Source organism: Grampus griseus (genome assembly GCF_964374135.1).
Source record: "Grampus griseus genome assembly, chromosome: 3".
In the NCBI taxonomy this organism is placed as follows: Eukaryota; Metazoa; Chordata; class Mammalia; order Artiodactyla; family Delphinidae; genus Grampus; species Grampus griseus.
The window spans coordinates 38,037,756-38,326,113 of record NC_139019.1 but is presented as its reverse complement, the minus strand read 5'-3'; the positions used below and the strand labels follow the sequence as shown (position 1 = coordinate 38,326,113).

General features: G+C 37.9%; 1 protein-coding gene across 3 annotated transcripts; it reads right to left on the bottom strand.

The window, feature by feature from the left end:
- Positions 1-86,072: 86,072 nt before the first annotated feature.
- Positions 86,073-264,348, bottom strand: PARP8 (poly(ADP-ribose) polymerase family member 8; the record flags this gene model as incomplete). Of its 3 annotated transcripts, XM_082651621.1 has the most annotated exons (27): positions 86,073-86,391; positions 96,312-96,396; positions 97,264-97,333; positions 98,462-98,535; positions 101,111-101,180; positions 102,792-102,864; positions 103,102-103,214; positions 104,333-104,381; positions 106,163-106,230; positions 109,092-109,157; positions 110,649-110,774; positions 117,163-117,255; positions 128,308-128,403; positions 128,509-128,559; positions 130,175-130,739; positions 131,254-131,379; positions 136,191-136,257; positions 148,541-148,631; positions 149,069-149,129; positions 158,431-158,525; positions 160,023-160,100; positions 161,586-161,656; positions 162,225-162,314; positions 168,966-169,003; positions 263,053-263,107; positions 264,058-264,159; positions 264,246-264,348. In XM_082651621.1, 27 exons carry the CDS (start codon positions 264,346-264,348, stop codon positions 86,289-86,291), a joined length of 2,679 nt encoding a protein of 892 aa, XP_082507747.1. In that variant the 3' UTR covers positions 86,073-86,288. The 3 variants fall into 3 exon arrangements, with proteins under 3 accessions (XP_082507747.1, XP_082507748.1, XP_082507749.1); XM_082651622.1 differs by lacking the exons at positions 264,058-264,159; positions 264,246-264,348 and adding an exon at positions 263,614-263,638; XM_082651623.1 differs by lacking the exons at positions 110,649-110,774; positions 264,246-264,348 and having other exon boundaries at positions 264,058-264,148.
- Positions 264,349-288,358: the final 24,010 nt, after the last annotated feature.

Genomic DNA, 288,358 nt, shown 5'->3' with positions numbered 1-288,358 from the left:
CTTAATTACGTGGCTGCAGCCCTGTGCCAGCCATGCTCCGGATAATCAGACACGGCAGCTGGGGAACAGCCTCACCTCTGGGCTCTGTCTCCTGCCTAATGGGTTAAACAGCTCACCATACTTCAGAAATTCTGTAAAGGGGCTTTTTCCTAATAGATTTAACACTGCCTTTTCTCAATGTGCAGTAAGAATGGCAAACATGGAAAAGAAAGTTGAAGAAAGTTATTCTTGGAGAATCGTGCTCCACGTTTAGTCCCATCCTTGTTACTGTGGCAGTTTTTTTTTTAATGGCTGCAAATTCCTTGGACCTCCTCCCATTGAGAGAAGGGGGTCTTTGTCTGTTCCCCATGAATCTGGGTGGGCTTGTGACTGCTTCTACAAGTCACTATGGGATTCCAAGGCTAGGTCAGAAAAGGCCATGTTGCTTCTGCCTGGGTCACTTGACACACTTGCTCTTGTGATGTTCTCTCTGGGACTCTAGCCCCTGTGCTGAGACAAGTCCGGGCAACATGAGAAGGCCATGTGTAGGTTCTAGCTGATCCCCCAGCTGAGCACAGCCTTCAAGTCATCCCAGGCAGGACGCCTGGCATTTGAGTGAAGCAGCCTCCAAATGATTCCAGTCCCCCCATGATGAAAGTCACCCCCAACCCTCTGCATAATCATATCAGCTGAGACCCCAGACACCATGGAGCAGAGAAAAACTATCTCCACTGTGCCCTGTCTGAATTACTGACCAACACAATGCATGAGCCTATACAAAAGTTACTGTTTTACCATTAAGTTGGGGTAGTTTGTTACACAGCTGGAGTAACCAAAGCAGTTGTCCTCCATCTGCATTTACTAAGTATCTGTGTTATAAGGATCTCTTGAAAGGAGGTTAGACTTCTTAGGCAGAGCTTCTTAAGTGAACTTCTTTGAAGTTTAAAAACTTCTTAAGTTAGCTCAATCAACATCCATTCCAACCCCCCTTCTCTTTTGTCTTCTTCTCCAACAGGCTGGAGAGTTAAATTCTCAAACTCCAAGCCTATCTTGTGGTTGGAGGTGGCCTTATGACACAGTTCTGGCCAATAAGATATAGAAAACAGTCCCTGGATAAAGCTGCCCTTCCCTAATAAAGGCTTAATGGGGGGGAAATCCCTTATTTGCCCCCTTCCTCCCACCTGGAATGTGGATGTGTTACTTGGAAGTGTGACAGCCATCTTGAGACCATGAGGATGAAAGCCACATACTGTGGTAGAGCACAAAGAGAGAAGCAGCTTGGTTCCTGATGACTTCCTGGAGCAGCTACACTCACCCTGTGCTTCAGGTGTTGCCTTCCTCCAGAATTATTGTTCCAAAGGCAAATTAACTTAACTTTTTTAAAGCCATTATTTGTCAGGTATTATATAACTCATTGATGAACGTATCCTTGAATGATCCAGCTATGCATAATATTATATATTACATTACGTATACCCAATATGTGATATTTATACATTTGAACTGAAGAGGAAAGACATGTATTTGCACCTAAACCAAAAAACACACACACAAAAAAAAGGAAGAGCGTATTCTTTAATCACATACCTAAAACCCAGGCATAAGATTTACATGGAGGGAGAGCACTTGATGACTGAGCTTCTTTTCCTAGACCAGCAGTATTGGTGCTACCATCAAGCTCGTTCAGAGCAAGGTTGTTTCTAGTATGATGACATAGAAATAACCAAATATTTTATAGACTTAAATTCTCCAATATGATTGTCTTCCTTGAACATATCTTTATTTCCTGTTACAATCATTGTTAACATTTCAGTCAGTTTTGTATTTTTCTTTTTATTAAGACCTCATTTTTAGAGCAGTTTTAAATTCACAGCAAAATTGAGAAGATACAGAGATTTTTTCCCTGTGTCCCCTGCCCTCACACATGCATAGCCTCCCCCATTATTGACATTTACCACCAGAATAATACATTTTTAATTTTTCTTTTAAACAAGAGAAAACATCAATTCTCTTAATTCACTTTGTACTAAAATGTTTAGCTTTGTTTGAATCAGTTGTATTCCTCTTAAGCCTTCACTAAGGACAATTTCTATGTTGGTCTTATATTTATACACATACATATGCACTTCTGAATTATCATTTCTTTCATCCAACATAATTATAACCACTATAACCAAGTAGTGTGATGACTTACGTATAGTAATTAATATTAGGCAAAATATGTCTAAAAATAAAATCTCCAGTGTTCTAAATCCTGCTAATTGCCATCTCTTTTGCTTCATAAAATAGTAAATGCATATAATTACTGGTTATTTTTGTGTGACAGTTATTAACCTTGTCATATAATAAACAAGTTGAAACGTGAAGCGTAAAACAATAATTCCAAAGACAAAAGAAAAGAGTAATTACATATGAATAAGCAAAAAATCAAAGAACAAAGAGCATTTTGAATCTCTCCACTCTCCCTAGAGTACCATTTCAGGTTGTAATTTATTTTAAAAGTCCTGTGCTTCAAATGCATTTACTCTCTCAAAGGCATTTGTCTCATAATTCTTTAAAATCTGCAGGTAGATCTTGTAGTGTACCCATTCAGGCTTATATTAGGTAGCTTGAATTATATATTGTGGGACAAAGTGATCTTCACAAGTCAGGAACACTATAAATCCTCTCCACGTTCAATATTCTTTATTGTAAAACCTTTCTGGAAAAGCTGTCCCTAAAAATCTGAACCCCTTTATGGGCACCTCCTCTTCTTTGTTACATGCTGTGTTCTTCAAGTCTGACTCCAAGCTTTGTTCATCTTTATTCCCCCAGCTTCTACTCTGCTTGGCTCATTCATTCATACGTATTAGGCATCAAGTACCTAGGATGTGTTAGGCACTGCGTAATGAACAAAGTATAACTGATCCTCACTCTTTAGAACCTGCGTTTTGATCATCGAGGTAAACGTAAAAATATAATTACACAAGTAATTATTTGATTTCAGAGCTGATAAATGCAACAAAGGAAGGAAGTAAAATAGAGAATTAACCAGATCTGGGTCGACAGAGGGCTGAGGTAGAAAACTTTAATTGAAGCCTAAGGAAAAAGCTTTCAAGCAGAGGAAATGCATGTGTATGTGCTGTGAGTTGGACAGATGTTGGTGCATGTTAAATATTTGGCCGTTCCAGTAATCATGGAGACTGAGAGTTGTACCTGACTACTTATCCTTGAGCATTCAATTTCAACTCACTTTAAAAATCCCAGTTCAACCCCTTCTACACCATTCTTCTGGGATTTCTGGCATCCTTTAACTAACATTAAATGCAAAATACAGCCATTATATCAGTATATTGTTTTCAACCATTTGTAATTTTCTCCATCAATCTTCAGATTATATGTTCTTTGAGCACAAGAGCTATAGTTTAAAATCCTCCATGTCCCAGTCCAAGGTCTAACACGTTGTTGAACAACATATACTTTCAAATTGGGTCTTTGATTGATTTTTTTTTCCTTGCATTTGTTTGTAGTTTCCAATTATACTAGTTTGAAACTATCTCTGGAAGTTAAATAAATAGTAAAGTTTAACGTGTGAAAATTATACGTAGTTTCCAAATATGACTTGTGAAACTGTCTCATATCTATGAGAAAACTAAAAATATCATCATGGAATACAAAATCAACTTAGACACTGGGACAAAAAGTGCTAAATCATTTCCAAGTGATCTCAGTAAACAATGGGGCACAGGTTTGTTCAGGGACCCCCAAGTGAGTTTTAGCAATTTTTTTTAAATTAATTAATTCATTTATTTTTGGCTGCATTGGGTCTTCCTTGCTGCACGCAGGCTTTCTCTAGTTGCGGCGAGCGGGGGCTACTCTTCATTGCAGTACACGGGTTTCTCATTGCGCTGGCTTCTCTTGTTGCGGAGCACAAGCTATAGGCGCACGGACTTCAGTAGTTGTGGCACTCGGGCTCAGTAGTTGTGGCTCGTGGGCTCTAGAGCGCAGGCTCAGTAGTTGTGGTGCACAGGCTTAGTTGCTCCACGGCATGTGTGATCTTCCTGGATGAGGGCTAGAACCCATGTCCCCTAAATTGGCAGGCAGATTCTTAACCACCGCACCACCAGGGAAGTCCTAAGTTTTAGCAATCTTGACGGTAATAAAGCATACATAAAGAACTATAATCGTGTGCATGAGGATAAAGTTAATACTTCTATTTCATTTACTATAAAACCAGTTTGAATAGTGGGGCAAAAGCAAAGGTGTATCTTGTCTGTGGCTAAAATAAACCATGCGAATCTATAGCCAGATCATTTGAGCTCTGTTTGATTTAAACTCGATTCTTTTTGTTGATAAAAGTCTATCACAATGAAATCTCTCCCCAGTCTGATAACATTCTCAAGATGAGGAATAAGAATAAGGTGGTCATGAAAGAGCACTTACTGCTGAATATTCAGGGACCAAACAACTTGAACAGTCTATGCATATACTAGATTCTTTCCTCAGAGGAGATAAATTCACTAAAATCATCACTGATATATGCATATGCTTCCATTTTCTGAGCAACTACTAAGTACAACGTTTTCTGTTAAACCCAAGAGATAACTTCAAGAAGCAACACACAGTAGTTCTGCCCTCAAAGATCGTACAGTCCTCTCCAAGAGAGGTCATTTATATAGACTACAACATGAATGATGTCACCTCAAGCTTTGCAACTGGGTGGCCCTAGATGGGACGTGGTCAGAAAAATGACAAATAACTATATAACGTATGCTAAGAGCCAAGAAATACTAATGAGGTGTGTGGCACACAGTAGGAGCTCAATAACCATCTGCTGAGTGAACTGTGAAACTGGAATTGTCAAAGAGACAGGTCAGCATGTGTTGGTGAGGTGAGGAGAGTCTTCAGAGAAAAACAGACTTCTGTGTTCTCCAGCCAGGACACCCGACACCAACAATTAATGACTCGGTGAGACATATTTGAGGAAGACTTGGGTATGAGAGCCTATGGCCAGAAGACGGAGTATCTCTTTGCTCTCTTATCCAGAAAAACTTTCTGCTATGAAGTCACTTTCTTCCTATTCCTTCTCCGAATGAAGCACTTCCACTGATTGTATTAATTTTGAGGAGTCTTTGATCCTAACCCAGAGGTCAGTAAATAGACTTTGAAATCTAGATATCCTACAATTGACAGATGCTAAAAACAAAACAGTGGCCTCTGGGGAATATTCATTCCTAACAGCACACTTCAGTGCTCAAGCTCTGAGATGGCTTGTATATATGTGTATTTTTCCCCTACAAAAAGCCTGGGCCTTTTGTGGAACTAGGACACCCCAGCCGTGGGTTCAACTCTGAAGGTACCACACGAGCAAAACCTTGACCTTTTTCTCCTCGCTTGCCCAGAAGAGTCTCCACAGCCACCACCAGACTTCACCTTGTGCAGCTGCTGTATTCTTTAATTTTCTCTCTCAGCAGGCTGGCCCTGGCCGCTCGCCAGCCTGCACTGAGAGGCCAGTGTGCTGACTTGGTGCTACTGCACATTTGTTTTTGTAAAGAATCATCCATAGAAGATGGGTTTCAGTTTCCTTACATAAAGGCATTCTCTTCCACAGCTAGGCTGTAGGTGTATTCAAACCACAGCGGACATGCTTTAGCTGCTCCTGCGCGAAATAGTTCCCAAATTTTATTAGCTTGGAGTCACACGATTACCACATCAATTCCTTTGCATCCTTAAGCAACTGAACTAAATAGATGTATTTCTAATAAAATCTTTATTTTGATCTCATGTGCCATGAGCCTGAAAAAAATCAAAGTCTCTGCTCACAGATATATCATTTTCTTATCCAATATCAATATATCAACATCTAAAATATCTGGAGTAAGAAGCGGGGGGGGGGGGAGAACTGGTTTTTTTGCATCAGTTTAAATATCAGATGATCTGGATCTTTATAATATCAAAACAACTATCTCTTGTTGAAATAGCAAATAATAATAATAACAACTAACCTTCATGGTTATTTGTTGTTAGTTGCTTGGCCATATTTCCATTATCACTTAGTTATATTGCAAAAATTAATTTTAAATGAATATTTTAAAATTTATTTTAAAAAATTAAAAATGAATATTTAAGAATTTATCATTCAATTAGTTTGGTTCCTCTCTGAAGTATGTGTTGGTGCATCCTGTAAGATAACTAGTTTTGCTTGTCTATAATAATAATGTCAATAAAATAATAATCATCTACATTAAGGAAGTTGGTTTCCCCTGTCAGTCAGATGCTGCAGGATATAAGAGCCCATTGGGTATTAAGGCTACTCATGTCCACCTCAGGTGACATACAGGCAGAAGTAGATGGGAGGTCGATAGCCCAGTAATGAGAACAGCTAAAGAGACTCCTTCTCCCAGATGACCTGTAACTTTGCTCCAAGGGAAATGAAGAAGCTTATTTTTGAAGAAAGAAAAACTCGACTTAGACTAGATCTTGTTTTTTGATTCTTTTATTTCAAGTCTATATATTATTCATTTTTGTTTATACTTGTCCTGGGGTGACTGTGGATAGCTCTGACTAGGTAGTAGACAGGGAAAGCACATACATTATGTCAAGGTATAACACATGCCACCCCCCAGCAATGAACTTTTATATTCATGAAAGGTACTTTCACTTTCATCCACATGTTTCATCTGACCATCCCTCAGCCCTTGAAATAGAGATGGGGATTGGGGAGGAAATCAGAATTCTGTCCAGAATTTATACCTCCAAGAGTTGCTCTGCATGTTCCGGGTACTTTTGGCTGTGAGACCCATACTATACTAGGTCCCCAAATGTGGACTAAGGGAGGTCATGGAAATCAGGTGACCTTTTCATTAATGTGGCCTCAGGGTCACTACTAGGCCCAAGGTTAACTGTGCCGTGAGGAGGTTCCTCTATACCTCATCGCCTTAACCCAACCAAAGTGGAACCCAGAGTGTTCCTGCCCAAACATCAAGAAAGAAGGAGAAAAAGCCAGTGTATAATTTCTTGTGAACTTTTTAGGCATATGCTAGGAATGCTGCAAGTTGACTTCTCCATTATATGTTCTAATTAAAATTCCTCCAAATTTTTTTTGAATTTTATTTTATATAGCAGTTTCTTATTAGTTATCTATTTTATACATATTAGTGTATATAAGACAATCCCAATCTCCCAATTCATCCCCCAAACACCCGGCTTTCCCCACTTAGTGTCCATACGTTTGTTCTCTACATTTGTGTCTCTATTTCTGCCTTGCAAACTGGTTCAACTGTACCATTTTTCTAGATTCCACAATATATGCGTTAATATACAATATTTGTTTTTCTCTTTCTGACTTACTTCACTCTGTATGACAGTCTCTACGTCCATCCATGTCTCTACACATGACCCAATTCCATTCCTTTTTATGGCTGAGTAATATTCCATTGTATATATGTACCACATCTTCTTTATCCATGCATCTGTCAGTGGGCATTTAGGTTGCTTCCATGACCTGGCTATTGTAAATGAACATTGAGGGGCATGTGTCTTTTTGAATTATGGTTTTCTCTGGGTACATGCCCAGTAGTGGGATTGCTGGGTCATATGATAATTCTATTTTTAGTTTTTTAAGGAACCTCCATACTGTTCTCCATAGGGACTGTATCAATTTACATTACTACCAACAGTGCAAGAGGGTTCCCTTTTCTCCACACCCTCTCCAGCATTTATTGTTTGTAGATTTTCTGATGATGCCCATTCTAACTGGTATGAGGTGATACCTCATTGTAGTTTTGATTTGTATTTCCGTAATAATTAGTGATGTTGAGCAACTTTTCATGTGCCTCTTGTCCATGTATGTCTTCTTTGGTGAAATGTCTATTTAGGTCTTCTGACCATTTTTTGATTGGGTTGTTTGTTTTTTTTAATATTGAGCTGCATGAGTTGTTTATATATGTTGGAGATTAATCCTTTGTCCGTTGATTCATTGGCAAATATTTTCTCCCATTCTGAGGGTTGTCTTTTCATGTTGTTTGTAGTTTCCTTTGCTGTGAAAAAGCTTTTAAGTTTCATTAGGTCCCATTTGTTTATTTTTGTTTTTATTTCCATCACTCTATGAGGTGGGTCAAAAAAGATTTTGCTGAGATTTATGTCAAAGAGTGTTCTTTCTATGTTTTCCACTAAGAGTTTTATAGTGTCCAGTCTTACATTTAGGTGTCTAATCCATTTTGAATTTATTTTTGTGTATGGTGTTAGGGAGTGTTCTAATTTCATTCTTTTACATGTAGCTGTCCAGCTTTCCCAGCAGCACTTATTGAAGAGACTGTCTTTTCTCCATTGTATATCCTTGCCTCCTTTGTCATAGATTAGTTGACCATAGGTGCATGAGTTTAACTCTGGGCTCTCTATCCTGTTCCATTGATCTATATTTCTGTTTCTGTTCCAGTACCATATTGTCTTGATTACTGTAGCTTGGTAGTATAGTCTGAAGTCAGGGAGTCTGATTCCTCCAGCTCCATTTTTTTCCCTCAAGACTGCTTTGGCTATTTGGGATCTCTTGTGTCTCCATACAAGTTTTAAGATTTTTTGTTCTAGTTCTGTAAAAAATGCCATCGGTAATTTGATAGGGATTACATTGAATCTGTAGATTGCTTTGGGTAGTATAGTCATTTTCACAATATTGATTATTCTAATCCAAGAACATGGTATGTATCTCCATCTGTTTGTGTCATCTTTGATTTCTTTCATCAGTGTTTTATAGTTTTCTGAATACATGTTTTTTACCTCCTTAGGTAGGTTTATTCCTAGATATTTTATTCTTTTTGTTGCAATAGTGAATGGGATTGTTTCCTTAATTTCTCTTTCTGATCTTTCATTGTTAGTGTAGAGGAATGCAAGAGATTTCTGTGCATTAATTTTGTATCCTGCAACTTTACCAAATTCACTGATTAGCTCCAGTAGTTTTCTGGTGGCATCTTTAGGATTTTCTATGTATAGTAAGTATCATGTCATCTGCAAACAGTGACAGTTTTACTTCTTCTTTTCCAATTTGTATTCCTTTTATTTCTTTTTCTTCTCTGATTGCCGTGGCTAGGACTTCCAAAACTATGTTGAATAATAGTGGCGAGAGTGCACAATCTTGTCTTGTTCCTGATCTTAGAGGAAATGCTTTCAGGTTTTCACCATTGAGAATGATGTTTGCTGTGGGTTTGTCATATATGGTCTTCATTATGTTGAGGTCGGTTCCCAAAATTCCTCCAAATTTTTAGAAGCTGTTGTTAAATTTCTCGGTGAGTTCCTTGGACTTTTGCAAATAACCTCAAGGGAGTATTCCTGTAGCAGGTAGTTCTCAGAACTCCATCCCTGAGTTGAGTGTATTTTCGCTAGGAAACCAAATGAGGTGCTCATTTGTCCATGTACTAAACAGCTATATTTGACTTTGAATCTCAAGCGTATACATTTGAACATAAGGAAAAAAACCCAATGAGGGTGAGTAAGGAAGAAAAAACTTAGTACCTGGGGAGAGGACTCTGTAGAGGACTGCAGAGTGGGTAAACTTGTCAGGATTGTTCTTTTAAAAAGATTTGTATGCAGCAAAAATCTGCACTTTGGGCCAATTTTAAATCTATACTTAGTCATCTTGAGATCAGGACAGCAACTCTGCTTAAAAAAAAAAAATCTAATGCTCAGGTAGATATGAAATGGTCAGCTGAAGGCAGAAAGGGTAGGGCAATGAAAATTATCTTTAAGCTCTCTTCTTTAACTCAAGAGAGAGAAGCCAAATTCTACCAGTGAAAACTTGGGACATAAAATTAAGACCAGTAAAAATGTAAAGAGACTTCTTAGATAAGCCAGAAAGAAAACCCACAGTTTTCTGAAGCCAAGGCCAGTACCATGTGGTCTAGAGGAGCCAGCTCAGTTCAATGGCTCCTCTCTTAATCCAGAGATTGAGAGTGAAAGGAGGGCCTGGCAGGAGCTAAGAGCCATACTACAGTTCCCGCTGTCTTCAGGCAGAGAGAGACAAAACTCACCTCCTCTTTTGGTGATTCCCAACCTTCCAGGAGATTTCTTCCAGACTCTGCGGTTGCGCAGCTGGAAGAGGAATGGTCCCAGTACTAGGAGAGAACTAAGATCTTGGGATGCAGGGATCCGTAAGAGAGGGAACAGGACTTGCCTCATGATGCCCAGGATCATCTGGTCAAATTTGGAGAACTCCAGGATGAATAGAGAAAAATATGACTCTGATACCTAACATCTACCTTCTTAGAAATTTAGTGTTGGAAATGGGAAGAGAGTACAAGGTTTAACAGGAAGAGAGTAAAACAGGTATAGTATTTTAAGGTACCTCCAAATTTGGGTTCTCTTATCAGTAATTAAATCTCACTTTTATATCTACATCCAATCCAACATTAAACTTTAGTCATAAGGCTGAAGCTGAAGCTGGGACCAAGGAAGATAGGATCTAGAGGGATGAAAAAGGAGCCTATACTTTCTATCTTGGGAGATAACAGAGAGAAGGAAGACATGCAGGTGCTGATATCCCTTTTCTAGGTTTAAGCCCAGAAGTAATTTGATGGGGAGTGGGAGGGATGCAGAGTGCCAGTAACATCCAACAGAAGGCTGAGTCATTGGGATGTTTCACAGGGAACTAATGAAACCGAGAGAAAGACCAGTCAATGCCTGGACCTGAGCTGAGATGCCAGCAGGGCAAGCAGCGTAGAGAAAGTCATCACCATGGAGATGAGAGAAAAGTACAAGGATATCACATGGATCTCTGGATGATTTCCTCCCTGATGCAGTGAGGACACAGTTAATTTCACACACCCTTCATATATCTGATGCCATCTTGGAGAGCTGCAGGGGAAGGGGGATGGAAATCTGGAAGACTGATTATTTTTATCTAAGAAGGCCAAGCATTACCTAAAGGGATTGTTTAAGTTGCAATGAACTACAGTTACCAGGTTAGTTCTTGGGGTTCCTTTTTTAGTTCATGAGGAAGACCAAAACTATTTTAGAATGAAAAAAATCTATTTTCTCTCTACATCTGAGAGGTGTGGAAAAACTTACAACATTAAACTTTATGGACTGTTAACTATGTGCCAGGCATCCATAAAAGATAGATGTAATTATCATCCTCATTTAACACACAAGGATACTAGGACCTGGGAAAATAAAGTCCCTTGCCCAGAGTTACATAATCAGTAAGTGGAAGAAGCAGGATTTTCGTACAGGCTATTTTAATGTCAGAGCTCATACTCAATAGCTACCATGCTATATTGTCTTCCTTGAAGTATACCATGGGGTACCCAGAGCTATTCTTAAGCCATGCCATGTATTATTATTGAGTGATCTGTGAAGTAGAGGCTCTTGAAGAGATAATACCTAAGTGTCCTCTATGTTGAGTTAGGTCACTGCCTGTAAGTTGTATGGATTCTACCTTTTGAAGAATATTAATGATTAAGAATACTTGCCCTGAGTAAATTAATTCTAGGGCACAAATAAATATAATAGAAATCAAGAGAGTGACTTTGTAGCAATTGTTGAAAACTTTTTTTCTCCCTAACTCTAGGTTGATTTAAAATAACTTGGAAAGGCTTTCTTTGAGAGAATGTAACCATCAAAGCCACTTCAAGGGACTTCCCTGGTGGTGCAGTGGTTAAGAATCCACCTGCCATGCAGGGGACATGGGTTCAATCCCTGGTCCGGGAAGATCCCACATGTCGCAGAGCAACTAAGCCCGTGTGCCACCCAACTACTGAGCCTGCACTGTAGAGCCTGCGAGCCACAACTACTGAGCCCACGTGCCACAACTACTGAAGCCCGCACGCCTAGAGCCCATGCTCCGCAACAAGAGAAGCCACCGCAATGAGAAGCCAGCGCACCACAACGAAGAGTAGCCCCCACTCGCTGCAGCTAGAGAAAGCCTGCACGCAGCAATGAAGACCGATTACAGCCAAAAATTAATTAATTAATTAATTAATTTAAAAAGCCACTTCAAGAGCTCCAGAAAGACCTTTTTGTAATCACCTTCAGATATGACTGAGAGTGATTCACAATTACCTAACTGGTTAAGGATTTAGCTAAGAATTGCCAAGAAAAGAACAAGGGATGCTGGAGACTCTGCACAGGCTGGCAGTAAAGAGTGGCTACTGGTCACAAGCCAAGAACAGTAAACATTACAGGTTTAAACAGTTCCCCCTCCTAAGAGCTGCAGAAAGACGCCAGGAGTCAGGGTCACTGAATCTCACTGCTGAGAGAAGCTGATTCTGAGAGTAGACTACTAATTTGAGAAATCACTAAAAGCAGGGCAGCCACTGCCACGGAGAGTTGTCGAGAGGCTCCTCTGGAAATAGTGGGAGGAAAAACTGCTGAGAGTACATAAGAGGAAGATACCACTTATGGGAGGAATCGAGGGAGCACCTGAGAGAGAGTGGAGACTCCCAGAAGTAGGCCTCTCCGTCCTCTCAACCAAAGCTTCCTGGAGAGAGACTAGCAATGGGACAGAGGGAGGGGCGAAAAGCAACTCCATTATTTGCTTGTTAATCATAAAGTACGTACACGATGTGATGTTAAAGTATTGCTCACTCGGAAGACAGAGTAATCATTTACTTATGAGGTTACCGAATTGAGCTGGAGATCCAGAAATTCTGGGAGTAGTTTGAACCATCCATAGAAAGAACAGCTAAAATCCAACCATCTAACACTGTGAGAGAAATGCAACCTGGAAAAGAGGATTATAGACAATTGCATTTTAAGAAAGACTGCACAGTTATAACAGTTTGTATCTGACAATCAATATATCCACAGAACTCTGTAAGGAGATCAGTGCAAGTAACACATTTTATAGGCAGGGAAATGACAGCACAGAGCACAGTGGGAGCCATATTGTGAATCAGGCCTTGAATCGGTTACAGAGCTAAGAATAGACCCCGGTGTTGTTCAGCAGTGGAAGACCATCTCTGACAACATCCTAAAGGCTATTAGGATTTTCCCAGCTTTAGATAAATTTATCATCAGAGAAGTGTCTTGCACTTCTGAGGAACTGTAATTTAGTACGGTGACTAGAATTTGATTATGTCCCATTGGTTTCCCAGATTAGGAAAAGAATGAAGATGTTTGAAATCAGTCTTGAGATTACAATTCCAACATTGTGTGAATTGCTGTGGAGAGGAAGTTCAGGAAGCAGCCCAGCTAAAGAGATTTTTATTAAAACAAAAAGAAAAGATATAAATATTTTCTTTCAAAATATTTGACCTTTCAAAAGTTATACATATTACTACACAAATTTGCACTGTATTTTTTCCAATATTTTCCTAAATTTAGAAAACATTTTTAAGGGGCCAGGTGAAGTACAATTTCATTATAAAATAATTTAGAAATGTATTTTGCCATGACAAAAATTGGAAGAATCTTACAGCTGAAAGGAACCTTAGAATTTATCTCACCCAACAACCTATCTCATATATGAATCCCCTCTGTCTCCCCCCAAGGTCATGCGTGAACTACATGTCTCTAAACCCAGCGGACATTACAGAGTCTTGACTTCTCAGATGCATGCAACATTGTTGGCTTCTTGCCACTTATTAAAATACTCTTTTCTCTTGATTTCTGGTAAATAATAGGTTTCCCCTTTGTCTCTGATGGCTTCTCTTCAGATTTCTTAGCAAGCTTATACTCTTTTGCCCAGTCACAAAATAGTGAAACTTCTCGAGACTTGGTCCTCTTCTCACTCCATAGACTGTATAATTCATTCCCACTGCTGTGATTACAATCTATATGATTTGATTCACAAATATTATCTTTGGTCTGTATTACTCCTCTCAGTTCCAGATGAGTATAAACAAATCCCTGCTTTATATCTCTTCTTTACTCCTTTAAAGGCACCTCAAAGCCAAGGTGTCTGCATTCAAACTCATGATCTTCTCTCCCCTCCACACCCTCACACTTCATCTAACAGTCCCTCTATCTGAGTTGCAAGCACCTCAGTCACCCTGAAGTTCTCCCACACTGACACCAGAGCCTCTTGGTTGACTTCTCAAGTACTTTTCAATTCTATCCCCTTCTGTCCATCTCCACTGCCACCAGCTTAATCCAAGTAGGCAACACCTCTCTCTTTGATTATTTTATTATTTAAAATACTGTATCCACACCCCACAGCCACTCTTGCTCCAGTCCAATAAATTCTCTACCTCATCATTCCCAGAGTGATATTTTCAAAACCCAAATCTGATCATAGTACTCTCTTTAAAAAAAAAAATTTTTTTTTTAAGTCTGTCCCAGTGTTCTAGGGATAAAAAACAAAAACAAACACCAGATAATGCTTAACATAGCCTGCAAGATCATACCAAGTCTCACCACTGATTGCCCGCTTCACACTGCACTCCCCCTCATTCTCCCTGCTCCTATATTGGATTCTTTCAGTTTCTTGAATAGGCCATACTTGCTTCTACTTCTGTTGCTTTGCCTCTATTTCCTCTATACCCAATTAGCACTTTCTTAGCCTTGCATCTCAACTCAACTGTCACCTCCTTCCCTTGACATTCCAGACTTAGATGGCCCTTGTGTCACGTGCTCACCTGGTCCCACCTCTTTCTACTCCTGCAAAGAGGTAATTAGAACATCTATTCAATTCGGGTCTGTCTCCTCCACTAGCTTAGATGTTCCATGAGGGCAGATATTTCATCTGGATTTATTCACCGTTTTATTCCAGTGCCCACACAGCATCTGATGCACAGGTTAGAGGCAGGCGATAAATATTTGTTGAGCACATAAAGGAATTCCTTCCTGTTCTTGAATATTCCCAGTGAGAGAGAAATCACAGCCTCCTGAGTCAGTTCATCTTTTTTCTTTTATCCTTTGGGACAGTTTTGATGGAAAATTCTTTCCTATATTTAGGCTCAATCTATCAGTTCATTCTTTCCTCTGTGAACGTATAAAATTATTCTATTCCTTTCTCCGTATGATAGTTTTCAAATATATGCTTTCAAAATCATGATGTTAAATCCTTCCTTTCTCACTCTTATTTTTTCCTCCACATTTGCCATCTTCTTTATGCTCTGTAACATATGATAACTTTAGTCTTCTATTAAGATAAATAAATAGGTAATTTCATTAAACACCTAATAATTGGCTTATTTTTATCAGAGGCAAAGGTATTGGCTGGATTTCTAAACACTGTCACTATCGAGAGTGTTCTCTAAAAATTTAAGGATGATTTTGAAGCTAATTGCCATATTAGTATGAATATTTTCTATTTGAATTTTATTCAAAATAACTTAGAAGTATAGATTAAAATATAGCCCTTGAAAACACCCATTCAATTGACCATGTCAACATTTATTTAAATTAAAAATATTCCACTTTTTATGCTCTGGCAATGAAATGAGAGCATTACTGAAAGGCCAAGTGTCCTGGCAAAATTCAGTGCACATATTTTGGTTTATTTGTATTTTATATTATGAAAATGGAGGATTTTGGTTCATTGCCATGAAGACTGATTTTGGTGCTTAGTATGAGATCAGCATATCAATCCTCAGTGAATGCTTTTTGGAGGGAGGAATGCACAATACAAAGATAGGATGGCTTTTTACTGTTGGAAGAGTTGGTGTATCTGAGGAGTTGCTCTGAGAAGCTAAGGACCATCTTCTTATTTGTGAGTTTCATTTGTAAATAATATTTAGAAAATTGTTGTGAAATAGTCATGACTTAATTCATATGCAAACTGATCCTCTGTTATCAATTCCAGAGAATTTCATTTCTCAAGTTTTAAAAAAAATGGCATTGAAGACATATTCAAATTCTGCCTTTAATTCTCCTTTGCACCAAAAATTATCCTAACCTCTATGGGTTTACTCCCTTACATTATGAATTTATGCTCAACATTGATTAGAATTTGGCCATATCCAGAAATTATATATTTAGGATTAAAATGTTCAAATGGACTTTTATGGGATCAATACTTTTCAGTTCTAAAACAACACAAAAAAATCATATACTTAAAGACCCCAAAATTTAGTTTTGCTGACTCCACTTCCTTCTTCAACTGACTCAAATCTAAGCTCCTTCCTTATCCCTACTTTCCACATATAAAAGTTCATGCTAGAAAAGAATTATTAGAAAGAAATATTAGTAAAGAAAGAAAGACTATTTTTGTGTGTTTACCTGTTTGATTTAAATTGGAGTAAGAGTGTTCGCCATTTGTGAAATGTATGGTATTCATGAACAGAGAAGGTTGTGTGTTTGACGGTGGGTCTGCAAGAAAGATTTCCAAGGAGGTGCTGACTTGAAATAATACAACGTATCCTGATTATGTGCTGAACATTGACTTCTTAACAACAACAAAAAACACTTTATTTATCTTAACTTTAAATTTATACTATTTTTGAAAATATAATTGCCATATTATCTTTTATTTTTTCCATAAACTTTAGAAAACACAACCATTAATATTCTCATGTATCTTTTTTTTCTTAAATCTTATTTAACACACTTAAATTGCTAAGAACATAAGGAGACTAGATTTAGAATGAACAAGGATTACTGCTGAGGACAGTCAAAGCTACATCTGCCATGTTCACTGATGTCTGTTTTTAAAAAAAAACCCAAACCCTTTTATACTTCAGCTTGAACTGTGGTTATCATGGTCCTAATCATAGTGCTTATAATCAAGCCTTTTTTTCTCTAATTTTCTCTTTCCTTCAGGAAAGCACCCTCACTTCAAGTCGAGTTCATTCCACAATCTCAGATTTCAGATGCCTTGGCTGGAGGACGTGTCATGTTGTGTTGGAGCTGAGAAGAGGCGGTGCTCGCCAATCAGCACTTTCTGTGAGCTAATCCTCACCCCAGTTAGCTGATTTGGTCCTCTGGATTGTGACCACTGCAATGGTCAATCACACAGCTGCTCTATTCAGCCTCATCATCTCCCTATTCTTATAGATTATTCCATCATGGCCACCAAGACAAAAAGAGAGAAAGGGCATCGAAAATCATCAAAATCATGTGTCCTGAAAGAAATACTCAACGTGACCGGAATTTTTTATCTAATTGACAGGACGTAGAAGATGCTTTCTACCAAATACTTGGCAGTCAAATGCATATGATTATAAGAAATCAGAAGTTGAATGTTGCTGTTGTGGTGGTGGTGATTTGCTGTTTGCTTTGGTTTTCATTCATAACTCCCAACCTCGTCTTTTTATTGTGAGGCCATTTCTCTAGCCCTCAATAAATCCAGTATTTATTTCAACCTCATGCTAAGAAAGCAATGACTTCAGGAACAATCAGTGTTGCCCTACTTATAATGTGCCCAACACATTTTTTCACTCTGAGGCTGATATTGATTTAATCATTCTGTGAAAAATTATTTATCACCTGCCAATTGATTTCTGCAGTAATAGGAATCATCTGGCATTTTGCTGTCTTATCAAATTGCAAAGAAATATAATGAGGAATCACTTATTATAAATATCTTCATTATATTTATGAAATATTTGTTAAACACTTTAATGTTTGTGACAATGTCAGGAGTAATTACTGCAAACATCTTACTGAACTGAGCTCATGACGATCAATTTTTATTACATAATATGTGAAACTGTTTTCTGTGAAAGAATGGCAAAGTCTTTTGAAATAAGTTTCTATAAAGAGTTTACTTTTTATCTCCTTATCTTGATGAAAAGAAATTTCAGTGCTAGGTAGAAGTATTTGCTAAATCTTTCTCCTTAGTGATAAAATGATTCCTACAAAGATGGTTTTCAAACAAAAACAAAATTTCATTTTCTACCTCTTAACCTCTCAGCAGTGCATTTCATCATAAATGCAAATGATGATAAGATGTGGAAATCCCTCTCCTATAAAGAATATTTAAATAAAATGAGTGTCAATTAAGATTGTACTTTATTCACAACGAGTCTTATTTGGTCTTTTCTTTACATCACTTTCTCCTGGAAGTCCAACTCCATATTCCAAAGGATTTGCTATGAGCACGAGATTTATAGACATACTGAATCTGCAAATCGAATGTTTCTTTTCTTTTCTTTCTTTTCTTTCAACAGATTTAAAAGTGACATTCTCTTAAGTGCATGTTACTTGAGGGGGTGAATGGCACATAATTCCGGCTATGAAATTCTTAGGGATGTAAAGAAGGTAGAAAACTACATTTGACCACATTTCCAATGACAACCCTCTGCCTTAGTAGAAAAGAACACATCAGATCTTCCTTGAGGATAAGTTTTGAAAGTTAATAAAATGGAGCAATCCAAAGGTCAGTGAGCCCCTGTGGGGATGACATAGTTCACACTGGGAGAATATGTCTGTGGAATGAGTTAACTGTCGTTTCTAATTGTTACGTTTTTATACAAGGTGGACCATCCTGGGTGTTTCCTAAAATGGTGAAATTTGCTGACTTCTCTTTCAGTGTTTTCTCACTACGAATGATAACTCTGCTGTGGAATAGGCAGTGCTGTGTTCATTTACATCATTTCCTGTGCCTGGGAGATACTTCCTCCTCCTCTTTGTAGTAAGGTAGACAGCGAGACTGAGTTCTGACCAACGGGATGTGCATAGTGGTGGCGCACGCCGTGTCCTTTGGCACAGATCACGGATGCCGCTTCTGAGAAGGCAAAACAAGGTGGAAGCAACCTGGATCCTTCTGTTACCACATGGACAAAAGGTGTCTCGAGAGTCAGCTGATCTACATTGGCAATCTTGTGAGTGAGAAATAAACCTTGTTGTGTAAAACCATTGAGTTTTCCAGCTATATCATTTACTCCAGTAAATGGAGTAATGGACAGTATTATTTAGACTGTCCTTTTAAAAGTCATATTTGGTTTCCATGTTTCTGTAGTTGCTTTCTCCTAGTCAGTAAAGTGCTATTTTAGCAGGGAAAAATAGAAGAAGAAAGAATATCTTTTTGTCCAAACATTTTGAACAGTTATAATTCTATCAAAACAAAAAATTATAAAGTGATTTATTCTAACAGGTACATGCACCAAATAACTTAGCTTCTTAAAATAGTTCACAATGAAATCATTTAGATAATAGGCATTGTGTGAGTTCACTATGGTACTGAGAATCCTTTTGTGTTTCTCTCTATGACACCTAGGTTCTTACAAACAAATTTCAGGCAGCAGGTTACAGTTTTTGAGTTGTTTTCTCCATAGCTCCATCCATTTCAGCTGCATCCACAAATTCCCAAGTCTGTTTATTTTGTCATTAGGGACTGTAAGAAATATTGACTCTGAAAGTGTGGCAGTTTGGAAAGAGCATGGCTTTTGGCATCAAACCTTGGCTTAAATATCATTCTGTCATTTACTAGCCGTATAAGTTTCATGGAGTAAACCTAGAGTTTCAATTTCTTTGTATGTTAATAAGGGGGAAAAATACTATCCCATAAGGTTTGTTAGATTTGTTTATAGATACTACTTATAAAGCCACTAGCACACTGCCTGCTAGATAATAGAAATTCAACATACAAGAATCCATTTGAGAATTATTCTCTAAAGATACATAACTAATGTCAAAAATGCACAGATTTGGGCTTCCCTGGTGGCGCAGTGGTTGAGAGTCCGCCTGCCGACGCAGGGGACACAGGTTTGTGCCCCGGTCTGCGAAGATCCCACATGCCGCGGAGCGGCTGGGCCCGTGAGCCATGGCCGCTGAGCCTGCGCGTCCGAAGCCTGTGCTCCGCAACGGGAGAAGCCACAACAGTGAGAGGCCCGCGTACCGCAAAAAAAAAAAAAAAAAAAAAAAAGCACAGATTTTAAGATTGTGATAATCTATACATCCATGAAACCATCACCCAAAACAAGATTTAGAGCATTTCTATCACACCAGGATGTTCCTTCAAGCCCCTTTCCAGTCATTCACATCCTCCCCCCTCCCCCCACCCCCATTTAAGCAACCACTTTCTGACTTCTGTCATCATACACTTGCCTGATTTTGGACTTCATATAAGTTGAATCACAGAGTATATACTCTTCTGTGCCTGGAATCCTTTGCTTAATTTAATGCTTTTTGAGATTTAGTCATGCCGTTTCATGTAGTAGTTAGTGTTTTTCATTGCTGTATAGTGTTCCATTGCACGACTATACCACAGTTTTTTTTATCCCCTCATGTGTAATGGACATTTGAGTTTTCATGGACTTACTTTTTCATTTCTCTTTAGTGAATACCTAGAAGTAAAACTGCTGGGTCATAGGGTAGACGTATATTTAACTTTAAAATAAATTACCAAACAGCTCTCTAAAATGGTTGGACCATTTTATACTCCTACTCGCAATGTATGAGAGTTTCAGATACCCTACAGCTTTGCCAATATTTAGTGTTATCAATCTTTTTGATTGTATCCATTCCAATGTGTATGAAATGGTATCTCATTGTAGTTTTACTTTGAATTTCCTTGATAACTGATAATAGTAAACACCTTCTTGTATGTTTATTGGCCTTTTGTATATTTTACTTTATGAAGTATTTATATTGCTTTCTTTTTCCCGGGTTGTTCATACTTTTGTTGTTGACTTTATATATTCCAGATGCAAGTCCTTTGTCATATATATACTTCAAATATTTCCCCCAATCTGTGGTTTGTATGTTTTCTTCATAAGATTTTTGATGAGAGCATTTAGGTTCGATGAAATCAAACTTATCTTTTTTTTCTTCTATAGTTATTGATTTTAGTGTTCTGTTCAAGAAATCCCTATCTACCCAAATTTTTCCTCTACGTGTTATGTATTATGGCGCTGGGATTTACATTTATGTCTGTGATCCACCTTCACTTAACTTTTGGGTATGGATTAAGAGATCAAGTTTTATTTTTTTTCCACACAAATAAGGATGATAATGATTTAATGCTGGGTTTACAAGCTTAGGTCTCTTTTTTGTGTGTTTTGACCCTAGATACAGCAAGGAACATAACATTGTCTTCAGAGTCCCTAAGGTAATGTTAAAAAATTTCAATAGTTTTTTGAACAAAGTTTAATTGTATTAGTAAAATCTCTTCTCAGAAATGTTATAAAATAACCATATTTAAGAAAAATTGTCAAGTTAGTGATGATTTCCATGGAATTTGCATTAACTCCCTCTTCATCCCCCAATTTGGTTTTCTATCCCCAACCTTTAAAGTCTTCCTCTCAAACTCTTGCCCTGTGTGGTCATCTATGTGGATTAGGTCTCCACAGGCAGGTCCTTATTCCAGACATTTCACACAGTGTATCCACTTCTCTCCTGGCTCTTCTCTGTCGTAGATGAAAGCAAACTGATCTGATAACTAATAGAAACAAATGTGTTGATGTTTATTACCCCATTTAGCTAATTTATCTCTAGCTAAACAAACCCTATCTTCTGGACATGATGTCAACTCAAAATGGGAATTTAATGGTAGAAATTTCAGACGCTGTGTAAGTTGATGGGAAGATAAGTTTGGGGTCAGTCAGCTCTGTGATAGTTCTGAAACCCCTCTTTTTTGGGGGTACCCATTGTTTGACTTTGCTTCAGCCTGGTCCTGGTGTTCTAATATAGAATGAACTTTACTTTCATCTGTACATTCACCACGAAAGGCACTTATTCTTGATTTGATCAGAATGATACTAGTTTGATTACATATTACATTATTTACAGTCATTTTTTGAAAGGCCACAGTCTTACAAAATGAAATTGCTGTTACTTTGGCTCAGTCTTTAAAGTTAAAAGTGAATTCAAGGACTGTTAATTATCTCCTGATTGCTTATAATGTGGTGAATGTGAATACATAAAGAGTCAATCTGGATAATTTTGTACCTGTGCCAGAAAAGAAATTTCCAAGGTTAGTGAACTTCAGAAAGTCAGTGTGATGGGAGTACTTTCTCTAAAATGTTCACATTTATTGTCTATACAATGTTGGCTCACCTCGTTATTCATGACCCTACATAAATTTGGTGCTGCTAAAAGTCACTAAAATCAGCAATTCAATCCAAATGTTAATACTTCAATACTTAATACACCCTTGTTAAATTTCTAATTTATCTTTCATTTTAGTTCACAAGCAATTTTATAATTTGGTGACATTTTTGCAGAGAACATTTTCTTCATAAGCCTAAAGTTCTCAAATTCTTTCTTTTCATGCACATCTTCTATTGCATTTTTATTGCCCAGAAGACTAATCAGGAGCCATTTCTTATCAACAGCTTCTTTTCCTGTTATGGAAGAGTTGAATGACTACATCCATTTGTTTCACTGTTTCTGAGGGAAGACACTCTCCCTTGAGCATTGCCCCCTGTGGCATTCTGAGGACACTTTTTATAAATCAAAAACTGCCACTAATTCCCTGTCCAAACCTTCCTGGAGCTGTGTTTGCACCCAGGGAAAAACAGGGACAAGAACAGCAGCTTCAATATCTTCAGTAATTTGGATAAAACCCATTCTAACTTTAAAGTAGCCGCGTTCCTCTTTGACAATTCTCACATGTTTGCTTTGCCTCATATTCTGATTTTATTCTGCCTATAGATCTACTCTACCACTTTGGGAATCCAACTGCTCTTGAATATTACCACGTTCTTGCTACCAAGCAGGAAAATGACATGATAAATTGTTCCATATTATAATTAGCTTAGGGTATTATTATTCTTCAAATAAAGATGTTTACATATTTTAAACTCCCTTCCAATTTAAAGGTGATCCATTGGAGAGGAGATTTCTAAACTCAGAGTCTCATGGCAAGCTTTTAGTCACGGGGAACTCTATGGGAAAGGTATGTATCGATGAGGTGGAGTGGGATGGAGATTTTTTTTCAAGCAAGCCTAAAATCACACTCCATCTATACAAAGCTAGCCACACTTAACGTAAACCAATTGTAAATGAACCTAGCTAGAATGTCACTTTACTACTATCACATTAATGAATAATGTCACTGATCATGTTAATACTACTGATGATAATGATGATGATGATGACGATGACAGAAGCTTATATATATTAATCACTTACTTTGTGTCAAGCACTGTTCTGAGTGCTTTCGAAATACTCTTTTGTTTTTAATCTTCACAACAGCTCTCTGAATCAGATAATATAACTATCCCCTTTTTTACAAATAAAGAAATTGAGGCACAGGGTAGTTAAGTAAGTTGTCTAAGGTCACACAGTTAATGATGAAAATATTTTGCTCTTCTTGTCCACTTTCTACAGGCACTAATGTTAGTGCTTTCCATGTCTTTTGCATCATGCCTTTTGTTCTCACAAACCTGATCAGAAAGCACTGGAGACTTAGGGAGATTAAATTGTTTGTCCAACATCACCTTGTAAGTAGAAAAGACTGAAAGCAGACACCAGCTCTGTTTGGTACCTAAATTTATCCTACTAATTACTATGCTGTTTCACAATAATATACAAAATTATTGCAGATGATTTTGCTGATATAAGAACAGGAAATGGCAGTTTCATCTTGAGCTCACAGAGGAATATGTTATGGGGCTGGTGTATGAATCACAGTCTTTCCATTTCTCAACACAAATAAGCTTTGTGGATCCCACTGCAATATGTTCCTGAAAATGTCAGTTGCCCCACTGAGCAGTTTGCTTTGGGATAAGATAGCAATAGTACAACAAAGGAAGAGCCAGAGAGGAGGACTGGAGTCCAGGAAAATGGCGCCTCCATGGCCACAGCTCTCTCCAGCTGCCTGACCTTTGAACTTTCCCCAGCCTAACAAAAAGACAAAGATACTTTCTGACAAGACAGAATGAAATTCAGCTAAGGTTATGGTCAAGAACTTAGCCATGTGAGGCCAATATAAACAGGCTCTCTTGAAGAATTGGACAGTAGGGAAATTTATCCATCAAAGCTGGAGCCTGTTATCTGATCCAGTGTGTTATTTTTCAAAAATACTTTTCTTTCACTAAGCATTGATCCATGTAAGATGCAGAAGATAAGGCAAAATGTCAATAAGCTAAACACTAAAACATATATACAGGTATATGGGACTGGTAGATAGCCACAAATACTTTCTCTGGTTTTTCCATTTATCATTTAACACAACATTTTCTCTTATATCTATTTTTTTCTATTTTCTTCAAATCACAAGCCTCTGACTTTGTAACAAAAGTCACAATATATATTATCTTTCCTCCATGTTTTAGGGCATAATTATTCCCAGATATTCTACTTAAGCCTGTTAAAAATCATGCTTAGCTTACTCATTTTTCATTGTTCATGTATTCTAATTTTGACACATTTTGCATTTTCTTACTTGAGATGATCATTATAGCAAAGAACTCTGTCAGGTTTTTGTTTCCTTTGCTTGTTTGAGGTAGGGGCAAATTACTTTTATTCCTTTGAGCAACCTTACCAGAAATTATGGCATCTTTTTAAAAAATTCTTATTTTGAGAGTCACATAGTTACTTTTTATGTTAGCATCTGTTCATACAAGCCATGCACCATGGAACACTTACTTGATGGTTCTATTGGTTGAAACTCTTTATCTTGAAATATATAAACCATGCAGCAAAAGTTCTTATGTGTGAAAAACTGAAGTGTTAGGAAATTACAAACACAGAAGCTACATATTTTTTTTCATCTTCATAATTTTCCCATGTGTTATTTTCTTTGTAGCTTAATGGAAGGAAGGCATATAACAGTGAGGAAGGGCTCAGATCTGACAGAATCATTATTCTAACGCCTTTAAGCTGCTGACTCCCCATCTGTAGAATTCCGGCTATGATACCTATGTTGCAGAAAGGCTACTTTAGAGATTTGGGATAATGTAGGTAAAGTGTCACAGAGTCAATGCTTAATGGTAGTAATACTACGGATACTTCGTTTTGCATACTCATCCATAGCTGCCCCATTGCTACATTAAAAAAAAATTTTTTTCAGAATGGAACCCAAACTCTAGGCAAGACTTTTAAAGTTATATTTTCTTACAGGTGTCCCCCACTTATCCACAGAGGATATGCTCCAGGACCCCAAGGGGATGACTGAAACCACAGATGGTATTGAATCCTATATACACTATGAATTTTCCTTTGTATGCATACCTGTGATAAAGTTTAATTTATAAATTAGGCACAGTAAGAGAATATCCAAATTGCCACTATCGCTACTCTTGCTTTTTGGGATCCTCAGTCTGATAACTAAGATGGCTGCTAAGTGACTAACATGACTAACAGCGGAATATGCTGGGCAAAGAGGTGGTTCTCACATCCTGGGCAGGACAGAGCAGGATGGCTCGAGATATCATCACCCTACTCAGAACAGCATGCAATTTAAAAGTTATGAATTTTTTATTTCTAGAATTTTCCATTTAATATTTTTGGACCATGGATGACCGTGGGCAACTGAACCCACAGAAAGCAAAACCATGGAGAAAGGGGCAACTACTGTTTTGGGGAATAGACAGTGTATTCATTTCCTAAGGCTACCGTAACAAAACACCACAAACTGGGTGGCTTAAAACAACAGAAACTTACTGTCTCACAGTTCTAGAGGCTGGAAGTCTGAAATCAAGGTATCAGCAGAGCCATGATTCCTCTGGAACCTGGTGGGTGCCTGTAACCCTTGGTGCCCTTGGCTTGTAACTGCAACACTTCAGTCTCCGCCTGTGTTGTCAAATGGCTTTCTCCCTTTCGGTGTCTATGTTTCTGAGTCTCTTCTCCTCCTCTAAGGACACCATTTATAGAGGGTTAAGGGCCCAATCTACTCCATTAAGACTTCACCTTAAATAATTACCTCTGCAACAGCCTTATTTCCAAATAAGGTCACATTTTGAGATACTGGGAGTTATGATTTCACCGTATTTTGGGGAGAAATACAGTTCAACCCATAATAGATAATAATAAACCTATTATATAAAATATTTAAGTTTTATGATACCGATCTCTTACTTTAAGAATAATATACATATCCCTTTGTCCAATTCCTTCTGGAAAAACTTTCCTCCCATAAAGGGCATTTTTTCCCTAAAGTTTTAATTCCAATTTAAAGCAAAATCACATTATGACTTTGCAGTCTGTTGCCACTTCTCTTCTAATACAAAAGCCTCTTGCTAGTTGATTTTCTTGTAAGTTGTGTAGAATCACTTGACCCTTTCTGAGCACTATCAATTCATTATTACAATCAGTGCTTTTTCTTTTTCTTTCTTTTTTTTTTTTTTTTGCTGTACGCGGGCCTCTCACTGTTGTGGCCTCTCCTGTTGCAGAGCACAGGCTCCGGCCTCACAGTCTCAGCGGCCATGGCTCACGGGCCCAGCCGCTCCGCGACATGTGGGATCCTCCGAGACCGGGGCACGAACCCATGTCCCCTGCATCGGCAGGCGGATTCTCAACCACTGCACCACCAGGGAAGCCCCAGTGCTTTTTCTTTCAGCTCATAACACACCTGGAAAAATCATGCTCACTGGCCAGGTGAGCCTCTTAGGTATGAAGTCTCTTCAGTAATTGTCTTCCCTTTTCTACAGCCCACTCAAACTGTGACCTCTTTGAGGTGCTAGTTTCTTTAAGTAACAGTTATAATATGAATTATATGAGATGCTGTAATCAAAATAATGTAATAAGAAGTTCAAAAACATACTTTTCAAATATTATTTATAGTCATTTTTATAGTTATATTTTATATCTTTATTTCCATCTCCAGCTACCATCTTATTTCTCCTTCCCTTTACAACAAAACTCCTTGGGGAGTTGTCTGTACTCAGTGTCTGCAACTTCTCATGCCCTCCACTCTTTTGAGCCCACTCTAGGTTTATCCCCATCAAATGACCTTATCCCACCTCATGGCATTAAATGTCATCTATATGCTAATGATGCTCAACTACTTCATGAGCCTGACTCTTTCACTACATAGTCTAACATCTTCACTCAAATGTCCAAAGACATCTCAAATTTAACACATATGAAACTGAATTACTAAACTCACCACCACTCCTAGGTGTGGGACTGGGGAGGGGAATCTTTCCCTGCTTTGGTTAAATTTTCCCTGCTTTAGTTCAATGAAAACGGTTACTCCAACACAATTAACCCAAAATCTTGGGGTCATTCTTGATGCCTATATTTCTTACACACTTCATATATACATGGTCACACTATCTTGTTGACTCCAACTGCAGAAAAAGCTGGGCTGTTTACCACTTCCCCAGCATCATATCTGACATATATCAGTCGCTGGGACAGCCTCTCAACTAGTCTCCCTACACTTTCCCTTGCCATACTGCAGTATACTTTAAAGACAACAAAGTGGTCCTATTGAGACACAAGTCATGTCATCTTGCTGCTCAAAAAATTCCAGTGACTTTCCATGTCTTTTAGCGTAAAAGCCCAAATTCTTACACTGACCTATAAGGCCGTGCAAAATCAATTGCAAAGGTAATTGATGCCTCATTGCCCCTCTAATCTCTTTTATTCACTCCAGCTTTTTCTCTCCACAACAGTCACATTGATCTCCTTGCTATTCCTGGAACGCTTCAGAAACAACCCCACCTCAGGGCCTTTGCATTTTCTATTGCTTTTGCTTAAGATTCTACTTGTCAAGATATCAGCTATTTCCCGGATATAGCGGTCTGCTTTCTTCAGGTGCTTACTAAAATATCATGATCTCAGTTCATTTTACCCTGGCACCCTATCTAAAAATTCACACACACTCCCCAACATTTCATACCCCCAATTCTGCTTTATTATACTTCCTCTTAGCAATTATTACTGTGTGGCATGCTATATATTTTATTTATCTTACATATTTCTGTCTTTAGCAGCTAAAATGAGGACAAGGAATGTTTTCTTTTTAGTCCATTACCGTTTCCCAGCTCCAAAAATAATGTCTGGGACATAATAGTGTTAAAAAATTATTTTGAATGGTCTGTTTTATTCACCAACATATCCCCAGAATTTAGAATAGAGCCTGACACGTAGTAGATGCCGAATAAATATTTTTGAATGAATAAATGAATATCCTAAAATACCCATTGCATTGTCTTGCACTTGGTAATAATTTGATAAATGTTTCTTGAGTTATTAAAGGTTTTCCAAAATAAAATTTTGATTTTATTTAATTAAATAATTATTTCCTTAAAAAGTTGTCTGAATATTTTAAAAAAATTATTCTAGGTGGTTTTACTCTCTATTATTTTGATTTGTCTCCAAAATTAGAATGATGGTATTTCTTTTTTCTAAGCACTCAGTACCTTCAGAATTTAACTATCAAGAAAATTATTATAAAGTGAAGTAAGTCAGGCAGAGAAAGACAAATATCATATGATATCACTTATATGTGGAATCTAATTTAAAAAGTGATACAAGTGAATTCATTTACACAACAGAAACCAACTCACAGATCTCGAAATCAAACTTATGGTTACCAAAGGGGAAACGTGGGGGAAGTGATAAACTGGGAGACTGGATTAACATATACATACTACTATATACAGAATAGATGACTAATAAGGACCTACTGTATAGCACAGGGAACTCTACTCAATATTCTGTAATAACCTATATGGGAAGAGACTCTGAAAAGGAATGGATATATATATATACATATGCATAACTGATTCACTTGGCTGTACACCTGAAACTAACACAACAATGTAAGTCAGCTATACTCCAATAAATTTTTTTTTAAAAAAAGGATTATAAAAGCTAGAAGCTGTATTAAAATCACTTAGACATAGCAATGTTGTTATGTGAAATTAAAAGAAAAAAGGCTTCTTTTGCTGAAAAAAATCGGTGGTTCTAGGGCCATCATCTAAAATAAAATAAATGAGATTTCTACCAGAAGACTGTCTTGAAATAAGTTATATCTTAAGTTCTTCAGCAACATGCACTTCACCATTTCTAGATTTTTATTCAGTACGGTGGTACTTCAGACACAAATTTATAGGAGCTGATTTATAGACATACAATGGCAAAAACTAAGATTAAATTAATAAAATAAGTAATCATGTGTTTTCTTCCTTAACTAAAAATTCTATTTATACAGAGCAGTGAGTGCCTCAGGACATTCATATTCCATTTTATTGTATTTTTTATTATAGGAATCATGAAAAGTGAAATAAGCATTGATTGGATTTGTCATACTGTATACAAAACACGAATGCACAATTATCACACTGCTGAAATGCCTATTCTGGAAACATACTGCTCTAAACACTTACCAAAACAAATCCACTCACTCTACTAAAATAAGTTTATTTGCAGATGATATATAGATAAGATACTCATAATCTATGATAAATAGATACTACTGAATGTCTACCTTGAGAATTTAGTGCCATGACTGATTTTTATTTAATCCCAGTGTTCTATTGATCTCATTTTACAAATCTTTTCCACAGGAAAAGAAGGGAAAAAAACAAAAGCGTTCTATAGTCTAGTCAGAGAGGTATCTCTTTTAGTGTGTTTTATATGCAAAACAGCAAACAGCCACAACCTAGAAAAGGGGAAAATGCATTCTAAAACCCAAAGTGAAGAATGGGCAAAAGAAGCCAGATGAGTTTCTCAAGGCACAGACATTTTTTCAATTACGAAGTTAATACCAGGTCATTGTTTAAAAACCAAAAAGAACAATACAGAATTATACACAGAAAAAATTAAAAATTTCCTTCTCAACCCCTGTCGCCATCCCCATGTCTGCCACTCAACTTCTTTCTCCAGAGCTAACTACTATATACAGTTTCTGTATACCCTTCTAGAACCTTTTTTATATATTATATATAAAAATATATACACCCTTCTAGAACCTTCTAGAACTTTTTCTATGTATTTATATATAACATCCTAGAATCTTCTAGAACTTTTTCTATATATATTTTTTAATAGATGATTTTATGCTATCTTACATGAAAGCTACTCCCAAACAATTCTTAAGCCAAATAAAGAAAATGTTTTGGCAGACTTCAGAAACCAAGTCAGTCAAATAATTAAGCAACTTGTATATTATATCCATCATTTTTCAAAAGAAAGCAGCAGTAACTTATGAGCAATGCTACCTGACAGGATTAAATTATCAAAAATAACTTTTTTTCCCTACATGAACAAAATTTATCAAAATCTACACGCTGAAGAATTACATAGAATAAGTTAATGCCACAGGAATCCATTCTAAGTGCTCATTACTTCAATAATCACAGCGGACATGGCTTGGCAACGCACCTTAAAACACATCAGGAACTCCCATTGCCCTGACAGTTTGAGGACATCAAGAGTTAAAAAAGACCTACTTTTGTCACTTGCCAAGTGAAATATCCACATAATGTTCTTAGATACATGTATGATGGAATAAACAAAAGAATTTTAAGGTAATTTGTACAGATTTTCAAAATCAGATTGGTTTTACAGATTGATAATTTGACAATAAGTAAGAGGATATCAGTGATCATCCACAATTGTTAATTTTATCCAACAGTGATAGCCCCAGTCTTCTATCTCCTCTAATATGTTATCTGCACCATGCATGCTATTCTTTTTTAATTTTAAAAAATGGCACTTTCTGGTAGAGGTGGGGCTTCTCATTTCAAGGTCACATGCAGAACCTCCTCTCACTAATTACGTTCTAACATCGGAGACCATGTACAAATGAATTCTACTTTCTTTGGACAATACCCCGATCACCTTGTTTGGAGCCTACTTTTCAGGGTAGCCACGAGAAGGTTTTCCTTGCACAATCAATGTTCAGTGCATCCTCGAATGGTCACTGAACCACCTACAAGCTGATGTGACTCCCACTGGGCTTCCTAGCATTGGCAAAGATGGTGCTTTACGCGGTAGCTCTTAGGCAGTCTCCCAGAGCTGACTGGGGACCTTTGGATCTCTTCATATATTCTTCCTCTATGATATAAAGTTCAGACTTTTGGCACTCAAAATATCCAGGTTCATTTATTTGAAAGCTATAGGTTCTGTTGTCCTTGTCAGTAGTTTATTTTGAGACCTCACAGTGAGCAATTACTCAGTAGTTTTGCAATGTCAACAATGCCCCGAGGGCAGGGCATATAACAAAGCCTTGACTGTTTCCTGAATAGTCATAGGAAGTTCAGGAGGAAAATAGAAGCTTGGGAAAGTAAAGGTTGGAACAAAAATGTACGATGGCTAAGGCTGACTTCATAATATTCGCTAATCAACGAACAATGACTGCCACAACTTTCTTATAAATGTTGTGTGGCATGGATACAGCCTTATTTTAAGGATGGCGATGATGGAATTTTGGCTCACTCTTATGTGTATCAGAAAAACAAAAAACAAAACAAACAAGCAAACATAAAACCCAACAACCTTGTAGAGACTTCTTTGAACAAGAATTTAATTTTAAGAGAAAGATTTAATAATACTACAGGAAATAGGAATTCTCCTCCAGTTTCTCCTCCTATTAGTATTCCACAAACCTTCCAGTGCTTTTATTTGTTCATCCATTAGAGTTTGAGCTCCTGGTGAGTAACAGTACTCTTTTAGAGCCTGAATAATTATCACAGATGCTTAGACAGTATTCAGAAGACAGGGGCTGCTATTAAAGGTACTGCCTCATTAATTGATTAACCCAGGTCATAGAACAACTATAACAACAAACACTAAGCTCTGAATGAGCTCCTGTGTTTGCTTACTTATTGCACAAACTTCCTCTGGACTTCTTTGTAATTCAAATTTAAGCCAGGATCCTAAAGAAAAAGAATAGCTCTAAAGTCTTAGAAGACTACCTAGGCTGTTAAATAAAACCTTTTTCGTTTTCCATAGGACAAATAGTCACACTAAGTAATAAAAGCACAGTAGTAATAAATGACAGTGGTTCACTCCTTCACTGGATATTTCCTTTGGTATTTAAATCTTTCCTATTTTTAAACAAACAAGCAAAACAAATTTTAAAAATCTCATTGACCTCCTTTCTCCTGAAGCTAGAGTCCTTTCTTCATCCTCTTTTTCACAAACTTTCCAAAATGCTGTCTATATTACAATATTTCTATTTCCTCACCACCCTTATTATCTCACCCAAACAGTTCTTCGTAAGACCTTCAGAACACAGCAGACATCTTCAGAGCTCATACTTTTTTGGCTTCTTAGTATTTATTTATACTGTGAACCGTTCCCTTCTTTTCAAAATACTCTTTTCTTGGCCTCCTTGCCACACTTTTTTCTTTCAGTATCTCTGGCTACTAAAAGTCTTCTTTGCAATATTATCCTGCAGAACTAAGCATTGAAGAATCTGATATCTTAGATTGTTTCGTACATACCCATGGCTTCAATTACCTTCTACAGGTCAATGAGTCTGTCTCTGTGTAGACCCACATTTTTAGCTTCAAATCAGTACATGCAACTCTCTACCTGATACCTCCATGTGGTTGTCTAAGGCTTTTCTTAACTCAAATTTGTTCACTTTTGGCCTCCACTGCTAATACTCAACTGTGTACTGCCCACTTCTCTCTCCAGGAATATGGCATTGCATTCCTAACTGGTTTCCACACTCACTGTTGCCCTCTCCAAGCCCAGCCTCCAAATTGCAGGTTGAATAATCTTTCCAAAAAAGCAAATCTGATCACATCAGTCATTCCACCTCTTCTCCACCCTACAACACATTAAAAACCCTTCCTGAGGTCTCAGCGCTCTTAACAAAAAGACCAAACATTTACAGGGCCTGGTTACCTCTCCAGGCTCATCTCAATTCATTCCCTTTCTGAATAGCTACACTCTAGCCGATCATATTCTTTCAGTTCCTTGAATCCTCCCCCTTTCCTTCCACCCACAGGCATTTGGGCAGGATGCAACCTCTGTCAGCAATCTTCTTTCCTATCACCCCCGTAGCAGACTCTGATTTCTTCGTATGCTACTTCCTCACGGAAGCATTTCCTGACCTCTGCTATGTAACAAATTATGATAAACACAGAGCCTTAAAATAACCCAAACATTATCTCACTGTTCCCATGGGTCAGGAGTCTGGGTTCAGGTTAGCTGGGTCCTTTTTATAGAGTTTCACTAGACTGAAATTAAAGTGTTGATATGTACAGCCTCACCTAAGGCTCAAGATCCTATTCCAAGATCATTCATGTTATTGGCAGAATTAATTTCCTTGTTGTTATAAGGCTGAGGTGCTCATTTTCTTGCTGGTTATCATCAATAAGTGAATGGGTAAACATATCATGGTATATCTATACAGCTGAATGCAATTCAGCCACAAAAGCAGTGAGTTATTAGTACACACAATAATATGAGTGAAACTCAAGCTATCTATTCTGAGAGAAAAAAGCCAGACAAATAAAGAATACATACTATAGGATTTTATTTATATAAACATCTAGAAAATGTAGTCCATCATGGCAGAAAGCAGATTGGTGGTTGTTTGGGGATGGAGCTGATGGAAGTGGGAAGGAGAGTTACAGATGGGCAAGAGGAAATGTTTGGGAGTAATGATGGGTTCATGATGAAATTGTAAGCTTTAGATATGTGGTGTTTATTATGTGTCAATTATTCCTCCATAAGGCTATAAAGAAGAATCATCATCATCATCACCACCACCATAGGATGTCTTTTATGCCTTAAATCACTTTGCTTTCTCTCATTTGATCTTGGTCAGGAACCTAGGTCTTCTTTGAGTATCTTTTGAGACATGATCTTGGGGGTACTCAAGGCTACCAGATGACCAACCATTATATGAATTCCCAATTAGAACACTGGCAAGTATGGAGCCTGAGGACAATTTGAAGAAAGGAAGAACATGTTTTTAAACATGTCTGGCAAATTTTCATCCTTACCAAAGAGACCTTTTCATACCTGTAAGTCAAGAGGCACCTTGTGTAAACATAGAGAGTATGCTACAAATCTTTGCTAAAGGTAGCAGTGAAATCAAACTCAATTTCTAAAATGTATTTTATAGTGACCAATAAAACAATTCTAGCTAAGCTAAGAGCTTTCTAAGCATATACCCAATAACTTAATTTTAATTGATATAAAAGTTATGTGTTTTCTGAAACCACTGAGAAGAGCAGAACTAGAAATGTTAAAATGTTACCACAATACTGAACTTGAACTTAAGTTTATTTAGCTCAAGTGGTTCAAGTTCCTGCCCCTGACCTTGCTCCCCTTGTTACAGGTAAAACAATGCCCATGGTTTGTGGACATATCAGTGGAGTGCCAATTGGATGATATCTTGGTAGAGAAAAATTAGTATAATTCCCCAAGGTGCGTGGAATAATTCCTTAATAACTACAACTGATTAAATGCTAGTTAGAGCCATACTGGGCTTCCAATAACCACAATTAGTAGAGTGCAGTTTCACCTCCCAAATCTGAAGAAAAATACCTGTATTGAAGAAAACTCTAGTTACTGTCAACTACATAAATGAAAGTACTTGAATACCGCAGCATGTACACAATTAGCTAATAAACTTCAACTCAATAATTATCTGAAATTAGGAAAGCATAAAAGAAAGGAACGTGCTGCATACCAACTCTACGTTTCCCCCTAAAAGCATTGCTCTCCAGTGGTGACAGTCACAACATGTTTGGGAAAATGTTATTGGACCTTGTGGAGTTAACGATGTAGTGTGGCTTTCAGCTAGAAGGAGAGCTTTAGAGCAGAGTCATAAGAATATAGTGGTAATTGTGCTCAACACCAGGGAAAAGATGTAAAACAGCGAGATGTTGAGAATAATACGTTTAATGGAAAGAAACATAAAACAAACTTCACAATGGTGCCCTTTTAATGTGCTCAAGATAGCTGTTAATTTTGAAAAGGTAAGTAGACTGTTTATAGCATATTCAGAAGTAGAAGGTAAATGTTAAGAAGGGCTATTTGGGGATAATAGAAAGTATGATACTAAATCTTAAAGCAGTAGCTGCTTAAAATCTTGCCATTTTCCAAATTTAGTCTATGACCTAAAAAATTTTAACAGCCCGAAGCCCGTGAGCAGCCTTAAGCGGATCGAAGAATCAGCCACGCATTTGGAATTTATAATCAGGATAATGAATTCTGCACAAACTGAAGATATCAAAAGGTGGAAACAAAGAATTATTAAAGTATGGAATGAATGGAATCATTAACGTCATAGAAGTTTAGAGCTAGGAAGACTTTACAGGTAATATCATACAATTCCCTTTTCATACAAGTAGAGAAAACATGGCCCAAGAGATTACATGACATGCTCAAAAGCACATAGCAGAAAACCTTTACAATCATGACTTTCTACAAGTGATTTAAATGCCTGGAACTCAGGAGATCATTAGTAAATATTTGCTGACTTAATATATACATAAGTGCTTTAGCCTTGTATTAAATATTTAATTATGCATAGCCAAATAGCAAGTAATGCCGGTCTGCATATTAAGATTTCTTGAAAACATAGTACTCTTTAATTATTAATTTCATAACACGGTATTTGTAACCATTATGGTCAAGATTAGGGTCTCTGAGTCTGAGAGCAGCCACCTACCAGCTCTGAGATCACCAAGGGTTATACGCCCTGAGGATACTGTGTTCTTTGGATTCAAACTCCACTGTAGTCTCCTTATGAAGTGTGCTGGACCATGACCAAGTCCCGAGCATCCCTCATCCCTCTGGCCTGTCCTGTGCCCTCTATTGTCAGTCTTCATCTTGATTTCCACCATTGAAATGCAGGAAGCCAAGAGCAGTATTCATAAAACAGGGACTACAATCGGACGATGAAAATATAAGGAGAAAAAAGTGGAAAGGCTTCAGAGTGCACAGGATTGATAACTATTTGTGAGTAAATTGATGTCTGGTTTTTCTAAAAAGGGCTAGAGCCAGAAAAACACTGATATTCTACCTTAAAGTTCTTAATGCACAGTTGATATGGCCTAGAAAACATGGTGTGTTAATTTGCTAGGCTTGTTGTAGCAAAGTACCATAAGCTGGGTGACTTAAAAAACAGAAATTTGTCTCACAGTTCTGGAGGCTGGAAGTCTAAATTCAAGGTGTTGGTTTCTTCTGAGATTTGTGAGGGAAAGATTTGTTTCAGGCCTCTCTCTTCGGCTTTAGATGGCCATTTTCTCCTTTTGTCTCTTCTCATCATTTCCCTTTGTGTCTGTGACCAAATTTCCCCTTTTTATTTAAGGACACCAGTCATTTGCATTAGGGCCCACACTAATGACCTCATTTTAATTTAATTACATCTGCAAAGACCCTGTTTCAAAATAAGGTCACATCTGAAGTACTGGGCATTTGGACTCCAACATTCCATTTTGGAGGACATGATTCAATCCATAATACATGGGTTACGTAAAAAGAAAGATTTAACTTTTACTTTTTTCACTTGAAAGTGAAATTGTCAGGTGGCCATAACATCATTACTTTTGGAACTAGGTATTACATTTAGTTAACAGTTTGCCTCATGAAAATTTGCTCATCTCTAACTTGTCATTGACTTTGGCAAGAAAGTCTTGTGTTAATTTTCTGCTTGTTTCACAAGATCTTGGATTTACATAAAGCCTAAGAAGCCTCTTCTATTGTTAACATTTTCATTTATGCGTAAATGACACTTAATTTTTATAATGGTGAGAATCTTGCTCAGCAAAAAAAAAAAAAAGTGATCTGCAACATTTTAAAGACTGACTAGAAATTGGAGAAAATTAAATAAATGTAGCACATTTATTTGCTAAAATGTTTATGAAGAATTATAAACAAGGTACCACAGTGACTAAGAGATGCCTTTGGAGTCTGATGGATTCAGAGTAAAAAGTCTGTCATTTGCTAATTTATGACCTTGAACAATTATCCTACCTCACTGGGCTTCAGTTTATTGCTCAGTACATTTGTATTATTATGTATTATTATGATAATACTAACCTTATATGTATACTGTGAGAATTAAATTAGAAAATGTGTATAAAATGCTCATAATAAATACCTAGCTCATAATAAGCCCTCTGTCTATGATAGCTCTTGTTATTAAATAAAGGATGAGAGTTGGAAAATTAAATTACTATGTAAATATGAGCCCAATATTATGATATTAATAAAGAACTATAACATTCAAAACTTGTGATGATACTCAAAAAGAAAACAATTTGGAACTTTCATTTCACATTTCCTTCTGAATTAGAATAATTTGTTCAAGAAACACATACATCCTTTTTACCTAGATTATCAACTTGAAGCCAGTCACTTGTATTCACTCTTGAAGTAAAACTTCTCAAACTGTATTCTCTTATTTTTATTGGTAATTTTCTATCACAAAAATAATAATTATAAAATCATATGTTCAAAAAAAAAAAGCAATGAAGAGTAGCCCACACTCACCACAACCAGAGAAAGGCTGCGTGCAGCAACGAAGACCCAACGCAGACGAAAAAAATCATATGTTTCTAGAAATTGATATTAGAGATAATTTTGTTCAGCCCTTTCAATTTGCTGATGAGAACACTGATATCCAGAAAGGTTAAGGGGCTTTCTTAATATTACATATTTAGTTCATAACGAACCAAGGCTTTTTGATTCCCGTCCAGTAGTCATTGAAGGCAGTAACCCTTCAAAATAATACTAACATGTATTATATTGAACCACATAGTGTTGACCTTCCAAATTTTTTTACTTAGTTCTACCAAGAAAGAATATTTCATTGAATTTACCAATTGACAATTAAGTACAGCACTAGCACCTGATACCTTTTAATGTGTCCCCATATGGGAAGAGTTTATAAATCCCTACCTTTTGGGTACATAAACAGGTATAGCTAATCCTAACCAATTGAAATCTAAAATAAAACCATACTAACCTTGATTTATTTAAAAAGCAAAGACACTTCTAAACTGACAGTATAACGAAATGAAATTAAATTGGTGGTGCAGCCTTTGGCTAAATTCACCTGATGGATCAACATGACAAACTCACTAAAAGGTAAGAGACACTGATTTTTAAGATAATCGGATCTGTGCACATTAACTCCTCCTGCAGACAGAAAACCCACAATGCTTTGCATTATTTGTTTGTTTCTTCACTGATCAAGAGATTAAAAGAAACTGATGTAATTTCTATTGACAAGATTTCTAATCACGCTCACATCTCTGCTCTCCCAAGGGTTTTGAGAATAACAGCTAGAAGAACTAGATGAAAATGTAAGTAGTGGTGCCAATTTGGGGAAGAATTTGTCTGTCTTCTTTGGGGAGAAGGGAGTAGGAGAGAATAGTCTGGTTCTTGTCAAAGACATGCTCCTAAGGATGGGTAAATTGTTAGCATTCCAGGTACTTTTCCCAGGGCTAGAGGAATTGCAGAGGGCACATTTTAACAGAGGGAGAGGTCAGTGGACACTAATAGTAGGAGGAGGCAGGAGAGAATCAGAGACAGGACTTCAATGGAGAGACCGTGTAAGTATGTGCCAAAGGCCCACTGGGGTCATGTCACAGCACTAACTATGGGCCTACAGTTGTGGACTGGATACACAGGCAAACCTGTTAGGGGAAACAAACAAACACAGTCTCTACGTTGGACTGAGGAAACTTGTATTTGTAACATCACCAACCTACATTGTTTGTTTTTCTTCTTGTGTTTAGAGTTTGCCATTGGCCACATTTTATTTATAGATGTGTTCACAGTGAGTGGGTAGACTCAGCCTAGTTTACAAAGCAATAGAAATAGAAGCTGGTTCTAGTTGTATGCATTTCATCTTTAAAAGTAAATATAGCCAGATGCATATTGGTCTTTAAATTTAAGATCTTCCTAAATAACCTTCTCATTACTTTGGTCTGGTTGCCTGGAAGGCCTGCTGGAACTGCACTTCTGAGACACTATTCCATGTTTCTTAGATCTATTTTTGTCTCATTTTGGTTTATTTCCTTATTTTGTTGGAGAAACTCTTCCAATAGCTATGCGTGGGAAAGGATCTTAAAATTTATTTCTTTAAATTTATACCTGACTGATAACTTAGTTGATTTTAGAATTTTAGGTTGCAATTCATTTCCTTTCAAAATTTTGATTCCTTTGCCCCATTATATTCTAGCTTCTAGTGTTGCTGCTGAAAAGTCTATTATCATTTTGATTCTTTATCCTTTCTATGGGGAATATTTTTATTTTCTTTCAAAGCTTTTAATATTTTTTTTATTCCCATTATCTGAAATGTCACCATAACATGAGTTGGTGTGGGTCTTTTCTCACTTATGATGCTGGGCTCATTCAAGTTGGAAACTCATGCCTCTCAAATAAGAAATAATGATATTATTATCATCATCATTATTAACTTTTCCTTATTCTCTTTTATTTTGGAACTCCTATTATTTGAGTTGAATATCTCATATTGATCCATCTCGTATTGATCAAATTTTCATTTATTTGGACTCTTCTATTTTCAATGTTTTTGGTTTTACTTTTTTGAAATATATCTTCAATATTATATTCCAAAATTATATTCAATTTGTTTACATGAGGAATCATTTTTATTTTTCAAAAGTTCTTTTTTACTCTTATTTGCTAATTTTTAATAGTCTTCTATCATTCCATAGATGCAATACTTTCTTTTGTCTCCAAGGAAACTGATCAGAGTTCTGATGTTTCTTTATATTCCCAGCATTACCTCTGTTTCCTTCAAATTCCTTTTCCTCTCTGTGGTTGTTTTCATCTCTGTCTCTCAAGGAGGGACTTTCCTAAAATTAATAAAATACTAATTCAGAATCTCTTGTGCTTTGGCAAAACTTTGCAATTGGTAGACTTCAGCACAGAGGGACTGGGTAGAAATCTGGCCATTTCATCAGGGGATTTTTTCCAAATGCCAGTAGCATTCGATCTTTTTTTTCCTTTGAGAGTATTTGTTTTCTCCAGAGAAGAATCTTCCAGTCCTCTGGCTGGAATATGTTCCTGGTTCACAGTATTCTTGAAACTGAAGAGTACAAGGTTGCTGAAGAGTTTCATTTCAGTTTGTAGAATTTCAATTAATTCTCCTCTTTCCAGTATAGTGTCTCTTCCTTCCCTTCAGTGTCCCAGTTGTCCCCTGGTGCTGAGCCCCTCTAGTTCGATTTTTCTGCAGAAACCAAATACCCTGCTGGGGTGGGGGAAGGATCACCTGGCTCTACAGCGTGGGACCCGCACGGAGCTCCAAGCAAACTGCCCAACAAGGTCCCTGTGTTCTGCCGCCTGCCTGGCTCTACCTTCAGCCAAATGTGATGACACATCCTGAGCCTCTTCCTGAGCCTGCGATGGGGATTGGCTTGCTTCTCTCTGTTAACTCCTTGCACAGTATGTTTTCCTTCACTACTTACATGGGTTTAACACACCTGATAATGTTTTATATAGGAGGTGGGCCTTTAGCAAGGCAGGAGCCTAAGTTCAACACTTGAAATAATGGAATGAGGAGAAAAAGAGCATTGCCTGCAGAGAAATATCTTGACTAGAGTCACGGAGCTGAAATGAACTGGGGTTATATGTATGCGTTGGGCGTGTAGGGGGCAGATGCAATGGGAAAACCAAAATGATGAAAAGGAAGAGTTCCTTTGAGGAACAGGGATTCAGTGGGAGCCAGTTAATGGGGGCCTTGAAGGCTGAGCTGCAAGATTTGAAATAAGTACAAAAGGCAGGAGGGAGCCATTGACGACTGATTTGGAGTGAATGTTTCATGTGATTAGATAGGGAGGCTAGAGGGAAGTGCCTTTTCTATAAACCATTTGAGAGCCAAAGTACAACTGGGAAATCCCAAATGAACTGGATATGAAAGGTGAAAGAATGCTATTGGGGGATGCTGTCAGGAACCCCACTTCTAATTGCTACAGTGTAGGCATCACCCTGTTATTGTAAAGTCTCTTTAAAATGAAGAGTAAGATTGAAGGATCCCAGGTTTGGTTTATGAGTCTGGAATATCTGCATGGAAAGTAAAGTGTTATTCAAATATATCTGGGAACAAGCATCTAGGGAAGATTTGAAAGATGAACAAAATATTACACACTTATGATAATAGTAGGTTTATAAATACTTAACCCAAAGTCCACGAGAAGAGAGAATACTTCATAGTTTTAGAAGAGAAACCTTTAGAACCTAAAGGTCATCTTTCCATATGCGAAAAGAGTTCCTAAATGCATCCCACGTGCCTCGCATAGAAGTGATGCTGAAATTACTTTATTAGAAAAGTAGGTTTGGATGGGCAAAGTTAATTCCTAAAATGCTACCTGGTGTAAGAGGATTGATTGCTAGTATAGTTTTAGACATGTCATTATTATTATAATGCTTATTTGATTATGAATAAAATGAACCTGAGAATAATTATAGACTTACACTGGTTTTACAACAACAAAACAGATTTGAGGTTAGGCATATTCAAGCACAAAAAAGGGTGAACAACTATAGAGAAGATTTTGCCTTGGGTTTTGTGCATGTGGAGACATTCAGGCAAAAGTCCTATTTCAGGTATAAACTTATGCTTCTTAAAATACATTTTTGCCCTAGCTAAAGAGAAGCTTTTCTCCTGAAATTACAATGGCCATTTTGACAGACACAGTGTAATCTCTAAGTTAGCATTTGGTAGGAATATTCAGAGCAACGTCATCCCCAGGGCAAATAACTGTCAGTTATTTATGGAGCTAAGTTCAGGTGCTCAATTTTTTTCTCATCTGAAGGCAGCCACCTCAGCAATTCAGTGTCTCTTGCCACCACAGCAGGACCTTGATTAGTTCGATACTGAAAAAGAAAATGCCACCTACGGAATAATCAGTTCTATTTCTTTATCGGTGGCAAGAGGTTATCTGCTCCTCGTCCGGCTTCATGTGGAGAAGAAAGCCATCTCACGGTCTGTTCCTCCTGCTGGACCCACGTCACGCTCTTCCCCCACCTCCAGAAAGAACCAGTGGACTGCAACATCTGCTGCCTCCAGCGGGTCCTCACTGACCTCAGCTGCAGAGCCACTCGGAGTTTTATAGATTGGAGGGCTGGGAGCAAGCTAAGGGGAAGGCAAGTCCTGGGCAGATGTGTTGGGTAGAGAAGTCAGGTATCAACATCCCCCCAACTTCTTCTCCCACCAAACCTTCCTTCGTTAAATTAAAGATGTATCGGGTCACTTTTTACATCAACTTCAAAACCTTTCTTCCTGGGATTAATCCTTAAAAAAAAAAAAATCAATATAATCATTTCCGTTTTTAAAGCTTGTCATGAGTGTCATTTTTTTAGATTAAAATTCAAAATTATTATTTTGGGCTAAAAGAGCCACACAATCCAACCACTAAACCCCCGGGGCAGCCTCATCCTCCATCACTCCCCACGTTGGTCAGTCTGCTCTGGCCAGACCCCCGAGCTCCTTCCCGCCCCATTTCCACCTGGCTAATTCTGACTCACCTTTATATGTCAGCCTATGCCACTTCCCAGGGAGGATGTTTTTACCGCCAAGTTCGATTCAATTCTGCTAATATGCCCTCTATACCCTCTGTATTTTTCCTCCATGGCATTTAACAAAATTGTTGTGATACAGTGATTTGATATATAATTCTTTGTTTACTGTTTCTCTCTCCTACCTCATGTAAGCCGCATAAGAGCAGGAACAACATCTTCTCTGTCACACTGTACCCCCAAAGCTCAGCACGGTGCTTCATACGTAATCAAAGCTCACTAAGTATTTGGTGAATGTAGAACGGCACCAAATCCTTACATAGCCTAGTAGGTCCCCCCAAATAGGATACTCTTAACATCCACACATCCTCTCCAAAGTAAGCACTGAACTCCCTAGACCTTATTTCTAATGGCTGGTATTCTCTGTCATTACAGGAGAGTGGAAAATTTAGACCGGACATTATTTAAATGGCATTCGTATTCTTCTTCCAACTTGCAGAATATATATGAGAAATTAAAGCAGTGTTATTTTGTAATCGTTTCACTGAGAATTTGAGCCGATGCTTTTTGTGTTGTTTAATTGTTCTTTTGGCCAAAAAAATCAGGATGTGAGAACGTCCACATTTTTGGTAGATTTTTCTACTCAACGTATAATTATGAAGTGTGTCAGGTCAGCTCAGCCAACTCTGTCTTCAAGCAGAATGACAGAAACTAATTCTAACTATATTCTGGTTGTTTATAACCACCTAAAAAACCACCTAAAGCTTAGTGGCTTAAAACAACAAGTATTCATTTTGATAAAAACTTTGTCTGTGGACCACTCATCTCTGATCCTCAAAGCATAAGCTGGAGTGGCCTGACCAGGGTTGGAGTTTCCACCTCTGTGATGGCTCGTTTGCATGGAGGTAGTTGTGCTGGCTGTCATCTGGGAACTCCGCTGGGGCTCTCAGCCAGGGGTCTTCACTCCTCTCCTGTGGGCCTCTCCGTGGGACTGCTTGGGCTTCTTCAAATAGGGTGGCTCAATCTCAGATGTGAACGTAAGAGGCAGTGGAAGCTGCCAGTCTCTTACAGCATCGGCCTGGAAAGTGGCACAGGGTTACTCCTGCTGGATTCCATTGGTCGGTGATAAAGACTGAATGTTTGTGTCTCCCAAAACTCATGTTGAAACCTGATCCCCCGTGTGATGGTATTTGAAGGTGGGGCGCATTGGAGATGATTCGGTCATAAGGGCGGAGTCCTCATCAATGAGATTAATGTCCTTATAAAAGAGACTCCAGAGAGCTCCCTCACTCCTGCCGTGTGAGCACACAGAGAAAAAATGTCAGTCTATGAACCAGGATGTGGCCTTTACCAAACACCCAATCTGCTGTCACCTTGGTCTTGAACTCTGCAGCCTCCAGAGCTGTGAGGAATAAATCTCTGTTGTTTAAGACCTATAAAACTTCTGTTATAGCAGCCCAAATAGACTAAGACATCAAGGCAGTTACAGCATCCCCTAGATACAAGGGGAGGGATGTGTCAAATAATTTGGTACATCCCTGGCCTTGTCCCTGAAAGGAAGCAGTTGAGTAATCCATACCCGTGTTGGTCTCCTAGGCATTGAAAGAAGAAGCAGAAGCCCAGCCATCACTTACTGCTGTCATTGCTTTTGCCTTATTTCCCACTCTCCTTGCTTAGGCTTTTGAAGAATCTTTTGAAGTAGTTGGGAAAAGAGTGTTGTCAACGATTTGGAAATAGATCGTGACTCTATTTAGTCCATCACTTCATCATCTCTAGGTCTGATTTTTTAAATTATCAATTAAGATAAAATTATTCTGTATTTTTACTCTGCCCAACCTTTTGTCCCAAGTAATACAGATTTCAGCTGGACTTTAAGAGTCCAAAACACTTCTTTAAATGGTAGGATTTACAAAGTTTGTAGCAGGACTGAAGTTCTGCCTTTAAAAGTCACCTAGGACAGTATTGCAGTGTCAGAAGCAGAGTACAAAGAATAAAAGTTATTGATGTTGAGAGAAAACAAGGTTACTGAGTCTCCATGAGGCCGTAAGGGAGGCTTCTTGGAGCAGGTGAGGTTTTGATTAAACCTTTCAAGATGGCAACATTTGAGATTTGTGGAAAGGTAAGAAGGGCAGAGGTTATTCTAAGCGGGGAAGACGTGTTGGGTTAAGGAATAAATTTAGCCTGAACAAAACGTTCCCGTGAGGAGAGGTAGGCAAACAAGCCTGGAGGAGATTGGGGTCAGACTCTTGACCTTGGATGGCAGCCTAGGACTTCGGGCATTGTGACTGCAGCCCCAACAGGAAAAAGAAGTGAGCGCCTGAGGCAGCAGAGGCAGAAGCAATGGGAGTGGAGGCTGGAGAAGGGACCTGATGACTCTTGGCAGCAGAAGCTGCACCAGCGTGAGGTGGTCGGCCCTTCAGTGGAAGACAGACACAGACCGGCAATAGGAAGGGATCAGAAACCCAGGCTGATCTGTCAGATCACTGGACAGCCTCATGGAAGCGCCTAAAGAAAGAGTGGAGAAAAAAGAGTGCAAAAGACTTTGGCGTACACAGCTGACGACCGCTGAGAGGCAGATGTTGAGCTTAAACAGTATCTACGACCTTGACCTTCAGACTACATGTGTCAAGGAGTGGGAGCTATAGAAGGTTTTTGAGCAGGGACATGGTAAGCTAAGAGTGGTCCTTTAAGATTCATCCTGTGGGTAAGCCAGTGAGTGACATATATATTCTGAACCAATGAGATCTGTCATCACAAACTGCACTGTGACCACCACGTACCAGAGATGTTGAAAGCAGTTTTGTATCTGGGTACAGTGCAGGAGGTGTAGGGGTGTCTTCACAACAATCTGATGAAATGATTAGAATCAGTGCTATTCTTCCCTCTTGGCCAAGGGGGAAAATGTGATATTGACAGTGTAAGTAGCTTGTCTAGAGTAATAATTCAAATTAGTGTCAGAGCAGGGAGTAAAACTCTTTAGTTCTCAATCTCTTTTCATTAAGCTGTGATTATGGTTAAATGTAGTCTGGGGCCTGTCAGTTTAAGGGGTGTCTTACAGGCTGCTGGTGGAGCCAGATGATCCTTGGTCAGAGGGACCCACCTTTCAGTCCTTGTGTGTTGTGGATCCCACAGGTGCCCCTTTACTTGCAGAGACCTGAAACTTTAAGACCAGAGGTTGCACCTGCAGCCAAGTCCACACATCTGTCATGATGATAATTAAATATTTTATTTTAAAATACCTTTTGTGGAGAGTGGCCCCAGGAGCTCATAATTATAGCTGAAAAAAGATCTTATAGGCACATAATTTCTCACACATGGTAGCCCCTTCATTTTATAAAACATGAAGATCTGAGATCCGGAGAGGTCAAGTGACTCGTCTAAGAGTACACAGCCACTCACTGGCGGATCCAAGACTAGAATCTAGGTCTTCTATTTTAAGTTGTGGTTTCAATAATGAGCCTTTAAAAATTCAGATTATTCTGTGAGAAGGTTGGGAAAGTCAGAAAATGAATCCGGAATCATTCTTTATTGATATCTTAAATTTCCCTCAGTCTAATAGCATTCTATGTGGCTGCAAGTTCTAATACAAACAAAAAACATTATCATTTTCTGACTGATTGGCTCAAATCAGTCTCGTAGAAGAAGAGTTAGTTACATAGAGCAACAAACAGTAATAGATGGCCGGAAACAATCCACTGTCCCCTGACCTGACCTGACCTTCCTTAGGGTACTCTCAAAAGTCCTTGAGGTCAAATCATGGCATTTTATGTTTCTCTATGACCTTAATGCTGAGTTTATAGGAGGTACTCAATAAACACGAACTTATCCATTGAGGAGGAGAAAACCACTCTGAGTAACCCAGTGTTGGAAAACAGTTATATAGAGTAATCCAGCCCGGTCCAAAGGCTGGCTTCCCAAAGCTATGAGCTGCAAACTGACAACAGCGGCGGCAAATGCAGGAGGTTAACCATGTCTCCTGATGACCGTGTGGTTTGGTAAATAAACCTGTGAGTGGAACATGAGGATGCATTATGAGGATGCAAGACTTGGGAGTTTTCAGGAACTTCCAAATTTATTTTGAATCATTGTAAAAACCTGAGACAAAGCAGGGGTGGTGGCCCTCTAATCATTATCATGGGAGAGGGTCCAAACATAAAGTTCCTCTCCAAGTTTCCTTGAGGGACAGCATTCACGCACAGGTGAGTTTGAATGGAACCAGAAGAAGAGCTTTTGTAACTTTAACATCTGTTAACAGACGTGTTTGAGGTGAGCTTTGAGTTGCTAGTGAGGCCACATCTTAGAGAAGGTGAGTTCTTAAAGACAGAACTTCAGGTAAAGAGCATTTAAATGGGACTCTGTTGATTTAATTAACTTGGGGGAGAAAGTCACTGTGTTTGTTTCTGTGTTACTGCTTACAGTGACCCTTGAGAAGGGTCACTCATGGGCCATTACCAAGGGGACAGTCCAGATAAACATCGGCCCCATGAGAACAATCAGACCTTAGAAGGGACAGTGAAGACAGGAGAGGTATAGCAGTGCCATGCCAATTTCATTCTGCCTCCTTGTGCTCTGGCTTCCCTGGTCAAAATCCCAGGTAAGTCAAAATGCTTTAGACTTGGAGTCGTAAAGCCTGGGTTTGCTGCCACTGGCCAGCTTTGACCTTTGGGAAAAAGTCCTAACCTTTCTGTCCATCAGGGACTTCCTCGGTAAAATGGGCATAATATCCATTTCAGATGTTAGTTGTAAGGATTAAATGAGATAATGGGTAAAGAATGCCTACTCAGGGAGCAGCAGTGTAGGAAACCTTAAGCATTTATGATCACTAATTGTCACTGTAACCCTTCGAGGGTGGGCTCACTTTGGAGAAAAGGAAACTGATGCTTAGAACAACTGGCAAATGCAGCATCTCGGATTCAAACCCACATCTCCCAGACTCCTACATCCATGTCCTTAACTGGTATATAATATTGTCTCCTTGACACTTGATACGTTGTTTAAAAATCTCCATTCTTCCCCAGAGGAAGGACATTTATCCCGCACGATTCTCAGCATTCAACATGGTCTCTTTCATGGTAAAAATTATATCACATTTACGAATATTCCAACAGACTGCCTGATATGCTTTGGCATTCTGAATTTTCCTTCCTTCCCCTTCTCTTTCCTTCTGTCTCCCCCTCTTTCTTCTTCTACTCCTTTAATGCACCTAGCTCTTAAACTCTCATTATGTCTATGTATTTCTACAGAACACAGGGACATTGTGACTCCAGCAAAGAGAGTAATTAAAAAATACGGAGGAACTCTCATCCCTCAGTAGAGGTGGTGATTTTGCAATTCATTTTCAAGTCATATCCATACATCCAGCTTGGCGCTTTAACACACACAGACACACACACACAAACTGTATCTTGGAAAAGAAGTCCTCTAGTTTTTAGAACAGTGGAGCTATTCCCCAACACTCTTTGTCTCCTTCAAAGTTCTCCTAAGGCTGGTCCTAAGCTATCCTGCTAATTCCATGTAAGGTAACCTTTTACACTATTTCTGATTCACTTTGTTTCTCCAGCAGAAATCTTTTGTTCTGCATTCTTGTGTCTCTGCCTTTTTTTTTTTTTTTGACTCATCTAGCAAGCTTGGATTTATGATCGACGTAACCTTGCACAGGCTATCAAAGATGTAGGTGTATTTATCATCCTCTCTTTCCTAGTGCTCCTGCCCACCTTTCATTTCTCTGTAAGGGCACTTCCACCACTGGTAAGAACTTCAAGAAAGTCTCCATTCAAGGGGCTCCTGGAACACTTCAGCAAACACAAATCAGATTTTCAACAGCTGAATTATGTCTTTCCAATGTTCAGTCACTGATACATACCAGAGGCAAGTTTATAATAGATTTTGGGTCCCATACCTCATAGAGGAAAGATTCATTTCAGCACACTGTCTTTTTTTTTTTTTTAATCCATAGTAAAAAACCTACTGTTTTGAAATCCTATCTTAAGAAAACTGCCCATTTGCATTTCAGCTTATAAGAAAGATTGTTAACGAATGTTGATTTATAATAAAAGAACATACAGACAATAAATTCTATGAGTAGGGGAAAAACAAAATAAATGAATTAGATACAACAATTTTTTTGTGTGTGAATGCTTTTCACGAAGGAAGAGAACAAATGTAAGATATTTCTAGTTTCACAGAAATATATTTCAGACCCAGAAACATTGCATCTTGTCCAGATGCCTCATTTTACAAATGCAGGTGAGGTCCTGAGAAGGTAACAGATATGACGAAAGCCACCTAGCCATTGAGTGACACTTCTTATTCAAGTGGACAGGTCCACCTGGGATGAAAAATAAACACCGTGCTGTATCCTTTGGTTACTATTTGCAAAGTGACTGCTCTGAAAATAGAGCCCTTGCTCATATGGTTGCAAGTTTCCTTACACCTAACCAATCATGGGTACTAAAGTGGTCACTTTAATGCTATTTACCCAAAGTTCAGTGAGTCACTACTCATCTCACTGATGCCAATCTTACACTGTTGTAGTTTGAGATCTCCAGGTATTGCTCCTAAATTCATCTGCCTGCACCATTTTCCTTTTGGTAACTACTGACCTGACCCTCAAGAGTCAATTCCCAGTGTCCTTGCACTGCCATTGCTCACTGTCCCCTCCATCAGAGCACTGCTGTCTATGCCAAGGATGGTTCCATGTTAATGTGTAAAATGCCTTTCTCCTCTCTGAGCTGCCCTTTGTCACTGAGAACCACTGGAGCACAACTTGGGAACTCAAGTTTCTGGTACATCTACTTCACTCTTCAGCTCTTTTTGCTTCCCTTTCACAAGACAGACTCTACTGTTGTGATTACAATGGTTTATATGATTCAGTCCCATGGAGAGACTTCCTGGTCATCCTGGAATTTCAATTCCAGATTCTCAAGAAAGAAAAGCAGACTGACCCATCTTGAGTAGAATGTCCTGTCCAGGTCCAATCAGCCATGGCTGGGATTATATAATACAAGTATATTTGCAGGGCATCAGCCCCTAGGGGATGGCAGTAAATCTGAAAGAAGGGGAAAAGACCGGTGGACTGAACAGATAGCCAATGGGTCCACCATGGAACCCCCTACCTGAGTCAGATACCGTGATGCCCATCCCAGTTCTTTTCCACTTTTTCTACACAAATATTTTTCCCCATGTGAATCAAAGACTGTGAGTGAATATATGTGTGCTGCCTATTTTACCAACTTATCAGACATTCCTCAACATTTCTGAATCCCAGGAATGAGCTGACCTTCGGCTCAAGCTTACATAAATTAGCCTCCTAATATTTAAAATAATAGCTGACTAGTTCACCCAGAAAGTCTCATCCAATATAACAACAGGTATAGGACTAACATGCACTGTCTAGCTCTCTTGATTATCAGAGAAAATATCCAAAGCCAATACACATTGTATGTTAGCTAATGAAAATTATCCTATAGTCACAGTTTCTCCACTCTGCAAAATCTACCCCGAGATTCTTAGTCTTGAACCCTACATTTGAACCACAGCTTCTCCTCACATCCAAATACTTCAAAATTCCAAGTATAATTTTAAACACCAGAGTGTAATTATCTCCAAATGAATTCTCCTGGGTGTTTACTGGGAGAACATCTTAACTCGTTTTCACAGTGCCAGAGAAGAGGAAATTTTTTATCTCAAAATTCAGATGTCCATAATAACTGTACATTTCACTTTTTATTTGAGGCAGACCTTTTTCAGCCTGCCCAACCCAGCGAGTGTGTGTGGGGCTGTGTAGCTCCAGAAAAACAATGTTTGTGCCGGGCGTGCTGGTTTCTGGCTTTCAGTGTGGACTATGCAGGCCAAATTGACTCTCCAAGAGAAGAACAATTTGGAGAGAAATTCATCTCATTTATTGTAAAACATGAAAATGCAATTATGTAATTTGCAATTAAAATGAGGCTTTCAGTCTATAAATTTCAATTGCTGAATTACTTAGCTTGCTGCTTACACATTGCCTTACACATTTTGTATTTCCTGTGATTGTGTCTCTTCTTCCCAGTGATGGCAGAGACCCTGTACTAAACTTTTCAAATCTTCCACAGCTATTTTTGTGGTACCTGATACATAGTAACATCTATTGCCTATTGACTGAAACACAAAGCACTTAACTTTTTTTTTTTTCGGGGGGGGTGGGACTTAACATTTTAATTGCATTTTTTAGATTAAATTGAATCTTCCAGCCAAACACTGAAGGGCACAAACAAAATGCTAGTCACCATTCCTTATTTTGTGGGAGTCTAGTTTGAATTTTGAATGATCTTTATAAAATGCTAAACCTCCATATTTCTACAACATTTAAAATATTTTAAGTAAAACAGAAGACAAAATTATGCCATGTCTCGGGTAAAATTTGCCGTCAGCAATCTTAGGTTCTGTCGCCAGCTTCACCTGAATTTATCCCTTCCTCTGAAACAATTCTCCCTAATCAGAACAATCTTCTAAGAGGATAAGTAGCATCTCCTGCTGAGAGATACTGATCAGGATTCTTCTGGTAAATGCTATTAAGGTAAACACTTGGTAGAGACTATGTCACTGAAACTCTCGTTATCTGCTCAGGGACATTCTCGTCTTGGGTCTTTAATCATCACAGAGCAACCTGGACCAGGTCACAGTCTAAGGCAAGAGTCAGAAGGGAGAACCAGTGTCTTCCCGCTACAACATCATTGGAACATTCTTGGAAGTTACTGAGGATGCATCTACCTACTCAACTTCTTCCTTTTTTTTTTTTTTTTTCTGAGCAGAAGAATGAGTGTCAGGGAAGAGCCCAGCATTCTTCTGCTAAGCAGAGGTGGGAAAGATGAGAGGGCCATTGCTACCAGGGCATATTCTGCACTGAATGTACCCCTGATACGTGAAGTGGATGTCAGCACAAGTAACTGATCATTATTTGGGTCATCAATGACTGCAGCCTACGTCACTTAACAGAGACCTCTGAAATTTTCTGCCTTTCTTCATCTATTACTAATACTTTCCCAAGACAGCTATTTCTTTGTCCAGTCCTTCCTTATAGAATACTTTTTAAAAATATGCTTATAAAGAAATCTACCCTTCAAGCTCCAGTAAGCATCCCATCTTTTCCACAGCATTTTCATTAATTAAAAGAATTGAAAGAAATATGGAAACAAAGTGTCAGTCAACAGATGAATGGATTTTTTAAAATGTGGTATTTGTGTACAATGGAATATTACTTAGCCATGGAAAAGAAGGAAATCCTCCATCTGCAACCACGTGGATGAACCTGGAAGACATTATGCCCCGTGAAATAAGCCAGACACAGAAAGACAAATTCTGCATGATCTCATACGTAGAATCTAAAAAGGATGAACTCAGAGAAGCAGAGAGTAGAATGGTGGTTTCCAGGGCCTGGCAGGGGAGTGAGGGAAATGGGAAGGTGTTGGTCAAAGGATACAAACTTTCAGACGTAATATGAGTAAGTTCTGGGGATCTAGTGTACAGCATGTTGACCCTAGTTAGTAATCCTTGAAATTAGCTAAGAGCGTAGATCTTAGGTGTTCTCATCACACACACACACACACACACACACACACACACAAACACACAAAGGTAACTATGTAAGGGAATGGATGTGTTAATTAGCTTGATTGTGGTAATCACTTCACAATGCATATGTATATCAGAACATCATTTTGTACACCTTAAATATATGTGTTTTATTTGTCGATTAGGGTTTACTCTACAGCTTTACCCCCTAGTATTTAGGAAATAAATATTTACATACTTATAAAATGTTTAATTAATAGAAATACATACACATATGCTTTACTAAGATTAAAAAAAATAAAACTAATAAAACAGCTTCATACATAGAATGCAAATACACGTTCTCTCAAAATCCTTTTCTTATAGTTACAGTGCAACTTTGCACAAATTTCCCATCATTTTCAGGAACCAAATAAAGTTTTTTTCCTAGGATTTTGGACCATTTTTAATACAGTGGAAAGTTAGAGATAAGATTTATTTTTAGAAAACTGAAATATTGCTTTGCCACAAGCAGACATCCCAAGAAGTTTTGCTCCTATGTTGTTCACATGAACAACATTACTGGGACTTCTATAAAGAGAAAAGCCAGGGTAGAATTTTTAGCACAAAAAAAACAGTTGCTCAAGAAATCTCTTACATATGGTAATTACTCAAATCTTTTCAGATTTGAAAAGATTTAAAATAGCCATGTTCTTAACAGGAAAAAGAAAGAGTGATTCAAGAAAAACAATCTGAAATCTTTATTTGTACTTGCAAAGTTAGGGAATTTAGAGTTATTTTAGGGGAAAGGGGGGCTCTGCTTCCTTGTTTGTGTCTGTAAATTTGTCTTCAGCTGGTACACTGTTGAATCACTTTAAATTTCATCTACAGATGATGCAGGGGCCAAGGGCAAGGAGACCAGACTAGATGGAATGGCCAGCAGAGTAGAAAAGATCAAGGAGACCAATCCCAGATCCCAACCCACACATCTGGTAGAATGCAGGGTATCCTCCCATTCATTCATGCATTCACTCATTCATTTATTCCCAATTATCACTGAGTACACAACCAGAGACACTGCTAGGTACTAGGTCTACACCGATAAGTACAAAGACCACAAGCTACTCTAGCAGAGCTTCTAGTTTAGTGAGGCCAGTCAGGCAATAAAATAATCAACAGACAACTGCAAATAAAAACCATAATCAGTTCAGGCCGTGAGAAGGTTTCTCCTTGTGAGATTATGTAGAGAGGTTTAACTTAGGGCCGTGCGGTTAGAGAACATTTTGCAGAGAAAATCACAGTTTTTACTGAAAAACGAAAGGAGTCAGTCATATCGGTGGTGATGGTTGGTAGCGTTCCGGGCAGAGAGAGGCAAGAAAGCCTTGCGTTAGAGAAAAGTTTAGTGCCTAGGAAACGGAAAGAAGCCAGTGCGCTGGGGCATGGAGTCTGAGGGCCTGACGTGGAGATGAGGTCAGAGAGGCAGAGGAGAGACAAATTATGTAGGATTTGTTTAAGTCATGTAAGGAGCTTTGATATATTTTTTTTCATAAAGTGAAATGAGATGTTACTGAAGGTTTTAAGTAAGGGGGAATTATGATTCCATTTATATTTTCTAAAGATTATTGAAGCTCTTTTGCTGAGAACAGAGGGGAAGAGTGGATGCAGGAAGACCTGTTGAGAGCTGTTGCCATCATCAGGGTCTATAGGGGGAAGGAGGGTGGTCTGCGCAAGGGGTTGGCAGTGAGGCCAGAGAGAAATGGGTGGGCAGGAGCTATATGTCGAAGGTAGAAACAAAACTCAGTGATAAAGCCACTGTGGAGGGTAATAGAGAGGAAAGAATAAAGGATGCTGCTTAGGTTTCTGATTTGATGGTGACACCATTTTTGCCAAGGTGGGGCAAACTAGGTAAGGAATGGGCAGGAGATTTTTTTTTAATTAATTTATTTATTTTTGGTTGCATTGGGTCTTCGTTGCTGTGTGTGGGCTTTCTCTAGTTGTGGCCAGCGAGGGCTACTCTTCGTTGGGCTGTGCAGGCTTCTCATTACGATGGCTTCTCTTGTTGCAGAGCACGGGCTCTGGGTGGACGGGATTCAGTAGTTGTGGCTCCTGGGATCAGTAGTTGTGGCTCGCAGGCTCTAGAGCACAGGCTCAGTAGTTGTGGCACACTGGCTTAGTTGCTCTGCGGCATGTGGACCAGGGCTCGAACTCATGTCCTCTGCTTTGGCAGGCACATTCTTAACCACTGCGCCACCAGGGAAGTCCTGAGCAGGAGATTCTGATGTGAGATTAAACATCACAATGCTTTTTTTAAATGTTATTTTTATTTTATATTGGAGTATAGTTGATTTACAATGTTGTGTTAGGTTTAGGTGTATAGCAAAGTGATTCAGTTATACATATACATATACCCATTATTTTTCAGGTTCTTTTCCCATATAGGTTATTACAGAATATTGAGTAGAGTTCCCTATGCTATACAGTAGGTCCTTGTTGATTACCTATTTTATATATAGTCCTTTTTTATAAACAGAAAAAGCATAATATGGACGACGTTCATGTAAAACTCCTCTCTCTCTCCTCTCCCTCTCCCCCAGGCACTTTCTGTCTTGCATACACAATTACCTGTGAAAAACTACATATTTAGAATATTTTGAAACCTGTTCTTCAATTGGTAGCAGGCACCAAATGCAGCCATAATCTCTAGCATAAAGGTTTGCAAACTTTCTCAGTTCATTGTGCCCTTGGTGTGATGTTTTCATGGCAGCAGCAAGGCCAAAAGAATTACCTAATAGTTTTTGTTTGTTTGTTTGTTTTGCGGTACGCGTGCCTCTCACTGTTGTGGCCTCTCTCGTTGTGGAGCACAGGCTCCAGACGCGCAGGCTCAGCGGCCATGGCTCACGGGCCCAGCCGCTCCGCAGCATGTGGGATCTTCCCAGACCGGGGCACGAATCCGCGTCCCCTGCATCGGCAGGCGGACTCTCAACCACTGCGCCACCAGGGAAGCCCCCTAATAGTTTTTTAAGTAGCTTAGTCCAAACAAATTAGTATTTTTGTTCCAGCAACTTAATAGACACTTAAGTACACACACACACACACACACACACACACACACAAATACACACAAACATATACACATAAACTGGAAGAAGAACTTTATTTCATCCTTAAATGACTAGAATTATGTACTAATGCATTGGATGTATGTGCCTCTTGGGTACTGCATTGCATCTCAAACCTAGCAATCAGACTGAACACTGCCACTTTTATTTCCTCTTTTATATTCATTCCTGCAAGCTACTTGCTTTTTATCACAGCAACTTCAGAACACTCAGCTTCTTAGATATGACATCATTAAAAGGAATGTAGTACAATTTAATCTTGAAACTGTGAAAGTCCTTAAATTAATAATTTGCTTGTGTCTGACAGATAGTAAGCATTGCTGTGTTTTCCTTGAAAATTTAAAATATCCTGCTGTGACCCTGTGAGTTACCTGAGGTGCCTTGGGGCCCTGTCGTAAATAGTGTGGGAAATGTGGCTTTCATGGGTTGCAAGAAATTTTATGTAAACCTTAACCCAGGTTCTCAGATTAGGGCAGGCATTAGCACCATCCTGATCTTTCCACAGATTATTGTAAAATAGTCATGTAAATAAATGCATTATTTAATCAGTATTCTCAGAGTTTTATGTAAATGAAGTTTTCTCAAAACTGACTTTAACCCATATGTATGCTGAAACTTAAAAAAAAAGGAAATCAATCTATTTGGAAGTTTTCTAAAATATTCCTCTGAAGTATTTCTGAAATACTTTCTAAATACTTCTCTAAAATACTCCTCTGCTCTCTTAGAGGCTACCAAATATAAATTAAACTAGTTTGACTCATATTACCAATACAGACATCACTCCCCGCCTTTGTCTTGTCTGTCATTGTTTCTCCCTGGAACTCTCTCCCTTTAGATCACAGGGAGAAGGCCTACAAGCTACCTAGTATGTAGCCTCTCCTTTCAAGTAAGAGTCTGTTCACCAACACAATATACTATGGCCTGAGAAGGCATATACCTGGGCTTAGTGAAGAGCAAAATAACAAATTAGGACCAATGAGGCCACACACAATGGCTGAAATAATAAAGCACCAGTTATAGGTCAGGGGATTTGCAATAGCTATCTCAAGTTATCAGAGAAAATATTAGCTTTTCTCATACTTTGGAGTGTATTCTGAAGATCTGATATCCCCCATATGTGAACTACAGAGAAACAAGCCCTTTCCTTACACTTACAATAAGATGTAAAATGGGCACAGGTAGGGGCCAGTAGTGAAGAATCCACTTGCACCCACATAGTGTTGTTGCTCCATTTCATTGTTTGTTTACGCTTCCAGATTTCATTTGAAGAAAGGGTTCAAGAAGCTCCCACCTCCAAAATGTGAATCACTTCCATAAAATGGCATTGGGATAGAATCATACGTGGTACATGATGGATTCAAAAAACCAAACTAATGGCAAGAGGTCATGTGGTATGGTTCTGTGCCTCCAAGAAGGCAAACTTTCACAGTACATAGCCAGTCTCTGGGTGGCCTTCTTGCATGCATTATATAGCTGGCACATGTGGAAGAGGTCATTATAACACTGACTATTCCCACATTCGCATGGCTGTCTGGCAGATCAGCTGACAACACTACCTTCATTGGAGGCCTAAGAGTGGTTAACTTACAGCGAGAACATGAGCCTTGCTCTTGGACATAGTGTCACAATGAGCTGTCACCACTGTATTTTAAAATCCACCTGTGATGGTTAATTTTATATGTCAACTTAGTTAGGCTATGGTACATAGTTGTTTGGTCAAACACCAGTTTAGGTGTTGCTGTGAAGGTATTTTTGGATGTGATTAACAATTAAATCAGTAGACTTTGAGTAAAACAGATTACCGTCCATAATCTGGATGGGCCTCATCCAGTAGGCTGAAGGCCTTAAGTGCAAAGACTGAGGTCCCTGCAAGAGAAAGTAATTCTGTCTTAGACTGCCTTTGGATGCAATACTGCAACATCAACTCTTCTCTGGATCACCAGCCAGCCAGGCTGCCATGCAGATTTTGGACTTGCCAGTGCCCACAATCACATGAGCCAATTCTTTAAAATAGATAGGTGATAGATAGATGGCAGATAGATAGATAGATAGATAGATAGGTAGGTAGATAATAGATAGAGATAGAGATACATTTCCTCTTGGTTCTGTTTCTCTGGAGGGCCCTGATTACTTCTAATCTAGCTTCTCTCTCTGGTTAAGTGTGGATCTTCCTTTTCAAGTATAGAAGCTAGATGACCACAAGTGTTTAAAACTTGACCTTTAGCAGTCTTACCTCCTGGGTTAACTCCATTCCGAAATAGCATAGTATTTATTTAAAGTAAATCAAAAAAGTCAGAACAGTAACACTGCACCTACAGTGCCCTCTAGGATACATAAATATATTAATCCATCCTAAGACAAAGAGAAAAGCTCTTCCAATTTCCAAAAATAATGCTACTCATTACATCTCAGATGTAATGAGATGGCTAATGGGCATTTTCATGTTTATGTGGATAGAAAACCAGATCATGCTAGAAAAGATCTACTGTGGCTACCTGAGGAGGGTTTTACCAAAACACTGGTGTTAGGGGCTGAACCAAGTTCCCCAAAAATATATATATTGAAGCCATAACCCCCATTATTTCAGAATGTGACTGTATTTGGAGATAGGACCTTTAAAGAGGTGATTAAATTAAAAGGAGGCCATTAGAAAGGGCCCCAATCTAATATGACTGATGTCCTTATAAGAAGAGGAAATTTGGACACACAGAGAAACATTAGGGGCGCATGCACCCAGAGGCGAGACCATGCATGAACTCGTGAGAAGGAGGCCGTCTGCAAGCCAAGGAGAGAGGCCTCAGAACAAACCAAACCTGCCAGCACCTTGAGCTCAGACTTCTTGTCTCCAGAACAGTAAGAAACTAAATTTCTGTTGTTTAAGCTACCTGGTCTTTGGTGTTTTGTTATGGCAGCCCAAGCAAACTAATACAATGGAAAATCAAAAGTCATATTTAAAACTCTAACTTCTATAGAGCAAGAAATACTTCTCTTGCTTTTTTTTTTCCCCACAAAGACATACGATGTTTTTTCTGATAAGAGTCCTGACAGGGCTTCCCTGGTGGCGCAGTGGTTGGGAGTCCGCCTGCCGATGCAGGGGACGCGGGTTCGTGCCCCGGTCCGCGAGGGTCCCACGTGCCGCGGAGCGGCTGGGCCCGTGAGCCATGGCCGCTGAGCCTGCACATCCGGAGCCTGTGCTCCGCAGCGGGAGAGGCCACAGCAGTGAGAGGCCCGCGTACAGTTAAAAAAAAAAAAAAAAAAAAGAGTCCTGACAGTCTTTTCAGATGGTAGACTACTGAGTCAGATAAATCTGGTCTTTTCATTCTTTGATTACATTTCTTCAGAATAACGAGAAAGAAGAGGAATGTGGAAAGAAGGGGATAATGCCCAGTTCCAAAAAGTTTTGAAGTCACCCACAGAAATGTAGTACATGACATATAGTAGCAGATTGACCAAAGGGAGATGGGGATTATATGGATGAAGAGGAGGGGTGGAAAGAAATTAAGATAAAGGTGGAACAGAAAAGCAAAAACTCATCACCATTCTAAATCCAGAAGCCTATAAGCATTTGAAAACCTTGAAGTAATTTTGTTTGGTTTGTGTCAGACCAAGCAGTTGAGGCCATATTGTTTCTTCCCAAAATATAACCATCAGTTTTGTTACGATCTTCAAACTATGCGAGTAAATGGTTGGGTGAAATTCATTTAAGCATGTAAGAGTTTATGCTGAAATTAGCTTCAGGCAGAAGAGTTAGAAGCACAAAGAATATGTCAAATTCTCCAGTGACTTATGATAAATTCTTGGAGTGTGAAACTACTCCTCTCTGTTGTTTGTAGATAAGGGTTGTTCAAAGTGGTCTGTGCATTTGAGAAATAAAGTGAATGGAATACTTCTCTAAGTAGGGCATATTTCTGATGACTAAGATTAGTACATTATGTCTACTCCAAACTAAGTCAATAATGGATTGTTCCCAGATAAGCATACAAAACTGGGTCATGTGTAACTTAGAGCTGAAATAGCAGACATAAATTTACTAATTTAGCTCCCTACAGAACTGGTCCAAAGAAACACAAAAAACTCCCCAAAGACCCCCAAAATAACTGACTAAAATAGGATGACTTTCATCACGTGATCACATTAAGGTCATTTATAATTGCAGGAAATGACTAACCCATTCATAACTTTTGTGGATCAGCGAAGAGTATAGTATCAAAATTGCAAAATGCTGTTTAACTTTCAAGGTTTTTTTTCATGATCCAAGTGAAAACTTAAGTACTCATCACATGAGAAGAAAATCAAGCTAGAGAATGTCATAAATTTATAGAGAGCTATATTGGAAGATACATCTTGAAAGTGACACAGCTATGACTAATGAGAAAAATCTCTTACGTTTATAACAGTTCTTCATTAAAGATTTTAAACTTTGTGATTTTGTTTTAAACAAAAGTGCTACTGTGTTTTAAAAGGTCTCAGAGAAGAGAAATTTGAACAGCAATTTTCAAATTCCAGAGAAATTGAATTCAAACACTATTTTATCTGGAATTGAAATGGGCATATTTTGCCTCCTTCCTAGGAGAACCTAAGACAGTAGGGCCATGCATTTCGTTATGTTTTAAACTATAAACATTTGAAAATGCTAGAGCTTTTCTAAGTAGATATAATACCATAATGGAAGTTAAAAAAATCACAACCTCCCTCTCATGAAAATGATAATTTAGGTTACTTGAAACTCTTTCAATTAGAATGTATAAGATGCTTACACAGCAAAAGTAGGGGGTGGGCTAGATTCTTGGAGTGGAAGCTGGGCCAGAGATGAAAACAGAAGGGCTCTCTCCTCCCAAGAGAATTGTTCCTTCAGGAAATATCTTGTGTTGTAAAAACAGATTCCTAGGGCACTTACTAGTATTTGTGTAGTCAGTAACAAAGAAGAAATCCATTCTCTGGAATGTAAAACCAAGAATTCAGGTGATGAATCAAAACCCTTGCATTGAAGCTCTGTCTCTTTTATTGTGCTCTTTGTTCGTATACTCACACAGGTTGTTTCACACATCTATGCTTCAATATTTACATTGGCAAGGTAGAAAGTCTCTTGTCCAAATATTTATTAAGCAGAGGAAAAGAAAACAGGACATATAAGATCTCAAAGTTAAAACATACTACTTTGTTGCAATATTTTATTGCTTTGATTCATCTATTAAATGTCCTCCACCTTATTTAGACCTTGCAGTTCTTCTTTTTTTTTTTTTTCTTACCTCAATAGCAAGGCAAATGTTCCATAAACTCCGATGGAGTAAAGAAACTTCTCTGTCAGATTCCTGGATTTTCTACTGAATCATGTTTTATCAGATCAAGGCAAACTTGCTTCTCTGGTGTTAGGGATCCTGTTAAAGAAAGTGTAACCAAGTGTTGGCTGGAGGGTTGTGTTCATATATCAAAGCCACAAGGACCACCAGTAGAACACAGGAAAATTCTCTTCACAACCACTTCACTTAGGATCGGTGCACAGTTTTCATCTCAGATTCATTTGAGACAACCTCTTCAGCTCATAAAGTTTAGAACAAAAACCAAAATTATATTGTCTTAGTTGAAGTAGACATATTTTCCTGTCAGGATCCCTTTCTCTTCTGTCAAGTTAGGGCTGGAAAGGCCTTTAAATCATCTAGTCCAGTGGTTTCCAAACTTTTTCATGCAAAAGGGCTCTTTTATCAAATGAAGTCTTACCCCAAACTCTGATCTATAAGATGATCTAGAAGTGGCTCTGTCTTGGTTGAGACAGGGAAGGAGGAAGTCTACCCACCCTGTCTCTCATTCCACCTGGAACCACCGTCACATCTTCAGAACCATAAAAGTCTGTGGAATGTATTTTGAAAACAACTGATCTCCTCTTTCATTTTTCAGACAAGGAACGTTAATTTGCTCCCATGGTGAGAGGATCAGAGCCCACATCTCTTGAACACATCTATTAAACACCTGTGCTCTTTTTTATTACACTATCCCTTTTGATGTTTTCCGTTTTCCTCTAGTTTCTTATTTCCCACAGCATAATTGAGTTGGTTACCTCTGTGGGTCTGTTCCACACACTTGGGGAACCTGGGCGTAGGGGGAGAGTCAAGGTTTGTGGACAAAGTAGAACAGAAAAATGTAAAGTGTAGCTCATATATAAGAGTTAGCCACCCAAAGGTAAATTAAAGAAAAAGGAGACTAAATTAGGGTAGAAGAAACTCAGAACAGCCGTTCTCAAACTTCTGATTTCACTTCAAGATGTTCAGTCATTAAGGACTCCAAAAACTTATAGTTCATGTAGTTAAACATCTCTTTGATGTTTACTGTTATAACAAGTAAAACTGAGAAGCGATAAATATCATTTCAAGTAAATAAGCAAAAACCAGGCAAAGAGGTAGAACTTACTGCCACCACTCTACTTGCAAAATACAAAAGAAGGTCGTTATGACATGAAAGAAAAACCAGCAGAAAGATTTCGTAGCCTTTGCCCATCTTAGTTCCCTAGAACAGGCAAAGTTTCTATGATTCCTACATGGAATTGCTGTGAACAAATACAGTATTGTAAGAAATCTATTTTACTTAGAGAGAAACTAAGCTCTTTAAAAGTTCTTGTAATTTGTTACAATCTGTGATTATTTGGGGTTCTAGGTACCTTCACCATAAGCATCTTTGCGGTAGATATCTTCACTGGGATCATTTTCACTGCATAACGAATTGCCATAAGGCAATTTTACTGTAAAAGATAAAATAACTGACAGTTTGGTTTCCTTTCTCCATTGACCCAGTGCTCCCATTTTTGTATTACATGGATCTGAGACCTCATAATGGTCTCTACGGTGATGAGTAAACATGGTGGTCTTAAAATAGTAGATAACAACCATGTATGTCAACTTGATAGGAAACACGGTGATAAAACGGAAGTGCGAAATAAGAGTGTAAAGCCAGACTGCATACCTTACAAAAAAATGATAACATACCAGTTCGCAAATCCTTCAGTTGACTTGAAGGCACAGAGTTGAACCCACATTTCCCATAGGACTTTGGAACATCCATCAACGGACAGGTGACAACATGCCAAGAACAAACAATATGTAGAGGCTCTCACAACGCAACACAAAGCTCAGTTACAAATGTGCATCCTGATGTTTGGAAACTGCTACCTCTCTTAACAAAGAAATTTTAACAACAAAGAAAAAGTGTGATGCTGAACAAGGAGATGAATCAACAGCAAAAAGAAAAAAGTAGAAAATACTATAAATGAACAAAAACACTTGGAAGACAAGTGCTTAGGTTCAACCCACAAAATAAAATCAGTTATTTGCACAGTATTGCCATGAGTCTACACACATTTTAAGTGTATTCAAATATTTTGTATTTTGCAGTAAAGTCTTTTTAACTTTGTTATTCACTTTTCATATTCCAGTATGTCTTTTTTAATGTCCCTCTTTTATTTTTCATTATTTTATCTTTTACAGCAAAAAATGTTTACAGCAAAGATGCTATGACAAAAATACCAGACAGGATTATTCTTCTGTGCTCCATGCCAGGCATGTTAAATTCCATAATCAACTTTAGAGTGACTTAGGAATCTTCCCACCGTAGTCTCTGAACGTCAAACCTTCTACCATTCTCTTTCCTTCCGAAAATGAATTGCATGCTGAGCTGATCCACCTGCCACCATTCTCCTAATGTTTCCTTTGTGTGCTCTCCACAGCAAACTCTCAAAGCTGTACAAAGACAGGTGTCCACAAAACAACCCAGGTCTCTGTAGGGCACAAGGATGAATAGCTCAGCCCAGGAATGCTGGACCAATACACACACACACACACACACACACACACACACACACACACACACACACCCCAGACTTAGCCTCAGGATGTTTTTGTTTTGTGAAAAGGATGCTTTCCAAAATTTCACTCTGTTCAGGAGAATAACCGTAATGCATTTTAAAATCTGAAATGTAGCCATATTTTTTCCTGCACCAATGGCTAAGAAAATGATAAATATAAGGAATGACACTGTATTAGAAATTCAACTCATACAACCCTAGGTAAGAAAAAATCAATCATGTGAAACCATACACATTTTTCAAATTTTCCTTTTCAAGGCACTGCAAATAATACATCTTCAGTATATTACAAATAATACCTTGTTAGGGCAAATAAAAAGAAGAGAAGAAAAATAAAAGTAGGAGTAGGAGAAACTGCATAGATAAAAACTTTAAAAAAATACAATCATTTCTCTTGCTTCTACCCTCTCTTTGTAAAACCCAATAAGCCAATAAAGAAAAATGATCTTAAAGTTGAAAGAAAGTTATGAGAATTATCTCTCTGATTACTTTTGAAGTTTCCAGGCTCCAGTACTTATTTCTATGATTTGAATGTTACTGTGACAGATACAACATTAACATTTGCAGAATCTGATAGAGATACCAAGAGTGAAATAACACAACTGTGCACAAATAAAATGTCCCCACAGGAGGAAAGCGTCAGGTGAATAGTGACATATACCAGAATATTGATGGCATTTCAGGACTAGTGTAATATGGAAAAAATAGTGAGGCATGCAGGAAAAAAATAGGTTAGGTGAATGTGTCCTAGAGAAATGCTAGTCTGGAAAATTTACATTCCCCTTTTCATTTTTCTAAACTAAAAATACACGGTGTGGTTTGACTGGAAAAATGTGTGTGTTTATTTTTAATAGGAGGCACTGGTGTGCCATGTAAATGACCCATCAGGCAACACAGAAAAAAGGATCAGCTATAGAGTTAAAATGACCTCATGGAGGCTACACAAGACAGAGGTGAGGATTTGCTGTGTTCTGTTATTGGTGCCCACTGGGCAGTAGCAGAACCCTCTCCCCTTCCTGGTTAGTGCCTACAGCAATGGCCCCTGAATGGTCTTTCTGGGGGCTATTTAAGCAACTGAGAAAATGTGAGTATAAATACATTAAACCTGACAGGAGGGCAGGGAGGCAACGAACTCATGTACTAATCTCAAACTGAGTAGTTCTAGCCATGTGGCCTTGGGCAAGTCTGTGAACCTCCTTATTTTATTTATGATAATAATACACCCAGGAGCATCGAGATAAAGCACAGGATGTAAAGTCTTTCTTTCTGAGATGCCAGTCTCCTAACTTCCCTTTCTTCTCTAAGGGCTATCTGGTCTTCTCTGGGCATCGATTCAGTGACATGTTTGTTTGCACACCAAGTTTCACAGGTTTTTATAGAATTTTATTAGAATCCTTAACCAAGACATAACAAATAAAAGGATCTGCTTCATAAATATAAAGCTAATAGAGAGCCCTCATATTTCCGATTCACTCTAGTACATTTTCATGGGCTACTAGAAAAGTCTGAGTGTTTAGTTGTTTTTCAGAGAGAATTGATCAATGTTCTCTCTCCGAAGTCATAGGGACATGACTGGGACCTAAGGACCTAATTTCTCTTGACTTCCCATTCTGTTTCCCATTCTGTTTTCTTTTTAGAGAGATTTTCCCTCTTCTGGCTCCAGAGGGCTTTCCTCTTCTCTTTGACAAATACTTTTAACAGCACTCAGCCCTTGAGGGGTGTGTGTGTGTGTGTGTGTGTGTGTGTGTGTGTGTGTGTGTGTATGTTTGGGCCAGCAACTGTGTTCTCTTTTATTTTTTCTGTATAGCTGATGAAGTTTCCATTTTTTATCTTGTAACCATTTATGTGAGTTTCTGTTCTCAGCTTGCAAATAACTCTTGAGCTTGGCTCACCATTTCTATTGTGAAGCATGAAACTCACTTGTCCTGGAGTGACACACACAGTCATAGATCTGCCCCAATCTGCACCAAAACCTGCCCTCTGGAGAACGGAATGCTTCTGGGGTTTTCTTCCCAAGTAATTCCTGGCAGAGCTGAAGGCTCTAGTTGTCCCTAAAGAAGTTCTGTTGTCTGGGCTTCCTGGCAAAAGGCCTCTGTGTAAAGCACACCCTCCAGGAGACAAACCTGCTCTGCTGGAACTTTCTGGTTTCATTGGTTTCAAACATTCCTCTCACAGCTCAGAGACAGAAGCAATAGGGCTACTTCAGGAAGCTGCTCTTTTTGTCTCATACTCTCTTCTATCTGGGCATTGTTTATAAAATAACGCTGAAATTTATAAAATGCTGTAATATTTGAGTTATTTTTAATCTACCATTGCTTGTGTAGCAATAAAAATACAGGCAGTGATGAGGCAACATTCAATAAAACAGCATTTTATTGCTATAAAACTAGCCAATGGGAGCCTTCCTCTGAAGTCTGTAACTCTAGGGAACCAACAACAAAGTACACCAAGGAAACTCCCATATTTACATAATTCCTCTTCCTTAATTAATTAAAATGTGATTTTTAGGCTGTCTCATAAATAGGCAACATTACGTAAGACTGAGGGGGAAAAAAACACCTGGAAGCTACTACTATCATAATTTGTATTATTCCTAATATGGTGAGCATACTATTTCTCATCTTGCTTTTTTTTCCACTTAATTTACCCCCAAAATATTTTCCACATTTCTATGAAGTCTTTATGATTGTCATGTTTAATAGTAACACAACTGTTTTTCTCACTTCAGGAATAGGATTCCCTTTTGTGACTCCATTTTTGAGTTACCCTAGTTAATATACAATTGTGAGCTCTCTCTCTGATGTATTAAGCAAAGAAGAATTGTTATTTTATTCAGTCTATGGCTTTGATGAAGACTTAGAAGCACAGACCAAAAACAAACAAACAACAATGGAGCAATGGCAGAGAGCTCTAAAGGATTTATGCCCACTACCACAGAATCCTTTCCTGGTGTTTCAAGATGGCAATACCACACTGACACATTTGTATTCTCAGAGATGATTACAGAGTTCCTGGTCTCCTAAAAAGTAGCAAAAAATGACCTTGGTACAGCCCTAGAGTGCCTAACAAAGACTAACACTTGTGAGGCAAACTGAAGGAGCCATAGTGCACACTTGTTTGTCTTTCAAAACTTACCTAAATTCGAGTCAAGACGCTTGAAGTATTAACTTCATTGATATTTCAGCAGAGTTAATTTCTGTTGCTAAGCTTCCAATGGTGTGTTACATGATAGGAGACCTGGTAAGATGGTTCAACCAGTATCCTCTGACAGCCCAGTCAAGGAATCCATCATCACCCACATAGGTTTTTCAGCACGGCCATTTTCCTGGGTGTAACAGTGCAGGCAAAGTTCCCTTCCCATCATCCTCAACATGAACTGAGGTGAATGCAGACACATTGTTAGGAAGGCTGGTACTGCTCATCCATGGAGTAAATAGATGATACAGTCTGACATTTTTGCAGCAAGATTTTGTACTGGCTTAGAGAATATTTGGAAACATTTTCAAGTCTTCAACACAGTCAAAAATTCTTCCCCTAAAAACATAGTTCCAAGAATTTCTCCTCTAAGTCTATAGAAAAATATTAAATCTAAATATTAATATCTAAAATATAACACAAATGAACTTATCTACAAAACAGAAACAGACTCACAGACATGGAGAACAGATGTATGGTTGCCAAGGGGGAGGAGGGAAGGGAGAGGGATGGACTGGGACGCTGGTGTTAGCAGATGCAAACTAGTATATACAGAATGGATAGATGACAAGGTCCTACTGTATAGCACAGGGAACAAGATTCAATATCCTGTGATAAACCATAATGGAAAAGAATATTAAAAAGAATATATGTATATATATATAACTGAATCACTTTGCTGTACAGCAAAAATTAACACAACATTGTAAATCAAGTATACATTAATAAAAAAAGAGAAATATTAATTTGAGGTGGCTAAAAGAGTTCAAAGTAAAATAAAATGATAAAGTCATTTAAAAACTCTAAAAGGAATTATGTACAAATATTTACCGATATTTGGATAGAGAAAGACTGTTTATGTTTTATGTAAGGGGAAAAATATGGAAAATTACCAATGGATTTAACTCCATAAATATTAAAACTTTTATATTTCAACATGATGGACAAAATTAAAAGTCCATCGAAAAGCTGGTTAAAGTATTTGCAACCAAATGACATTGTTAATAACCTTAACTATAGATAGGTAATGAAATAAAAATAGCAATGATAATTCAATAATTGAATACATAAAGATAATAAACAGAAAATTTATGAAAGAATAGGACCAAAAATCTCACCAAAAGAAATGAGGATCAAATCAACTTCTATTTCCCAGGAGATGGAGTAGATATATTTTCCCTATTCCTCGACTAAGTACAAATGAAAACATTAAACATTTTATATGAGACAAATATAAGAAGTCTATGGAAGGTGAACAGAAGAAAGACTCACTAGAGACCTGAGGATCCAAGGGACAAAAGAGTGGTGAGTTCTCTGGGGTTTTTTGTCTTTTTCCCTCATATATCACAGAGCTGAAGAAGCTAGCAACCCAGAAGTGTCAACAGATGCAGACAAACGAAGCCCCCAAAAAAGCCCTCTCTCTCTAGCCAAAGGACCAAGAAAGGGGCAGCCTAACAAAAAAGAGAAGTTTTAGATAATAATCGCTCCATCCTAAGCATCACAGAAAACACACACACACACACACACACACACACACACAAAAGCAAAAAAAAACAAAACCGTCTGGTTCCACCCTGCCCACACCAGCAAAGGCCTAGTGGAGAGTCTGGACTTCCATTCCCACCTGGCAGTCATGAAGTACCCCTTCCACTCCCCAAGTGGGGTGTTGTCTGAGGATACCCAGTTGTCAGAGCTTTCATCATTGCCCAGGGAGTGTGGACAGCCTCCCTCTGTGGGTTTGGTGGTGGTCTTATAAGGAGCAGTTACAAGGCACTCCTACATCTGCCAGCCAGGGAGGCGTTAGTGGAGGCCCAGTGTGGAGTCAGAACTCCCACTCTATCCAACAGCAAGGAGAAGTCCAATTGCTCAGGTGCCTAGGAGGCTGAGTGGGGAACCTGGACTTCCACTCGCACCTGGTAGTAATGAGATGACAGTCCAACATTTTCATCACATTCTCTAGGGCCCCAGGACCCAAAGATGTTTAAACCATAGCAGTATCTTCAATGATAAAATCACTCATATTAACCCCTTAAGCTGGCTTAACTTCTTCAAGGAGTTTCTTCCTTTGATGGATAAACTAGAATAAAGAGGTAATCATTTAAGAAGACGAACACTTTATCATTTAAATTCTTTGTTAAGTATCCTGGTGAGAGAGCTGATATATAGTGTCCAGGTAGCTGGTGAAGAGCCAGTGAGAAAATTCCAATGACAAAGTGGCTGAAAGGATGAAAGAACTTGCTGATGTTGACATGGAAATCATTTGCATCGCAATGAAGCACCTGCCCCAATGCAAGTGTGGAAAATGAGGAAATGACTGAGTTCCATGTCTGAACGTAAGCATGTATGACACAGAAACAGTACATTGTCAGAATCTAGGAGGTGAAGGTGACCTGCTCACATGAACAGTCCACAGAAATCTTGAGTCAGGCTTCGGATTTCCATAAGGTTTTGACCTAGGCATTTAAGCCAATCGTATTTAAAGTTCAAGGAGGGCTTCTCTGGTGGCGCAGTGGTTAAGAATCCGCCTGCCGATGCAGGGGACACGGGTTCGAGCCCTGGTCTGGGAAGATCCCACATGCCGCAGAGCAACTAAGCCTGTGCACCACAACTACTGAGCCTGCGCTCTAGGCCCGCGAGCCACAACTACTGAGCCTGGGTGCCACAACTACTGAAGCCCGCACGCCTAGAGCCCGTGCTCCGCAACAAGAGAAGCCACCATGATGAGAAGCCTGCGCACCGCAATGAAAAGTAGCCCCTGCTCGCTGCAACTAGAGAAAGCCCGCATGCAGCAACGAAGACCCAACGCAGCCAATAAATAAATTAATTAATTAAATTAATTTTTTAAAAAAGTTCAAGGAGTCTGGAGGAAATAAGATATTTGTAAAAATCCTTTCAAAGCACGTGGGACCACAGAATCTTTGTGCTTCACAGACCCAAGTCATCATGATTTGCTTTTACTCTTCCAGATGCACAAGTAAAATGGCTCAGATGCTGCTTCCAGCAATTGGGGCTATAAGTATTAGTATTCTTAGCAAAGGTTCCAGATTAACATGCTTGTAAAACCACGGCTTCCTGATACCCTGCAGTTTCTTTTGCCATTTCTGCATAATTCTAGTCTGTACATAACATTTTTTTTGTGGAGTTTTAGGCAATTGGCACATTGCGGCCATCTGGCAGGCAGTGGAGAAGCACACTTTTGACATTATAAGATGATGCATCAGTGATTAAAAACAAACCGAAAGGTGGTTGATGTTTATTGTAATGGAGCAGCACAAACCCTGAGGGGATTAACTAATCAGTATTCACAAAGGCATCTTCAGACTGAAGCACCCACTGTTACTGAAAATCATTTTTAACTAGATGAAATATTTCAGCAACGGTTGCTTTTTGAAACAAAAATAAACAACAGACAAACAAAGAAGGTAGAAATTAAGTAATCATAAAATGCTCGCTTTGGTTTTGGAATAGGTATATCATGGGCAGCAAATTCGTGTGTGTGTGTGTATGTAATTTCCTTGCTTGTAATTTTTCAGTAATTCTGCAGGATAAATCCAATTCCTTAGTTTGGATATGAGGCCCTTTGTAGTCTAAATCTCACCATCTTTTAATTCAATTTCCACAATTCTCAGGCAGTAATCTTATGTACAACCCATGGAGAAATACTATGTAGGTCCCTGAGCACTCATATCTGTCTCTTATCTTCTTGTCTTTACTCACGTGGTTTCCGATTCTTGGAAAGCACGTTACCTACCGTTGACCTGAAAATTTCTCCTTCAAAATTCAATTTCCCTAACTCTCAAATACACCGAGAACTTCTTTGTCTTTTGTATTCCTGTGGTATATATCCATTTTATCATTCCTAATGTGTATGTTATAACCATGCATATGTTTGTTTGTCTCCCTTTATTAATTTATTTGTTCACTTAATGAATATTGAGCAATAAATATGTGTGAGGCTCGTTCTATGCATAGGGAATACACATCTGTAGTCAGGGTCTGGAAGAGAAAGCACTTTGAGTATTTGCAACAGAGGGGATTCAATGCAGGATATTGGTTACTCAGGTGATGGAGGAGATTAGAATCCAAACAGGGCCTGAGGAAACGGCCCAGAGGTTACTAATATCAGTTAGCGTGCACTGCAGGAGCTAGCTGGAGGCACAAAGGAGAAACAGCTTCTGCTGGAGAGGCCACCAGAGGAACAAATGGAGGGAGGAATACCCCATCTTCTCCCTTCTCTGGTTTGCCAGTCTCCTGTTTTGCTTCGCACTGTCCCAGTCCACCTGGAAGGCGGCTGACGCAGGAGCATGAGAAACGAAGTAGGCTCAGTTCCCCCTGCAACGCAGAGCAGTGGAAGAGTGCAGAATGGATCTGAAGACCAAGATGCCCAGGATTGGCACAGAGGTAAACAAATAAAAAGACATTTCCCTCTCTTCATGAACATATGAGCATTTCATTGTATTTCATCCCAGTATTCCCAGCTCCTCACATAGTAATTGCGCGTGATTGGTGGCCAATTTACATCTTGAATGCCTTAATTGATGAATGAAAAAATAATTCAGAACAAATCATCTTGATGATCCTATGGTTCCCTCCACAACTGACCAACAACTTCATGAGAAAATACTTTGGGTGGCAGCTTTATCTCTTGATCCCAGATTTACTTCCCGCACGGGTATCTGTGATTCTTATTACAGACTGTATTTTCTGTGGTGTTTTGCTCTGGACCTCATAAATCTGATCCCATCCCAAGGCTTTAGAGTCCTGAGGATTCTCAAGGTCACTGTATTCCAGGAGGTGTGAACTGCTGTGACAATTTTTGGGTTTTGTTCTGTTGTGTTTTGCAGGACGTAGCCTGTAACAACAGCTTTTCTGGCAGATAACGCACTCGACATTCTGTGAGCGGAGCAATTAGATTACCTTCAGCAGCCTGGGGAGGGAATAGGGCATCGGAACCGACCTCAAGCGCTTCTGGAGCAGACATATCCAGGATTCTACTCAACTTGTTGGCAAAACTCTGTAAGTGTTGTGCAAAGCATTTATATTAGCAGCTGTTCTTCTTACTCTATAAAGATCCTCTCAGTGGTGAAGGTCTTGTTCTGGGCCATTATAAATGCCAAAATTAGTTCAAAGGGCATAGATTTCATAAACACTGTGTAGAAAGAGATTTAGTTCAGCAAACACTTTGGCATGTTGAGCCTGTGCTTGGAATTGTGCTTGCTGATCAGTGGGTGAGAGAGCCAAAATCACTGAGCAGTTAAGCATCTGAGCTCGAGTTGGATGGCCTTGGTTCCACCATTCACTGAAATGGGACCTTGGCCAAATTCCTGTGCCTTTCTGCTTCAGTGTTCCCATATGTAAAATGTGGATAATAATAGTATCAACCTCAGAGGTTACTGTGAGTATTAAGTGAAGTGAGAACAATGCCTTGTATGTAGTGTTAGTAAACATCATCATCATCATCACTCTTACTAATAAGCACTCTTATTAACACATTCTTGCAGGACTGAGGCATCTTCCCCTTTGTATCCACCTAGTGCCCAGTGGAGAACCTGCAGCACAGTAGCTACTTAGCTTTTTTAGAGATATTAAAATGCAGTGAAATGCCTCAAGTTGCTTCCTCTATCCTATTAGAAAATGCCCTAATTTCAACCCAGATTCATTCAATTGGGGAAAATCTGTACAATATACAGCATCTCAGCCTCTAGGGTGTCTCCTAGTTCTCACTCTCTGTCCACCCTCAGTTTGCATTTCAGGATAACAGGAGATCAAAAGAAAGAGTGGAGAAGATAAGGGAGAAAACAGAGATAAGAAAGGGAAATTCAAAGTGGATGGAGTGTGGGCACAGAGCAAGGCCCCCAAGGGGAATAAAATTAACAGAAAACTAAACTCTTCTCATGCTTGTGCGCTGTGCACTCTGTTTCCACTGTCATGGGGCCCTCACGTAGGTCCCCTTGCTTAGTAGAGGGCCTGCCTGCTCCTTCCTCCAGGCACTCAAATCTAACTATCTCTGTTGGTCCAAGGATGTGCTCCTCCTGGGGCCCATAGGAGAATTTTCAACACAGAACATAATTTCCTGGGAAGCTTGAGTAGGTATTGCTTAGAGGCCCAAATGTGATCTTGCTGTTTTCACTCATTAATTCATCCTGCACTGGGTAACTTGCTCATTTATAGCATATTGAGCGTCTTACCCTGTAGCAGCCACTGGATTCAGGTGCACAAGACAGACGTGTAAGTCTAGGGCTTTAGCGTCAGAAGACACAGAGAGACATCAGTGTAAATGAATAATTATGTTAGTGAGAGAACTTTAAACAAAAGTATATATGGGTGTCTTCCTCACACCCTAACTTTCTCATTCTCTTCTCTTCATTCTCAGTTAACTGGTCAATACAGTTCGCCTATTCAAGAATTTTTTATTGAGTACTTGCTATATTCTGAACGTTTCAGAAATTTGAAGTATAAATAGTATTTTCTTTCTCCCCGGGTCTTTACAAAATATTAGGGAGACAAAAAAACCTTAAGAAGACCCTCTTTTTTTTTTTTTTTTTTTTTGCAGTACGCGGGCCTCTCACTGTTGTGGCCTCTCCCGTTGCGGAGCACAGGCTCTGGACGCGCAGGCTCAGTGGCCATGGCTCATGGGCCCAGCCGCTCCGCGGCATGTGGGGTCTTCCCGGACTGGGATACGAACCCATGTCCCCTGCATCAGCAGGCAGACTCTCAACCACTGCACCACCAGGGAAGTCCAAGAAGCCCCTCTTAACATACATTACAGTCTGGAAAGAGTTCATGGAGGAAGTGGAGCTTAGCTTGAGCCTACAGGTAGTGGATTGGAGATTGGTTGGTACCTGGAGGTCAGAAGAAGAGAAACTTCTAAGCAAAGGGAGAAAATTGGGGCCCTCAGGAGAGTAGACAGGCTCACGGTGTGTTGAAGGGACACAGGAAAAAACTAATGGCTGAATTTAGGGTGTTGGGAGGGAAAGGTAGTGGGAGATAAGGTTGGATTGATGGGAGAGGTCAAATTAGGCAGGACCTAGAAATCCCAGGAGAAAAAGTTTAGTTAATTAGCGTATGTAGTACATACTCTGCCCAGGACCCCATTCTCCACTTTCTGGGAAAACAAAGGGCTAATGAATGAATTACAGGTTTTCTTTGGCAAACTGAACACACTAGATAGCTCTGTTTGAAAAGAAGTTGATATCTTGTAGCCTGGACTTCATATTTAACTTCTTGCCATGGCCATCTTTATGAAATGTCAGTCCCCACTGCTGCCTTTAAACCTGCTCGCTTTGATATCTCTGTTGTTGTGAGATCTCTTTGTGGTGGCGTAGAACATCGTGGTTACCTGGATTCCTAAACTGTGCTCACGTTGCTCCCTTTTGTCTGCAAGTCTTAAGACGATGACAGCTTGTCAACAATGTCCCAACCCTATATGGGCCAACCTTTCACCTTCTCACCTTCCACAATGAGGCTTTTGAAAATATGTCAACACATATGAATTGGAGTGTGATTGTGGAGATAGAGTGTGGGTAAAAGTGCAGTTTCAGTCACGCTGAGGGAAATGCTTATTTCCGTGGATAAATATGAAAAATAGCAGATGAATAGAAACATTCATTTTTTTGACTTGAGTAGCTAGACAACCTGAAAGAAATAATAGCACCAGAGCTGCAGAGAACAACCCAGTGAGTTACTAAGCATTTAAACAAAAGTTGAATTTTGTTTATAAAAAGTAGCATGAGAAATGTGTGGGATAGAGTCAGGATTGATATGATTTCTCTAGCTAGAGGGCTGAGAAACAAATTTCTCTTGGAATTCTTCTTGGTTTCAGAAGGCTCCCACATTATGCCAGAGACCTCCTTGCCTTCCCACTTTCCCTGTCGTTTTTCACCTGGGCTCCTTTCCTTTGTTGGCTGCTTAAGGAATGAAAGGCCTCACGCCCACCTCTTCACCCCACATTAATTAACAAAACAAAACACATGGCTAATTTTTCCAGGTTTTCTGAGGGCTTTCCCAATTGTGTAAAAGGACTTTAGCTTATTAAAACCCCTCTTTTCAACACTCTTTATTTTTGTTTGTTTGGCCTACAGAAAAAAAAGCAGTCCCATAAATACTCAAAGGAATGAAGCAACCTCATCTAATATGTCAAAGGAGATTTTTTGTGTCCTGTGAGTTTCCTGGGAATTTGATACCCAGGGTGAAACAGGAGGTTTATGGCTAAGTCGGAGGGGGAGGCACCAGTAGAAACTGGAGGCTACACGGCTCTAAGGAAGAGAATCTTCAGGATTTACTCTACTTTTCGTTTCCTTTCTGTAGCCAACAACTACACTCATCCTGACCAGGCCTGGCCAGGCTTTGACATGAGCCCAGGAAATGCCTTTGGTGCACTTAGGACCTCCCCTGCTGGCGCCTTTCCCCAGCCCCTCCTCTTTCCCCAGCCACCCCACTGCCTGCTAGTCCTCCACACTCCGTGGTCTCTCATCAGCCCCCTCCTGTCATCGGGACGGTGCTGCTGAAACCCTCACTCTACTATTTGATGTGAGAAACCGGTTGTGAGAAAAACGTATCAAGGTAGCTATTTCCAGGCTTCCCTGGTGGCGCAGTGGTTGAGAGTCCGCCTGCCGATGCAGGGGACACGGGTTCGTGCTCCGATCCGTGAAGATACCACATGCCGCGGAGCGGCTGGGCCCGTGAGCCATGGCCACTGAGCCTGTGCGTCCGGAGCCTGTGCTCCGCAAGAGGCCACAACAGTGAGAGGCCCGCGTACCAAAAAAAAAACAAAAACAAAAAACAAGGTAGCTATATTTTCAAGGCAAATTAAGCAATATAGAGAACAACCAGGATCCCAAGTTGAGGTTCAACTATTTTCTCTTTTCCCAGAGGGGTTTTCTAATTGCTATTTGCGAACAGTCACCATTTTGTTATAGTGAATTTGCAAAACAAGATTTAGATATATTATTTTCCCTCAGTTTATAATTTGGTACCATTGGGGTAGAAGGGCAGAAATCACTGAAGGGAGTGTCTATAGCATACAGTAACACTGCTTTGCCTGCCACATTCTCACATTATAATTCTTAATTTATTCATCCAAAAATATTTGCTGCTCACTTACTCGAGGTGGTGGAGGATACCAAAAAACAAATATAAACAGGTTTTTATTTGGAGGCGGTTCCATTCTAGTGGAAGAAAGGAGGCAAGTCTGGTGCTGTTACCTACAGCAGGATGTGATGGAAGCCACGAGAAATGTTCAAGTTAATGGCTATCAAATTGTATGGAAGAAAGAGATTGTATCTGGTGATGGACTTCGGGGAGGAGATAGGATTTCTTCTGAGATTTTTAAGAAAAGAGGATTAAGGCCAACTGATCTGACAGTGGGAATGGGTAGAATGATTTGGATCAAAGAGAAACAGTGTGAGGAAGAACATAGAATTAACAATGTCCAAGGTTTAGTGGATTCAGGGATTAATGGGGAAACTGGTTTGACAGAAAATAAATCATGTGTAGTGATTCTGTGATAAATAAAGACGGAAACTGTTTGGTTTCTTCATAGAGGGCTTGAATGCTGTGCTAGGATGTGTGGTTTATACAGTAATGAGAAACCACAGGATCGTTGAGCAGGATAGTACCCTGACAAAGAGGTCTTCAAGGCTCAGTGAGAGGTTTCCTTCCATGTACCCACCTATCACGTCATGCAGCATCCTGGATTGTAACTACCTCTGTAGGTACTCTCTTAAAGACTGTAGACACTTTCAAGGCAGGAACTACTTCTTGAAAGTGAAAGATGGGCATCTGGAGAACACCTGTCACAGAGTCTGGTACATACCATGGGCTAAAAAGAAAAAGAAGTGTTTTGAAGAGATAAATGAAAATATTAGAGCTGATAAATACTGTAGTAGTCCAGGGAAAGCAGAGATTTTTTGGATGGAGACTTGACAGTTCTTGGAGACTGAGTGGATGCAATGGGGAAGAGAGATGGTTTTCAACCCGGTGAGTTTGAGAATGAAGGTAGTCTTGAACAGAAATAAGGTTGTCAGTGAGCCCTCAGCACTGCTATTTCAATGGGAAATGTGCTGGTGCACACTTCCAAACCCTCATCCTTAGAATTATGCAAGCTGAAATAGCATTCCCGATCCCTGAAAACAGATGTCAGTCAGACATTACAAAAGAAAATCAGTATGTTTATGAAAGTTCATGTTTGCTTACACATATTTTTTAGAACTTTTGTATACTAAACAATGAATCATGTATTTGTTGATGCTTTTTGAATGTCTATGTGCAGCTTAATATTTTGCCTTAGGTCCAATGTATGAACAGTCTCTTTCACTCTGAACAAATTAAGGAAACTTAAAGAGGATGGAAGGTGGTGGATCTCTTATTCATTGAATTTTTATGTTATATACGGCAATAATTGTTATACTATTTATGGTAATAAATGATGACTCTGCCCTGTTACTTCCCCCAAATCATCCTGGTTGGGTAGCAGAAGTGGAGAAGGTATGAAAGAGGTGGAGATGGACTGTGGTCACCTTCAGCCCAAAGTGGTTGGACTTACTCTTCATCACATTTTTCAGTAATACTAATAAAAATTTAAATATTATTTAATTGCATGGTTTTAAAAAATTAAACACTTAAATGTTTAACAGGTTAAATTTATGAAATTAAGCACAACATTAGCAAAGAAAGATTATTGGTGGTGGTAGGCAGGGTGTAATTTTGAGGAATGCAATTTTTTATACAAAAAAACCCAGAAGTAGTGGTAACTATAAGTCAGTTCCCACAAAGTATTGCAGGAATTTGGAGCAGGGAGACATCATTTATGGCTGAGTGATCCAGAAAGTATTCATGTACTTGAGGGTATGAGAATTATGGCCTTGAGTTATAGATAGATTTACAATAGGCAGGAATGCAAGGAAAAAGATTCCAAATAATAAATTGCAGAAAGCTATGCTGTTCCACGGCTGTTGCAGATTAGAACTAGAAAACTGGTTATGCTCTAAGCCTATAACTATTAAGAAATATGTATCCCTCATGTATATGTATGGCTGAGTCGCTTTGCTGTACACCTGAAACTATCACAACATTATTAATCGGCTATACTCCAATATAAAATAAAAAGTTAAAAAAAAGAAAGAAATATGTATCCCAGAAGTTAACCAGGAAACACACAAAGAACATAATGTTCCCAATTACACAGCTGCAAAAATTAAGTTAGATGTCACAAAGTAGTAAGTATATATAATAAAATTCAGGTTCCTTGCAATTTATACCAAGTTAGAAGAATGTAGTTCCTTTGGAAAGAACCTTATTTCCTCACTGACATAATTATAAGATGTGTTTAATTCCATCACTGATTTATTTTTATTGGTAATGAATATTAGTACTTTAGCCTAAAATATCTCTTCCTTGTATGTCAAGTAGTTAATGACCTGTAAATTAACTCTTAAACATGCTAAGGACGCTCATTATTTAAAGTAATTATTTTGCAAAGCAATGATCCTTTGGTTATGCAAATTACTGACATTAAATTATAAAGTTGTAGGTATCCAGTTTTATGGTTCATTCTGGGCTCTCAAAATGACCTAACAATCCAGGTATTGCTTGTTCCAAAGTTAAATAATGGAAAGATGAAAATACATAATTCAAGGGTGACAGAGAAAATGTTACCCACATCTAGGGATTCCTCCAATTTCTGCAGGCGATAGAGCTGGAGCCCAGGGTGATGATGATGACGTTAGCTTTGGCTTGTTATACACCCCCTGCTGGGTAGTTGTTTAGATTTATGAATATATTATGTGCCAATTACAAGACATATTTTTGGCTTTAATGTCACTTTATTCGAAGACCATTTTCATCAGATGGACATTTAAAACGTACTTTTTTGTGTGCCTACTTAGTGTCAAACACTTACCAAGTACTGGAAATAATCTGCGCCTGGTGGCATGGAGGAGGGTGACCAGGAGAAAGCAGCAGGCAAATCAATACACCTTTTCACTGTGTGCTAAGTGAGACAGATGAGTGCCGGTCAGATGCTCTGAGAAGACTTAGAAGAAACATCTGGTCCAGACTGGGAGGACAAGAGGAGGTTCTGAAAGAAGTGAAAACAGGTTGAGGGCCAAGAGGAGTAAAAACTGGAGACTGGGAGTGGGGCTGTCTTAGGCAGAGAGAAAAAGCCTGTGAAAGGAGATGAGTAGCGACCGGCTGTCCTCTGGACTGCAAATCATTCAGGGTGGTTCCAAAGCTGAGTGTAAGGATCGTTGTGGTGGTGGGGAACAATGAGGCTGGAGACGGAAGAGGGAAACAGGGGCCTGAAGTTCTTATTTTATTGAGTAATAAATTGGAAGACATTGAAGGATTTTAAGTAAGAGGTTTATAAAATGAGATTTGCATTTTAGGAAGATCACATTAGCTTCAGTATTATGTAAGGGGGTCAAGACAGTTGTGATATTAATGGATGAACAACAAGGTCCTACTGTACAGCACAGGGAACTATATTCAATATCCTGTAATAAGCCATAATGGAAAAGATTATGAAAAAGAATATATATTATTAACTGAATCACTTGATGTACAGTAGAAATTAACACATTGTAAATCAAATATACTTCAATAAAATTTTTTTTAAAATCTAGTAGCTTATTTAGTGGGGACCAAAATGTAGGAGGGTCTGCTGTGTGCTGAGTTAACCCTTTAGTTGCTGCATCTGGGCATGTGGGACTGAGGCAGTGTCTCTTCACTAACATACAGAACTAACATTCAGAATCTTAACAGTCATAGGCTGTACTCATATGTTCTAGCTGAATGTCTGCTCTGGGGAGAGGGTGCCGGATTCAGTCAAGGAGAATCACGGGAAGATATTGATATAACCCACATAAAAGTTAACAAAAGAAGTCACAGGAGAGATCAAGAAAATTGAACGCACTCAAGACACTCACACAGAGGAATTAAAATGACCTGGCTACTGATTGGTGGGGATTGAATGACAGGGAGGCACTAGGGGATGACTTGCCTCCTGGCTTGAGTAAACAGGTGGATAGTGTTCATTGGCTTTTTGAGAGGAGAGTCAAATGGTGGGGGGTTGGGGGCACTGGTTAGAGTTTATTTGAGGTATCCTAGGAGCACCGAGGAAGAGATGCTTGTGTGGCAGTATTTGATCATATGAATTTGAAGCTCAGGGGAGAGATAGGAATAAGAGTGCAGGTTTAGGAGTCATCAGACTACAGGTGGGATCTGGAGCCATGGCGGACAGCGTCTTCCAAGCAGAAGAGTAAGATGCCACCATCCTGGGTGATGAGTCTTCAGTGTCACGCAGGCTACAGTACATCAAACACACACACACACACACACACACACACACACACACACACACACACACACACACACACAAACTTGACAATACGATGGATCTGGGAAATGATAAATCACATCACAACAGACATGAAACTTACTAAACTACTACAACCATTCTCTTGCAGATCTCAGTACTGAGCAAGCCTGATTTACAGGAGGAGGGTGAAGTGTGTTCGCAAACATGTCCCCTTAGGGTCCAGAACATCCCTCCTCTACCTTTCCCCTTCACTTGGCTAAATGTGTGCTTTTAGGCTTCTTGGTGTAGACAGCATTGTTAGGCCATCGTCTTCAGGTCATCCTCTCTTTCCTGAATACTAAAAGGAATAGGAGAATTTTAATGGATCTCCAGTACAAAGTCCAGGGGGAAATTCTCAATTTATATCGTTATCTCTAACACACAAATTGGATCTCTTGTTTCCTAATTTACTGCTTTTTCCTAAATCCTCTCCATCTCTTTTATCCACTCTTTTTCTCAGTTCCTCCTTCTCCAGGCCTTTGTACCCGTCAGAATTACTAAAACCAATTTCTAACGTTTCTTGCTTTCTGCCTCCTCCGAAATCCTTCTGAATACAGCAAGCTTCCAAAACTCCACTTTCATGATGTCACTCACCCAAGGGCTGACAACGATTTTTCCACTGCAGTCAAGTGTAGACTTCTTTCCTTCCAGATTCTCCAGAATAAAACCACACCCAGCGTGTGCAATGGTATTTAATGACCCCTTGATAGAACTCTTCAAGGCAACCAGACCTAACTCTTCACTGACCCTTCCCATCAGTCTGCTGTAATTCTTACACTTGTTATCCATTTTGCCAAGCTGGGATCTCAACAGGGATAAACACGGTTTATTAGAAAGAGCACAAAGATTAGATTCAGAAACACTGACCCTAGGTTTGGAGCCTAGTGATCCCTTTGGCAAGGTGTTTAATTTCTCCTCTACAAGAGATAAAGATATCTGCTAACACATTCCACAGTTATGTGGATGGGAAAATGAGACAATCTGTGTGAATGTGCTGTCTAAATTATCAAGAGCTCATAAAACAAATCCTATCTAATTAAAAAATTCTCTTATCTGAAACTCAAGAATACCTGGTTTTTCAACTATTGATAGGTATATATATTTGGTATCTTTGAAAATTTCAGTCTTCTTAGATACAAGTTACAAATCACTACTATTTGAAATAATTTTAAAAAGGGACCCGGAAGTTAGGAGCAGAAACAGAGGCCAAATACTCAGCAAATTCTCAACATCGGCTTTCCAAAAAAGCAGCCTGTGTAACTTTTAAGTTAACCTGGAATGTAGAACTATGCTCTTGCCAGTTATATTCCTATGAGGAGAAATATCATTCCCCATGACAGGGAATGACAGCTCCACAAGTCTGTAAGATTGAGCCATGAAGTCAAAAAGATAATTATCAAAAATTTGGTGGAGGAATCAAAAACTAAAAACTCAAAAAAGTTAAGTGCTTTCTAATATACGTACTATCTACAACAAAGCAAAAGCAGATATACAAGCAAATACAAGCAAATCATTGTAACTGTGCTGCAAAAAGATTATGAAAAGTGCTGAATAAGTAAATGGAAATACTAGTAAGACACTACTCATTAACACTAATTTAAGGATTAAATGTCTTTTTAATAAAGGATTAAAGGATCAAAGTTGTCATTTGGATTGCAATTTCTGTGTCAACAAATATAAAAGTATGAGTTTTTGTAGGTTCACTCAAGATTCTTTCATCTGTAAGCCTACTTTCCATCCTATCTTTGTTTTACTTGTCCTCAGACTGGGGACAGTCTATTAAGTGTTCTGCTAATGCCCAAGGATCTCACATGGTATTTCCCCCATTGCTATGATGTAGACGATCTGTTCCTTCCCTAAGTGTTGCCTGTATTGTTGGTCTTTCCCATTCAGCATCACTGGCCTTGTGCTATTCATGAATTATTTGCAAACGTGTGTGTTTTCCTTTCCCAAATAGACTGAAGGCTCCTTAAGGTCAACACAAAATCTAATACTCTCTATTCCTTATACTGAATGTCAAGATGCATATTAGACTCTAACAAGTATTTCTAGAGTAACTGAAATCAAGTCTAAAAACCCAAAGTGTGTTATCTATGGTTTTGCAGCTATAAATGTAACATGAGTAAAATATTTTATTTATTACAAGAATGTAAATTTAGCTCCTCATAAATATTTACTAGTAAAGTGTTTAGAGAACCATATTTATTTATGGACTAATATCTTATTCAGTTAATGAAATGTATTTTATAAAGTGGTGCTTTAACAATTATTTTCCAATTACTAACCAAGTCAGAAATGCTTAGAAAATTCAAGGCAGTTCATTTGAAATGCTCCAGTTGGTATTATGCCAAAGTGTTTACAAATAGAGCATATATGTAAAATGTACAAAAATCTTTTGTTTCAATCCTGTATTTCTTGACGGAACTTGAAATTAAAATGGTACTCACATGACCAATTAAATCTACCACAACTACTTGGGGAATACTGGCAAGAAGAGTTTTTTCTTTTATTCCCTCTTATTTTACAAGTATTTTTAAGTGAAAAGGGCAGCATCCTTTTTAGAGTTTATTGAGAACTTCAAATATCTAGTCCCCAGAAGCAAGATTCATCATGAGGAGTATCTAAGGCCTAACCGAGTTTTCAAAATAGTGCCCACATATACCGTACTTGTTGAACAAATTCAGATTTATTGAAAGTAAACATTTACATTGGCTACAATGTTAGAACTATTACAAAGCTGGATAAAAGAGGCTTGAGTAGCAATAGAAAGCAAGTGCAGTAAAAAGTGAATAGAGAAAATATTTGGCCTTAGTGATCTTTTGGCAGTATTTACATTATATACATATTGTTAAATATTTATAATAACTCTAAGGCACCAGAGGCTAAAGAGCAGGTTGCAATACTATTTTGTGCACAAAAGTCAAGAAATTTATTGTAAAGAAGGCTGTAGAATTAAAGAAACATAGGCATATCTTAATGTTTACATAAAGGAGTGGCTGCGTTTTTAAAATCTCAAATGACACATTAAATATCGGGCAGATTGAAGAAATTATTTTTAGAACATTAAATTATGTTGACTATGTAAATAAGCACTATTTTTTACTGACTTGCTGGTAAATGTGTAATGTAATCTATTCTTCAACACAGCTTTTTCACACTCATGGATATGATACGTTTTGTCTAAAAACTACTTGAAATTCCTTTGAACTACAAAAACTTATCCTAATATATCAGAGTGTATACAAAATTCCCAAGAAAAATTTACTGGATAATAATATACATCAAATTTATATATAATCTGACAAAAATTTAGCAGGCATTCAAGAATATTTGAATATTCAGTCTGCCATTCTGGCACAGCAGTTGGGTATTTTAATCCTTTAACTGTTTAGGGTGGGCAATTCTTTGTGGCTTCAGGTGAAAGGACATAAAATGGGCCCACGTAGAAAACCAATCCTAAAGGGAACTAATTATTTTCAAATTTTGCAACTTGAAACCCCTTCACTTACTCTTTGGGTGATGACTATGTTATTCATCACTGGTGATTGAAATATCCATATTACTGTATTGTCAAGAGGTAATTGACAACATAGATCTAGCATGGTCTTGACTGTCATATTATTTGATGACTTCTATTTGTAAAACTTTATTTGATCCTTATACTGAAAACCCAAACTTATCCTGACAAACAGTCTATCATTTGTCTTGAGGTAGTGTAATAATGAATTCAGCAGGACAATAGAATAACATCATAATATTTTTTAAGTGTGCTTCAAGTGTCACCGTGAAATCCATACATTTAGATGGTAGACAGTCCAAGGTTGAATGGACCTTCATGACGTATTAAATCACTATCTGATGAAGTCATCCAGACTTTAACAAGGATAATGAGGTCTTCCTTAGAACTTTCTGAAACCCCGTGCCCTAAGGCAAGTTATGGTACAAGTTATGGTACAAAGTACTGATAAAATTCTTTCAGTGATAATAAAGATTCATAGACTTACATATTAAAAGTTTCCTTTCTTTTAGCTAAGGGGAGAATAATTGAGGGATTTCTTCTCTAAACTCTTAAATTTTTCAATGAGAAATATTCATAGCATTAACAATAGCTTGAGTAGGTTTCTTATATCACAGTATTTGAGAGTGAATTTAAGGATGTGGCACTCTTATATTTAAATTTTAAATTTAGAAACCACCTTCAAATCCAACATTTGACTGAGATTTGCTGAGCAACAAAATAAAAATCATTTTAACATAACGCAATCTAAGGCACCAAAGTACCTTACCATAATGTATTCTACAGCACTAGGTTATATGTATATTATTACTTTTTCTCTTCTCGAACGTTCAATCATTTTCTTCTCTTTTTAAATACAGTGGACAATGAAAGAGGACAAATTATTCATAGTGAAATGTTTACAAAATCAGTAATGCAGGAAAAAAAGTAGAATTAATAAATTAAGGCTCTTCTTCTCCCACTTGAAGAATGAAAAGAAATGATTGCCTTTGCTCAGTGGGTTAATATTAAGTAGTAATGACTACATAATTAGTATAACTATTACAAAGAATCAGTGAACAGACTTCAAGTGATTATAGAAGTACAATACAATATCACATGTTTGGAATTATCAAATAAGTCAAAAGATAATATCTTAACGAGGTAACTGAATCAAGGCATGATGATAATGTTTAAAGTTCTAAATTTTAAGGACCTGCTTGGATTCTGAAAGCATGATATTCAACTACTAATGGGTACTGAAATTAGATTCTGTAGAAATAAACATCAGTTTACTATAGTATTCCCAATATCAAAAGTCCAATGAGAAGACTGGCTTAATTTTTAGATACAGGCTTAAAAAGTTTTGACAATTTTTCAAAACAAACTAAAATCTGTCATTCTGCATTGCAAAAGCATTCAATTATCATGAGAAGACATCTTACTATCATAAAAGATGTCTATTATCTGTAATATTTAGTGGACATTAAAACTATCAATTACTTTCCTTGCTCTGATAGATGAATCTACTTTTATTCTTAAGTTGACAGTAGAAGTTTGTATTATAATGTTTTATCTCCCCTAAATAGTCTCCCTTGAGTCCTCCAAGCTACCCTTCCAGTTCAGATTCTAATACTCTACCCCTTACAGGTCACTCAACTGTTGAGTAAATCCTTAGTGGATTAGTGGTTTTTAAATTATGCTTGGAGGCACTTCAAAGAGTTTTTGGAGGTGCCTCAGTGGTCCTAGTGGCCAAACACATGGGGTTTCAAGATTTCAATTTCCAAATCCTACTATTACATCCTCATATGTATGTCATATATACATGAATGTCCCACAAAATTAATTTGAAAATGTAATTTTGTTGCTTTAAACTATTTTTAAAACACAGTAAAGGGATTTGGGAGACTTGGGAGTCTTGGCAGAAAGAAGCAAGGAGTCCTCTTGTCCCACGTAAAGTCTTCAAATATTTGGTCACAGAACTGAAGATACTGTATCTTGGACCTACCACACCAATATCATCCCTCAGTCTGGCCTTGAGTTCAGAGGCACAAGTCAAAACAGATCAATGTTTTAGGTGGATCCTATCACAATGATTAATATCCCTTCAAGTCTATTTTTGCAGAAATAAGTGGCATATCAATTATTTACAATATAAGAAAACAAACAATTAGTAAATGCTTCCTAGATAGCAATCCTGAACAATGTGTATGACCTTTGTTCTCACCTTTTATACCAAAGGAACAAGCACAGAATTTATATTACACTTGCAAATGAGGATACATTTTTATTTTTTCTTTCTAAATAAATTAGAGTCAGATATGAGCCTTGATTCAGGGTTTGAATAGAGTGGCAGACTTGCTAATTAAACTGCTCTCATGAATGGCCTTATTCCAAAAACATCATGTAGGAAAAGAAACACTGTCAATTAAAAATTGTAATGAATAAGAACTTAGGTCCCAAAGAAATAGTAACGATTTTGATGCACACATGACTCTTGAAAAGAGAATGCTGAGAGCTGGTGTTATTGTTCTCTATATAAACTTATTCATGTTCTTTTAATATAAAAGAAACTTCAAAGTTTGTCTTCTTTCTCAATATGAAAAAAAATAAGCAGAGGTATTAGATGAAAAATATAAAAATGCTGGTGTGGTACAAATAAATGTAAAAAACGTTCCACAGTAGGAAATAAAAATATATATACTGTTGTTTTAAATTCTGAGGCCTTTCTTTTAAACATATTATCATTTGAATAAAGATGTTCCCCAAATTATAATATTATAAAGAGTTAAATTTTAACTGAGGGGAAAATTCTTTAAACAAATAGAAAACTTGTTTGCAAATATTTTCAGTGAATGAGCAGTGGTGAATTTGGCTCATATCTTGGTTTATGTCCAGAGAGAATATTATTTTCTTACTGAACATTATTTTCTTTCCATTGAATGAGAACAGAATTGTGGAGCTGTGCCATCTGTTGTTAAAATACACGTATGTGTACATACACACATATATGCACGATCATACATTTTGATGCATGAATCTATAGATATGTATATTACATACTTTTGGGCAAAGCACTGTATCTAAGACCTAATTGCTTTTGTATATGGAAAAGTAACAGATTAGGAAACATCCCTCCCCCAAACATTCGAATGTTCATACCGCTAATTATATAGCACATCAGAATGTGCAAACATTACACTTATTGCAAAGTATCTTATAGATTTAGACGCCATTATAAAATGCTTTCAGTTCTATTTTTGTACCCTAAGATGTCGGTATATAATACCAAATTTCCAATTAAAGAGTTTAATATAAAAATATCAGCACAAAACTGTTTTTTCAATCTGTTTATTGTGTGAGGAACCCAAACTTCAGTTTAAGTGCTGTTGTAATTTTATTACTAGATTCCATAACCCTACAATTGATAAATTTTATACCATTTTAGGTATTTAATGAGAAACTTAGAAATACTAAGAAAAAAATCAGTATTCAAAGGGTTAATTTTGTTTATAATAACAATAAATTATTTTATCATCTTCTTCAGTTCAAAATCCAGCTTTGAACCCGAGGAAGGCTTTCAAATCATGTTAATTAAATGGTGGTCCTTTAACCAGTAGCAGTTTGATTACCAATTACTCGAAGGATCTCTTTGTGAATGCCTCCTTCTTGTGTGTTAATATTTGTGTCTCCCACTTGGCCATCTTCGTAGCTAAAACACAAGACACAGAAACATAAAACATTCGAAAAGAAGAAACATTCAAAAACATCCCCAAAGCATTTAAGACGCTTAGAAATGCTGTCTGGTACCTAAAGTACAGCCCAAGGGTATCAAGAGCCAGAGACAGGTGCTTCTCAGTTGTGTTTAATAATGTGCTCACATTACTGAACATGTGATTATTCTACGTCATGCCCTGATTTGACCCTTCCTTTTTAATTTTAACTTTTTAACCTCACATAAAGCATTGCCTGAGATGCGGGAAGCACCCCAGTGTCTTTGGCTCTGCAAACCTTTTTCACAGCAGTTGTTATAAGAAGCCTGCTGAGAAAGAAGATACTGACTTCAGTTTTATGTTCCTTGGGTTCTGAATTTCTTAACTCCACTCCTACTTCAATCATTTATTTTCTGATCAGTGACACTCTCAGAAAAATCACTTCACTTTCCACCATTGCTCCTTTGCCATTCCTGCCTTCTAATTATTATTCTGTTGTAATCAGTGCTGCATTTTTTTTTTTATCACTGGTTGCTCTATTTAGTCCGACTACAACAATATTCTTATTTATGCTGGTACTACATACAAGAATGCCAGTCTGCTAAGTTTAGCTAAGCAATAGAAGTGAAAATATAACTTTAAAGGACGGCAATTACTAAGTCCTTTAGAAAGAAGTAATTACATTTTAGATGATAATTCATTTCCTCAAATAAACTTACTTGGGCAATAAGAATTTCCCAAGAATGAATTTTTAAACTTCCATGATAATATTCAGTGTAGAATAGATGATGAATTAATTTTACTTCATAAAAATGACTTCAAGACAGAAGCTTTAGAGAAGTGGTAATTACTTCAAAATAGATAACCAGGGGTGTAAGCATAGTGTCTCAAAGATTAATGTGTGCCACTGTCTTTTCCTCACCATGCTTAAATTCTCCTGAAATAGCACAGTACAGAAAAATGAAATAGATGACACATAACAATGAGAACTTAGGTCCTTACATAATCAACTACTTAAAAACCTAGTGATGGTTGCATCTATATCGAGTTTAAACTCCTAAGAAGTGGCCCAAGTTTGCCTACTTGGTTAATTTTTACCGTGCAAATACACACACACATACGTATACATAAGGCACCCAATGGTGAGACATTATTGTAAAAAAAAGAATGGGATATGTGGTGCAAAGCCCAGTTGTAATTATTTTCTCAGGAGTTCAAACAATAAGTGCTCTGTTACAAACTAGAGAATGTGTAAAGTGAAACGCTTTAGACCTAGATCTAATCGGGTGTTTGGTAGCAAACTGCGTAAAGATATATTTTATTGGGCAAGTAAAATATGTTACCTGGTTTTTGTATAAATCCAGGCTACTCACTGGACCAAGGGTAAGCTAAGTCATCCATAATTCTGAGCCAAGGCTGGGGAAGCAACCTGGCTTGCAGGCTTGGCCCACATGAGATAATGGTGTTTTATCAAACCAACTGGCCTAGCTCCTCTAGGTTACAGATTATGGAAAACAAAAGAGACTGACGAAAAGAGAATGAACCAGACACAAAGGAAACCATAGTGCTTTGAGAGAAGCGGGAAGAGTGGCAGGTCTTAGAACTGCTTTGGTTCTTGATGGCTTCCCAACTTCTGATACCAGTCTACCATGTATCTCCATCCTAAGTTTCCTAATAGGTGTTTATATAAGATATTTTCAGCTTAATAGATACCAGCCTACATATTACCATCTCTGTTCTTTTCAACTTAAAGTTGACCTTGATTAAGGTTTGCCTGTAATACATTAAAACTTCTCATTTTTTCCTCAACCCACTGCAATCATTCTTCAGATCCTACTACTCTATTGAAAAGTACTGACAGTGGTTGCCCATGGCCTCCTAGCTGATAAATTCAGGAGACTGTATCTGCTATGTCTGCAGCATGTGATACAGCTGACTGCTCTTTTTCTTAAAGCTATATCATCTCTTCCCTCCCTAGTTGGCCCTTTGATTATTAATTCTCAGTCTCTTTCATTGCATTCTCTCCCCTGGCCTCCCATTTCAATGCTGGTTTTATCCACAATTCCCTCCTCAGTGTTCCCTCTTTTTATGATATGCAAACTCACTTTACTTTAGTCTGTCCCATTGTTTTAACTATCACCCACATGCTGATTCCTAAAACTGTATCTCCAGTCCTTACATCTTTCCCTAACTATAAATTTCCTACAGAAATCACAGAGGTGGTATATTCAAAGTTGAACTTAACTTCTTAATACAAAACTGACCCCTTTCTACTCTGTCAATATCTCAGTTTGAACTACCATCATCTACCCACCCCACCAACAAGAAAACTTCAGTCATTCTTGGTTATTCCACGTGCCCAAATCCAATACATCATCAAGTTATGTTGCTTCCATTTCCCTAGTTATTCCCACTTGCATCTTCTCTCCATCTAATACCATCACCTTCGTTTAGGCATTCATTATCATTCATCTAAACGGGTGATTTTCAAGTGGCAGGTTGTGTACAGTTAGCAGGCTTTGAAATTAGGTTGTCCAGGCTAGCATTTTCCAATGAAATTAGAATAAAGTAGGACAGAGAGTACTGACTGCACCACACAAAGTAAGATTGTTCTTTCCCAAGTCACAATGTCAAATTCATTTCTTTCTGTAGTGAGAAACGCTGACCTAGACTATTGTAATGACATTATAACTGATCTTTCTATCTCTACACTTATCCCCCCATCCCTCCTATAAGACTATTCTCTGCCCTGCTAGAGTGATGCAAATGGCCTTCACTTCACTTGCAGAACAAGATCCAATGTCACTGGCATGGCACACCTGGGTCCTTCATAATCCAAACCTAAACTTCTTCTCTAGTCATGACCCATCACTCCTCCCTCACTCTATTTCCCAGTCAAACAGAAGGGTTTGCTATATCCAAGTATTACACATTCATTGACACATAAAAAGCGTTTGAAATTAATGGAGAGGAGATGAGACTCACATTCTTTAAATAAACTATAATAATTTATAGAAAGAACACAGGAGGAGGAGAGAATAGAGAGCAAGAGTCAGAGAATGAGATTGAAAGTATTAAGAAAAATGCTGATTTTTCCATTGTCTATGAAGCCCATAAGGAAACACAACAGCTGCGGGCTGAAGGATAAAATCAGTCAAAGGCATTCAGGTGTCTTAAATTATGAAGTATATATAATAATAAAGGTAAAACCAACTACCATTTGAATTGGTCAACCAGCAGGGCTTAGATAAATGAATTACCAGTGGCATTAAGACATTTATTACAATATAGCATACAGATTATTTTGCAGCTATTTATTAGTACTGCAGACAAACACTAAGTTGTTAATATAACACTGAAGCTCACTTACGTCCAGGCAGCAACAAAATTAAAAAAAAGAAAGAAATACAGCAAGAATGATATCAACAGGGAAATGATACACTTGACTGGGGTTTTCTACAGAAGGAAAAATGAAACCATCTAAAAGAAGACAAAAATTACTTATGTTCCTAGGAGTATAAAAAGATAACTGAAATTTTAATAAATAATAAACCAATTTGCTTTAAAAGCTATGAGACAATAGATGGAATCTGGCTATCTGGAACTCTCTTGGGTATGTTAGGAAATTTCATGGACAAAAACTTAAATGTATTGACAACCTTTATTTTCAAACTGATTATAGCAGCTCTGTGACAGTTTTAAGATTGGTTCACATACATTTGTTTTCTTTTCTTTTCTTTTTTTTTTTTTTTTGCGGTACGCGGGCCTCTCACTGCTGTGGCCTCTCCCGTTGCGGAGCACAGGCTCCGGACGCACAGGCTCAGCGGCCATGGCTCACGGGCCCAGCCGCTCCGCGGCATGTGGGATCTTCCCTGACCGGGGCACGAACCCGTGTCCCCTGCATCGGCAGGCGGACTCTCAACCACAGCGCCACGAGGGAAGCCCTACACTTGTTTTCTGACTCCCTAAATCTGGAAGCCAGAAATGATAGCACTGTTTTTCATTAGTCACAGAGAGGAGAAATTCAGTGTGAACTGAATGATATCCAGCACTTCTCCAAAGTTCTTGTAAGAAATCTGATGCTGTAGTGTACTGTCTGCTTCAGAGCCCGTGTATAAATCTGTCTATTAAGTTAGAACATTCAGTCTTTTGTCATTGCTTTCATTCAATATGTATTACGTGTTTCTGCACGAGATGTAAGATTCCCAAACACGGACAGAATTTGCATTTTACTAGGGGGGATAACAGAGTTATGCAAATAACTGGAGGACAAGGCAGCCTGGGTGATACAAAGAAAGGGCAAGCAGAACTGACAGTAAAGACAGATCCTGTCTGAGTGGGACACCGGGAGAGGCCCCACGGAAAAGACCATACAGTTAAGTCTGGAAAGATTGGCTAAAGGCTGAGCTGGTGAGAAAGCCAACCATTCCTACTGACCGAGCAAAGGCACATTAGCGGGGAAAAGAATTCCAAGTTTTTTTCAAGAAACAGCTTGGATGATAATTTTATTCAATCAGTGGTTTGTATGGGTAACTGAAGTCAAGTCAGATGGGCACTATATTGCAGAATGCCATGTTTTTATTTGTTAATAACTATCAGCCTGTATGAGCAAGGAATAATCAAACTCTCCTTCTGGAAAAATAATGTGGTATAAATTGTATGATCTTATTAACCACAGCTAACTCTAAGTGGGAATATCATGGGTGATTGTCTCTCTTTTTGCTTACCTTTGATTTCAGTTTCTGTACATTGAACAGGCATCACTGGTGTAACGATGGCAATGTTTAAAAAATCTGGCATTTTAAAAAACAGATTAGGAGCAATGAAGAAAGCAGAAGCATGGAAAATAACTAGTAACCTTTTGGTGTACTCTAGGGGAGAGAACGATACACACTGAAACAAAGGTGTTTATAGAAGAAAACTGTGAAAAGATAGAATTGGGAACTGATGACTAGTGAGCATGGAAAAAGGAATTGAAAACTACAGCAATAATGGGTTCCACTTTGTACATAATGATTTTAAGGTATTAGTGGACTTTGGGGGACAAAATATCCAGCAAGCAGTTCTAAAATGGGCATTTCATTCATTCCTACGTACCTGCCAAGCGCTGTGCTAGGTACGCGAACACAAATGAGCTGTATAGTCCCTGACCTCAAGAGGTATACAGAGTTAATGGAGAAGACGATACATAAAAAAGAACAATCCAGTAATAAACACAAGCCCAGGGTATTACACAGTAACAAAAGGGAACAGCACAAAGGCATCAAGGTAAGTTTCTGGGAGGAGGGAAGACATACATTAAGATTTAAAAGAGGAGTGGGAATTAGATAAACAATATGAGGGAAGAAAATGGAAGAGAGAATCCAAGATTAATGGAGAAAGGAAAGAGCAAAAGCATGGAGTGTGGAAATCCCAGCATACAGTTCAGGTTGTGCAGCATAACATCCTGGGGTGAGAAACAGCGGGCAATGAAAAATGGTGGGCCATGCAGCTGGAGATTGGATCTCCTCCACCTTCAACGCAGTGGTATTGAAGGAAGAACAAAGCACCAAGGAATCAGTTGGTTCCCTTTGTAAAGGAGACTGGACTTCATCTTATAAGTAGTAAGCAGCTATCAAAGACTTTTAAGCAGGGGAGTGATGTGGCAGTTTCAATCTTGGAAAGAGATCTGGGTTAGAGACAGAGAAATTGGATTCATTATAGACTTGGGATAAAGCAAAGCTCCCAGATCATATCAGCTTGATGTCACACAATTTATGTCACTGAGCCATGACTGAATGTCCTATCTTTTAACTTCATAAATAAGCTGTCTCCTTGCTATGTTCCCATTCAAACACTGTGTACCTTTTGCAAAATCATGATGCAAAGTATCTCTTATTTCATGTAACAGCCATGATACAATTATTTTATAAATTTTTCCTGTAGCTACCTTTTTAGATATATTTCAAACTTTGACCTAAAATTAAAACAATACATATTCCAAAATATTTTCCTTTTTGCCTTCTTCTGTTCATTCATTAAAAATTTGCTGACAAGCAGCTGTACATCAGGTACCATGCAAGGTGATGCAGGGCATGCAGGACAGTAAAAACACAAGAGTAGGAGTCTGCCTTTTAGGAGTTCACAGTCTTGTGGAAGAGTCAGATACAATGAATAAACTGAATTTTAAATTGAAGTTCTGCACTGAGTTGTAGGAATACCAGGAAGAGAGATTAATTTTGATTAGGAGCTTCATAGAAGAGGTGTTATTTGAGCTAGACCTTAAAAGATAGAATAGACTTTAGATAGGAATTCCTGAAATTTATTTAGCACCGACATCTGCTTGACGTAAGAACTGAAAATACCCTGCATCACTTTTCTGCAGATAGTCTTATTTGGTCCTTCTTGCTCCTAAATTTCTGAACTTCTTGAAATATTTTGAGAAATAGATACCTTAAATCGTAATAGAGAAACTATGGAAACGATTCATTTGCAGATCTGCCTGCTCTAAATCAGAGAACCACTAAAGCATCAAACATGTAGGTTGTAACACCAGATAATAAGCAAGATACAAAAACCTGGCGGTTCTTAACCTTTCCTTGGTCCCAGACAGTTGAGGGAGAAGACACACTCCTATCTCTACGAGTTTACACTATGGCAGTGGTGGGGGGCAGTGTAACATGGGGTGCCCATGGCACTAGATACACCTAATCTGTTAACCTGCCAAATCATCAATTACCTTCTCTTGGATTTTATTATTTATTCCTATTTCTGGAAAACACCAATAATAAGTTTTCCTCTCTAGCTTTAAAATCCCCATTTCATAACATTTTTGTTGTATATGACTGGAGCACCATACGTCTCTGTGGTTTTCACACCCCCTGAGAAACTTCCGGCCCTTTTTAAAATAGCTGCCTTATTTCTACATATTGACCTTAATGTCTTTATACACGTGTCTCAAGGTCAGTAACAAAATCAAGCTCTAGCAACAATTCCTAGACCCTCAGAACCGTCTGGAATCTGTTCTTAACATCTGAATTATTACCTTTTGCCTGAAGCACTTATCTTTGATTAAGTTTATTCATTTTTGGAGTCTTCCAACAAATTTTTTTCAAACTTCTTACTCTCTTATTTTTTCCTAACAGATATCTTCCTTTAAATTTTACTTTTAATTTTTTCTGATACCCTGTTCTAAAGTTTCCCCCATTTTTCTCTCATTCTCTGTTATTGTTTACTTATTGGGAAGAATGTGATTAGGATAGTAGATGACTGTTTTATTTATTTATTTAATTTTATACATTTTATTATCTCCACTCTGGAAGTCAGATTAGCATAGAATTTATATAATTTTTAATATTTTCAGTTAGTAACAGATAAAAAGGAGGCCTCACCAATTTATATCCTAGTCATCAGGCAAAGCATCTAACTTTAGAGATCACATAATGTGTTAAAAAAAAGAAAGGATGAAATTAAGAATAGAAATTGAGTTTCTGTCTGATTATGGTATATTTGATAACTCACTTCTTTGTCCTCAATTTATTCTTTTCCTAGATAGTGCCATTCACCAGGCAGGCACATCACTAGCAGAACTCTGTGATTATATCTTTTATAAAGAAGGAAAACTGATGGTTGTAATTAGAATGTACATTAGTGAATGGATTCTCCTTTTCATGTGTTTTGAATCTCATCAATTTTCCTTAATTAGTTCCTTCTCTCCTGAGGGAGCAGGAAAAAAGAATGAAGTCTCATTTGTGTTTATAAAAGAATGAAAATCATTACCTTAATAGAATTTTTTCCTTTGCATTATTTGGAAAGTATCGGAGTGTTCTGAAGGCTTTTTCTTCTCTTTTCTTCAGATGGTCTTTCCTCGCTTTTTTCTTATGAAATATAGAAATCCTTCTCTCCAGTTAACATACACACACCCACACATATACCTCCACTGATTTAGTTTACATATAATTTATGTAAAACTGCCAAGAGGTAACACGAGAAATGTTTACTGCCTACTTCCATGTCTAATGTTATTTAGCTCAACAACTATGAATTTTAGCAAGATGCTAAAAGGAGCAGATTAACTGATTAACGACAAGCTAAGGAAAGGCCTCTGGAGTTACTTTTCCATGAAAATCTCCAGCTCACACAATGAAATAACTTTGTGATTGGAGGTGTCTTTTGGAAGGCCAACCTTCTAACAATGGATAAGAGTCAAGATGAGCAAGAAAGAAGAAGGGAAAAAATATTCAATGAGTGCCTTTCAGTGGAGACCTGCACTGTGCTATACCTTAATCTGAATCATAACCTTAAAAAGCAGACAGCTATCCTGGGAGTCTCCAGAGCCATGGCTGTACACTTCTCAACCTTGCCTTCTGCCCCAGGAGGGTGACTTCTATGGACCTGGTCAATATGCTCCCTTGCCCTCTAGTTTCTGGTAGAGTTTGGCCAATGGAGAGGGCGAGGTCAAGGTTTTGCTTGGTTCCAGCCCCACAAGGTCACCTTGGGCTGCCTAGTCCCTGAACTGAAGGCCATGACTCCTGTCAAAGCTGACGAACTAGAAATGGCTCTCCTACCAGGTTCTGATAACTGCTTCTTATTCTTATCTTTTTGGACCTGAGGATGTAAAATAGCTCTGGTGCTACTAGCTCCAGGTTACTGTCCTAGACCTATGATTTCCCTATAATCACACTTTTGTAAGTGATCTAACTGTGAATGATAGAAATTATCTCGTTCCTTAAGGGCCAGTGGTTTCCTGTTGGGATTCTAACTGATACCGGTATATTGTTCTACTGTAATCTATTGATGATGTTATATTGCGTCTACTGAGGAAGCTTAGAGAGGTTATGCAGCTTGGCCAATGTCACCTCACTAATAACTGGTGAGCCTAGACACAAACTGTCTGATCAAAAGCAGCAGGGTTCTTTTTACTATACTCATTGCTGTCTTGCCACTAAGAATGAAATCTATAGGTATGTATATGTCTCATACTATGTAATCTATATATTAATATGTAACATAAACACAAAAGATAGATAAATACATAATATATAAATCTGGATCATAAGAAAATCACACTTTTCAGACCAACCAAAAGAAAACCAGGCAGTTCATAAAATTTTCATTGTGGACCGTCAGTCAATAAGCTAACAGATCAAATGCTGCAGATGTAGCATGCTCCAGCTATGCTATATATTGAAGTAATCATGATACAGTCATTTTGACATGGCTTATAAAACAAGTCAGTGCATTTTTCCAGCTTCTTTTTAGAAAGTTACATAAACGTACAAAACAGATATACTCAACTCTTCCTTGAGGTCCTTTCTGTGACAGGACCATGGATGAGGAAGGCTCAGGCATGGGAAAAAGTTGAGAGTTAAGCAAGGTGGGTAAAAATCAGACAGATCCACTGCACTCATTTACTTTGGGAAGAAAAATACCACTCTTGTATTTTGATGCAGCTCTTACGCTATAGCTGTGTCAAAAAACCCACATTAACATGCCCGGCATTGCCAGCCTATATCATATGGAATGCAGATCAACTTTTTATAGGAAGAAGGCTTTCTCATTATTGTTTTCCTCATTCCCAGGTCTAATATTTTTTTAAATCTATAGATAATATATGTGTATATTTATGTGTGTGTATATATCTATCTAGACACATATAAGATCTGTACGTATGTATATATACACTTATATACACATGTATACATACATACACACAGATAGTGGTTAAAGAGACCATGTTTTTCTTCAATTCTTCTAAGTTAATAGCATTTCAACACCCCCGTTTTTCACAGCTTAGTAAAATAAAACAAAAACATTGAGTTGATGAGAAAATACGTGTCTGCTATATTTTGGCAGCTAAAGTGACCTAAGAATAATGTAGTCATTACTACCTCACTTATGGAGAAGACAGTAACATAGGATTTTAAGTTTTTACACTTACACAAAAAAGAACCGTGTGCAGACATGATCAGTATTTGGGACGACCCATATCTCTCCATGTTTGTGCAGGTCAGGTGAGGTGATCACTGTAAATGGAAGAGAAAATTAAAGAACTATTTATTCTAAGTTACTGTATCCCTTCTCTTAGAAATCTAAAAGCAAAAATGCATGCACAAATTAACATATGGAAAATGTTTCTTTCACCTTATTAAGCTATCAAGAAATGTAAATAAAAACAGTGACATGCCAAGTAACAATTTTATGTCTGGAACACGATTAGCATAACAATAGGAAGGAAATCACTTTTGTGTTATGGTGGCAAATAGGTCCTGACTTGGGAACTATGTAGAAAGCAACTTAGCCTCCTCTATAACCATCAAACGTTGAAAAACTTGAAAGACAGTAAACAGTGGCTACCAAAACTCCCAACACAAGAATAAAAAAAAATGAACTTTTAGCCAAAGTCAGATTTTAAAGCAAGAACAAAGGAAAGTATATGATCTTGCAAATCGCCTGTCAATTTTCTGTCCTAATTTCAGAATCGAAGAATAATTTCAGTGTAGGAATGAGAAAGGCCTACTGGGTTATCTACTCAGCACTTGGTTCATCTTTCAGATTTTTTATGGTATTATACATTCAGAAACCAACATAAAGAGGAAGGGGTATATTAACAAAAGAGAAAAGCAATACTTGATCAGAAAGAGATAATTACCATTCTGAAATATCTGCCAAGAATAAAATATAGCACTAGTTGAATTCTTGCCAATTCTGCTTTTTGGTTTTAACCTTTATGATCTCTGTTGTAAGTATTTTCCATTTGTGCCCTTAGAGATGGTCATAAGGAATAAAGCTTTCACTAGTCCATTGTGAGCATTCTGTAAACACACTTAAACTTTTAAATACAGATAAGAGAGAGAATTAACGCTATGAGAATTGTAAAACTTTCAACTTACCTTCACATAAGGCTATGCATTTTAAGTTACGGCTTTGCAGGAACTGGGATTGCTGTCCTTTTTTCTGTGACTAAAGTCCAAAAGAATTTAAAAATTAGAGTAAAAATGGGACAGTCATTCAAGTGAAAAAAAAGAATCATCATTAAAAAGTAATAGTCACTAAGATAGTTCCAGAGGTTTAAAAAAGGTCTATCTCGACCAGCAGCAAAATCCTTGAATTCTCTCTTAATGTCAATCTCTATTTGTTATATCACTTAATTTCTGTACATAATCATAATTAAATTACTCTCAAAAATAAGCAAATTAAAAAATACTAAATTAAAGTTCAATAGCCTCACAACATAGAATTAGAACTCAAATTTATTTTTACCAGAAGCCTAGCATCTCTATTTAGAGGGAAACAAAATTAAAGTTGCATAATCTTTTCAAACATTAAAATGAATTATTCTAGATCATCTAACTACCCAAAACAAACCCATATTTATAGCATCATTAAGCCACAGAGGTTTCAGAAACATTTCATGTAGAAAATCTGGGGGTTTGTTTTTGTTTTCAGACACTAGACTAGCTATACTCTTTTAAAAATAATCTAAAGTCACATTATTCATCAGATGGATTTTAATTTGTCCAGAATGCTTGTTTTCTCTGAAACAACAAGGGATCTGTGTTTGCCCTTCTCTGTGCCTGGAGTGTTCTTTCTCCCAGAGAGCCATATGGCTCGTGCACCCACCACCTATAGGTCTTTACTCAAATAGAACCTTCTCAGAGCATGCTTTCCTGATCACCCCATTTAAAATTCATTCGAGTTCCATCTTGCATCCCACAGCATTCAACATTCCTTTCCCCTGATTTTTCTCTGTAAGATTTACCACCATCTAGCATTCTTTCTGTCTAAATATATATTTAGTTTATTTATATCCACTCAGTAGAACACAGGCACCAAGAGGATTTGTCTATCGCTGATGATCACTGTAGCCCAGTATCTTGGAGATGTCCAGCACTCTTGTAGAAGCTCAATACATACTTATTGAATATTTATCGAATAAAGGCATTTTAGGGTGAGTTTCATTCCTGCAGGAGTAACGACCACTTAAAATAATTCTGCAGATTTAAAAAGCCTGAGTATTTATCGAAGTCCTGCCAGCTAAGGGAGCTAGAGTTCACTCATCAGAGGCAGTCACCCGATTAGCTACACCACCTGTGATGCGTTGCTGTTTTTACTGCTTGAAGCTGGCTCATCCTTGGCTGACACCTTCTGCTTCTTGTTCATCCCTAAAAACATCAGCAAAATAATAATTTAGGGACAAAGCCGTATGATGCAGCTCAAAATACAATCCATCTACACTGCAAAGTTCCACTTTAGGCAAAGGTTTGACAGCATCAGGCCACAGACCATCACAAAGGGCTCCTGAAGGAGCAGCTGCTGTGCCCTGAGCAAGCAGGGTGGAAAGTTGGTGGGTTCTGGAAATCTTGGTCAAGTTACAAAGTAGAAAATACACTTTGTTTTTCTTTGCATTGAAAAGAAGGCTAGGACCTTCCCTTGCATAAAATTGATATAATCAGAAAATTCTTAAAACTTGATTTTAAAAGGCATTTAGGACCTAAATTTTATTCCTACCATCTAGTGACTAGAAGAAGATAAGGGGTGGAAAATATAAACAATTTCAGAAAAATATATTTATACTGCAACTTAACTTCATGCTCAATTCCTGTAGAATTTACTATTCCTCCTAATAAAGGAAAACTATTTAAGTCCTTTTGTCTATGATACTCACAAGTCTTACCTTAACCTGTTAATGCCATGGCTTTTTATTGTGAAATATTTCAGACAAAACAGAATTAAAATTCCTGTCTGTTTTAGAATAGGTAGATTTGTAGCTATAGTGTATTTAAAAATGCTTATCTACTATCCTGAAGTTGAGAAGCCTATTTGTTTGCTGCTGTTTCAATAAAAGGCTTAATGAAAATGGGGCAAAGCCTATGGACCAAACTGCAAATGGTGTGGATGCAGGCACTTCCCAAGGCAGACATTCCCGCAAAGAGGCAGAAGTGGGTGTGGTCAAGCTGAGGAACAGGCGAAGCTATTAGTGCAGAAAGACGGTTCTGCTCTCTAACTCCTAGACCTGAAGCCCTCCAAACCAAGTATGAAGCTACTTCAACGTACTGTAGAGGTTCTTCCTTTTCTTTTTCAGATCAAGGACACTGAAAGAATTGGATGAAAGCTATCTACCCTCTTTCCAGACAAACATTCACACAGACCAATTTCACATTCATCTGAATCCCTCAAAAACCTTTCCATGAACCCATCTAAGGAGTCACTACACCCGTATAAGAAGCAGAAAATCACAGGACTCGATGATGTGTTGTGTTGTCCTTATCTATGCTGAGATTGTATTTATTTATTAAAAATGGTTTGATATTACTTTTTTACTGTGTTCTGTTTTAAAAAGATTTAGAGTCTGATTTAAGCTGATTCTGATCATCTTTCCCACTGAACTACATGATGTTATTTCCTATACTATCTTACTCTTCTGATATTTATTTTCCTAGTTTTATTTTGGCATATTGTGTTTTCAAAGATCACTGCAACAATATCTCTCAACAGTATGTTTTTCTACAATGCGACTGTGCCACTCTTTCATCAGGAGATGGAGTCTAATTCCCCAGCCCCTGGATGTGGACGGGCTTGTGACTGCTTTGACCAATACTGTACATGGGAAGTGGCGCCACGTGAGTTTTGAGGCTGGGTCAGAAGAGGCATACAGAGCCCACCTGGTCCTCTTAGGACATGTGCTCTGGGAAAGGTCGAGGTGGAACACTGAGAAACCACTTGCTGTGGCTGAAAGAGTGTGAACTTGGGCAAAAGAATCAGACAGGTAAGCCTGCTCAATGTTCTCCTAGTTATTAGATCTCTCTAAGTCTCCTGTTCTATAATATATGGATCTTAAGACTTACCATCCAGGCACCATGTGAACAACATCTCCTGAAGCTGTTTAATGGAATCATGTAACCCCACACAACACAAGCACATAAGCAAGACCAACTATCTATGCAGGTATACGAATATAAAAGCCTTTAAGTCTAAAGGGGAACTCGCCAAACCCTGGGGTTGTTAGGAGGAAAATGTTTCATTTGTTATTTTATACAATTCTGTGTAGTTTCGATTTCTTTACAATGGGCATAATTATTTTATATTTAAACAGAATAAGTTTCTGTTCTGAGAAAAAAAAAAAATCACACAGATCATTGTGAAATATTCCAAAAATTTTTAAAGTACAAAGAAAAAATCACCCTGAATTTTACTACCTCAGGATTACGAACGCTAACAATTTGGTAATCGTTCTTTCCATATTTTGAATTTATGAGGCTCCTCCTCGGCACATGGTTTCAGTTTATTCCAATACATTTTTCTCAAACAATCTCACTAAAATATTAACAAGAAGTTGTCAATAAGTAGGATGGTTCTGAGGGTGTTTTTCTAATCCTAAGTTCTCCATACTGCTTAAAACGTCTTTAATATAATGTGTAAACATTTTTCAGTGCTCTACATAATATTTTGTACATGCTATATTTTCAATGTTCACTGTAGACGGAATAAATGTAGAAACTATTGAAACAAAACTAAAATTAATTTTGAAACTGACAAAACATATGCTCCATCTTATATGCTAGGGGAAGTATTATAAATTCATCTTGACACGTGAGCTTTGTTTTTACTTCTGACATTTATCAAATGAATTTAATACAAATACATCAAATAAGCTTCATTCACTCGATAAAAAATTGTGCCTAGAATATACAACAAGAAAAACAATATATTTGAGGTTGAAATGAAATACAAGCTTACCTGAGTAACCAAATGATATGCTTGACATTGGACTAAGATAGATTCCACTTCCATACATTGCACCGTGGAGCTAGAATGAGAGGAGGTGGGAAAGGAAACAGTCAGTTTATGGTTTCAAATGTTAATATTTCACAAAAGAAGACCATTGGTCTTATGCTGGAACATTAGCTCTTAATAAAATGATAAGCTCTGATTTCAAGGTCTAATTTGAAAAGAGTACTAATATTCTTGTTCTTAAAATTCAGAGTGCATTGATATATGGAAAATGACAGCCAGAAAAAATCCTTAGTAAAGAGTTTCCACCCAGCTGATGACAGAGAGTCACTTAGTATCAAGTACTGGAGTAGGCTTTTTGTTTTTTTAATTAATTTATTTATTTTTGGCTGCATTGGGTCTTCGTTGCTGTGCGTGGCTTTCTCTAGTTGTGGCGAGCAGGGGCTACTCCTCGTTGCAGTGCGCGGGCTTCTCATTGCGGTGGCTTCTCTTGTTGCGGAGCATGGGCGCTAGGCATGCGGGCTCAGTAGTTGTGGCGCATGGGCTCTAGAGTGCGGGCTCAGTAGTTGTGGCTCACAGGCTTGGTTGCTCTGCAGCATGTGGGATCTTTCCTGGACCAGTGATGGAACCTGTCTCCTGCATTGGCAGGCGTTTTCTTAACCACTGTGCCACCAGGGAAGCCCTGGAGTAGGCTTTTATGTTAATGACTCTAAAATACTGAAAGTAAACGTGGCTGAAACACATGTGACAGAAGGTTGATCAGGACTCATCTGCTAGTATATCAACAAAATACCTTAGATTTTCATTATACGGCACTGTCATCCCATTCCTTACTTCCTCTAAATTTTTCAAGTTACGGAGAGTTTCATTAACTGAAACTCTTCGACCAGTCTACTACTCAGAACAATTAAAATTGTCTCTTATTATCTCCATGCTCTAGGGCCCTCATACCGTATTTAGTATGCACCAAGTATTAATTCAATAAATACGTATTTATGGACATTTATATTATGAACATTTATATTTATATTAAATGTGTATTTATGAACATTTATATTTAGTTGTGTCATCCCAATTGTCATCAGAATATGAGATCTCGCACAGGTGACCGGGTTGAGGATTTCATCTCCTGACCTCCTTACATCATCAGATGAAAATCAGCTGAATGAGAGTGAGGTGGGATGCTGGAGATGAAGGGCGTAAATAAAGATGAAGACCACACCCACAGTATCCTGCCCATGTGGTGCCCTGCAGGCTGAAAAGCAGGTAGCCGATGGCTCTTTGGTGTCCAATCTCCATTTTGCTTATTCTTAGCCCTACCTTTTCTTCTGTTAAAGTATTCACATTGAGGTTGTGCTCAAAATACTTGAGTTGGAGTAGCAGAGAGAATTTGTGTAAGGTTTTACCTCTTTTGTGATAATTTTTTTCTATTAAGTTTAAAGTGGTTTCACTATTTTCTCATAGGGGAAATCAGTTTTCTTTTTCTTTTCATCCCTATGTTGTGTATAGATCAATTCTGCTTGACTTATTTTGTGAAAATTACGTATGCCTATTAGAAAAATCCACGTAATTTTTTAAAGCATACACGCATCCCCTTTTGCAAGTGAAAACACCACCAGGACGGACTGCTTACTGAACTCCAATACTGAAGAATAATGAGTCTTGTTAAAGCATGCAGAAAATTTACCTGCAGTCGTGTATTAGAAGCAACAACCAGACCATTTCTCAGGATGGAGTGCCAGTTTTCAATGTGCGAGCCACTAAAACACAGGGGAGGGGAAGGAAAAAGCAAAATCAAAAATCAACAACCTTTTTATGGGGGTCTCAATATAACAAGTCATGGTGCCTTCTCAGAGTTCTGGGTTTCCTAATCAAGTATCGTGTAGTGAACTGTCCAGTGCTAACAGCCAACTACTAAAAGAAGATGACTTCCTCCCTACACATTTCTGGAAGACTAAGTGGGTGACACACACCCCTAAACATTAAGCCATACTCACTGAAATGCAAAGGTGCTTCCGAAGAGTTTTTTAGCAGCTCTAAAATTGGATTCTTTGGCTGGTGGACTGCTGAGAAGAAGGAATTGATGGGGAGTGTGCATGAACTTCAGTTGCTGCCATTTAAAATAAGGATGCAGGAAAACATGTCAAATTTACATACAATCAGGCTGATGACAATTTCAAACTTTACTGGTTTAAGAATTATCTAGTTTCAAACCATAATAATTTAGATTAATAGGGCATTCATTTGACAAAAACCCTGCATAAATGATAAATCGCATGGAATTGCTGATTTGAAGGATAATTCTTTAGGCTAATGGAAAAGGAACAGGAGACAGACAATCCAAAGTCATTTATATTTAGCTTTGGAATATGCTATGTAATCACATTCAAGCAGATCTGCCTTCCTAATTACATTTCTTTTTGAGACTTTTATTATTGAATTCCCTAAGTATCCACCAGCTATTCAACTGGGGAAATATCTGAATTTGCTAAGCAGAAAAGTTAGTTCAAGATTTTAAAACTGCAAAAATTATCATCATCATGCTTTATTTACATATATTTGTAAAATTAGAAATTGCCTACATTCAAATTATAGTTTCCCACTTTGCTCATGGAAAAAATTGAAACAAAGTCTTTTGAATCAGTCGCTTAACAAAATTTTCTAACTGCTGCCCTTTCACCTAAGAATATATGTACTTATACAGGAATCCAATATATAGGAATCTCATAGTTTAGAGATTCATAGATGGGTAAGCTGAGATTTTAGATACTGCTCCTAGGTGACGATCAGAACTGAAATCAGAGTCCATTAGCTTTCTCTTTATTTTGTAAGCATATTAGGCCGATAAGTAAGCTATCTGGAGGCAATATCTTCTCCAATATAGAAAAGTAAAGCTGTGCTAACATTAAACTGACAATGATAAAAAAGCACATCACCTTCTTCTGGTCAATCTCTAGATAATGTCCTCTCTATCACATGTGGAATAACTAAATGATTTCACATTGACTCATTTACTTAAAAGTTCAGGGCAGCAGCCTGAAATTGAATTTGATATCTTGGAGAAACTTAGAGCTGGGGCGCATGTGGTCATTTCTAACTGAAGAATTAGGCTTGGCCTGAGTTAACTTCAATTTCCTGGAGAGGCTGCCTAAAAATCACAGGGGTCAGTTCTCCCAACTAGTAAGTAGCCCTCGCATTTCTGTATGTATATGTGAAAAAACAACTTACCCTGTTAACTGGCAGTTTCACAATATGTGACCTATTACTTGAAATAACCCTGAAATTAATTAAAATAAGGCATCAGTCACAAATATATGCCACATATATTTAAAGTGTTTTTCCCCTCAGTTGGCAAGTGATTAAAACTTATTTTTGCTGTGACATAAACTAAATTGAGTAACAATTTTACTTAACTACATCATTTTGCTTTGCTTCCTGAAACAATTTAAAGAGCTGATATAATAAACAAGATACTTAAACCTGAAAACACAGACGTAGCTCTTTAAAACTTAAGAGATATAATTTTTAATAACCACAACCTTAGATGTCAGCAAAGTGAACATGAATATGCTTTCAAATAATGGTAATCTAAATACAAAATTTAGAAGTTGATTCATACATCTGCTTCTCCCTACACTGTCTAACTAAGAATGAGTTTTTATGAAGATATTTTTCCTTTCTTTAAATATTTGAGGATATTTGTGCTGATACAATGGTTTATATACAAACTGTTGTTCACCATATGTAGACAATGAAGTTGAAAAAAAATCAAAACCTCAGGTATCTGAAAGGACTAATTGTTTTATGCTTTGCAGTATAGAAAATAATAACTAAAAAAATTGTAAAACATGTTGGTAAATTTTCTCCTCCTTGAAGGAAGAGTGACTAACAAGCTGAAGGAAATGATCACAAATAATTAAAAGTGAACCATCAGGCTAACTTGAGGGAAAAAAAGAAAGAGATTAGATATTTGAAATTTTTACCTTCATTTTGAATATGACTTAATATGAGAATTTTAAAAGTTAAAATAAAAACTATGTGTTATTTTACTCAATTCGTCAGAATTTTAAAGATAGATTATAAAAGATACAAAGAAGAAAGACTTCTAAAACCTAACTCTTGTCATGGTTTTACTAGACTATATTAAATGTGTTTTGTAAGGTTCTGCCTAAGTGAAAGTTAAGTATTTAAGAGTCGTGAGGTGGCCTCTTCCTCCTTTGCCCATCTTTACATATTTTTTAAAAAACTTCCTGGCTGTAGCATGGAACAAGTACTCATTCAGACCAATTTCTTATAATCTTTACATTTGTATTACTGCCTGATAATCATGGTAAATTCCATAGAGTTGTCAGTGATTTCAAAGAGACGCACCTAAAACCCCCATAGGTACGGTGAGTAGGTGAGTAGATACTACTGTTTTCTTTTTGCAGATGAGAAACCAGAGGGCAAATTATTTGACGTAAGTGTTGTAGAGCAAGGGGAGCTCTCAACCCACCCCTCAACTATAGCCTAACCCCTCTTTTCTAGGGTTAGCCTGGACTAATGCTGTGTGCCTTACCCGACTTTCTCTGAAACAGTGCCTCATCTGCAGTCATCAAACACAGAGTTTATCAAATTTACACTATCTTTGTTAAGGGAGTAAATTATGCAAAACACACATTATAGAGAGACTTTCAGTAAGTGTTTGAAACAGTTTTATCACACAGAAAATTAGATGAAAATTAGCTTTATCACACTAGAAAATTAAATGAGCCAAAATGGCTTCACCATGTAATCTAACCAATCAAAATTTTTAAAATGATAGATAACAAACTGCTGTCGACTGCATCGTATATCCCTGCAGTGCATATGACAGCACTTTCTTCCCCTTGTGATGTCCAAATTTTAATTAAAGTGAGAGTCCTTAAGGACTCTTGGACTGTAAAATCCCCAGGCTTCATAGGCTTGTAGAACTGGAGCATTGCAGGTCTTGCAACATAGGCTTTTTTTTTTTTTTTCCTTAAAGCAGGCAGTAGGAAGTGATGCTGTTTTCATTAAGAGGAAAACTAAATTTTATACCATTGCAGTAAGGGATGAGCAAGGGGGTCTTGTTTATCCATCTGCTTCTTGATTTCCAGATACGGTGCCTGAAAAAAAAGTCATTATACGTTTTGATTTTTCTTAAAAATTCCTTTTTTTATTTTCTCTTTTTCTTTTTTTGCAAAAGCAAAATCAGATTGAACAGGTATGCCTTATCCAGTTAAACGTGAAGACCTGTGGTTGTGACATGATAATGGCAGCCATTACCCTAGTTGCTTCTCCCCAAGATGATATGAACTCTGACCTTCCATGCAGGACAAAGGACTTGCCGGAACGTTTTGATAAGAGGCTCAATGGAATTTTAGCCTGGCTTCCATGCACTAGGCTGGAAGTCCCTGGACCACTGCTGAGTCTTTGCTCAAGAAAACCCAATGTTGCTAAAACACAAAAGGTACCAACCCATACAGTTAACCTTTCAGTAATTCTCTTATCCCCCCTGAAACTTCCATTTCCCCAGAGCCCCCCCTATTTTCACTTCTCTGTAGCCCCTTTTTGTTCCCTCTCTGTTTTCACTTTAAAAATCTCGGTCACCTTGCCTTACTCGGAGGTGATCTCAGCTCACACCGCAAGTTTCTCTCCCCTACTGCAGTACTTGAATAAATCTGTCTTGTCACCTTTATCAAGCATCTGGTTTCTCTTTGACATTTTTTAACATTTAACTAACATTAAAGCGAAACTTGTAATAGCTACTACTCATGCTCATATCTGAGGGTACTGACTTCGGGTAGATCTTTACATGAGAAAATTGGACAAAATTTACATAAGACGATGACCCCTTCTTTTAAAAGTATTCACCCAGACAATTAACAATTAACAATTAACAAATATTTAAAAGGAATTCACCCAATTAACATTTTCCTAGAAAGAAAGGCAATCTGTCTGTGACAATTTAGGCCAGTATAATGTTATATTTATTTGGAGAGGTTTAAAGAATTTGACAGGATAAAACCTGACAGCATCCCTATGAAGTGTACACTGAGGGAGAAGCCAACATTACTATTTACCATCTTGGCAATGAAGAAACTGAGGCATCAAGCAATTAAGCAACTTGCTCAAGGTGGCAGGCCACGTCACTGATGAGCAAATTATACCACATGGGCCTCAACTTCCCAAGCTGACACGCAATCATCTCCATCGCCTCCTATTAAAATAGCTTACACATGACCCAGAATAAAGGAAGCAATTCTTGGCACAGAGCTGATCCCAGAGTCAGGGTTTGTAGCTATTTTTAGATGCAAGAATGCTCTGGATCTACGGTATAGTATAAATATCCTATACCAAAGTCTTTGGTGACCAAAAATGTTTAATTGTATGTAAGGTACTGCAATAGGTTCTTTTTCCCCCCTAAGTGGAAATGCATTTATTGTTTTCTTTTCCTTATACAAATAATAAATGTTTGCTTGAAAAGGAATTCTGATAATGTAGAAAGGGCATAGAAAAACAGGTGGAAAGAATGACGGCTTTTAAGCAAATAATATAACTTGTGAATTAAAGGATCTCTTGTTTACCACTGTCTGACACATACCATTTGTTGAATGGATGAATGAGTATTTGACTTTATAAATAAATGACTATCAAAAGAACCAAGAATCAAATTTGGGAATGTGAAAATGTACTTTGGGCTTCCCTGGTGGTGCAGTGGTTAAGAATCTGCCTGCCAATGCAGGAAACATGGGTTCGAGCCCTGGTCTGGGAAGACCCCACATGCCATGGAGCAACTAAGCCCGTGTGCCACAACTACTGAGCCTGCGCTCTAGAGCCTGTGAGCCACAAATACTGAGCCTGCGAGTCACAACTACTGAAGCCCGTGCACCTAGAGCCCGTGCTCCACAACAAGAGAAGCCACCACAATGAGAAGCTTGTGCACCGCAACCAAGAGTAGCCCCTGCTCGCCACAACTAGAGAAAAGCCCGCACACGGTGATGAAGACCCAATGCAGCCAAAAAATAAATAAATAAAATAAATAAATTTTAAGAAAGAATAAATCTTTTTAAAAAATGTACTTTGGATGCACATCTGCAAATGGAGTAGATGGGGTAGTGGGGGCGGGGGAGTGGCACAGAAGCTTTGTGGGCCCCAAGACTGGAGAAATCACTGTTCCCTCCCTCCCCAGAGAAAGGCAATGACTCAGAGTAATACTTACCATAAACTTGCAAAGGCCTCTAGAGGCAGTGCAAGCCTTGAAACCACCATATGCAAACTCAACCCATAATGTGTGGTATTGTCAATCAGATTGTTAATTTCTACTTATAATGATGAGCTTCAAACCTTTCTCCAAGTGTTTGGCAGTAGAAAGGCCTCAATAATTCAATAAGATGTGCTTTTCCAAGTGCTGGACTCCTGCCCAGGGATATATTGGACTTTCATAATAAACCCTGATCCTTGCTCATCAAACTCTTCCACCAAAACCTCCCTAATGGTCAAAAATATAAACTCATGCTCTCAAGGAGTCTGGTGTCTTCCAAAGTTCTTTTGAGATTCTGTGTTACATCTAAACTATTTACGTGTAATTTACACTTGACAGAATATTAGTTTTGATTTTAACATTAAAATGTTTTGAAAGTACTACCATTAATTAAAATTGGCAGTCGAGGAAGATGGTACCAGATTTAACTTTTACCTTAAGATATTCCAACAAATTCTTGTCTGAGTTTGAGAGCCGAGCATTCAGATTATGATTATGCAATTACCCTCCAAAGTCACAGTGGTAGCATGCCAAAACACTGATGTAATTTAATTAAAACATCCTAGTACAAAACAATTTTCATTTTTTTATGATTTTAATTATACTCTCATATAATAGAAAAGTCTACATTTCACCACATGGCCAGTACTCTCAGATATTTTAAAAATATAATTTCACTCAAGCAAAACTGAACTGTACAAGACCACAAGATGATAAACTTACTTGTGTCATTTCTCTAATAGAAGTTATGCTGTCCAATGCTTTCATTACTCGATCATAGTTCTTCTTCTGTTTGAATGGGGGAAAAAATAGTATTCACCGTAAGCCTTTGCAAGTCTGCACGTTACTTGAGAGACATATTATTTCTGTACCTGAATTTTCCATCAGGGTCAATTTGAAAGCAATGACTGTGTTGTGTACACAAAAGGGAACACTTTGGGCTTCCCTGGTGGCGCAGTGGTTGAGAGTCCGCCTGCCGATGCAGGGGACACGGGTTCGTGCCCCAGTCTGGGAAGATCCCACATGCCGCGGAGCGGCTGGGGCCGTGAGCCATGACCACTGAGCCTGCGCGTCCGGAGGCTGTGCTCCACAACGGGAGAGGCCACAGCAGTGAGAGGCCCACGTACCACAAAAAAAAAAAAAAAAAAAAAAAAAGGGAAGACTTTAATAAGATGGCTCTAGGACATAGGATTTATAACTGAGTCAGAGGGAAGAAAAAAGAAAATAATGCCAGTCTTAGTGTAAATACATAAAATGATGTTCAGCTTACAGGGGAAAAGCTATAAATACACAAAAGATATTAGGCTCCTGATTCTTGTTGTCACCACTAAAAAACTAAGCCATGATGAATAAAGTAAGCACAGAATCCTTCTAAAACACAAAAATCCACTTTAAATCTTAGTTTCATTTTGCTTTTAGTTCCTTTTGATTGGAAGATTGTTACCAAACAAGTATGATTAATAAGTGTGTAAATGACACCATACACTCAACTGATAATTCATTTTAAAGCACACTGAAAATATGTGCACTGTTGCCACTTATGAAGGAGGGAAAGTGTTTCCAAGAGAATTTTATATAGTCCTTGTTTCCATAAAATGATTTCAAGAGGAATAGTAATAGAAACTAAGGCAATTTGGGCTCTCATGTAATTTGAAAATCATGTTATTTCAGAAGAATTCTGCCAAACTTCCCTGAATATTTATAAAACCGTTTTCTCAAGAAATGTCAGTTGATCAACAATATGAAATAAACTTTCACTAACCTTCAGATAACTGGGGAGGGAGAGAGGGGAGGGCAAGAGAGGATGAACTAAAAGTACAAAAGAAAAGGGAAAATTTGTCCCTTAACCCATGATCCTTAAAATTAAAATGAGATTACATAAGTTAGAATCTCAAAAAATATATGATGAAATTAAAATAATCATATTGACCATTATAAACCAATTTATTATAGTTATTTACCTACCTTCCATGCAGATGGGATGTGTAAAGATCAGAATTTGAGGGGATTAAATGGGTCTAGTTTCATGAAGGCAAAGTTAGGAAAATGATTTTAAAGGAGAAAAGGAGAGGAGAAGTAACAGGATACATGAAAGACAAGGTGGAAGTAAATCAAATTTGTGGAAAAAGAATCATATTTGCTAAATGGATACAGAGTTCGTGACAGATCATGGATACCATGAGACAGTAATTTAGCTAAGAAAGAAGAAAGCTAATGAGACCAAAATCTCCGTTATCGTTAAAGGAAACTTGTGATTGATGCGCTAGGACGACTACTTACCCTCGGGTTGAAGGCCAGCATCTGAGGATTGTTAGGATCTACCACAGAAGGATATGGCTCGAAAATGACAACTTTTCTAGGAGATTCCAATGCGGACCTACACATGGATACTAGTAGATCTACCACCTTGAAATACATACATAAGATAGTTACTACCCTTCAGGTTTTATCAAATGCTTTGCCATTGTTTCTCCCTCTCATGGTAGTTAATTAGGAAAGATTCAGGATGGCTAGCGATCTCTGAAATCTGTAATTTGTGACTTTAGATCAAATTTGACCAAACCTGACTATTAATTTAAAGTAACTAATATTTAAAGTTACTTTAATATGTGTTATTTAAAGTGACACATATTAAAGTGACTAATATGTGTTGCTTCCAACTACTCACGTCTTCATATCTGTCTTTAACATGTCTTTGTCATTAACACATACTACATGCTAACATTGTTGTAGGTTCTGTGGAAGGACAATGAACAAGGCAGGTCCTTGAAAAGGTCTCGTGAAATTTTCCTTTCAATGGAGAAGATGTGCTGAAAAATCAGTTAAATATATGCTTAAAGACATACAGTGTCTGGCAGTGTTAAATGCTATAAAAATAAAGCTGGCATTAGAGACTTAAGCCGTAGGGGGGACGATTTTAGCGTGGTCAGGAAATGTGGTGATATTTCAACAGAGACCTGAGCGAAGTGGGAGACGGAGACGTGACTAACTGGGGAGAAACCATTCCGGGGGAAGGAAACTGCAGAAAATGAATCTGACATGCCCCAAGGACAGTAAATCTCCTGACACCATCTTACTTCTTCCTACTCTCCTCTGACAAAGGCTATTAATGTCCTCTGATTTGTTAAATAAGATGGCTTTATGCCTATGCGCATCTATGACTCCTTCGCACAATTCACTAAGAGGCAAGGCGACACAGCAGTCAAGAGCGTGGCTCCCCTCCCTAGTTCCCAAAAACAACACGCTCTAGCAACTGAATCAAGAAAGCCGATACGGTCTAAACGGACAGAGCTCATCAGAACGGACGTACCTATAGGGTAAAGACAAGAGACTTCATAAGGAAGCAGCTGACTTAATCTTTATAGGGAAAGATATTTCCAGAAAGTTTTGAAACAGGCATTTAAAAAATGCACAGTAAGAGTAGGACAATTTTTGATTCTTATGGTTAACGAGGGGGTATTTTGACCTAATGACAGTAGGGCTCACTATGTTGTGTGTATACTCACAAAACACATCCACCCAATCACAGCATCCAGAATTTCCAGTGACCTAAAATAATTAGCAACACTCAAGCCATCGGGTATAGGATCTATAAGTAACACATTCCAAAGTACACAGACATAGATACCCACAGGACTTACTCAGAAAACAGTAGAACTGAAACAGCTAGTATGTTTCTACCACACTATTCCATTTATGTGTGTGTGTGTGTGTTTGCAGTAAATTGGATTCCAAGCAACAGATAATAATAATAAAGACAAATTAAAACCCTCCTTTTTGTTTTCCTCTCCCATACTCATACTCATCCAGAAAGATGCACCGTAACCCAGACACAAATTGTCTTCAGCATTATCTGGTCTCCTAATATAGTAAAACCCAAGCAAGAATCCTGAGAAAGAGCCTTTTCTGAAACTTTTGGGGCCATGAATTGGTACAATCTTATAAATACCTTAAAAAATTATATGTCATAGGATGCATTTGAAGCTTTGTAAAAATACATACCCTTCATGTATGTATGATCAAATGATCTTTGACAAGGGTGCTAAGACCACTCAATGGGGAAAAGACAGTCTTTTCTACAAATGAGGGTGGGAAAACTGGATATACGCATGCAGCAGAATGAAGCTGGACCCTTATCTTACACCACACACAAAAATTAAATCAAAATAGAATAAAAATGTAAACATAAAACCTTAAACTGTAAAATTCCTACAAGAAAACAGGGGGAAGCTTTACGATATTGGATCTAGCAGTGATTTTTTAGATATAACATCAAAGCCATGGGCAACAAAAACAAAAATTGACAATAGGACTCTATCAAACTTTTATGCATCAAAGGACAAAATCAAGAGGGTGAAAAAACAACATGGAATGGGAGAAAATATTTGCAAATAATTTATCTGATAAGAGGTTAATATCCAGAATACATAAAGAACTCCTATAACTCAACAATAAAAAATCATATAAACTTAATTTTAAAATGGGCAAAAGAACTGAATAGACATTTCTTTTAAGAAGCCGTACATACAAATGGCCAAAAAGCATATGAAAAGATACTCAACATCACTAGTCATCAGAGAAATGCAAATAAAAACCACAGTGAGATATCACCTCACAACCATTAGGATGGCTACTATCAAAAAAACAGAAAATAAAAAGTGTTGGTGAGCAGCTGGAGAAATTTGTGCCCTTGTGCACTGTTGATGGGACTGTAAAATGGTGTAACCACTATGGAAAACAGTATGGAGGTTCCTCTAAAAACCTAAAAGTAGAAATTCCATATGATCCTGCTGTAAGTGACAATCCCACTTCTGGGTATATGTCCCAAGGAATTGAAAGAAGGATCTTGTAGAGATGTTTGCACACCCATGTTCACAGCAGCATTATCCACAACAGCCAAGAGGTGAAAGCAACCAAAATACCCATTGACGGGTGAATGGATAAACAAAATGGGGTATACACGTATAATGAACCACTATCCACCCTAAAGAAGGAAAAGCCTGTCACCTGTTACAAAATGGATGAACCATGAGGACATTTTATGCTAAGTGATATAAGCCGGTCACAAAAAGTCAAATACTATATGCCTGCACTTGTGAAGGATCTAAAGTAATCGAATTCACAGAAACAGAAAGTAGAACGGTGGTTGTCAGGGATGGGGGTAGGGAGAAAATGGGAGTTTTTCAACAGGTATAGAGTTTCAGTTCTGCAAATGAAAAAGTTATGGAAGTCTGCTTCACAACAATGTGACTATACGCAACACTACTGAACTGTGCACTTAAAAATGATGAATAGAGTAAATTTTACATCATGTGTTTTTCACTACAACAAGGAAGGCACAAATGGATACAAAATAACCTGAATAATGTTCCCCTTTCAATCAAATACTTTAATTAAAAACCTTGTGCCCAACGCTTCAAAACAATCAAAACTACCAAAAAAAGCAAATGCATTGTTTTGCCAATAATTTCACTAGTGGACTTAAGTAAATTATAATGAAAATAATGGATGTAGGGGTAAAGAAGTTAATTAACAGAATATTTTTGTTAATATATGTGTTAACCGAACTGAAAAGAAACAGTGTAACTACCCTGGCAAAATTTCTTGCTGTCCACCGAAGTTACATACTCCTTGCTTTCAAGGTATAGGGCTACTACTGCCTGGAAGCAACTGCACTGCAAGCGACATTTCTACCCCTTTTGTTTAAGTCAGGCCATAAGACTAGTTTTAACCAATGGACAGAAAGTGGAAAGGGGCTGAGCTGATGAAGAAACAGGCGCTCTTTCTCCCCTTTTCTCCCTTCCCCTCTACTGTATGCCAGTATTGAAGACAGCAGACTCATATGGTGGACGGAATCCGGTTCCCTCAGTGATCACACAGTTGCCCAACAAACATTCTAACCGAACAGTTGTGTGAGTTAGAAATAAAAGCCTACCAGGTTAAGTCACTTTAATTTTATGGTTTATCTGTTATAGGAGTTAGCATTCAGAATCTTTGAACAAAGAAAGGTTTATGTTACACTGTTTGGATTTGTACTCTATTTACATATGCTAATTTTTCCACAGAGTAAAATGATGTACAATGTATTCCGGAAAAGAAGTGAATTTAAAATTGTAGACTAATGGCCTTCAAACATTTCAAGAGTAATTCCTTTTATCTGTTCTTTTTTAAAAAGAAAATTGTATATGAGAGCCCCCAAACATAAAAGAATAAAATGGAGCTGCTGTTCTGGTTAAAGCAGAGGCCTGGAATCCCAGCTGCTGAGACACTCTCATCACAGCGCAGCCTCCTGCAGATCCCTCTGAAGAATGTTCTTGCAACCTCCAGAGCTCCTCAGAGCACCATTAGAAATTCAGGAGTCAACTGATGCAACAAGGCTACAGAGATATAGTTTTTATTTAGAAAAGGAATCCATTTCCATGTAATCTCCAGGATTATAACCAGAATATTGGGGTATCTCCTTTAAAGTGGTGAAAAGAATATTCCGCATTGACTTTGGAGTAAAATCACTAAATTCTCTGAGATTTTTGGATACTGATCTTTCGAGTTGAATCACTGAATTGATCTGATCGAGTATTTGTGCCTTGTTACTATCATTATATAATCCAAAAGTAATTTCACTTTAAGAACCATTATTTTTAGAGATGTATCTCTAGTAAGAGGGGAAAAAGCACCTATTATTCTTTCAACCTAGCCTACTGTTAATATGTTAGTTTTCCTTCTAATCAATTATTCCTTATTTCTAGGCTTTACTTCCTTCCCTTTTCAAATTGTATGCGGGATACTTTACTTCCAGTAAAATGCATAAATATTAACTATACTACTTGAAAATTATACACATATATACACACATATCCATGTAAATATACATGTATGTGCATATGTACACTCATACACACACCTGTGTAAAGTTTATTTTTACATAGCTATAAATAGCATATATTAAAGAACCTTTTTTGGAGCAATATTAGTTTCAAGGGATGAGAAAAATGTTACCATTTTTAAAAAGAGATAAAGACTCACCATGGATAGATACATTTGAGAAACCCTCTAAGTATAGGCTAGTCATTTTCTTCAGTTTTAGGGATTCTCAGAGCTTTTAGTATGCAAATTTGTGCACATTGGGTATAGGGGCAATATTAAGCTGAATTTTTGAAATTTATTTTAATCATGGAATCATTTTTCACATCGCATATGATCAATGTTCTGTTTGCATTATTTTCATTTATAACTCATTACATCACAAATATGGTCCTTAAAATTTCATCAAGTGGATGCATCTCAGTCTAGGTAATCAGTGAAATAACGAGGTTAAGGGAGTCTAAATCCATAAGGCATGGGCTGTCTGTGTTAACTGTTGTATCTTAGTCTAGTGTACTGCCTGTTACATAGCAGGCATTTGATACTTACTATAAGAATGACCAGATGTCTGTTGCGTGATCATTCTTTCCACCCATCTTTGTGAATTTTATACAATTCTTTTACATTTAGCTTCCTTTGATTTTTAGTGAGACTAAGTATTTTCTCATGTTTCTTTACTAACTATAGGCCCATATTTGTGAACTGTGCATTCATTTCCTCTATTAATTTGTGATGATCTTCATGTTTTTTGTCTCACTTTTTATGAGCTTCTATGTAATTAAGTTTGTAGCAAAACACACTTTTTCATAAGTGTGTTAGCTCTTAGCGTTCACTATTTTTTCAAGTAAAAAGTGTGAAGTATGTATGGACTCAGATCTGTTGATATTTTTCTTCATGATTTTTTGTATCTGCATAAATGCATGAACCTGAGGCCCTACATAGGCTGTGCACGCTTAATTCAACCCTCCTCTAGTGTGGGTATAATACTTTTAAACAAAACTATTCTTTAAGCCATTTGGAATTTGTTTTTGCACACAGCATAAAGAGATAACCTGTTTCCCCCCCCATGTTGTAGGTCATTTGTTCCCACCTTCACTAAATCATTTTTATTTTACAATATAATGTGATACCTCCTTTAATATGTATTAAATGTATTTATAACTTGACCTATTTTGGGGATAATCTGACTTTCTACTCTTTGCCAGTACTATATTTTTTCAAAATATCATAGGATTACATAATATGGTTTTGTATTTGGTTGGTCTAGCCTCACTTAATTAACACTCATTATTTTTTGTTTTCTGTAAGTTTTTTCTCATCTATTTATTAGTATTTCAGTCAGGTTCCATAAATGAACAAAAACTAGTTGAAATTTTAATGACATTGCATGAAGTAATAAATTTTGGCATCTTTACAACAGATTTTTTTCCTTTCCAGAAACATGGGATGCTTCTCTACTTTCAAGTTGTTTCTTTGTTTTTATATTTTCCTTCCTATGTCATAAACATTGCTATTGTAAAATTGAATGCTCTCTTTTTATTACATGTTCTGTCCATTATCTTTTCACCTAAGTTTTAAAAATAAATTGGCTTCCATTTTATGGCACTATAACTTTACAAATAAACATTACATAATGCAAGTGCAAGGGTTTCAGTATCTCAATTTCACCATATAAGAAATAAACGTAATTATTTTTCAAACAATTAAAGTTGGTTTAACTTCTCCTCTTGGCAATTGCAAAAGGACAAAAAGCACACATTAGATAAAGCTGGCAAAATTTAGTTTCTATCTAGAAATATCAAATGCTGGTTTGCTTTCTTAATCTATCAAGAAACTATCAAAAATTCATCCCAAAGAAAGGTAAAGTTAGCTAGTGGATCAGAATAAATTTTTCAAATAAAAATATAGAATAGTTAGTATCACATGTTACTACCTGAGCTCCAGTTGCTATTTCATCAGCAGCTTCATTCATTACTCCCAGGGTTTGAAAAGCAAATACACACAGCTCTCGTTCACACACAGTAGGCTACGAAAGAAAAGGGAATCAATTCAACATTTTTTCCCCATCCTCCAATTCCTAAATTAAATGTATGACATTCTTCATAATAAATAGAAAATGCAAAGTTTTAGAATATTAAAAAGAAATATTATTTACAATAGCCTAGATGTGGAAGCTACCTAAGTGCCCACTGACAGATGAATGGATAAAGATGTGGTATATGTATAAATACAATGGAATATTACTCAGCCATAAAAAAGAATGAAATATTGCCATTTGTGAGAACATGGATGGACCTCGAGGGCATTAGGCTAACTGAAATAAATCAAACAGAGAAAGACAAATGCTGTATGATTTCACTTACATGCATCTAAAAAAAGAAACAAATGAACAAACATAACAAAATATAAACAGAGTCATAGATACAGAGAACAAACAGGTGGTTGCCAGAAGGGAGGTAGGTGGTAGGATGAGAGAAATAGGTGAGAGAGATTAGGAGGTACAAACTTCCAGTTACCAAATAAATGAGTCACAGGGATGAAACGTAGAGTGTGGAGAAGGTAGTCAGTAATAATGCAGTATCTTTGTATGGTGACAGATGGTAACTAGACTTACCATGGTGATCATTTTGTAATGTATAGAAATTTCAAATCACTATGTTGTGCACAAGGAACTAACGAAGTGTTGTATGTAAGTCAATTATACTTCAAAAACAAACAAATTCGTAGTAAAAGAAATCAGATTTGCCGTTACCAGAGGTGGAGGGGTGGGGGGAAGGGGAATTGGAGGAAGGTGGTCAAAAGGTACAAACTTCCAATTATAAGATAAATAACTACTAGGAATATAATGTACAACATAATTAATATAATTAACACTGGTGTAGATGAAAGTTAAGAGAGTAAGTCGTAAGAGTTCTCATCACAAGGAAAATATACTTTTGTTATTTTATTTTCCATTAATATGAGATGATGCATATTCACTAACTTATTGTAGTAATCATTTCATGATGCATGTAAGACAAATCATTGTGCTGTACACCTTAAACCTATACAGTGCTGTATGTCATTTATATCTCAATAAAACTGGACGGGGAAAAGGGAAGAAATATCACTTTAAAGAATAAAATTTCTAAATTTAGGTAACAATTAGCAAATAATCATTTATTGATACAGAGTCACAAATATGATTAAAAAGTTCATTTTAGTTAGTTTTAGGCACTTGCACTTGGAATGATTTAGCAATAGATGAAAATATCCTTTAATTGGAAAATCCACCTCGCCTGCCTAATACACATTTGCACATGAGATGCACTAAAAAAAAAGCAGACACCTAAGCTGGTGATATACTAATTAACCACAAAGCTGTGTAAAACAAATATAAAAAGGAGAATTCCATTTCTTCCTAGGTAATTTTCTCTGGAAGAAATAGCATGACTCTGCTTACTTGCTACCCAGCTCTTGAAAGATTGGTTTTGTTGGAAAGACTTTTGACTTCAATAACCTCCTGGAGTCAACAGCACTGAAATATACACTCTGCAATTGCTTTGGAAGAGCTCTCATCTTTCAAATCTGATACAGTGTCATCTGCCTGATTTATCTTATCTCCCAAGTTACATTGCATTAGGTAGCTGATGAGGCCTAACACGATGCAGCCTGTGGTGCCCGGCACAGCAGACAGCCTCATTTGTTAGTGCCATTGCTCCTATGTTCACTCATTTCAGAGGATAGTTTCATCTACTGCTTAACTAGTGGGGAAGAATGGCCCCATTCTGAGCATCCTCTATGTTCAGAATAGGCCCACATGGTAGCTTTGCAGACAAAAAGCAGGACCAATCACACAAAGAGTTCTGATTGACATTCCCCAAAGAGAATCTTCAAAACAAATAAATTGATAGATTTCCTTTGTCAGCCTTAAAAGGACAGTTTGATTCTATTTCAGAAACATCAGGAAAAACTACCTATGGTAGGAAACTAATTGGAAAAATTTCTTCATCCAGCCTCAAGCGATATATACTGCTGCATATATTTGGACATACTTAGAGCAGACTGTTCAATTTCTACTACTTTTTCTTTTACTTTACCATTTAACCTATTCTTAATCTATTTTTTCATGTGTATGTGCATGTATGTTTCCTCCTCAACTTCCCCCGCTGACATTGGGTTGCTTCTTTTGTTTACTTTAGGGGAGCATGGTATGGTCTGAAATAATAACATCAACCATTTTATTGCATATTTACTATAGTGTCAAACACTGTACTGGTGTCTGAGGAGAGTGAAACTATACACAAACAAGAACTCGGGGAACATAAACCTTGGAAATCGTAAAGGGCCATAGGAATTAATACGTGTACTCTACCAGACACCCAAAGTTCACTGAGGAGGTAAACAGAGACACAGAAGGTACTTCGTTTTTGATAATACTACTGCCAAATAACTTTTTTATGACTAAAATCCATCAATCCCAAAGCTGAACATCAGGATAAGGCTCATTTAGTATATATGAGTAATGATTGGTTTTTATTTTTTTATTTGAACCCTGGATAATTAATTATACTTACTTTGTGATCATCCTAAAATATATGGATGTATGTATGTGTGTTCACACACATATTCAGGGAATATAAGTAGAAACTACCATTTTGGTACCAAATTGTTGCCTTATGCAATATAAATGAAAATGAAATAAAATATTCTGCTAAACTAGATGGGAAGATAATTTTTTTGGAAGATAATTATTTGAAATTTGAATATTCTATCACCACACTTTGTAGCCAATCCTAGGTATTCATGTGCCACCCTGACTTTGTCTCAAATGATTTTTTACCAATTTCACCCAGACCTCCTGGTCTTTATCTTGGCTAACAGATGAGCAACAACAGTTCAATGTTTTCTCCTGAATTACTATTTCATCCCGCTGCCACATCTGTTTATACTCAAACCTCTAAATCTCCAAATTACACGGACTTACCAGCTGACCCATTATTTTAAAAAATAAACCTACATTCTTAATGTAAAGCTATGGATTAATTACTTTATAGACACTCCTTTTCTTTCCCGCATTTTTTTTCACTGAAAAGTGGACTTTCTTCCCATACTCAAATTTGTAAGGCTGATTTCTAGGAATATCCTGTTACTGCAACTGTTTGAAGAAGGAAATCAGGTACGATAGAAAACTTGCTTTTGGCGGGGAGAAGAGAAAGTTTGCTATCATACTGAAAAATCTGAAGTAGAACTACACATTACATTCTTATAAAAATAATTTTATCTTCCTTTTTTTTATTTGGTAAGGAAAGTGCTATATTATGAATTTCTTTGATTATTCGTGGAATAACCTTTTTAGACATGTTCATTAGCATTTGGAATTTCCTCTTATAACGGTTCTTTTCTTTTAACGTCTTTATTGGAGTATAACTGCTTTACAATGGTGTGTTAGTTTCTGCTTTATAACAAAGTGAATCAGCTATACATATACATATATGCCCACATCTCCTCCCTCTTGCGTCTCCCTCCCACCCTTCCTATCCCACCCCTCTAGGTGGACACAAAGCACCGAGCTGATCTCCCTGTGCTATGCGGCTGCTTCCCACTAGCTATCTATTTTACATTTGGTAGTGTATATATGTCCATGCCACTCTCTCACTTCGTCCCAGCTTACCCTTCCCCCTCCCTGTGTCCTCAAGTCCATTCTCTACGTCTGTGTCTTTATTCCTGTCCTGCCCCTAGGTTCTTTAGAACCTTTTTTTTTTTTTTTAGATTCCATATATATGTGTTAGCATACAGTATTTGTTTTTCTCTTTCTGACTTACTTCACTCTGTATGACAGACTCTAGGTCCATCCACCTCACTACAAATAACTCAATTTCGTTTCTTTTAATGGCTGAGTAATATTCCATTGTATATATGTGCCACGTCTTCTTCATTCATTCGTCTGTCAATGGACACTTAGGTTGCTTCCATGTCCTGGCTATTGTAAAGAGAGCTGCAATGAACATTGTGGTACATGACTCTTTTTGAATTATGGTTTTCTCAGGATATATGCCCAGTAATGGGACTGCTGGGTCGTATGGTAGTTCTATTTTTAGGTTTTTAAGGAACCTCCATACTGTTCTCCATAGTGGCTGTATCAATTTACATTCCCACCAACAGTGCAAGACGGTTCCCTCTTCTCCACACCCTCTCCAGCATATAGTTTGTAGATTTTTTTTTTTTTTTTTTTTTTTTTGCGGTACGCAGGCCTCCCACTGTTGTGGCTTCTCCCGCTGCGGAGCACAGGCTCCGGACGCGCAGGCTCAGCGGCCATGGCTCACGGGCCCAGCTGCTCCACGGCATGTGGGATCTTCCTGGACTGGGTCACGAACCCGTGTCCCCTGCATTGGCAGGCGGACTCTCAACCACTGCACCACCGGGGAAGCCCTGTAGATTTTTTGATGATGGCCATTCTGACTGGTATGAGGTGATACCTTGTTGTAGTTTTGATTTGCATTTCTCTAATGATTAGTGATGTTGAGCATCCTTTCATGTGTTTGTTGGCAATCTGTATACCTTCTTTGGAGAAATGTCTGTTTAGGTCTTCTGCCCATTTCTGGATTGGGTTGTTTGTTTTTTTGATATTGAGCTGCATGAGCTGCTTGTAAATTTTGGAGATTAATCCTTTGTCAGTTGCTTCATTTGCAAATATTTTCTCCCATTCTGAGGGTTGTCTTTTCATCTTATGTTTTCCTTTTCATTAGGTACCATTTGTTTACTTTTGTGTTTATTTCCATTTCTCTAGGAGGTGTGTCAAAAAGGATCTTGTTGTGATTTATGTCATAGAGTGTTCTGCCTATGTTTCTTCCTTTCTTTTTAAAATAGCAACTATAGAGGTAGCAATATTGTGAATAATTCATGTACCATTTAACACCATACTAAGTAAATGCCAGTGAATTTTTAAAGTAACAATGTTATATCAATCATTTTTTACTTGAACATTCTATAGAGTATTCAAGATATAAATGAGTTTAATTTTGATATAACAATTTGCCAACTAGTTTTTGTAGGTCACTGACCCTCTCCCATGTTTATCCACATTTTATTTGAGAGGAGTTCAAAATGTCAACACAAGATGGCGTACTAAAAGAAAGTTCTCAAATTGTAAGTAATCAAGATTAGATGTCTCACAGAAAGCACATCCTATTCAAGGAAAGAAACTGATTCATTTTTCCTTAATAAAATATGCAGTTATACTGTAATTAGCATTCTCCCACCTTGAGCCAACTTCCAGCCAATACCGTGCTCCCAACAAATTCTGCTATATCATTTGCACAGAAAACTCCAGCATCAATTCAAAAGTAAAATGTAGTCATTGAATAGCTATTGCTAGATAAGTGAAATTGTGTGTTTTATTAAACATACTTTAATGCAAAGTATGTATGTCTAAATATCACCCAAAATGTACATTATTTACTAATTCGAGTTTACAATAAATCTATTAGTTTCAATTTATAAAATATTATCTATTCTTAAGGTTATACTATTATATTGCCTTCAAAAAATTAGTCCCTATAATGTAAACTGCAAAATCATGGCAATTCCCTCCTGCCATTACACATAACATACATAATATATCTGCAATATAATATTCATTATGCACCATTTAAAAACATGGGGAACTTTATATGTCCCTAAGTTAAGATTCATTTTAGAAATTTTTAAGCTAAGATGAATACATTTTTAATTTTATTTGAATCAAAGCAATTTAAATGTGAGCAGTAAAAACATGTTTCAAAAAAATGGCTTTAAGCCCTAAAGAATATTTTAGAACCTAACTGCACTTTAGAAACTTTGTGTTTTCAATGAATTTAAATTACTTCCTACTGAAAATAGAAATGACACAACTCAAGAGAATCTAGCTATGTATTTATATATAGCACAGTGTAGGTGAGTAGTTTTCAAACCTTTTTTTGCCATGGTCTTTTTTTTCAAACAAAATATTTCATGTAAGCCCAATATATAAAACAGATAAAAGTGGATACTGTTCCAGTTGGAGCATATGTGCACAGTTCAGTTCTCCTAGCTATAAAACAGGGATAAAATCAGATCTAGTTCACCAGGTTGATAAAAGGACTAAGTGAGAAAGAGAACCAAGTGAGATATGGTTTATAAAATCTCCTTGAGGTATACAGAGCCGTTTAAATATTAACAGTATTAGGTAACCTGGATAAGCTGTCTCTTCTACTTGTTTTAACCCAATGTATATACCAAAATTAGTGTTTAATAAGAATTTTCATTGAAGCATATCATGAAGTGGTATTTTTATTTTCATACCCACAGTTTATCAAAATTCTTAATTTGTTGCTACACTATGTCTTGCTAAAAAAGAAATGAACAATGTAAATACAACTTCATAATTTAAAAACAAGTGTTGAAAACATATGAGAATAATTAAGAATATCTACTGGAAACACAAAACCTAAATGCCTTTAATTCTCTGTGTTTCCAGTTTTATAGTCAGTACTTTGGGTGCTTTTCATAGTTCGGAAGACAGACACATTTGGGGTAGGGAAAGATTTACTGTCCATTAAGAAAGACAGGAATCCCACAGAGATCAAGACAGATCCACAATAAAATAGGATCAGGCCTGGTTAGTCCCCACTATACATGGTGATCCCTATTGCCCGATAAAACTAAAGTTGTTTGAACATTAAAACCAATTTCTGTTCAATTTGGATGTAAAAATAATTATATTTTTGAACTGAAAGTTTTTTGGCATAACTATTTAGTTTAGCCTTTATTTCAGAACTTGAAATGTTAACTTCTACAAAATGCATTGAGGGGGAGCAGGGAGAAAATAGCCTATGCTTTTTCATCCATTCTTTAACATCAGACCTAAATACAAGAAGACCTACCTGTTTTCCTCAAGGTAAAATGGGACATACCCAGGTTGACCCACACACTCAGTTTCCAAAAAAATGGTCGTGGGAGTGCCTTATACTATGACCAAATTATAGCTGGGTATTGTTAATTTTCACTTGGAAAATAAGAACCTTAGTTACAAACATTTGTCCTATGGTCCACAGCCAAGACTGGACCACAAAATTATTAGACTCGCAGGTTTCTCTGACCTTGCTTTAGTAGGAAAGAGCATTATTCTCAAGAGGTGACAGTAGTATCTCAGGCCTGATAATCCAGAACAAGTAATGTGGGACATTTTCACACAGCAGGAGAAGAAAAGGAAATCGTAATTCCCACATCACATACTGATGTGAGAAACAGGAAAGTCTGTTAACCAGGGACACAGCGAATGAGCCTCCAGTATCCCTGACAAAGTTCCAACTTTGTAGGGATACTAAGCCACACAACCACATGAGTGGTTTTTCTCCAACAGGATTCAGCAGCTCACGTACAGGGTTCAAAGAAGACAAACACCTGCATTGATCCAAGAACTGGCTGTTTAATGTGACACTAACAAAAAGACAAGGGCACTAGGAACTTAGAGGCTGATAAAAGCAGTGGTGATTTTGGCAGTAAATCCTTGTTTTCTTGTTTTGAGGACACACTTGAAGACCAAAATCAACATTTTAACGCATCTCCAAGACAGTCTAGCGCATTAACACTCTAGCTGATTCCGAAACGTAGAGAACCAGCGGTTTGGTTTTCTGATCACAATGCAGACTGTACTGCCGAACGGCAATTCTGGGACTCTGAACAACCCTCCTGATATTGTGAGTTTTATGCAGATCCACAGCACTACATGTAAGGACTCACACCTGAGAGTGATATTTATAACCTTTATAAACAAAAGAGAAAATCAGAGCATTGTGGTATTTCTAAATAAGTAGTGCTTCAGGTTGCAAAAGTGTGACATGCTTACCTAGACCTCTGAGTAAAGTGGCAGAATAGGAAAGGAGTAAAATTTTAGGACTTTTGGGAAATAGGGGTAAAAGGGGACTTAGGTTATTTAAAAAACAATCAGCCTTGAAGAAAAGAGACAAAATATAAGAAACAATTTGAATTTTGACAGAGAAAGATCTAACAAACGTAATAAACATTAGGCAGAAAAATCTATGGAAATCGAGTTTTATCTAACCTATTCAATCACCCTATGGGGCTATGACTTATCCTCTTTATAGCACGAGGATTTACTGCAGTTTTTAATGTGTTATATGGGCTGAATATTATATTTGTAATAATTGTTATACCTTATTGAAATTATACACTATGTACATTATTGAAATTATAGTAAAACATATCGCGATGTAAATATAAGAAAGAGAGAGAAAAAATGAATATATACCTGATTTAGGTGAAGGAGGTAGTTTTGTTTACTTTTCTTCCTTTGACTATGAGATGTTTCTCTATTTTCATTTCCTGATCTGATTTCATATGTCACTTATCTTACTATTTAAGAAACCAAAGTAAGTTTTCTGATTTCCTTAGATAACAGTCTGAATTGAAGCAACATAAAACCACCTGATAACTAGCTATATTTATTTAGAAGACGTTTTCTCTCTTGTTTACAAAAGCATTTCCATTTCTAGAAAGAGACAGCAAACTTCATTGGTGCAGAAAGATAAAGTAAAACAGAACTTGAAGCAAGGCAAAGAGAATACTAACATCAACTATGATATTTCTATCACCTATTATAGGAATGAACTGACAGCAATTAAACCGTAAAGAGCAAACTCCCAACAATATGTGTGGTAAATTTCCAGGACATAAAAGTAGTTAATTCAAGCACATGAGTCAAGAGTAGCATCACGATTAAGAACCGTGGCCTTGGTGCCATTCTGCCAGGGTTTGAATCCTGTCCCTATTACTTACAAGCAGTGTGACCTTAAAAAAATTACGGTTTCCCTCATCTATAGAGCAGGGACAGTATTAATATCTGCCTAATAGGGTTATTTTGAGGATTAAATAAGATAATCCATATAAGGCACTTCAAAAACATGATTACATAAAAAGCATTCAAAAAGCTTATGCCATTAATAACATTACTATTGTCTACGGCAAGGAAAATGTCATTGCCATGGATCAAGAAATAAATCAAGAGCCACAGATGCACAACCACGAAGTAAAAACAGGCCTCCTTACTGGGATAAACTGACACGGTTAAAGCATCCTCTCTCCTCTCATCGTAACTATACATTTCCGTGTATTGACTAAAAATAACAATCTTGCACAAATATTTAATAAATTCTGATTTAGTTAAGTTGGGTTTCGGAATAACAATATATCTCTTTGAGAGGAATAACTGACTGTCAAAAAATAGCATATGGAAAAAAAATAGCATATGGGTGGCAAGAAAAAACTCTTTTATGTGTTTCCCATAAACAAATAAAATGAAACAAATATATCATAAAGCCTGAGTCGTTATGGTCATAAATGGATATTATATATGTTTTTTAAAGTATAAATACTGAAATACAAAAAATTTCTAATAAAAGTACCTATTTCTAGGCTTTGCAATTCATCTTTTCAAACATATATTCCTAAGGACAGGACAAATCTCTCTTAAAAAGTGCAACAGAATCTAGTATGGTGCATTATATTCATAAAGCCTTCAATAAATGTTTGTGATGCATTTTTGAAGTCAGACAAAATCAGGTTCAAAGTTCAGCTTCCACTCATATAGCTGGGTGATGCTAAATAAATCGGCTAATCTCTTTGAATCTTAACCGCCTTATTTGCACCATGGGCACAAAAATACCTACCTAAACCACAGAGTTTTGTGAAAATCAAATAAAGAAGCAGTATGCAAAATGTCTATACAGGGTGCCTGGCACACAGTGCTCAAGTCATCTGCAAACAGATTGCTTTAGTTTTTCCTGTCCAATATGGATACATTCTATTATTCTTCTCTTCTTAATTGCCTGGCTAGAACCTCCAGTACAATGTTGATTAGAAGTGGCAACAGCATCAAAAAGAATAAACTACTTAAAGATAAATTTATCCAAGGATGTGCAAGACTTGAACACTGATACTAAAAAAACAGTGTAAAAAGAAATTTTTAAAGATCTAGATAAATGGAAGGATACCCTGCATTCGTGGATTGGAAGGATTAATATTAAGATGGCAATACTTCCCAAATTGACTGACAGACCCAAAGCAAACCCTATCAAAATTCCATCTGCCTTTTTGGCAGATGAGCTGACCCTAGAATTCACATGGAAATGCAAGGGATCCAAACAGTGAAAGCAATATTATAAAAAAAAAAAGTTGGAGGACTCACACTTCTTCATTTCAAACTCACTACAAAGCTACAGTTAATCAAGACAGTACAGTACAGGTATAAGGACTGACATACGAATCAGTGGAGTAAAATTAAGAGTTGACCAGTAAATCAAAACATCTATGGTCAAATCATTTTCAACAAGACAGACAAGATCATTTCATTGGGGAAGAAGAGTCTTTTCAACAAATGGTGCTTAGACAACTAGATATCTACATGCAATAGAATGAATCTGGACAACAACCTCACACCATAAGCAAAAATTAACTCAAAAAGGATCAATGTCTTAAATGTAAGATATAAACTATAAAGTCTTTGAAGGAAATAATTGGATAATAATTCCAATTATCCAATTGAGATATAGGATATTGGATAATTCTCCCCAAAAACACCACTTATACTTTGATTCTTATTTCCATACTCAATAATGCCACAAATGTGTTAGTGAGTTGGCATTTTTTCAAAATCTTTACTCTAATTCTCCAGATTCTACTACATACCACTTCTAACTGGAACTACCGTCTACTCTCTGTATTAACTATCTTTAAATTGTGCTTTTTTGAAAAAAGTGTTTACAAGTTTACATATATATACATATCGATGTGGATGGATATAGAGATAGATGAATAGACAATGAAGTGATAAATAAGCACATGTGAGAAATAAGAAACATTTTGCTAATATGAAACAGCTTGATCTTTCACAGACTCCTTCAGAAACAGTGACTCATTGGTCAAAATTATGACTTCGTGTATTATGTAACTGGCTCAATAGAGAGTATTTACTGTAAATGCAGTTATTTACTTATTTATTTTTATATCTTAACCCTCTTCATTTATATTCTAAACTGCCATTCCACCAATGAGAACTTACCCTAAGCATGGGGCCATTTTGAAACACATGTGGCTCGTCACAAACCACACAGTATTCGTTCAACACGGGGATCCGCTGTTCAGCAAACTCAATTGTCTGAATAAGACAATAAAGAGAAAGAACAAAGTCAAGTTCATGAAGGATTTGAAAACCCACTAAAGGCTAAACTATTCCTACAACGGATGGAGGCTTGGCTCATACCTGCACTAGGAAGCCACGGTCTCGTATTGGAATACATTTGGCACCATTTGGCTATAAAAAGCAAAGGAGAAGAAAATAATTTTTTAATTAGGAAAATATATAAATTATAGCCTTTTACTTTCGCAACAGTGAATACAGATGTGATCTAAGATCACCTGTAATGTGAATTAAATCACTGATTATGACATCGAGATTTTAGAATTTAGTATAATGCCCTTTCCTCCATTACGATTGCAATCTTTGTTTAAACTAAATGAGCAGCATTCTTAATTTCTGATCTTCTAATAAAAATGAGTGGCATCTTTAAATGATCACAAAAACTCGTTGCCTCTATTACTCATCACTGATTGCTCCCACTTCCTCATTTAGATTATTTTAATCTCATTTTACAATCAGATAGAATTATTTCTCCAAGGACGTACTAGACAGCTGCTGTAAGGGGTACAATACTAAACTACTGTATTAGGCTTAACCATACAGGAGGACATTAAGACATATTCTTTTACAGAATATCCAAAATTATCTTTCTTAGGTGAAACTAACCATGGGAAACTTTCTACTATGTAACTCTGACATAATTACTTTTCTATATGTCTTTAATACTTAGTTTTGAGAAGAAATGGGCTTTGGGGATATCCACCTAAAATTACCAACATACTCATATACATTTTCTTAACACAAATAAAATTTCATGGTATAATTTACAATGTAATTTTAGAAATAAATCTATACAAGAGCACCACAACTTTCTGAAAATGTATCTTATTTTTTTTCAGTTTCATCTATTGCTTGGTATATCTGTATTAATAGTTAAAGAGTTAAATACGTTCCTCCCTAACACACACAAACACAAATTTACTAAAAGCAAACAAAACTTTTTGTCAATTCTTTTATGTAATTAATATACATAAGATAGGTCTGTTTCTTTATCTGAAACTGGCTATAATGCTGATTACTCTAGAGGTAAACTTTGTACCAATAAATACCACCCAAAGTACTTAAGCTTTAATACAGTCACCTCCCAGGCCCATCTCCCCATGCAAAACAGCTTCAGGACAAAGTGACTTCAGTTTCATAAAGTAGACACTGAGAGCAGCTTTAAGTGAGGCTCCGGGATACAGCTGTAACTGTTACTTCTCTCCACAAGTTCATGGGCAAAGTTGTCCTCTTATATACAATAGGAAGGACACCACTCTTAATTATTGGAAATAAATAAATGAAATAAAACATCAACAATTTTTATTCTAAAAAAAAAATTATCAGACAAACTCTGAGCTCCACTACTTTTGTGAGAAAACCAGAGATTAGATAAACCTACTTAATAAAACATTAAAAATGCTATGCTTGCTTAAAAGGACAGGCTTTGTGAATCCAATGGACTTCCTTCCATTTTTAGTAGCATTCATTCCCGTGACAGGACTCTGGACTAGACCTCACATTGACAGCCACATTTATTTTTTCAGAATCAAAACGAACATTCCAGTACCAGTTGCAAATGTCTGGTATGCAAAATAACATCCAAAAGAAAAAAATTGTAAATTTTAAAAAACAAAAACAAAACCGTGCTTCTTTCCTTTCCCAGATCTTACAAAACAAACAAACTAACAAAACCCTCTACTGCCCCTTAGCTGACATTTAAGAACTCAAGATGAAAATATGTACGCACAGCAGGCTGGGAAGATGAAGATGATGATGGTGTTAAGATACCAATGAGCCCTGAGGTAAGAGAGAGCCTCCGGCCCTCTGCGCTGGGTTCCTTGAAAAGCTCCGTTTTGGATGACTTGGGGGCACTGGAGTAAGACTTGCTGAGCAACTTGTGATTCTTGAGTCCATATAATTCTTCCATTCTGAGGTTACTGGAATAAGACCTGCTTAGCAGTTTGTGAGGCTTCAGGCTGGCGTTGTGCTCACAGCGCGGGTCTCCAGAACAAGAGCGAGTCAAGAGTTTGTGCGACTTGAGAGCGAGGCAGTCCTCCTGCTTGACGGCTGCAGGGCAGGGACGGTTCAAGAGCTTGTGTGACTTAATGGTCGTCACCGCCTGCTCAGCCCGGGGGTCGCTGGACAGCGAGCGACCGAAGGTCCTGTGTGGCTTCGGGGCGCACACGTCCTCCGTCTTGACTGTGCTGGAACAAGTCCTCCGCAGCAGCTTATGCGTCTTGGAGATCCCGTCTTGCTCCGATTTCAGTTTGGATTTGCTTTTTCCACAACCAGGGGGAGGATAACTTGGCGACCTTCAAAATGCAACAATTAACAGGGCAAATCGTGAGTGCAACAGACCATGGAGAACACTTGTCGGGCTCAATCAACTCAACTCTGTTACAAATACCATGTCTTTTTAATCCAGCTTATCCAGCCAAAATGGAAACCAAATATGTATGGAAAGATCACGGGGACTGAATTCTATGTTTCCTGGAAAGCAAAAAAGCTTTGTCCAGTTTGTTTTTCCCTCCTACCTATCCCAGAGCCCTGTGAAGGACTAATTTTGGTAGGGAAAACTCTATGTGATTAGAAACCAAACAATGTAAATTTAGTAAATTTAACCCACGTAAAGGAAACACAAACTCAAAACATAGAAATGAGTATCCGTGTTTTTTGATGGAATGGATGTAACTTGGTCTGTTCTTTAAAGTCATAAAGAAAATAAACAGATGCCAACACTGTAGCAAGAAAGCTTTGAATTAAATAAGCATGGAATATCACAGGTGCAGCGTTTAGTAAGACGATGGAAAGACGTCTGTTACCCACCTGCGCAAGGTAGAAAATAGATGCAGGGGAGACTTCACTTTCTTCTCTGACAGCTTCTTATTGTGCAGGCAACTAGATTTTTCTTTGCTCTGTTTCCACTGCTGTGTAACAAATGTCTGCATGATTCTGTCAAACCAAAGGTAAGTTTGTTATCACAGTTCCAAGGTAATTTAATATCAGATTTCTATATGGATTATGTAGAGAATGCATTTATCAAAGGAAAATAAATGCATGGTAATTAGGCGGAGTTTAATTTTGAACCATACAAGATGTCTTCTTGTGTAGGAAAGCATCCTATAGAAAATTTCTATGATTTTACTGTGTTACGATTAATAATTAATTAATTACTGTGACATAATTAAAAATACAAACGATTAAGAAGTTGATAAAAAAATAAGGATATAAGGAGATTTATAAGGACGGCCTTTAGGATCAACACCTTTAGCTGAGGTGGCAAGAGAAAAGTCTGAATTATTTTGTTGGTGCTAGCAACACAGGTTTTAAAAAATGTTTTGTTAGTAATTATGATCTATTAAGATAAAGTAAAGTTCTTTTCCTTCTCCTTGATTTGCTTATGTATTTTTCTTCATGAGAAGGAAAACAAAATGAAAGTACAAAATCGTAAACAAAAATAAGCCATGCAAAATTGACTCTATGGAGAATTAGGAGGTCAGCAAGTTTTACGTTCAGCACAGCCGCCATTCACTTTAAAATGTGCTGGTTTTTTAAAAGATGGTGCGCCTCTAAGAATTTTTAGTTCCTATCCTAAGGCAGGAATTTGGTAACTTCTGATCTCAATATTTTCTAAGTCAAGACCATGGCATCACTGTTTTGTGATAAAGAATTCTAGAACGTCAAAGGTGGATTTAAGAAAGACACAGCCTTGTTTTCTGAGAAGGGTCTCAGGCTGTGACAGCTTCTCTGGATCCCGTCCCTCCAGTGACAATGGAGGAGAGTCCCTTAAGGCTGATACTTAAGTAGAGGCAAAATTTTACAATTAAACATTGTGCGCAGTAAATTAAACACTTTGATTTTCTTTCCCAAGTCAATTCAGCAGGTCCTGCTTTCCTGCTCTTTTCAGTTGTTTCTAACACAGATTGCTTTTGGACCAGGAAGATGGTACCAATATCTACTATTTACAATACAGCAGGGTGTGAAAGAGGAACTTTATATACAGATTTTTTTTCTCCTTCCACACATTTCACAAGTAAGGTGAGGAAATGAAATCTGTCCAAGTTAGCCTGGATTGTAAGCAGAGCTGTAACACCTATGTTGTCCAACACGGAGAGACCTATGTTAACGCATGTTATTCAAAAGGGGCAGCTGTGACTCTTAGCACTAGGCCAATTATTATTTTCTTGAGATCCTTCAGGTCTCACCACATTAACTCAGATCGCCAGAAACTACATCACTCAGACTAACTACCCCAAACTTTAGTGAGCTAGCTTAGTTGAATTCAGAGGAAATGTGCAATTATTTGCGGTCTTTTTAGCTGTAGAGGTAGTGAGGAAGAAGGGGGTAAAGCTGCAGTCAGTGATGCATGATTCCAAATTTGCAGTAAATTCTCCCTAGAGCTCAGGACGAGGGAAAGTTCTTATTTTCCACTTAATCTTTGAAGGTTTTTTTCTCCCAAGATTTAAATGTAACAGTAATATTAAGGTCATCATTTTCCCTTGTACTTAACCTGAAATCTCCAGTGACACCACCCTTTGTACGAAGCAGATTCAGATTCTTTTCCTCCTATGAAAAATTGCCATTCCTGTGTACCACTCCCTAAGAAACCAAGCAAGTGCTTCTCTGATTCTTGACAGGCTAACTGGAACAAAAAATAACAAGTAAAAGAGCTAAAATTGTTCCCACTTTCATATTATATTAGCGTTCTAAAGTGTGACTTCAACATCTAAAACTAGTAATTCTTAAACTTGCACACCCAAATCCCCACATGTTCTTGGATTCGAAAGGGAGGAGTTAACTACCTCCTATAAGAAATTCAGTATAGTGTTTCATTTCAACTGTGATCTGAAATATACACATGAGCACATTTGGTATAATGACCACCCCCTTATAATACAGAGGCACCGAGAGATTTCAGTGCTCACACTGGTGTTTGAGTTTGTGCTGTCACTAAGAAGAACTACTATAATTGCCATTGGCTGATGATAAAAGAAGGGAAAAAGACTTCAAGGTAAATTATACATTCACATCAACTGAAGACCGGATGAGGTCACAGCCAGCTATGTGAACAAAGCTTCCAGGGTAGTTCAGAAGAGAAAGGGTATACACGTGGGTAACATGATGATCTTCTACATGCTGAAATGGGCACTATAGTAGTCAGTACTGTGTTCAAACTGTGGTGGTGAAATAGCTTCAGCGAAATGACACCACCCATCAAATTAAATTAGTATATTAATTTGAAATTTGAATGTTTCATTTTGATTTGCACATCAGTTATAAATTGAATTTTGTGTTATAAATGTGAACTCAACATATGAAGAATTTACACCATACTTTATGTTTGTATATACTTCAGGCAATGTTGGAGATTTGCAATGTATTTTTTTCCTTTTAAAAATAACTTAAGGGGCTTCCCCGGTGGCGCAGTGGTTGAGAGTCCGCCTGCCGATGCAGGGGACACGGGTTCGTGCCCCGGTCCGGGAAGATCCCACATGCCGCGGAGCAGCTGGGCCCATGAGCCATGGCCGCTAAGCCTGCACGTCCGGAGCCTGTGCTCCGCAACGGGAGAGGCCACAACAGTGAGAGGCCCGCGTATCGCAAAAAAAACAAAAACAAAAACAGAAAAAAGCAACTTAAGTTTGATCAACATCAATTCAACATAAAGTCACACACAGTTTAAGATTATTTCCATAGTCTGTGATATGCTTCGCCTTTGATTGACAGATACCCTATTCAAGGCTGATCACTTTATTACATCTGTTTGGGGTCAGTATTTTCTCTTTCAGGCTCTTTTAATGACCTCACATTTCCCCAATATCCATTCAATGATGAAAATATATTCCAAGCCTTATTAAGACAAAGGAGTATCTAGGATTATATGAGAGGCAGATTAGTGGATGGATCAAAAGTATTGATATGGAGTCAAATTCTGGCTGTACCACTTTCTCAGTGTGTGAGCTTAACCAAGTTGCTTAAGCTCCCGGGGCCTGGGCTTCATCATCTAGGAAACATGGAGAGTAACAGTACCTGCTTGATAGGGTTGTTGTGAAGATCAAGGGAGCTAATATATGTCACTATTCTAAGTGCCTGACATGTAAGCAGCACTGCATAAGCATTTGCTGTTGCTGTTGTTTAGACTCTTACTGCCAGAAACACACAAGATAAAGAATCACGGAACAAGTTTAATGTTTCTTATTTCCTGAGCAAAAACAAAGGGCCTAGATTCTAAATCTGCCTTCCTAACTTGCTGTATGTTTCTGGAAAATAACCTCTTTATATTTCAATTTCCTCTTATGACATTGTGAGGATGAGATCAGATTTTGAAATTTTATTATATATAATTTTAGACTAGAAGATCACAGACAAACCCAGTTATTTATAATTAAGGAAAGAAACTAAATTAGTCTAAAATTTATCAAGGGTCATTAAATAAAGTTCTAGTTCATATACCAAACTTTTCATATAATTAAAATCTGCCCATAAAAGTAAATAACTTTTTAAAAATGTTAAACATTTGGGTGGAACTATTAATAAAATGTTACATATTCTACAAGGTGATTCAACAGTGAATACAGAGTATAGCTTTCCTTAATTTCTCAGGGTGGGGATTACACACATAATTTCTTTTTCTGAGCTCAATGTCCTTAAGGGTAGGAAGCTATCTATTCCTAGACTTCTGTGCTTTTATAATTGTTGTCTCATTTGGACCAATGGCATTTCACCCCTCCCCCCCAAAAAAGTTCTTAAGTGGCTTACAAAAGTACATAAAGTAGAACTCCGGACTTTGAGTGATAATCATAGTCAATATAGATTATTCAGTTGTAACCAATGCACCACTCCAGCAGGAGATGTTGACAATAGGGAAGCTATGGGCAGGGGCATATGCAAAATCTCAGTACCTTCCTCTCAATTTTGCTGTGAACCTAAAACCACTCTTAAAAAGATGAGGGAGAAAATTGGATGAGGGAAAAAAATCATAGGGGGGAAAAAAAACATGTGCTAAGATGAGGTGGTGGCCAACTTGAATGGCTTAACATAGAAGGCAGGCTCCATGCTTAGTTCCAAGACCTGTAAGATACTGGCTTGAAAAACAAAATCCAATTGAAAAAACAAAGCCAATTGCACTGGAAAAGGATACCTAATCCGGTGCAGGAAACTGAGAAAATTTCCCCTGTGATTTTTTTTCCCTCACCCAATTTTCTCCCTCATTTTAAAAATTATTTTTAATTTAATGACTTTATTTTTTTAGAGCGGTTTTAGGTGCACAGCAAAATTGAGAGGAAGGTACTGAGATTTCGCATATGCCCCTGCCCATAGCTTCCCTATTATCAACATCTCCTGCCGGAGTGGTGCATTTGTTACAACTGATGAATCTATATTGAGTCCTTAAAAAGAAAACACTGCATAATATACTGTGCTAAATATATGTTGCAAATTGAATTTAGTTTCAAAGATGTGGAATTCTAAACATTAAGGGTTTATCTTCTAAGTTTTCTATGCCCACCTCCTCAGGTGGAAGGCAGGATGTTAGAGGGAGGAGAGTGAATCCAGGGGGGGGCAGATGGAAGGAATCTGGCTCAGTTCTAAAGTGAGCTCTGCCAACTAAATTATTGATGCAGCTCTTAGCATCAGGACGACTTCCGCTCCTGAGGCATGTACTGCAAAAAGCTTTGTTGAATAAAAATGGGGCAGGGAGTGGTGAGCAAAATGAGAACTCAGTTCTCTTTAATAGAAATTTGTTTTTTAGTCATTGGAAAACTTACTTTTTCAGCTGATGTCCCAGTCCAAATCTCTCTTTTGTGGAAATCTGAAAGACATCAACAGTGGGCACTGCAAAGGAAAAAAAATCAGCCTAAATGTTGAGCTGAAACTCAACCATCAGCCAGGAAAAAGTCTGAAAAGTAATATACATATATATTACTATGTATATGTAATATATATGTATATACATACATACACATTTTAAAATAGTCTACACACAATCCTACACATGGCTATTTATGCTTTATAGAGAGATTTTGGAGATCATTCTAGGTTAGTATATATTATATATACTAATGTATAATATACGTATATGTAAATGCACAATATATATAATAATGAAGAATGATCTCCAAAAATATATATTAAGTGTAAATAGCCATGTGTAGGATAGTTTGCACACTATGCCTTAGGTGGAAGAGAGACATGTTGGTATACACACAGACCTTTTTTAAAGAATAAAACAATGGAGGATGACAGTAGGCATAGGATACTCACTTTTCACTGCACACCCTCTTGTGTGCTTCAGATTTTTATCAGATACATATATTTCTCTAAGTTAATAACTATGCTGCTTATGAAACTGATAACCTCCCAAAGAGTCACTCACCATTCATTATTCACTGGTTTAAAGGGTATTTATTGTTTTCTCACTGTGTCAGCCACTATAGATAGAATAGCAAAAAACACACACCGATATCCCTGCTCTCATGAGCCTTAGTAAAGAGAAGGAGACAGACAAAAAATATATAAGAAAATAGATTAAATGTCACGTGGTGATAAAGGCTCTGGATAAAAATACAGAAAAGGGTGGGGGGGCTGAAGGTTATGTGGGCATAAACAGACTTCAACATCAGATAATATGGCATGAAGAAAAGGATCCCAGCCAGAGGAAACACAGGGCAGTACCCCTGAGCAAGAAATGTGCTTCAGTATTCTAGGACCAGCAGGGAGAGCTGGAGAGGAGTGAACAAGGTATCTCATTAGGAGATGAGATGAGAAAAGGACCACAAACAGTGTAGGTTCCCTGTAAAGAGCAAGGATAGAAATAGGAAAATCAGTCTGGAACTCATTACAGTAATTAAGGGAAGAGTACAGTGGCTTGGATTAGCAGAGATGGTGAACATTTTGGATTCACACTCTCTGGGAGAGCTGACAGATTTTGCTGATGGACTGAATTTAAAGTGTCAGAAAAAGAAAGGAGTCAGGGATGAATCAAAGGATTTTTGGCCTGAGCAACCAGAAGGATGAAACGTACCAATTCCTGGTACGTGAAAGACTGCAAGAGAATCAGGTTTGGAGCAGCGGGGAAGACTGCCAACTTGACTCTGGCTATTGTAAATTTGAGATGCTTATTTGTCACTCAAGTGGAAAAGTTAAGTAGGCAACTGGATAAAGAAATCCAGTGTTTACGCATTTCGGATGAGAGGAATGTGCTAAAGACATAAATGTGGGGGGAATTCCCTGGCGGTCCAGTGGTTAGGACTCCGAGCTCTCACTGCCGAGGGTCCGGGTTCAACCCCTGGTAGGGGAACTAAGATCCCACCAGTCCCACAGCACAGACAAAAAAAAAAAAAGACTTACATGTGGAAGAGCAAAAATACATATGTACTTAAAGGCACGAGGCTGGATGAGAAACGAGTGAGTGTAGATGGCGGAGAGAAGTCTAAGGATTCAGCCTGAGCCATTCAGTATGTAGAGGCTCAGCAAACAAGGCTGAAGAGGAATGGCTGGGAGGGTGGAAGATTCCAGAATTAATATGTTAATCTGGACATATATTCAAAAAAAATTTCCAAGGAGGGGGTAAACAACTGTTATCAAATGCTGCTAAGTTAATTAAGATGAGGATTCAAAATTGGTCATGGGGTCATTAAGCAATATTCTAGTCACTGGTGACATTGACAAGAGCAGCGTTTGTGAAATGATGCATCCAAAGCACATCTACAGCGTATTCAAGGAGAAAAAAAGAGGAAAGAAAATGAAGGAAGCTAGAGGGCAGACAGCAGAAGCAAGAAGAACTACAATCCTGCAGCCTGTGGAATGAAAATGACATTCACAGAAAGACAGACCAAATGAAAAGGCAGAGGACTATGTACCAGATGAAGGAAGAAGATAAAACCCCAGAAAAACAACTAATATATATGCTGTCTACAAGAGACCCACTTCAGACCTAGGAACACATACAGACTGAAAGTGAGGGGATGGAAAAAGATATACCATGCAAATGGAAATCAAAAGAAAGCTGGAGTAGCAATACTCATATCAGATAAAAGAGACTTCAAAATAAAGAATGTTACAGGAGACAAGGAAGGACACTACATAATAATCAAGGGATCAATCCAAGAAGAAGATACAGCAATTATAAATATATATGCACCCAATACAGGAGCACCTCAATACATAAGGCAAATGCAAAAAGCTATAAAAGAGGAAATCGACAGTAATACAATAATAGTGGGGGACTTTAACACCTCACTTACACCAATGGACAGATCATCCAGAAAGAAAATTAAGAAGAAAACACAAGCTTTAAATGACACAATAGAACAGATAGATTTAATTGATATTTATAGGACATTCCATCCAAAACCAGCAGATTACACTTTCTTCTCAAGTGCGCAAGGAACATTCTCCAGGACAGATCACATCTTGGGTCACAAATCAAGCCTTGGTAAACTTCAGAAAACTGAACTCAGGGCTTCCCTGGTGGTGCAGTGGTTGAGAGTCCGCCTGCCGATGCAGGGGACGCAGGTTCGTGCCCCGGTCCGGGAAGATCCCACATGCAGCAGAGCGGCTGGGCCCGTGAGCCATGGCCGCTGAGCCTGCGCGTCCAGAGCCTGTGCTCCGCAACGGGAGAGGCCACAACAGTGAGAGGCCCACATACAGCAAAAAAAAAAAAAAAAGAAAACTGAAATCATATCAAGCATCTTTTCCGACCACAACGCTATGAGATTAGAAATAAATTACAGGGAAAAAAACACAAAAACCACAAACACATGAAGGCTAAACAATACGTTACTAACTAACCAAAACATCACTGAAGAAATCAAAGAGGAAATCAAAAAAAACCTAGAGAAAAATGACAACAAAACACGACAATCCAAAATCTATGGGATGCAGCAAAGCAGTTGTAAGAGGGAAGTTTAGAACAATATAAGCCTACCTCAAGAAACAACAAAAATCTCAAATAAACAATCTAACCTTACATCTCACCTAAAGGAACCAGAGAAAGAAGAAGAAACAAAACCCAAAGTTAGTAGAAGGAAAGAAATCATAAAGATCAGAGCAGAAATAAATGAAATAGAAACAAAGAAAATAATAGCGAAGATCAATAAAACTAAAAGCTGGTTCTTTGAGAAGGTAAACAAAATTGATAAACCTTTAGCCAGATTCATCGAGAAAAAGAGGGAGAGGACTCAAATCAATAAAATTTGAAATGAAAAAGGAGAAGTTACAACGGACACCGGAGAAATACAAAGCTCATAAAAGACTACTAAAAGAAACTCTATGCCAATAAAACGTACAACCTGGAAGAAACAGACAAATTCATCGGAAGGTATAACCTTCCAAGACTGAAGCAGGAAGAAATAGAAAATATGAACAGACCAGTCACAAGTAATGAAATTGAAACTGTGATTAAAAATCTTCCAGCAAACAAAAGTCCAGGACCAGATGGCTTCACAGGTGAATTCTATCAAACATTTAGAGAAGAGCTAACACCCATCCTTCTCAAACTCTTCCAAAAATTGCAGAGGAAGGAACACTCCCAAACTCATTCTATGAGGCTACCATCACCCTGATACCAAAACCAGACAAATATACTACAAAAAAAGGAAATTACAGACCAGTATCACTGATGAATATAGATGCAAAAATCCTCAACAAAATACTAGCAAACAGAATCCAACACACATTAAAAGGACCATACACCATGATAAAGTGGTATTTATCCCAGGGATGCAAGGATTCTTCAATATACACAAATCAATCAATGTGATACACTATACTAACAAATTGAAGAATAAAAACCATATGATCATCTCAATAGATGCAGTAAAAGCTTTTGACAAAATTCAACACCATTTATGATAAAACTCTCCAGAAAGTGGGCACAGAGGGAACCTACCTCAACATAATAAAGGCCATATACGACAAACCCACAGCAAACATCATTCTCAATGGTGAAAAACTGAAAGCATTTCCTCTAAGATCAGGAACAAGACAAGGTTGCCCACTCTTGCCACTATTATTCAACATAGTTTTGGAAGTCTTAGCCACGGCAATCAGAGAAGAATAATAAACAAAATGAATACAAATTGGAAAAGAAGAAGTAAAATTGTCCCTGTTTGCAGATGACATGACAGTATATACAGATAATCCTAAAGATGCTACCAGAAAACTGCTAGAGCTAATCAATGAATTTGGTAAAGTTGCATGATACAAAATTAATGCATAGAAATCTCTTGCATTCCTATACACTAACAATGAAAGACCAGAAAGAGAAATTAAGGAAACACTCCCATTCACCACTGCAACAAAAAGAGTAAAATACCTAGGAATAAACCTATCTAAGGAGGTAAAAGACCTCTACTCAGAAAACTATAAGACACTGATGAAAGAAATCAAAGATGACACAAACAGATGAAGAGGTATACTATGTTTTTGGGTTGGAAGAATCAATATTGTGAAAATGACTAAACTACCCAAAGCAATCTACAGATTCAGTGCAATCCCTATTAAATTACCAATGGCATTTTTTACAGAACTAGAACAAAAATCTTAAAATTTGTATGGAGACACAAAGACCCCAAATAGCCAAAGCAATCCTGAGAGGAAAAAAAGGAGCTGGAGGAATCAGACTCCCTGACTTCAGACTATACTACAAAGCTACAGTAATCAAGACAATATGGTACTGGCACAAAAACAGAAATATAGATCAATGGAACAGGACAGAAAGCCTAGAGTTAAACCCATGCACCTATGGTCAACTAATCTATGACAAAGGAGGCAAGGATATGCAATGGAGAAAAGACAATCTCTTCAATAAGTGGTGCTGGGAAAACTGGACAGCTACATGTAAAAGAGTGAAATTAGTACACTCCCTAACACCATACACAAAAATAAACTCAAAATGGATTAAAGACCTAAATGTAAAACCAGACACTATAAAACTCATAGAGGAAAACATAGGAAGAGCACTCTTTGACAAAAATCACAGCAAGATCTTTTTTGACCCACCTCCTAGAGTAATGGCAATAAAAACAAAAATAAACAAATGGGACCTAATGAAACTTAAAAGCTTTTGTACAGCAAAGGAAACTATAAACAAGACATAAAGACAACCCTCAGAATGGGAGAAAATATTTGCAAATGAATCAAAAGACAAAGGATTAATCTCCAAAATATATAAACAGCTCATGCAGATCAATATTAAAAAAACAAACAACCCAATTGAAAAATGGTCAGGGGCTTCCCTGGTGGGGCAGTGGTTGAGAGTCCGCCTGCCGATGCAGGGTACGCAGGTTTGGCCCCGGTCCGGGAAGATCCCACATACCACGGAGCGGCTGGGCGCGTGAGCCATGGCCGCTGAGCCTGCGCGTCCGGAGCCTGTGCTCCGCAACGGGAGAGGCCACAACAGTGAGAGGCCCGCGTACCGCAAGAAAAAAAAAAAAAAGAAGAAGAAAAATGGTCAGAAGACCTAAACAGACATTTCTCCAAGGAAGACATACAGATGGCCAAGAGGCACATGAAAAGCTGCTCAACATCACTAATGATTAGAGAAATGCAAATCAAAACTACGATGAGGTATCACCTCACACTGGTTAGAATGGGCATCCTCAGAAAATCTACAAACAACAAATGCTGGAGAGGGTGTGGAGAAAAGGGAACCCTCTTGCAATGTTGGTGGGAATGTAAATTGATATAGCCACTACAGAGAACAGTATGGAGGTTCCTTAAAAAACTAAAAATAGAATTACCATATGACCCAGCAATCCCTCTACTGGGCATATACCCAGAGAAAACCATAATTCAAAAAGACACATGCACCCCAATGTTCACTGCAGCACTATTTACAGTAGCCAGGTCATGGAAGCAACCTAAATGCCCATCAACAGACAAATGGATAAAGAAGATGTGGTACATATATACAATGGAATATTACTCAGCCATAAGAAGGAACGAATTTGTAGAGATGTGGATCGACCTAGAGACTGTCATACAGAGTGAAGTAAGTCAGAAAGAGAAAAACAATATCATATTTAATGCATATATGTGGAATCTAGAAAAATGGTACAGATGAACCGGTTTGCAAGGCAGAAATAGAGACACAGATGTAGGGAACAAATGTATGGACACTAAACAGGGGAAAGCAGTGGGGAGGTGGTGGTAGTCAGATGCATTGGGAGATTGGGATTGACATATACACACTAATATGTATAAAATAGATAACTAATAGGAACCTGCTGTAGAAAAAAAAATAGAATTTAAAAAAAACTGAAGTAAGCTAATAGAGACAACTTTAATGAAGATATTTAACAGGCATGGGAAGCAGAGTGTTAGGGACTAAGTTAAGAGTGATTTGAGGTCTAAAGGTGTTTGTTTTAAAGATGAGAGGATTTTTTTTTTCTTTTTCTGAAGGAAATCTTTTAGAAGAAAGAGACATGAACAGTACAAGAAGGAGAGAGACAACTACTGGAAGGGTATCTTAATTAGGTGAAAGGAGATGGAAGCTAGCATGCAAATGCAAGGATGATATTGCACAGGGGCATGGGTAGCACCATTCATACTAACAGTTGGGATAACTGTTAGTTATTAATAAGACAGAGCAAAGACTGTCTTATTAATAGGACAGTCTCAGACCACACATGCTCCACATAGTAAACCAGGCTGGTATCCCCAACTGCCTCACCATCTTGGCCATTAGTCTGAGATACAAACACTCCACTGATCAAAGAAAATGGGTGTTATATCAGCCATCAGTTTCTTTCCTGAAAACATTCTAATCCTTAACATAGAGAGTACATCACTCCAGTCCCATGTGTCCCAAACCCAAGGCTATAGAAAAGTGAATAAAAAATCCTAACTTGAAAACTCAGGGGAATTATTTTTTAAAGAAAAAGATGACAAAACTAGAACACAGTGTGCTCTCTCTAAGATTTAAGAAGACACAGTTTCTTCTCAGGCAGATGGGAAAAGTAACTGGGAAGATGGAGGCAAAGAAGCAAAAAGGACCTGGTTTAAAAAAATGCAGAAAAATCCAAAACACACTAGAACTGAAATCTTCACTGAAGAAAATTGTATAAGACACATATAGAGAGAAAGAAGAGATATAACAGACACAACTGTTTATCCAGAATATACTAATTATCCTATAAATTAATAATACAAAGGCCAAAACTTAGTCATACTATGAATAGCTAGAAAATAAATGTCACCAACATTGACTCAATTAGTAGTATAAAATCTGAATGACCCCAAATTTTGGAATACACTGAAAGAGCTAACAAGATGTTACTTCTAAAAATATTCCAAAATTCAAGTGACAAAATTTTTATTACTATTAAAATTAATGCAATTAATTATTGTAATTTATTATATTTAATGTATTCATATAAGATGTTAGTAATCAGTGAAATTGGATGTAGAGTGTATGAGGACCCTGTACTACCTCTGCAGTTTTTCTGTAAACCTAAAAATGTTTTAGATTAATTTTTTTTAATGTTTGTAAAGGTAATAGATTTTTTTTAAAGTACAGCAATTTATTAAACAAATACCTTTTATTCTTCTGATTTTTGTCCTGGAACAGGAAGAAATACCAAAAACATTTCAATGCTGAGGACTAAAACTCCAAATTGCAATGTACAAGATGGTTAGTGAGAAGTAAACAAAAGTAATTGTATGCCATCATACGAAAAGCAAGTCACATACAGAATAAAATTTGTTCCTGTACTATATCTACTAAGTTAAATCATGATGCTAATAATTATCAAATTACTACTAAGTATTTTCTTAGAATATATTATATGTATAGGAGTATATTCTAGTTCCTAACTGGGTTCACAAGAAATATAAAACCTAGGTCTACTATATATTCTTTTCTTCCTTTGAAGTGAGAGAGTGGCATGGACATATATATATACACTACCAAATGCAAAATAGAGAGCTAGTGGGAAGCAACCGCATAGCATAGGGAGATCAGCTCAGTGCTTAGTGACCACCTAGAGGGGTGGGATAGGGAGGGTGGGAGGGAGACACAAGAGGCAGGGGATATGGGGATATATGTATATGTATAGCTGATGCACCTTGTTATACAGCAGAAACTAACACAACACTGTAAAGCAATTATACTCCAATAAAGATGCTAAAAAAAAAAAGAACACATGGTGTTATGGGGATGGATGGTGGTGATGGCTGCCCAACAATGTGAAAGTATTTAATGCCACTGAACTGTGCACTTAAAAACGGTACATTTTATATTATGTTTACCACAATTTAAAAAAGGAAGGTAATAGATTTTTGATAGCCAAAACAATCAATTAGAAAATAAACTGGGATATAAAAGTGCCATTAAGCAAACAAGTAGTACACAAATATTCAGGAATAAATTTAGCTAAAATCAGTCATTTAAGGCAAAACGAAAACCAAAAAACACAGAACTGTACAACATTTAAAAGTAGAATCTACAAATAAATGCTTCTTTATAGGAAAAGTAATAAATATTATAGAAATGTCTATTCTTCCAAAATTAAAAGTTTACCACAACCAAACTCCCCACAGCATTCAGTTTGGGGGGCAATAGAATGAGAAAGATATACTAGTAAAATATTTTCTGTTTTACAAAAGGTAGAAGTTGTTCAATTTTTCCTTGTCTCATAATTTAGGTTGGGAAGGCAATAAGTGAGGGTCGCTCAAGATATGTGGAAATTAGTCCCACACTGTGATCGTGTAAATGTACAGGTATCAATAATGAGAGGATCTGCACAGGCAAACATTTTTAATAACATCAGCTATTTATCACTTTAAACTAAAAGCAGCCCTGTCCTTGAGATCATAAACTAGATTTATATACCAGCAATTCTGGAAAAAATATATAGTACCGTAAGAATCATAACAATCTTGTCTTTTTAAAGTATATTTCCCCATGTACAATAAAAATAATCTTTATTTTTAACTTCAAATTGGATAAGGAGGTGTATTTCTTCAATTCTTATCAGAACTAACTCTAGAGTACAGTAAATGAGTAAATGTGGAATTCTCTTTTTGTTTTAAAGAAGTTTTAATATTTTATTTATTTTTATTTTTTGGCCGCGTACCTTGTGGGATCTTTTAGTTCCCCGACCAGGGATCGAACCCGCACTCCCTGCACTGGAAGCGTGGAGTCTTAACCACTGGACCGCCAGGGAAGTCCCTGGAATTCTCTTTCTTTACTATCCCCTTTTTTTCCCGACACTGTCTCTGTATTTCCTGTTTTCATTATAAAGAGTCTTTACTCTTCTTATCGGAAGAAATTATACACAAATCACACTAATTTCTGAAAGAAGTGCATTTCGACACTGCTTGAATTCTGAGGAAAACAAAACTCACATCTATAGGAACAAAATTATAATTCTTGGACGATTATTGATTTTGTGAACAAAATTCAAAATGATGCATAAATAAAATGAAAGCAATTGATAATAAAGGGGAAAATATGGTATCAGCAGAGATTGTAGTAAAATTAAAAATAGGGGAACATTATATCAAAGACTAAATTATGAAAAAAATTCACTCAATGGAGTAGAAGACAAATGAAAAAAACTTAGAAAATCAGAGGTGACGGATGAAAGACTAAGAGAAATGATAAACAGCATGGAGGATACGGGAATTAGATCCAATCTACATATATTGGGGCGAGCAGATAAAGAAGGTAAGCATACCAATCAAAAATAAATATATAAAGAGTAGTATCAAGGAGAAAGAGAAAAAAATACCTCGATAAGTACACATAACAAAACATAAAAAAAACCAAGATAGATTTCTTACAAATGAACAAAGTGAAACACTTCAGACACAGACTAGCAGAAGTTTTTAAAGCACTTTTGCCTTTTTGGGGAGAACTGTTATGAGCCCATAAATTTATAGTTGGTCAAGTTTGTCTCGTTCACAAAACAAAGAGTCATTCTTAGGTACGAAAAATGAAGCATAACCCGCACGTTTCTTTGGTTTACAAACTAGTAAACATGTAAATCAACTAACAAAGATGAAAAAATAAGAAATTACAGATGAATTGTGATACTAAATAAATAGTATTGAGCAATAAAATGATCTAAACGTGAATTAAAATATAACTGTTGAAATATAAAACCATGCAAATGTGACAAATCTTCAAAGAGATACTGTGAATGGAAAATCTCTGCCTAAAATTCAAGATTACATAAACACGTGAGTAACAGTGGTAAGATTACATAAAAGCATGCCACATCGTCATCTTGCACAGATGGAATTGGGGTGAGTAGAGATTATATGACCCAATTTTCTTCCTAACCCCATTAATTAAAAAAAAAGTTCAGACATGAGGGGTTCTTTTGCTTTTAACCACCATCAGAATAAAACAGAATAAGTACATTTCAAATCACTAAAGAAAGAAAAATATTAGCGACACAGCAGAATAAGTGGGAAAACAGCAAAAACACATACACCTATAGGCTGGAATATTGTGCAGATACTACAAGTCATTCCATTTTAGAATATTTAACGACTGGAGGACAGGCTCATGACATAACATTAAGGCACACAGATATCTATACAATTTGATATCAACTTTATGAAAATAAACCACATGTGCACAGAAAACAGAAACAACACCAACCGATTTACAGGTTTCTCAGTATAGAGGGATTACGAGGAATTATTTTTCTTCTTTATTACATTTCTATATATTTGAAGTAATCAAAATAAAGATATGTAACATCTATTTGTCTTTGCCTAGCATTAAATCACATCAGTTACTATGTGTTACTGTATGTTGATTATTTAAGTAGAATACATTATCCAAAAATTAAAAAATGGTGACAACAGAGACATTTTCAAAATGAGAGACTTTCCTATATATTTCATGAACTTGAAAGGGCAAATATTTTTCTTATGTGAAAACTAACAGTAGATATAAGTTCCATGATATGCCTAAAGAGAAATGTGCAGAGACCACGGTAATGTGTGCACGGCAGATCAAAAATGGCCACAATTTCGAGAGGTGCCGTCTATGTCCCTATCCCTTTATTCTGGGTGGGTCCATTGACAATTTTGATCAACAGAATACAGTGAAAGAGCCGTTGAGCCTTTTAACACACCCTGTCTCTTGGAACACTTGCTTTCGGATCCCTGTCACCATACTACAAGAAGCCCAAACCACACGAAGAAGCCTTGTGTAAGGAGACACTCTAGTTAATAGCCCCAGCTGAGCCCTGCGTGGTCCCGAAATGACACCTGTATCAATTGCTAGCCATCTGAAATCCAACCATCTTGAGCATCCAACTAGTGGAGCCATTAATGACATAAACCCCGCCCACCACCTGACTGCAAAGGCACGGGAGACCCCAGGCAGGAGCTGCCCAGTTGAGCCCCAAAGAATGGTGAGAGAGAAGTTGTTTTAAGCCACTTCGTTTTAAAGTGGTTTGTTCTGCAGCAGTAGATAACTGCAATAATATGAATAGATGCAGTTGTGTGTGCGTGTGTGTGTGTGTGTGTGTATATGAGAGAGAGAGAGAGAGAGAGAGAGAGAGAGAGAGAGAGGGAGAGAGAGAGAGAGAGAGAGTATTAGTAGGCAGAGAAAACATTTAAATCCAGTAAGTCTTGGCAAGATTTATAATAGGGTCCTGTGTTATAAACAACTATTCCTTGAGATAAAGCAAAATCACCCTTTCAGGTATTGGAAAACAAAAATATTATTATGATCTCCATTTTCAAAAACAGAAATATGTTACACTTAGGTTAAATTCATCAGTAATCAAAGGTGAGATAAGTAAACATTAAAATTAAATCTCAGGTTGAGAGACAGAAATAATTAAACTTAAGAGCAACCCTAAGTATACTTACTGAGAATCTATTATATGCAAAATTCTCTTTTAGGTTTTATTGTGTTTGTTTCACAGCAACTTGTCAACTTCTGAAAACTATAAAACTAAATGTTATATGTTTCTGCTTCCAATAGTTATATTGGTCATAGAGCACCTCTGTTAGGATGCAAGTATATTTAAGTATCATTATGAAGATAGCTGCATTTATGTTCAGAATTACCAAATGAACAGTCATTTTACATAATGCACAATGCACAACTAATGAACATTCAAAATAATAGAGAAATAAAACTAACCTGGGCCATTTAAATACTGTGTAAGCGAACAGTGTAGTCGGACAATTATAGGTTCTGTTCGAATCACTTCCCATGCCACAGCAATCTCCTCCTGTGCAAATATTTGAAAGATGAATTAGTCATCTTTTAGAGTTCTTGATGTTTTTTCCAGATAAAATTTTTTAAACTTATTTTAAATCATTAAGGCCTATAAATTATTTCAAAACCTATTCGCTTGTGAAAAGAAAGCCAAAGTACTCTTAATTCTTGCCTTCTAAATCTGAAAATTAAAGTGAAAACTTAAGAAATAATGATATACTACAAGCCCATAAGTTTCAGAATATATTACAAGAACTGATGGAAAAAATATATATGTATATAAAATCTCTGCTTTTTTGACAAGTCATAGCATTTCTTCATAAGTCACTTTGACAAAGTCATTATGTTACTTATAGTATTATGTACAAGAGAAACTAAAATTAACTTTCTTCCAAGAATAAAAGTGTGTTTTTTAAATGTACCAATCATATTGCTTCAATTGATACTTACATCAAGAAAGCTAACATCAATATGCAGATCAATATCTACATCATCAATGGCTCCATATTCCCTGAAAGCAAAGATTAACATTATTTTTTTCATTTTGCTTAAAAGATAGCGTCCTAGCTTATTTTAAATTAAAATTTGATCATGAATTTTCATCTCTGATTTCCACAGATAGCTCAGAAATGACTGTGGACATGAATTAACTAACTCAATTTAGTTGGATTGTGGTCTTATGTGACCTCTTTATACCATACAGATATCTTTCCATCTTCATGTTCAGGCAAACACATACATAAATTCAAGACTTATTTGGTTCATAGTTTCAAACATTCCCAGTTCTCTGTGACAAATTAAACAATCTTCTTATGTGACCACTCGCTTTTCACTGTACTCTGAAGATGAAGAGCTGCCTCTAAGGACAAGAAAGGAGTTTCTGACACAAGGAAGGGGTGGAGGGATAAGTGACTGCCACAATAAAGTGCCCATAAATTTTCCTGTCACATTAGACGGTGGTTCTGAAATTGGTCCAGGTGTTCTGCCACTTAAATGTCACTATGTTTTGACAGCCAGCTCTAAAGGTCTGATGTATCAAAATTAAAACAAGTAACAACAGTATATTCCACATAAAGACATGATGGAGACCAACTTTTCTCCAGCAAACATAGTGCCACAAACTAGCATATAGTTAACAAAGATCATAAAAACAGCAATTTTTATATTCTCCATACACACATCCCTATTTTTGATATTGTAATAAATTTCTTAAGTTACAAATACAAATCATAGTGAGGGAGAAAACTACAGAGATAACAGAAATTATAAAAGTTAATGGACAATATTTATTGAGCACTTTCATGCCAGAAATCGTTCTAAGGATTTTGCATACCTGCGATCATAGTGCCCTATAGGTACTACTACTATTTCCAATTTATATGTCCATTAACTGAGGCTCAGAGTAATAAAGTAACTCACCTGTCATCACTCTGTAGCAGAGCTGGGATGTGAATACACGTATCCTATTTACTTATGCAAGTGCTTAGCCGATTCGATATTCAATAAACTATCACTTATCACTTTGTGTTGGAAACCAGGTCAAACATTAATGGATGATCTCATTAGGTCCTCATTATAGCCTTCTGACAGGGATGCTATAACTATCCTCATTCGCAAATGAGGAAACTGAGGTTTAGGAAAGCGAAACAAGTTGTCAAAGGGCAGATAAGAAGTCAGTGGGAAGCCAGGCATTGAACTCACGTTCAACTTCAAAATTGTACAGTACAGTATCTGGCACATAGTAGGTACTCAATGAAGATTTCTGTGTATGATATATGCAAATAATGCTAACAGAGTACAAAACTATGGCACTTTTATAGGGTTTAGAGAAGGCATTTTTAATGATTAAATGGCTTTATGTAATTTGATGAATAAAGGAATCTAGAGAGTCCTTTTGCTTTTTGATATCAATGACCAAAAACATGCAGCATGTTAGAAAATAATAACTCAGCCTCTATGCTTTCTCCTTCCTCTCCTTAGAAATATATCAAAACACTGAGCACATTTTCACTATTTATGAAATTACTTTTTTTTTTTCATGGTCATATTTTTAAAGGTTACATAAAGAAGAAAAGGGATAAAATTATTCGCATAGGAATTCTTTAATTGCCTGCGTCAAAACATCTGTGCTATTCATAAAGGATAAAAACCTTTATAACCCTTTACAAATATAGACATATATGCAAATTTAGATACAAAAGTATGCCAACTTAGTTATGAAATTATACAGAAACTAAGACAAGAAGAAGGACCAAGCACAAGAACCATTTCTTTTATGCCTCTACTTCAGGGTTCAGAAAACTTTTCCTATAAAGGTCAAAAGAGTAAATATTTTAGGTTTTTCAGGCCACATAGAGTCTCTGTTGCATATTTCTCTTAAGAAGTCAAATAACCTACAGCCAGGCATGTTAAAAGAGAGCCATTAAATACAATGATGAGGAGAGATCACTAACGATGTGCAAAAGACATTTTGGTGAGACAAAGAGGCCTTGACAACAACCATTCCCAAGAAAATTATAACAAATACGTGCAAACTTTTACCTAGAAGGATGTATGTAAGAGTAGAAATTAGGGGAAAAAAAAGAATATTGAATAATAAGGATATAAATGATGGCACGTTAATATAATCTTTTAAAATTACCCATTATTAAAAATATTGATATAAAAACATTTAGTATCCTGAGGGAAATGTTCCAAATATACTGTTCACTGAGCAAGCAGATTACCAAAACACTATGGAAACTAAAACACTTTATTTAGATAAAATAGAAGTAGGAAAACCAAAAAAGTATAAAGAGTACTTATATATTAACTATAGGTTGTGGATAAAATTTATTTTATTAAAAAATCTTATGTATTTTCTAAAAATATCTACTTTTTCTGATTACAATGGTAATATAGACTCATTATATAAAATGTGAGAAAGAGAAAAACAGACAATAGATAACTTGTAACACGGTCACTCAGAGACAATTCTTTTTGCTTATATCTCACTCCAGTCTCTTTCATATATTAATATATCATGTAATACACATGATTATTATTAAGGGTAATAAGGTATGTAAAGATTTTTGTCCTGCTCTTTCACTTTTTCTATAATGAGTATTTTTTATATTGTGGAATATTCTTCAAAACCATAAATTTCAATGTCTGTATTTATATGAATAAAATGATGTAATACAACATTAGGTTGCTTTCAACTTTTTTACACTATAAATATTGATAAATAGCTCTCTGGGTAAAAATCGATGTGCAGCTGTCTTCCCAGAGAATAATTTCTAGAATTACTGAGTAAAATAAATAGTATAACTATATTTGGGAGTCTTAATATATACTGTTTAGTTACTATTTTAAAAGGTTAAAACAACTTATAATGGCACCAGCGAGGATCCCCCAGTGACCATTTTCCACATGCTCATCATCGCCAGGCATTTTTTTCTCCCATCTTTGCCAATTTCAGAGGCGAGAATGATTTTGGATTTATTTATGAATGCAAGACTTGGGTATGTTTAGAGGCAGAGAAAAAGGAATCAGAGATAACAAAAGTCAGCACAAACCTTACCCACAGCTGTTTTCTTCAAAAATAGATTTCCAGATCATTTCAACGGAATTTATCATAACGTTATGATCAGAATGTGATATACGTTCCTTATAAAACCTTTAATATGTGAATTCTGAAGTATTCCTTATATGATTTCTTCAGCACTTTTCTGGTTAAGAGTTAGTATTTTCCCAGTTACCAATACTATCAATTTCTTTCCAAAAAGGAAAGGGTTACAAGTGTTCTTCTTCACCACAGCAGAGCATAAATACAGAATTTTAAGGAGGCAGAGGCATTAAAGGTTTGCAATTAACTGGATTCTGCAGGTGTAGATCTGTAAATAGTTACACTTTTGTTTTTATGCCACACTTCAAAGAACTCACAACAACACTGTGTATATGCAAACCAATTTCCCTTGTGATGCCCTTTTTATATATTGCCAGTAATTTCACGTTTCCCACTGCAAGATTACAAAGCGTGATTACAGTCTGTCCAGATGCAGTGGCCCAGTCATCAGGATTGCTTCTGTATCTGAGTATCTTTCAGTAGCCCTAGATCTCATGAATAGCAAACGCAGAATCAAGGCGAATGCTTGAAATACGAATGCAACTTGAACTGTGAATCTTGATATCTGATTGTGTACTGAATGCTGTATCGGGTTTATAATAATTCAAAACAATTCCGTGCACTGCCTATATTTATTCACTATGAAAAGATCACATCAAATTGAACTTGAATACTTTTTTAAGAGAAGGGAGACTACACAGAAATGATCTGATGCAGTTGTTTCACTCTGGGACTGAGGGCTTGAGAAGAACTGCTCCACAAATTTCTTTCCAGCATCTGAGTTATTAGTCTTTGAATTGACATATCTTGAAATCCAGCCATCTGATTTGGACTACTTGCATGTGACCTAGTTCATTTAAGAACATATGTATGAAATATATTTTTCTATGAACATGCATTGTTGAGGGCACTATATGTTAGAATTCTTAGCAATTCATTCTCCTGTTTTTTTAGTGGAACTAATCAAGACAACATCCTCATTAATGATACCACATACATACTTACAATATATTAAATGTTAGACCATCTATGTTGGTCCTCCTTTCTCTATAAAACCACAGCTTATTTATTATACTGTTGTGATGTTTTATAATACTATCTGACCAAAATTAGCAGGACTGTGCTGGTTATAAAAATATATTTTAGACAGATAGTCTTCCCTCATCAACTGTCAAGGAAATTATATGCGTACACACACATACATGAAACTCTATCACAAGTTCTTGGGAAATAAACCTCTATTGCTATTTAGTTATTTCTGCTTTCAACAATTAGTCAGTTATATTTGGAGAATAAATACATTTTGTGAAGAAACATACACCTTCCTATGACATCTGAAACTCAACAGCTTGTGTGTCTATCTCTGCATGCCTACTCAGTGTGTGTTTCATGCTCAGTGTGGGAGAGATGTTTGTGAATGGGCCAAGAAATATGCAAACTCAGTAGTTGGGAAGAAGTCTTGGCAGATTAAAGCATTTGCAAGACTGTATTCATGGTAGCTATAAATTTCTCTAAAGGACAACAGGGCTAAGAAGAATTTAAAAATTAGATCCAGATAAGAAAGGAACCCCATATAAAATAACAGTGTATAAGAGGTACAGTGTAAACACTTGCTACAACTCTGCCTTCCGTTTAAAAGTCCTTGGTTTTGCTTGAGGAAAGCACAGGCATTGGAAGAAGAGGTGACTGTCTGGGATCTCACATTGTGAAGCCTGCATCTAGATTTTATGCCAGTGGTTTTGAAAAATAGTCTCCTGTTTGTTTCTTTCTTCTGTGTGCCTCCTGCCATCACTTTCCCCTGGTTTTCAGTTCAGACTGCTTTTCCATGGGCTCCAGAGGCAGAAGCGGGAGAATCAGTATGCTGCAAAGGACATTACAAACATCCAACCCAAGATCTTTTGACGAATGACATACTTCGGTGTAGGTTAAGTTATGCTGTAGTAACAAACATCCTCAAAGTCTCACTGGTTTAACACACAAAAAAAGGATTTATATCTCACTCACACTACCTGCTTACTATGGAATCAGAGGACTAGAAAGAATGCTATTCATTGTAGTCGTCAAGGGGCCCAGAGTGGTGGAGTACTGAAGATGTGGGAACTCACACACTAGCACTTCGGCTCACATTTCACTGGCCAACACTAGTTGTGTGTCCACTGCTGATATTATAAGATGTAGGGACGGGACTTCCCTGGTGGTGGTGCAGTGGTTAAGAATCCTCCTGCCAATGCAGGGGACATGGGTTTGAGCCCTGGTCCAGGAAGATCCCACATGCTACGGAGCAACTAAGCCCGTGCAAAGCCACAGCTGCTGAGCTTGCGCTCTAGAGCCCGTGCGCCACAACTACTGAGCCTGCGTGCCACAACTACCAAAGTCCGCGCACCTAGAGCCCGTGCTCTGCAACAAAAGAAGCCACCGCAAGGAGAAGCCCGCACACCGCAATGAAGAGTAGTCCCTGCTCACCGCAAAAGCCCACGCACATCAATGAAGACCCAACGCAGCGAAAAAATAAATAAATAAATAAATTAAAAAAAAAAAAAGAGAGATAGGGAAATACAATCCTGCCATCTGCCAGAAGAGGAGAACCAGAGATTTGTTAAGCAGTCCTACTGGCCCACTACTAATGGAAATCCAGAGAAATTAAAGTGGTCCACCCTGACTTATGTGGCTTTTTCTTTCCTTTTCTTTCTTTCTCTCTCTTTCTCTCTCTCTCTCTCCCTCTCTCTCTCTCTCTCTCTCTCTCTCTCACTCTCTCTCTCTCTCTCTCTCTCTCTCTCGCTCTCTCTCTCGTTCTCTCTCTCTCTCTCTTTTCCATGAGATATATGTTTGGGTGTTGAGCCTGAATACAGTGGTATAGCTTCCTCAAACCTTAAAAAAATCCTCTGCATGCCCTGTCCTCCAAAACATCAACTCCAAAATTACAATCATCCGACCACAAAAAGTGATCAAAACGAATAGTCAAAATCTTGCAATCTTCCAACCTACTTTAACATTAGCCACAATACAAAGATTAGAATATTACTCAGCTGCCTTCAGTTCTTTAAATGGATGATGGATGATCATAAAGCAAAGGATATTTTATTTGGGGTAAAAGTTTGAAACATCATCAGCAAATTATCAGAATCATTTCATTCCCAACCAAGTGAGAATTTTGTGATTTGTAATTCCCTGCTTTCTAAAAATATTAATCTCAAATTGTTTTCAATAGCACTGATCATTTTTTAAATGAATACATGACTATAGGAGTAAATTTATAATAAAAACGTAAAATAACCTCATTTTGTTGCATGGTTCAAGATGAGACACATGCAGACTGATCAGGGGGTTAACCATGCTCCCCCAGAGACCTAACTCACTTTCTGCACAAGAGCCTGTGAATCACAATTGTCATCAGTGTTTCCAAGTACAGTTCAACCCAGCCAGAAGGCTGCTTTTGAATGATTTGGCCAGGTAAAGCTAAAATTACCTACTTAAGTAATAAATTTATCATCGGTCACTTTTTCTATAGCCTCCCTCAACCTACTAAAAGAGAGTTTTGCCTCAATTGAGGCAATCTCTGTTATTTTCTTCTCTTAAAGAGAACTTAGATGTGGTTAGCTGCCTTTCTCATTAGATGTCACATTAAAAAAAATGACAGCAAATAGCATGTTATGCATACTGAGGTACTTTTGCTCTTCAAACTCCATTAAGTCCTTATGAAACTCAATTAAGTAAAAGAACAGCTAATTAGAACAGTCTGTTTTCAATAGACTTAAAACTTTGCAAAGAAGGTGACTCCAAGATCTTAGGCCTAACTACTCCTTTCTCCCATATGTCCAAGCCACAGTATTCGAGACCAGACAGTAAATTCATTCTTATTTATTTTAAGTAAATCACACTAGTCCTGCTGTGATTTCCCTTTATATCATGAGGCCTCTGGGAGGTTATTTATTCTGGAAACATCCTCTGTAGTTAGAGGAAATCTAGAGCAGGCAAGAACATGGCTTGCATTCATTGAGAGTTAAATTGGACCAAAACTTGTAAGTGAAAGAGGCAAGGGGAAAATAATCAAAACCATTTATGACTTTAGATACTTCACTTGAATGAAATTCCAGATATTTATCTAATTTCAACAGTCCATAAATTATCAATATTTTATTAATAATGGAAGATACTAATAGAAATTATAAGTATTTACCTTATGATAGTAATATAAGAAATTATCAAATGCTTGCTGAAGAAACAAAAATATTCATATATATATACATATATATGATATGATTGAGGCCTAGATAGCATGAAAATATATGTAAAAAAACTTTATAAAAGCAATCAATGTGTGGTAAAGTGATTCTCTAAACAAAAATACATATTTCAAATGAAAAGCAGCTAAATTCTATGTTGTATTGAATTAATCATATACAGACGTTTTTCTTTCATGGGGGAGAGGGTTAAACTATTGCGATTAAAGTTTTAAGCTTTCAACCAAAGTTTGACTAAAGTTAAAAAAATTAGTCATTGTTTTGGACAATTTATTTATTTATTTAGGCCGAGCCACACAGCTTGTGGGATCTTAGTTCCCCTACCAGGGATCGAACCCAGGTTCTCGGCAGTGAGAGCGCAGAGTCTTAACCACTGGACCGCCAGGGAATCCCTGGACAATTTATTGATAGTCCCTGTTGCCTTCTTCCTTTATTCATTCTATAATACTTATGGAATCTCCATATTCCTTATCCTGGAGCCAGAGCATAGATCAATTGTGAAATGATCACAGCTAATTCGCCAAAACTTTGGAAATTGCAAAGATTTGCTTTTCCAAGTATAATCCCAATCACCCTCACTCAGTTGTAGCCTAATATCCCTCCATGAGCAGGAGGGAGAGGGTCCGGGTGTACGATCCCGGCTTATTTAGGCCACAGGTGGTTGTAAGTTTCTGCAGGTAAAATGAAACAGTTAGCAATTATAAATTACAGCTGTGTTATACTCCCTTAATTATTCGTTTGCTCTCTCAAAATCTGCATATGTTCACTGAAAAGAATATAACCAGATAATACGAACATTTTTCACAGACGTTCCACTGAAAACAGTCAAGAAGCCCCCAGCTTATATTTCATATGTGCCCTGTGCTAGGCTAAGTACTGGAGTACAAGCAGGATTGAAAACCAAACCAACAAAATAAAGGCAAATAACAAAAAAGTGTGCTGCCCCAGCACTCACAGAATTCAGAGTCTAGAGGGGGAGAAGTAAACCCATAACAACAAGACATGAAGAGACTAATAAATGAGATTAAGAGCCAAATGTGATGGGAGTGCATATGGCAGAATAACCAGTCTGCATCAGAGATTCAAGGAAGGCTCAAAGAAAAGCTGACCTTTAGACTGGGGCTTGAAAAAAGAGAGCAACCGGGTTTGAGAGGGAAGCACTGCTTGGGCAAATGGACAAAGTCAAGGGGAAATATAGCACGTTTTGAGAACAGAAACAATCCTGGTTTGGGTGGATGAGGCTGGAACTGAGGTCAGGCTGTGAGAGGAGTCTGGAGACTTGGAGACCACCCTTTAGGAAGATAACAAAAATCTGAAACATCAGATCTGACTCATGGAAGGAAACAAGTATGATGGCAGAAAAAGGTTTTTCTTAAATTAAGGAGAGAAAAGAAAGTCTAAATAGGGATGGTGGGGGTCTTCTGAATGATTAAAGTAATAGAAAATGGCCTGGAAATTTATCACCAAATAATATATTAAGTAACTGCAACAAAAAAAAATAATTATCATTCAAACACACATTGCACAAACTTATGTCTTTTTTTCCTTTCTTTTCTTAGGGGCCAGATTACATATCACAATGTGATTTGGATACCAGTGGTTATGCATTATTGACTTTTATTGTTCACACAAATATGTCCTTAATTTATGATAACAACATGGGCTCAGCTGGCCAAATCTGTTACAGGAATTGATTATGATGCCACTCAAGACTGATATTTTATCAGACTAACTCTCCAAAAATAACTAATTTCTTTAATGAAATCAATGTAATCTTAAACCATGTGTACACACAAAAAAATCATAACCATAAATATGCCATTTTGTGTAAGTAGAAACATAATAGACTCTCATATACTTTCAAATATAATTAAGCCCAAGGATATTTCCACTTAACTCCAACAGAAAATTCCAGTGACTTTCCAAATAATTTTAAGTTGTATTCACCGAAGGTATTTATTTACCTGAGAGAAACTGCATGTGGCCCATATATCTCTCTCACTGCCGACAAATCAGCTTCGAGTTGGGGGTGCTTGTGCAGCTCCCCGTCATAGTTCACCTGATGAAAAGGGATAATTTAGAAATGACTTAGGGTAAAGAGAATCAAAAAAATCAAAATACAAACAATCTCTTGGACAGGCGACCCTGTAGTTCTGCCATGGGCATTTTCTCTGTCGCCTTCATGAAAAAAGTATAGACAGTTCAGGGCTTCCCTGGGGGCGCAGTGGTTGGGATTCCGCCTGCCGATGCGGGGGACGCGGGCTCGTGCCCCGGTCCGGGATGATCCCGCATGCTGCGGAGCGGCTGCGCCCGTGGGCCATGGCCGCTGAGCCTGTGCGTCCGGAGCCTGTTACCCCGCAGCGGGAGGGGCCGCAGCGGTGAGAGGCCCGCGTATCGCAAAAAAAAAAAAAGTATAGACAGTTCAGCAATATATTCACTAAAGGTCTTACGCTCACATACATCTAGTATAATTTATTATGCTTAAAAAGTAATATTTGACTACTTTGATATGAAGACAATGCCAATGTTAAAAGGAGTGAAGTGGCAGATAATCTGAAAAACTTCTAGACTGAAAAAAACATTTACTTCCCCCGTAAGAATTAGCAGTGTAAACAAAAATCGAAACTGGAAGAATTATTTTGCAGAATGTTAGAGTGTTATATTGGTTAAAGAATCATTAGGAAAAGTACCCCATTCCTAGTAAGGCATTCTGGAGAGAGGAAATCTAGTTTTATTTATGTCCGTCCATACCTCTACTGCCTTGCATACACTTGATTGACAGATTACTAATTTCTGATTCTGAATGAATAAATTGACTTGCATTCTTTACATAATAATAACTGGCTTTAAAGCATCTCTTTAACATATTACCTTTCCCTTAAACTATCCAAGTTACAGAGCATATTGGATCAAGAAGTTTACAGAAACAGAACAAGACAACTTATATAGCCATATCCTAAAATCAAATGCTCAGTTTAAAATTTTAACATTATTCTGGAAAAATATAATGAATTCTTTCATATATATGCATATGTGGCTATGCTATTTTCATATATATAAATTATGATGTTTCTTCACAACAATTTTTCAACAAACACTTTAGTATAGAAGGAAAAGGAAGATAATGAATACAAATAATGAGGATGCTCGATAATTAGGGCCCATCAGTTTTTATAAAGGTTAATCACCTTCTATTTAAAACTAACAATTCATGCTTTTATTAGTGTCACCATTTCAAAATATTGACTGAGCACAATATGCTTAATAAATGTAAAAGTTAAAAGCATAATAAGATGCTGTCTGCAAAACATCTGTAATGAAGTTAAGACAACTTCAATGTAAATAAATGATTACAGTCAAATAACTGCAAAAGTAACCTTAATTTCTGAAAATATATAGAAAATGAGCGACAGACAAATTATAGGAATTTCCTTGTTAGTTACAGAACCCTGAACAACACACAGGTCTTTTAGATGACAAGCACAGATTTCCACTAGAACGTATATGGCTACTGCTACCTTTGAGAGTCGCTATTTGGAGGAGCTGGTGTGCTTACCTGTCCTCCATAATAAAATTCTTCAGAATCATTATCTCCTTCAGAATCTTCTTCCACCGTACTATTTTGTCTTGACTCCTTAAAATAATAGTAAGAAGGCAATTTTAATGGTCAAACTAGTTTTCCTCCTTCTGAAACTAAAGTAACAAGTGCCCATAATAGGTAGGTCTTATGCATACCACATGGATTTTAAATAAAAGAATTGTTGGTGCAGTACAAACCAAAAACAAAAAGGTAGTAAGAGAATTTTGTGGGTGCATTAAGCTCTATGTACGTTTCACTGGTCTTGAGTTGTACAATTTAATATTTGATGTACATAAAAAGCTACATCAATCAATTACAATTTTGGGTTTGTTCTGATAAAACATCTGAGCAGCTCACACTGATTCAATTTTTTATTAAAAAATTCCTCAGCGTTATTTATCCCAGACTGTTCTCACTTCCACTGCCAACACCACATAATGGTATGAAAGAAAAGCCACTTTGAATCTAATAATATAAAACTCAAATTATGAAAATAAATACAAATCACATTATGAAGAGAACTTTGTAGAAATAATTTTAGATTTCAGATTTCAAAAGAATATTTAATTAAATATGCTTGAAGTTTGAGTTTCTAATTAACTGAACCGTATCTGTTATGTGTCTAAAGTACAAACAACAAAAATTCATCTAAAGTAACTATTCCTATCCCTGACCCTTTTAAAATAATTAAGAGAAAGGTAGCTGCTTTTAGACACAGGAATCTATTAATTCAATGTTTTGTAATTATCCTTAAATTTCTAGATCAAATTTCAAATTACTAAGGCAAACAAAAAACCTAGAAAAGGGAATTTGGGTTTTATAAAATACAAACAGTTTTTGGTTTTAGCAGCAATAATGCTAAATCAGTGATTCTCAGTTTGGCTACTGAAGAGCACTATGAATGGTACAACACTGAGGGGAAGGCAGGGTTGCATTCAGTGCATAGTTTTAAAACCAAAGAATTGTCGGGTCCCACCACATTCATTTTGTTTGTTTAATGTCCCCGTATTTACTTACAGATTGAAGTAAATTTCTTGAAGGTGAGGAAAGGGGATAAGTTTGTTGTTGTTGTTTTAACACTGGCCAAAAATAATAAGACTATACCCAAGCTCTGTGCTCCTTTAGCTAGGAAGATCATCTTTTACAGATGAAATTTTAAGGGTCTGATCAAAACTATGTATACCACATACAGTTAATCTAAACATACAGTTTAGAATAACATACGGTTATTCTAAATATGTTACATAAGCGCTCTTCAATCAACTACATTATTTGATGAAAACACAGAGAACAAGTTAGGTTTTGTATGCACTTTATTTAGATTTAAACCAGATGTTCTTTCTATTACTTGAAAGGTAGCTAATTTTAGGTCACCATCTTTCCCATACATAAGTCCCTAAGCCAGGAGCGTGTACTTCATTCACTATATGCAATTTTAACCTAAATAATGATGATATTAACTACAAATACACAGTAAATTTCAAATATATCTATACTGTTTGAAGAAATATAATAAAACATAAAATGTAATTTACATACCTCCCCATTTTCCTTCTGTAATTTGGATTTTATGGATAAGCAACAGTTAATGTCATTTGTCTTTCTTAATTCTGAAAGTTATAATTAAAGAATCATTTTAGTTTTCAGTATACTATTTACCAAATATTTATAAGTTTCAGTATAAAAACACCCCATAGATGATTCTTTCTTTTGCAAGAGAAATTAAGGGATATTTTGAAATTATATTATGTTGGAGAATTATATTACATACAAACTATTCTGATTTTTCATTGCCCATAAAAATGTGCTCAAACTGAAGTGGCCACAGTACAAATTCCTTCAGTTCTCACTATGTATTTCATGGGATCTACATTGCCTTCAGTATGTGTTTTAAATATTCAGTTTGTCTGGCAGTATCATTATGAATGAAAATATTTTCACAAAAGCAAATATCTGCATAAGGCATTTAAATGGAACTTTTTAAAAGTACTAATTTATGCATTTTTAAAACTGTTGAAAAACAAATTAATGACTTTAAATAGAAAATCTGTATGGAAAACCAGATTTATAGATGCCAAAGATAAATACTATATGGGTTACAAGAAACCAAAACACAAAGCTACCTATAATCAAGAAAATATTAACCTGGAATTTAAGAAAATAGTGTTTTCCTATTACCTGTTGCTATTCGATGAAAAATGACTGGAATTGGCTCTGTAGTAACTAATACATCTTCATCATTTTCTGAACTTGACACATATGTATTATCTGCAAAAGAAATATAGACAACTAAAGGCATAGTAACTTGAAAAAGTACAACCTTTATTAAAAAAAATTAAGGTATAGCCACATCGCTTCCAACACTCATAAGGCACACACTACTGTTCTGATTAATCTCAGAAAAAAAATGAAGTCAATTGCAGGTTTATGTGCGAATTAATTGTAAATAGCTTCTTTAAAGATGTTTGCATCTCCTAGACAAATATGGACTTTGGATAGAGACTATCCAAACACATCTCTAACATCCCATGCAGTAATGGATCATTTGGATGCAACTGGTTGCCTCAACTCATTGAAGAGCATCCTTCCCAATATCGGTATCAAGTATATGGTAATATGACACACGACTGTTATTTTTTTTGCTCATTGATGGTTACAGGGCATCTGTGACACAGCTATTCAACAAATATTTAACCAATTTTTAAATAATGGTCCTATAATACACTCATCAATGATGTATAAATATGTAAATATATATATATAAAAAATAAAAGTCTAAAATAGACCTAACCAACAACAGAAGCCTGTATCAATTTCTGCTAGGAGAAATGAGTGTTCAGATGACTTACCGAACACATGATAAAAGATCTTGAGCCCAGTTTTCATAATATTGTGTCAGTACAATAAGAACATGATTTTTAACTGATAGATAGCTAAGTCATTACTTTATTTCCAAAGAAACATCTGTACTGTTTTTAGACCTTGAGTAGTGACAGTGATATGTATTCACAACGTAGTCACAAAAGACTCTCAAAGTCAAAGGCTTTAAGTTATTCAGGAATCTGAGAGGAGATGCGGGTGGATTAGACTTGAAACAAAACAGGTTTGCCCCATTATTTTGATTTGTTCTAATTACAAATTTTGCCTTATTTCCTTTTCAAGTAGCATCTAGGAGGGTGTGAGGATTTTTGTGTTTATCAGGTGAGACCTGGATTAAGAAACAGATTTAATATAACTTTTTAATTACTGTCTCATCATATTAGGTGAGCCTTTGACTGCTTATCTGGGGTCGGTAAACTCATACCTTCAGGTGAGGATCAACAGCTGCTCTGTTAAAACAGAGTTTTTAAATTTCTTAGCCCTCATTCAGAGGGTTCAGTCCATTTTTAAACCTCTTAAACCCTCATTCAGAGCCTTACTGATTCATTGTGCATAGTTCGGTTTTCCCTATGTACAATGGATTCCTTGACGCAAACTTGAGAAGAAAAAGAGCAATGGAAGCAATGCTGACCACCAACTCGAAGGAAAGATCCAGAAAGATCTGGACAGTGGACTCCATATCATGGAATATCTCAGTGTCATGGAATGAGGAGGATTGTACTAAAGCATCGAGAGGCAAATAAATTAGAACTTTCTGTTTAAGAAAACAGGGAAATGAATAACTCAATTTAAAGGACCAAATGGCTCACACAAAGTGTTGACACTGGAAGGCAGTGAGGTGCCAATATAACTTAGTAAATAATTGTTGCATAACACCGAAAGACAGAATTAGGCATTCAACATATCATTTTCTAAGAGATTTTCTACCAGTCTGTAGTGTGATTAGTATTTAAGCATTAGAACACTTTTCATTTCTGCTTTTGGCTTAATTTACCCAAACCAAAATGTTTTCAGTTTGCATGACAGTATCCATTAAATAACCATTATGATACAACAGGCCAGATCACAGAGGTGTATTCAAGTCAAGAACAGAAATGTAAGAGCAGACAAAGCACTTCAAATCTAGACTCTGCTACCAATTAGCTGTTGATCCCTTTAACTCTAAGCCACTGTCTGCTTGGTTATAAAATGAAGAGGTTTGCTGATGATCTTTGAGGAGCGTCCCAGCTGTCTGAATTGATTCTATGTTTTCTTTTGTTGTTGTTTAACTAATTATTTCTAAATCTTCCTCAACCTATTCTGATATCTGTAATAATACATTGTCTTTGTTTAGACATAGGAAAGTAGGACGCAAAAAGGATAAAGAATGCATTTAAGGTAACAGAATGAGCCAGTGACAGAACAGGATGCTTTCAAACTCAAATTCCTTCACGGGAAGAGTCTCCCACTTGAGTCTAAGGCTGGCAATTTCTTTTTCTGAAAGCTTCCGGGGACAATTAGGTTCTTTAACATGTATGTTTTGTAGAGAACATGTAGATTCTTGTTAAAGGCTGTTAACAGTATAAATATTTTCTCTTCCCTTCCCTACCAGACTATGCAAGCATTACTGGAACTTCTGTGGACAAGGGAGAGGTGAGTAGAGAGCTACGGAAACGCATCTCTTAAATTATTGCTTTTATTCTATTTCTAATTTAAGCCAGCATTCCATTATTCATTACTATGTAACTTAATAGAAATAATTATAAATAATAACTATACTGGTTTTATAATACAATCTGCATATTTCCCCTACATATGATATTCATGTCAACCACCAAGCCAATTATTATCCCTATTTTAAAGATGAGGAAACCAAGGCTCAGAAAAATTAATTCACCCAAATTATTTAAGTAACTAAAGTAATTACACATAGCATAGTAAGTGGTAAAACTGTCTGAATCCAAACATCAATGCTTTGCTATGTTTTTTTATATCAGAATATTGTCACTCAACAATTGCAGTATCTTGTAAAACATGTAAGAGAAATGAGAGAATTCATACCCTCCAGTAGGTAAGCCTCCCAACTAAAGGTGGTAACTGATGAGAAAGAATTCTGCTGGTCACAACAGAGTCAATTATCTGTGATTTGTAATATACCTACCTTTAAAAAACAGAAAATTGTCTACAGTAGAAACTCCACAGGTAAACTAGAAGGCTGCTTTATTTCTTCATTTTATTTGAATAGCCAATATATCTTTAGTATTTCATTTATATACGTTATTATATGTACCTAAAACTGAAGATCCTCTCAATTTTAATTTTCACAAAAACAAACTATGAAATGAGTTCCAATAGATGGCACAGGTAACTTAATAGATTAAAACTATAAAATGGCAAATCTGCTAAGGAATAAATAGGATGGCATAACCCTGAATTTGGAGGATTATGCTAATACATGTTCATAGGGCAAAAAAAAGTCCATACTGTATTTTCAAACTTAGATGATGAGATAAGCACTGAACCGTATTATCTAGAAAAAGTAGGGAAAAAATCCTAAGGAACATTAGCAGAAGGAATTAATAAAAGTACTATCAAGATTACTGCATTTAGAAATTAAAAGCAACATAAAAGAGAGCATTTGTTTGAAATAATTTTTAAAATAGACAAACTTTTTGGAAGAAAAAGCAAGGGGAGAAAAGGACAAGAATAAATATAAAATAACAGAAATGAGAAAGGAGAAATACACAGAGATGCAGAAGATTTTTAGACTTACAGACTGAATACTATTAAAAACACTTTTTGCTCAAAAATTTGGACATTCCTCCAACATAGTGGGCTTTCAAGAAGAACACATGTTAAAAAATGACTAAGAAATAGAAACAAAGAACAGATTCATCAATCATGGCAGAAATATATGACAACTGCTCTAGAACCATCCCTAAAAAGATACCAGGTTCAGGGCTTCCCTGGTGGCGCAGTGGTGGAGCGTCTGCCTGCCGATGCAGGAGACAAGGGTTCGTGCCCCGGTCCGGGAAGATCCCACATGCCGCGGAGCAGCTAGGCCCGTGAGCCATGGCCGCTGAGCCTGTGCGTCCGGAGCCTGTGCTCCGCAACGGGAGAGGCCACAACAGTGGGAGGCCCGCGTACCGCAAAAAAAAAAAAAAAAGAAAAAAGATATAGGCTCAGATAGATTTGCTAGCAAGTTCTATCAAATGCCAAAGAACAGTTTAATTCCGTCATCAATTTGAAGTTTTTAATAACAGAGTACATGACAAAATACACGTAGTTCTTATAGAGCAGCCTTAAGATATCTGCTAATATATCTTGTCACCTTCTATTCAAAGGAGAAAACATACACGATACCTCATTAGATGCCAAACAAGAATTCGATAAAGACTTAATACGCATTCTCAAAAAAAAAAAAAGCTTAGTAAATGAGAAAAGCAATGATACTTGCTCTTCTGAAAGCGACTAGAAGCAAGCTCACTAATTTTGAGAAAAGGAACAAAGCTGCCAATTTTCCTATCTATTATTAAAAGTCATTCTGGAAGTTCTAGCCAGTACAAGAGGAGAAAAAAATACAGGTATGAATACTGGAAAGGAAGAGCAAACATATCATTTTTATATAATATTATCTATATGAGAAATCAAGCGTATTAACTGAACTCCTAGTACAAATAACTATGGATTAAAATTTAATAATGGGGAAAACATTATCATAGCAGTATTCACTTTGAAGAACGCTCCATAAAAATACTACTACTACTTCTTCCGCAGAAGTGAGAGGAATCAGAACTGAATTATAGACTTGGTTACCACCACTACACATCCTTGGGGAATAGTTAACTTCCCTCAGCACATTTCTTCAAGTATAAAACGTCATGATAGCACTTGTCCTGTCTATACACAAACTGGTATTTAGAATCCATTCAATCATGCATAAGAAAATACGTGGCATCAACCAATTCAAAATTCTCTCCCCAAATGCACTAATCTCTCTCTCCATCTCTGTGTTTTATTTACACTTCTTTTTTATAAATTAAATTATATTGCCAATTCACTATGAACTTGCTCCGTGATGTAAACTCAATTTTAAAAAGCACAAATGATAACCAATACTTTATGTTTTAATTTCAATTTTTGTATACTGTAGTTCCAGTGGGGCTCCCGTGTGGCGAGATAAACCAGAGTAATACTTCTTGACCACAAGAGGGAGCTAAACATTTGGTTCACTTGGTTTATTAAAGGCATCTACCATATTTCTTGCGCTACAGAATAATTCACTTACTGTCTTCAGGGGGCTTTTCATTTGTGGCATTATTTCTATCACCCTGACTTAAATGTCCTGCATCTCTCTTGGCTGACATCTCTAGGAGCTGCCTCAGATGAGAAGCATAATAATCATAATATTTACAATAAATAGTGGGGCTTTTATTTTCCTAATACATTTAAGCAAAATTCAAAACATCAAAAACATACTATATCATAATAAGGGAGAGGGCTGATTGCAAAACCAGCTAAGAAATTTTTTTTCTTTATACATTTCATGTCTTGGTTCTTCCAATAATATCTGCCTAGAATACTTTTTATACTATTAAAAATAGGCATATTTTTAATGATGAATAACTCTCCTTGTAAAATTGCACAATAGTTTTATAGAATGCTATGCTTAAGACATATGGAGATCATAGCAAAACAACTGTAAGGGAACTTATGATATGTGAAAATTATTTTAAAATGTAACATTTGATCTTACAAAAAGGTTAAATGCATAATGCAAATTGCCACTGGAAATACTTGCTTAAAGGCTAAAAAAATATTTTACAATATCCTCATACCACATTATTAACTAATTATTTTTTAAAAAATACTCAAAGTATACGTAATCAAAGTTACTTATAGCAATCTACTCATTTTATACAGAAAATTATGGTCCCAATCATGCACAGTAAGTGAATAAAATGGCTAGATTTGAATAGGAATTGGAATTGTGGTTTCAATTTATGACAGATCAGAACAGTTAGCTTGGTAACCATCAGATTTTATTAAGTAAGAATGCTGGAGTAAAAAATATATATATGAAACACAGGCAGTTAAAATTTTCTAATCTTTGCCACAGAATATGATAAAAAATAGATTCTTGCATTATACTTTTTTCTTTGGGGTAAACTAATCAAGTCATATTTGATCTACACTAAGTCTACAGTGCTCGTGCTCTTACTCAAGATAAAATTACAGACATCATGAGTGAGAAAAACACTAAAGATAAAGTCCAAATTATCATGACTTAAATACTGGCATACACATCCTGGGCTCTGGTGAGATTACAGTGAGTCTAGAAAGTAAGACTGAACATGGCCTAGAAGAAAGATACTGGTTTGATCAATAGAAAAATAGATCTGTAGTGACCTTATATTCAGTTTTCTATGGACAAATGTGTGTGGATCTAGTAATCTATTTCAGGACACACAGTGAGGACAGCTGTGCATATGCAAGAAGCCTAGTACAGTCTAGCAGTATGGTCCACGGGCTCTGGACTATTGGGTTCAAATTGCAGTTCTTCCTCTTACTAGTAGTGTCATCATTCATCTGTAAAATGAGGATATTATAGTAACAACCTCAGAGAGTTGTCGTGAGATGTGTTCAACTGTATATAAATTTAGAGAAATTAAGAAAGGCCTATTATTTTCAAATATTACTATTATTTTTAGCTACTATTTTAGCTGTTACTCCTACCCATTATTTTTAGAGTATGAAAGCCAACAACTAAACCAGTTTAGAGAATCTTCATTTTAATTGTAATGAGGTAAATATACAGGATGAAGCTATCATATTGACTCAAGGAAAGTAGTTTCACGGGAGAACTATTTTGATTCTGTACTGTGTCTCAGGGTGAGACATGTAACTCACAGGCAATCAACAGAATTCTTTTATATTGTCTTTCCCTGACAACCCTTCACCCCTAGATATATTTATATATATTTTACATCTCCAGAAGAAAAAACTATTCAAAGAATCATGGCATGAATATTTGTAATAAAAAGAAAAAGAAAAACATACCTGGGTAATCTTCAGATACATGTACTGAATAGGATACACTGTTAAAACAGGGAAAAAAAAGAGAGAGAGAGAGAAAAGAAAGGCTCAAGTTACTGCTAAGGCAAACATGCTTTTACACAATGACAACCAACCCCGTGTTACCCATTACTTTATATAGATAAAAGTATAGATACCAAAATGGATTAGAAAACGTCTTTGATATTTGACACAGGAAACTTACAGATTTTTAAGATATATGACATAGTAATATATATCTTTTGTGATACTTTTTTTAGTATAGCTAGGTCTTTTATCTCAGCAATGTCTAACATTCAGTAATTTATGATCATGTGCATTGTCTGCTCAGGTTTTATCAAATCATCTTTTCTTACCAGAAGAGAAGTATTTCTCCTGTTTAGTATGGCACTCAAGAATTTAAACATTTATAAATTTAAACATTTATTTTTAATATTGCTTCCTCACAATATGCTGTGCTTTTGAAACACTTCCTTTTCTTCAAAGAACTAACAAAATTATGACAGTGTAACTAATAGCTATTCATCAGCCGATCTTTCATCATTACTATATATAATAAATAAACTACCTCCTGTTCTCAGAAGGATTGAGTTGTTTCAAAAATCATTTTTAACAACTCCTTTTTCAGTTAACTCCACTGTCTCTATGTACCTATCTCATAGGACATATGGGGATTTGTCATACTTTGTTTACTCTCCTCTCTGTGTCAAGTAGATTGCAAGTCTCCTGAGGTTACGGTCCATGTCTATTTGTATTTTCAGCACAATTACCTATGGTAAACACATGAGCATGACGCACAGCACATATTCAATATTAGCTTTTTGGATGGGTCAGTGGAGCTGCCACCTGTCACAGAGAAGTCAAACTTGAGTTCGAGTTCAGCCAAAGTAACTGCCCGTTAAGACCAAAAAAATATCAATTCTCTTTGAAGAAACGTACAGAATACAGAGCCTATGTAACGCATCATTCACAAAGTGAAAACAGTCCAAATTACTTGACATGAACAAACAGGAACCTTGAACCAACATTCGAGAGAAAATTTAACCCAAGTGTTGGGATTAGCCCTCAATGATGTTAAAACAGTTAATAAGTATGGTTAAGGATGTAAAGGAAAATCCAATCTCAAGAAGAAACAAAGACATCATCAGGGTCTTGTGGGACACTAGCAAAACAGCAAATATTTTATATAATTAGAGTTTTAGAAGGTGAAAAGAGAGAGAATAATGCAGGGGAAAAAAAGCTGAAAATCTCCTAATTTGGGTGAACGACATAGATGTATAGATTGAAGAAGCTCAGAAAATCCCAAACGGGATAAGTGCAAAGAAAATTAGTTCTAGGTACACATAGTCAAACTGCTGAAAACCAAATATAAAGAAAAAAAATTTAAAGAAGAGAAAAAAATGGCACATTACATATAGGGAAACAAGAATCAGTGTTAAGTTTTCATAAGAAACTATGGAGGACACAGGACAGTTGAACAGTAAAGAGCTGGGGCGGGAGGGGAACAGGGGGGTAAACAAACAACTATGAAACCAGAATTCTTTATCCAAACTATACATCTGTCAAGAATGAAGGCAAATAAAGAAGCTTTCAGATACGAGGAAATTGTGGAAACATGTCCCAGCAGACCTAAAGTACAAGAAATCCCAAATGAAGTTCTTCAAGCTGAATGATATCAGAAATTCAAATACCCAGAAGGAATGAAGAGCACCAAAAATTGTAAACATAAAAGACTATTTTTCTCCTAATGTTTTTAAAATATACATAGCTGTTTAAAGTAAAAATTCTAACACTTCATAGTGTGATTTATAACATATGTAAATGTAGTACACATGACAGTTACAGCATAATGTCAGGGAGGGGTTAAACGGTCACATACAGTTCCAAGGTCCTTAATCTTATGGGAAATGGTATAATACTAACCCTAAATAATAACTCTAAGAAAACTTCGAATATATATTGTAATTCCTAAAGCAAGCACAAAATAAGATTAAAAACAATAATAAATGGAATTCTAAAAGCATTTTGGAACCTTTAATCCAAAAGAAAGCAGGAACAGAGGAACAAAAAACAAGGGACAAATAGAAAACAAAATAATAAATGGTGCCTGAATCCTACCATAGCAAGAATTGCCTTAAATGCTAATGGACTAATAAACACATTGAATAAAAGGCAAAGGTGGACAGATGGATTAAAAAAAGCTAGATCCAACTCTATGCTGTCTTTAAGAGATCCACATTAAATAAAAAGACACAGGTAGTTTGAAAATTTTTATATGGAAAAGATATACCATGCAAAGGTAAGCATAAGAAGACTGAAGTGTTTAACAAAGACCTCAAGACAAAGATACAAAGAGATCATTCATAATATAAACGGGTCAATTCATCAGGATGAAGGCACAATAATCATGAATGTGCATGTACCTAACAACACAGCTTCAAAAACCATGAGACAAAACCTGACAGAATTAAAGGGAATAACAGACAACTCCACAGTCATAGTATGAGAAACTGACAGAACCAACCCCCCCCCAAAAAAAACTCATTAAAAGACACAGGTGATCTAAACTAGATTTTCACTGAAAACTACAACCACAAAAGATATTCAAAAGAATATCTTTTTCTTTTCAGGTACACATGGATGCAATATTCACCAAGATAAGTCATATACTGGTCTGTAAAACTAGTCTTAATAAATTTGAATGGATGGATGATCAGGGTTCAGTAGTTTATATCCTGGGTTTCCTGGCTCATCTTGTCCTATGACACTAAGTCGTAAGTCCTCAAGAAGCCACTGCCTTTTAGAATTTGTGACTGGGCTTTGTGACTGTGGCCACAGGCGATGCAACCCTCCCAGGCAAGCCCAAGTCTCCAGACTCCACCCGCCAAATCCCTGGCATGTTGCTTAGTCCTTGGAAAGAGATTAGGCAGAGACAAGAAAGACTAAATAAAGAAAAGAGTAGGAAAGAAAGATGGTTAGTAATGAGACCAAGTACTGATATACTGTTCTTTCAGAAAGCATATTTAATTGCTCAATTAATTCAAGAAGCATTTCTTGGTAACCTGGTAGAAGCCAAACACTGTGTTAATGCCAAATAAGATTTAGGTAGGAAACAAATCAGGAGATAACTGAACGATTAATTCAGAGGGAAGCAAAGAATATGAAACATAATGAATATGCTAGACAAAGGAACTTGAATATTTTAAAGCACAACAGTCCTTTCTTTCTTAATAATTATAGATTCACACGAAGTTACACGGACAGTGCAGAGAGGTCTCATGGATCTTCACCAAGTTTCCCCCACTGATTATATCTTCTCTTCCTACAGCACAACATCAAAAGCAGGAAATCAACATTAGTGTAAAATCTGGGTGCAGTTCTATCTATGTCATTTGTTCACATTTGCTTCGTGTGCCTATCACTCGGAGAGTGATACAGAAATCCAGATACAGAACTATCTGATCCAGATACAGAACTATCTGATCACTCGGAGAGTTCCCTCATGCTGCCGTCTTCAGGGTCAAGGCTGTCTCCCTTCACCCCAGCATTCTTAAACCCAGGCAGCCACTAATTAATTCTCCACCTCTGTAATTCTGTCATTTCAAGAGTATTATATAAGTGAAATCAGACTGTGAAGCATAATAGAAGTTTAAGACAAAATAAGTGTCTTGAAAAAATTACTGTGATTGGAAACATTTAGGATAGACTGAAGAGGAGAGACATTGAATTAAGTAATAAAATAATGAGCAAATATCAGTGAGGAGGTGCCTATTGGAAAGGAGAAGGAAAAACAAATGGCAGATGTTGAACCCCAGCCAAGAGCCCAGCTTTGGGCCCTGAATCAAATGCCAAAACTTAGAAGATAAAATAACCAGGCCAGTGGAGCCTCAGACAAGCTGGGGGAAATATACATCATGATCCCGTGTGAATTTCTTTTCCCACAATTCATTCCCTTCTACAATGGAACTGTACTTGCAGAAATGAAATCACTGATGATCAAGGCAACCCTTTATCTGGCAGTACTATGTGACAGAACCTGGGACCTTGCCAGAGATTATACTCAGTACTAAATTGGGTTAATTCTCAATAGCTTACCATCTCAACCAACAGCACTTGGTTTCATTTTTCATCCGAATCAATGTTTAAATCCAAAGTGAAGCCTTAATACATTCCCATGTCTAACGCCAATTAGGAAGACTGCTGTGATTAGGGCCAAACAAACAGGATCAAGTTCCAGCTTTGAGCTGGGTGGCATAAGAAAAGTCATTTTCTATACACTCAGCTTCCATCCCTTTTCACTAAAATGGGGGAATCCAGACCTACCTTACAAGCCTGCTGTGATGATTTAATGGCTTAACAGCTGTAAAGTCCCCAGGACAACGCCAGACACACAGCGGCAGGTGCCAAGTAATTTTAGTCAGCTTCCAGTACAAGCAACGAAAATTTACAGAAGTGAAATTTTACATGAATGAATGTTCTCTGGGGAACTCGATTTGCTCAAAATCACAATATATTACATTTTTCAGAGACCAAAGCTAACATGGATGATTTTATTTTATGATTGTATTATCCTCATGATATTAAGAGACATTCCCATGTTCATGATCACACCTAATTTTTCAAATACAAAAGAGAAAACAAAAGCCCTACAAAATAATGCATCAGCCCCTGTGATATATAGCATCTTCTTGGTGTACACCAGAAGGAATATCACCAGAGCAGTAAAATCCAAATCAGTTTCACTAACAGAGTCCTTAGGGAAACAATCTAGTATCGATAGAAGCAGACATGCATGATCAAACTAAAGGACCTAAAAGGTAGGACCAAAAAGAGAGCAAAGGACCAAGCTTAAATAGATAGGAGAGTAAGGGTAGCATATGCTGTACATAATAAATACTAAAGCAGGCAAAAATACTGAGAAGTCAAAGTGAAAGAGGGTGAACATGAGAAGGACGAAAAACCTGGAGCAAACTCTAAAATTCTGATTAAAAAACAAAAATGCCTTCAGATATTTGGAATTCGCTAAATTACAATTACATTGAGGTGCTTTGCCAGAGAAATTAAGGTCCGTCTATGTGTGTTTGGCGTATACTGTATGCACCACACAGTACTAGGTTCTTAATATCACAAGTTTAAAACTAGAATCTGTAAGTTATTTCATAACCTCAATAACTTTTTAGATAAAATGGTTGCTTCCACCTCTTATTCCTCTGAAAGCATCTATCCCTGTTAAAGATACCTCCCGATAGCCAAGAGCCTCTGGAGAAGTTCCTGGGAGAGCCCTTAGATGTTCAGTATCTGCCTAATCTTGTGTTTGTTTATATATTTTTTTAAAATCATGCATAAGGTCATTAAAATCATTCATAAGGTCATTCTTGCATCAATTCACCATCTGCTCCATTACCATCCTCTTCCTTTTGAAACGTCTGCAGAGAGCTGAAAGTAGATCGAGTTGAGATCTAGTTCTCAAGCTCGCAGATCTAAGGAAATTCTTTAAGAACAGGAAGGAGCTAAAGGAAGATGGCAGTTTTAACACAACAGAGAAGGGAACTCAGACTTGAAAGAGTTTTAGACCAAGAACACCTGTCAGTGGTACTGAATTCAATATCTGTATTCTACAAGTGGGCCCCCAAATGCTGTGACTTTCTGCCATCTCTAACTCAAAACTCCCAGATCCTGAACTCATACTTCACCCAGGGGCTTTGACAGAGCAAAAAAAAACCAGTATTTTATTGAGCAATACCTTTTACCTCATCCTCTAAAATTTAAAACAATTTCTTCGATAAACCAAATCTTTTCCTATCTTTTCTCTCCCAGTGAGATCACTTTTAGAATTTACATGAGAGAAAGCAAAATGCAGAAACTAACACAAAATTGCAGGTAATGGCAAGCAGTCCTCCACCCTCCTTGCATCCAGAAAGAAGGAAATGTCTGTCTTTTTATCTAAGACTAATATCATCTCGATTTATAAATCCCATAAACCCACACTCCATTTGGTACCTTTTTCTATTAATTTAATCTAACAATGCCACCATTTGAAATTAATCAAAAATGTGCTATTATGCAAATGAGAAAAGATTTGTCCACAAAGATATTAATGGTAGCACTATTTAAAATGAAAAAGTACCCCCCAAAACCAAGAGTGCCAATAACAGGATTATACAAACTATTATATACACACAATGTGATGCTAGGCAACTGTGAAAAAGTAATGGTGTAAAATAATATGTAATGAAAGAGATAACTGGGCTTCTCTGCTGGCGCAGTGGTTAAGAATCCTCCTGCCAATGCAGGGGACACGGGTTCGAGCTCTGGTCCGGGAAGATCCCACATGCCTCGGAGCAACTAAGTCCGTGTGCCACAACTACTGAGCCTGCACTCTAGAGCCCGCGAGCCACAACTACTGAGCCCACGTGCCACAACTACTGAAGCCCGCGCACCTAGCGCTTGTGCTCCGCAACAAGGGAATCCACCGCAAGGAGAAGCCTGTGCACCACAACGAAGAGTAGCCCCCGCTCGCCGCAACTAGAGAAAGCCCACGGGCAGCAACAAAGACCCAACACAGCCAAAAATAAATAAATAAATAAAATAAATTTATAAAAAAAAAGAAAGAGGTAAGTGTTTCTAATACAATAAGGTACATACAAAAATGTAGACTGCTGTAACATTTTCATTTAAAATGTGTAAATGCATATCTACTACAAACATATACAGATAGAAACATGGCTTGAAAAATAATGACAAACTTCAACAGTTGCTATCTTTTGGTTATTGGATGAAAGGGAACTCTATTCTTTGTTTATATCTGTATTGTTTCAATCCTTATAATAAATATGAACTGTGTAAAAAGCTAGTAATGTTTAAGCTCTCCCTTTACCTTGTAGCCTTTTTTATCACCATACTTTTCTTCTGAAAGTTAAGTTTTTACAAAGAATAATCTCACGTGTTCTCACTAGCCACGCACTTTACATGCACATTACAATCCGGCTTCCACGCCTAGTACTACTACTCCCGCAAAATTCTGCTTCTTCAGGTCACCACTGACCTTTTTTATTTTTCTGGTTCCTTTCTTACACAAGTTCTCAAATGCATTTAATAAAAACGAAGACGTCTTGAAACCCTCCTTCCTTGGTTCCTGAACTCCCCCTCTCTCAGGGCCCCGCTTGCTTTTGATGTCTTCTTAATCTCTTTCAATATTTCACGTTTCATGTTGTTTTCATATTTCCATGCTTTCCAGCCATGCTGACTGCTCTATTTTTTCACATGAGTAATCTCAACTATATCCATAAGTGTCTCCAACCAGCTATAAGCAGAAGACTCAAAAATTCCCTATCTCTAAATCAAGCAGGCAGCTTCTTCTTTTTCCTCACATTTCCCATAGGATATTCTGAAAGCATATTAAACCCAACACATACAAAACAAAACTCATAGCCTTCTTTACGTTAATTTTCAACTCAGCAAATTAAATACCAAGAAACTTGGTAAAAATAAGAGCAGCGGCTGCTCTTAGGAGCTAGGGATCAACTTACCACTTGACCACTCAGGGCACAAGCCCCTTGGCCACTTTCTGGAGCAGGGAAATTCTGATATAGTAGATCTGAAGTGGAACCTGGGAGTGTGCATCTCTAAAAAGCACCCCAAGCGATACCGATGAAGGTAAGCTCTGGATCTTGTTTTCAAAAACATATAAATACTGATCCTGTGGAATAAAATTCTAACTCTTTAGCGTGTCTCCCAAGGCTCTTCACGATCTGACCTTTAAGCACCTGACCAGCCAAAACCCTGATAAATACCCACAGACCTTAACTTCCAACCATTTCAGGTTCTACCATTCCCGAAACAGGTCAGCTTTTTCACACAAAGGAACGTGGTGGCGTCAGACTGTTGGGCTTTGAAGCTGGCTCTGCCATTATTGACTGTGCTACCGAGGGCTAGATAACTAACTGCTCTCTGCCTCAGTTTCCTCATCTGTAGTACCTATCTTTTGGGGTTGTTGTTAGGAGTAAACAAGTGAATATAGGTAAAGCACTGAGAAGAAAAAAACTGACACCAAAGTAGTCAATAAACATTAGCTGCTTCATTAATAATATTATTAATTGACTATTACTTCTGCACGTAGACTTACTTTCCTAGAACACACGCCCCTCCACCCTCAAGATTCAGTTTGAAGAACAACTTCCCATGAAACGTCAATAACCCAGGTAGACTTGGGTTTTCTTTCCTTCATGTCCCACTTCACCTTGACCTTAACTGTCCTTAGACTGAAGGTACAGACCAAACATTTTCATCTTCAAATTCCCAGGGCTCTGACAGAGTAACTTATCAATAAAATAATTTCTGAATAAATGAACAGATCATATCTTTTTCCTAAATTACCTGAAGATATACCATGACAGTCCTGGACAGAATACCTACCAAGTAGTAGGCAAGTGCTCAAATATTTGATAAAAATCAGCAAATGCAGGTACCCAGCAGTTCTCCCTGTGGGTACACACCACTGTTCATGTGAGTGTCAGGCCCTTTCATCACATTCTCTTCACAGGCTTTTTGTGATATATAGAAGTAGAAGTGGTTCTGAACACCCAGGTCATGTGTGTTCTCTGTCTTTTTCATTTTCAAATCAACATAATGAGGATGATACTTGAATTACTACCAGACCTGATAGCATGAGCTGAAATTCAACGACACGATATAGAGGAAGATCTCTGAGATGCTCTAAAAAATGGAAGCACCAGTTATTTTCACAAAAAATAGACATGTTAGCATTTCAAACTGATCAGTAGTTTAATTAATTTACTTGTAGGAGAGCAGTACCCATGGAAGTCTTTATTTAATCTACTCCTATCCTGAAAGTATAGAAGAAAGAATGTCAGTTCTCCTGGACAGAAGAGGCAGTGGTATGCAAAATGTTTGAGCAGGAATTTGTTGCAACATCATATATTCCATGCAAGGAATAAGCATGATTTACTCAAGGCCTCCAGTGAAAAGCCTGCGAATGTATCTGCCTCCCTTCCTCTGTTCCTCTCAACATGAAGACAAGAGCAGGAAGCTCTCACTCCAGAACAGAAGGCTCATCTTTCCCACCAAGGAAATAAATTGTTTTTTTGTTTTTTTCTTGCGGTATGCAGGCCTCTCACTGTTGTGGCCTCTCCCGTTGCGGAGCACAGGCTCCGGACGCGCAGGCTCAGCAGCCATGGCTCACGGGCCCAGCCGCTCCGCGGCATGTGGGATCCTCCCAGACTGGGGCACGAACCCGTGTCCCCTGCATCGGCAGGCAGACTCAACCACTGCGCCACCAGAAGCCCGGAAATAAATTGTTGATACAAGGCAATTTATACCACCCCTGACAAAGGTAAAGGGTGAAGATGCTTGCCCAATAAATACTGTTTCTCAATAATATACGTGTTCCCATTTTCAAAGCTTATTTTGATAATTTTTAAAGTTATACTTGCAGCGTGTGAAGTAATGGAATCAAAAGCCATGGTGTTCTTTTGTTTGATTTTAGGGAAGTGGCTGAGTCAGCAACTTTCTATGCTTAAATGTTACACTATAGGTCGAATGTTTAGACTTCTAAGTAAACCGTCTTCTCAACAAGGATGAACTCTAAAAACCTCAGCCCAACTTTAATTAGTAACCTAGATGCATGCTTTATTTATGGTATTAATATACCATATGGTATGAGCAAAATCATTCTTTTATACTGACTTAGTCGAATGCAAAAGCCAACAGTATATTTAAACAAAGTTCTGCTTCTCTCTCTTTCTTTAATCATAACCAGAAATAAGAGGAGGTCACAAGCGCAACTCCAACAGGACATGAATAGTGGACAACATGCCAGGTCACCTCCATTAAGTTAATTATATATAAATATTACCTGAAACCTACATTAAATTTATAGATATATAAATATGTATAATATATATGTAATTTCCATATTTCTTCCCTCTAAGTTTAATGTCTGGAGTTTTCTGCACAGTTTGCAACAATAACTAATTCAGTACTCTTTTGGTAAATACTCCCTAAAATGCAGAGGCCTTTGCCTTCACCATTTTACATCTAAGTTCAAGTTATAAGTGGTTATAAAAAGTCTAAAGCTACTACAAATGATTTGCACAGCACGTCAAGGCTGAAATGCCGGATATGATGGAACAATTCTGTAACTGAAGTAAGGGCTTTGTAGAGGCAAGAAAACATGTATTAAGAAAACATTATAAATATTCAGAGACATAACTGCAACAAATACTAAGATATTATCTCACCGACTTTCTCCAAGAGTTAAGGTACAATTTCTTGTGGAATACGAAGCACAATTCTTAATACTACCCGAAGACCCTGCAGGATCCAGCCTATCTGCTCGTCTCACCCTCTTGCTTCACTCTCTATGCTCAGACAAAAAGCAAGTTTTCAGTTCTTCGCCATGCCTTGTTCCCGCTGCCTGGAATTCTCTCCCCCTCCTCCTTTTTTTTTTCTTTAATGATATATTGTATTTATTTATTTTTTTAAAATTAATTAATTAATTTTTGGGGCTGTGTTGGGTCTTCGTTTCTGTGAGAGGGCTTTCTCTAGTTGTGGCAAGCGGGGGCCACTCTTCATCGCAGTGCGTGGAGCTCTCACTGTCGCAGCCTCTCTTGTTGTGGAGCACAGGCTCCAGACGCGCAGGCTCAGTAGTTGTGGCTCACGGGCCCAGTTGCTCTGCGGCATGTGGGATCCTCCCAGACCAGGGCTCGAACCCATGTCCCCTGCATTGGCAGGCAGACTGTCAACCATTGCGCCACCAGGGAAGCCCGCTCCTTTTTGTCTTGTGAATTCATTCTCATCCTTCAGATCTCAACTCAAATGTCACCTCCCAGGAAAAAGGTTTCTGATCAACCTTCCCAGACTTGGACAGATCTTATGACAGAGCAGTCACACAGTTTGTAATTTTAAACTTAACTGCGTGACATTAACATTTGCTTCTCCCACGAAATCTGCGAGGTTAGAAGGCACCTATATTCTTCACCACAGTATGCCAGCACCTACCATGTACTCAGCACATCGTAGGAACATTGTCATTATTTGCAGAATGAATGTTTATTTAAAATGTATACATCCTTTGACCTTCCAACTTGGAATAACTTTCCTCACAAAATTACTTAGCAAATATGATTTAGTCTACAACCTGAAGAGTGCAGAAGAAAGAGCATGGACTTTAAAATATGCCTTTATGAACCACGTGAACCTGAGAACATTAAATTGGCTAACTTTCTCCTGCTTATTTGTTAGGTGAGATAACATCTACTTCCTCATCTTGTAGAGAGTATTACATGGAGATTGTCATGTGGAAGAAAGCAGCTTGTGGAATGGGAGACAATGATCAATGAAAATGTTTTCTCAACTTTCTCCCCTCCCCAAATATTCAAGCATGAGAAGATGTAAAATAATTCTGTAACAGACATCCACAAGGCCTCTTCACTCTCCATTCCCCTCCTTCTCCTCCCTGCTGCAGGAAGAAGCCCTTGAATTTGGGGGAGGAGAATCCCTTCTCTCAGGTGGAGACATAAGCCAATCAGAATTGCCGAACCCTCTCCTAAAGTAGGAAAGAGAAGTCACCTAGCCTATACCTTGGCATCAGTAGTTGGTTCACAGTAATTCGTTCAGAGTCAAGCTTGGAACTTCTATTTAATGGTTTTGGGAAATGACACTTGCTCCTCCTGTATGCGGATGAGGAAGTATACAGCCACAGTTTCTGCTGGTAGCCTTCTAACACCCATGGTGAGCAGAGAAAGGTGGAACTTAGAAAATTTCAGACACAGAGACAGAGGCAGAGCCCTGACCAAAATAAACCTACAACTCTTTATCAATGAAGTTTTCATGGCAGGAACAAATAACTTTGCTTTTACAGTTTAAGTCAGCATAAAATATTTTTGTTTCTTAGAACCAAAATCATCCTAATTTGGACACGGACCTATTAAACTGCTTGAGTTATTTTAACGTAAACGTCTACAAGCTATTTAAATTAAAAAGGGCTTCCCTGGTGGCGCAGTGCTTGAGAGTCCGCCTGCCGATGCAGGGGACACAGGTTCATGCCCCAGTCCAGGAGGATCCCACATGCCGCGGAGCGGCTGGGTCCATGAGCCATGGCCGCTGAGCCTGCGCATCCAGAGCCTGTGCTCCGAAACGGGAGAGGCCACAGCAGTGAGAGGCCCACGTACCGCAAAAACAAAACAAAACTAATAGACAACAAACAATAAATGCTGGAGAGGGTGTGGAGAAAAGGGAACCCTCTTGCACTGTTGGTGAGAATGTAATTGATACAGCCACTATGGAGAACAGTATAGAAGTTCCTTAAAAAACTAAAAATAGAACTACTATATGACCTAGCAATTCCACTACTGGGCATATACTCTGAGAAAACCATAATTCAAAAAGAGTCATGTACCACAATGTTCATTGCAGCTCTATTTACAATAGCCAGGTCATGGAAGCAACCTAAGTGTCCATCAACAGATGAATGGATAAAGAAGATGTGGCACATGTATACAATGGAATATTACTCAGCCATAAAAAGAAATGGAATTGAGTTATTTGTAGTGAGGTGGATGGACCTAGAGTCTGTCATACAGAGTGAAGTAAGGCAGAAAGAGAAAAACAAATACCATATGCTAACACATATATATGGAATCTAAAAAACAAATGGTTCTGAAGAACCTAGGGGCAGGACAGGAATAAAGACGCAGACGTAAAGAATCGACTTGAGGACACGGGGAGGGGGAAGGGTAAGCTGGGACGAAGTGAGAGAGTGGCATGGACTTATATACACTACCAAATGTAAAACAGATAGCTAGTGGAAAGCAGCCACACAGCACAGGGAGATCAGCTTGGTGCTTTGTGACCACCTAGAGGGGTGGGATAGGGAGGGTGAGAGGGAGACGCAAGAGGGAGGGGATATGGGGATATATGTATATGTATAGTTGATTCACTTTGTTATAAAGCAGAAACTAATGCACCATTGTAAAGCAATTATACTCCAATAAAGATGTTAAAAAAACAAACAAAAATTAATAGACATTTACCCATGGTTTAATTTCATAATTTTTGCCTAATTATTTGAAAGTAGAGAATACACTAGTGATTTGGGGTTTTAAGTACTGTTCATAACTTTTACAGAACTTATGACCTGAAAGCAATTGTGATACATTAGGTATTATAAAATAAAAGTTGCAATTTATTTATTATTTTTCTATTTGTCAAAGGTGAGGTCATTTTCTTTAGGGTATAACATTTTCTTCCTTGTGGTGAAATGATTTTTGTTAGTCCTTCATGGGCATTCGATTTACCATTTTATTTCAATACTGTATGTATGTAAAATTGGCTTTGGAAAGCTGTAGTCCTATCTGCTGATTTTCTTGGTTCTTTCTTTCTGGACTACAGCCTTTTGGGAGATCAGCAATGAAACAGGAGACTTTCAGACTGTAGAATAGTATTTCCTAGTGCTTACTAAAATCAATTAGCCTTTCACTCTTCATTAAGCTTTTGAAAACTGATTTGTTCTCACAAGATTAATGTGGAAAGTATAATTATTTGAAAACAAGGGTAATGTACTTAAATCTGACATATTTTGACCACAAAGTTAATTGATTACTAGATATTCAATTAGCAAATGCAATTCATTCTTAAGCCAGTGAATATGTAACTAAAAGACAGCCTCAAAGTAACAAATATTTAACACAAAGAGAGCCATGTGGATGGTTTAACCAAGGGAAGGTGGCAGTTTAATGGTATGCTAACACATATATATGGAATCTAAAAAAAAAAAAAAAAAGTGGTTCTGAAGAACCTAGGGGCAGGACAGGAATAAAGACGGAGACGTAGAGAACGTACTTGAGGACATGGGGAGGGGGAAGGGTAAGCTGGGACGAAGTGAGAGTGGCATGGACATATATACACTATCAAATGTAAAACAGATAGCTAGTGGGAAGCAGCTGCATAGCACAGGGATATCAGCTTTGTGCTTTGTGACCAGCTAGAGGGGTGGGATAGGGAGGGTGGGAGGGAGACACAAAAGGGAGGAGATATGGGGATATATGTATATGTATAGGTGATTCACTTTGTTATAAAGCAGAAACTAACACACCATTGTAAAGCAATTATACTCCAAAAAAGATGTTAAAAAAAAAAGAATTACATATAATTGAGTTAACTGATCAGCTATTTGTTGAGATATTGTTGTTCCTGTTTTAATATTCTATTTTCTAACAGACAGATGAGGAAGGCTTTCATCTTTTTCTTTATTTTTGAGCTGTAACTAACTTCAGTTTTGTAGACACTGCTTTTATAAACTAAAATGAAACGTTTAGAAAGAGCATCTAATTCTCACTGATCCCTCCAGAATTCAGAAACTCCTAATGAGACTCCTTATGTTTTATGGTCCTATAGTTATTTTCACAGGTTCAGTAAGAATCTGCCCTCTCTTTTTTACCAGTATATTATTGGACAAAGCAATTGTGTAACCAAAACTATCCCTAGAATATATCTCAAAATGATTTTCATTTAATCAGAAATGACAAGCAACTACTGGGAAACAAGAATTGACTTTTATGTGCAACTAACGCCTACAAATCTCTGCCAGGAAAACTGTCGGGCTGGTAGGTTCCCAGAGTTACAGCAGGTGAGAAAGGTTGCTTTCTGGCAGGACTCAACCAAACAGCTATTCATCCAATTACATAGGTACTCAAGGTGAAATCTGTTGTAGAGGGTGTCTTGGTTTTGTTTTCCTAGCCTCAGAGAAGCAAATAATAGAGGCTTTTAAAACTCCAGTCTAAGATTCCTAATGAAAAATTCTGGAGAGAAGTTAAATTCTATCACCTCAATAGGTCATGATTCTAGATTTGCAAACTCAAGGAGGCCTCTATAGCCGATTAACACTCTTGCTGAAGATTTTTGTGATGAAGAATTACCTTTGGAAATTACTTATGACCACAGGAGGAAGACTACAAGGAAAAACTGTCAAAAACATGAAAATGGGCAAAAAGGATTCTGAGGGTTTTCCATTAGAACAATGGGCCACTGCAAATGAGTATCCGATTCTAAAGGGATTTCTGATCACCTCAGCTATTTTTATACTATATAAGGATAAAAGCTAAGTTGTAAAAACACCGATCATAATGCAAATGATTTCTGTTCATGGCATTACAAATGAGTTTTTTCTGATAAAGAATGTGTATCTCAGGAAGTTAAATATCTGTATTCCAATTCTCATTTGAATCATGCAAACATAAATAAAGAAGCTTTGGAATTTATAAATGAATGCTTCCTTATTTCAGATTAATTTAGGTGCTAAAATGATAAAGTCAACTTCATAAATACTGTACACTTTGCCTAAAATACTTTTGGGTTGTTGAAAAGTTAGAAGTAACTCAAAAGTTCACCAATAGGGAATGGTTAAATAAATAATGGTGCATCTATGACAAGGATGGTGCAGACAATAAAAGGATGTAAAACTGTCATCTAATGATGCTGTGACTCCATTTTTGTTAAAAATTCCAATTTTTATATATACTTATTAAAATATCGATTTATAGTTGTATAGGGCATTTTGGTGGGGAAGAAGGATCTAAGGTGTCCTTTTTGGGAGAAGGTTTCCTGAATCATTGTTGTTATTGCTGATGATGTCTGCTTTTCTCTTCTTCCTACCTTTTCTGGAATAAACTTTATAATAGTAATCAAGTATATTTATAGGGAAAAACTACGAGAATTAATTTAAAAATTATATTTCACAAATCAAATACTTGTGAGATATATTCATTAATAAAATGGGGGCAAACTCCTCTATATCTCCTGCTTAGATCCTATGCATCCTTTAGGAGTTAGTTTACATTTTTACTTTCTCAGGTCCTCCCTCTCGGGTTCCACCCCGCTCTGTCCAACCTGACCCAGACCGGATTGTCCCTTTAATAAACACTTTCATAGGGCCCTATCCTAACGCCTCCTAAAACTTTCACAGCTATAATTTGGGTGAAAATCAGATCAATGCTTCTTTCTGACACTAGATCTCATGTATCTTATTTTACTAGATGTCTATGTAGCTCATTCACTGTTGTGTCCCAGAAGCTCAGTATTATGCATATTGTATCCTAAGAGGCACTCAAAATATACGTATAGCTCTCTTCCCATGTACACTGAATGACTCTTAAAATATGGTAGAATAAGTATTTTATGTCTTATCAAAGATAAACAACCTAAATCCAATTAAACTAAGTCTGTTAATAAGTCTCATTTTAGGAGAGATGAACAACGCTGTCTTTCACTCATGGAACAGATTGTTTATTTACATATGAAATATTTTAAGGGATATAATTTGGCCTATAATGTGTCTGCATGAAACAAATCATTGTGATGGAATTTTATTGTACTGTATAATGTCCTGAATGAGACAAGACAGGAGTCACATTGCCTGTGTTTATATATTATGTGCAGAGGGTTCAAGTACATGCATCTATAATTCAACATGCTCAAAATCATGAAAACATTACACCTGATATTTGCAATATTGATTATAAAATCTGAACAAACAGCAAAAGGCACTTGAAGGTCTTGAAATTTCAGTATCTGCAAGCCATGCAAATATGTTTAAATAAATTACAGAAACTATTCTGTTTGGCCAGCTCCCCAGGAGCCATACAAATGTACACTGGCATCCTAGTAGAGCACTAACCAAATGAGAGAAGCAACCATCGGTCTGACTTATAAAAATGTTCTTCCAATCACTACAAACCCTTTTGCTCATGGTGGATCTCTATTATAGTAATAGCAATGATATTGAGACTCTAGAATATCGTTTGTCTAATACGTCGTTCTGCATACCTAACCTTCTTAGGGTTTGAATTTAGGGTGGGCAAAATGACCCCAATCTCTTAACTTCCCTTTCTAGGCAATGCATCATTACAGAATAAATCCGTGTCTTGGCATCCTTGATTTTGGCACTGTGAATTCACTGAAGGACACGGGAAAACTCCAGCACCCATGGAAAGTCACTTCTCTATTTATAAAAACTGATAAACCTCTTAACCCCAGATAAGTCAATGAAGAAATTTCTCAGGGCAAAGAATGCAGAGAAAAGCAAAGCAGAGAGGGAGAGAGAATAAGAGAAAGCGCATTAACTGTCTTTGTTCAGTCAATTTGAGATAGAAAATGTGCACTAGCCATCCTGGGGACATTTGCGATTTGGTTGGGAAATATATAGTCCTAAGGACATGAAATAGGAAAGGAGAATCAATGTTATATAACAGTAAATACATTAGTGACAAATTGACTTGTTTGAAATGATTGTGATTATTTCTGCAAACAGTTCACCTATATGCCTTCCTCTGTTATCATGTAGAACTGACTATGTATAATTATGATTCCTTTACTCATCCAGTGACAGCCCAAAGCAAATGAAGAACTGGATACTCTACTTCTGCACCATCACAAAGGTCTTTTCTTCTCTTTCTTTCCTTTTCTTTTCTTAAGAGGGCCAGAGAAAAGGAAAATGATGAAATTTCCTCTATGAGATTTCCCAAGCCCCAACTCTACCCTCAAGAGATCCTTCATAAATTATTACAAAGTTCACATATAATAATAGAAAAAAAGACAAATGTCCATATGGGATCTGAAATAAAACCTCCATAAAAGAGAAAGATAAAGTTCAATGTTAAAAATTTCTGTACCACTCTTATCCACATTTTTGCATTTAACATCATTAGATCATAGGCTTCCACAAGATTTTCCAACATCATTTTTCATAACAAAGTATGTCACTTAAGTTCCCCTTCCTCATTAGAAAAGTTACCAGTTACTGTACAGAGTGTGAGCAAAGTAAGGAAATGCTCTATATGGCACAAGGCCACTTATGGAAGGCTTTTGGAGGTAACTATAATACCTGAGAATACACCGGAAATTGATGAGTCCTACAGATTTAAGGAAAAGATGAACAAGTGCGAGAACCAGATATGTAGGGCATTGTAGAGAATCTGACTTAGTAGGAAAACAAGTAATCATACTGAATATTAAAATGAAGCCTCACGTGATAAGAGATTGAAAAAGATAATAAAGGCATTAGATTCTACTGTATTGACAAAAAGCCCCTTTTTATGTATAACAAATTGTGAGGTAGTTAGTCAATAATTGATAAGCTATTTCCTAAATTATTTTACAACTACCTTTTCTGACCCTGAGTATAGTTTAATTGAAATCTAAACATACATATATATACATATATATATATATATAGCTATTACAGCTTAATATAATTTTTCAAAAAAGTCATAAAATAAGAATATTAAATTAAAGTCAATCAATCAGGGAAACATTTTAAAGCTTTTAAAAAACTATTTCATAAAGAATTTTAAAATATAAAGCTTTTTAAGCAAAATAAAATTTTCAGAAAGTATTGGTACCACAACAAACTGGTGAACATAACGAAAAAGAAGCAGACTCACAGATGTAGAGAAAAAACTAGGGGTTACCAGGAGGGAAAGCAAGGTGGGAGGGGCAACAAAGAGGTGGGGGGTTAAAAGGTATAAACTATTAGGTATAAAATAAGCTACAAGGATGTATTGTACAATATGGGAAATATAGCCAATATTTTATAATAACTATAAATGGAGTATAACCCTTAAAAGTTGTGAATCACTATACTGTACACCTGTAAGTTATATAATATTATACATCAACTATACTTCAATTAAAAAAAATGTTGGTACTAGCCATTGAATTTTCAATTTTTTTTTTAAAGTCAAGTTGCCTATCAGACAGCCCAATAGACACCATCTGTTATGTCAGGAGCAAGTTTTTCATCAATTTTGAATGTTGTCTATGAGCACAGATCAGAAATTTAAAAGCATCCTTATGTGAAAATTATTCACAGTTTCATTCCTATAGTTACTGAAAAAAATACAATCTGCTGAGTCAAAACTACTGTATGTCATTTGCATTTGTCATTTAAGAAAACAATTTTTACTATTTTGTTTTCAAAGCCAAATTACTCAACAAAATATTGAATGTTTCCAAAGCAGTCCATTAATTAGCTTTTATGCAAATATCAGTCTGCATATCAACTATTTCTATTCAGAATTTCTTTTAACCACTTAGCAAATCTGTACAAAACACTATTTACATTTATAGCAAACAACACTGGTTTTAAAAATCACAATTTTGATACATAAGTACTATCATATGTTCTGTGTTCTTTAAGATTCTCCCACATATTGTATGTATTTTATTTTTCCAGATTCTAATTCCAACCTTTCTTAGGCGCAAGCACTAAATTATTGCATTGTATTTCTACTACCAGCAATAATGTGTAAGAAACCAATATTCTTACGCTCACATGGGAAAATTAATAATGATAAAGATATCAGTCTCTTATCTGAATCCCCAGTGGCCAGATGTGTTTTGAAATTCAGAGTTTTTCGTATTTTAGAAAGGTAACAGAGTGCATATTTTACACCTTACCATCAAAAACAATAATATATATGGAGAGAGATGCATGAATGTTGCTACTATAAATAACCTCATGCCAGTTCAGGTCAGTTTGCCACTTAACATGGGCCAAATTTACAAAATAATTCTGCTTCAATTCTCAGAGCATTTTAGATTTAGAAATTCTGGATAATGAATTTGGATAATTGAAATATTTCAACTTTTAATATTTAAAAGGATGATTCATAGGCCACATTCTATAATTAAGCAAATACATAACTGATTATAATAAGAAATCTAAACACCTAAGCAATAAGTCCTATACCTTATGCTTTCCCAATAACTGTATCAAAAAAAAAAAGAAAAATATCTGAAAGAGATAATGAACATTTCCCTTCACAGTAAGATCAGGATGAGTATATCTTCACAACGGAAAGGACAAAAAGCTTTCTAGCAGTCCTTTATTCAAAGTTCAATAAGTACATCTTTCTTCTTTAGCATATAGATAAATTTAAGATGTCTACCAGACTTACCAGATTTACATGAGCCAGACCTGTACAAGCAAATGCACAATGCTATGAATTTCCTATTTTACATTTTCATTTGACTCAAGTCCAACAGACAAACATGCTCATTCTTTTGGACAGAAGAGCGAAAGAGAAATCAATTGAACAAAGAAATTCAAAATGGAGACAGGTTGTTTTGATTTCACTCTCTGAAGGCCAACCAAAGGATAAAAAAGGTTTTGGAAATGGAAAAGAAAAATGTTCACAATATGATCTGGATTTCACAGTGTGTTCAACTACAACAGAAGTCAGTAATCACCTCATGCACACCCTCATTTTACAGATGAAGAAACATAAATTTAAAGGGATCCATTCAATTCCATGTGGAACCAGAAGCAGAGCTAGGTTTTCTGATATTTTCCTCTAAGTCTTTTGGCCTCTTGTGAATTTTGCACACTGAGCTTTGTTACGGCAAGAAACTTCTGATTATTTTGTGACAAGATCTAATCTTCTTCTTCCTCAAAGTATTTCTGAACATAGAGACAAAAGAATAAAGTTCCTGTCCCAAAGTAAGCCCAACCCCACCAGGTACCCTTTCCCTCACAGGTTACACCTTGGCTTCTAATCAACATGCCTAAGTGTATGCAGTTATTTCTTCATCTGTTATATTTCACCTTTGATCATCGTAACAAAAGAACTTATTCATATTCTAGAATTATAAATTATTTCCAAAGGAAATCATTTAAAATATAACAAAAAAATCTCAATGATTTTTGGCAATGAATAAATATTTAAACAGCTCATGTACTGGTTAATAATCCACACATAACTCAGTTCTGTCATATCAGCTTTTTCAAGACATAAAAGTAGGTTTGACATTTATAAAATGACAGAGAATAACAAAGAAAAAATTGATAAGACTAAACAAAATCCAGTTAAAATCCATCTACAATCTATGCTGATGACTCTTATGTTTTTTAAAAACCTATTCCAGGGCTTCCCTGGTGGCGCAGTGGTTGGAAGTCCGCCTGCTGATGCAGGGGAGACGGGTTCGTGCCCAGGTCCGGGAAGATCCCACATGCCGCGGAGCGGCTGGGCCCGTGAGCCATGGCCGCTGAGCCTGCGCATCCGGAGCCTGCGCTCCGCAACGGGAGAGGCCACAACACTGAGAGGCCACAACAGTGAGAGGCCCGCATACCGCAAAAAAAAAAAAAAAAAAAAATCTATTGCAATCTTAAAAGAGTAAATATAGCCAGGTGCTTGCCCTAATTAGGAGGAGACAAGCTAAAACACTTCTTCATACCTTAGTTAATACATTTCCATATGTGTTCGCTTTACGAAAGTATTTGAAACGTTTATTTTACTATAAGTGCATTCTCAAATGCATCTAGCTCCTTTCTTCTCCCATTTTACATTCTAAAATAAATTCTTCTCAAGTAATGAAGATTTTTTTAAAAGGTAGGAAATTTTCAGGGCCAGCCTTCATAGTCCTAATGCATACTTATAAAATGAGGATTTTTATGTTTAAAGTCTGTCAGGTGACAAGAAGGATACTGAAGTTGTCATCAGTGTCAAGACAGAGTCCAAATTTATTGGTAAGAAAAGGAAGGAAAAACGTTTGAGACAGCTAATCTGGAAGAGATGGATGGAAGATGCCTGCAGGAGATATTCATATCTAACTGAAAAGAACTAATTCAAAGAGTAAACTTTCTGAACTGCAAAGAGAAATAAAATTTACTCTCATAACACTCACAGAATTATGGTCATAAAAACGGACCATCTCTCTGGGCCTCTCATTTTACAGGTCAGGGAATTAAGGCCCAGAGAGGTCTATCAATGTGCCCTTGGTTACACAACACTTGATCCAAAACTTAGGTCTTCTTTGATACTGATGCCTTTCATTAAATTGTATCATCTTTCACAATTATTTAATTTAATCTGTATAGCATATTTATTAACATTTATATGTACCAGACACCAGCTCTTGCTCCAAGTCAGAAGTCATTCAGTTTAAATCAATCATAAAATGTATTTAACAGCCAAATGTGAAGAGAAAGTTACCGTTCCTCTGTATATGGTTTCCTTAGCAAAGCAATCTTTGTGAGTGAAGATATGTGCAATGCTATTTGGCATCAACTTTGCAAATCTTTGTATAGTAGTTATCAAAGGAAAGTTCCTATGATGATGAGGTGACTGCTGAAAACTTTTTCTTAGTTCATAGTTGCCAAAGCAATGAGAGCAAAAGTTTGTCTATTTTTTTAAATGAATGAGATTTTCACTTTAGAAGAGGGGTAATTTTCAACAACTGCACACTTATATGTGTACCACAAGATTAAACCATAAAATTACCACACAGCTAAGTACACTTAAGAGAAAAAAAAAGTTTAAGTCTTCAGTCAGTGTGAATAGAAAGTGAGCTATTGGTTACTTTTTTCTACATCAGTGAAGAACTTTGATTTGTCTCATCACACTAAATATTTTTCAAAGTTAACATAGGTGTCTCTGATATGAAAGGATATGGAAAAACTCTAAACTACTTCATACAAAATTTCATTTTGAGTGTTATCAAAATTGTATCTCATAAATTTACACAACATTTTAAACTTTGCTGGAGAAGCTATCAATTCAAAAATATTTCAATTCCTAGAGATTAAATTATTAAAAATATTAAAATATTAGTTTTACTTCTTTTTTAGAACTATTTCTATATCAGGCATTCTTGGGAAAGAAAAGGCAACCAATAATGGAAAGGGTGTAACCAAAAGTCCCATATGGGTGCCAAGAAAAAAAAAGAAACAAAAATAAAATAAAATCAATCTGTGTAGTTCTTTACAAACTGAGGAAACCGTAGGACCTTAACTCTGAAAGTGTGATTCCTAAGAAACAAGGGCCTAACATAAAAACAGATAGTTTGACAAATAGCAAAAGCGAAGCTGAGATAACCACCAATTAAATTTCACTCAGAATAACAGAGAGGAAAAAGAATACAAGAATAAGGTCAATTTAAAAAGATTGTATAAAAAAATATCAAAATGACAAAAGTTGATCAGAACTCAAAATGTTAAGATCAATAGAATCACTTTTACCATTTTAAAGGAGTTGGTTCCTAGATAATTCAACATTCTCATCACTCTTTTATGTCAGCCTAATTCAATAGCATCCACGCATCACCTACACCCACTCTGTTTTCTAAAATTGCAAGTATCAATGAAGTATCTTCACTGGATGTTGTCATTTAACAAAGGAAACAAAATAATGGCTTAGAAATACTCATTAGAATTTAAAGGAAAATACTTAAGCCTTAACTTCCTTCCACCTAGAAAAATGGCACAGAACTAATGAATGCAGGCGATGATCATGTCTACCCAGCTCCAGTCCCAAAACTTTCCTTCTCTCATATGCACCCACTTAAATATAATGCACTCAAATATCTTAACACACTCGATCAATCGTAAACATGACTCTGAGGAAGCAATTCAAACTGATTATCCCATTATGACTAAAACTACTACAAAACAAAAGAAAACTTTTAAAAGCACACATGAGAGTCTTTACCAAAACACTACAAATATTAGGCCCTTGAGAGAAATGACATTCACATTCAGAGTGAAAAGAATGTAAAAAGAAACTGCATTCAACAATCAGTTCTCACCAGTCCTTAATAGTCAGAACTCAGTATTCATTCAACCAAGTATGGAGTAAATGATTGTTGAAGACCTACACTGTGCCAACAGAGTTGAATTAAAATAGATAGGACCCCTGAACTCAGGAACTTTCTAGTCCGTCGAAGGAAAACACAATGAAAATATCACCCAAATAAATGAAAATTACAGTTATGACAAATGCTCTGAAGGAAAGACTACACCATACACTGGAGCATAAAACAAGGGCATGTGACTTTCCCACTGTGCGGGGGAAGGAAAGTTTCCCAGACAAAGTGATAATTGGGCAGAAATTTGCAGATGAGCAAAGGAAAAAGACTGGAGGAGTTTAAATGCACCATCTTCATTCTTCAAATTTTTCATTTTCTAGCCTTTATCTTCCAAACTAAGTGCAGAACCCAGACCTCTTCATGGGCAGAAACTGCATTTTATTCCTCTGTGTACCTGTAGTACCGATAGCCCGCAGCACAGCAGAAGGTGCAAATCATAATCAACCTTAAAACATTTTGTTGAAAAGAACTGCACGCAAGCCTACGAGTCATGTAGATTACCTGATATATTTTACTTTTAAAAAATACTGTCCACATCTACCACGGCAATACATTTGATCAAAGCACTTGACACAGTATCTACACAAAGAAAAACAACCCAAAAAGAGAGACACAGCTTGAGTGGGTCAGTGTTCACCTTTTCCAGAGGAAGCCAAGCCCGGGGAGAAGCAGAAGCAGTAGGTGCAGGGACTGGGCAAACTTCAGCAGAAGCGGGTATTTGGCACGTGAGAGCCAGGGCTGACTCACATCGTGTCCAAATGGGCCTACAGCTCTTTGTGCAAGGAAGTAGCTCAAATGTTCATTACAAAAGGGGGAAGTGGTCGTAGAACTACTAGAGCCCTGCTGATAGGGAGCTAAGGATAAAACGATTACCAAAACCATTAACAGGGCAAGGCTCCGTCACTCACAAAACACTACCACAAAGGAAGTGCCTGTGTTTCTCTTACACACATCAGAGGCCCTGAGAAATCTGAGATGGTTTTGATTTATGACTATAAACGACACCATAGCATGGGATTACCCTGTCCTTTTTTCTTTTTCCACATGAACATATATCAACATTCTTTTTCAGATTCTTTTCCAATATAGGTTATTAGAGAATACTGAGTAGAGCTCCCTGTGCTATAGAGTAGGTCCTTGTTGATTATCTATTTTACATGAGTACTGCGTATACGTTAATCCCAAATTCCGAATTTATCCCCCCCCCAACTTTTCCCCTTTGGGATTACCTTGTCCTTAAACTACCCACAGGAGTGTAGTTTCCAACGGCACACTCTTCTGTTTGCTTCCACAAGAAGAAATAATAAAGGAAACAGGGATGTATTTATTCTAAGATGTGAATTCTCTCCCCAGTGCACCTCCACCCTTTCCCTCTAAATAAAGGAGTCTTGCCCTTTGGGCAAGTAGAGTGGCTTGGCTTCTGCCCTTTGGGACAGGTCTACAGCATGGGGACAGAGATGATCCAAGCACTGATCAGTGCCTCTTGCATTTGCCTGTGACCAGCCTGAACTGCCCTTCTCGGAGAACATTCAGATGCCAGCAAGTCTCCAAGAGACCAGCAGGCAAACAGCTCCCTTGTGGGTTTTCCTGCACTGGGCAAGGGGAACTTGCTCAACCATCGCTATGCCCAAGCCAACTTTATTAAGTGGAGCTTTGTTCCCAGGGATTTTTTAATTGGGACATCATTGGCAATATAAAATGTGCTCTATAGTGGTCAGTGATGCTAATTAATGTGATTAAATGAGAAAAAGCAGCCTGCCCTCTCAGACTTTGAAATCAAATCTGAGGTACTCATATCAGGAAAAACGTATTTATAAAATGGGAAAAGAAATAAAGCTTGGGGAGAGACCTTCAAGATGGCAGAGAAGTAAGACGTGGAGATCACCTTCCTCCCCACAAATACATCAGAAATACATCTACATGTGGAACAGCTCCCACAGAACACCTACTGAACGCTGGCAGAAGACCTCAGACCTCCCAAAAGGCAAGAAACTCTGCACGTACCTGGGTAGGGCAAAAGAAAAAAGAAAAAACAGAGACAAAAGGATAGGGATTGGGACTTGCACCTCTAGGAGGGAGCTGTGAAGGAGGAAAAGTTTCCACACCCTAGGAAGCCCCTTCATGGGCGGACACTGCGGGGGGGCGGAGGGCGTAAGCTTCAGAGCCACGGAGGAGAGCACAGCAACAAGCGTGCGGAGGGCAAAGCGGAGAGATTCCCGCACAGAGGATCGGTGCCGACCAGCACTCACCAGCCCGAAAGGCTTGTCTGCTCCCCCGCCGGGGTGGGCGGGGCTGGGAGCTGAGGCTCAGGCTTCGGGTCAGATCGCAGGGAGAGGACTGGGGTTGGCTGCATGAACACAGCCTGAAGGGGGCTAGTGTGCCACGGCTAGCCGGGAGGGAGTCCGAAAAAAGGTCTGGAGCTGCCAAAGAGGGAAGAGACCATTGTTTTGGGGTGCACGAGAAGAGGGGATTCGGAGCACCACCTGAGCGAGCTCCAGAGACGGGCGTGAGCTGCGGCTATCAGCGCGGACCCCAGAGATGGGCATGAGACGCTAAGGCTGCTGCTGCCGCCACCAAGAAGCCTGTGTGCAAGCACAGGTCACTCTCCATACCTCCCCTCCCAGAAGCCTGTGCAGCTGTCCACTGCCAGCATCCTGTGACCCAGGGACAACTTCCACGGCAGAACACACGGCGCGCCTAAGGCTGGTGCAACATCACGCCGGCCTCTGCCGCCGCGGGTACCCCTCCCTCCCACAAGCCTGAGTAAGCCAGAGACCCCCAAGCAGCTGCTCCTTTAACTCTGTCCTGTCTGAGCGAAGAACAGACGCCCTCAGGTGACCTACATGCAGAGGGAGGGCCAATCCAAAGCTGAACCCCAGGACCTATTAGAACAAAGAAGAGAAAGGGAAATCTCTCCCAGCAGTCTCAGGGGCAGTGGATTAAATCTCCACAATCAACTTGATGTACCCTGCATCTGTGGAATACATGAATAGACAACGAATCATCCCAAATTGAGGCGGTGGACTTTGGGAGCAACTGTAGACTTGGGGTTACCTTTCTGCATCTAATTTGTTTCTGGTTTTATATTTATCTTAGTTTAGTATTTATTATCAATGGTAGATTTGTTTATTGATTTGGTTGCTCTCTTCCTTTTTTTTTTTTTTTTTTTTAATTGCAGTACGCCGGCCTCTCACCTGTGCAGCCCCTCCCGGCTGTGGAGCACAGCCTCTGGACGCGCAGGCTCAGTGGCCATGGCTCACGGGCTCAGCCGCTCCGTGGCACATGGGATCTTCCCGGACCGGGGCACGAACCCGCAACCCCTGCATTGGCAGGCGGACTCTCAACCACTGCACCACCAGGGAAGCCCCTTTTTTTAAAAATATAGAAATATATATATACTTTTTCCATTTTCTCTTTTTGTGAGTATGTATGTGTATGCTTCTTTGTGTGATTTTGTCTGTATAGCTTTGCTTTGACCATTTGTCCTAGGGTTCTGTCCGTTATTTTTTTTTTTAACGTGTGTTATCATTGGTGGATTTGCTTTGGTTGCTCTCTTCTTTCTTTCTTTGTTTTACTATTTTTAATTTTTTTATTTTTAATAATTAAAAAAATAATTTTAATAACTTTATTTTATTTTTCTTTCTTTCTTTTTTTTTCCCCCCTTTTCTTCTGAGCCATGTGGCTGACAGGGTCTTGGGGCTCTGGGCAGGTGTCAGGCCTGTGCCTCTGAGGTGGGAGAGCCAACTTCTGGACATTGGTCCACCAGAGACCTCCCAGTTCCACATAATGTCAAACAGCAAAAACTCTCCCAGACAACACCATCTCAACGCTAAGACCCAGCCGCACTCAACGAGTGGCAAGCTACAGTGCTGGACACCCGATGCCAAACAACTAGCAAGACAGGAACACAACCCACCCATTAGCAGAGAGGCTGCCTAAAATCATAATAAGGTCACAGACACCCCAAAACACACCACGGGACACAATCCTGCCCACTAGAAAGACAAGATCCAGCCTCATCCACAGAACACAGGTACTAGTCCCCTCCACCAGGAAGTCTACACAACCCACTGAACCAACCTTACCCACTGGGGGCAGACTGAGAAAATATTTGAAGAGATTATAGTTGAAAATTTCCCTAATAGGGGAAAGGAAATAGTCATCAAGTCCAGGAAGCGCAAAGACTCCCATACAGGATAAATCCAAGGAGAAACACGCCAAGACACATATTAATCAAACTATCAAAAATTAAATACAAAGAAAAAATATAGAAAGCAGCAAGTGAAAAACAACAAATAACATACAAGGGAATCCCCATTAGGTTAACAGCTGATCTTTCAGCAGAAACTCTGAAAGCCAGAAGGGAGTGGCAAGACATACTTAAAGGGATGAAAGGGAAAAACCTACAACCAAGATTACTCTACCCAGCAAAGATCTCATTCAGATTCGACAAGGAAATTAAAACTTTTACAGACAAGCAAAAGCTAAGAGAATTCAGCACCACCAAAGCTTTACAACAAATGCTAAAGGAACTTCTCTAGGCAGGAAACACAAGAGAAGGAAAAGACGTACAATAACAAACCCAAAACAATTAAGAAAATGGTAATAGAACATACATATCGATAATTACCTTAAATGTAAATGGATTAAATGCTCCAACCAAAAGAAATAGCCTGGCTGAATGGATACAAAAACAAGACCCAGGGCTTCTCTGGTGGTGCAGTGGTTGGGAGTCCGCCTGCCGATGCAGGGGACACGGGTTCGTGCCCCGGTCTGGGAAGATCCCACATGCCACGGAGCGGCTGGGCCCATGAGCCATGGCCGCTGAGCCTGCGCGTCCGGAGCCTGTGCTCCGCAACGAGAGAGGCCACAACAGTGAGAGGCCCGCGTACTGCAAACGAACAAAAAAACACAAAAAAACAAGACCCGTATATATGCAGTCTGCAAGAGACACACTTCAGCCCTTGATACCCACTTCAGACTGAAAGCGAGGGGATGGAAAAAGATATTCCATGCAAACGGAAATTAAAAGACAGATGGAGTAGCAATTCTCATATCAGACAAAACAGACTTTAGAATAAAGAGTATTGCAAAAGACAAAGAAGGACACTATATAATGATCAAGGGATCAATCCAAGAAGAAGATATAACAATTGTAAATATTTATGCACCCAACATAGGAGCACCTCAAAACATAAGGCAAACGCTAACAGCCATAAAAGGGGAAATCGACAGTAATACAATCATAGTAGGGGAATTTAACACACCACTTTCACCAATGGACAGATCATCCAACATGAAAATAAATAAGGAAACACAAGCTTTAAATGACACATTAAACAAGATGGACTTAATTGATATTTATTCGACATTCCATCCAAAAACAACAGAACACACTTTCTTCTCAAGTGTTCATGGAACATTATCCAGGATAGAGCATATCTTGGGTCACAAATCAAGCCTCGGTAAATTTAACAAAATTGAAATCATATCAAGTATCTTTTCCAACCACAACGCTATGAGACTAGAGATCAATTACAGGAAAGAAATCCGTAAAACATACAAACATTGAGGCTAAACAATATGCTACTAAATAACCAAGAGGTCACTGAAGAAATCAAAGAGGAAATTAAAAAATTCCTAGAAACAAATGACAATGAAAACATGACGACCCAAAACCTATGGAATGCAGCAAAAGCAGTTCTAAGAGGGAAGTGTGTAGCAGTACAATCCTACCTCAAGAAACAAGAAACATCTCAAATAAACAACCTAACCTTACACTTAAAGCAATTACAGAAAGAACAACAAAAAAACCCCAAAGGTAGCAGAAGGAAAGGAATCATAAAGATCAGATCAGAAATAAATGAAAAAGAAGTGAAGGAAACAATAGCAAAGAGGAATAAAACTAAAAGCTGGCTCTTTGAGAAGATAAACAAAATTGATAAACCATTAGCCAGACTCATCAAGAAAAAAAGGGAGAGGATTCAAGTCAACAGAATTAGAAATGAAGAGAAGTAACAACTGACACTGCAGAAATACAAAGGATCAAGCGAGATTACCAGAAGCAACTATATGCCAATAAAATGGACAACCGGGAAGAAATGGAAAAATTCTTAGAAAAGCACAACCTTCTGAGACTGAGGCAGGAAGAAATAGAAAATATAAACAGACTGATCACAAGCACTGAAATTGAGACTGTGATTAAAGATCTTCCAACAAACAAAAGCCCAGGACCAGATGGCTTCACAGGCAAATTCTATCAAACATTTAGAGAAGAGATAACACCTATCCTTCTCAAACTCTTCCAAAATATAGCAGAGGGAGGAACACTCCCAAACTCATTCTACGAGGCCACCATCACCCTCATACCAAAACCAGATGAAGATGTCACCAAAAAAGAAAACTACAGGCCAGTATCACTGATGAACATAGATGCAAAAATCCTCAACAAAATACTAGCAAACAGAATCCAACAGCACATTCAAAGGATCATACACCATGATCCAGTGGGGTTTATCCCAGGAATGCAAGGATGCTTCAATATACGCAAATCAATCGATGTGATACACCATATTAACAAACTGAAGGAGAAGAACCATATGATCACCTCAATAGATGCAGAAAAAGCTTTTGACAAAGTTCAACACCCATTTATGATAAATACCCACCAGAAAGTAGGCATAGAGGGAACTTACCTCAACATAATAAAGGCCATATATGACAAACCCACAGTCAATGTCATTCTCAATGGTGAAAATCTGAAACCATGTCCACTAAGACAAGGTTGCCCACTCTCACCACTATTATTCAACATAGTATTGGAAGTTTTAGCCATAGCAATCAGAGAAGAAAAAGAAATAAAAGGAATACAAATCAGAAAGGAACAAGTACAGCTGTCACTGTTTGCAGATGACATGACACTGTACACAGAGAATCCTAAAGATGCTACCAGAAAACTACTAAAGCTAATCATCAAATTTGGTAAGGTAGCAGGATACAAAATTAATGCACAGAAATCTCTAGCATTCCTATATACTAATGATGAAAAATCTGAGAGACAAATTAAGGAAACACTCCTTAATGGAAACATTTATGATTGCAACAAAAAAATAAAATATCTAGGAATAAACCTGCCTAAGGAGACAAAACACCTGTATGCAGAAAACTATAAGACACTGATGAAAGAAATTAAAGATGATACAAACAGATGGAGAGATATACCATGTTCTTGGGTTGAAAGAATCAACACTGTGAAAATGACTTTACTACCCAAAGTAATCTACAGATTCAATGCAATCCCTATCAAACTGCCAATGCCATTTTTCACAGAACTAGAATGAAAAATTTCACAATTTGTATGGAAACACAGAAGATCCTGTATAGGGCTTCCCTGGTGACACAGTGGTTGAGAGTCCGCCTGCCGATGCAGGGGACACGGGTTCGTGCCCCGGTCCGGGAAGATCCCACATGCCGTGGAGCGGCTGGGCCCGTGAGCCATGGCTGCTGAGCCTGCGCGTCCAGAGCCTGTGTTCCACAACAGGAGAGGCCACAGCAGTGAGAGGCCCACATACCGCCAAAAAAAAAAAAAAAAAAAGTAAAAGATCCCGTATAGCCAAAGCAATCTTGAGAAAGAAAAACAGAGCTGGAGGAATCAGGCTCCTAGACTTCAGACTATAATATAAAGCTAAAGTAATCAAGACAGTATGGTCCTGGCACAAAAACAGAAATATAGTTCAATGGAACAGGATAGAAAGCCCAGAGATAAACCCATGCACGTATGGTCACGTTATTTTTTATAAAGGAGGCAGGAATATACAATGGAGAAAAGACAGCCTCTTCAATTAGTGGTGCTGGGAAAACTGGACAGCTACATGGAAAGGAAAGAAATTAGAACACTCCCTTACACCATACACAAAAATAAGCTCCAAATGGATTAAAGACCTAAATGTAAGGCCAGAAACTATAAAACACTTAGGGGAAAACATAGGCAGAGCACTCTATGACAGCAATCACAGCAAGATCCTTTTTGACCCACCTCCTAGAGAAATGGAAATAAAAACAAAAATAAACAAATGGGTCCTAATGAAACTTAAAATCTTTTGCACAGCAAAGGAAACCATAAATAAGACCAAAAGACAACCCTCAGAATGGGAGAAAATACTTGCAAATGAAGCAACTGACAAAGGATTAATCTCCAAAATTTACAAGCAGCCCATGCAGCTCAGTATCAAAAAACCAAACACACAATCCAATAATGGGCAGAAGACCTAAATAGACATTTCTCAAAAGGAGATACACAGACCGCCAACAAACACATGAAAGGATGCTCAACATCACTAATCATTAGAGAAATGCAAATCAAAACTACAATGAGGTATCACCTCACACCAGTCAGAACGGCCATCATCAAAAAATCTACAAACAATAAATGCTGGAGAGGATGTGGAGAAAAGGGAACCCTCTTGTACTGTTGGTGGGAAAGTAAATTGATACAGCCACTATGGAGAACAGTATGGAGGTTCCTTAAAAAACTAAAATCAGAACTACCATACGACCCAGCAATCCCACTACTAGGCATATACCCTGAGAAAACCATAATTCAAAAAGAGTCATGTACCACAATGTTCATTGCAGCTCTATTTACAATAGCCAGGACATGGAAGCAACTTAAGTGTGCATCGACAGATGAATGCATAAAGAAGATGTGGCACATATATACAATGGAATATTACTCAGCCATAAAAAGAAACGAAATTGAGGTTTTTTTGTAGTGAGGTGGAGGGACCTAGAGTCTGTGATACAGAGTGAAATAAGTCAGAAAGAGAAAAACAAATACCGTTGCCAACACATATATATGAAATTTAAGAAAAAAAATAGTTTCTGAAGAACATAGGGGCAGTACAGGAATAAAGATGCAGACGTAGAGAATGGATTGAGGACACGGGGAGGGGCAATGGTAAGCTGGGACGAAGTGAGAGAGTGACATGGAAATATATACAGTACCAAGTTAAAAATAGATAGCTAGTGGGAAACAGCCACATAGCACAGGGAGATCAGCTTGGTGGTTTGTGACCACCTAAAAGGGTGGGATAGGGAGGGTCGGAGGGAGATGCAAGAAGGAGGAGATATGGGGATATATGTATATGTATAGCTGATTCCCTTTGTTATAAAGCAGAAACTAACACACCATTGTAAAGCAATTATACTCCAATAAAGATGTTAGAAAAAAAAAAGAAAGAAAGCTTGGAAGACAGCTAATGAAACAGTTTACACATACTTCTTTCATTCAGTGTATTTTCAGTGAATATGTTTTATATGCCAAGCACTTAAATATGTCATTTAATAAAACACCCTAAATTCAGTATTATTGTACAGTTTAGACTCCTAGTTTAAAAACATTCCCAAGGGGGCTTCCCTGGTGGCACAGTGGTTAAGAATCCGGCTGCCAATGTAGGGGACACAGGTTCATGCCCTGGTCCGGAAAGATCCCACATGCCGCGGAGCAACTAAGCCCGTGAGCCACAGCTACTGAGCCTGCGCTCTAGAGCCCGCGAACCACAACTACTGAGCTTGCGTGCTGCAACTACTAAAGCCCACGTGCCTAGGGCCTGTGCTCCACAACAAGAGAAGCCACCACAATGAGAAACCTGCGCACCACAACAAAGAGTAACCCCCGCTCGCCACAACTAGATAAAGACCGCGTGCAGCAACGAAGACCCAACACAGCCAAAAATAAATAAAATTAAAAAAAAAAAACAAACCATAAAAACATTCCCAGGGACTTCCCTGGTGGTCCAGTGGTTAAGACTCCGCGTTCCCAATGCAGGGGCCTGGGTTCGATCCCTGGTCAGGGAACTAGATCCTGCATGCCACAACTAAGAGTCCGCATGCAGCAACTGAAAGAGCCCGCATGCTGCAACGCAAATCCTGCATGCCACAACTAAGACCCGGTGCAACCAAATAAATAAATATATGTGTGTGTGTATGTGTGTGTGTGTGTGTGTGTATACACACACACAAACTTCCAAAGTCACATCCTACCAAGGGAAAAAGTGAAGCTTCAAACCCAGATCTGTCTAACACACAGCTAAGTGACAGAATTTTTTTTTTTAAGTTGGGAGGAGGACAACTTGAATCAACATGGTATAACTGTGGAATAACCACATATAAAGCAAACAAATTGTCAGCTTTCTTAAAAGAGGCATGGAAATACCAGAGGAGTAGGTTCCATAGCCGTAAACAGCTCAGGCTCTAAGGGAGGCTTCTACAGTCATGATGTGAAGGAAATCTCACTTACATGAACAGAATTAGAAAAACTAAGCAGAATTGCTTACAAACTGATAAGGCCAACATTAGCACTGCCATACTGAAATACAAACACCAATAGAAAAGAACATACTGATTATATTTTAGAAAGACTGGCTTAGGGCCTAACAGATCTTCTACTGCTATGGCAACGTAACTAAACTGTAAATACTTCTTTTAGCACCAGTGTGGTGTACTGCATAAACAATTGAAAATGTCTGCCACGGAAAAGAGAACTAGTAAATTGATGCATTACCCTTTAATTTATGTTATTTAGCCCACTCATTTTGCTTTAGTTAACAGCCATTACTAGCAGTAAACTCAGGAAATTATGTTTGAATTTCACAGACACGCCCTGATTGAATATGTACTTATGTGAGGAAGCAATAGTTAGTCAATACTTTCTCAGATTAACTGTAATGATTAACAGTGAAATCAAATATAAGTTGTGGGTTTTTTTGGCTGTGTTGGGTCTTCATTGCTGTGCACGGGCTTTCTCTAGTTGTGGTGAGCAGGGGCTACTCTTCGTTGTGGTGCATGGGCTTCTCATTGTGGTGGCTTCTCTTGTTGCGGAGCATGGGCTCTAGGCACGCGGGCTTCAGTAGTTGTGGCACATGGGCTTCAGCAGTTGTGGCACGTGGGCTCTAGGGCATGCAGGCTCAGTAGTTGTGGCTCGCGGGTCTAGAGCACGGGCTCAGTAGTTGTGGCACACAGTCTTAGTTGTTTCGCAGCATGTGGGATCTTCCCGGACCAGGGATCGATCCCATGTTCCCTGCATTGGCGGGAGGATTCTTAACCACTGTGCCACCAGAGAAGTCCCCAAATACAAGATTTTTATTTGAACCTATGTATAAATATTTTATTAAAAGTATAAATAGGTAAATAATTTACTAATTTTTTTCTTACTTTAGACATTAGTCAACATTCACTTCTAGGTAATACACATGTACACAGGCATTAAGTAAAACGCTTCATGGATAACAACTAAATACATTTAACTGGTATTAGACTACTACTCCAATCAAAAAAGTTCAGACATTTTAACTCCAATTATACAAATAAAACTATAAAGTAAAGAGTATCATATACAGCCAAAATTGTATTATGTATTGCTTTCACAAAAAATTTTTAAAACAAATAACATAATTACATTATTTTCCACTAATAAACTACACACACATGGGTAGAACAGGGAAGAATTATCTAACATTTCACCATATATTCATGAGCAATCATTTGTTTTTGAAAAACTGTGATTCCTACTCATCTACAGAGCAATTCATAAATATCAATTCATGTAGCTGCAAATTCACTTCTGAACCAATCAACTTCTGTCTCCAGTAAAGGATAACCAAACTGATTTCTTTCCTTTGCTGTGCTGGCACATACACTGCGTCATTTAGAAGGAAACAAAGCGACACATTTGATTAGCTATGATCTATTTTAAATGCATCTACTGAAACGTCAGCAATTTGCATGCTTAATAAGGTAGGTAAGAGTAACGAATCAATTTCCACACATAATATAATTTCACCGAGCTATATATTTGTCTGTCCATTCCAAAAGCAGAAAGGAAAGGCATGTAATCTGAATAGACAATCATATTTTTAAGAATTTCTACAGCTGATCCTGAAGAATGCTTACATGAATGTCAGTGCACAGATGTACGTGGACCCAAACAGAATAATTTCTCCTGGAGGATTTCAAATTCTCTACTTAAACTGTAAAACAAAACTAAACTTCTCGTAAATGAATGTTAGAAAAGTTTCGATGTTTCTAGGACATAACACTTTGAGACGAACTTTTTAAAAATGTCCCTCCGCATTTCCTGAAAGATTTTTTTTTTCAATCTAATAAGGAATAGAAATGAACCTCTTTGGCGAAATCTGAAAATATTCCTCACTGATGTACATATATTTTTTATTTTTCTCATTCAGTTTTCTCTTTTGTTATTATCCTTCTTCAAGAACTTATTCTTACCTCTAGGATTACAATCACCAAGGATACTGGTACTACCTGCCATGTGTAAATCATAAATTCAATGGATCACACGATCACAGAGCTTTAAAGGGCTTCCTAACTTTTCCTGTTACAGGTACGAACGAATGAATGAATGAGAAAGCATTGATATTGTACAGCAAGAAAGTTACAGAATTAGGCCCAGAATCTGGTATTCAAGCAGACCCAAACCACCTAAAAGAAATTAAATGTAAACCAGCCAAAACCAAAAAAACAATTCTTTCAGAAAAGATAGGCCACTGGCCTTTGATATCCAAACACCTAATCATATTATCATCATCTTCACCAAAGTCATAAGAAGGCAACTGTTTCATCTAGGAACTGAGAAAGAATGATCTATTCCGGTAGAAAATGTACTAGTTAAACACTTGGGCAAGAGTATAAGAAGGAGAAATTTAATGTCCTTCCATCACTTCCTGAGACGGCAAAGACAGAACTTCACTCTAGGGGAAGTGAGTGAGTTTTTAAAACAAATCTAACTCTAAAACAAACATCTGTGAACCAAAGGATAACATTTTTGAAAAAGTATCATCCATTAAAAGCATCTGAAAGTTGATTCTCAAGGGAAAGGAATTTTTAGTTTATAACAATTATTTGCATGTCAAGGAAAAGCTATTACTGTATTTAAGAGGCAAAAATCTGCTTTAGCATTCATCGAGTAAAAAAGCTGGGCACGAATTAAGAACTTATCTCTAATCAGTAAATTATTTCAAATGGCTTCTGATAGCTGTTGACAGTTGCCAAGTTGCATTACAGATCATTCCAATAAGCTGGCTCTGAAAAGGTGCAATTACCAATGTTAATTATTTGCTGCAGAAATATTCATGATTTAGACTGAACTGAAATGCCTTCTTGATGCTAGACTATCCCAAACGTTCCTAGTGAGTATACAACTCGTATCACTTTGCAAGGTTAGGGAACATCTGAGATAATGTAAGATTCATAGAATCTTTAAGCACATAAAACATCCATGCCTGAAAATTTTGGCAAGTTATCTTTGGCAGAGACAATGTCTTGTCTGCACTAAATCCTATTTCCTCCAGAGTACACAGCTCGATTCCATGCTCCAAGAGGGGTGAGAAGCATATACTTGTTGGTATCAAATTTTACATGTGTTTTCAGCAGTTTAACACTGCAGACGTTGACTTCTCATCCATATCACAGTATGTGGATAAGAGGGGGTAATTCTGCCCCACACAGTCATTGAGGGCTCCAGGCTTATTGTCTGTCGTGTCCAACCATCTGCTAAGGCTTCATCCACCTCCAGCATTAAATCACATGCTCAGGAAACAAAACACGGAAGCCATGGAGAAGAGTTTCACGGGCAAAGCCTTGAAATGATATACATCATTTCCATCATTTCCATCCATACTCCATTCCCTGGAACTCAAATGCATGATCATGATGAACTGCCAGGGAGGCTGGAAAATGTAGTCTGGCTGTGTGCTCAGGAAGAGAGGGAGCTGGTGAATACACAGAAGTTTGTACCACAGCATCTTTTAACGTTATTAATACATTTGGCTTACTGGAAAATTTAATAACTTTTAAACTCTTTCATTAACTAAAGAACTTCAGTTTTGCAGTGCCCTTAGTTAGAAATTAACAGCAGGGAAAAACAAATATAGGTAATTTTAAAGCAGATTTTAGTAGTCCCCCAAAACTTTCACAAAAAAAACAACTGTTTCAGTCCAGCTGTCCCTCATCTTTCAAATATTACACTGAAACATTCACTATGAAAACTGTAACATATTTTAATTGGACACATTGAAAAAGGAAACAGCTTGGGCATGAAAAATAAAATCTGATTCATCTACTCAGTCACATTCTTAATACTAGTACAAAGCTGCAACATTTTTAGAGCATGATATAGATACACAGAAAACAAAATACATAAAAAAGAAAAGACTGTATTATAAAAACTACCTGAAAAAAATCAGAATACCTTTCTAGTAGTTTTTTTAACTCATTTCATGCTGCATACAAAGGCATGATTTCTTACCAACCAAGAAGAACTTTTTCTTTTTCACTAAGGAGAAAACATTTCTATGAACTCACTCATACTTTCGTGCTAAATAAGACACTCTTGTGTTCAAAAACCATCTAAAGGTTACAGGAGAAGATAGTTTCAGCCACACAATATTATTAAACTCATTCCCAAATTAGTACTGACTATTTCAGCTATAATCCACCCATGGGAACTAATCAACCACGGTCAGTGGTAAGCACGGAACAATACAACTGGTTATTTAAGTCGCAAGTACTTGGAATTCAGAGAAGATGGGAGGAGAGATCCAGTGAATTGAATATTCTGTCTCAAGAATGTCAGCTCTGTATTCTGAGATAAATTACTGAATTGGTGGACTAAAACACAAGCAAAATTAGCTTCATGTTTCTTAAACAACTGGCCAATTTTTGTCTTCCAATAAATCATCTACATGGGTATGACTGCATTACAAAAGCTAATGCTACCTCTAGAAAACAAACAACTTAGAGTTTCCTGTATGCACTGGCGTTTAAATTGCATGCTTTCTGAAACACAGGGGGAAGCCACCGCTGCAACCTCGTAACTCCTATACTAAGTGAGACAGACTTCTCTTTAGAACAGGGAGACTGCTATTGGAAAGTTTTGCACACAGGGATATTAAAGGGCTGAAAGGGTTTTATCCCAACTCAAAAATATTTCATAATAACCCCTGTTGGAAGGTAAAAAAAAAAATATTTTTACCCCCTGTGAATCACTTTAATTAGATAATTAGATTGCTCTTCTCCCCCAAAGTAGGAGAGGACACAGGAGAAAAAGATCTTAGAGCAGGGAAATAGCACTGCCGTGTACAGCTGTGCAAAGTGCGCACCACACAAGGGCTCCAGGCTGAGAGCTCCCGAGAGAATGCTATGCAGCCTTCACTCTGCTCAGTAAGACTTGAACCCTAGGGCAGCATGGCTGGGAGGAAGGGATGCCATTTTCTCATCGTCAAAGGCCCATGGAAGGGAAGAAGAAAGATGATCAAGAGCACGTATATTTCAAGGAAATGCAGACCTCTGTGATGTCAGGGGTTGGATGCAGTGGCACAGCTCCTTGACCCCAATATGTATTCACGCCTTTTGCTATGGAAACCGGATGTCTACCCTGGAACATTGCTGCCCCGAATCAAGACTGTATTCCCCCGCCTCCACTGCGCCCAGGAATTAGGATAGGATCACATCCTGGCCAATATGGTTCACACAGAACTAACCTACGGCAGCTTCTGGGAGCCTCCTCTAAGAGGCAGCTGGTAAATGTCCCTTTGCCTTCTTCCTCCTCCGTTCTTCCTTCTTGCTAGGACACACATACCATCCTGGCCCACAAGGAAGGGGCGAGCTGGAAGGGCCTGGGTCCCTGAGCACAGAGACCAGACCCGCCCCGAAAAACCAACATGAAAAGGAAGAAAACTTCTCATTTCAGCCAAAGTTATTATGGTTTTTTGTTAACTGCAGCCAAAGTGCTATGGGAAGATGCTGGAGCTGAGAACATACAAGAGGGGAGAAGAAGGGTCCAAAACACACACCTTCCCTTGACATATAGTCTAGATCCCTACTAAATGCAATCTGCTGCCTGAGCCAGACCTTGACGGTGAAGGAGTCAACGTCTCTTACAACGTAAGCAATGCAAAGTACACTTTTGGAGCAATAATAGGACGATTTCCAAAACACTATTTTTGAAAGGTTCTCCATTAATGATAATATATGACTGCTGATGGGATCCATAACAAGGACAGAAATAGGTCAAATATTTTCAGATAATTTGCCTGAGGACTGTATGGCTTATAACAGCTATACCTCACAAGACACTACAGGTTCTGTTAAGCCTCTTAGGTTTCAGTTATCGGCATGAAACTGATCTAGAGTAGACTTTGACTTTCCGTGATGAAAATGATTTCTGAAAATGTACTGCATGTTTTGTTTCCAAGGGGTGTTCTTTCTCTGGGGACTCTGAAAATATTTTTTATAATTTCCCTCTTTATCTTTTAAACCACTTAACTTCTGAGAGGGGAGAAAGACACAAATTTTAATATGGTTCTTCTTAAAACCTACAATAAAGGACCAAAATACTGATAATATTCTCTGGCCAAATTCCTGTTGGCACACCTTCAGAGATAGGATATACATATGCTTTCTCCATGGTTTTAAATATTTATTCAATAGTATGTTTACAATTTTTATCAAGAAGACATACAAGATTCCTTCTTCGAGAGAAAGGAGCTATTAAGATCAATTTACCTGTGTATCACTTTCAAAATTTGGTATACAAAGATTCATTAAGTTTTACCAAACTTCTTACCAATGGTCAAATTCCCAGATTTTAATGTGAATTTCAATTGGTCACAACTGTATAATTCCTTGATGCTTATACTCTCAACTTCTCAACAACCTCATGCATAAAATTAGGCTGTTTGTCATCATCAGATTCTCCTTACCTCTTTCCATCAGCATACAAACATAGTCTAGTATAACCTAGGATAATTTTTCCGGGCTACCACCCTATTTCTCTGTTCCACTTCATACGAACATTTCTTGAAAGAGTTGCCAATACGCACTATTTCTGCTATTTTCCTAGCTCTTGTTTTTCCTTAACCCAATCAAATTTTGGGCTTGTATTGTTAATATAATCAACAACCTCTGTTCCCCAATCCGATGGTCAGTTCTCTCTCCCTACGAGAGCTGAACTCTCATTAGCACTGGACAATTAAACATGTTCTCTTTCTTGCAACACTTCCTTTTCTTAGCTTCCATGACACCATCCTCTCTCTTAGTTTCTTGTCTATGGTCCCTCCTTAGTTTCAACTGCTGAACCCATCTTCTTGCTTGACCACTAAATTATGGAATGTTCCAGGACTCAGTCTTACAACTCCTTCTCTCTCCTCTCCTCTACCTGCTCTTCCCCAGACTTCTCTATCTTGACTATCTAAATACCTGCTCAGGCCCAAAACTATGGCATCATGATTAACTCCTTTCCTTCCCTCACCCACCCCTTCACATCTGTCTATTGCATCATAAGTCTTACTGACACCAGCTTCTGAAGCTATCCACTGCTCTGCATCTCCTCTTCTTTAACCCCAAGGCAAGCCACCGTCATCCTTCCCCTGAACTACCTTAATTTTTTTTTTTTTTTTTTGCGGTACGCGGGCCTGTCACTGCTGTGGCCTCTCCCGTTGTGGAGCACAGGCTCCGGACGCGCGGGCTCAGCGGCCATGGCTCACGGGCGCAGCCGCTCCACGGCATGTGGGATCTTCTCGGACCGGGGCACGAACCCGTGTCCCCTGCATCGGCAGGCGGACTCTCAACCACTGCGCCACCAGGGAAGCCCCCCTGAACTACTGTAATGCATGCACCCAGTCTTCCAACTCCCTCTTTGTTCCTCCAAATAATCCACTTTGTGCAGAGAAGCCACAGTGATCTATCGGGTTGGCCAAAAAGTTCGTTCGGGCTTTTCCGTAACATGATACACAGAAATCTGAAATAACTTTTTGGTTAACCCAATATTTATAAATTATACAACTTACATATTTGAAAATTATGTACCTTTCCCACAAAATCATCCAATGGCCCCCCCTGTAGTTAAAATAAAAATCAAATTTCTTAAAATGCCCTACATGATCTTCCTCTGCCTACTGCGCTTTGTTCACTGTTAACACGGCTCTAAGAACAGCTGCTGATACATAGTAGGTGTGCATTTGCTATTTGTTGAATGAATGAATGGATGGAATAAATATTAAAAGCATAGTAAACTTACAGTACGTTTGTTCAAACACAATTTACATTCACTAGTAGCAAGAAAATTTTACCAAATTCCTTTAATCTGAGAATCTCAATGCTATCCAGGCATTAGGCTCATTTAAGCATCAAACCCTTTGATGAGCAAGTAAAAAAAAAATGATATTCACTATATTGATACAACTATTAAATCAGAACTATCCTGTATCATATAATTATTGCCTCATTTATAAAGCTCTGTGCCACATCATCAAGTCATCTTCCTTTGTAATTTAACAGAATTCTAGTGTAAGGAATAACAGCATCTTCCTTTCTTTACAGGAGGCTCCAAATTAGCAATTCTCGGCCTCCATGTGAGAGCACAAGAGTCTCAGATGACCATTTTGAAGCACAGCAAAATTTTGTAAAGAATTACTCATTTCAACAAGGCATAATAAATTTGAGATTCTTGTTACAATGTCAGTTTCATCCATTCGGATGTCAGAGTGGAAGAGAAATGGAATTACAATTAGAAAGTTGGGAACTGAAAACTGAAAATAAAGCTCTAAAACAATGTTCATCTTTAAAGAACAAATGAAAAACTTTGAATTATTCTTGTATACTACACAAGAATGAAACAGCAGCTCTACATATCTGTTCTGTAAAGACCTAAGAGTTACAACTTCCAATTATATAGAGACATGAAAATTTGCTAATCTAAGTTATAGGGTAAACATACCATGTATTACAATATAAACACTAGGGTTTTTTAAAAAATATTCTTTTAATTAATATTTACTTACTCCGCTCGTTACTACTGCCCATGATATGGTGGTCTGAATAACTGTTTAAAAATGAACATTTTAAAATTCTGATTAATCATATTGTCTTTTCCTTATTAAATGACCAATTTTGGTCGTCTCTTTGGCAGTACTTCATTTTTATTAAAGGTCTTTATGAATACCAGGACACGCTGACCCACACACATCTAAAAAGTATGCACTGCAAGTCTCTTTCCTCCCCCAATATGGGGAAGGAGTTCATGAAAGTATGAGTAAACGCCCAGAATATCTGTAAAAAATATAAGTGAATTCATATAAATCTGTCCCCAAATATGAAATGTATCCATTGTGTGTATTTTGGCAGGCTGTGAAAAAGACTGCCTACCACCTACTGGTCTACCACTAAGATTGTATGGAAAGATTACTAAAGAGTGCAAAAACCTCGGGTGCTTTCATGATGACCACGTGAGACTTTTTTTACTGTGGTCATCTGGCTGAATATATGCTACTGTTTGCAATCTTTTGAGGGTACTGAAGTGACAGGAGGCACTGCTACAGGTCAGAAATTAATACGCTGCTTGGAGCGAGCGTGGCTGGCTGACCTCGGATTTCTGTTTCCTGATGAACTCTTACTAAAATGAGACTAAAAGCAGGGAAAAGGGGCGGGAGGGGCATAAATTCACAAGGACAGGAAGGATGAGAGAGCCAACCATGGAAAAGAGATGTCTAACACTTTTGGGAAAAGAGAAGGGGCTAGAAAAGTGGTAAGTGATTTAACAGAGTGGAAAAGCCAGTGGGGGGCTACCTGCAAGAATGTATCTCAGGGAGAAGAGAGGCAATTTGCTACCTTAAGAGCTGGAGAGGCTCAGGACCTACAGGAAGGCTTAACTGCAGGCCTTGCACAGGGTTGTAGGCCCCGGGTCCACCCGGTGACTATCCCCTCACACGGCCTACAAGCCCTGCTCACATCTCAGAGCTTCCAGTAACCTTATCAGTGATTTAACTTCCCAGAGCTCATTTCCTCATTTGAGAAAGGGGAATAATGCCTATCTGTATTTGCTTTCTATTGCTGCTCTAACCAACTGCCACAAACTCAGTGGCTTAAATTTACACAAATTGATTCTCTTACAGTTCTGGAGGTCACAATTCCAAAATAGACTTGACCAGGCCAAAATCAAGTTGTCAGCAGGGCCATGTCCCGTTCTCCCCACCAACCCCTACCCCAAAGCCTGAGGGGAAAATCTCTTTTAGGCATTTCCAGCTTCTAGAGTCTGGCTATGACATTCCCTGGCTCCTGGTGCTTTCTTCTCTCCATCTTCATAGCCAACAGCACAGCATCTGCAAATCTCTGACTACAACCCTCTGCTGCCTTCATTACGTCTCCCACTCTGACTCTCCTTCCTCTAAGAATCCCTGTCATTACACTGGGCTCACCATGATAATCCAGGATCATCCCCCGCATCGTGAAATGTTAACTTAACCCCATCTGCAAATTCCTCTGTGTCGTTCAAGGGAACATATTCACAGGCTCTGGGATTAGACTGTGGACACTGCGGTGCCATTATGCTGTCTCCCACCTTATCTTGTCAGACTATTAAAAAGATGATGCGATATTATCAAAAGAATAACAATAACAGCTGAAGCTTATTGATCACTCTATATACGCCAAGCACTCTTCTAAATCCCTTGGAGATTTAACTCACTGAAACCTCACAGTAGCCCTGTGACATACAGACAGCTATCATCCCCATTTTACAGATGAGGAAAATATAGCTCAATAACTATGCCTCAAGTCACACAGCAAGTATTTGACAGAAGGGGGATTAAAAATCTCCTCTCCACTCCTTAACCACCGGGGTAAACACAGTACATTTTAGTTATTATTATTATATTTAGTTGTTATATTATATTTAGTTATTATTATATCTCTGCATTGAGTTTATTATATAAATCTAATGCCACAAACATAAAAACATGATAAAGATCAAGTCCAATGTTAGCATTTAGATCTTTTTAAAATTAAAAACATTTTAAGTGCCTCCCACTTCCCTATATTAAATACTCCTTACACCAAAACACCTCTCTTCTCCTCCCTACAGATCTGTATTTGGTTCCCTTCCTATTATGCTCCCATAGCTCACTGCCCTTGTCTGTACTGTCACTGACAATATTAGAATGTACTGTAATGTCTGACTTTTTATCTGTCCCCTGACCTGTGAGCGTCATGAGGACAGGGACTTTCTATACTTAGGGTGGCCTGTAGAGGCTGGTCCTCTGTGCTTACTGAATGAACGAGTGCAGAAGTAATAAACCGCAGTAATTTAAAAACCTGGTAGGTTGTTTTGCCAAGAATCTTTACCAATTGCTACCAATTTGTACCTTTTTAGAATAAAACATCCCCTTATATTAACATAAAACTAATACGAAACTGAATAGATTCTAAAATGTTCCTGTTTCTTTTGTTTCTGCAATCAACAACACAGTGATTCAAACATAAAAAATATGAACATTCTGTAGCTTTATAGGTGCTTCACAAAACAGTATATATTCACTGTGGAGAAACAGAAAACCTTTTCCAGAAGTTTCTTTTTTAAAAAAATAAAATGCTAAATACCTATTTCTAAACATATAGCCCTGGGATAAATATAAAAAATGGTAATCAATAACCAAAGGTCAGCATACACTGTTTGTTATTATTTTGGACATAATAAGTGTCATTCCACTTTGTAATCTATTTCAAACCATCTTGAATAAAGTGAAGATTAATAAAACTTTAAATTGATAAAGAAGAAAGTCACATTGTACCATAAATATTTCTCAGAGATGGAAGAAGTAAGAAGATCCTTTGGGAAACAGGTAAATCAGTTTTGCAGAAAAATCCTTTAGATTTTTTTTTTCTCTGAAGGCTTATCATTATTGCAATAATACCAGACAAATAACCTGGCCTGTCATTTACTCCACTGGCTTCAAAACAAAAAGAGGGTTAACAGGTGTATTAATAATCACCATGGAAAACGGAAGTAAAAGGTAAAGCAGTGATATGTTTCACTCATGACGTTTTTGGCTCAAGCTGACTTGACTTTCAAAAAGACCTCAATTATCTCATATAAGAAAAAGCAAAGAGGGCTTCCCTGGTGGCTCAGTGGTTGAGAATCTGCCTGCCAACGCAGGGGACGCGGGTTCGAGCCCTTGTCTGGGAAGATCCCACATGCCGCGGAGCAATTTGGCCCGTGAGCCACAACTACTGAGCCTGCGCGTCTGGAGCCTGTGCTCCGCAACGGGAGAGGCTGCGATAGTGAGAGGCCCGCGCACCGCGATGAAGAGTGGCCCCCGCCCGCAGCAACTAGAGAAAGCCCTCACACAGAAACGAAGACCCAACACAGCCAAAATAAATAAAAATAAATAAATAAAAGTTAAAAAAAAAAAAAAAAGAAAAAGCAAAGAAATGTATGTTGGAGTATGTGTGTGGGAGGGGCAGGGGGTACTCCATGGTTGTTTAACTGTTTAACTCAGCATTTCAACAATGCCATCAAGGACTCAAGTTTCTTCCAGCTTTTCTTTCTGTCTCAGTTTATCGTTTCACCTTTGGGTTAACTTCCTATGTGGCCAAAAAGATGGTTGCTACAGTCCCAACATCACACCCAGACATGAGCATGTCCAAAGCAGAAGAGGCTTCCTGTGTGTATTTCCTTCTTAAGAGCAACTCTAACAGGAGTCAGGTCCAGAAGCTTCACGGTAGGGAACTCCTCATATCTGAGAGGTGAGTCCTATAGCCACAGCCTTGAATCAGTCAGGGTGGGAAGGTGGGCAAGAGAGGCCAGGCACACGACTGGATTAAACTACCTCCCTTTTACCCCTGACTGGAGAGAAGGTCACTCATTTTCACCATGGGTGATTTCCTGAATGAAGCAGGTTTTCCCTTTGCAGAGAAAAAGGTAGGAACTGATGTCTGATAGATGATAATGTTTGAAACTTGGGAGATGAATGGTGTCGTAAGAGTTAGCTCTATAACAGGCCAAACTGCCAAGTTCCGAGGATGCAGGATGAAGGAGGTAGGTTCCGTTTACCAGAGGAGGAATCAAGATGCCATTTTACAGATGGCCAGTAACAAGAAACCATTCACTTTCTAAAAAGTACTTAAACATACTACTACATGCTAAGGCTAGGAAAGCATTCAAATATATATATATTTGAGTGCATATACATACACATGTATGTAGGTACACATACCCACCTTCCATACCTTCTCAATCTATCAATTAAAATGAGGATCATATCAAGATATTTGAGACATGCCCATCTGTGTGTATGAATATATAATATATAGATAGAGAGAGAGAGACAGAGATAGATACACGGAGGCTAGGTTAAGTCATTCAAACCAGAACCTCTTCGATGTAATAATTTTTCATCATATATGTAGGTTGCAGACATGGAAACAAAATTATGTTCTTTTTCAAAAGTCAGTAGTAGAGTTACACTGCTAATCTGTCACACTTACATATTGATATTTTAAAAAAGGAGAATGAAATTCAAGAAAATCCGCACTATGAAGGAGGAAACACACACACACACACACACACACACACACACTGTTCTTTATCTTTCTCTAAAAGGTTCCTACCAGAACAAAGGAATGGTACAGAAATGAGAATTAGCAGGATTCAGTGAGATTGGGTACCACTGGTGTTCAAGCCATTCTAGTCTCTGATTCTTCTAAATAGAAAGATTTCCTTTTGAAAAGGATATAGAAAGAAGCACGTGAGTACTTCTCTATTACTATTGCTGATAAAGTTCTAAGGCAACAGCAATCACTGCCTCATAAATCATCCCAAAATAAAGATAAAAATCATTAGAAGACAGCACCTAAGCAAAGACCCATGAAATTACAAAAAAACTCAATTTATACTTCAGGTTGAATCGGACATGCAAATAGATCTGAATAAATAATAAGCTGATGGAAGGTGCTCACTTTATCACCTTTAGATAACTGAGAAAGGACTATTTCAGGAGTAATCATGTAATAAAATAAAAACGTAATGATTAACCCCAGAAAATTATTAATGTGAATTTTCTTTGTCATTTTTTTTTTTTTTTGCCAAAATTAACACAAAGCTTCTCTCTATTGAAGGGTCATTAAGTTCACTTCACAAACATCTCTGAATATATATTCTCACTGTCATTTATTCTCTCTTCTTCCTCCCTTCTCCCTTCCTCCTGAATTCACCCTTATCAATCCATCTACCCATCTTTGACTCTTAGTCGTCTACAACTCTTTCTGTCTCTCTGTCTCTGTCTTTCTCTCTCTGGGGCTCTGGGTCTTTCCATTCTTCTCATTTTTCCCTTTCTTTTATGCTTTGCAACAGTAGCAGGTTTTAATGACACTGGGTACTTTTTGTGGGAGGAGTAAATTTCTGGATGAATCCTGAAATGAAACAGTCCACTAAACCACATGGCTACTGCACTCTAGAGTTTCATTGATTACTGCCTCCTACTATAATGTTTGCACATATTATTACTATATTTTACCCACTGCCTTACTCTTGAACATAAACAGGCAGTGAACGATCACTAGACATTTGAGAAAAGCCTCCAACATGAATGTGAGAGACCAAAACAAAAAGAAAAGGAAACTTGGAGAAAACAGAAATAATGAAGGAAGTAGAAGGAACTTAAGTTGATACAGAGAGACACAGATAGCCAGAAGATATTACGTACATAAAATAAAACAAAATGTTTTAAGAAAGTATTTTCAAAAGGAAAAAAATTAGGAAAAAATATAAAAGAATGAAGAAAGAGCCCTGGAAATAAAGAATATATATATATATATATACTGACAATTAAAAATTCAACAGAAAGGACTGGAAGATAAAATTGAAGAAATCTTGAAAAAGCAGAATAAAGATAAAGACACGGAAAATATGAAAATAAACATAAGAAACATAGAGGATCGTTTTAGGAAGTTCAACAATAGAATCAAAATTTTAAAAAGGAGTTGAAGGAGGAGAAGAAATATTATCAAAGATACAGTACAAGAAAATTTCTTAGAAGGACAGAAGCCTCTATATCAGAAGGCCTTCCTGTGAATGTCAAGTCTAATAGACTTTTTAAAAAAATCTACTCTAAACCTAAAAATCTAAAAATCTACTCTAAATCTACTTTGACATTTCATTGTGAAATGTCAAAACTTCAAGGATAAAGAAAGCTCTAAAATCAAGCTTCCAGAGAGATACAAAGACAGGTTAAGTATATAGGAATCAGAATCAGCAAGGTACTGTATACTCTATAGCACCGGATAGTAGAAGACTGTCAAGCAATGTCTTCAAAATTATGAGGGACAATGAGTGCTAACCCAGATTTTCATACCTTCTCAATTTGTCAATTAAAATGAGGGTTAAATCAAAATATTTTAGACATACCCAGACTCAAAAAAATGACTTCCAACACAACTTTTCTTTCGCAGCTAAAAGAGTACACTTTTCAACAAAAAAGGGAAAGCATGGCATCCAGTAAACAGAGGTTACAACACAAGCCATAATGAAGGATAACACATGTGTATCAGACGTACACAGAAAATGGGTCAGACTCAAGGGAAAAAAAAGAACTCAGGGAAGGTCACCAGGATGGGTTAGGAGTGGAGAGAGATGGGTCACTGATAATTTATTCTGATGTGTTTGACCATTTGGGAAAATTATTGAGAGCCATGGCAAATGTTCTGAAATAATTGAAAAAAAATAGATATATAGTCAAATAAAAGCTAATGGAAAAAATTCATAGACAATCTTTAATCCTAGGAAAAGTTATATAAGAAAAAATATATAGTTATAATACAATGACATAGTCAATGTAAATGTAATGCTGATTTACTGATGCAACCAAAAATGCATCAATGTATTGAAATGTCTATATGGAGATATTATGGGGTAAGGAGATGCAAGAGGGGATAAATACTACTATAACAGGCATTCAGTAGAAGCTGTCTAAAACTGACAAATCAATAAAGAGCAGTTAAAGCATATTATTCTAAATTACGGTAAACACAGTTGATATAAGCCCATGCTGTCGGATTTTGCACTTATATATATGTTTATGTCATGAATATATAATTCTTTTTAACTCTCCATTGATAACAAGAGGAGATCACAGCAAGTAGAAGCAGGGAAATACCAGCAGGCATTCAAATCCAAAAGAAGCGGTCAGTATCATCAACTTTTGAAAGACGATGTTGGCAAGTAGTATGGTCTCTACACCTGGCTATTGTTCCCTGAAAAGTAGCAGAACATGTCCCCTAATGAATGAATGAGTGAATCTCTCTCAGATACTCTCTGGAGTATCTCTTTAGATTTTTGATTTTGCCTCAAAATCAAACATTATATTCAAATATTAAGAGGTTAGTTTTAATGGCCGAAGGATTTTAATCAAACCTTTAGAATTTGCTATATTGTTTTTGAGGAAAAGATTATTCATTCTATACCTGTCAAGTCTATTTAATTTTTATTGTGAAATGAGTTTTTAAAAAAGTCTAAATTTAAAATATCTGCAAAACACAAAAGCACCCTAGTAGAATCATCAAATGAGAAACAATTATAACTTCTATGTAACTAAGGAAGTTCCCTTCCTGCAGGATTTGGGCCATGGGAGGTAAATACTGACTGATCATATATTTATGTTAATTGAATGATGAATTATGTACTCTTTCAAAAGAACTATGCTCACACTACATACAAACAACAATTTACATTGATGCATGGTTGACAAGTGTCTGATTTATTAAGTCAATACATGCTCTTATAACTGTATAAAAAGATTTTACGTCAGTTTACAAAGAACATATTGATTTAATGAACTACATAATTATATGCAAATCTGACACTTACTTAGACAAGACTACCCAATAAAAAAATAGCTATATAGATTTTTGTGTAAATTATGAAGCCCTTGAGTGGTGATTTCATAAGCAAGATATATGTGTCTCAGTATATGAAAATTGCAGAAATCAATCACTCAATGCTACCAGCATCACAATGGACTATTAAAATGTGAATTAGGAAATGCTCAGACAACCAAGTTTTATTTAAGTAAAAGCACTCTGAAAGCATAAGCTATTTGGTGAAATGAAAATTGTCAGTGCTATTCTCTTCCTTATTAATAACAATAGTATTATTCCTTCTATTTATTGTGGGCATAGTGTGTTTTTTTTTTTTTTTTTTTTTGCGGTACGCGGGCCTCTCACTGTTGTGGCCTCTCCCGTTGCGGAGCACAGGCTCCGGACGCACAGGCTCAGCGGCCATGGCTCACGGGCCCAGCCGCTCCGCGGCATGTGGGATCCTCCCGGACGGGGGCACGAACCCGTGTCCCCTGCACCGGCAGGCGGACTCTCAACCACTGCGCCACCAGGGAAGCCCCGTGGGCATAGTTTTGAGCTCTGAGTTAAACATTTGTGTTTGTGTGTGTTTATTATAGCAAGTTATTATTCCTATGTAGAAATTAGAGAGATGAAGTAACTACCCAAGATCATGAAGAGCCTGGATTCAAACTGAAGCTTCTGGATTCAAAACCCTGATCTTAACTACTAAAATTATTGTTAAGTAGGCTTGTTTCTGACATTAATCGTCACAGGAAGTTTACAATCAAAAGGTTCCAGATACAGTCAAATGGGACAGGAAGAGGATTACATGATTTTTCAGATAAAAGAAAATTGATTACACATTAAAAGTTTTGTCTCCCATAAACCAACTATTCAGAATATATAAAGAATGTCTAAAAGTAACTAAGAAAAGTATTTAAGACCCAATAAAATATATGCAAAAGAATATAAAACCTCACAGAAATAAAGTTCCAAACTTTCAAGAAACTCAAAAAATACTCCAACTTGCTAATAATCAGTAGATGCAAATTAAAATAATGATGGGATATGATTTAACACCCTAATATTGATACAAATTTTAAAATGTAACATCAATTACAGCCAAGAATGGGGGGAAATGGTGATTTTCATGCATTTCTGCCTGCAGTATAAATTGATACAACCAATTCAGAAAGTAATTTCTGAGCATGTGCCTATCTTAATCCAACAATTCCACTTTTAAAATATATCCAAGAGAGAATCTAGTTCAAGTAAATAAAGAGACATACAAAGATGCTCAATAAAATTAGTACCTACACTACCTTGAAACAACCACATAGTGGAGTATGATAATTCCACTACAATGAAATTGATATAAGGTAATCCCCTCACGCTTTCTGTTGAATCTGAGCAAGGAAGTAAGCAAAGTGCTGATTATTAATGGCAGCCATCTTGGAAACAGGAGGAAAACCAGCCTTAGGATGAAGCCTAAATAACCAGTTCCTTAATGACATAACTTAGTCCCTGATGTATGCCCTGACTTCATCTTACTATAGCTCTGGTCTCTCAGTCATTTGAGATAATAAATTTCCTTCATATTTAAGCCAATTTGAGTCCAGGCATTTTGTTATTTGCTGTCAAAATACCATAACCAAAGTAGAAGTAGTGTTTATGGTGTTTATAACATAGGTACTTGGCTGAGACAAGGAAGGATACCATCCCTGATGTAATCGCAGCAGAACAACACTGCCCCCCACTAAAAAGCACACTTTGTTTAGGGTTAATCCCCTACGTGCTGTCCACAATGTTGCAATTATAAAATGCCAACAAAGGACTTGCTTCCCCCTGCCCCCCAAGAACTGGGAAATAAGATCACTGACATCTTACTATACTGATACAGAAATGGCTGGTCCCCAACCACCACTATCAAAAAGCACTTTGTAAATCCCAATATTATGCTGTTCAGGGCTGGCTAGAATTGTATATTATATCAATACCAATGAATTTATAGTGCACATTTGTTTTAGTTACTGCTGAGATACTTCACGACATGAAAATTTTCACCAAATATACTCTGACATCTCAAAGAGATTCTCACACTTTAATGTGCTCAAGATTCCACTGGGGGTATATATATACAATGAAATATTACTCAGCCATAAAGAATAAAATGCCACTATTTGCAGCAACCTGGATTGAACTAGAAAATATTATGCTTGGTGAAATAAGTCAGACAGGAAAAGACAAATACTGTACGATATCACTTATATGTGGAGTCTAAAAAATAATACACATGAATGTATATGCAAAACAAAAACAGACCAACAGATATAGAAAACAAAGTTATCTTTACCAAATGAGAGTAGAAAGGGAGGAGGGACAAACTAGGGGTATGGGATTAACAGATTCAAACTACTATGTGTAAAAAATAGATAAGCAACAAGGATATACTGTATAGCACAGGGAATTATACCCATTAACTTGTAATAACCTACAATGGAGAATAATCTGCAAAAATACTGAATCACTATGCTGTATACCTGAAACTAACATAATTTTGTAAACCAATTAAACTTCAATTTAAAATATTCCACTGAGGGCTTCCCTGGTGGCGCAATGGTTGAGAGTTCGCCTGCCGATGCAGGGAACACAGGTTCGTGCCCCGGTCCGGGAAGATCCCACATGCCGCGGAGCGGCTGGGCCCGTGAGCCATGGCCGCTGAGCCTGCGCGCTCCTCAACGGGAGAGGCCACAACAGTGAGAGGCCCGCGTACCGAAAAAAAAAAAAAAAAAAAAAGGATTCCACTGAGATTCAACTTAAAACACAAATTTCCAGGCATCACACCCAGAAAAACTGATACAATTATTCTGGGACTTAGGAATCTGCATTTTACATGCACTCCAATAATTCTGATGCAGAATTCTGAACCACGTTTTAAGAAATACTGCCCGAGACCAAATTAAAAATATATATTAAAGAAATGCAGACAAATGGCAACAAATTAAATGGTACATGCAGCTAGCTTATGATGAAAATCAAGTCCTAGCCCCATCCCACCAATTCCTTTTAAACATCTGAATTTTTAATTCCTAGACTGGTTATCTCCATGTTACTTATATCTTATTTTACCTCCTTTACAATGTTTACATTGTATCTATAAGAACTCTGATATTATTTTTAGTTTTTCAGTTGGACCTTGGTGCTTTGAAATAATATACCTTATTATTCCATAATAAGCCTTATTATTCCATTCTCTACTTTTCATAGTTAAGCAGATATTATAGAAAATAGTTCCCACATATGTGACCAAAAGGCATCACCAATGTCCTTTTCATCTTTTACTTCTGAAATCACACATTCTCCTGAGCCATGATGCCTGAGATAGAGCAACTGTCTGAATCAGTGAACTATTTTTGAAAGTAATAAAAGTAACTGGCTTTAAAAACTTCGTTTTCAATAATTTATCTCATACAAGGAATTACATTTCCAATCTTTATATCCTATATTGCAGCCTTCTGATTTTAAAAAGAAAATGAGCCCAGTTAACTAAAAATAAGTCAGACACCTTTATCAAATTAGTATTTTTCTTTCCTCACCTGTGTGACACATTAGGAAGTGGCAATTTAAAAAGAAGCAAGCTAATTAGCTACTGTGGTTGTTCTCCCATAATCAAGTGACGCACATAAAACTCACATGAAGAAAACCCCTTGATTTACTTTGGTGTCTGGAAACTCAACAAAGCATAACACAAACCCAAAGCCAATGTCTGACTAGTACTGCCTACAGTACTACTCAGGTCAATAATCTCAATTTTAAAATAATACACTTTAAAAATCTGAAACAACAATTTCCACCAGAACATTTTTCCTTGTATACATGAGTCTCGATCTACATTGAGAAGAGAATCAAGATGGCAACGAAGACACTGCTGTGGCAGTTTGTAGTTTGTCCGTTTGTAAATGTCGCATCCATCCCATATGCAACATTAAAGCTCTCACTTGCTTTACAAGGAAGCAAATTATTGACCATGAAGTGATTCTAAATTTAAAAATTACACTGCTCTAGACTGATTTTGCATCTCTGCAAATAGATTAACGAATACAGCTTTCCAAAACCATTTTGAAACATTCTTCATGCATTCCTATTTTAAAGCAGCACTGTCCAAATGAAATATACTGCAAGCCACAGATGTAATTTTAAATTGTTACATTGAAAAGGTAAAAAGAAATAGATGAAATCATTTTTAAAATATATTTTATTTAACCCAATATATCCAAAATAGTATCATTCCAATATGTGACCAATGTAAAAATTATTGAGATATTTTACATGCTTTTTATTATACTAAATCTTTGAAATCCAGTGTGTAGCTTACAGCACATCTCACCAGCTACATCTCTAGTACTCAAAAGCCACTTTCAGCTAGTGGCTGCTATCCAGGGGAGGAGAGATTTAAAGGAATAACTACTGCAAGACTTTAGAGGTGAGCATTTAGGGAATAAAGACTCATATTAAATAAATGACCATGTACTTACCCAGGTAATTACACATTGGTCAGGGTAGTTTTTCAAAGATGGTAGAAAAATAAGCAACATTTTCTGATTATGATTTGAAAAGAAGACAGATAAATGGCCTTTTGATGGTCAGTTGGTGATCAGGATCTACATACGCCAAGGAGAATTATCAGGATATCCAGAATGATAAGGACTTTGAGGCACCGCGAGTCTCAAAGGCTAAAAGTAGGAAAAGTAGGCCAGACTCTCCAGTCTGAGGCAGATTTGGCACCAGATTCCCTATAGAACGCACAGAGAAGACAACTTCTAACTGCAGGAAAAGATTTAATATGAGGGCAAGCTAAACAAATGTTAAATACAGCTCAAAAAGAATAGCAACAACAGCAAAGTCAATCATTTCAATATGTTATCAATTAAATCTTAAATTTTGCTTTATACAGCAGGTACTTTCCCCTATAATTCATATCTAAACATGGAAAATTAATGTTCAAAGAATGAATGTTCAGACTGTTATAAAACTGAGGGGCCTGGAGGACCCTTAAGTATCTAATACAGAACCTTTCATATAAGAAATGCGTAAGTTGTGAGATACTGAGGCATTATCCCATGGACATCAACAGGTGGACTGCAAAGCTGTTATTTGTTGCAAATTCATTGCAAATGTACTGCAGGTTTACTCCTATCGTGACTGGATTCTTGTTTCTCACAGAGCTACATCCCTGGCACTGAGGCAGGGGCTGAAAAGCTTGAGTGCTGTCACCAGGCCCACCTTCAGGTATACATCATCATAGCAAGCACTATAATGTACATGGCAACACCCACCCAACCAAATAGGCTGAGTACTTAAAGTTAACATACCCACTGCTGGAAAGCATTGAAAATGTGACCCTTTTTATCTGTGGATATGATACCTTCTTTCCTCTTCTTCAGTACTCTCATTCTACTCAAAAACTAAACTAATTCAAATGGCTTGACCTAGATTTTTCTCAAATGTTAGTATTTTAATAGGTCCGAGTAAAATATGGAAAGAAAAAATAAGAATCATAATAAAACTACTCATTTTTTTAAAAAAACTGGGGAGTATGTGTGCAGGCAGAATCAAGACAATGACATGGACAAGGTCAGACTCTCTAAATAGACAAATGGTGCTGAAAAACACAGAATTCCAAAGACGATGTCAAAGGCAACAGTGTGTGCGACTGGGAGAGCCATGGAAGAGAAGGTATAAATATAAGGTTAGGGCAGTTCATAGGCTTTGAACTTCAAGATGAAATCTGGGGAAGCTGAAACAAAGTACAATATTAACTGGGAAGAAATTTTCTGAGCTGAAATAAAAAAACAAATACGAGCTCTTCCTTATTTTACTTGTCAAGTGGTCCCTTAAACAAAGCCTAAGCCCTCTGCGCAATCTTGCCACAGTGTGAGTTCTACCTTCACCAAGTTCACCAATATGAGAAAGCAGACTACAATTTTAGTTGACTCCCACCTTTTAATGGTCTCCAAGATGAAAGATTAATTATGGAACCTAAGTTCACGTATTCAGAGTTGTATTCATGTATTCAGAGTTGTTTTCTTACAATAAGCAAACAGTTTGGTTTCTAAAACTTAGAAGAGGGGAGAGGAGGGCTCGATTTTTAGATTTGTTTTCTCCAAGAAAAGTCACATGTTGTGCAAAAAGTCCTGAAGTAAAAAAGTATGGCTTTGCAGGCCATGCTGGGATGGCTGTGTGACCTGGGAGTAGTCATCCTCTCGCTCAATCTCGGGTTCCTCACCGTCTAACACAGAGGACTGTTCCAGGTCAAATGCTGAATCTAGGAGATTTCTGCCTTCTCCTTAAGAATAAAAACTGAAATGAAAAAGGCAATAAATGCCTCACTTCCTTAGCATTGCAAACTTTCAAGGAGAAATGAAAAGTCAAAGCAGCACTTGGAAGAATTAATAATTTAGCGGTTATCTAACATGAAAAGTCAACGATCTTAAAATATCTACCAGGGGGACTTCCCTGGTGAAGCAGTGGTGAAGAATCCGCCTGCCAATGCAGGCGACATGGGTTCGAGCCCTGGTCCGGGAAGATCCCACATGCCTCGGAGCAACTAAGCTCGTGCACCACAACTACTGAGCCTGTGCTCTAGAGCCTGCGAGCCCCAACTTCTAAAGCCTGTGCGCCTAGAGCCCGTGCTCCGCAACAGAAGCCACTGCAATGAGAAGCCCGCGCACCGCAAGAAGAGTAGCCCCCGCTCGCCGCATCTAGAGAATGCCCGCGCATGGCAACGAAGACCCAACGCAGCCAAAAAAAGAAGAAAAATCTACCAAAAGCTTTTTTAAAAGTTCATTCTTCTAAATTCATTTTCTCTTTACTAACCGCTATTAAGTTGGAATGTCCTTGTATTACACTAATTATACAAAAATTTCCTCCATCAAGGCTTCGTCATTTTTATGTCATATATTTTCCTCTCTCATTTTCATTACATTTCTGATATAACTGAGGTGATAAAATAAAGGAAGAAAATATTCCCTACAAAGTTTTCAGTACTTAAACAATAAAGTGTTTAAAGAAGTTAAACCCCCAAAACTGAAAATGTCAACTCAAAGTATATGAGAGATTGTGTGTTCGTGTGTGTGTGTATGTGTGTAAAACTGTATGGATCATGTGAGTGCCCAATAAATGTAAACCAATTTTAATGTCACTGTTAGCTTTCTTGATACTCTTTTGAATTATACTTATCTTTAAGAACCCAGTGCCTCACTCAAGGCAATGCAGTTTCTCCTTCCTTTGAACTACAACCATATACAGGTGTGTAGTCAGTATCATATGATATTCACCTTACTTTAATAAAATTTCTTCACCAAATTAAATTTTATGAACTCTGCCCCATTACAGTTTTCTTGAAAACAGGGATCTTGCTAAATGATTATCACATCACATTTTGTACAACAGTACTGAAAATATTTCAATGAGTATTTTTGCCTGATTGCATAATGAAATCAAGCACATTCACTGTGCTCGTCATCATATTCCCAGCAGCCAGCAAAGTGCCTGCCACATAGTGGATCCTAATAAAAACTTATAGCATCCATACATTTTGTAGCCCATTATTCTTTTCTAGTAAGCTCCCCCAAATGACATTTTTCTTACCTAAAAAGTAAATTTAAAACAAACCTCCATCCCTACATTTTAAGAATATTTTGGAAGTTCAAGCTCTCAAGACTAAAAATAAATAAAAGCACTTTTTAAAGCATGAAAAAGTCTCAAGGCAAATATAAATTAATTAGGCAAATGTAAAAACAGAAACTTATTAATGGCCTTCCATATTTGACATAAAATCTTCAAAAGAAAATTCCATAAGGTCTCCAGATGAGTCTCTCTTTAATGAAGAGGGACTTGTTGAAGAAGGCTCTATTGTTCAAACCCTAGTGTCCGGCACATAGATAAAGGCCCTCAGAAGTCTGGAACACATACACATACACTACTAGATCAGTGGTGTGAACACACAGGAAGTCAGTCATTAATATTCACCAGCATCTCACCTGTGAAGAGCGGTATGTGAGGTGCTACGACAACAACTACCACTAAAAGGAAAGAGATAAGACAAGCATGACTAATTCCAAAATCTAACCCTCTGACTACATCTGTTTCACTTTCCCAAGCCTAATGGAGGGTACAAATGGAAAAGCAAGTTCCCTGGTGGCCAAAGCTTCCCCTTGAAGCTTTCTTCGGAGAGGAAAGAGACTTCCAGTTGTTCCCAAGGTGGGTTATATCAAAGCAGAGAACAAATGGCAAGCTCACTGAGATCAGGGAATTTGACAGTTTTGTTCCCAAAGGCCAGATCAGGGTCTGAAATACAATAGGCACTCAATCAATATTGGTGGCTTGACGCATAAGCAGTGGCAGTGATAACATCATGACTACTTCAATGGCCAAATCAAACCCCCAGGTAAACCTCTGGAGAAATGAACTGACTTAGTTGGACAGTTCGAGTATCATACCTTGTCTCTACATAGAGGAAATAATTTAAAAAAGAATTTTTTTCCTTAATCAGAAATAGCATTTCCCAGGGATTATCACATCATCCTGTTAATTTGCTTTTGAACAACCTCCTATCATCTGTAAGTATCTGGTTTATTTATATGTACATTTGTCTGTCTGCCCAGGAGGTCAGGGTCCCGGTCAGTAGGTCAGTACTGTCACTACTATATCTGCTATGCCTGGCACAGAGAGAGGAAGCACTCATGGAACAATGACATGGAGGAAAGGCATATATTGTCCTTATTGTTTCCTCTCCTGTGTAATTGATGGGTTCACCTAATCCTTGTTTTTGCACTTAACATTACTGCGTGCCTCAATTACTTCTACAGGAGGATTAAAGACATACATTAATAAAAGAAACAATTCCCACTACTGTTGTTGAATACGGTGGAGAGGGAAACTGGGTGGAGAAAAAGAACAGTGCTGTAGCAATGGGATTTGGAATTTTATGCATTTTTAAAATAGAGGTAAGAGTGAGAAGTCAAAAGCAAGGGTGTCATCTACTAGATTCTTAGTTTGGAATGAACTAGGGTTTTTTGACTTAGAATGAATTTTAAATACTTCATAGACAATAAAAATGTGTTAGAAAATCATATAACAAAGTGACAAGACTTGAAAACTGTCATTTCAGAATACTTTCACTTCGATAGGAAGGTGTGAATTTTAAAGTTGGTATTGTTCTAGAGGCCACCAATATAGTAGGAATTTATTTATCTACTTAAAGATAATTTTACTTTCATGCTTTATCAGTGACCAAGATCAAGTTATTTATGATCACACAGGACTAGGTCTAATTATGGCAACTGTATGATTAAGGGTAGTATAATATCTACCTTTAAAAAAACCTTAATATTCTTGCTTAGGGAAATTAAATAAGATCTAATTAGAAGTTAAGGGAAGATGCTCCTTTTGTTTCTAAAAGAACCAAATTTAAGAACATAAATTGTACATAAATTGTACAACTAAAGATGAATACATTTTCATCAGGTTTCAAATTATATGTTCTGCAAATTAGTCCACAAAAGCAGGAAAACTGAATGCTGTTTTATTTAAAAGGTCAGCTGTAAAAACAAGAAAAAAGTATTCGTTTATGTTTACAAGCTAAAACAGTCACAACTCCACAATTACACCCATTATTTTCATGAGTCAGAGCTGGAAGAATGAGGTCAAATTCTTAAATTTTTTAAAAATAAAATTATGATATAAAAGGTTCCAAGTTTCTAAATAATAAAGGAAGAAGTTCTAAATGCTGTGTATCACTGTGCTGCTGAACAAAAACAAAAAAAATTCTCAAAATGTACCCTCTCTGTAGCCCCTTGGGCAAGGCAAGGTCTTCCTTGGATGTGTGTGGTTATTATCTAAGCAGAAGAGTAACGATTTATTTTGGAATCATTAATCAACACATGCTTTAAATGGTCTTTTCAAGCAAACTTTATCTCTTTAACCACTTACACAGATTTCCAGATTTCAAAAGAGCCGATCTTGTTAACCAAAGTCACTTCAAACATGACTATTCAAAATGGAAAGGTAATTACTTAATTCGAGTGTCATATATATTATATGCTACTTTTGAAAATTATGCAGAGAGCAAACTGATATTTATAAAAAGGATTCAGGTAAAAAGCATATTCTTTTCATTAGAAGAATTAAATAAAGGCTTTATCCCCAGGTCAACAAATTCACTATGCTTTGAAATTTGAACTTCGTTTTAATGGATTCCCCCAATTCACACCTCACATATGCAATCAACACACCCCAGCCTACACATCCAATCAACACCAAATTCTGCCATTTAATATCAATTCATCCACTTATCCCCATCCTTATAGCCATACTATAAGTCTCCTCTTATTAAAGATAAATATATACGCTTTCCTTTTATCGCCCTACTAAGAAAAAATGAGTGAGAAGGGGGAGAATGACTTAGGCTGTCAAATCTTTAATTTGTGTTAGGTTCACTGAACTCCAAAAATTAAAATCTGTATTCATTTAATTTGTGGATTTAATTGATTGAATTCATGTCAGTCATTTAAAAAAATCACGTTTAAAATTAGAATTTGAGTATTCAAACAATGTGAGACTTAAATAGAAATTCTAATATAAAAATTTCTCCATAGCATAACCTGGGCAATTTCTATTGTCTCAGAGATACAGAAATTCAGAAACTTCCGATACCAACAATAAATATTTTAATGAGTATGCAGATAGATCAGGAGCACTACTTGGAAGATTATCTATCTAGTAACTACATCAAGTGTGAGAGTGAAGATTACTAAGTATAATGATTATCTTGAGAGAAAGCTTTTACCAGATTAAAAAAAAGACATGGAAGTTTATGGAACAGTAGCTGAATTAGCATTACCACAGTACCACAATAATTTAACATTGCATCCATAGGGGAAAATATAATTTTGAGAAATGATGCCTGACACAAACATTCAGTTATTAAGTATAAGCAATAGTCAAGAGACTAAAATAAAATAGTTAAGAGAAAACCAAACATATATTCCAAGAATTTAAATACTTGCCTTAAAGCATTGTTTAGTAAATTTAGGTCATATTATGTTTATTTCCTTGTAGTTGATCAAATTAAGTCTCCATTTCAGTTCATTACAGAAAAGCAAAACAAAATTTATGATGGAAACCACAGGCTACTTAAGAAGTTTTTATGTGCAAACTTATTATTTTTTCTCCAAACTGTGAATGAAGTTATCTACTGAATAATCAATAGTTAGTTGGAACTTAGTTTTCTCTGCAGAGCTTTATCCACTCAGAGAATTTTAAAGAGGAAAATCATATAAAGATAAGTTCTTTTTTCAGCAAAGTGGCAACAGGTTAAAAATACCAGCTCCTTTCACCCCTAAACCAGTGCAGTTCTTTTTTCTAGAAGCTGATTCTGGCACATCTGGCCCTTGGTATAGGAGGAGAAGGACAAATGTTGATGATTTAAGACTTAAGTCCAATATTTTCTTGACCTTAAACCAGTAACACCACCTGAAAGCCTCATTTTTCTCACCAGAATGCCTCCAGTTGGCCTTTTAAAAATGGATATGTATTTAGTCTGGCTTAATTCACTCATTTTCAATGAAGACAGGTTCCATGAGTCATGCTGTCTGTCCTTTTGCGTGTTAATGGGACTTTTATCTAACCAATGGGTGATGTTATCCTATCAACAATGTATCAGCCAGAGAAAAACAACGGGAGACCTTAGCTGTACCCAAAGACCTCTAATGTCCTAGCAACTTGCTACTACTCAGAATATGGTCCACTGTCCAGCAGCATCAGCTTACCTAGGAGCTTATTAGAAATAGTACAACTTGGCCCATCTCAGACCCACTGAATCTGAATCTTACTGAAGATGGCTGAGTAAACGTACATTTCCTTTGATCCAACTACCTCTACACAATGATGTGCTCTCAAGATGACTGAGAAACTGAGGCAGCTCCGGAAATGAGATTACATGGAAATGTATGTACAAAACACTTTGTAACCAGTAAGGTCTTAAATAACTGTTGGTCCTGTGATTTTTTTCTGAAGATCCCAATTCTGCCAGAGATCCATGTTCTTTAGATCATGGACTTGATAAGGGAGGAATTTAAAGGGTCAACAAACCCAGCAATCCTTTCCATGTTCCAGGGTGGGAGGCCCTTCACAGTCTTTCATTCACTTGGTCAGTCATTTAACACTCACTCACACAACATTACCTGTGCCCTGCCATGTTAAGGATAAGAATTACAGTCAGTGGAGAGTAAAACAGACACAACTCTGTCTGTATGGGAACGACATTATCATGGTTCTAGGTATCACCCTCTTCCAACCAGACACACAAGATCCAATGACACCACAGTGCCCTCATTTCCTGAACACAGGCATGTGGAAAAGTATCTTCCCACTATAGTTCCAAGGAGGCAAAGTTGAACTTTTTCCAAAGAATTTTTTTTTCCCTATGAAACTAAGCAAAATCCTTTTCTAAGTCTTCCCAGTGGGGGAACGACATGTCTTGAATAGATTTACTTGGTACATTTTTAACTTACCGGTTAGAAGCTACAGATCATCTTGGCCAGCACATCTTATATAACACCTAATCTTCTAATCCTTTTCCTTCCTTGAACCCTTTTCAAGGAACCCCTGGCACCAGAGCCTCTTTTCAGACTTTTTTTGGTTTCCCATTTATTTCCTTCAATGGTTTTTCCTTCCATTCAGAGACGGGGTAAAGCAAAAATCTGATCAGGATAAGAGATTGATTATTCTTTGACTGAGAATGGTCTCCGGCCTTTTTCCTGCTCTTCAATGTGCTGGGGGCAGGGGTAGGGGCGGGGTTCTCATTTCCATTGAGATTCTGCTGCCTATCAAACTCAGGTATAATTTCTGGCTTCATATAAGGCATTTGACAAAGTGATAAGAAGTGAAAAGATGCTAAGGAATAAGAGGGGGATATGAAGAACCTGCTAGAAGGTATCATTTGAGAGTATTTCAATTACAACACTCATAGATGTTCTAGGATTCTCAGGAAGTCCTGAGAATAGGGGAAGTTTGGGATTAATATGGACACCTGCAGTGCGAGGGGTCACATCGAATTCATCTTTGTTTCTCCGATGCCTAAATCTGCTGGAATGATAGGTGAGTAAACCAATTAGTAAATATTTTACGAATTTTGTTCTCAGAGGTTTTCTTATCTATACCTTTAATTTAATCATGAAGCACCAGCTCATTCATTTACTTACTTATGCACTCAGCTGAGAAATAGTTATTGAGCACCTACTGTGTACCAGGCATTGTGCTAGGCCCTGGACAACATAACACCAAAAGCCCTCGTGGAGTTCATAGTCCAGAGAGAAATTAAACTTTGATCAAGTAATCATATATGAATGTGTAAAATTTCAGTTGCAATGCTAGGAGAGATGTCTAATGGGAGGATTTAACCTAATGAAAGAGAGGCTTTCCTGTGACACTTCAGCGGTGAAAGCTACAGAGGTACAAAAGGGAAGTAGTGTTACTGATCCAACCCAGTGATTATTGTCATTATTAGTGAAATTAGTTATAGTAAACAAATAGTTTATAAGCCACATGCTAAATTACATTACGGATGACAAATGAGAATATTATTACTTAAAAGATACAGCTTCGCCAACATCTATCCGTTACCACCAACACATTTATCAAGAAAATGATACAAATAATTGTTTTTTTATTTTTTATAGAATCAATGTCTTTTTAATTTACGTCTTGATTTAAGTATCAATTTTCTTCTTTCAAACACTGTTGGCCAGGATTTCAAATAAAAGAGACAGGATTTCCAGATAGGATTCTGGCAGCCTGTTCAATAACTTTCCGAAAGCCTGGAGTTTTTGACTCAGAAGGGTATAAGCATGTTTTCAGACCCATTCTTTTTAATGTCCTGAGTGACAGATGTGGCTGCAAGCCTGGGTCTCACTATCCTCAGTGAGAATAAGAACACCCAAGGCAAGTGCAATAAGTCCAAGGGCACAGAGAGAGATAAGACAGGTGAGTCCTCAGGGTCTGATAGCCAGAGCTAAGTATGCAAAAGCATAAGAAATTCCAAAAGCTACAGAGTCAATTAAGAAAGGGGCAAGGAGATTAAGGGGCAAGCAGGCAGATAAAAAAGTAGAAATGTGGAAATGTCAAAGCCTGAGAAGCGATGAGGGAAAGGAAAAGAGAAACAAAACAAACAAACAGGAGTGATGTTAGTAAAGTCAAAGGGAAAAAGACTTCACAGAAAGAAGACACCAAGTAGAAGGTGATCAATCAGAACAGCGAGGGCAGAGGGCACATAGCGGGTAATCAGTAAATGGAAAATAAAGAGCACAGAACATTTTTGAATGGAGAAAGAGAAAGGGAAGTAGCTGATGAGTAAAACAGGACTGCTACTTTGTTTTTAGATAATATCATCCTGGCTGCCCTACAGTTTTCATCCTTTCATATTGAAGATTATGGGCTAATTATTCAAGAAATTTAATGGATGTTTTCCACATACATGAAAATATGGTACCTTGGATGACCAAATTTAATTTAAAATTTGGGACAATTTTTCAGTTACCCAAGTTTAAGCTAATCTTAAAACTTTTAGTTTTCACCCAGAAAGTTTAAAAAAATTCTACTTTTTAAAAAAATCGGGACTTCCCTGGTGGCGCAGTGGTTAAGAATCCTCCTGCCAGTGCAGGGGACACGGGTTCGAGCCCTGGTCCAGGAAGAAGATCCCACATGCCACAGAGGAATTAGGCCCGTGCACCACAACTACTGAGCCTGTGCTCTAGAGCCCGGGAGCCACAACTACTGAGCCCACGTGCCACAACTACTGAAGCTCGTGTGCCTAGAGCCCATGCTCTGCAACAAGAGAAGCCACTGCAATGAGAAGCCCACACACTGCAACAAAGAGCAGCCCCTGTTCGCCACAACTAGAGAAAGCCTGCACACAGCAACAAAGACCCAACGCAGCCAAAAATAATAAATAAATAAATAAATATATAAATAAAATTTTAAAAAAATTATTTCTGTAAGGCAGCCCAAACACTCTAAAAAGTGACTATAGATTAACCCACAGAAGCAGCTAAGTTATAGTTTGATTCTCCTCAATCTTTTGCTACATTGTCTATTTGAAATTAACTTGAAGTCATTGTTTTTCTTTTCCTCATTTAAAACAAAATCTTTTATCTCTCCTGTATAAGCATTAAATTATGTCCTCTAAGTGCTGATGTACAGGTTTAATTTATAAGATTTACATAATCCGTGATAATGAAGAACAAGTATTTCTTTCAACTAAATCATGCCTTTGTTCAAAAATAAAGAGTAAATTCAACTGAAATATATCAAGATGCCATAGTGGAGAATGATTTTGAATTCACCCAAGTGAAAATTTTTGAAATTTATAAATCCCACAGCAACTCTAAATCACAAAAACATTGCTCAAGTACACTAAAGCTTATATTTTGCATATTCAAAAGTAAATCAACTTGTAGTGCTTCTGGAAGTAATAATTCCTTATCTACTGAGTTATTTTTAAATCAAAATAATGTATTATTGGGGGAAAAGTTTAAAAATAATCCGTTACTGTATTATACAATGAAGCAAAGATATAGATATTAAAAAGAAGAAAACTGAACACTAACCAAAAGAAAAAAATGATTCATATTTATTTTTAAAAAGAGCCATAGGGCTTCCCTGGTGGCGCAGTGGTTGAGAGTCCGCCTGCCGATGCCGGGGACAGGGCTTCGTGCCCCGGTCTGGGAAGATCCCACATGCCGCGGAGCGGCTGGGCCCGTGAGCCATGGCCGCTGAGCCTGCGCATCCGGAGCCTGTGCTCCGCAACGGGAGAGGCCACAACAGTGAGAGGCCCGCGTACCGCAAAAAAAAAAAAAAAAAGCCATAAAAGAAAGACATAAAAATATTTTGCTCTTTTATTGACAATAATAATAATTAATTGGTACACATTATTAGTGCAGATTACAGAAACTACCCATCTGCTTTTATGAAGTATGTCTAATAAATATTCAATTAGCTAAACTGCTCAGACATTAACAACCTAGTTCACTGCTTTAGGAAGTCTGGGTGACTAAGCAGGAACCTGGATTAGGCTGTTCATTTTTTCATTTTCTAAGCATCCTGGGTGCTGCATCAGGTCATCGTTCCACCTAAAGCTCAGTGCTACCTGAGCACTGACAATTCAGCATGATTGTCGAGGCACTCCACTTCTATACTTGGGAGCAGATTATTCCATAGAGAATATAAAGCCAGGTACACATGGCCCCAGTTTCTAGAAGCTGTACTGTCAGGCTCATAGTTAAAATCAAGGTTCCCGAAGCCACCGTAAAAAAATGCCTCAAGGACATTCAGAGAGGAAACCCGCTCTGCAGGAAATGTGGTACCAAAACCCTCCAAGGGGATTTTGACTAAATCTAGGAGAATAAACTAAACATGAAAGCATCAAACTGACTACCAATTAAATAAATGCAAATTAAAACTATAATGAGATTCAACTTTGTGTGCATGGAACTGGCAAAAATTTAAAAGAATTCTAACATCCTGCACGAGCTAAGTCATGAGAGTGCTGGCAGGAGTGTAAGTAAATCGGTGTCACTTTCATAAGGGCAATTTCACAACATGTGTCAAAAGACTCAGAATTTTCACTCCAGGAATATATTATGAGTTAATAGACAAGTGCAATAAAATATAAGTACAAGGATCCTTGTTCACTGCAGGATATTGAAAGCAACAAAAATATTCACAAATAGCTGCTTCAAGCATAAAGTATGGTACTGTAGACAATTATTTATTGCTATTGTTATGTGAAAAAAAGGCTACTTACAAAACACCATTTAGGAATTTAGGATTATCTTAGTTTACACATAATAAAAAAAAAATATGAAAGAGCAAGAGAGAGAGTACAAATGTGTGTGTATATAGAAAAATACACCGAAGATATCAAACGGTTAATCCATTAGCTTTGGGTGCTGAAATTATAAGCAGCTTGCTTTCTTCTTCATACCCTTCTGCATTGTCAGGATTATAAGAACAAGTATGCGTAACTCTAAAGTCATGGGCATTGTAGATGTGAATATAACAAACTAAAAAAGCTTAGAATTCTATAATGCTACCCTAGACGCTGAACATGTTCTTCTATAAAGTAGTTATGTTCTATCCTGAGGTAGGTTATGACCTCCTAGGAAAATCAACACAATCAGCAACACCTGGACAGGCTTAATTTCCTAATGGCTGCAGAACATGGCTCAGATTCAAAATGCTGGCTAAATGTAATCCATCCTATGCCCGGGGATGCTTTCAACTGTAGTGTTAAATGAATGAAGAAAGGGTAAGAAAACACCAGGCCAAGATAGCTACTTCCCATGCTTATTCAAATTTTATTTGAGACAGGCCATTTAAAAATCAGTGGGGGAAAATCTATGGTCAGTTGTAATAAATACTGAAAAGTAAGGGAAAACAGCATTTAAAATATCCCTTTCATTTCCTGTCAACTGATAATTTCGCTTGAAATCTACCAATGGCATTTGAGTTTGGTAATCATCTGGAGAACTCCTATGTTTAACATATATAAAGAATTCCTAAGGGCAGTCCCCAACATCTTTATAATAAAAATTTTAAGAGCTCCTCTTTTCCTGGGTCAGTCATCTAGAGACACAGATAAGAATATACATTCTTGCTTTGAAGAATTTGAAGTCAAGAAGTAAACACAAGCAGGAAAGCCAATAATTATAAATCATTGCTTTCAGTGCTATAACAAGCAAGCATGAGGTGTCATGGGGGTGCAAATTAAGTGCCTCTAAGACAAGGTAATGACTGACCAAGTGTGACTACTTAAGCTGGATCTTAGATGTTGATAGTAAGATCTAGTCAAATGGATTAGAGAGGTAAAGGGTATTAATTTTTACCATCCTATGGATGTAAGAAAACGCAATCCTGGGGACGAAGAGAACTTCTCATCAATAGGCCTGTCTAATTAGGTCCCAATAGCATTCACTCCTTCATTCAAAAGTTCTGATTATCTGCCTTCACACAGGCACCATGCTAAGTGAAAAAGAAACTTCTTTTGCTTTTAAGGAGTGTAAAAGACAGAGTCATAAATAGGGAATTTACATAAATGAGGTTACTATACATGTAGGTAAGTATTAGGGGCCACAGTAGCACCTGAGAGAGACATATACTCTAACCTTGAGGGTTTCAGGAAAAACTTAGAGGAAATGACATCTAAACTGAAATCAAAACAAACAGTAATAAAATAAAATGCAAAATAAAAATAAAATATCAAAAGTAAATAAAGTGGTGAGGATTAATGATTAGCTAGGAAGATCAAGAGGCGGCTTCTGAATAACACGATGAAGATTTCTAGATTCACTCTGTAGTCAGTGGGTAAACCAGAATGGGCTTTAAGAGGAGGAAGTAATATGATCAGATTTATACTTAAGATTATTTTGCTATGATGGAATGGAACGAAATGAAGCAAGACGGGAAGAAGAAAGACCAATTTGGAAAATTAGAATAATCAAAGAAAGAAATGGTGGTGGTGGTCAGAACTAAGGTAGAGGGAGTTGGGATGGAAAGTGGCCATCATTCAATATCAGTCATTTGACTGATATTAAGGAGTTAAACAATCAAGAAGAATGTGGTGGTTAATTATAAATAGGGAGTGTGGGAGACAAAGGCATCTTGGATGCCACCCAAGTTTTTCACATGGGTAGTAAATATGGGTAAGCAGTGGAGTCATTCAATGGCATAGGAACTTGGGAGGGCACAAAAGCTGAGTTTCATTTTTGACGTATTTAGTTCGAAGATTCTTTAAATGTCCAAGTTGGGGTGCCTAGTAGATAGGCAGATATACAGAACATCGATCGGGGCTGAAGAAAACAAGGCGGTCAGGAAGTGGGGAGATCTGGGACATGACAGTAATGAAATTAACTCAACACAAGGGAGTTGAAGGAGATTTCCCGGATGTTTGGAGTAGGTAAAAATGAGGGAACAGAAGAGAATGTTAAGTTACACTGACATTTCCGAGACTGGAATAGGGAGTGGAGTCCATAAAAAGGATGTAGCAGTCAGAGGTGTGGGGCAGAACCAGGAGTCCGTCACAGAGGCCAAGGAAGAAGAGCATTTCCAAAAAGAAGCCTGATTAATCCTGTCAAAGGCTACATTCAGGCAAGTCAAGCAAAGTAAGAGCTGTGTCAATGGAGCACAGGGGCCAACTACTGGACAGGATTGCTGGTCAGCTGAAGGGAAAAGCTGAGGATGTAAAGAAAAGAACACAAACACTTCTGTCAGAGAACTTGGCTTTGGAGGGGAGTAAAGCAGGAATAAAAGAATGAGGAAACAAGGGAGTTTTTATTTGTAAGCTGGTTTGCTTTTTTTTTTTTTTTTTTTTTTTTAAGACAAAGGGACTAGTGAGAAGAAGGTGTGTGAAAGGGGAATAAATCATGGAATAGATGTGTTCCAGAGCACAAAGCGGGATGTTAACACATTAGCCACGGGCTCCTTTCCAACGAGACTGAATGATGGAAGGATCATCAAAAGCAGGGCTGTGGGTACCTGGCAAAAAGTGAAGAGTTGCTACCTTTTGGTTACTGATTTTAATGAGGATTTTGATGGAATGTCATCTGGAAGAAGGTGGAGGAATAAGAGGTTTGAGGAGGGTGGAGAAGGGAGGTAGAGAAAGAGCAACTACTGTGGAAAACAGGAGACAGAGCTGAACAGGGAAGCAGACTGTACTGGTGTCTCACTCTTCAGTATTCTTTCAACAGCTGATGTAGTACCTGGGTATGTGAGGGCCCAGTTGAGGCTGGAGATCATACACTTAGGAACATTGTCACTTCTGAGTTTTTACCTGCAGAAATGTGAATCAGCCTAGGAGTGGAGTAGGTAGGTAGACAAATCTTAAATGTAGTTTAGCTAAATGGGTCCAACAGAAAGCTAAAAGGACAAGTTTAGAGGATACTACCAAATGGGTCTCTGAGACGATAGAACAGGCTAAAAGGGGAAGGAGTAAACTTAGGAAGAAGTTAACAAAGAAAGTAAATGGGCCATGAGATCAAAGGTCTCAAAGAAGTGGTAATAATAATGTGAGAACTGGAAAGACGGCACATTGACAATGTCAGAGTGAGGTTATATGGGCTTAATATGCCACAGTTTAAGCAGGCTATTCCAACTTTCTTAATCTCTCTATTTGTCTACCTTCCTTAAGAAAGAAACGAAAGCCGTCAAATGGGAATCCTTTTATCTACTTGCCATCTTACCTAAGAGCAGCTTTCTTAAGAGAGTTGCAGGAAGATGACCTCAGGGAAGGCCCAGTCTCCACCTAAGGCTAGAAACGGACAAGCCTCAGTGTGAGAGCGGCTAGAAGGATAAATAATGTTTCCAAAGTAATCTTCCAGTAGAAAGTGCCTGCAGTAATCCAGGTACAAGGTGAGACATATGCCTCATTTAGGAACTGTCTAGATCCATGAATTCCAAGAGACCATTCTACCAAGTAAGGTAGGCGAGGGAATGAGTTGGTCCCCTGCGACCTCCCCAAGTGTTCAGAAATTGCAACCTTTTCCAGTACAGAGAAGTATAGCAGGTGTAACACTGTTCACTGACATTCCTTTTGCCCCCTTTCACTGTAACCCTCATAGTTGGGCAGGACTACATCAGCGGTCCCCAACCTTTTTGGCACCAGGGACTGGTTTCGTGGAAGACAATTTTTCCATGGACTGGTGGTTGGGGGGACAGTTCAGGCAGTAATGCCAGCGATGGGGGAGCGGCGGACGAAGCTTTGCGCACTCGCCGCTCACCTTCTGCTGTGCAGCCCGGTTCCTAACAGGCCGTGGCCTAGTACCGGTCCGCAGCCTGGGGTTGGGGACCCCTGGTCTACATGACTGATGTGAGCCTGTGATACGGGAGAGCAAGTGCTGTGTGTCACATCTGGACTGAGGTAATGAAAGGCCCATGTAGAATTCTCTAGCTTCTTTCTTTCCCTGAAATAGAGACTGAGCAGGGTGTGTTTCCAGATAATGCGCATACAAGATAGAGGCCCTTCAATCCTATTATACGGAGCCCCCCACCAGCCAAAGACGGATGCAGACAGTAAGAGAGAACTAAGCCTTAGTAGCAATAGAATGAAGTGGCTTGGATTTCAGAGTTACTTAGTTACTGCAGCATAACTAGGCTATACTCACTAAACATAGAAAACGTCCATATTGGCCAAGAAAATCAAAAGCTGTGATCGCTGACAAGAGTGGATGGTGTGGAAAAATATTACAGAGAAGTCGGTTTAAAGGTTCAGGCAGCCCAGCCTCCTGGAAAATCACATCTCCGATCATTGGTGGACTAAAGTGTCTCTTTCTCGGAAGGCCAGAGGGTCAAGCGGCAGTTTAAGAGCCCCCAGGAACGATGTAGCATTCCCTGGAGAACTCAGCAAGAAAAATCATTCATATTTAAACACCTTCCCCCACCCTACCCCACTCCTTTGGCACAAACAAGGAAGTCATTGTGAATGACGATATCTGTCCAAGATCACCAAAGCGATCATTTTCCTGTTTGAGTGCCTTGAGCCACAGCTCAACCCATAATATACCAAGATGTTCTTAATTTCCTGAATTGACAAAGCTATATAATAAAAGGAGTAAAATAACATAATGACTCATCTCATATTTTCTTTCAGTAAAGAATTTAAATGCTACTTGAAGAACACTTGAAGAGTCAAGCTAGAATTAATTTCTAGGCACTTATATAAATATTAACTTAGAACTTTCATAATTAGATTTTATACAGAAATGAGAATTATGATTTTTATTTCCCATCGTTATTAAAGTATTAATACATAATTTATGTCACACATGTGAGTTTGAAACTACATCAATAATATAAATTCAAATGAACTGTAGAATATTACCCAAAACAATAAAATATTTACCAATCATTATCTCCACCATCTGCACTGGAAGGGCGTGGTTCATGATGACATATTCTGATCTATTTCCCAATGAATCTGTATTTCCTGTGAAGTCTCTTCTTCTGCAATGCCTACTCACCAGGGAACTCTGAGGTTCGTGGCAAAAATTATGATAGTGGGGGCTTCCCTGGTGGCGCAGTGGTTGAGAGTCCGCCTGCCGATGCAGGGGACACGGGTTCGTGCCTCGGTCCAGGAGGATCCCACATGCCGCGAAGCGGCTGGGCCCTTGAGCCATGGCCGCTGAGCCTGTGCGTCCGGAGCCTGTGCTCCGCAACGGGAGAGGCAGCAACGGTGAGAGGCCCGCGTACCGCAAAAAAAAAAAAAAAAAAAATTATGATAGTGGTTATAGAAGTCTGCCCCGAGCACACTGAAACCAAGGAGTGTATTTTGTTTGTCAGAGCTGTGTGTCAGAGTGAACTACTCTCACATGGCACAGTACAATTATTTGCTTAAGATAAATCCAATTGTTCTGTAGCTTTTCCAAGGCCAAACAGAAAAAAACACTATGTAATGGAAATGGAAAAACTCTCTCTCTGGTGGACTTTGTGGTTGTCACGCCAACAACATCTATTCCTTTTTTCTTAGAAATGTTCCTACTGTCCATGACTATATCATATCTTCCGCAGGGTAGCTAATTTGAGGACATCTAATTTTACCCCCGACTCTAGCAATGGGACATGGAATGTAGGCCTAAAATAATCAGCTTCTGAAAGCATCTCCCCTGTTTGGATATGGGAAAGGAAAAACCACTGGAGTTGTCTGTGGCTATCTTGCAGTCCCTGGAGAAAGTGCTACATACTAGCTGACATGGAAGGCAAGAGCCTACTTTTGGAAAGAAACCAAGTAGTTGGAGACATTGTTAAACTCTGAACTCATCAACCCAGAAACTCAATTTATCACCAAATCCAGAATTAGACAACTAAGAAAATCCTCTTTTATTCCAGCCAATTGAGTGGGGTATTCCGGCATTCTCAAATGAAGGCATCCTGACATACACAAATGTCAAGACACACAGCTTGTGTGTGTTCCATGCTCTGAGAATGATCTGCACATTCCAGAAATCCTGCTTCCTTCTCCGCATTCTCTAATCAACTACAAATAACACTTTAAACTAAATGCAAAAAAAATCAGAAATACCGTAAAATCTGCACTTCTGTAAAAGGAGCTTACAGTCGAGAGCAATTGTTATAAGTGGGACAGCTGAAGCCACAGAGATGTTGAATGATTTGATCTTCACGGGAATGGAGCTACAGTAGAACCACAGGTCCCCTGATTGCCCTGCAAGCACACCACCTACAAAGAGACTTCACCCGTATCCCGCTTCTGGGAAAGGAACAGGAGGCAGGAATAGAAAAATATGCCATTTGTGACACTTACTAAACTCCCTGCTTTCAAAGTAGCCAAACTGAAAAGATCGTTTTTAAAAATCCATGTTATAAATATGGAAGTCAAGTGAGTCCCGGGAATCATTCCTGAAACTGGTTCCAAATAACATTAGGTTAGCCCCAAAATATCATCATAAGGTTTCTGATAGGTTCACGTAATTTAAGCAGAAGTTGGATGCTGGTGCTCTATCAAGACTCCATTTAGGCATTTTATCATTTTTATAACATTACATAAGATGAAGAGAAATAGAGTATATGAATATATATAAAACTTTAGCTTATCACTTAGCATTATTCTTAATCCAGTATTTTTTCAGCCCAGTCCAGGACAGTGTTATTTGGCAGTGACAAAGGCTACTGATTCCAGCACTATTTTCCTTCTCCAAAAACACAAACCTAAACTGAGAAATAATCAAGGAGAGAAATTCTCCTCTTTTCTATACTAATTTAGGAAGGATAGTCTTTATTTCTTCTCAAATGCAAAGGAGAGAACCAGGCACACGTTACAAATTTATCTACTTTCACTTGCTAAGACTGAAATGAACGATTAACATTTTCAGGCTGGTAGTCAAAATTGTTCACTCATTATTCAGTGAACTTCAAGAACCAACGAGCTATAAAAGTCATCTAAGCTAGGAAACCTTCGCCAGCCTCTTTGGAAAATAGTGTGCATTTTTCTACTACAATAGATTACAAATGCTTATTGGAAATGTCTAAGTTTATGTCTTCGATAATTAACATATATTTTAATTCAAACTGTGGATTAATTTATGCTTCTTTAATGCTAATTAAAGAATATGAATATTAGAGACCCTTTTTTAAAATTCTACTTAATATTTTCACAAATAAGAACACAAGATTAAAATCATTCTCAGTGTGGCATCTAAAATGATACCTATGTATTTTAATGGAAGAAGTAATGTGTAAGGGGTTTATTTTGGTTTCCTATTATAATTTGTGTTTATTTTTTTAGTAAGAAAAAATAGTTCATACAGCGCTGATTATAATATAAAACAAAATGAAGTTATGTTGTGCCTCTCTTACAGTAGAAGGTAGAGCAGTTCTAAATTTAGAAGAGAAAAATGAATTTACAAAGTAAAAGTATGTGTCAGTGATGTTAGTCAAAGATCAACTACTGCTGACACTGGCAACGTTATATCCCTGCACAATTACTCATATTATAATGGAAATTTTTAAAATAAAATATAAACACAATACATAATGAGGGCAGAAGTCACCCTAATTATTCATCTTTTTATTCCCAGTTACAGCACCTGGTATAGTGTCTTCATTGCAATTGATATTCAACAAATATTTGTAAAATGAATGAATAAGGAATGAATGATGAGAAAATAATAAATAGCTCCTCTGTCTCCTGGGAGTTCAATGCACTACTTTCTTTTAAATTTAATTAATCCTCAACGTCCTTGTAAAACAGCCAAAGGGAAAATGTATTTGCGTTACATCTGAAATTGATGGAATCTGTAAGAAGGGTCAAAACATCTTCCTCCAAGTAAATAAAGTATTCACACTCTGGATAGGACCAGGGTATTTAAATCATTTCCTAGGTGGAAGGCTTTCAATTTGTTCCCCTGCTACATTAATCACAGGAACTCTCCTCAGTCTCTTCAGGATAAATCCTTGGGATCCCCAAGAATGCTGCGAACCCGTTCTCTTTACCATTCATTCTGTTGCTTTGAAAGTTCCTTTTCACTACCTCCCCCTCCTAATCCACAAATTTCCAGGTCAGCCCTAATTTGAAGCATTCTCTCTTGCCTTCCCCAAATGTACTCACACTTACCAGACCATATGTTCCAGTGTTGAGGAACGAAAAACAAAGTCAACACACTTGTATATAAGAGATCAAGAAAAACAGTTTACCAACATTTCAAAGTACCGTTAGTGTTCTCTATTCACCTCTGCTGATCCACAGCTAAGCAAGTAGTAGGATATAAATATATCCTATCTTCACTATTCATGAGGATATTACTTATGAATTAGAAGTCTGACACAACATTTACGTGACCTAATTTTGAAAATTTTAAATCGTATAAGGCCTCTAGGCTTAATTTTATAACGGCAAGATTAAAGGGACATAAGCAAGCATAGATTATGCTGTGGGACACTGGCAAGTTTTCTTTAACTTAAAACATCTGATATTAAAAATGCCAAATTTCTACATGTCTGCAGTAACGAGGTGTTCACATTGAATACCATTTCTGTACTTTCTCTCCAGCAAGTAGAATTAATATGAACACATGAACCGAAAATGTTAAGTGACTATAAATACGCCCAAATGATTTCATTAAAATTAAGCTTAGCAAAATGTTACTTTCATATGCTTGGTAGAAAACCTTTCCATTCATATTCAAATGCAATGAACAATATATAAGCAAAGGGAAGTGGCATCGAATGTTATTCCCTGCTCTCGCTTGGTATGTATTCAATTATGCTTAGTTCAGATCTGGGTTTCTCTACTCAGAGAAGTAGAGAATGTACTGATACTTGGGAAAACAAGTTTTTAATGGCATAGCCTTGCCCAAACAGCAAAATTCCAACCATCTATCTATCCACTGCCATCTGCCAATATTACAAATGGTAATACGTGCAACATTTACACTGCTTTGTAGCCAAAGCTCTAAGTCAGAGGATATGAAACAATAATAGCCATGAGATTAAGCACAGAAGAAAACAAAACACACAAAATGGTTTTAAACCATCAAAAAATATGTCACAAGGCCGTGTCCTTATGTTCCCTCTGGTCCCTGCACAAAGTCTGTGCCATTTTTGACACAATTCTAACAAGCATGGTTATTTGGTTTCCGATCACACTGTATTACAAGTAAATTGAAAAAGAAGAATGGGGTGTGGGGAGACAGAGGACAGAAAGTGGGAGATTCAAGACTGGAATGTTCCTCAACTGGGTAACTACAGGAATAGTTCCCCCTTAATGATCACACTACATAGTTTGCTTTTTTACTTATTAGTCCTTGAACTCACAGACTTGCAACCTCAGGTTGAAAGAAACTCTGTTCTGATTCTTGCGTCTCCTCCATAACTTCAAAACAAGGACTTTAATTTTACTTTAAATAAACTGCTTCACAAGTAGCTGAAATTGGAATTAAATTTTATATGAAGCTCTCAATCTGAATAATGAATCTGTAAACTTGCTGCTCTAGGTATCAAAGAGGAATATTCACCCTCCTTTTCAGGTGCCCAATGCTAATCCCTCTCATTTTAAGTAAACAGGATCTAAAAAATGCTTAGAAGTGACTATCCACATCCAGGATGATTAAATGACTTTTGCCTCATAGGTCAGTGATCCAACAGCCCTTAAAGAATAAATGAACTGGATTCAAAGCCAAACTCACTTACTTTTTAGCCAAAAAATATCATAGGTACTGGGAAAACAAATCTCAATTGCTCAACTGCATTTTACTGAAACCATTTTTTAAAATGAAACAAGAGGTGACTTATGTATGTCATTAAATTCCTGTCATTTAAAATTTCAAGAAAAAGTAATATTTTCTAATGGGATCGGATACATTTGATTCTTCTGTTTTTATATCTCTGGTAATATATATTCTTTTAAGTTGGAACTAAAACTCACTCATGCTCTATTAGTAGGGAAATTATCTATGCTAATTAATTAATTACTATCTATAATTACATAGATATTATCTATGTGAATTATTTTTTCAGAAAACTAGGGTCTATCTTTTTGATTCATGAAAAAATATAAAACTCAGCATTTTATAAAATTTCAACCATTTGCAAAATTTCTAATACACTTAAGTTATTCATATGCTTTTCAGTAGGGTATCAAAAATAATTTTTGCTTGTTTATTTGAATGGCAATGCACGGCTTTTATGAAAATCAGGCATGCCCTCAGGTCCTAACAAAGGACATAGGACTGATGGATTTGTGCCAAATACAGCAAGATTTTACTTTTTTATTTAAATATGATTTTGTAATTCTGTCCTCTTACCACATACATGGCTTCCAACATCACTTAGAAAGTAACCCTTAGAAAGGGGAAGTCTGAGTTACTGGAATATGGAAGGCATATGAAAGTGAAACATACTTTATGAGACAGTGATGTTTTTCTTTACTGAGTGTGTTTCATCAATACACTTAAGCAAGTTTCAGGGGGAAAAAAATCAATTGATTTATTTGCCTATTGGTATTTCCTTTAAAAAAATCAATTTCCCCCCGGTTTTAACTGTGACAATAGTTGCTCTTTAAAAACTGTAGATGTGTGCATGAAAAATACATATTGTAATAGACATGCACACAGACAGAGGCAGAGAGACAGAGTGAATGGAGGAGCAGTAAGAACACAGATGGTTTGCAAATGACCTCTATGTTCATTCACCCCTCCCGTTTCCCACCTTGCCTGGTGTAGCAGCTCCAATAGCCTTGAGAGTCACTGTCAAAAAAGAAAACGCATAGGCTATGTGAAGCAGGAGGGAGGGCGCTGTGAAAAATAAGAACGAGGGGCACTGATCCACGGTAATGGAAGAGGCAGAAGTAGTAAGCCTAGCGGTAAATATCTGGTCCCAAAATAGCCTCTCTCACAAAATCTGAAGAGCTTTCCCTTCATTATATTGTTTCAAATTAATTTAACTTATCAGATACTTTAATTAAACATGTAAATGTTGAGGCAATCCAGGCTATCAGAATGTATAAAGTTATTCCAGTCACCTGTTCCAACAGCTTCTCTAGCATGTAAAGGACATGGAATAAATGAGAAATCTGCTTGGGACCAAAATGTGAGGGGTAATTTAGAAGCCGAAATTAGGAAGTATTTGCCTATCTCATATACTTGCTCAGTAAGCCTTTGCTTGGTTATTGAATTTTCTTGATTATAAAACTCATGTTTTTAACTTGTCATCTCTAAAATATATATCAAAAGAAACTTCTTAAAAGTTGTGACATTTACCTACCAGTGTTAGCAAAAGTGATAGCTTAACCTCAACAGAGTATTTCACCTCATTTGATCGTCAGCTGCGTTGGAATCACCACTTGTCTGTTGCATAAAACTATGATACAACCCTGAAATAAAAGATTTTTTTTTTCCTACGGAGAGGGTCGTTACATGTCAGACAACGCAAGAAACGTCAGGAGGAACTGCCAAATGTACCAGAATAATATGAAGACTTTCTAAGGATGGGGGAGGCTGGTACAATAGGAGGGACCTGCCAAGAGAAGGGCTCTTATGGTGGCCTTAAAACACATTTTAGCTGATTTTCCAGAGAAACTACTTAATTTTCACTAATACATAATTCAGTGAAAGAAAGGGAAAAACTACAAGGTTAAGCAAATAAGAAATGTAGACAAAGACCTATAATTGTTCAAAATTTTTTTAAAAAAAAGAAGGCCTAACTATTCTAAAGTTATAGGTGAAGATCAGGAACCCAGAACTTGGGGAAGGAAAATTAGTATCACTGGAATGCTGCGGTGACCTGATAGCGGCCACAAGTGAGTCTGAAGGATCTTTAGACTCTAAAAATGACGAAGGCTTAGACTTGGACCTCGTGACACTGAGAAAAAAAAAAAAAAAGAATAGCATGCAATTATACAAATGAACATATGCTATTGCTATCTTTTTAACATTTGTGTACACTTACTATAGTTTTTATTAGAAGTTGTTATTCAATGACAGTGCATCTTACAAATTAATGCCTTTTTAAATCGAGAACATTTTGCACTTCCAAATCAATCAGAGCAATTGTCCTACCCAAAAAAGGTCATTTTCCGCCCTTATTCTGCTTGCTCCTGGGGCCCAGACTCCAGGAATTAGTCAGGCTAGTGCTATGAATAATTATATCAAGTATTGCCTTCTCTATTGTCCAGCACAAGTATTGTCCTGTGCAGGACACTGCAGAAAAGGATTAACTCAGGCCTTGGATGTTCAAACCCTGCACATTCCCAAGAAAGGTCTGTCTTTGAGACAGGCCCTTGGCCAGTTCCTAGGAAATGAGCTCTGAGCCCTTGGAATATTCTGCCTGATAAGGGTGTTTTTCTAGGCCTATGGTCTTGTATTTGCTCAGATAGTTGTGCTAACAACTGTGATTTATGGTAAACACCTGTTTTTTTTGTTCTGTGGCTGGAGTCTGAGTAGCTGAGGTCAGTCATAAAAGTGCAGTACGGCTGTGACTGACCCCTAATGAAAGCCCTGGACACCAAGGCTCGGGGAGCTTCCCTGGTTGGCAACACTCTGCATGTGTTATCACCAGTCACTGCAGGGAAAACGAAGTACGTCCATGTGACTCTACTGACCAGACACTTGGAAATTTGTGCCAGTGTCTCCTGGACTTTGCCCAATACGCCTTTGCCGTTTGCTGATTTTAATCTGTATTTTTTTGTTATGATAAAATATAACAGTGAGTTTAACAGCTTTCTGAGTCCTGTGATTCCTTCAGTCTTCAAGACCCCTTCCAAACATGTTCTCTAGTTCAATCCTGAAAACCCTGCAATATAACTACTGCCATTTCACAGACGACAGAATCCAGACTCAGAGAGGTTAAGCCATTTGACTGGTTGGTTAAAAGAATCTGAATCAATTCTGCTATACCATGCTGTAATGTTACAGGCTATAAAGAACTGTTAAAATAATCTTATAAGTTAACCTACATTTGCAATATTTTCTTTGGAAAATATAAAATACAATTTCATAATCCTTGAAAATTATTTAGACTATAATTAATTTGTAAACACTGTCCAACTTACATTCATTAAGAATTTTATGTATGTCTGTGGTGGTTCTAAAAGCAGTAATATGGTACCGGCACTTTTAAAAATTACATGATGTTCCTTGCCTACCTATCCCTCCACCCTAAAAAAATTTTTTCAGGGTAATTCTCAGTGCTTCCCATCTTTGAAAACCATATGGGGATGTGTGTGTGTGAGGGAAAGAAATAGATACATTATTTTCTTAACATGTACAAGTGTACTTCAGAACGTTATCTTTGTATGTTGAGGGGGGAAGCTTAAAATGCACTGTCATTTCAATGTTTTGCAGGTTTGTGTGTATGCGTGTACGTGTGTGTACAAGAGAGAAATATTTCAAATATATTTTATGCTTAAGTTCAGTATTCAGCCACAGAAATATCTGATAGCACAAAGTCCTACTTGGTTTTATTTGAGAAGTGCACTGGCATTACTAAATATTGTGTTTCCGTGGTGACTAAAATTCTGGAGGCATAGAATTTTTGTATAGTTACTGATATTTCTTGGAATACGAAATACTTATTGTTTAGTACAGTTTTATGTTCTGTATTTGAATAATACTTATAAATTTCTAATTTAAAATTGTGATTTTTCTTTTACATAATTAGCTAAATGCTAAAACCATAATACAGATTACCCATTTTAGTTTTGTGCCAAGACACTCTTATTTAATAAAACAAAATAGCTAATGTTATACTTTCCTGATTTAAATTTATATGCCTGTGTAATGTGAAAAGAAATCCTGAAACTTTTTTTTTTTTTACATCTTTATTGGAGTATAATTGCTTTACAATGGTGTGTTAGTTTCTGCTTTATAACGAAGTGAATCAGTTATACATATACATATGTCCCCATATCTCCTCCCTCCTGCATCTCCCTCCCTCCTGCATCTCTCTCCCTCCCACCCTCCCTATCCCACCCCTCCAGGTGGTCACAAAGCACTGAGCTGATCTCCCTGTGCCATGCGGCTGCTTCCCACTAGCTAGCTACCTTACGTTTGGTAGTGTATATATGTCCATGCCTCTCTCGCGCTTTGTCACAGCTTACCCTTCCCCCTCCACATATCCTCAAGTCCATTCTCTAACAGATCTGTGTCTTTATTCCTGTCTTACCCCTAGGTTCTTCATGACATTTTTTTTTCTTAAATTCCATATATATGTGTTAGCATACGGTACCTGTCTCTCTCTGACTTACTTCACTCTGTATGACAGACTCCAGGTCCATCCACCTCATTACAAATAGCTCAATTTTGTTTCGTTTTATGGCTGAGTAATATTCCATTGTATATATGTGCCACATCTTCTTTATCCATTCATCCAATGATGGACACTTAGGTTGTTTCCATCTCCGGGCTATTGTAAATAGAGCTGCAATGAACATTTTGGTACATGACTCTTTTTGAATTATGGTTCTCTCAGGGTATATGCCCAGTAGTGGGACTGCTGGGTCATATGATAGTTCTATTTGTAGTTTTTTAAGGAACCTCCATACTGTTCTCCATAGTGGCTGTACCAATTCACATTCCCACCAGCAGTGCAAGAGGGTTCCCTTTTCTCCACACCCTCTCCAGCATTTATTATTTCTAGATTTTTTGATGATGGCCATTCTGACTGGTGTGAGATGATATCTCATTGTAGTTTTGATTTGCATTTCTCTAATGATTAATGATGTTGAGCATTCTTTCGTGTGTTTGTTGGCAGTCCATATATCTTCTTTGGAGAAATGTTTATTTAGGTCTTCTGCCCATTTTTGGATTGGGTTGTTTGTTTTTTTGTTATTGAGCTGCATGAGCTGCTTATAAATTTTGGAGATTAATCCTTTGTCAGTTGCTTCATTTGCAAATATTTTCTCCCATTCTGAGGGCTGTCTTTTCATCTTCTTTATGGTTTCCTTTGCTGTGTAAAAGCTTTTAAGTTTCATTAGGTCCCATTTGTTTATTTTTGTTTTTATTTCCATTTCTCTAGGAGGTGGGTCAAAAAGGATCTTGCTGTGATTTATGTCATAGAGTGTTCTGCCTATGTTTTCCTCTAAGACTTTGATGGTTTCTGGCCTTACATTTAGGTCTTTAATCCATTTTGAGCTTATTTTTGTGTATGGTGTTAGGGAGTGATCTAATCTCATACTTTTACATGTACCTGTCCAATTTTCCCAGCATCACTTATTGAAGAAGCTGTCCTTTCTCCACTGTACATTCCTGCTTCCTTTATCAAAGATAAGGTGACCATATGTGGGTGGGTTTATCTCTGGGCTTTCTATCCTGTTCCATTGATCTATATTTCTGTTTTTGTGCCAGTACCATACTGTCTTGATTACTGTAGCTTTGTAGTATAGTCTGAAGTCAGGGAGCCTGGTTCCTCCAGTTCTGTTTTTCGTTCTCAAGATTGCTTTGGCTATTCGGGGTCTTTTGTGTTTCCATACAAATTGTGGACTTTTTTGTTCTAGTTCTGTGAAAAATGCCAGTGGTAGTTTGATAGGGATTGCATTGAATCTGTAGATTGCTTTCTATAGATATGAATCTTAAGTTGGAAAAGCCTTGGCAAGCACCTGCCTCTTTTTTCTGGCTAATTTTTTAAATGGACTTTATCTTTTAGAGTGGTTTTAGGTTCACAGCAAAATTGAGCAGAATATAGAGATTTCCCGTTTGCTCCCTCTATCCTCCCCGCAAGCATAGGCTCCCCTATCACCAACTTTCCCCACCAGAGGGATACATTTATTAATAATGATGAACCTACAGCGACACATCATTATCACCCAGAGTCTGTAGTTTACTTTAAGGTTCACTCTTGGTGTTGTACATTTTATGGATTTACACAAATGTAAAATGACATGTATCTACCATTATAGTATCACACGGAACAGTTTCAATACCCTAAAAATTCTCTGTTCTGCCTATTTAGCCCTTCCTCCCCTGTTAACCCCTGGCAACCACTGATCTTTTCACGGTCTCTGTAGTTGTGCCACTTCCAGAACTCACATAGTTGGAACAATAGAATGTGTAGCCCTTCAGATTGGCCTCTTTTACTTAGCAACATGCATTTAAGGTTCCTCCATGTCTTTTCATGGCCTGATAGCTAGTTCCTTTTTAGTGCTGAAAAATATTCCACTATTGTCTGGATGTACCACAGATGACTTATCCATCCACCAACATGAAGGACATGTTGGTGGCATCCAGGTTTGGGCAATTTTGAGTAAAACCGCTATAAACATCATGTGCAGGTTTCTGTGTGGACATTCAGTTTTCAACTCTTTTGTGTAACTACCAAGGAGTGTGATTGCTGGATCACAGGTAAGAGTAGGTTTAGTTTTATTGGAAAGTGTCCAAACTGTCTTCCAAAGTGACCGGACCTACACCTTGCCTCCCCGCCAGGAACTCCTGTTGCTCCACATCCCTGCCAGCATCTGGTGCTTCCAGTGTTCCGGAATTTGGCCATTCTAATAGCTGTGTAGTGTTAAGCTCCTGAATTCTGATTTCAAAGTACCTTTGAAATGTAACATTTCCCAGAATATAACTTAAAGGCTGAAAATGTCAACATTTCTCTGTTTTGAAAAAATACCCCTTTAGGAAACTATTGCCCTAAGTAGATTTTTCCCCACCAATTACTTTTGGTTAGGAAGAATTTTGTACATATTGGACATCAAGGATTGAGAATACTGGACTTCCCTGATGGCGCAGTGGTTAAGAATCCGCCTGCCAATGCAGGGGACACGGGCTCGAGCCCTGGTCCGGGAAGATCCCACATGCCACGGAGCAACTAAGCCCTGTGCCACAACTACTGAGTCTGAGCTCTAGAGCCCGCGAGCCACAGCTACTGAGCCTGCCTGCCACAACTACTGAAGCCCACACGCCTAGAGCCCCATGCTCTGCAACAAGAAGCCACTGCAGTGAGAAGCCCAGGCACCGCAAGGAAGAGTAGCCCCCTCTCGCCGCAACTTGAGAAAGCCCATGCGCAGCAACGAAGACCCAATGCGGCCAAAAATAAATAGATAAATTTTTTATTTAAAAAAAAAAGAATTGAGAATACTGGAAATTTTAAATTAATGACATAGGAAGTCAACACAGAAAGCTCATATGAAATCAAACTAGTATAATTTCAAAAAATTAAGTCTAAAATCTTTCTTGACCAAAGTTTCATCAATGGGGGGTCAAATTCAGCCAAGAATATGCAACTCTGATTGAAATCGCTTAATCGAAATTCACTGAAATTACCATTCTAGGCTGGTTTTCTCATAAGGATGGACTGATCCAAAAAGAATCAAGAATGTGGCTTGCAGTGAATTATTCAAACTTCTTTCTTAGTTAGCTAAAAATGAATATGACCAATCACTAGAGAAATCATATCAAATTCTGTAGTAGTAATAAAGCAATGACTGCTTTTCAGCTGGAGGGCCTTTTTTTTTTTTGCTGCTGCATATCTAGCTGTGGTGCATTTTAATGAGAAAGGATGACTGCATCAGCTTTTATCCATGAAGCAGATTTTAGCCTTCTGCTTAGGTCTCCCGCATGCCAATATCGAAGACTTTGTTCTGAAGAAGATCAATGACACAAATACATGTAGATGGACAAAGGTATTATCACAATCACAAATTCACTGTTAAGACTTTGCACACTGACTTCCAAATGAGAAACCTAGAACTAAGCAGATCTTGGTACGTGTGAGGTTCCACTGGTTCTCCTGAATCACAAAAATGTTCGTATAGACAAAACATCAACTGTTAACACGAATCCTTTTAAATACAGACCTGACCCTGTGTCCCCAGGAGTGCGCTGTAAAGCAGATGATTCAGCCTCTATTCATGTGTTACCAAAAGAAACGTGTGGCTGCCTAAAGTTTAACGACTGACACTGTCTAAAGAGGGAGTTTGCTTCCTGACTAATGTTGAAAACATTCTGAGAAATGCTGTAAAACTCCTTCAAGTAATTTTCTTATGTGGTCACTGGGAGGAAAATGAGTTTACAAAATAGATAACCACATTGATTTTTTTAAATGTAATTTGTCAAAGAAATGAAACATTTAGATAAATTCTAGATTTCTCTCGCCACCAACTTCTCCCACAGTATATACTCCAACAAAGATGGCCCACTAAGAAGCTCTACTGCAGTTACAGTGGCAGAATTTAAGAGGACATAATGAATCCTTCTGCTACACAGACCATTATCTCTAATACTTCTTTATGAAGCTGACTTCTAATCATGTGCCAAACAGGGTCCTGCTAACTTGGGTGCTTTGATAACGAAGAATAGTTGAGAACCCTCATCATAAGTGACTTCAATACAACTGAGGAGGGAGTGAGAGACCCAGAAAGATAAGTCCTCATGTGGAAATGTTGGTGGCATGAAATGCCAAGTGCCTTTAACTGTCATAAAGCAAGGTCTGCAAAACTTACTTAAAATAAATTCTTCGGGGCTCAATGTGAATCGGCAATTTCCATTTATATTATGCTGTTGTTTGCTCAAAAACTATTTTTAATGAATAAGACAGCGTTTACCAAAGTGTTTTCCACAAAATGACTCTCTCGAGATGTTCCAGATCTGTAATCAAATAAGTCTGAAAAACCCTGAATGCTTCATTCACCTCTTGGGTATGCATAATGCACAGTAACATATAAAAGTCTCTAAAAAGACAACCATTAAAATTGTTCAATATTATTTAACTAATCATTTCCCAGGCATTATTTGGCCACATACCTAACATCTAATTAAACAGTTTGGGAAATACTATCACATAGCATTTAAGAAAAATATTACTATCATTTAAGAAATATTGGGAAATACTATATTCTGGGCACTCTGCTAAAATAGTTCTAGTCTTTAAACAGAGTATTGATTTCTTGTGTGTGACATTTTATTTGACTTACTGTTTCTTTTACACAGCTCTATCCTTAATAGTATTTTTGGTTTGTTGTTTTACAATTTTGCCTGAACTTTTTTCTGCACAGATGTGAAAGCCTAACGAATGTAAAGTCGTTCTATTAGTCTCTGGCTCAATTCTATACTTCAAATACAGTAAATAATCTACAAACGATTCTTGGATAATAACAACCTGTATTTGCTTTATAAACAAAACGATGATGAAAATCCAAATAACTACAGCACTTCAGAGTTGGTTGACAAATCCTAAGAACATTTTCAGGCCATTGGGAAGGTCTTTCCAACCTACATTTCAAAATGTTCAGAAAGAAACCATCTTGTTTGCTAATTTCGGTTTAAGGAAAATTGATCTGACTGCACAAAGACTTAAGTGGATGTCTCCCTTTTAAATTTAACACTGGAAAATCTGCATCCTCCATTTAATACTGAGAAGGTGTCAGCCACAAACAGGATGTCACCGATATGCAAATAAACTACACTTGAGACCTGCTGTTGCTGTTATTGTGTAATGGATTGGGACTAATCTGTTTATAGCCTAATCCCACCCTCCTCAGATTTCATCTTGTCTTCTCAGTCTCACCTTGTTCCACTCAGGGCCTCACTCTATCCTCTTCTTGTACGTGAATACATTATACATTTTCACGGAGTTGCTACTTGGGGTCAAAGAAAGATTAAATGAACCAGTCTTCGTGATAATAAAAAACATGATCTTGATAGCCAAACCAAGAATATTAAGCAACACGTTACAATCGATAAACCTTGAACAGCTGCTGTATATGTTTAATGCACTAAGTTAATACAAACTGCTGTTGAGTGGAGAGATGAGGTCAATAAACAAATAGTAGTGAGTCAGTGTTTAGAAGGCTGAGAAATATATGAATGGATGGGGAAGTTGGCTCTTGAAAGCCAAGAAGGGGGACTAAATTTGGTACGGAATAAACTTTGGTTGCATTTGAAAGCTTCTGAGCATGTAAATGCTATGATTAAATTCATGCTTAAAGAATTCAAGAATAAATGAACTGGATTGGTGAGTAGCTGTTAATCAAGTATTTTAAAGCACTTGGTTAAAGTGATTGACCTAAGTCAAGGTGATCAGGGCCCAGACCAAGTGTAAACATGGGGAGGGATGAAGGTGCCAACCAAGATTGCAAAGGAAGAGCTGGTGGAGCTTAGGAGGCAAAGAGGATGGTGGGATACATGAAACCTGAGACCGTGGTTCCCCATGCCAGGCTCAACTGATGTGATACCGCCCAAGGAAGGGCTGGGAAGAGAAGCTTCTTTTAAGGAGGAAATGATGATTTGTTTCATGTGTTGGGTTGAAGTACCCAGCATTTAAGTGAGATGACTGAACAGAAAACCTAAAGTATGACACAATAAAATAGGAATGACAAGCCTTATTAATAAAAACATATTCCTGATTAGTCTTTCCTGGGGGTACATGGAAGATAGGATTTCAGAAATTTAGAGAATGAAAAAAAGAAAGATTATATATCAATAACTTGATTAAAATTCCATACAAAGTCAGTGGCAGCTGTTTTAAAGCAATACTTATCTACTATAGCACAATATCCATCCAAAAGCCAACGTGTGCAGAGAATTACAAAATATCTTAAGGCTGATGAAATTTCACTTTTATTCATTTTTTTCACCCAGTGCTGCAGAAAGAAATGATGGGGAATTTAAATGGGTCGGCCGGATATCTGCATAAGGATTCCACAGCGAATGTACATAAGTTTCCTACTATTAATGCTTAGCACTGGGCTTGGGCACTTCCCCTGCCAAGCAGTAGATTTTCATGGAATGCTATGGAAAGAGATGTCTGCCCCTGGCAGACATTCCACTAGCAATAGCAATCCTTCCTAGGCTCAAACATTCCCTACTATTCTAGTCTTGCCAGTTCAATCAATGCCCCTTAAAACCTCACAAAAACACTGACTTACTCTGCAATATATCCCTATTCTGCTTCTTACTAACTCTGTTATTTAAACTACCCAAGCCTCAGTTTCTTTAGCTATAAAATGTAAAACAGCTGACAAAATACCTACTGGTCTTCTCTGTTGCAAATACAGGATGTAAGGTAGGCAAAAAGCATAGCAGAGGTTATGCCCATAAATATGATTAGTAGTATTATTTTAATCCATGAAATAAATGGAGTTTAAATATGTTTTTACTATATAAGCTTCAATAACGTTACACTTGTATTAAATTGGTGGTTATTTTAGGTCAATGATTTTAAAACTCATTTACCAATGAAACGTTTTTCAAAGAAAATGTTATACGGAACAGAAAAGAGCTAGAGCAGCTGTGATTTACAAAGGGATGTGAAAGCCTGGCTCTCACACATTCAGCTTCCTTCACACGCCCTTCCACCGGTCACCCCAAACTTCTAAGGTAGGTTCCTAGGGCTCCAGGGCACACACTTTTTTAAAAAAATCATCATTTTGAATAATAATTGGTATAACCAAAAATTATGGAAAACAAGTCCCCATTTCTAACAGGAGCATCCTAATTATTTAAAAAAAAAAAAAAGATCCTTCTTTTCATTCTGACACCTTCAGGGGCACTTGATGGTTTCAAAATAATTACATATTTCAAGATTTTAGAATAAGCATGTACTTCTTTCATAATGAAAACTGATGAATCTTTTGGAGATGATGGAATTACTTCTCCACCCTCCCAGTTCCCCAACTCCTGCACGCAGGTACATGCCTCCTTTCTAAGAAAATCAAAAGAAAACAGATGCACTTTGGCAATCAAGTAGATTTGCTCTTTCCATAGCATTCCATGAGTAAGGAATTAAACACTGGGAGTCCAGGTGGGTTAGGGTCCCCAGAAGATGTGCTTGATCACCAGAGTGGTGTTGATTTTTTTAACTGAATTAAATACTTTTAGAAACCAAACTCTCCAGTGTACCACAGTCCTTGTAACTCTCTATTATCCTAAGCAATTGCATTATCTGTCTCCTGAAAGCATTTGAACAGGGCAGAGAACGGGGCTCATAACTTGGGTAAGCAACTTCTGGATTCATAAGAAATTCCAGTCCAAGTGACGTCACCAGATTGGGGGCTTTTTGAACTATTTGGGTATCTCTACACCTGGTCATTTGGGTTAGGAAATTGTTTTTCACCTGCCAGAAGCCCTTTTAGCATTCATTTAGTGATTCATTCAACATCTACTTACTGAGAAAATATATAGTACTAGGCAGTGCACGAAGGGCTGGGCAAATTGCAATGAATAAGACAGACCCTGCCTCAGAGAGGCTTATGGCCAGACAGATGATCAAGTAAACAGTAGCTAACAATACAATGTGACATGATTTTAGAAACACCTAACAAAATCAAACAGGGTAGAGGATGCCAGGAAAGGCTTCTCAGAGGGGAATTTGGGTTAGCAAAGATCTCGACAAGGAAAGCTGACTAGGGTTGAGAGGTGGGAGAGGTGGGAGGGTAGGATGTGGATGGGTGTGCAAAGGCCCAGGAGAAAGAGGAGGTAGCACGTGATTTGAGAGATTGTGGAGTACTACTGTTAGTGTCACACAAACAGTTATGTGGACAGAAACTCCTAAAAGAGAAGAGTGCACTTCAAAGATGTCAATCTACCCATGACCACATGAAAAAGTGTCTATTCATACAGTACAGTTTGTACATTTACAGGCAACTCTGAACATTCCACTAAATACTAAATTTCTAATTTATTAATAATTTCTAATATAAATTTTAGATTTCTTATCATGCACGCTCCTTGACTGGAAAAATCCTAATTCAATAAACATTTCTTTATTTTCATATTCTTTCTAAAGGAAAGACATTCATGTCATATTCTTAGGTGAAAAACTCTTGAGGTCTCAAGAGTATAATACCGTCTTTGGATACATACATTTTATATGCATATAGACATAAAAATTCTGAAAGAATAAATTCTAATATATTAATAGAAGATGGAGAAATCATGTTTTTTAAAAGTTTCTTCTTTTTGGCTTATCTTTTTTCCTTTTTTTTAACAATCTACACTTAAAACTTCAATTATATCTTCACAATACTTTTCTTGCTAAAAGCTCACAATCAGGGAATCCCACAGGGGTCCACGGCCAGGCTCATGTGGGGCTCTCTCCCTGCTCTCTTTGTTAACTCCTGGCCCCAGACACTCAGCCTGCTTCCCCAGCCTCTCAGTAGCTGTCACCACCCACTTTATCCCTTCTGTTTCTTCTACCACTAACTGCACAACTGACTGCAAGTGAGATGAAGGACCATAACCCCAAACCTTAGTGGTCTGAAAGGAGTTTACTGCCAACCAAAAAAGGAGAAAGAAGGAGGCAAGAGATCACAGCATGACAAAGTACAAGGAAGGAATGACTTTTGCATAAACTTACAAATTGTATACAGTTGAGGCTTCCAGTTTTATAGTTCTTAGCACACCCCTGAAATGGGGGGCAGCATTCGGTAGGAGCCTACAGCAGGCCCTGGAATACTGATGACTGTGGAGTTCTTCCAAGAAGCCCAGGAGTCAGAAGCATTATAAGGACCATTGCTACAATGAGTCAATCTTGCCCTATGTATAACACAAGTTTTCAAGCATATGTAGATGGTATTACCAATTCTTTTTTTTTTTTTTTTTTTTGCGGTACGCGGTCCTCTCACTGTTGTGGTCTCTCCCGTTGCGGAGCACAGGCTCCGGACGCGCAGGCTCAGTGGCCATGGCTCACGGGACCAGCCGCTCCGCGGCATGTGGGATCTTCCCAGACCGGGTCACGCATCAGCAGGCGGACTCTCAACCACTGCGCCACCAGGGAAGCCCATCAATTCTTAACATTTAACACTTTTCTCATTATTTCTCAATCAAATGACACTAACACTACAGCTCTCAAGTAAACATCTGCATAATACTTTTGATGTTCGAGTGTCTCAAAGAGGTCTCAAAGAGGTTGGGAACACTAGTGTAGAGGAAGGAGCACAGGTCTCAGAAGTGTGGCATAACAGGGTTCATATGGCAGCTTCATCAGTAACTGAGTAAATCTGAGCATGTTTTCTAAACTCTCTGAGCCTCAGTTTGCAAATCCAATCCAAAGCTGAGGATAATAATAATTCCATGAACCTTCCCATGAGGGAGAACTAAGTGAACCCACTCTTCCAGCTGACCGTCTGCTCCCCCTCAATCCTCACCTGAAGTCCACCCAGGTAGGAGAGCAAATGGCAAAAGGAACTCTGCCCCTCTCACAACCTCTGAATGACAGGCCAATATACTAGGACAGCAGCCAGTCCTGACACAGTGGCCTCTTGGCATTTCCTCTTATCCACAGAAACACAAATAAATTTACATTTAAAAAAAATTCTCAATATTATTTCTTTTTTTGAAGGGTAACATGTAAGATCAACTTTTGTCCTAGAACAAAGTGTAATTGTTCTTGGAGAGTGTCAGACACAAAAGAGCAGATTGTTTTATCTACAACTTGAATTGAAAATTATTCTTGAAATCATTTCTCAAAAATAAATGTTTTCAATGGTTTAGATGAAATGATAGTACAATATAATTCAAGATAAACATGTACTATTTCTCCATAAGATCCCCACCTTCCTTTAATCTGGAAATAAGTCTAGTTTTCCCGACATGACACTATTAATTGAATATTACAAGTTGTTAAGCATATTAAATCAAAACAGAGGAGGATTATTTGATTTTTAAATGCCCGTCTGACACACAGCAATGAGAAATACATAATAAATATCAGATTCTAATGTAGATAATGTAGTTCATGAAAACAATATTTTTTCTTTCGGAAAATTTATTTTCTGCCATTAGCTACAAACCCATAAAGGGATAATCATTAAGGGTACTATTATTACTGTACCAAAACAATCTTTCATATATTGGTTTATAGAACAAGCTTTTGGGAAGACAAAGCAATCACATCAACAATTCACAACACATCTTTAAAAAGCAGACTGTTCCACGTTAGATATGCAAGTTCCCCATTATTTAAATCAGAAACCAAAGGAAAAAACTATCTCTTAGTAGGATAACATAGAAAAGGAAACTTGTTCCTACAGTGAAAACTGACGTTATCTCAATTAGTTAATTATTCATCCCAACCTCCAGGCCTTGCTCCTGGAGGCGTCCATACCTTCACCTCTTGCTGTGTGGACACTAGTTCAGTAATTTGCTGATAAACAATCTTAGTGCAGTATCTAACAGATCTTGGAGATTAAGTGTAAGGTTCACCCCCTCCTTGTGCAGATAAGTAAACTGTGGCCAAAACAACTCTACTATCTTATTGGAAATAGTAAAGCTAGTTAGTTAAAAAGCCTACCCAGGGCTTTCCCTTGTACAGACAAGTAAACTGAGGCCAAAACAACTCTACTATCTTATTGGAAATAGTAAAGCTAGTTAGTTAAAAAGCCTACCCAGGGCTTTCCCAGTCTGCACCTCTCATGAGATGAACCACAACTGTGAAACAGACAACTCAAGCAGGTATCAACCTGACTGCATGGGGAATGTTTTCAGTGGGCCACACAGCGTATTTTAACTATTAAAACAACTCTAGAGATTATTAGTCATACACCAACATTCTCTGGATAGCAAGTGTAGGAGCAGCGTTAATTTAGTTGAATCTCTTCTAATTGATTCTTTTTATTCAAAAATGATGGTACTATAGGAAATTGAGAAATACTGTAATTTTATTCTCCCCCAATAAGTCCATATGTTATATTTTCAACCAGTAAATCAAATCAATATACCAATCCTGACACTTAGGTGTACTGTGCATATGGGAAACCTGAATAACTATTTCAATGAAAGCTTTTTTGAGATGTACATTGCAACACAGATCCTAAGCATTTTTAAGATTCGTAACAATTTCAAGCTTGTAAAAAATGTATTTACAGAAGAAAGCTTCTTTTGCAATTTATATGTTCATAAATGTTTCCATTAGCTAAGACATATTTTGGAATATGATCAAATGGTAGTGAATGTCAAGTCCGAACAGCAAGGTTAAAACTCTGACAGTTCTCATATGTGGCCACTGCTCTTTTAAACCACTGTGTCCCCAAAGGGCTAACAGGGAGAAAATTCTACCTCAACAAGTGAAGACAGCAAAGCATATTTTAACGATTACTTTTCATTTCATCTCTAATTCTTTAAACACAAAATTGGATTTGGGCTTCTTTCATACTGTTAACAACTTAGTATTAATATATGCACCTCTCATTCTTCCTCTTCAAGAAAGAAGTTATACACTCCAGCTACATATAACTCCCAAATTCTTTCCAACTATGAACACCAAAATAGGACTCCTTAAAAAAAAAAAGAAAGCATGGAGAATTGGCACACTGCATGTTTATGTCAACCTTCAGAAAACATGGAAACATGCAGCCCCAGCTCACCAGAAGAATCACCACATGTGATCAAACTATTCTGTGACATGTTATGTCTTATGCCCAGTATTCAGGTTTTGCACTCGCCTATGTCAACCCCTAAAGCCTCAAGAGCTAGCTACTACTGTAGAACAGCTTTAACACGAAGAGTGTGAGAGCTCTGTTCATAGCCCGTGGTGTGATCTTAGAAACACTTGAATCAAACATATTTCCTTCCCCTCTGCTATTTAAAATCGAGGGACCTCAGGCTTGGGACGTGGCTAAAAGACAACAAGAGAATAAGAATAAGAATAAGAAGAAAAAATACCGGAACACGGAACACGCTAAGAACAAAGGAAACACAAGCCTGTGAACAGGAAATGAAGCAACTCTACACATAAGTACCTTTTGGGGCCGCCAACGTAGGTGAAAGTAAAGGTGGAGTCTGAGTATCTGAAATCTGAAACGAAAAGTCTTGTTAAAAGCTACCCCTGGAGTGGATTTTTAACCCCGGTCATGGCTCGGGCCCCCTATTTGATGGAGCCGAAGGGAAACCTGGCGGGGCGGGGCAGGGCGGGAGGCCAGAGCTGGAGAGCCCCTAGGTCCGCTCTCCGAGTGGTGCGGGAGGGGATGCCGCGCACCCCGTGCCGGGTGCCGCGGGAGGCCGCCCCCCGCAACAAGTGCCGGGTGCCATGGCAACGGCGGGAATTTCCCGGTCCGGACAGCCGGAAGCGGCCCCAGCCGAGGTCGCGGCTGCGAAAGCAAAATCCAGTCCCTCTCCCGGGGTAGCAAAATGGACGAAAGGCGACCCCCAGGCAGGGGCGGCGCGCGCCTCGGAACCTCGGGAATCCCTTTTCTTTCCGGGGCATCGCACTGCCAGTCGAGGTACTAGAGGGAGCAGAAGGGGCGGGAGATCGGCCCAGCGCTGCCCCACGGGGGGCCTCGGTGCCGGGCGCAGCCGGCCACCGCCGCGCAGCGCAGCGGGCTCCATTCCCGGCAGCCGCCGCCGCTGCTCTGCCCATTGCGCAAACCCGGCGAGTCCAACCCGCTGCCTGGGTCGCTGCTGCTGAAACCCCGGAGGCGGGCTCGGACGCTCCGGGCGTTCACCGGGGACTAAAAATACAATGCAAGGCTCCCCCGCCTAGACCCCCGCTCGGGCCATCAGGGTTCTGCCCCCAAAGCTAGTGGCCGCCCCAGAGGGGGGAGGGGAGAAGGGGAGAGGCTGGCACCCCCTCCCCCTTTTGGCTCCCGCTCCCGCAGCTGTTGCCAAATGACCCCGGGAATGAGAACGTGCAACCCACCCCCTATCCCCAGCCACACACGTCGCGGCCAGAAAACTGGGAAAGGGGGTGACGGGCAGGCAGAGGAAGCTGGCGCTGGGTCCGAGGCTCTGGAAAGGCGAGAACTCACCTGCAAACAGGCAGTCCTTCTCAGCTCTGGACTTCTGGATCACGACGTCGATATCCTTCTGAATTCGCTCTTGCCTTGAACACATCCCCATTAAATAAATCCCTGGAAAAGAAGCAGCCGCTATTTCCACCCCACCCCACCCCCTCGCACGCTTCCAGCTTTCGTAAATATTCAGTTAAAAATGAAACCTCTGGCCGAGGCAGGGGCTGAAGGCGAAGTGGTTTCGGAAGTGATCCTGGGTGAGAGAGGAGGAGGTGGTGGAGGAGGAGGGGGGGGAGGTCGGCTTTGCATTCCCAGATGTGACCGCCCAGCTGCTGCTCGCCGCTGCTGGATTCCAATTTCTTCCCCTCCTCACAATGGATGATGATGACACAGAGTCTCACTTTCTCCCTCCCCCGCCCGGACCAAAGGCCGTGGGGGTCCGGGGGTCCCGGAGACGGCGAGAGAGCGATCGCCCGCGGGGCGGCGGGCGCCGGCGAGGGGCGAGCCCCGCTCCGCCTCACGCGCGCACACCCCTCGCGGCCCGCACGCCGGCCTTCCACACCCGCGCACACTCCCGCCCGGGGGCGCGGCGACCGTGCCGAGGCTGCTGCAGCGTCGCCCGCCGCAGACCCTCCCGCGCCCGCCGCGAAGTCACCCGGTCCCGGCCGCCGGGGCTCTGATAGTATCCGCCATCCGAGCGCAGGCTGGATTCCCCAGCCCGGCCGCCGCTCGCGCCGGGGGCTGGGAATGTCGGTAGTGAAGACTCCCTGGGGCTCCCAGCCCCTCCCCCCCCCCCCCCCCCCCCCGCGCACCACCACTTTTATGAATTCGACTCCACTTTCGGAAGGAATTATGAGTCATATGGAAAACCCAAACCCGAGTGGCTGGGAGGGGGGAAGAAGGGAAAAGCAAAAGCGTTCAAAATGGAAAATAAATAAATAAAACGAACAAATCTTTCCTTGTTGCCACATCAGGCAAGATGGAAAAAGCCTTGAATTGCCTCCAGACGTACACCCTCCCGTGCCCTGACTGCCAGAGTCTTTTTCTCCCGGATGGAAGTAGTTCAGTCCCTTTGGAGCGCCGTTTAGGAAACACAGACCCTTTTGAGGGACTTCTACTTGCAGAGACTCACCAGTTCTTCCCTGCTCTGTGTTTCCGTCCATGAAAAATTGGCAGAATCATCTGGCACGTGCCAGGGTCTCCCTAAAGGATGGATATCTGTTTGGCTTGTTTTAAAAAGCCACTTTTTCGCCAATCAAGGGAAAGCTTCTACAATCCTGTTGTCTTGTTTAGAAATGAGATACTGCTCTGAGCCTCACTTTCTGTTCTGCCTAAGAACACCTTGGGCTGATGTAGCTGCCCTGCCTCTATACTGCCATATGCCCTAGGACAGGCCTCTAACAGCGCTTTGCTTGTTGATCTTTTCTCCACTGAGACTGCTTCCCTGAGCAGACCACGCCTCACTTGGTTCTGCATCCCCAGTGCCTAATACAGTGCCTGGAATATAGGAGCGAGGCTGAAATGTTGGCTGAATGCATGAATGGTCGTCCCTTCAACCTCTTTATGGATACTCCAGCTTCAGTCTGCTTCCTTATCAGTATAAGTACCCAAGAGTTGTCAAACTGGCTCAGACCCTTAATCTGTACAGTTCTAATACTGACAGTGACAATGTCTTTAGGAGAATTAGGAATGACCGTGATCCCTGATGGATTCTTAAGATTCTAGAGAGACAAAAGCAATGAGAAATTATATGCTCCAACTCCTCTGTCTTGCAGAAAGAAAACACGAAATGATTTGTGGTACGCTCTGGAATACATCACATTCGTTGTGCATTATAGGAGGAAACATTCCTCTGCATTACCTGGACCACTGCAGTCTTTGATGTAGTAGAGGCACAGTCACGGTACATCTGCTCACATCCTTCCTGAAATGCTTCCTGACTAGGGCAGGACGGGTTCAAGTCCTTCCTGAATATGCTGCTTTGTGTAGGCCCCCTGGCTACCAAAAGCACTTTCTTCTCTTCCACATAACACTGGGTATCATGCGTACTTCCTCCTTCCATTCTGTACCCTAACATCTCTAAAAACTTAAAATCTGTTAACTCACAAGAATTTATTTTATAGTTGTCTATCCATCAAGCTTGCATTCCCAAAGTAAATTTGAAATAGTTTTAAAGGTACCAAATGTTTTTGGTCTGGCTCACCTCCTGGCTTACCACTCACTCCATAAAATAGGCCTTGTGATTTGTCCTACATTTGATTTTTTCTTCAAGCTTCACAGGCTGCCCTGTTTTGGTTAAACAAAGCTAACCTCACTCTGTTCATGCCCTTAAGGTGTGATACGTTTAAATATTTTTAAATTTTAAGGGATAATAAAAAATTTAAAAAGTAACTTTTCTATCTAGTATGCATTTCTACAAGATAAGTTTCTCTCATAAAAACTGCCAAGGCATCAATGTTCCTATGCTAGATCTTTATGGCATGATGCTTTCAAACTCTGCTCATAGCCAGCATCCCGTTTACCCTGGCTCATCTCAGACTCCTATTTAAACATTTAGATTATCCGTGGTCTTATTAAAAACTTTATGTACCTTTGAGATGAGGAAGAGGTTATATCCCTGCCTTAAACACTTCTGTACAAACACACACACTCGCATGCATTCAGGAACATAGTGCATACAGGCCCTTAATCACTTTGTTAAAAAAAAAAATCATTATTCTTGATGAGAGAGAACGTCTGTGGTATGCCGTAGTAATTGGAAATAATACTCTATGTGTTGGATGATAGAGTCTAGCCAAAAAAAGTCCCACTGGTTTAGAAAAATGATCCCAAGCCAACAGAGAGGATTTACTAGAAAAAAAATGTAAATTCCTCACCTATGCTAAAAGACTCAACTGCAGAAGTGTAAGGTCATGGAAATGTGGCATTAAGTTCAATGGTGTGATGTGGGTATTAATAACTCACACTCATCCAGAACTTAGTAGTGCAGCCTGACACTGCTCTAAATGCTTTACATACATTAACTCATTTAATTCACAATAACCCTATATGGAAGCTGTCCTATTATTCTTCACATTTTACAAAAGAGGAGACTGAGGCACAAAAGTGTTAATTAGCTTGTCTAAGGTGGGACTAGATGGCAATGAACCTTTTCCTCTCTCCAAACGTTTCAGCAGTTGAACTGAACTTTAAGGAAGATAAATGTTCAGAAGTCTCACTGCTGAGTAAACTGGCCCCACTAATGGCAGCAGGCCAGGACTCAAGCCAACAAGAAGCCCCATAATGGATTCTGAGGGATGCCTGGAGCCTATGGGCTCTCAAAATAGCCTCTTCTAGTAGCAGTTATATTTCTCTTTCCTGCATCGAACTTCCTTTCCCAAATGAATCCCAGCCCTCAGTAAAGTCTTAGTAAAAGCCTGACCTCTGCTATTCCATGGGGATTAAGAAAAGAGGGTGGGAGACAGGATTAGCAAAGAGAGCAGCCCTCTTTCCCAAATACGTGATGGTGTTATCAGTAGCACATGCCGTGGGAATGCCCAGCAGGCTTGGTCGACCTTGGAAACAGCGCTGTGATCATTTGTGGTAGAATCAGAGTGAAAAAGGGAGAGGTTGTGTCGGAGGGGTCGCTATGGGAAGGGGTCACCAAGGGCCTTTAAGCCAGAGTGGGGAAGTGAAATTTAGTTTGAGAGAAATGGGAAGCCACTGGAAGGAAGGCAATCTCAAAGCTCTTGTCAATCATTAGATTTCTATAACTTCTTGCAATTGTTCTATAATGGAAAGGAATCCACCCAATTCAAAATCTCTGCTAGCCCCAGCTGGCCTCTTCTAAAACAAGTGGATTTGGGCAGTTTGTCATAAAGCAGCTAGTAGTTTTGCTTTGAGAGATACTAATCTTGCTATCTTGACCTCATCTGATTGGCCTAGCAATCAAAGTAGGGGCAAACCAAAGTCAACCTTGAAAATGGAGAATTTTAGGTGGCTTGATATGAAATTCATCTGAATTTAATCCTTACCCCACCCCTAACCTAAGGTCAGATGGGGCAGCACAGTGGTCGTGTGGAGGTTTTAGGGCACTTTCTAGCAATCTTAATGAACTTAACTAATATCAAAGCTATAGTGTGAAACCTGAACTGCTCTTTCTAGTTCCAAGTTTCTCTTTAATTTAGTCCCATTTGTCTCTCATTAAACTTTAATTCTCGTTTCTACCGTAGATGCATCCTCGGCCCTAGTTAGATGAGATGCGTCACCATCCCATGCAAACAAACTCATTAAATTTCTCAGCTTGCACTCAATCATATTAATTCTACTATCTTTTAAATACCTCTCCTTTGTTTATTTTTTAAAGTGCATAAATACTGCATGAATATATTCTCAGTGCAAACCATTTAAGACATGTATTTGTACAGAGAATAAAATGTGAAAATTCCCATCTATCATAACCCCTAATTCCACTCCTGCTTCCAAAGGTAACTGGTATTAATAGTTATAAGAGAATCCTCCCGTTCTTGGTTCTTGCATTCATCTATCCACACACAAATGTACATATATTCATAGGTTTATACCTATACATTCTAATTTAAAAGGAACCACGTAATACACATTGTTTTGCAATTTGATTTTTCCACTGTCTTGGAGAACTTTCTCAGTCAGTACAAAGAGATCTCGCTCATTTCTTTTAGCTCCTGCAGAGAATCTTATTGAATGAAATAAAATATATTTTATTGAATATGTTTTAACCATGCCTCTGCAGTCATGATGGGCTTTTCAAAATGTTTTGTGATTAAAACAATTTGCAACAAATGCACACTTTCTGCAAAGTTTCAGCTGTTTCTTTGGGTAGATTGTTAGAAGTGGATCGTCTGAATGACAGGGAACTGGCAATTTAAAAATTTGATAGGTACAAGCAAATTGCTCTCAAAATTATTTTATACTCTGCCAACTGTTTTTTGCGAATACCTAATTCTCTGCAACATTTCCAACAACAGGCACTATCAATCTTTAAATCTTTTTCTAATTGGTTGGATGAAAAATATTTGCCTTGTTGTTATTTGTACTTCCCTGATTGTTAGTGAGGTTGGGCATTTTTTCAAGTGTTTATTGGCAATTTGTAGTCTTTTGAGTATACAAGTATAACTGAGTATGGCTGTCTGTCATAGGCTTTCTCTGTTTTCCTATTGGTTCTTCTGGATTTTTATTATTTTTTTCCTAGGAGGTTTTATATCTTCTGGATAGCAATACCTTTTCTTTCATAGGTACTCTAGTCAGATAGAAGTTTTAAGTCTTTATTAAAAACAATAATAAAAAGAAATTAAACTAACTCCTTTAAGACCACATACTCTTTTCTTCAAAAAAATCTGTCCTGATTTTTCCAACTCACTAATATCTCCTCTTCTCCAAACTCCCCATTTCTAGACTGTAAGTTCCTTGAAGGCGGGAACTAGTTTTACTCATTTCAGTAACCACCACAGAGCTTACAGAAGAGCCTGTTTTAATATAATGCACAGTAGTTTAATGGATAATTGTTGGATTGACTTGAAGCCTTAATTATTGTCTTTTATTGCTTTGTTTTAAATTCCTTGAAATTTAGATTTCCCCTGTTACTTACTCTGTTTCCACTGACCATAAATAGCTCCTGGCACATTGCTGAGTGTATTGGAGGTACTCAGTACATATGTATTGATTAATTGATTTCACTTTGTTATGACCTTCAACATTTCATGCTTTCTTCTGAAAAAGAGAAGCATTTCCCCAAGAGCGTCCCATGGGATATTAATTTTATATTATATAATGAGATTTCCCCCCAAAGTGGTTCCAGATTCAAATAAGTTTGAGGGAAAGTGGATTAAGTAAAGTTAAATAGGCTTCTCTCTAATTAATGTTGAGCCTGTAATACACCTAAGAGGGATATGTGGCATATTTAAACAGCTCTAGATGACTGAGCACTTGGGGTTTGTGTTTGTTTGTTGGCAATGAATTGTGTTCCATGTAATTTCAATATTTTCTTAATTCAGGTAAAAACTTCCATTATATGTTCTTTTTCTTCTTTACGATATTAACTGTGGAACAACTTTAACCCTCATCCCACTGGGCTTTGGAGTAGAAGAGTCAGGATCAAATTCTGACTCTCCAACTTACTAGAATTGGAAACTTGGGCAAGGTGTCCAATATCAATTTGTCATTACATAAAATCTCAGTTTTCTTATCTGAAAAATGGGAAGAGCAATGGCCCTTAGCCATTAACAGTTGAAGAGGTTTAAATGAGATAAGCCCATGTAAAGAGAAATATAGGAGTTGCTTAGTAAGAATTAATTGTTATTAAGGAACCGCTTTTATTTTATTTATTTATTTTTTTTGCAGTATGTGGGCCTCTCACTGTTGTGGCCTCGCCTGTTGTGGAGCACAGGCTCTGGACACGCAGGCTCAGTGGCCATAGCTCACGGGCCCAGCCGCTCCGTGGCATGTGGGATCTTCCCGGACCGGGGCACGAACCCGTGTCCCCTGCATCGGCAGACGGACTCTCAACCACTGCACCACCAGGAAAGCCCCAGGAACTGCTTTTAAAAAATTCTCTCCCTCACCCCTATCTACAATTGACTAATTCCTTCTTGGCTTCCCCAGTTTGGTAGGTTTCTGTCATATTGTCTGGATGCATTTGTCGTAAGTGGTAAGTCCCTGCACAGGGACTTCCTCTTATTCATATTTGTGGGCCCTGCCCACGTACTTGGTGCCCTCTGGGAGCCCATACGGATTCTAGGTAGAGGAAGGAGCTCGAGGGACGTGGAACAAGTGCCTCCCTGGAGGTGCAGTTTTTATAACCCAGTCTTGCCCCCTTGAGGTCACATCCAGGGTCACTATATTTGTCAGGAAATGTTTTGTTGTATCACAGAACTCTAACTCAAACCAGCAAAAGCAACACTTGATTTGTTGGCTCTGACAACTGGGAAGGATGTTTGGGTGGCGTAGCAGACCAGAGCAAGAGCTGATAGACCTAGCAGCTCAGGGAATTGAACTGAGGACTCAACTCAACCCATTGTCTCTCTCTTCCCATTTCCATTTCTGCGTGGCATTTTCATACTTTCAAATACCAGAGAAAATGGCCCTCTGGTAATCCCCTATAACATTCCAGCTTATTAAGCCCAGGCAGGGGGGAAAAGATAGCTTCTTTTCCCCAGGAACTCTATATGAATCCCAGGATAAAAGTAATGAGATTAGCCACCCACCTCCGGTCAAGGGTCTATCTTTGGACAATCACTGTGGTCAAGTGCATGAAGTATTCTGATTTGTTAGGCCCAAGTCCGTTACTCATTTCACGTTTAGGGGCAGCACGTGAGAAAGAATGAAGGCAATATCTCTTACTGATCTCTTACTGGTCTGATAAAAAATCATTTACTACATCACCAGTTTACTACATTTCTCTAGACTGGGTCTGGAGTGTTCACTAATATTTGGGGGGTTGAAATATCTCAAAAAAATGTATTATTTTATTCCTCCCAGTTTGGATTTCTTCTCATTTTATTCTTACAGTGAAGTAGTGAGAATATTTGCATGCTATGCTCCATATTGGTGCCCCTCCTCTGCGCTTACCCCAGTAACAGCACGTACCACACATACTGTTTGTCCTCCTCTCTTACAAGGCTGAGCAAATGTGCCCAGAGCCTGAGTAATTTGCTCTGTTCAACAGTATTTCTCTAATACTTAAACTAACGTGTGAAACGCAGAAAACAATAAGTGCTTGTTTAACGAAGGAAGGAGAGTGTGAAACACTCATTGGGCACATTGGGCACATAACTCAGATGAGCTGGGAGGGAAGCGGGTATCAGTGATGCTGAGTATCGGAGGCAGAGTAGGAGTAAAGAAAGTGCAGAACATTCTCGGCTGTGGGAAGGTCTGGAGTCAGTGGTGTGCCCAAGCTGGCTCCCATAAGGTTGCAGGACCAATGGTACACAGCTCTTCCCCACTCTCCCTTCACTGATTTCACACTGGTAGCTTGAGATCAGCTAAAATGGGAATATTCACCACAGAAGTCAGAATCACTGCAAAGCAGGGCCTCAACTTTCTTCTCCAGAGAGCTGACAGTTAAAACATTTACCATGCCACTGCATGAAGCATGAGGATAGAATATTACTACAGATGAAGCTAGAAAGCTACTCAAATATCAAATCATGAAGGAACTTATGTGTGAAGCACAGACATCTGAATTTCTTAGCCACTGAAAGATTCTGAAAGGGAAAACACATGGCACGACTTGCTCAGTATCTGCTGGCTAGAGTTCTTCAACAATAGTGTTGTATGGCAAACTGGGCAGGTGACATAAACAGTCGCCCTATATAAATGCTTGCAGTTCTAGGGAAGTTATTGCCTGTCCTAGCAAATCAATCTTAGCCAACAGTTTAGCCTAGAGCTACACCAGGCCCAACCTAAGCTTGATTCCATCAAGACCAAGCCATGATAGCAGCACTACTTTGTCAGTGCCAGTAGCTCATATCTCCCATATAATACGTCTATTTCCTCCTGCCACCTGCCACACCAGCCTCCTGAAATGCTGACATTAGCAAACTTCCAACTAAAAGGATGCCAACTCTCACCAAGTTTTTCTTTTCTGTCCAGATTATTTTAGGTGTGGTCCAGTCTAATAGCAGAGGTATACACTAAAAGGGTTTTCACGTTGCTTTCAACTTTATGAATATGTATAGAAAAAAGTTTATTTAAGAGAGAAAGAGACTGAGAGCGAGAGGGAGGGTGGGGAGAGAGAGAGGAAGGAAGGAAGGAAGGCAGGAAGGCAAGGAGGGAGGGAGGAGGAAAAAGGAATAGAGTCATGTTCTTTCCAGGGCTGTTGAGATGGAAACTTATAGTGAAAGCAGCAGCTGCAGGTGGGATTTGGCTGAAAAGAGGAGCTACCTCAGAGCACTCTTTTCAGAGTCACTTTGTTGGTTTTCATTTAGGGTTTTGCTTTTATGAAAGCGTGAGATGTCATCAGTGGACAGGTTCTCACGGCAGTCAAAGAGCCTTCTTCCCTTTCCCCTAGTTTCTGATCCCTAAAACCAGTTTATAGGGTCTTAGTTCCTAAATCTGACCCTTTCTTCTCTTGGGGTCTTTAGCCTTTCTACTGCCCTGTGTAGGGAATACTTTGTGTTTAAAATGATTGTTCTACCTGTTTAAACTTCTAGTTTAACAAGGGAAATTTAAAATAGAATCAGGAATTAGAATTAATATTGCTATTACTGGTTACTGTCATGGAAAAGTGGTTACAAAACAACCTAGTAATGATAAAGTCAATTAAAAATGTATGTTTCTTCTCCTATCTTATGAAAGTGAGTCATCCATGGAAAGTTGTCATAAGGAAAATTTTTGTAAATCAAAATGTAAGTACCATTGACCTTAACAGTATACAATCACTTCAAGAATTGACAAAGCAAACTTATGATACTCAATGTTTGTATTGAAATTTAATGGAATAGATTCCATTATTACTCAATAATTTTCCTGCCCTCTAATCCGCATGAGCAAAGTCTACTAGTTGTTGCTGGACATGTGACTCTCTTTGGTCTCCTGCCAGGTATAGTGTACATTGCTGCCTTTGCCTTTGGGCTGGTCCATCGACTTGTTCTGGCCCATAGGTTGTTCACAGATGTGAAACAAGTAGAAGCTTGAAATGTGTAAGTGTGGTTAGACTTGCTCTCTTGCACCTGTCCATCACCATGAGAAGAGCATAACCTAGGTAATCTGTTGGTTCCCAGAAGGATGACAGAAATGTAGGGCAGATCTGGATTCAGTTTGCAACTTGGAACCAAGCCCAGTCTACTCCAGCTTGGATCAGGCACAGACACATTAATAAGAATAAATTGCTGCTTTAAGCCACAGAGTTTGGAGTGGATTTGTTACTCAGCATTGTTGTGGTAATTGTTGACCGACACAAACAGTAAAGAAAAAATAAATCAATAAAGACAATGCAAACAGTCCACCAGACCATTGCTGGTATACACTAGAAAACTGTGAGTTTCTTGAAAAGAAAACTTACTACAAAAGTCACGAACTTTATACCTACAAAGATGCCTTCATGCCCTCATGGTGGCTCCCATTTTGTCACACTCAACATATGCCTTGTAAGATGAAAAAACAGTGTGAAATCAAACTCTTACAAAGTAAGATTCTTTACATCTGAATGGTTACGTCTCATAGTGTCTTGGAAATTATACCAAAATGTTAAAAAGTATTTATCTCTGAATGTTGGTATTATGAATGTCTTAATTGTTTTCTCCTTATTTTTAAATTTTCAATAATTATGAGGATTATTGGCATTTTAAAACATTTTAGTTTATTTTAAACAAATTTAGCCTGATGTTCAAATTACAGATTTTGAAGTGATCATTTGTTTTCCCGTGGAAAGTTCAGAACTAACAGCAACAAAAAGATGGAAAGCAAACATTGTTACACTTCCATAAATGAGGTGTTTATTTTACTTTTACTCTACTTTTCTCAACTCTAAAAGAAAAGATTTCTTTTTAAAATGAACTTCTTCAGTAAACCCTACTTCTAGGGGCCATTTAGATACTGCTTATCTGACATTGGTGGAAGGCTCTTTACTCTGGGTATATCTTACTAAAACTGAGCAGGACTCTTTGGGGCCTTCCCAGGGACAGCCCACGCCCCCACACAAAGTCCCCCACCTCTTATTATTATTATTTTTTTTTGTGGTACGCGGGCCTCTCACTGTTGTGGCCTCTCCCGTTGCAGAGCACAGGCTCCAGATGCGCAGGCTCAGCAGCCATGGCTCACGGGCCTATCCGCTCCGCGGCATGTGGGATCTTCCCAGACTGGGGCATGAACCCATGTACCCTGCATCAGCAGGCAGACTCTCAACCACTGAGCCACCAGGGAAGCCCCCCACACCTCTTATTTATAGAAAAGTTTTAGCCTCCTAGGCCTTTCCCGAGTTCCAAAGAGCAAATTTAATTTAAAAAGTGAGAAGATGCAGAAACAAAGGAAAGCAGTCAAGCAACATAAAATAATAATAGTTTATCCATAAAACAAAGTCAAAGGGTTATAGATAATATCCTGAGCCATATCTTTCAGTTGTTTTGCAGATATGAAAGCCCCCATCAGGTGGAAGAAGTTAACTGCTGACCACCAGCATGTAGACCCCAGACTGGTTGGAACCAGAAAGTTGACGATGTTGACTCCCGATTACCTCACCACCAACCAATCAGAAGAGTGTTCACAAGCTGATCAGGCACCCTGCCACCCTCTCCCTCATCTTACGTTTAAAAACCCTTCCCTGAAATCCATCAGGGAGTTCAGATCTTTTGAGCATGAGCTGCCCATTCTCCTTGCTTGGCCCGACAATAAACACTGTACTTTCCTTCACCACAACCTGCTGTCAATAAATTGTCTCTGCTGTGAGTCAGGTGAAGGGACATAAGTTTGGTTCAGTAACATTACCAGGGTTCAGGAACAAGGACTTCCTCATCCATATAAAACTCCCCACCCCCTTTCATCCAATGGCATTTTAGGGCTGTTGTTATCTACACCTGTGGGCACTGACAGGGGTCACTTGTGATTCTTAGGCACAATGCTGTGGAGAAGGAATCTACCCAAGGCTACAGAGGGGAAGTTCAGTTAGCATTACCCCTGTGATGAGGCAGCACATTCTGCTTATACAAGTGCAAGCTTGTCAGCTCACTCAGGTCCAGCTCCTTGGACCCCCAATTACATATGTGGCTGCAGGTCTTTGTTGTTGCAACTTGCCTCCTTCCTTTCAGGGTGACTCTAAGGGTGGCTCTCTCTCCAGGTCTTACTTCTTCCCAAGTTCATCATCCTCTCTTCTCTCTCTTCTAATCTGAACCCAAAGTATTTTGGATTTTGTCTCATTTTGGTTTTGGTTCTGGTTTAATGAGAAGGTGGGGGAAAATTCTGCTCTGCCTCGAAATACCTTGGTAAGTCTAGAATCCTCTCTAGTTCCCTAAGGCTTAGAACCTTAGAAACCAAAGCCTGAAAAACATTTTCCTCTGCTTTATCTTTTCACATCCCTCCCCAGAGACAATGCACACTCAGTGGTCTGAAAAGTACTTGAAAATGTTGGGTGGGAAAGAGAGAGGAAAAAAAGTAAAATAAATCAATGGTGCTATAGATAGAGAAGCAGATAGAGCTATCTCTTTACATTTAATAAATTAATGGGCATATTATCCCCTCATAATTATTATTTTTCTGGACTAGTTTTTAAAAGACAGTGTTTTTCTTTCTTCTTCTAGAAAGGTCTAAACTTCATCCACTAGGCTGCTATTTCCTCAGCCAGGAAGGGTCAAGGGACTGCTGGAATTAACTATTTTAGAAAACATGCAGCCAACACATTCTGTCAAGCCACACACCCTTACCTTTTACTGCAACCTTAACTGATCAAAGTATCCACCTTCTCGTGTACTATCATTTCTTCATGACTCACAGGTTTTCTTTCCAGATCCCTCCTCTCACAGCTCTCCTCCCTCTGAAACAGTGGCCTCCCTCTCCCCTTTCTATGATAAAGAAATCCCCTTTTACTTTAATTTCTCCACTGAAGGAGACATTCAGTAGAAAAGAACTTATCTCTTCACTGAGGTTATCTTATCTTATTTTAACCCAATTCCAGCTTTCCTGGAAAGACACCACAGACTTTCTGCAGCACCTAAAAATCTCCTCACACTCCAAGCCCAAATCCTTTTGCTTTTCCTATTGCTTTTAGATCCACGTTGATTAACACTCATCTAGAAAGCCCAGTTTCTTTGACTTGTTCTGTCTCTTCATATAATGTGACTTTTACTTTTATTTAATAAATTATTGCAACTGTGTCAGACACTCTGTGGAAAAGAAAACATTATGATGTCCTACCCATTACCCAGTCAGGAATTCTTTTTTTTTTTACAAATTTATTTATTTATTTTTGGCTGCGTTGGGTCTTCGTTGCTGCAGGCGGGCTTTTTCTCTGGTTGCGGTGAGCGGGGGCTACTCTTTGTTGCAGTATGCGGGCTTCTCACTGCGGTGGCTTCTCTTGTTGTGGAGCACGGGCTCTAGGCACGCGGGCTTCAGTAGTTGTGGAACGCAGACTCAGTAGTTGTGGCACACAGCCTTAGTTGCTCTGCGGCATGTGGGATCTTCCCCGACCAGGGATTGAACCTGTTTCCCCTGCATTGGCAGGCAGACTCTTAATCACTGCACCACCAAGGAAGTCCTGGTAATATTTTTAATCCCTGTCCATTGAATATGGTTTATTAGGCTGTAGAATTCTAGTTTGAGGGTTGTCAACTTGGAAGATGTTATTTCTCTATTGCCTGTTCTCACGGCAGATGAAGAAAAGTCTGCAATAATCTAGTTGCCTTTCATTGCAGGTTATGTGCTTTTCCTCTCTGGTGGATTCCAAGATATTCTTTGTGTCTTTAGTATCTTGCAATTTCACTGTGGTGTATGTAGGTATGCGTTTATTCTTATGGAGTTTGCTCAGCACTTGGAGTACTTCCTGTATCTGAAAAGCCTAGGTGTGAAAATGTTACCCAAAAATATCTTTCTGTTTTTTAACTTAAAGATTTTTTATTTGGAAACAATTCAAACTTAAGTTTGAAATTGAGCACATGAAAAAAACAGTAGCACCCATAATACCCACACACCCTTTACCCTGATTGTTAATATTGTTATTATTTTATGAAATTTGCATTATCATTTTTTCTTTCTCTCAATATATATCCTAACTTTCAGTCCTTAGACCTAGGTTTTATAGCAACCTGCAGTGTGATGCTTGGCTCTGTGCTTGGTGGGGGCAGGGAATTACTTTCTATTATTCTAATTCAGCTGTGTATTTTAAAAGAATCCTCTATCATATTTTATCTATTATTTCTGTATGCTTGGAAGAGTAGTGAGTTCTTCCACGTTAATAAAACTTTAAGCATCAACTTCTCAATGTAAATTAAAAAAATGCAGTAATTTTAGAAAAGATTGCACAGGGGTCAAAAATAGTATTATTTTCCTTTCTGTTTACTTTGTTAGCATTATTACTTTTTGTATTTACGAGGAGAGTCTGCAATCCAAAAAGAGCAGAAAGGAAGAGAGATGTGAGATTCTTTTCCCTCTTGTTCTCTACATACCAGAAAAGAATGTTTATACATATATAAATATAAAAATCTATCTATCTATCTGTACCCTGTATTAGTTCTTTAAGTTTACTAAAACAAATACCACAGACTGGGCAGCTTAAACAACAGAATTTATTTTCTCACAGTTCTGGAGGCTACAAGTCCGAGTTCAAGGCATCAGCAGGATTGATTTCACTCTGAGGCCTCTCTCCTTGACTTGTAGATGACCATCTTCTCCCTTTGTCCTCATGGGGTCTTTTCTCTGTGTGCATGCATAGCTGTGTCCAACTTTCCTCTTCAAATAGGAACATCGGTCCTATTAGTTCAGGTACCACCCATATGAGTTCATTTTCCTTAATTACATCTTTAATTACATCTTTAAAGTCCCTGTCTCCAAATACAGTCACATTCTGAGGTTCTGGGGGTTAGCATTTCAACACATGAATTGGGGAGGAGGGGCAAAATTCAGCCTGTAACATACCCTATATATCCTACAACCTATCCATATTATTTATCTGATATATATAAATATACATAATCCCTTGATTAACTTTCTCACTCTAGTGACAATTGAAGGAAAAGCTTCAGGTGACTATCCCTTTTGTATGAGTAAGAATTCTGTCTGCCCTTAACATAAGAATGAAATAGAGAGAAATCCATTTAGCGAGAAATATGAAAAAATTGTAAGTCAAGATTTCGGTGTGATACCATCCTTTTTTCCAGGGGTCAAATGCTAGCATATGTGGCATGCCATAACGAGACAGAATTTTTCAAAGATGTATTTCAAAGCCAATTATACTGGCTTACGTTCTCACACCTCCAGCACTCACCTAGCACTCAGTTGGAGAACTGAGCTAAAAATCAGGCTTTTCTGTTTCAGCATTGTTGCATAGAATCTGACCTTAATCCTGAATTTCTACTCTGTAATACTTTGTTTCCAAACTGAGCCACACACTCATTTTTTTTCTTTTTAGAAGGTTAACTCGATACTTTTAAAAAATAATAATATAAGAGTAGAGATCTTGGGGGAAAAAAATAACTGGCAAGGCAAAGCAAAACCATTCATTCATTCCTTTATTCAGTTGTTTATGAACAAACTTGTTTGCTTCATTATTAATACAGCCTCTTGGGGATTAAGTAGATATTCTTTTGTAAATATCCTTCAGTCTTTCACAAGTATATATAGTTTAACTTTCCGGTAGTAAGCTATAAATTCTCCAAGAAAAGATCTGTAATTTCTTTCTTTTGACTCCCTTATAGCAATTGGTAAGCATGCACAACTAATTGAATGTTTATAACAACTATCACAGATTAATAATTCTTTCAGTAAATATTTTCCATCATTTTCTGATTTCCAGGTCCTGTGGTATGCTCTGGGGAATGCAGAGATTAATGCATTCCCTACCCTACAAAGGATTTCTTGGAGACGTAAGAAATAAGTGTTGTAAATGTTGCAGGCACTGCAATAGAAATCTCAAAAGGAAATAGTTAATGTAGAGGCAAAGTGCTCAAGCTCAGGTTCACATTGCCTAGATTTGAATTCTGGTCTCACCATTTACTTCTTTTATGAGTTTAAGCAAAGTTCTTAAATTATTTAAACCAGTTTCCTTGTCCTTAAGATGGGGATAATAAATAATATTTATCTCATAGGATTTTTATGAGGGTTAAAAGCAATTATGCACAGATTAAATTTCCTCAGTGCCTCACATTGCCAATGTTATTCTTTCCCAACAATCAAATGGGAAAAAGGCAATTTATCTCTGAGGAAAATTTCCTGTAGTTGGTTTACAGGGAGGTCTGGAAGATTTCAAACCCAGCGATATTAATGGCAAAGAATAAAATTAGTTTATATAAAATATTTTAAACAATCTTTCTAAATAGCAAGAAATTCCATAATCATTGATAAAAGATAAACAATTGAGAAAAATTATTAGACTAAAATGCAGCCGATAAATAGGTCATTTGTTAAACTTACAAATGATTAAGAAAACAGTGAAGAGCCCAATATGCAGAAGGGTAGATGGTATGAATAAGTACACATATCCCCCAGTTTTCTAAAGTTCACTTTTTGCCACTCCTCTTTTACAAAAGATTTACAGGACTACCTGCCTTTTCACTAACTGGAAGAAATCTAAAGAGGTTTTTCACTTTTGTAAAAAAAAGGCAAAAAGAAGAAATAGGCTTCAGCGTTTGTTTTGCTGAGAGCCGTTATAGAGGCATAGCGCAGCCCAGCAGCGAGAGTGGTATCACTAAGCTCCTTCCACACTCAACATCTCAGCATCAAGCCGCCAATACCTTCAAACTTTGTCAGTGAGCATCTGTGATTTACCTCGATTTATTTTGTGTGTCCATTAGCAAGATCTGTCTTAAGGTAATTGCATTGCTTTATGCCATTTTGGCTTAGGAAAGGTTTCATTTTATTTTTGGAAAGCTTGGGAAACCTGTATAACATAGAAAAAGAGAGACAACAGAGAAAGAGAAGCAAATTACCAATGAATGCGTGAAAAGATGCTCAGCCTCAATGATAACTCAAGGTATTCAAATCCAAATAGTATTGGACTGCCAGTTATCAACTAATAAATTGGCAAAGTTTATATTTGGTAATATCTACGGTTGTCAAATACCTGGTTGGGAACCAGGGCTATTCTCACACATAATCTTAGAGAGTGTGTGTACTGATTAAATCTTTTTGGTGTACAATTTGGTGGCATCTACCAAAATTAGCAATGTATATTCTCTTTGGTAGAACAAACCCTGTGATACACGTACAATAATATATGTGTAAGGATTGTTCTTTGCAGTGTTGTTTGCAAGGGCAAACTGGAAACAATCTAAATAATCACTGATAAGAGATTGGGTAAATAAATAATTGTACATCGGAATGATGCACTATGCAATAACTAAAATCATGGGTATGGGCTTCCCTGGTGGCGCAGTAGTTGAGAGTCTGCCTGCCGATGCAGGGGACACAGGTTCGTGCCCCGGTCCAGGAAGATCCCACATGCCGTGGAGCGGCTGGGCCCGTGAGCCATGGCCGCTGAGCCTGCGCGTCCGGAGCCTGTGCTCCGCAACGGGAGAGGCCACAGAAGTGACAGGCCCGCGTACCAAAAAAAAAATAAAAATCATGGGTAGAGATATATGCTGTTATGAAAAGGGATCTAAGACATATTAAATGATAAAATCAAAGTTCATGAATAGACCGTACGTATACTAGTATAGTACACTACTTTTTTTTAACATCTTTATTGGAGTATAATTGCTTTACAATGGTGTGTTAGTTTCTCCTTTATAACAAAGTGAATCAGCTATACCTATATCCTCACATCCACTCCCTCCTGTGTCTCCCTCTCACCCTCCCTATCTCACCCCTCTAGGTGGTCACAAAGCAACAAGCAGATCTCCCTGTGCTATGCGGCTGCTTCCCACTAGCTATCTATTTTACATTTGGTAGTGTATATATGTCCATGCCACTCTCTCACTTCGTCCCAGCTTACCCTTCCCCCTCCCCGTGTCCTCAAGTACATTCTCTACGTCTGCGTCTTTATTCCTGTCCCGTCCCTAGGTTCCTCAGAACCATTTTTTTTTTTTTTAAGATTCCATATATATGTGTTAGCATACGGTATTTGCTTTTCTCTTCCGACTTACTTCACTCTGTATGACAGACTCTAGGTCCATCCACCTCACTACAAAAAACTCAGTTTCGTTTTTTTTATGGCTGAGAAATACTACATTGTATATATGTGCCACATCTTCTTTATCCATTCATCTGTCAATGGACAGGTTAGGTTGCTTGCATGTTCTGGCTATTGTAAATAGAGCTGCAATGAACACTGTGGTACATGACTCTTTTTGAATTATGGTTTTCTCAGGGTATATGCCCGGTAGTGGGATTTCTAGGTCGTATGGTAGTGCTATTTTTAGTTTTATAAGGAACCTCCATACTATTCTCCATAGTGGCTGTATAAATTTACATTCCCACCAGCAGTGCAAGAGGGTTCCCTTTTCTCCACACCCTCTCCAGCATTTGCTGTTTGTAGATTTTCTGATGATGCCCATTCTAACTGGTGTGAGGTGATACCTCATTGTAGTTTTGATTTGCATTTCTCTAAAGATTAGTGATGTTGAGCATCCTTTCATGTGTTTGTTGGCACTCTGTATATCTTCTTTGGAGAAATGTCTACTTAGGTCTTCTGCCCATTTTTAGATTGGGTTGTTTGTTTTTTTGATATTGAGCTACATGAGCTGCTTGTAAATTTTGGAGATTAATCCTTTGTCAGTTGCTTCATTTGCAAATATTTTCTCCCATTCTGAGGGTTGTCTTTTGGTCTTGTTTATGGTTTCCTTTGCTGTGCAAAAGCTCTTAACTTTCATTAGGTCCGATTTGTTTATTTTTGTTTTTATTCCCACTTCCCTAGGAGGTGGGTCAAAAAGGATCTTGCTGTGATTTATGTCATAGAATGTTCTGCCTATGTTTTTGTCTAAGAGTTTTATAATGTCTGGCCTTACCTTTAGGTCTTTAATCAATTTTGAGTTTATTTTTGTGTATGGTGTTAGGGAGTGTTCTAATTTCATTCTTTTACATGTAGCTGTCCAGCTTTCCCAGCACCACTTATTGAAGAGCCTGTCTTTTCTCCACTGTCTATTCTTGCCTCCTTTATCAAAGATAAGGTGACTATATGTGCGTGGGTTTATCTCTGGGCTTTCTATCCTGTTCCATTGATCTATCTTTCTGTTTTTGTGCCAGTACCATACTGCCTTCATTACTATAGCTTTGTAGTATAGTCTGCAGTCTGGGAGCCTGAGTCCTCCAGCTCAAGACTGCTTTGGCTATTCGGGGTCTTTTGTGTTTCCATACACACTGTGAAATTTTTCATTGTAGTTCTGTGAAAAATGCCATTGGTAGTTTGATAGGGATTGCACTGATTCTGTAGATTGCTTTGGATAGTATAGTCATTTTCACAATGTTGATTCTTCCAATCCAAGGACATGGTATATCTCTCCATCTGTTTGTATCATCTTTAATTTATTTCTTCAGTGTCTTATAGTTTTCTGCATACAGGTCTTTTGTCTCCTTAGGTAGGTTTACTCCTAGGTATTTTATTCTTTTTGTTGCAATGGTAAATGGGAGTGTTTCCTTAATTTTCCCTCAGATTTTTCACCATTAGTGCATAGGAATGCGAGAGATTTCTGTGCATTAATTTTGTATCCTGCTACTTTACCAAATTCATTGATTAGCTCTAGTAGTTTTCTGGTAGCATCTTTAGGATTCTCTATCTATAGTATCATGTCATCTGCAAACAGTGACAGCTTTACTTCTTCTTTTCCAATTTGGATACCTTTTATTTCTCTTATTTCTCTGATTGCTGTGGCTAAAACTTCCAAAACTATGTTGAATAATAGTGATGAGAGTGGACAACCTTGTTTCATTCCTGATCTTAGAGGAAATGTTTTCAGTTTTTCACCCTTGAGAATGATGTTGGCTGTGCGTTTGTCATATATGGCCTTTATTATGTTAGGCAAGTTCCCTCTATGCCTACTTTCTGGAGGGTTTTTATCATGAATGGGTGTTGAATTTTGTCAAAAGCTTTTTCTGCATCTATTAAGATTATCATTTGGTTTTTCTCCTTCAGTTTGTTGATATGGTGTATCACATTGATTGATACACATATATTGAATAATCCTTGCATTCCTGGGAAAAATCCCACTTGATCATGGTGTATGATCCTTTCAATATGCTGTTAGATTCTGTTTGCTAGTATTTTGTTGAGGATTTTTGCATCTATGTTCATCAGTGATACTGGCCTGTAGTTTTCTTTCTTTGTGACATCTCGTCTGGTTTTGGTATCAGGGTGATGGTGGCCTTGTAGAATGAGTTTTGGAGTATTCCTCTCTCTGCTATATTTTGGAAGAGTTTGAGAAGGATAGGTGTTAGCTCTTCTCTAAATGTTTGATAGAATTTGCCTGTGAAGCCATCTGGTCCTGGGCTTTTGTTTGTTGGAAGATTTTTAATCACAGTCTCAACTTCAGTGCTGTGATCAGTCTGTTTATATTTTCTGTTTCTCCCTGGTTCAGTCTCAGAAGGTTGTGCTTTTCAAAGAATTTGTCCATTTCTTCCAGGTTGTCCATTTTATTGGCATATTGTTGCCTGTGGTAATCTCTCATGATCCTTTGTATTTCTGCAGTGTCAGTTTTAACTTCTCTTTTTTCATTTCTAATTCTACTGATTTGAGTCTTCTCCCTTTTTTTCTTGATGAGTCTGGCTAATGGTTTATCAATTTTGTTTATCATCTCAAAGAACCAGCTTTTAGTTTTATTGATCTTTGCTATTGTTTCCTTCATTTCTTTTTCATTTATTTCTGATCTGATCTTTATGATTTCTTTCCTTCTGCTAACTTTGGGGTTTTTTTGTTGTTCTTTCTCTAATTGCTTTAGGTGTAAGGTTAGGTTGTTTACTTGAGATGTTTCCTGTTTCTTGAGGTAGGACTGTATTGCTATAAACTTCCCTCTTAGAACTGCTTTTGCTGCATCCCATAGGTTTTGGGTTGTCGTGTTTTCATTGTCATTTGTTTCTAGGTATTTTTTTGATTTCCTCTTTGATTTCTTCAGTGATCTCTTGGTTATTTAGTAGCATATTGTTTAATCTCCGTGTGTTTTGTATTTTTTACAGATTTCTTCCTGTAATTGATATCTAGTCTCACAGCGTTGTGGTCGGAAAAGATACTTGATACCATTTCAATTTTCTTAAATTTACCGAGGCTTGATTTGTGACCCAAGATATGATCTATCCTGGAGAATATTCCATGAACACTTGAGAAGAAGTTGTATTCTGTTGTTTTTGGATGGAATGTCCTATAAATATCTCTTAAGTCCATTTGTTTAATGTGTCATTTAAAGCTTGTGTTTCCTTATTTATTTTCATTTTGGATGATCTGTCCATTGGTGAAAGTGGGGTGATAAAGTTCCCTACTGTGACTGTGTTACTGTCGATTTCCCCTTTATGATTGTTAGCATTTACCTTATGTATTGAGGTGTTCCTATGTTGGGTGCATAAATATTTACAATTGTTATATCTTTCTCTTGGATCAATCCCTTGATCATTATATAGTGTCCTTCTTTGTCTCTTTAATAGTCTTTATTTTAAAGAAGTCTGTTTTGTCTGATATGAGAATTGCTACTGCAGCTTTCTTTTGATTTCCATTTGCATGGAATATCTTTTTCCATCCCCTCACTTTCAGTCTGTATGTTTCCCTAGGTCTGAAGTGGATCTCTTGTAGACAGCATATATACAGGTCTTGTTTTTGTATCCATTCAGCCAGTCTATATCTTTTGGTTGGAGCACTTAATCCATTTACATTTAAGGTAGTTATCGATATGTGTGTTCCCATTACCATTTTCTTAATTGTTTTGGGTTTGTTATTGTAGGTCTTTTTCTTGTTTTGTGTTTTCTGTCTAGAGAAGTTTCTTTAGCATTTGTTGTAAAGCTGGTTTGGTGGTGCTGAATTCTGTTAGCTCTTGCTTGTCTGTAAAGGTTTTAGTTTCTCTGTCGAATCTGAATGAGATCCTTGCTGGGTAATCTTGGTTGTAGGTTTCTCCCTTTCATCACTTTAAATATGTCTTCCCACTCCCTTCTGGCTTGCAGAGTTTCTGCTGAAAGATCAGCTGTTAACCTTATGGGGATTCCCTTGTATGTTATTTGTTGTTTTTCCCTTGCTGCTTTTAATAATTTTTCTTTGTATTTAATTTTGATAGTTTGATTAATATGTGTCCTGGCATGTTTCTCCTTGGATTTATCCTGTATGGGACTCCGCACTTCCTGGACTTGACTATATCCTTTCTCCTATTAGGGAAGTTTTCAACTATAATCTCTTCAAATACTTTGTCAATCCCTTTCTTTTTCTCTTCTTCTTCTGGGACCTCTATAATTTGAATGTTGGTGTGTTTAATGTTGTTCCAGCGGTCTCTGAGACTGTCCTAAATTCTTTTCATTCTTTTTTCTTTATTGTGCTCTGCAGTAGTTATTTCTACTATTTTATCTTCCAGGTCACTTCTCTGTTCTTCTGCCTCAGTTATTCTGCTACTGATTTTTTCTAGAGAATTTTTAATTTCATTTATTGTGCTGTTCATCATTGTTTGCTCTCTAGTTCTTCTAGGTCCTTGTTAAACATTTCTTGTATTTTCCCCATTCTATTTCCAAGATTTTGGATCATCTTTACTATTATTACTCTGAATTCTTTTTCAGGAACACTGCCTATTTCCTCTTTACTTGTTTGGTTTGGTAGGTTTTTACCTTGATCCTTCATCTGCTGTGTGTTTCTCTGTTTTCTCATTTTGCTTAATTTACTGTATTTGGCGTCTCCTTTTCACAGGCTGCAGGTTCGTAGTTTCTGTTGATTTTGGTGTCTGCCCCCAGTGGCTAAGGTTGGTTCAGTGGGTTGTGTACCTTCCTGGGAGGGTACTATTGCCTGTGTTCTGGTGGATGAGGCTGGATCTTGTCTTTCTGGGGGGCAGGACCACGCCCAGTGGTATGTTTTGCGGTGTTATGATTTTATTATGATTATGATTATGATGATTTTAGGCAGCCTCTCTGCTAATGTGTGGGGTTGTGTTCCTGTCTTGCTAGTTGTTTGGCATTTGGTGTCCAGCAGTGTAGCTTGCTCGTCATTGAGTGGAGCTGGGTCTTAGTATTGAGATGGAGATATCTGGGAGAACTTTCACCATTTGATATTATGTGGAGCTTGGAGGTCTCTGGTGGACCAGTGTCCTGAACTCAGCTCTCCCAACTCAGAGGCACAGGCCTGACACCTGGTCTGAGCACCAATACCCTGTCACACACATGGCCCAGAAGAAAATGGAGAAAAAAAGAAAGAAAGAAAGAAAGAAAGAAAGAAAGAAAGAAAGAAAGAAAGGAAGGAAGAAAATAAAAAGAAATGAAGTTATTCAAATAAAAATAATTATTAAAAATTCAAAAATTAAATAGTATCGGGCTTCCCTGGTGGCATAGTGGTTGAGATTCTGCCTGCCGATGCAGGGGATATGGGTTCGTGCCCCAGTATGGGAAAATCCCACATGCCGCGGAACGGCTGGTCCCACGAACCATGGCCGCTGAGCCTGTGTGTCCAAAGCCTGTGCTCCACAACGGGAGAGGCCACAACAGTGAGAGGACCATGTACCGCCAAAAAAAAAAAAAAAAAAAACTATTAAAAAAAAGAAAAAAGAAAGAGAGAAGAGAGCTACCAAAGCAAAAAACAAATCCATGAATGCTAACGAGCTCTAAAAACTATACTTAAAAAACAAAACAAAACAAAGCAAAAAAAACAGACAGACTGAACTGTAGGATAAATGGTAAAAGCAAAGCTATACAGACAAAATCACACAAAGAAGCTTACACATACACACTGAAAGAAGAGAAAAAGAAAAAAACAATATTTGTATACATAAAAAAAAGGAAGAGAGCAACCAAATCAATAAACAAATCTACCAATGATAGTAAACTGTAAATACTAAACTAAGATAAACATAAAATCAGAAACCAGTCAGTCGCATAGAGCAAACCCTAAGTCTAAAGTTGCTCCCAACATCCACTGCCTCAATTTTGGGATGATTCGTTTTCTATTCAGGTATTCCACTGATGCAGCAGCAGCCTTAGTGTCTCATGCCCATCTCTGGGGTCCCCGCTGATATCCGCAACTCACGCCCATCTCTGGAGCTCGTTTAGGTGGTGTTCTGAATCCCCTCTCCTGGTGCACCCCGTAACAATGGTCTGTTGCCTCTTAGACAGCTCCAGACTTTTTCCTGGACTCCCTCCTGGCTAGCTGTGGTGCACTAGCCCCCTTCAGGCTGTGTTCATGCCACCAACCCCAGTCCTCTCCCTGCGCTCCGACTGAAGCCTGAGCCTCAGTTCCCAGCCCCTGTCTGCCCCGGCGGGTGAGCAGACAAGCTTCTCGGGCTGGTGAGTGCTGGTCGGCACCAATCCTCTGTGCGGGAATCCCTCCGCTTTGCTCTCCGCACCCCTGTTGCTGTGCTCTCCTCCGTGGCTCCGAAGCTTCCCCCTCTGCCCTCCGCAGTCTCCGCCCGCAAAGGGGCTTCCTAGTGTGTGGAAACCTTTCCTCCTTCACGGCTCCCTTGCAGAGGTGCAGGTCCCGTCCCTATTCTTTTGTCTCTGTTTTTTCTTTTTCCTTTTATGCTACCCAGGTACGTGGGGGAGTTTCTTGCCTTTTGGGAGG